At 48.5% G+C, this 256667-nt stretch overlaps 5 protein-coding genes and 1 long non-coding RNA gene across 14 annotated transcripts; 2 read left to right on the top strand and 4 right to left on the bottom strand.

Annotated features, from left to right (window-relative positions):
* Window positions 1-728: 728 nt before the first annotated feature.
* Window positions 729-28831, bottom strand: Ttyh3 (tweety family member 3). Of its 3 annotated transcripts, XM_013120468.3 has the most exons (15): window positions 28522-28831; window positions 15694-15863; window positions 15298-15409; window positions 14956-15176; window positions 14542-14637; window positions 13366-13438; window positions 13040-13115; window positions 11926-11981; window positions 11280-11372; window positions 9666-9758; window positions 9361-9497; window positions 6851-7024; window positions 6158-6233; window positions 5071-5171; window positions 729-3630 (listed from the first exon to the last, which is right to left on the bottom strand). In XM_013120468.3, the coding sequence occupies exons 1-14, from the start codon at window positions 28642-28644 to the stop codon at window positions 5091-5093; spliced, it is 1581 nt and encodes a 526-aa protein (XP_012975922.1). In that variant the 5' UTR covers window positions 28645-28831; the 3' UTR covers window positions 729-3630; window positions 5071-5090. The 3 variants fall into 3 exon arrangements, with proteins under 3 accessions (XP_012975922.1, XP_005080030.1, XP_040607199.1); XM_005079973.4 differs by lacking the exon at window positions 5071-5171; XM_040751265.1 differs by lacking the exons at window positions 5071-5171; window positions 6158-6233.
* Window positions 28832-42863: 14032 nt separating this feature from the next.
* On the bottom strand, window positions 42864-79880 carry Iqce (IQ motif containing E). 3 transcript variants are annotated; one of them, XM_013120484.3, is made up of 22 exons: window positions 79732-79880; window positions 77321-77368; window positions 74872-74917; window positions 74188-74316; window positions 72498-72568; window positions 70053-70166; window positions 69888-69938; window positions 67196-67266; window positions 65804-65876; window positions 65546-65595; window positions 63423-63586; window positions 62456-62511; window positions 60992-61221; window positions 59230-59334; window positions 58517-58607; window positions 53704-53892; window positions 52347-52370; window positions 50694-50813; window positions 50217-50344; window positions 49464-49564; window positions 45406-45633; window positions 42864-44897 (listed from the first exon to the last, which is right to left on the bottom strand). In XM_013120484.3, exons 1-22 carry the CDS (start codon window positions 79765-79767, stop codon window positions 44770-44772), a joined length of 2253 nt encoding a protein of 750 aa, XP_012975938.3. In that variant the 5' UTR covers window positions 79768-79880; the 3' UTR covers window positions 42864-44769. The 3 variants fall into 3 exon arrangements, with proteins under 3 accessions (XP_012975938.3, XP_012975937.1, XP_040607201.1); XM_013120483.3 differs by lacking the exon at window positions 79732-79880 and adding an exon at window positions 79345-79469; XM_040751267.1 differs by lacking the exons at window positions 72498-72568; window positions 74188-74316; window positions 74872-74917; window positions 77321-77368; window positions 79732-79880 and adding an exon at window positions 71581-71781.
* Brat1 (BRCA1 associated ATM activator 1) lies at window positions 79424-93519 on the top strand. 3 transcript variants are annotated; one of them, XM_040751266.1, is made up of 14 exons: window positions 79424-79502; window positions 82499-82642; window positions 86191-86345; window positions 87698-87845; window positions 88452-88824; window positions 89003-89122; window positions 90047-90138; window positions 90322-90440; window positions 90516-90702; window positions 90888-90961; window positions 91087-91189; window positions 91323-91421; window positions 91538-91713; window positions 92274-93519. In XM_040751266.1, the coding sequence occupies exons 1-14, from the start codon at window positions 79424-79426 to the stop codon at window positions 92967-92969; spliced, it is 2565 nt and encodes an 854-aa protein (XP_040607200.1). In that variant the 3' UTR covers window positions 92970-93519. The 3 variants fall into 3 exon arrangements, with proteins under 3 accessions (XP_040607200.1, XP_012975935.1, XP_005080027.1); XM_013120481.3 differs by lacking the exon at window positions 79424-79502 and adding an exon at window positions 81639-81714; XM_005079970.4 differs by lacking the exon at window positions 79424-79502 and adding an exon at window positions 81657-81748.
* Window positions 93520-102020: 8501 nt separating this feature from the next.
* Window positions 102021-134742, top strand: Amz1 (archaelysin family metallopeptidase 1). Of its 3 annotated transcripts, XM_040751269.1 has the most exons (8): window positions 102021-102122; window positions 102318-102418; window positions 118418-118938; window positions 120957-121124; window positions 125376-125504; window positions 125800-125969; window positions 130372-130548; window positions 133365-134742. In XM_040751269.1, the coding sequence occupies exons 3-8, from the start codon at window positions 118635-118637 to the stop codon at window positions 133920-133922; spliced, it is 1506 nt and encodes a 501-aa protein (XP_040607203.1). In that variant the 5' UTR covers window positions 102021-102122; window positions 102318-102418; window positions 118418-118634; the 3' UTR covers window positions 133923-134742. The 3 variants fall into 3 exon arrangements, with proteins under 3 accessions (XP_040607203.1, XP_040607204.1, XP_040607202.1); XM_040751270.1 differs by lacking the exon at window positions 102318-102418; XM_040751268.1 differs by lacking the exons at window positions 102021-102122; window positions 102318-102418 and adding an exon at window positions 113526-113661.
* LOC121142027 lies at window positions 113253-118997 on the bottom strand. Its single transcript, XR_005879042.1, has 2 exons — window positions 118926-118997; window positions 113253-114225 (listed from the first exon to the last, which is right to left on the bottom strand). It is a non-coding gene; the product is annotated as an uncharacterized LOC121142027 (long non-coding RNA).
* A 7009-nt stretch (window positions 134743-141751) lies between the features above and the next one.
* Gna12 (G protein subunit alpha 12) lies at window positions 141752-221831 on the bottom strand. The gene is made up of 4 exons (XM_005079969.4): window positions 221488-221831; window positions 175947-176162; window positions 146102-146152; window positions 141752-144541 (listed from the first exon to the last, which is right to left on the bottom strand). The coding sequence occupies exons 1-4, from the start codon at window positions 221788-221790 to the stop codon at window positions 143972-143974; spliced, it is 1140 nt and encodes a 379-aa protein (XP_005080026.3). The 5' UTR covers window positions 221791-221831; the 3' UTR covers window positions 141752-143971.
* Between the last annotated feature and the right edge of the window lie 34836 nt (window positions 221832-256667).

Genomic DNA, 256667 nt, shown 5'->3' on the forward strand with positions numbered 1-256667 from the left:
AGCCACCATGTGGGTACTGGGAATTGAACTCAGGACCTCCGGAAGAACACTCAGTTCTCTTAACCTCTGAGCCATCATCTCTCCAGCCCCCAATCCTAGCCTTCTAATGTCTGATAGTGAGTCAGGTTTAAAGCTCACATGCTGTTCTTGGACTGATGAGTGCCGGTGTCAGCATTCTCAGCAGAGTCACTCCTCCCTCTGCCCGCCCCCCAACATAAATGTGTCCCACTGGAACATCTGTGTACCTTGGATGCCGACTATTGGGAACTTTTGGGAAGTACACCTAAACATGGTTCCTGAGGGGGAACCATGCCTCAATGGGACCTTGCTTTACATGAATCTTGTTCGAGTTTTCCATATACAACCCCCTTAGTGGGGAATTCTAGGCAGGTGCTCTACCACTGAGCCACACCCCAAGCCCCTCACTGGGGGATTCTAGGCAGGTGCTTTGCCACTGAGTTATGCCTCCAGCTTCTTAGTGGAGCCCTGCTCCAGCATAAAGCTGATTGGTCTCCTGCTTCTATCCTTCCTCTATCCCTTCCTGATTCAGCAGCTAGAGTAATTCAGTTAAAATGAATGCTGGTTAGGTGGTGTCACTCTCTGTGGCTATCCCAGCCAATTAGGTTCTGCCTGTACCCATGAAATTCTCGCTGTACTGAATATGGTTTCCCACAGACTGCAGGCAACCCCCTATGTATGTCCAGGGCAGTTCAGGAAAGATAGACCTGTTTCTTTAAAATTGTTTATTTTAAAACATGAAACCCAAGCTGAATAGAGATCACAGAAATTACATGGACAAGAACTTTAGTTATTTGCCAAGAAAAATAAAGTTCCCCAAAGAAATAAAAATCAAACCCCAAACCCAGTTTAAAAAAACAAAAACATAGCAACAGTAACACACAGCCATGGCCCTACAGAGGCTGAAGAGGAACTTGGGGTTGGCTCAATCCAGATGACATTGTCCACTGGGGGCAGATGCAGGCAGGAGGACAGTAACTGGGAGGCAAATCTCACAAAATCATATATACGGGAAAGGGCATGGCACACCATCATCATGAATAAAAACAAGAGACCCTGGTCACCTTTGGCCCAGGAGCTAGCCACCTTCTGGACTGGGCAGAGCTGAGACCTGGGTAGGGCAGGCATTGCATAGTGAGATAGGGTAGATGGGTGGGCAGTGGGGGTAAGTATAGAGAATGTTCCAGGCCAGAATCTGCTACTTAAGCCCCACCTTACATAAGCCAGAGTGTTTGTAGGGGATGGTGGCCACCAGTCCTATCAACACTACGGTCCCAGTCAGATCCCTCCTCCCTGGTTTGGCTAGGGACCTGGGTCTGGTTTGGTGGCTAAGCCTTATTTGTTACCTACTCATACTGTAGGGTTCCCCAGAGCTAAAGGGAGTAGGGACGAACCACAGACAGCTGGCACTGAACTGCTCACCCCCTGGAGAGGTGGGGGGACTATTGGGATTGAGGAGACAAGTGCCACCCCAAAAATCAGAAAACAAAAAACCACAGTGGCAGGAGCCATCTCCTCCGCAGAGGTCAGGGTAGGAAGCCCCTTTTCATTTCCCCTTGTTTCCTTTCTTCAGCCTCGGTGAGTGAAGTCACAGATGGGGGCACGCACGCACACGACGGTCAGGACTCCCAAGACAGCACAAGTTCACAGCCACATCCGGGCAGTGCCCGCCTCTCATGCTATATACATTCACCTTGTGGCCAGCTCATGGCCAGGGGGCAGCATTTGTGCTTCTGAGAGGCCCCAGGGCACATCCAGGCACCCAGGCGGGGATGCCCCATGCCTCCCTCTGAACCTGAGGCCAGGAACACACCCACAGTAGGCAGACTGGCCACAGCTGGGGCTCCATGGCCCTGTAGGTTCCTGGCACCAGATCAGTTGGAGCCAAAGGCAGGGTCCCCTCCACTGAGGATTGGTTATGCTCAGGAGCTACAGTTGCCCAGACTCGGACCCCTCAGGCCAATGGGTCCTCTGCCTTCTCCTTTTGGTCCCAGACACCAGCACAATGGAAGGGGTTGGTTGAGAAGGGGATGTGGGACCTCTCCCTTCTGGGGAGAGCTGAAACCCAGGGTGGGGTTCTGGGATCCGTAGCTGCCAGGCTGCTCCAGGAGGACCACAGGTTCTGTAAACCGCCTCCTGCCACAGGGCCCCAGCCTCGGCTACCTGCACACGCTGCTCCACAGTGTTGTAGCTGCCTACCCCACAGGCCAGAGCTCACATTGGCTGGCTGGGCCAGGGTAGAGGCTCCGGGTTCTGATTCGGCCCCTCACAGCAGGAAGCACAGCAAACATCACACACTAAAGCCAAAAGCACCTTAGTGGAGCAGTGTCTGGGAGACTGAGGCCACATGGACTCTAGTCCCCAGTCCCTGGGACATGCTCCTCCTGGGGCAGCACCTGCCTGGGGAGGGGTCTCTAGGCCCTTTGAGTTGCCTGTGGGTCTGGCCCCTCCCTGGCAGCACCCCACAAAGGAATGACCACTCTAGCCATGGCTTCGGGCTAGACTTCGGGTCATGCTTGCTGGCTCAGCCAGGAGTGCGTGTGGCAGCTGAGGGTGAGGTTAGTGGTTAGTCCCAACAGCGGCGTTCTGAGGCTGGGGGCGCTTTCACAGTCATCTCAGGTCTGGCCCCCAAGGCTCCAGAGAGCACTGCCACTTGTCCTGGGCAAAAATGCAACTGAGAAAGAAGGGAAGTGGGCAGTGTCCTGCCTCGCCTGTGTCCCAGACTGCCCTGGAGATGACAAATGTGGTCAGTGCAAAAACCAAATGGGACGAAGCTGCCGCTCTTCAGGATGAATGGGAAAGAGGGTTTGGCACCAAGAAGGTGGCCAGCACTGAGAGACCAGGGAGTGACCTGGGCTCTGTGTGGCACCTGCTGTCGGGGAGGGCTGGTTGGGCGCTGAGGGAGAGAGTCATGTGGGTAGGAGGTGTAGGGAGAGCCCCACCCCGGAGGCAGCTCAGAACTGAAAGGAAGGGCCAAGTAAGCTGGGCGGCGGCAGGCGCTGGAGGTGGCAAAGACAAGAGTGTTTGAAGGGACCACTCAGGGATGAGCAGGTGGGCACCAGGCACAGGGGCTCCCACTGCCTGTGAACGGAGACATGATCCTCAGGAGTGTCAGGGGCCAGGGCACTATCAGGAAAGGTTCGGTGCAGCTGGAGGGAAGCGAGCTCCCAGCGTGTGAGGGACAGCATGGAGGGCCACCTGCAGAAGGAACATGGGGTGAAAGCACCTGGCACCGAGCAGGGCTCAGAGAGCCCAAGAGGACAGGGGAGCAAGGGGAGATAGAGGCAGGCAGGGTCGGGTTGCTGGTGGCAGCGTCTGTCCAGGTGAGTGCCCAGAAGTCTCACTTCTCAGGCTGGCCTGGAGCTCATGCTGGGCACCTACATGCCTCCTGCAGGGTGGGTATAGAGGGGGCTTCAGATGTGCCTAGGACTGGCCCGGTGTGGCTTGCAGAGGGTCCGGCAGGGTGAAGCAGCAGTGCTGGCATAGGAAGGGTGGGGCAATTGGCACGTGGGGGCAGATGGCTGGCCGGTGTGCGGTCTAGTGCCCGCTGCTGCTGGAGTCGGGGCGAGGCTGGCTCGTGGCGAGGTATTTGGCTCTCATGCTGGAGGTGTACTGGAGGAGAGAGGGAGGGAGGGAGCAGCGTCAGCTGAGTTCCTGGGCGGGGCTGAGCAGCCAGTTGATGTGGTCCTTGGTAGGGTGAGCCACAGCCGACCCTTAGGGGGCAGAATACAGCAGTGCAGCCATGGTTGGCAGATCCTAAGGCAAGAGCTGCTGGCCCAGGGCCAGGACGAAAGACTGGGTATAGATTAGGGAAGGACGAAGGTTAGCCTCTTAACCCAGGCTGGGCCACAGAGGCAAGCTCCCTTTCCCCTAAGTACATTCAGTCCCCTACTGTCACCAAACACTTTCAGAGCCCCAGTTAGATACTTGCCACCTCAAAGGCCCTAACTACACCACACACACCAAGAACCTGGAGGCCACACAGACCTCATCTCTACACCTCTGCTTCAGAGCTCTACCTTGGGCCAAGGCAAGGCATCCCAGGGCAGGTCCACATGAAGTTAGCCACAGCCTACAGGTGGTGAGTCCACGAGTTAGGAGGCTTATGCTTCCTCCCCAGTCATTCAACTCCATCACCCTCAGGAAGGGGGGGTAGTGTCAGGCTAGAGAGACTCTGCCCCATCCCTTGGATAAGAACACTAAATTCCTCCAGAATGTGTGACTTGAGATGATGGTGACTGGTGCCTGCAGATGGCCTGCACATCTTAGCCACCCTGACAGGACCACAGGTGTGAAGGTTAGAGTGTGTGTGTGTGTGTGTGTGTGTGTGTGTGTGTGTGTGTGTGTGTGTGTGGAGGATGTGCCGATGTCAGGCAGTATGTGAAGAGCTTGCATGCCTGTGACAGGGACAAAGGTCACCGTTGCTCAGAAGGCCAGGCAGGCTGACCCCCACCCACCCTAGGGAGCACAGACTGGCTTCACAGTCCCCAGAGAGGGACAATGCTCCTGGGGTCCTGAGTGCTTTCCTGAAACATTCTAGATTAAGGTCGCAAGAAGGGGCCATGGAGCAGGGGTGGGAGGAGCAGGGGCCCAGAGCCATGTCATTCCGTGGACATGCAGCAGTGACAAGGGACAAGGGGGTTGGGATGGGGCAACTGGTGGGATGGGACGGAAGATGGCAGCCCAGAGGCCTGGAGGAGTCCAAGCAGGCATTGGGGTGGGGGCAGAGGTTCATACCCATATGAGCACACCTCTGTGTACCTGTGTGCGTGGGCTGACATGCAGGACCACATACCCAGGGACCCGGCTCTGCATCCAAGGCCAGATGCACATAGGGTCGTGGGTGGAAGTGACAAGATGGGCTGGGCCACCTGCAGCTGATGACAGAGTCAAGCCTGGAATGGGGGCTCACTGTGACACCAGTGGGCTCAGGACCACTCAGAGGGCTCTGGTCCCCTGAGCAGTGGATGGGGGACAGTGGTGAGCAGAGGGTGCAAGGCATGGAGGTACAGCGGACAGCCGTGCGGGATGGGGGGCTGGGTGGGTCAGTACCTGTCACTCTGAGGGTACAGCTACCACAGGGTTCGGGCGCTGTCCATGGGTTTAAATTGCCAGCCTGCATGGCTGCCAGAGTCCAGGGCAGCCAGGTAGCGCTAGGAGGGCCCAGGGTGGGAGGGATGCAGGAGAGAGAGAGAGAGAGAGGGGTGTCCTCAACGCCAGGCGCGGCTGGCCTCAAGTGGACCACAAGACCAGAGGGCAAGGGTGAGGGCAGTCGAGTGTGACACAGGGACCTGACAATCGCTGGTCCAGGTCCTGGGCACCCCAGCCCAGCCTTGTGCTAGGGGACATTGTGGTGATGTGGCTGACACACTGCAGGTGTTCCTCAAACAAGGCGGCCTTCAGTCTCTTAGATCCTGTCCTCACAGTCTGGTCCTCAGGGAAGCCCCAGGGGTCCCCACCTTTCCAACAGTACCTACTCTTTGGCACCAAATCCACCCTAATTCTTTTGTCTATATCTCACTCCTGGGGCTTGGAAAGGATATCAGGCCTGGGCTGGAACAGCCTGAGCCTAAGACATGGGTGGGTGCTTAGGGAAAAGAAAGGAGGGAAGGAAGGGGAGAGGAAAGGAGGAAGGAAGGGGGGAGGAAAGGAGGAAGGAAGGGGGAAGGAGGGGAGGAAAGGAGGAAGGAAGGGGGAAGGAGGGGAGGAAAGGAGGGAGGAAGGGGGAAGGAGGGGAGGAAAGGAGGAAGGAAGGGGGAAGGAAGGGAGGAAGGAAGGGGGGAAGAAGGGAGGAAGGAAGGCTCTAATGGTGGAATGCCTAGCCAAGGCTTTGGGGAAAGATGGGAAGAGAGTGCTGGGGCCCTGCTGGCCACCTGCTCTTTTCGAGAAAGAACAAAGGGCTGACTGCTGGGTAGCAGGACTCCGAGACTGCCCACGCCGACTCCCAGGCTCCTCAACGGTGGCAAGAGCCAAAGGACCCACCCAGTCCCATTTATTTAGGCCCTGGTATTACAGGCCCACAGCTTTCTCAAGAGCCCAGGCAGCCTGTGAGAGCCAACACCAGGGTATCATGGCGGCAGATCAGCAGAGCCCTCAAGCCAGAGAGTCTCCCCACCCACCCTCCTGCCCTGAGACTTACTGAGGGCGGTGGGGACTCGCGCCCAATGAGGGGGGTGTTCTCACAGCGGGGATTCTGGAAATTGGCATTCTGGCTCCTGAGTGGGAGGGGAGAGAGAGCATGTGAACCATCATGGGCCATATGGTCCTTACTCTGGGGATCCATCTTTTTGTTGTTTTACTTTGTTTTAGATAGGGTCTCATGTAGCCCAGGCTAGTCTCAAACTTGCTATGTAGCCAAGGATAACCTTGAACTCGAGTGACTGATGGGATTACAAGTGTGACCATTACAAGCCAGACTAAGTGTCCCATGCCTGGTCAGCTCTGCCAATGCTAACTTTACTGTATAAAGCTCAGAACAGTCCTCAGTGTAGGCCAACCTCCCCGGCAGTTAGCGCCCACTTCCCACAGGGTCATCTGCCTACCACAAAGGCATACACCCTCTGCCTGGCTATGTGGCCACCCCACGGCTCTTGACTGGGTTCATCTGGTCACAGGGGACACTTAGTGCCAGACTATTCCACCTGAAGCCCTGGCTGCCCAGCCTTGAAGAGAGCCCCCACCCCCACGCCACCAGCACCTCCCTGCAGCTGTACAGGTCCCATGCCCTGCCCCCCCATCCCTTATGGCAACCCAACAGTCTGCAGGTTCCTCAGCTGCGTATGTGCACTTTCCCTGGTCCTACCTCTGTCTGTCCCCAGCCTTCAGAACTCACATGTATTCGGTGACTGGGGCATTGCTGACGGTGTGGGCGGCGGCTGGGATGCTGGCCTCACTGCCGTAGCTGCTACCACAACTGTACAAACTGGGCATGTGCACTCGGTAAAGGCTGTCATGTGCCTGCCGTGGCCCTGGAGCAGCCTCCTCTTCTCCATCCTCATCTGGGCCTCTGCAGGGAGCGACAGCGGCATAGGCTCAGCAATCTAGTCTGGGGGCATTGACGCATGGCAGGGTATGGGCTGGTCACCCTTGTCCTCTGAGATGTGTCTTCTCCTGGGTTGCTCTCTTTTGGCTTGTGGGACTTGTCCTCAACCTTGGGTGGCCTGAGGTAACCTGCCCTGTTCCCCTCTGGCTTCCCACCCTCTGCTCCCTGTTACTGGCTGTGGGCCAGATTTCTGCTGTTCTTCAGTAGCCCTGTGCTTTCCTGTCCCACATGGAATGCAAGGCTAGACCACTGGGTGGGAAGCCCTCAGAGGAGGGACAGTGTAAGCTTCTGGTGTGGCCATAGCTGAGCCCCAGCTGGACCTTCACATACAGCTCTCACCCTGCCCTCCATATGTGTCCTTTAAAAAGAGAATTATTAGCCACATGTGATGGCTCACACTTGAAAAAAACAAAAACCAAAAACAGAGAGAGAGAGAGACAGAGACAGTGACAGAGAGAGAATTACTTTAAGATTTTCTTTGAGACAGGGCTTCTCTGTCCTGAAACTCATTTTGTAGGCCAAGCTGGCCTCGAACTCAGAGATCCACCAACCTCTGCCTCCCAAGTGCTGGGATTAAATATATGTGCCACCATGCCTAGCTATTTTTCTTCTTCTTTTAAAATTTGATATGTATTGGTGTTTTATATGCATGTATGTCTGTGTGAGGGTGTTGGATCCTCAGGAACTAGAGTTACAGACAGTGGTAAGCCACCAAGCAGATGCTGGGAATTGAACCAAGGTCTTTTAGAAGAGCAACCAATGCTCTTAACCACTTAGCCATCTCTCCAGTCCCTATTTTTTTATTTTTAATTATGTGTACTTGTGTGGGGATTTGTGCACATGAGTGCAGGTACCTGTGTAGACCAGAAGAGGGCACTGGCTCCCCTGGAGCTGGAGTTCAGACCATGGTTAGCTGCCCAGCATATAAGCTAGGAACTAAACTTGGGTTCTATGGAAGAGCCGTGTGCACTCTTCACTCTGACCCATTACGTCAGCTCCACAACATGTGTCCTCTTGTAGCTCGTTTTTACAGCCTGTTCAGTCACACAGTAAGCAAGGATAGAGTCAGGACCTGAACACAAACATGGAGTTCCAGGGCTCATAGCTACTCTCCTAGTGTCCATGTGTGTCACCATTGCCATCGTCACCTCAATCACTACTGCTGCCATCTTCACCACCATCGACAGCCATCAGTACTGTCACCATCCCCACTAAGATCACCATCACTGTCACCATTATAATCACCACCACTTTCATCATGGTGAAGATGGAGATGATCACTGCCACCAGTAGGCTGTTACCAACACCAAGATCAACACTACTGTCCCCATTACCACCATCATCTTCAGAATCATCACTGCCATTATCACCATCATAACCACCTTCATTGTTAGAAGAGCCGCATCACTAGCATCGTGACTTCTATCACCACCGTTTCCAGGACCACCTCAAACATCACCTCCTTTATCATCACCACCACAAACCATCCATCCTCCTCATCCTCACCACCATCACCACCCTCTTTTTTCCTGTTTGTTTTGAGACAACATCTCTCTTTGTAGCCCTGGCTGTCCTGGAACTAATATTCTATGTAGACCAGGCTGGCCTTAAACTCACAGAGCTCCGCCTGCCTTTTCTGCCTCCCGAGTGCTGGGTTAGAGGTGTGTGCCAATCACCCGCCATTGTCACCCGCTTTCTCATCCTATCTCTATCACGCTCAGAGGGAAAGGAGCAGAATAGCAACACAGGCACGGGGACATACTTGCCATCTTAGCTGGGCCACCGACAGCATCACGGCTCTAGTGGAAGGAGGTGAAAGAGCTAGGAGATGCGTCAAGGAAGGAAGAAGCCAACGCCCCGTGTCTCCTCAGTCTAGTCCTAGGCTGAGGCGGGAGCCACAAGGACACCTGACTTCAAAGACAGGGATACTAGGGCCCCATCTGGGTCCCCAACAGGATGTGGCCACCTGAATGTCCTACTTCAGAAGTTTCACAGCTGTGCACATCTGTCCCTGGGACCAGAGAAGACAAATTCTGATGTAGTCTTCAGGGTGTAGGGCATAAAATCAACACAAGGGGGCAGAAGAGCCTGGTGCTGCCCCTTGCCTGCACTGGATGGGAATCTCTGCCACTGTCATTACTACTATCATTACCACAGGGTCACATAACGGCAGGCAGCTCCCAACATGCTTCAGAAGTCTGGAAAGTCTTAAGAGGTGAGGTAGTGTACACCTCTCATCTCTGGAGACAGGACCCGGTGTCCAGAAGGGCCAACCTCCAGGACCCCAGTGAAAGCCTCACCTCTTCTGTTGCCAGGTATGTGGCACGCTGCAGACGATGGAGCTGAACATGAGGGCTGTGACGAAGGAAAAGAGGGCCAGGTAGATGAGGCCCTCGACACCATCGTAGCAGAAGCCTGTCAGTGCCTGCACGTAGTCCTGAGCAGGAAGAATGGGACACAAAGCCAAGGACAGGGAGAGAATGGGGGACAGGCAGTGAGATCAGCTTGCTAGGCCACACTGGATGCTCCTTACACAAGGCAGCGTGGAGGACCCACCATCAACCCAGGCTCCCTCTGCCTGTCCCCAGACGCCCAGGGGCCTCACCAGGTGCAAGCTGCGGCAGTCCACCAGGGCCGTGAGGTGCTGGAGATTCACCTCCGTGCCGTTTAGCACCTCCTGGACTCGGAGCAAGGGATCCTGGGGTGGAGAGTCACACAGCACTTCATGTCAGCATGATTGGGAAGACCCAAACGAGCCACGGAGCCCTCAGTTTCCTTTCCTCTCACAAGTAGTCACAGACACCACCCCTGTCTCCATGCACCCCCTGAGGGTTTTCAGAAAAAATAACAAGCCTGGGTTCTATGCCTGGAAACATGGGGATCAGAGAACCCACAGATAACTGTCCAAAGTAGTCACTGTTAAGATAATTTAATTAATTTCAAGGGTCTTGCTATGTACTGTAAGCTGGCTTCAAACTCATGATCCTGCCTCAGCCTCTTCGGGAAGGATTAGAGTTGCACACTACCACACCTGGCTAGATTTCTTTCACTGCCATGGGAGAAACTGACTTACTATGTGTCACTGACTGGGCCTTGTTTTGCTCTTAAAAACTCTATTTTAGGGGCCAGAAGGAATAGCTCAGCAGTTAAGAACACTGGTTGCTCTTTCAGAGGACCCAGGTTGGATTTTCAACACCTACACAGGGGCTCACAATTGTCTGTGACTCTAGTTCCAGGGGATTTGATGCCCTTTTCTGGCCTGAAGTACCAGACACACACATGCAGGCAACACACCCATTCATATGAAATGAAATTAAAAATAAATTTTACAAAAGCCAGACTTTAGGCTGGTTGTGGTAGATGAGCCTGCAATCCCAGCACTCTGGAAGCACAGGCAGGAGAATTGCTGAGTAGCAAGAGGGTCTTTTTGTTTGTTTTTAAGACAGGGTCTCACTATGTATCCCTGACTATTCTTGAATTCACAAAGATGCACCTGACCCTGCTGCCTCTTGAATGCTGGTACTAAAGGAATGTGTCACTTCACCTGGCTGTATAACATTATTAAAGGATCACCTATGATCTGGGAGTTTGTATTGAGAAAACAGAACCTGGAGTGACAGGCTGGGTTGTGTCCCCAAATCATGGGCAAACCCTAGAAAGTAAAATGTCACAGTTTGGAGAGAGACCCCTTTTCATTTCTTTTTGCAATGCTGGGATGGAATCTAGGGCCTTGCATATGCCTAACAAGTACTAAGCCAGCCCTCTGGCCTTAACCTAGAGACAAAGGGTATCATTGCATCCCAGGCTAGACTCTTACTCCCTATGTAGCTGAGGATGACCTTGAACTCCCGACCCTCCAGCCTCCACTTCCCTAGTGCTGAAGAGTCAGGTATGTGCCACCATATCCAGCCAGGCCTTGCATATTTGAGACAGTTTGTCCATGTAGCCCAGGTTAGCCTAGAATTTAAGATCTTGCCTCAGCCTCCTGAGTATTGTCACTAGGCCAAGCTTGTATTACTCTTTGGTATAATGAACAAAAACATTTTATTTGGGGTGTGTGAGTATGTGTACAAGCATACCACAGTGAGCAAGATCTTAAATTTGCCCAGGGCAAAGGAGGGTGAAGGGAAGGAGAGGGCCAAAGACCCTGGGAAAAGAAGGAAAAATCAAGATGTTCAGGTCTCCATCTGTCAAGGCCACCCTTGCCCACAGCCCTCACCTTGGTGGCTGGATGCTCCCTCGGGACAGTCCTCAGCAGCTCAGCCACGACATCCTGCATTTCCACCAGAGCTTTGTGGCTGCCCGACAGCTTCTGCTCCGTAGGGAAGTGTAGAATCCAGCAGCTGCCAGCTGCTCTCCTACCCCAGCCCTCCCCACACAGGACACCCCTTCTCCCTGAAGGTGCCCACACAGGAAATGATACACAACCCTGAGGCGGTAACAAACCCTTCACCCACTCCGGAGAGCAAGGTAAAGCACCCTCAACGGAGATGTATCTTCAGGGTGCTAAGGATGCTCTCACCCTACTGGTAACAGTAAGAGGTACAGGGTATGGCAAGCCGGGACTGCCAAACTCTCCAAATGCCACCACAGGGACCTCTGAACAGGTGGCATTTTATAGAGGTGTCCCCAGGGCTCCTCCCATACCTGTCCACATTTGTCAGTCAGCTAGCCTCTGTCCAGCAGGGCTGCTGAGGGAGCCCCAAAGAATGAAAGGCATCTCAAGGATGGGCAACAGATTAGCCCAGTGCCTAAGGGGCCAGCAGCTTTGGATATCTGGGCTTTCAGGCTAAACCCATGGCCCTTTCAGCCTCTTCCCACATCCTGTGTCCCTGGCACTGGCCACCCACCAGCCTGGCTCTCACCTGTTGGAAGGGGTTGGTTGCACGGGGTGAGCAAGCCAAGTAGTATTGCAAAATGTCTGTGAAAAGAGGGAAGGGGTGCTGAGGGTAGGTCCTGTCTGCCTACATGCAAGTACATGCATTCACATTGTCCTCAAGTGTGCCTGCCTGTGTCTGAGAATCTACATGTGCCAATGCTTGCAAACCATGCATGTTTGTATCCATGTGCTTGCACATACTTGTATGCACATGCATTCACACACATGTACATGTATGCTTGTGCATGTGTGTGAGGCTGAGCAGTGACCTCCAGGGAGACTGTGGCTGAGCCAAGATCCTGTCCTCACAGGGGGCTCCCTGAAGTGTGCAGGACACTCAGGGGTGGGTCTTCCTGCTCAGAAGCAGTGATAATGGGTAGAGTGGGCTCTCTATGCCAGCACCCACACTCAGCCTTAGGTTCCACACTCCATTTGGTTTCTAGGAGTGCAGGGGCTGTAGGACCAGGGACACAGCTCCTCATTTTCTTCCTGTATCCAGTGTGTCGGTAAGTCCTGTTGGTCCACCTTGAGGGAACATCAATGCCCACTTCCACCTGCTCAAGCCTCCATTGCCCCCACCATCTGGGGCCTGTGGTTCTAACAGTTTCCTTCTTCCTTTGCCCTTCATGTCAGCCAGCAGCACCAGGAAGCTTTTGTTTCTATTTTGGTGTTTCTGAGACAGTTTCACCCAGGTTGGCCTGGAACTCAAGCTCCTACCTCTGCAGCTTCCCGAGTATGGGGATTCCTGGTGTGTACTGTGCCCAAGCTATGGGAGCTTTTACAAGGATTGTCACATGTCTTGGGACTCTCTCTTCTCCACTACAAGAAAGCCCATACTCCCAACTGTGGCTCGGCCTCCTGGTTTCCCACCCTTTGCTCCCAATTAGCTACCTCACTAACACAGCCTGGGCTTCTGCCTCAGACATCCACTAGAAACACAGACTCTCCCTGGCTGTCCACTTGGAAGCAACCTGGGGCACGAGATTCCTGACTTGTGCCATGCCTCCCTGAGGTCAAAAGCTTATAAGGCAGGGAGGCCTCCGCCTTGTCCACCTTGCTGTCTTGGGTCACTCCAGCCCCACACATAGCCTCAGACTCACCCCCACTCAGCACTGAGTACTCCTCCACCATCTTGGTCACAAAGGTGTCAGGGTCTATGCAGAAGTCACTGGAGCCCTGAAATGGGTGAGGCAAGAAAGGACAAGTGACCAAGCTGGGCCTCAGAAGCAAGCCATGGCCACCCAGAGTTCTCAGGGAGACTTTGACCCTTACCCCAGGGGTCCGCCCTTTGTTCAGAGAGGCAGAGTGGAATACAGGGAACATGGATCTGTGTGACCCAGGGCAAGATGAGGGGGGATAGAAGTGTGGCTTTCTCCTCCCAACCAGAGCCCATCAGATGGGGATTCCTGATCTCCCTGCCACTCACCACAGACACGGCCAGCTCCAAGCCCAGTGCACCCCAGCTGATGACCAGGGCCAAGACACCCAGCAAGCAGACCCTTGGGGCAAAGAAGGTCCATCAGGATAGGAATAGGGCATAGGGGGCATACCACACACATAGCTACAGTACAAAATGCCAGGCCCCCAGGGCCTAGACCTGGGTGGGTCTGACCTGCCCAGGATGGTAAGTCTCCCAGTTACCAGGTCTCAGAGCCACTCAAGGCCTGGACCTGCACAAATGTTCCTCCTGACTGGGATGAGACTCACTCAGTGAGTGTACAGCTGGGGACAAGTGACAGCAACCTAGGCTTGGGTAAGACCTTGTGTCACCCTAGGTCTCATACATCCTGTTTACATGAGACCTTGATCATATCAAGCCCTGCAACTATGCTAATGCCACCCGTTCCTATGCAGGGCTGGCTCTTACCTCCCTCAGGCCTGCCTGCTCCTCCACACAGACCCCCCTGAGCTTACACACACACACATTAGCCTGCATGCATCTGTTCCACAGTCCCCTCTCTTGGAGCTCCTTGAGGACATCACACACACTGAGGACAGCCCTGACTCTGACTTTGCTTGCCAACGCAGCAGCATCACCTGGGCCTTAGCCTCTGCACGTTTGTCTTTGCATCCTTGGGAGGCATGCAGGTGCCCCTGGCAGGGGCTGGAGAGTTATGGAGGATCAACAGTGCCAGATCCAAATAGTAACTAAGAGGTGACTGCTCAGGTGGGTCAGTGACGTCACCTTGTAGCCACCCCATTGGCAAGCTGACATGTTTCTGTCTTTTAGAGGAGATGGGTTTGGCACCAATGGGTCAACTGTTCAAGCTGGCTGACAAGGTAAGCCGCCAAGCTGGGCTGGAACCTAGCCAGGTTGCCTAGTGTCCCCCACCACTTGGAGACCTGGCTGGTAGCTGTAAGTACCCTCTGTGCAGAGTCTCCTAGGGAGGAGCACAGCTAATGGCCATAAACCGGCAAGTGGCTTGTGACACTGGTCACAGCAGTATGGCATCTGAGAGAGGAAGGCTGCCCTTAGGAGATGCTCACGGCCAGAGCCAAGGGGTCTCGCTGACAGAGAGGATACAGGGCCACGCTATCCCACTCCATTAACCCATCCCTCTATGCGTGGGCCCACAGGGACCCACCTTCCCCTCTGACTCACCCAACCAAGATACCCTTGGAGCTGCGAATGAGGCCCACCAGCACCAGGAGGCAGATGATGACATCAAGCAACAGCAGGCCCAGGTACCCCAGCCACCTGTGGATACACACAGGAGCCAGGCATGGGTAAACAGCCTGGGACTTATGTCTTTTGGGGCAGGGTGTTGACATTTAGCCCAGGCTAGCCTGGTGCTCCTAGCCTTGTGTCTCAGCCTCCACAGTGTCCACAGTGTTGGGATTACAGCTGTATACCACCAAGCCTGACTTGATATCAGTTCTTGAAAAAGACAGTACCTCCTCCCACAGGGATTCCTGCTATGGCTGGCAACCTATAAGGCCTCAGTCACTCAGTACAAAGTGGTCCAGGAGGGTGATGCTCTACCCTAGGGGGAAAGGTCCATCCCTCCTGGCTCACCTGTACCAGTCATAGAGGTCCACCTGTTCAGCCAGCACCTCCAGTGATACACCAGGGTTCCTCCAAAAGGGGATGGCAGCGGTGTAGCCTAACAGTGTCCCCAGCAGGCTCTGCACCCGCTGCACAGCCCTCACTGGCTCCTGTCGCCCAGCCAGCTGCCGCTCCAGGCTCTGCAGGTTGGGCTCTGCTGTGCGATTCAGGGCTGCAGCCGTGTCCCACACCTGCCAGAGGAGCAATATGAACTGGTGTCAGGTGCAGACGTGTCACCTGCACTACCAGATCATCCCGCATGCACACAGAAGGTTCTAGAGCAGACAGGACGCTCCCCAGCCAGCCACTCACACGGTCCTGGACCCCTGCCACTGTGCGGTTGGCATGGCGGAGCGAGTAGGTGGCTCGATGAACACCATCGCTGGTCTCCCCGTTGCCGTAGAATCCCACTGCGATGCCCGCGCTGGGGGAGGCAGAACCATTGGATGCAGAGCTTGCAGGCAAGCCTTCCCACTGGCCTAGTCCTGGTTCCGAGGTCCCCCAGTCTCCTTGCCCCTACCCCATACACTCTTCAACCTGCCGACTTAACGGCCCCACCCCAGCATCCAGGCCCTGGACCTCACCTCTCTTCTGGTCCCGCCCCAAATTCCCCGTCCCAACCTCTAGTCTCCCTATCCACACCCCCAAGCCACACTGCCTCCAGCCCCTCCCTCCTGAACAGGCCAGGTCCCTCCCTCTCCCGCTCACCTGCAGACCAACGTAGCAATGATGACACACCAGGCGGTGCAGCAACAGTCCGCTTCCAGGTGTTCATCGGTCTTCCGCCGTCGGCAGCAGAGCCAGAAGGAATAGAAGAGCAGGAAAAGGAGGTCTAGGGCCAGGCAGGCCAGGGCAGCGGCCCCCAGGAGCAGCAGTGCCTGAGAGTGGGGCGGGTAGACAGAAGGGCGCTGGAGGGTGTGGGGCTAGGGCACAGTCCCATGTCAGCCCCTCCTCCTAAGGGCTCTGCATTTTTTAGTTTGCCTGGCTAGGTGCTTTCTCCAGTAAAGAAACTTCAGAAGTCATGTGTTAGGTGGTACATTTCTGTAATCCCAGAACTGGGGAGGCTGAAGCAGGAGAATTGCTGTGAGTTGACATCCAGCCTGAGCTGTACAGAGAGTTCAAAGCTATGGAATACATGACAGAACTCTATTTCAAAAAGCAGAAAGCCTGGGGCTATAGAGATGGCTCAGTGGCTAAGAGCACTGGCTGCTCTCCCAAGGAAGCAGGGCTCAGTACCCAGCACCCACGTGGCAGCTCCCAACTGTCTGAAACATAACCCAAAGGGCATCTGATGCTCTCTCCTGGCATCTGAGGGTATGAGGCATATATGTGGTGTACAGACATACATGAAGGCAAAACACCCAAGCATGTAGAATAAAAAGAAATCTTATTTTAAAAACAATAAGAAGCTGTGTCTGAGACATGGCTCAACAGATAAAGGCTACCAAGGCAGACACCTGAGTCCAATCCCAGGACCCTCCTGGTGGGAGGAGAGGACATCCCTGACTCCAGTAGTACTCTGACCTCCACATGTGCACTGTGGAATATGTTGTCCTCTCCCCCCATGTGTCAGAGAAGTGGAGAGAAAGGACAGGCCAGTAACCATGTGCTCTCTTAGTAGCCATGTGACAGGAAATGTGCTCTCAGCTCACTTCCTGTGCAGGGTACGGAAGCAGGGTGCTATTCAGCATCAGTTGCTGGTCAGCTGGGGCAGCAGAGAGATGCTAGGTAGTTACTTTTTCTGACCTTACACAGACTGTCCCCAGGCTCCCTGACTGAATGTCTCCTGACCCCATCCCAATCTCTCCCCATCCTCCCCTGTCAGGAGGGGATTGGTGATGATTCTGAGACAAGTGTGCCCTCCTTGGGGCCAATACCTGAGGAGCTATGGAGGCAGGACAACCTCAGGCTGCTCCATCAACGCCCTGGCACCCAGTGGGCCATTTCCCAGGAGATAGTTGCCAGGCAGCAAAAGGATGGCGCTCCTGGTCCTCCCAGGAAGCCAGCTGGCTCCCACACCTGGAGACAGGCGCCCGTGCTTTCCATCTGGCCATAAAGGTGCTGCCTGCACGTCCAGTTAACGAGGGCCAAGAACTAGATTTCTGTGATCCACAGCCATGATGCTACCGTGGAGGCTGATGGGCCACTGGAGACAGGCCTCTGCTTGTGGCATAGTGCAGGAAAACCCTCAGGGAAAGGCCAGAGCTCCAATATGATGTCACCGCCCATCCCCCACACCAGCTTCACCCTGTTCCTCTACCCTGTACCCAGGAGCTGCCCAGCAGTCTGGGTGCTGCAAGGCACCGGGTGTAGGCACCTTGCTCTTCTTGCAGCGTATGGTAAAGGCCCACCATCACTGCAGAAGGGGACAGATGCAGTGGGGATGCCAGAGCTGTCCTGTGAGCCCCAGCGCTTACATTAGAAAGGCCTGCAAAGCCCAGGGTGGCTGACCCAGGAGTACACAGGGAGGTGGGGTCGGGGCATGCCAGCTTGCATCAGGCAATGGAGACAGAACCTAGACCCCGCCTGTCGGTCTCAGGCCAGTCACAGGGTCCTCACATAGTGGCCATGAGTAAACATCAGCACAGTTAAGCTACAACACCCCCTAGCTTCCCTCTGGACCTGTTGTCATCTGCTCTCACCTACACATGGACCAAGGTGCCAACCCGCCATAGGTCCTCTCATAATGAGTTAGAGGCAAAGGGCTGCAGAAGCCATCACTCTCTCCCCAGAGGCCAAAGATACCTGCATTTCCATGATCAGGGTCACCCTAGGGCTCCCATGTCAACCAGTCCCATTTTGGCCCATATATCTAGAATGTATATCTTCTCACTGGAGAGGAGCTAAGGGAGGAATTCCAGAAAAATGGCAGGCACCACGCTCTGGCTCTGTAGCCACCTGCACACCCAGTGTTCATTAGCTGGTACTAGGACCACATCCTCCCATTTGCTAGAAGAGAAAATAGGTTTTATAAGGCAAGTTCCATCTATGACAGGATATGGGGTTGGCAATTCTGTTTACAAATGACACTACTGTGTTGGAGAGGGCTGATGCTTACAAAATGCCACAAGATGCCAGGGACATACAGGGACCCATCTGACAACAGCCTTTGCACAGGGAGGTGGTCTTGGCAGTAGGCTTACTGAAGGGAAGGACAAGGGCCATGAATAGATGAACCCTGGCCCTTGAGATTGCTGCCAAGCCTGAAGACCTGAGTTTGATTCTCAAGATTCACATGGTGGAAGGACAGAACTAACTCCTACAAGCTATCCTCTGACTTTCACACACACTCCATGGTATGCAGCATGGATGTATACAAACACACATGTACATACATAAAGGAAAAAGAAAAAAAGATGGACAGAGATGTTAGGAGAAGTGAAGATCAGCCAGCGTCAGTGTGTGAACCTGAGTCAGTGGAGTCCCCAGGGAAATACACAAACTGATGGGAATGAAGGTTTCGAGTTCCACCTTTGTGGGGAGCCCCTAGAAAAATCCACACGTCCTCAGAGGGGTGTGGGGAAGCCACAAGAACTGAGGGTTATAGCCAGGGAAAGCACACATCCTTGTCCACATCCAAACATTCAGGTCCATGTTCATACATCTGTTCATAGTTGCACCCACCCACAAGTACCAATAGGTGTCACCCTGTGGGCCCTAGGGCATCTGTGCTCTTACAGGTGTGTTTGCCTTTAATCCCAGCACTGGGGAGGCAGAGGCAGTCGGATCTCTGTGAGTTTGAGGCCAGCCTAGGTTACATAATGAGTTTCAGGTCAGTTGAGAAAGACACACACAGAGAGTCAGAGACAGAGAGAGAGAAAGATGAGAGAGAGCCTTAAGAAACTCTATGGCCAGCTGGGCATTGGTGGCGCATGCCTTTAATCCCAGTACTCGGGAGGCAGAGGCAGTCAGATCTCTAGTTCGAAGCCAGCCTGGTCTACGGGGTGGTTTCCAGGACAGGCTCTAAAACAATACAGAGAAACCCTGTCTCAAAAAAAAAAAAAAAACAAAACAACCAACAAAACAAAAAAACCCTATGGCCATCCAAAAACTGGTACCCTGGGGCTCAAAGAAAGGAAGTCACCCCCAAAACCCAAAAGCCAGTGAAGACCTATAGGTAGTGACAGTCACACCAGGTGCCTAGCATTCTCAACTCCTTACTCTCAGGGCAGCCAAGGGTCCACACCTGTCTGTCTGTGTACTCCCCAATTCCGAACACATTTCTACCTTCTGTGCCTTGGGGTCTGCTTGCATATCGTTAGTGGGTTGCTGGAAGGCATTGCCAAGCCCATGGATGGGGCAGGAATGATGCTAACATCTCTGCTGCAAGCTATGGGCAGACTGTCCTCCAATTGACCCAGGACCTGTGCTCAGAGAATGTGTCCAATTACAGCAGGGATAAACTAAGACCTCTTCCCCCAAATTCCAAGAGGCCAAGGGAACTTTCTGGCACCATTCATTCCTCCAGATGGGGCCAACTGTAATGAATGCTGAGGCCAGGGGCAGTCAATAGAAACTGTTCCAGCCCCAGGAATGGGAGGGATAACATCCTCCGGTTTATACCGAGGGAATGCATGCCAGCATAGACACCTTGAGGCTCTGTGGGACAGCTGATTGAGACAGCATGCCCTCTTCCCAGTGTCTGAGGCCAGATCCCCAGAGGACATGCTTCTGTGAGGGCACTAGTCCAATGAACTCAATGGCAGAGCAGCCACCACTGCCCACAGGCCATTGAGGACGATAATGGGAAATGCCATTCAGCATCTAGGTTCTGACCACATGGAATTTTCCGACTGTGGTAAGAGTGATCTAGAGACTCGGTTGGGTGAGGCAGGCACCCATCCCTGTCCTAAGCTACTGGCCACAGTGTGCACTGCAGGAGCCAGGCTCTCGGCAAAGATGGGCAGGGATAGCACCCTCTTTAGCTCCCAGTGGCCTCCTATTGTGACTCTCCCAGCACCCCAGGATGTAATACCTGTGAGCCACACTACATATGCACCCCTCACAATGCAAATGGCCAGGTGGGCATAGTTGAGCCTATGGGCCCACCAGTGTGGAGGCATCTAGACAGTTGTCTAAAGGGAGCATAGGGTCACAAGTAACATGTACTTTTCTGGATAGAGATGAGCTACCAGGGTCCTGACTGCCTGTCGGGAGTAGGGGGGAGTTACATCACATCTGCTTGCCCAGAAGTGGGATAAATCACCACAGAGTGAACCCAAGATAGTCTAAGGATGTAGGCCTAGAGTGTAGTCCTTCTGGGCCACCGAGAGGTAGACCCCAACTGCACAATTCAGTGGCCATGGGAATCAGGCAGTAGAAGTGGGTTGTGTAGACTGCCGTTGTGGGGTCATAGATCCTGGCTGGGCACCCTAGGAGAACCAGGCTCTGATCTAGAGCCCAAGAAGGGTTTGGGGAGCAGAAAGGAATCCAGAGCACAGGGTTGGAACATGGGCAGGATGGGTAGAGAAGGCAGGGAAGCAGGAGCCCCCCCCTCGCAGATAGCGTCTAACGGCAACTCTACATCTGCCAGAGGAAGAGACAAAGTATGGGGAGGAGGGCTGTCCAGAAGGCTGACTGGGTTAGGCTAAGACTCCACATGTGTCTTGGGCCAGAGTGAGGAAAGGGGAGGGCCCACCAGGCTAAGTCCATGCCTGGGGATCACGAGGGACACGCAACTAGCTAAGCATGCATATAGCTGGCTCAGCATATATGAGCCACAGACCTGGCTCCCTGAGGCTGAGGCTTGAGGGTCCCCAGATTGCTGAGTGGAGCCGATACGTCCGTGCGTCCAGTCATCTAGTGCTGGCCAGGAAGCCCACTCTCACCCCCACAGTGGGGATCTGGGGTCCTCCACCCACTGTCCTGGATGGGATGCCAGGGCGCTGAGTTGGCTGCAGGACCATGGGCGCCCCCACCCCCACCCAACACACTGGGCTGAGGAACCAGTGATGCCGGCCAGAAATTAAAAACAGATTTTCCACCAGGCCAGGCTTGGGTTTCACAAATTCCATGATAGTGAGTTCGTGGCAGGGCCTAGAGGGAGTGCAGCTGATGGTTGCTATGCAGGAGTCAGGGGAAGGGGAGGGCAGGGGCCCAACTTACAATCACTGTTCCCCAATCCCAAGGTCTTAATTCGAGGTACCCACAGCTGGGCAGTCATACACTAGTGTCCCTTAGGCCTCATTCTAGAGGTATCCAATCAGATATGCTGACAGGCCCCTCCCTTCTTCAACCTCATCTCAGGGAACCCTCTGGAAAGTGTCTCTGTGTCTCCATTTCCAGCAAGGCAAGTGGCTCCCAGCCCTGTGACACAGTTCCCATTAGAAATGTGGGTAGCTGCTGGGAACCCAGACTAACACCAGAACAACTAAGGGGCATCTGCACCCCAGTTTGACAGGACTATAGAAGAGACTTTAAGTCCAATATGACCTAAATGTCCAAATCCCTTGGTGACCACATGAGGTACTTCCCAGATCCCTGACCCCAAGGCCCTGGTTACACAGCGAGGTTCCTCTTTTAGGCCTAAGCAGAACTCCCTGTGGGTGAGGGGTGTATGCAGGCAGCAGAACCCACAACTGCTCCTAAGCTGGCTCCACAGGGAGAGGCTAGGAGCCCTAATCCATATGTCCAGCCCAAGGGCCTCTGCCTAGGGGACACCAAAATGTCCAGCTCTGAGACTACCAGGAGAAGGGGTTTCCCTAGGAAAATGTTGCAGGAATGAACAATATAAGCTTCTCGAGCTGTCTAGGGGTCAGAGCAACAGAGTGCACAGCTCCCCAGACCAGCATAACCAAGATGACCTTGCACAGATCCTGGTAGCAGAGTGCCACATCAGGTGAGGCAGGGGCCCTGGCGGAGAGGAGAGAGGGAGGGGAAAGGCCGGCACTGTCACTTGCAAGCAGAGTCTAGCAGGAAGCAGGCATCTTTGGAGAAAGCCCAGAATGGCCTTGGGGAACTCTGACCCCAACCTCTACTCAGGAGTCTTTGGGTTTGAATTCTGTGTTTATTTGGTGATGGGGTCATATGTAGCCCAGCTTGGCCTCAAACTCCCTATGTAGGGGAGGGCAGCCTTGAATTACTGATCCTCGGTTTCCATCTCCAAGGGCTGGGATTACAGGTAAGCACCACTACCCTGGCTTATGTGGTGCTGAACTTTGTACAGGCTGGGCAAACATGCTACCACCTGAGCTACAGTCTTAACACAATTTGTTGTTTTAATTTGATCATTATATTTAAACTGATTATGTGTGGAGGAGACATATATGCCACTATACACATGCAAGTCAGAAGGTAACGTGGTGAGGCTGGTTCTTTCCTTCCCCCTTGCATGAGGTCTGGGGATTGAACTCAGGTTTTCAGGCTTGTGCAACAAGTGCTTTACCCACTAAGCCATCTCACTGGTCCATTTGCTTAATTTGAGATAGGGTATGTAGCCATGCTAGCCTCAATCTTATGGTGTCCCTGCCTTAGCCTCCCAAGTGCTAGGGCTATAGGGCATAGGCATATACCAACACACCTTGATAGCAGAAACCTTTCTTCACCTCCTATGAGACAGGGTTTCTCTGTGCAGCCTTGGCTGTCTTGAACTCACTCTGTAGACCAGGATGGCCTCAAACTCACAGAGTTCTGTCTGCCTCCTGAGTGCTGGGATCAAAACTAGGTGCTATGAGCCACCTCCTCCCAACTAGCAGAAGCCTTTTTGTTTGTTTGTTTGTTTGTTTGTTCTTTTGAGATAGGGTTTCTCTGTATAACAGCTCTGGCTGTCCCAAACTCACTTTGTAGACCAAGCTGGCCTTGATCTCACAGAGATCGGCCTGACTCTGCCTCTCAAGTGCTAGGGTTAAAGGCATGCACCACCACTGCCCGGCTGCAGAAACCTTCTTACAACTTCTGCAGAGTCTAGGACTGTATGACCAGAGATCCATAGTCTCATGGTCCCTGGGCTGACTGTGGCACTCTAAAGCAGCAGCCATGGCATAGCTGAACACCAAGGCCCAATCAAGTTGCACAGCATTTTCCAGGTCCAGGCAGTGTGATCCTAGCATCCACCCCCAGTAGAGTGGATGTCATGGTCCAGAGTCAGTTTCACTGTCTCCTGGTCATACTGATTCACACTTGGTCCATGATTCTCCCCTGGGACTCAGTATTGGCCACAATGCACAAACATGCACAGTCAACTGGACCTGGTAGGGACTTGCCTGCCTCTCCCAGTACAGGGCTCCTGCTTCTTCTACCATCATCTCCCACCCAGGAGTTGCTTTAGAAGCCTCCACTCAGCTCTAGACTGGGAGTGGGAGAGGCAGGGTGGTAGTGGGACTTGGCCTTCTTCTCTCACTTGCAACTTCAGAATTCTGGCCAGCACTATGAAATGCTGGGGAAGCACCCAGCAGCACGTGAGTGGGCATGTCTGAAGTACACAGTATTTAACTTAGGTAGGTAACAAAGGCTGGAGGCATTAGCTCAGTTGGTAGAACACTTGCCTGGAATGCATGAAGCCCTGGGTTCTATCAACAGCACCACACAAACCAGGGGTATTAATACAGTGAAGACAAGGTCATCCTTAACATACTAGCTTCAAGGCTCAGTGGGAACAGCAAGTCTGAACAATGACTTGAGTTCAGATATCCAGAACCAATATAAAGCTGAATGTAGTAGTGTGCGTCTGAAATCCTGGCACTCCTGTGTATGGTGAGATGGGAGGCAGGGACAAGAGAATCCACAGAAGCTTGCCAGCCACTAGCTGGCCCTTGCAGTGGCAAACAAGAGACCCTACCTCAGCCGGGCGTTGCTGGCGCATGCCTTTAATCCCAGCACTCGGAAGGCAGAGGCAGGCGGATCTCTGTGAGTTCAAGGCCAACCTGGTCTACAAAGTGAGTTCCAGGACAGCCTCCAAAGCTACAGAGAAACCCTGTCTCGAAAAACCAAAAAAAAAAAAAAAAAAAAAAGAGAGAGACCCTACCTCAAACAAGGTACAAGGTAAGGGCTGACATTGAAGGCTGTCCTCTGACCTTCACATGCTCACCATGGCACATACCTGCCTACAATCACATACAGGAATGCACACACACACTGAACATGCACACATACGTATCCTAAACATACACATCATGTATGTATATATACAATTCAAAAACAAAGCAAACAATTTTTTAAAAAGTAAGACAAAGCTTGGGGTGTGGTTCAGTGGCAGACCACTTGCCTAGCGTGCAGGAGGCCTGGGGGGTGGAAAGAAAGGAAGGAAAGAACAAATGAACGAAAAGTGACACGGCAGTATGCAATACAACTCTGGTTTCAAGTGGCATCATCCCAAAAATGCAAGCACATGGACAGACTCCAGCTGGGTGGCTCCTTTGTCTTCGCATGGTCACCCCCATACACACCCGAGTGTCCCACAGACGTGCGCTGCCTGTGTAAGCTGGAAACAGGCGATAAGGCTGCTTTTTCAGACAGAGCTCATTTCCTGAGTTGTCGGGAGGATGACAATGAAGGCAGCCCTGCCCAGAGGACACAGCCAAGCTGCCAACCTGCCTGCCATGCCACTGACCTTGTACACTGAGGGACCCAGCTCTCATGAGCCCGTTGCAAGCTCTGTGAGCAGATTCCTGGTCCCGAGAGCTATTTAACGGGAGCTTAGATGGTGGCCTGTGACATAGGACAGCTAGTGCCCCCCAGGCAGCATATTTCCCTGTGCCATGCAAGCAGAAGATATACCCAGGCTTCTCTACCTCACACCTTTGCCTACTCCATTCCCATTACTTAAGTCTTTTCCTCAAACCAGTACACCTCCTAGGTCCCTCCTTTCCTTTCAGTTGGTGTTACTGTAGCTCCAACCCAGAGCCTCGCGCACGCACGCTAGGCAAGTGCTCTACCACTGAGGTGCATTCCCCACCCCGCCCCCCTTTAAAAAGACAAGATCAGCTAAATTGCTGGTTTTGAACTCATTCTGCAGGCCGGCTAGGCCTTGAACTTTCTTCCTGGCTAGTAGCTGAGGTGACAGGTCTGTATCACCATGGCTGGCTTCCCTTAGGTTTTATCAGCCATCTGAGCCTCAGGCTTGATGGGAAATGGTCCCACACGCTGGCTAAACAGCAGGCCAAGTGCTACCAACTACTTGAATGGCTAGAACACTGCAGACCCACTGTATACCAGGTGTGGGCTGGTGCGCGGTGACCCAGAGAGCAAGTTGGTGAGGCCCAAGCCTTGGCTGGCAGTTTCTATAGCAGGCTAGGTAATAACTGCTTCAGGAACCTCTCCCAGACTGCCAAGCCTTGCATGCGGCCCCTGCTCTTGATCCCATCACTAGCCATTAACAGTTCTTCATCAGTAAACAGCTCCTGGCTTGCCTTGAACTGGTGGAGACAGTGAACCAGACACAAAGACTGGAAGCAAAGAATGTGAATTTGACCCTGGTACCTGAGGAAGCAGGGTCATGCTGGGTCATGAGAGCTGACAGAGGACAAGTGAACAGCTATTTCCCCCCACACCAGAATGCGGTCAGCAGGCTGTACCCTGGTGTCAATACTCTACTCAAGAGAGGGGCCTGATGCCCAAGCTCAGGGACTGCAGGCAGCCAGGACAGGACCAAATGAAAATCAAGACCAGTCAGGAAGAGCTGGGTGCGGGCCATGTCAGGTCCCAAAGCCTCTGGGTCCCGTGCTGACAGCCCCAAGGACTTCAGGTCCTCCCTGCAAGGTGAATGTACCTACCTACACAGACGATTCTGAATTCCAAGTACCCCAATGAGGCAATGGGGCGGGGGTGCTGGGGTATGCTGGGGGTGGCCTAATCCTAGAAGAGCTCAGTCAGCAGTTCCTGGGGACAGCCAGTGAGAAAGAAACCAGTACTGAACTGGATGAGACTGGAGGAGCCCCTTCCGTCATGAAGATGCCATCAGCAGCACCCATAAAACTCAACCAGGCATCTGACTCCTGCCAGTCCTTTTGCTCAGCGCTATTGCTGGCATCTAAGAGGGGAACGCATCATGCTCCGAGACCTTCAGTCTTAACACACTACAGGATGTGAACTCGCACTATCACCTGTAAAAGCTGCATGCACCACTGAGGCTCTGGAGTCTGGGTAGCAGCAAGGTCCTTATAAGACACCCTTGGAACAGCCAGCCAACCAGCCCACCCTGCTGTGGGCTCCAGGAGCTACAGTAAAGGGTCTGTGGGGAGACTGCCCCCAATGCTCCCTGAATGAGGCTAAGCCATAGTCTGTACAATACAGACAGCTGCAGAGCCCCATGAGAAAGGAGGCGAGTACAGGCAGCTCCACACAGGGCTCGACTGGAGTCTAATTGTGGGTTCCACCAGGTTCCAGACAGTGGGCCATGAACGCAGAAGAGAGCAAAGGACAAGCCTGCTCTCCCCATGCTGGGCACAGAGAAAGAAGCCTCCTTCCCTAGTGGGGCACAGTTCAGGTATGGGCAGGGTGGATTGCTGAGAGGGTACTCCAGTCAAGATGGGGGAGAGGTCGCTAGACACAGTGGGACAGGACAGCCACCCTCAGATGCACGTATAGACAACCCCACCCACAGAGTTAGCAATAATACCTCACCAGGGAAGACGTGAAGGAGCCTGTGAGAAACCACTGCCCACCCACTCAGAAAGGGAGCTCCCGCCTTCCTCCCGACAGGCGACCCTGGCAAAACCATCACAATCAGCTCCAGTTCCAAGGGATGAAGCGCAGAGAGGCTGAGCCTGAAGAACCAGCTCAAAGAGGGCAGGGGCACTATGCACATCAACAGCCCACTTGAGGAGCGGAGGCGGCGGGGATGGAGCCAGGCTGGGTTCCACATCCTGAATTATTCAGTGGCTAATTCTGCTCCTGGGAGAGGAGGCAGGAGGGAGAGTGAGTCAGAGGCCTCCCACAGCGGAGCCCAGAGCACAGTAGCAAAAGCAGGCAGGACCAGGATCAGTTAGGGCCGCAGATCTCAGGGCCCACGGAGCAGAGCAGAGAGAGGGCCAGGGCCACTACCTTCAGATTCCTAAGGGCTGCAGGCACTGAGCACCCGCCCTCTCCCTGTCACAGCTGTGTGGGAAAACCAACAGCAAGTTCAAGTCTGCAGCAGGAGCAGGTAGCAGCCCACTGACCACAGGATGTGCTACCAGACTGCCCCAGGTGCCAGTGAACCATCAGAACTGACGAGCAGGCAAATTCTAGGTAGGCAACTTTCTAAGAATAGCTTCCAGGAAGGAGGGTGACAACATCATCACATAGAAGAGAAGCACATGTGTTCCCCACCTCCCACCCAAAATCCCCAGGTGGGCTCAGGTCTCCTCCCCTTGCTGCCTCTCAGGGCTCAGGGTTGGTGCAAGCCCTTGCTCCCTTTCTAATCTCAGGGATGCCAACAGCTGTTGGAGCTAGGGTCAGGCAGGCATAGAGTGGGAGCGGAGACAACCCTGTGCTCTCATCCCGAACTTCTCAACAGGAGGATGGTGGCTGCAGAGCGATGTGACACAGCTCTGGGAGCACTTGGTTCCCAGGCTGCTGACCAGGGGCAGCTCTGAGGTGCTCCAGTGACCGGGTGGCTGACCACTCTGCTTCTGGGAGCACTTGGTTCCCAGGCTGCTGACCAGGGGCAGCTCTGAGGTGCTCCAGTGACCGGGTGGCTGACCACTCTGCTTCTGGGAGCACTTGGTTCCCAGGCTGCTGACCAGGGGGCAGCTCTGAGGTGCTCCAGTGACTGGGTGGCTGACCACTCTGTTTCTGGGAGCACTTGGTTCCCAGGCTGCTGACCAGGGGGCAGCTCTGAGGTGCTCCAGTGACCGGGTGGATGACCACTCTGTTTCTGGAATCCGGAGCGGGAAGGAAAAGCCCACAGCCTGGTTCCCCTGCTCTGAACTCAAATGACAGTGTTTCAGTGGTGGGGGTGGTGCTGGGAGTTGGCAAGATGCCAGGCTTAGGGCTTTGCAGGGGGAGGGCTGCCAAGTGCCCCGTGGCCCCCAGCCCAGACTGAGGCCCACTTCACCCCACTTCAGCCAGGCCTCATTTCCCACCCTGGGTTGAAAGACTACTGGCACCCTGGTTTCCCACAACCACACGACACCCTGTGTACATCCCACAGCCTGACCATGAAGCAAGGGGTCATTAGCAGCCACAGAGGACTGGCCATGGTCCAGGCTACTCGCCCACCAACAGCCTGGCAGTGGGATTTCCTAGCTGGAGAAAGAGAACGAGGAATTCCTTCCTGCCTGAACCCAGGATTCCAGCCTCGGCTAGTGGGGGCTCTGCTGGGAGCAGCTGATCGCCCAAAGGATGGAGACGGGCCTGGCAGGAACCCATAGGATCAGAGGGGGGTCCATCAGGGGAGGGAGCCAGCTCCACCAATCCAGACAGGAGGCCCTGGTTACACGGAGAGACTGAATACCTTCTAGGGGTGCTCGACGTTAACCCCTAGAAAGGTATCAATGGACCAGAGGGGGCGCCTAAAAGGAAAGGGCCACGACCCCGCAAGGGGATGGGGAAGCTCCAGCCCCTCCTGAGATGCCATGACCCAGGGCCCCTGACCCCGCACTCGGCGGCGCGCGTCACCTGCTGGTAGTCCGCGTCCTCGGGCCGGAACTGGCTGCTGGTGGCCTCCCACCGCAGGTCGAAGTGCGGCAACCGGTGCAGGAGGCTCACCCACCAGGGCGCCGCGTAGCTGACCCCGGCCATGACGGGCGGCGCGGGCGCTGCGCCGGGCTTTTCTTGCTGCCCGGTGCGCGGGGCTCAGGGACCCACAGACCAGTGCTCAGCTGCCCGCATTGTGCCTGCTATCGTGGGCCCGGCCCGGCCCGGCCCGGCTCGGCCCGGCTCGGCTCCGCTCGGATCCGCTCGGCCACCCGCGCCCGCCGCCTCTTTGTTCGCCGCCGCTGCCGCCGCCCCCTCCGCGCCCCCGCCCGCTTGCCCTCAGGCCCCACCTCCACACCGCCATAGGCTCGCCGCCCACAGGCCCCACCTTAGCCGTCCTCCCGGTCCTCAGGTGCCGCCTCCACATCGCCATTGGCTGGCAGCCCACAGGCCCCGCCCATCAGGCGCAGCCCCTGCCCCCGGGCAGTCACTGGCGTATCTCCCACAGGCCCTGCCCTCAGCAAGCCTATTCTCCCGCCCCTGCATTGCTATTGGTCCTTTTACCTACTAGTCTCTCGGCTCAGGCAGCACCCTCAGCGTTTTCGGCCATTTCTTGCCTGTAGCCCCGGAGGCTAGAACCCAAATCTCACTTGTAGCTTGCTCTCCGTCTTATTCGTCTGCTTGCTGACTCGATCTTTTACACGTTTTCTCGCAGTGGCCTGTCTGTAGGATGGGCATGATCTGCATTCGGGAGCTGTGTGATCTTGGGCGAATAACTTATCCTCTCGGCGTCAGTGTACTAGTCTGAGAAAAGGCGTTGTGGAGATAATACGAGCGTAAAGTGCTCATAACAAAGCCTGGTGCATAAACCACATCGTGTGTAAGGCGATGTTGGGCAGATAGGTTGAACACCCACCGGCCTTTCCTGTGGGGAGGCCTGCTTTGTTTTTAGTTATTGAACCCAGGGCCTTATGGACACAAGGCAAGCGCTCTACCACTGGCCTATTTACCCCGTCCCCTGTTATACTTTCTTTTCTTTCTTTCTTTCTTTTTTTTTTTTTTTTTTTTTTGGTTTTTGTTTTTTCGAGACAGGGTTTCTCTATGTTGTTTTGGAGGCTGTCCTGGAACTCACTCTGTAGACCAGGCTGGCCTTGAACTCACAGAGATCCACCTGGCTCTGTCTCCTGAGTGCGCCACCACTTGCTTCTGCCTCCCAGCTAGTGGAATAACAGGGCTGAACCACCACACCCCAAAGGGCTGCATTATTTTAAAGACCCATGACAAGCTTCCCTGTGCCCATCTTGGAAACTAGGTTACTGGTTAGGACACAGCCTATAGAAAGGATATGGGGGTCGGGGCATAGAAGCTGCATGTCTGTGTCCCTCCCGTGTTCTTCTCTTCTCCCAGGCTTGGCCTGCATACCCTCGGGGCTCTGTTCCCTCACAACCCTGGGGCCTTATTGTAGCACCCCTTGTGTTCTTAGTAACTGGCCACACATCAGCTTCTCCTCCCCCGGTGGCTTTCCTGACAGACCTGTTCATCCAAACGCCTGAGGCGCCTGCTTTCTTTCAGTGTGACCCAAGGGCAGAGGGCCTTACAGAGCTGTGGGTTTCTGTGCTTTCAGTGGCTTGGGGGAAGCCACCCAGCTGGAAAACAGCCTGGAGCAATAGAAGTTAAGTTTTCCACCTCTAAAGGTCCCTAAAGCCTGTGTCTGGTTTAGGCTTCTTCCTCCAGGACAAAATCACAAAGAATAGCCCCTAAGCCTCCCAGGACTAAGACCAGTTGGCGTGCTGAGCCTGATGGATGCTGGAGTCAGTATTGCAGATGTACTGGATGGCTTTGTGTACTAACTTGACACAAGCTATAGAGTCATCAAAGGACGGAGCCTCAGCTGAGGAAACACCTCCTTGAGATCATTTAATGATCAATGGGAGAGGGCCCAGCCCGTGGTGGGCGGTGCCATCCGTGGGCTAGTGGACCTGGGTTCTATATAAAGGTAGGTTGAGCAAGCCCTGGATCCCCTCCGTGGCCTCTGCATCAGTTCCTGCTTCCGGAATCCTGTTCTGTTTGAGTTCCTGTCCTGATTTCCTGATGAACAGCAATGTTGAAGTGTAAGCCATATAAACCCTTTCCTCCCCAACTTGCTTTTTGATCATGATGTTTTTATCACAGAAATAGAAACCCCAACTAAGACAGCAGGTAAGATGCCCATCCCAGTGGACCAGGCTAGGCTGTTACCCTGACTCTCATGTACAGTGTGGACCAGTCCAGTTCTGCCCTCCTCCCCCACTGCCATCAGGGTTCTGTAGTTCCAAAGACGAACACAGTTTCTGGTCCCTGTTACAGCACCTTCCACAGACAGTCCTTTGCTTGGTCCCAACAATAGCGATGATGGAGGTGGTACTGACAGGTTTCACACATGTAGGCATGAGGTTTAGGGGTGTACTGTGTGAGGCCACCACGCCTGGTTTACAGAGTGAGTTCCAGGACCAGCTCCAAAGCTACAGAGAAACCCTGTTTTGAAAAACACAAAACAACAACCCTCCCCCAAACAAAACCTCATAATGATGGACTAATTGAGTTTCCCAAAAAACATGTGTAAAAGCCAGGTGTGGAGATACACACATAGGAAAAAGGTGAGGGTTTTTTTGTTAGTTTGTTGGATTTTTTGGGGGGGTAGGATTTCTCTGTCTCACTCTGTAAACCAGGCTGGACTTGACTCACAGAGATCCACCTGCCTCTGCCTCCTGAGTGCTGGGTTTAAAGGTGTGCACCACCACTGCCCAGCTGATCACAAGTTTGAAGTCAGGGCTACATTGCAGATTTGAAGTCATCCTGGGCTAAGTTGTAAGAACTTATCTAAAAAGTAGTGTGAGGTAGAGGGAAGGGGAGGCAGGAAATGTGCTAATTTTGGTTAATTAGTGCACTAGTCAGTGAAATCCTTTCCTGGGGGAGTCCTTGAAGGAAAAGTTACAAGAGCTGTTTGAAGTGGAGAAAGCATGGAAGGTGTCTCTGCAGGTAAAGGTGACTTGCCACCAAGCTTAATGACCTGAGTTCAATCCCTGGACTCCTTATGGTAATAGAGAAAAGGTTCTCTAATACACAGTGTGGACCAGGACAGCCAGCACCTCCCGTGGTGGAGCTGAGTCCCCATCCTAGTGTTGCTCAGGAGTTGCTGGAGAGAGGAACTACATGAAATTGGCAGCCCATCTCCTGGGAGAATGAGAGTTAAAGGAGAGAATGCCCAGTAGTGACTGTGGACACCGGGCAGGAAGGAAGGCCCTCCACCCTGCCCACTTTGGCTCGCACTGATGGGTCAGAGCTGTTGTGCTTCCTGCTCCTCCAGACAACTATGTCGGGAGGCTGGACTTTTGCCCTCTCTATAGGAAGAGAAACTGAGACCCAGGTCTCACCATTGTCCAGGAAACTCAGAGAATCACCTTAGTCAAGAACTACCATGGTTCAGCTTCTGACCACCAACTCTTCATTCCTTCCTCCCTCATTCCCCCTTCCTTTTCTCTCTCCTTTTCTTCCCTAGTTTGACTAAAGTAGGGTTTGTGAGTCAAATACAAGGATGAGGGGCTGGGAGATGGTTCAGTGGGTGAAGTGCTTGCTGTGTAAGCGTGAGGACCCGAGTTCGAAAGCATTAGCACTCATGGGAAAACCAGCTATAATGACATGTACCTCTAACCCCAGTGTTGAAGGTAGGAGGCAAAGATGGGCAGGGCAGATCTCGGGGACCTGCTAGCCAGCGATTTTAGCCAATTGGTGAGCTCCAGGTTTCCTGAGGAACACCCCCCCCCACCCCCCCCAACCCCCGCATTGCAAAAATAAGGCGGAAAATAGTAGAGGAAGATACATGATGTCCACTTCTGGCCTTCATGCCCATTTACATGGGTGAGTGTACTTGCACACAAATGTACACATGTACAAATGCCACACATGCAATTTTTTAAAGGCAGGAATAGGAAAGTCTTTGTGAGTCAGGTGGTGGTGGCACACACCTTTAATCCCAGCACTCCGGAGGCAGAGTCAAGCGGATCTCTGTGAGTTTGAGACCAGCCTGTTCTATAAGAGCTAGTTCCAGTACAGCCTCCAAAGCCACAGAGAAACCCTGTCTCAAAAAACAAACAAACAAAAAGTCCATGTGAGCAGCGCATGGTGACACATGCCTTTAATTCCAGCATTTAGGAGGCAGAGGCAGGTGGATCTCTTGGACTCAGAGATCCACCTGGTCTACATAGTATCTTCCAGGACAGAAAAACCCTGGTTTGGAAAAAAAGAAAAGTTGATGTGGACTAACACTGACTGCTGAGCTACTAGGAGCACCTGGTAGAAACATTTGAAACAAAGGACCTATGGATTGAGGTCGGGAGTCCTCCAGGGGCTATCTCCCTAGGAAGGGAGGTGATTGGGTTGAGGCTCCTAAAAGGCTGTCCCAAGACCTGCAGCCACTGGGAGAAAGCCAGGACCCAGTTTGCACTTCCAGCCTAGGCCCAGCCCCCAGATGCTGGGGCCTCAGCCAGAACAATGGAATTCCCTGCATTTGGATCCCATCCAGTGAGGCTCACAATTTTCGTAGATAGCACTCATGAGCACTAGTGGGGAGAAGACAGGGCTGGAGGCCCAGATTCCCCCTGTGCGCACTGACGTGTGGCACAGTGACACTTGGGCCATTGAAACACCTGGCAGATGCATCCTGACCACAGAAAAGCCACAGAGACATTTGTTTTCAATCTGGTCATGTGGCCTGGTGTCTCTAGAGTTTGGGAGAGATGCCAGTCACAACACTGTCCTCAGAGGCCTGTGGATCCATCTAAACACTCCCAAGCCAAGAACAGACTTAAGATGGACACTCTCACTTAAGATGGCACAGACCTGTCATCACAACCACTCAGTAGGCTGGGCTAGGAAGATCACAGTTTTGTTCAAGGGATGCCTGAACTTTAGAATAAGCTCAAAGCCAATTTGGGCGGCTTGGTGAGACCCTATCTTAAAATAAAAAAATGAAAAGAGGGCTATCAATAGAACTCAGTGATAGAGCACCTGCCTAGAATCCCCCAGTGAGGAGCTGGGGTGTGGCTCAGTGCTATAGCACCTGCTTAGAATGTGCAAGACCCTGATTTCAATTCCCATTTCCACAACACACAGACACACACACACACAGACACACATATATACACACACATACACATATATACACAGACACATACATATATACAGACACACATATATACACACACATACATATATATACACAGACACATACATATATACAGACACACGCGTACACATATAGACATACATATAACACATACACACACATACACACACACACACACACACACACACAAAGGGAAGGAGGAAAGGAAGACAAGGATATGCTTTCCTACTGTCTTGGTAAGCTGGGGTTCTTTGGGAGTGAGAACTTCTCCCAGGCCTGGCCCTCTCCCAGGGTCAATGTCTTGGATAATGGATCCTTACCCTCTGTGAGTCTGGGGGAAGAGGTTCCAGGGTACTTTTAGATGAGGCAGCTCAGCAGAAAGAGTGGGTCCCAGGAACCTGGACTCTACCTGCTCCCTGCCAAAGACAGCCAGGGGATGTAAGCTGTCCTTGCCCCTGTGTGTGTGTGTGGGGGGGGGTTGTCTGACATGACTTTGAACATAAAGGATGCCATCCCCAAGACTGAGATGGGGAACCCAGGAACTTGGGTTAAAAGTACAATACAGGTCGGGCAGTGCACTTGAGAAGCAGAGGCAGGCAGATCTCTGAGTTTGAGGCCAGCCTGGCCTATAGAGTGAGTTCCAGGACAGCCAAGGCTGCACAGAGAAACACAGTCTTGAAAAACAAATCAAAACAAAACAACCGGGGCGTTGGTGGTGCATGACTTTAATTCCAGCACTCGGGAGGCAGAGGCAGGCGGATATCTGTGAGTTCGAGGCTAGCCTGGTTTACAGAGCTAGTTCCAGGACAACCTCCAAAACAATACAGAGAAACCCTGTCTAGGAAAAAAACCAACCAACCAAACAAACAAACAACAAAAAAGTAGCTTCTAGGCTTACTGGAGCACAGGTTCAAGAAGAGCCCTTCTCCTTCCTGCACAGTACAAGGCGGGGAAGGTTCTAGAAGCTACTTTGAGGGTAGCATTCTTGCTCACCTTAGAGTGAATTGTGGAGGAGGAGGTGGGACCCTTTATTGGTCATTTGGAGGTCTTTACAAGAGACATCCCTTAGTGGCACACACCCTGGGGCTCCTTGTAGTACACAGAGCATCAGCCCCAGGGAGGGAACAGCTCCCAGACCCAAGCCTAACCTCAGCCTCATAGATTAATGCCAGGATTCAGAAAAAGGAAGAGCCTCGACGGGCGGTGGTGGCGCACGCCTTTAATCCCAGCACTTGGGAGGCTGAAGCAGGCAGATCTCTGTGAGTTCGAGGCCAGGCTGGACCGACAGCCTCCAAAACAATACAGAAAAGCCTTGTCTCATAAAACCAAAAAAAAAAAAGAAAAGAAAAAAAGGAAGAGCCTCATTCAAGGTCAGGTCAAGGTCCCCAGAGCTTTGGGCAGTGAAAGCCATTCTACAACCTCTTTTCTCTGCCCCTCCCTTGATGGCTTTTCTTTGACCTTGCAGGGCCTCACGACCAAGTCCAAAGTTCCCAGAACCAGTGCAACTTGCCCCCAGGAGGAGCAGGCATAAGGCCAGGTGTACACGTAAAGCCAGGTGTGTATGTTTCTGAAACACCTGTGGGTCTCCCTCTGCCAGAGCTCTGCTGGTAGTACAGGTAGCCCCCGCCGCTGGCTCGAAGAAGCCCGGAGACACATCAGGGTATGCCTCCTAATCTACAGTTAGGGGAACTGAGACGCACCTAATTCACCTACAATGACTGGACTGGCCAGGTGCATCCCCACATGGACTCTTTTGTATGCAGACTCTTTCTCCCATAGCTAGCTGGCTATGAAGTTTTGGCTCTCCTCCAGATTTCTAGGGCGCAGCTGGGCACTGTGCTGGCTAGTTTTATGTCAACTTGACACAAGCTGGAGTTATCCCAAAGGAGGGAAGCTCAACTGAGAAAATGCCTTCATAAAATCTGGCTGTAGGGCATTTTCTCAATTAGTGATTGATGTGGGAGGGCCCAGCCCATGGTGGGTGGGGACACCACTGGGCTGGTGGTGGTCCTGAGTTCTATAAGAAAACAGACTGAGCAAGCCACAGGGAGCAAACCAGTGAGCAGCACCCCTTCATGGTCTCTGCATCAGCTCCTGCCTCCAGTTTCCTGTCCGGTTTGAGTTCCCGCCCTCACTGCTTTTGGTGATGAACTGTTGTATGCAACAGTGAGTGAAATAAACCCTTTCCTTCCCAAGTTGCCTTTGGTCACGGTGTTTCATCACAGCAATAGTAACCCTAACTAAGACAGGCATGTTGATGTGTGCCTGTCATCCCAGCATTTGGGAGGATCAGAAGTTCAAGACAAGCCCTGGCTAGTGAGTTTGGGCTACAGGAAAGTCTGTGCGAAGAGCTAGAGTGGAGGCATAGCTCTGAGGTCCCAATCTAGCCTCTTTAAATCTTGTCACACTTTTTCTTTTCTTCCAGGTCCCTGTGGGCCATGGGGGAGAAGCCTGCAACCAGTGGCTCTGGAAGAAATCACAGAAAACTGATGCATAGAAAATCCTTCCATTTGACGCTGGGCATTGTAGTAAATGCCTTTAACCCCAGTATCCAGGCGGCAGAGGCAGGGGAATCTTAGCTTAAGGCTAGCCTGGTCTACCTACTGAGATGCAGGCCAGTCAGGGGTACACTGTGAGACGCTGTCTCGATTAAATTTTTCTCTACCCATCTTGGCCAGCAGCCTAGCTATCCCTGCTCTGGGAAGTCTCAGAATGGATGACATGAGCTTTCCTCAGTGAGGGACTCCAGTTGACACTGGGGGTGGCCAGCATTCACGCTATCTAGTCTCCATTTCTTCCTTCTTTCATCATCATTCTCCTGCAGGCACTGTGTTCTCAGATCTCAGGGCCAGATTCAAGTGCCTCAGCATAACATGCAAGGACTCCCCAAAATGGCCCTGGCCCCTCCCACCTGAGCCCCCGGGCCCACGCTACTCCCACTGTGTCCATTGGCAACCTATATATCTACACCTTTCTGTGTTCCTCCTTCACCCCCATTCCTGGAGAAAGGAAGCACACAGAGGAGGCCTGCAGTGGGTCATAGGGTTCAGATAAGCCAGTAGAACTCGCTCGGTGTTAACTGAGGGGGGAGGGGAGGGGGAGGAGAGTACACAGCATGAATCAGCAGAAGACCTGAGATATGCTGCTTAGCAATGTGAGACTCATAACACAGAGAGACAGCACTATCCAGAGGACAGGAGAAACATGACTATAAAGGCACAGCACTGAGACTGAAAATCAGTATGGGCAGAAAGCCAACAGTCCTCTCAACTCCTCTTCTCCTTGGTTGACTGAAGAAAACAAAAATGCCATATTTTAAGTTTTCAAATAGTACAAGTTGTAATTCATACTCCAGTGGAATTAGTTTTGTGCAGTGTTTATCTGCCTTCTCTCTCTTCCATTCCCTTTCCTTCCATCCACCCATTCATCCATTGTCTAGTCACCCACCTATCCACCTATTCCTCTATCAGGATGTCCACCTACGTATGCATGCATCCACCCCATAGACCTATCCATCCATCTCTACCTGTATGTACCCATCCATCCATCTAACCTGTCCATTAGCCAACCTGTTTCCCATCCATCCATTCCTCTATCCATATGTCCAACCATCATCCATTTCCCAATCTCTCATCATCCACAAGCCATTCATTTACCCTTCTATCCATCCATCCATCTCCCCACATATCTATCCGCCCACCCATCCATCCCTCTTCCATGGATCCAAATATAAATGAAGACAGTGTCTGTAATAATATGCAGAAAATACCAGCAGTAATTATTTCAACTTTTTTTTTTGAGACAGGGTTTTTCTGTATTGTTTTGGAGGCTGTCCTGGAACTCACTCTGTAGACCAGACTGGCCTCAAATTCACAGCCTGCCTCTGCCTCCTGAGTGCTGGGATTAAAGGCATATGCCACCAACACCCATCTCAACTTCTAATTTTTTTATATTTATGTTTTTCATCTGCATGTTTATCCATGCACTACATGCATGGCTGGTGACTGCAGGGGGCAGCAACTGGAGTTCAGACTATTGTGATCCACCATGTGGGTGCTAGGAATTGAAACTGGGTCCTCTGGAAGAACAGCCAGTGGGTTTTTTTTTTTTTTTTTTTTTTGGTTTTTCGAGACAGGGTTTCTCTGTGGCTTTGGAGGCTGTCCTGGAACTCACTTTGTAGACCAGGCTGGCCTCGAACTCACAGAGATCCGCCTGCCTCTGCCTCCCAAGTGCTGGGATTAAAGGCGTGCGCCACCAACGTCCGGCTGAACAGCCAGTGTTCTTAACCACTGAGCCATCTCTCCAGCCCTCAGGAAGAGAAGTAGCCCTACTTGGCCCCTTCCAAGGTATCCCAGAGCATGCAACACACACACACACACACACACACACACACACACAGAGCATCTTGGGAAGGCAAGGGAGCAGAGACTGGAAGCAGCCCTTACAGACATGTCAGCACAATCAGCTAACAGCAGGTAAACGTGGAACTGAACTCAGACTTCATCACAGTTTTGGGGACAGAGCCTCTCATTTGCCATCAGGCTTTAAAAGGCACTTGAAACTTGCAGCCAGCGGTTATGTTGTGGGTTGTGAACGGAGGCCACAGCCACCTCTATAGGTAATCCTTGGGTTGGACATGCTGGCACCTGGGCATGGGAGGGAAGACCCTGTTGAGAGCACACCCTAATCAGGGATTTCTGCTTTGGGGGGTGTGGTGGTACAGTATGTGTCTGTGTGGCCCAGGTTGGACTTTACTGTATTGTGATAGTCTTTAAGAATGCGATACATGCACACATGTATTCTGATCATAACCACCCTCCATCCCCCATTTCCAACTCCTCGCCAGGCTTCCCTTCCATGCCCTTTCATGCCCTCTTCCTGTTTTTTGTTCTAACCCCAAAAGTTATTGCCACCCATGTGCACGTGGGTGTGCAGCCATCCACTAGAGCAAGGTCAGCCCACTAAGGGACCACATCCCTGAAGACGACTTTCTCCTGAAACATTAGGCAGTAATTCTTGATCCTTCTGCCTCAACCTCCCAGGTGCTGGGATTATGGATATGGGCCATCACATCTGGCTTTCCTGTGGTCTTGTTTTTTTTTTTTAATTGTGTGTGAGCATGCTCATGAATGTAGAAGCCAGAGGTCAACTGTACCACTTTTGTTTGTTTTTGTTTTTGTTTTGAGGCAGGGTCTCTCACTAGCCTGGAGCTGGCCAAGTGGGTGAGGCTGACTGGCTAATAAGCCTCAGGGATCTGCCTGTTTCTACCTCCCCAGCATGCGGAGTACAAGTGTATGTCACTCAACCCTTTTGTTGCTTTGTTTTTGGAGACAGGATCTCACTACATAGTCTTGGCTGGCTTGTAACTAAATAGACCAGGGAGTCTGGTCTTCAAATTACAGAGATCTGCTTCCCTCTGTCTTCCAAGTGCTGGAATTAAAGGCACAAGCTACTATAGCTAGATATTTTCTAGGAATCGAACTCAGATCCTCCTCACTTAACCTACTATGGGATCTCTTTGACCTGCATGTATTTTTGTACATACATGTGCTTACATTTTTGTGCATATATCTGTGCGTGTGTATGCTTGTGAGTACATTGTGATTTTGTGACTGTGTGCACACATGCATTTGTATGTATACACATGTATGTATGCTGCAGGTGCCATGTGCATATATGTATTCACATGTAGGTTTCTAACTTGCACATGCCTGTGTGTTGCATGTTTTGCATGCACATGGCAGGACAGCCTCTTCAGGAACTCACTTTTGCCCTGGAACCTGTGGGGAGAGCTCCACAGGACCTAATGTGGCAGCACGTTTGAGGGCTACCTAGGCTGTAGCCCCATAGGACCTGACAGTTGTGGGAGTGTTTTGGAGGTAGAGAAAAACAGGTGACCTCAGATCCTGGTGGGGACCACCATGTGGCCTGGGATGCTTCTCACAGGATCAGCAGCAGCAGGCTTGGAGCTGAGGACAAGCTGAATTGGAGTGCTATATGTGCTGAAGGCCCATCGGTAGCCAGAGGTAGATGTTGGGGACAGAACTGAGAACAAGGTAGGGAGGTAAGCAATGAGTCAGAAGAGCTTCAGGTAGGTTAGCCCTGGCTCATCAGCCAGCCCTGTCCAAGGGAAGTAGCAGATACGCCAAGGGAGGGGGCGGATGGCGGCATTGGCGTGGAGCAGCCTTTCTCACGTATTATGTCAGTGGTGCCCCCTCCCAGCCCACGCCACAGCCTCCCTGCTTTCATCTCTTAGAAGCCGGGCCTGGGAAGAGAGAGGCTGAGAGGAAGAAAGCCCCAGGCTGGGTCCCATGAATGGCCCCCCAGGAGCCCTGGCACACACTGGACTGTTCTTTGAATCTTGGCTGTTCTGGGCTTAATTAACGAGTAGCTAAGGGGCACCCCTTTCTCCTTATTCAGAGAGAGGCCCAGCACCATGGAAACCTCTTCCAGGCTCCTCAGGCAGGCACAGTCTAATGGGGCTGCCCCTCTAGCTGTAACTGGGTCCAGTTTGAGGGAGCCCATGGGAAGACATGCTAGCCAAAGACCATTAGTGGGTGACTGTGCAGACAGGCCAGCCTGTTTCCATCCTTATCATTCGTATTCAGAACCTGACAGAGTTGCCAAAAGGAACAAGGGATTTGAATTCTTCCTGTGTTTCCTGAGGACTTGGAGGGATGGTGTATTTAAAATAGACCGGGTCAGGCATGGAGTTGAGTCTCGCCAGGCTTTAAGGCATGCATGAAGGGCTGAAGAGATGGCTTAGCAGTTAGGAGCACTGGCTGCTCTTCCGGAGGACCCTGGTTCAATTCCCAGCACTCCTCACATGGCAGGTCACAACAGTCTTTGACTCCAGTTTCAGTAGATCTGACACTCTCACAGACATGCATGTCAAATAAACACACACACACACACACACACACACACACACACACACACACACACACACACACGAACGCACCATAATATCAGAGGGCGACCTGTGGAATCTGACTCTCCACCGTGTGGGTCCTGAAGATTGAACTCAGGTTGTTAGACTTGGCATCAAGTGCCTTTATCTACTAAGTCATCTTGCTGGCCCTAAATTGCATTTTTTAAAAAGCTGGGTGTGGTGGTTCATGCCTTTAATCTCATGCCAGCCAGAGCTACATAGTGAAGCCCTGTTTAAAGAGGGAGAAAAACATTAAGACCAAAAGTCCAGAGATCCACTCCTGCTCTGAGCCATTTTGAGTTTCATTTCTCAGCTTCTAGATGCAATTTCTCTCATTTTAATAGGGGCTTGCCCAGCTGTGGACTGCACCAGAAAGGTTAGTCAGTTAGTGGGGGGCTGCTGTCTACAGGGCCTGTAAACCCGGGGAGGTGAGAGCTTGGAGAAAGGGCCAGACTGGGTCCACACCAGCTGTTTGCTGAGTATCTCTGGTCCTGAGCATGTGAGCCATGTGGGAGCTTTCCCCTCCAAGGAGGAATTTGCAATTAGTTTGACCGGGATATAATGGAATTTTTATTTAGATCTCAAAGGTTAGGGTGCTTCCCCGGGAAGGTATTTATAGCTTGAAAGGAATCTACTCTGCTGTTATCTCGTTCTTTTTCTAATGATTGGTCTCTTCACAAAGAGGGTTCTGGGTCTGCGAGACTGAAGGCAGTTCTCACTCCCCTCTTCGGGAGACAAAAATAGACACTTATCAGACAATACAGCCAGCACCTGCAGTCAGGGTCAGTCAGTCACAGTCCTTCCTTGGTGCCCAAGTAGGCTCACAAAAAGCTCCCAATGTACTATGGGACTTCCTAAAACACAAGGCAAGGGGCCTTGGCAATTTCTGCTCAGCCATTAGGTTTAGAGGGACTGTGGTCTTGGTGGCTTCTGACCAAGCCCTCTTTCAATGCTGCGTGCCCGTGTGAGAACACTGCAGCAAGAATGGACTGATGGGGCTGGTGGTGTGACTCAGTGGTAGAGCACTTGCCTAGTTCCCACTAGGGCCTGGGGTCCACCCCTAGTGCCACCGTAGTCTGCTTCTGCTTACTACAGGCTTGCTCCCCCCATCCACATGCAGCTCACTGTTACCTGTTTTTGCTAGTTTTGGGAAGTCTGGCTTGTACCAGCCTCCTCTTGGCGCTTCCTTCTCAGCTGCATCTGGAGGGCGGAGGTGAACCAAGGGCAACAGAGGGCCATAGTGTTCCCTGGATCTTGCTTTTTCACTGAGATGGCACCTTCAGGATGGTGACCCCAGTCTGTTCCTGGCTACTGAACTGGAGGCATCCTCTTCCCCAAGACATGGGTAAGAGGTACACCATCTCACAGGGTCCCCCACAAGCGCTGTGTCCCAAGCCCAGTGCACTCTCCAGAGCCACCCAAGACCTCTAGCCAGCACCTCCTTGGTGTGAACGGCACCTTCACCTTACAGCTCTCCACTTAGGTCAACTGCAGCAGGGCAGGTCAGCAGGTTGCTTGCCGCCCAGGAGGTGGAGTCATGTTCCAACTTTTCCCGTCAAGAGTGCTCATGAAAGCATGCGTTCTTCCGAAGCTGGACGACCTACCAGCCTACAGCTGCTTTTTAAGCTCAAGGTGATGTGGAGGTGTTGCCATGGAAATAAGGGCAGTGCCATCACTTACCCATCGCAAGTGCACATACCTGGGCCAGCGTGGTCCTGAGTGCTGAGGTCTCAGGTCCTCTCCCAGCGATGGATTCTGCTGTTTCTCACTGGCCCACTTACAGTCCGCAGACCACAACTGGCTGAGTCCTGGACCAATCACACTCAGCAGGGTTGGCCCAGCCCACAGCCTCTGGCTCCTTTCACCATAGCTCATCCTATCACAGCCCCTGGTGATTGGCTTACAGCTCACCTTGCCCACAGTTTCTGTAGTTTTGGCTTTGCCAATGGCCCTACAAGGCCTACAGGTACTGGGGGAAGGAGTCTGTCTTAAAGATCAGGTGAAGTTCAAAGCTGTATTGACTGGCCTGACTCCCAGTCCCTACATTGGCTCCTGAAGAAGCCAGCAGGAGCTCTGTGTACTGTCCCTAGGTCCTAGATGGGTTACCCCCAACCCAGGTACTCTGTCTCAGATCAGTCTGGGCAGTCTGATGTAGCAATGGGGCTGGGTGGGGAGCACAGGACACCAGACAGCAAAGACAGAGGCTTGAGGCACCGTCATTCACTGAGGTAGTGTCAAGACAGGTTTACCTTTAATAGATTAGCGGCTGCACCAAAGATCAGGGGGTGTATAGCTCTCCTGTTTTCAGGGGCTTGTTCTCAGAAAACTCAAGTGCAGGGGCTGATCTTGACCTCACTGTCCGCTGGCCAGGCTGGGTGTCTAAGGTCAGCCTTAGACATATAGACCCTGCCCCTTTTCCTGAGATGGGGGCAGCCAAAATGAACGTTCCCACCCTGCATCCCCCACCAACATAGAACTCCTGACTGTTTGTTCACTCTCAACAGTCAATGCACCAATGGCTAGTGTTAAATAAGAGGAAACAGAGTAGCCATATAAGGACCCCTGGCACTTGAGGGCCACCCATAGACACCTACTTGTGCCTTTGTGGGTGGGTCTGAAGCTTCAAGTGGTGGTATCAATTACAGGAACACACACAAGTTGTGGTAGGGAAGCAGATACATCTAGAGGGTTCCAGTCGGCTGCCATTTGGTAAAATTACCATCAGTTCAAGGGGAAGAAAACTAACTTGGCAGTCAGCCCAAAGACCAAGTGCATAAAAAACTGAGCTAGTAGGGACCTAGCCGAGTTGCTTTTTGCCTCCTGGTGGAGAAAAGGGCTAGACAGCTGTGCCTGGTCCCATCCCAGTATTAGGGGCACTTACTGGGTAGGTAGACAACGTTGGGCTCCCTCTTCCTGGCCTCTGGCTGTCAAGCCTAGCTCCCATCCTGAGGTTCTCATGCCCATCCTGAGGTTCTCATGTCCAGGCTGCTGTGTGCAGCATCAGGCAGGTGTTTTGTGGAGGATGGCCAGGATTAAATGGTCCCTAAGAGCAAATCTCTTGGTGTCCTTACTAGTCCAGTCTAAGGAGGAACCTTGTAGCATTAGGTTTTTTCCTAAGACAAAAGCCAGTCCCATGGGGTCTGGAAGTCCCATCCCCAATGATCTATGGATACTGCAGGCAGCCAGTCCCACAGGCACTCTAGCAGGGAAACTTGGGCAGCAGACCTGGAGTACATGGAGCCTGGATACCTCTAAAACCCTGTCTAACTCCAAAGCTCCTCATTCTCACCCACTGACAGTGGCTAAGTTCACAAACAAGGGACCAATATCTCAAGCTACTGGCTACTGTGTGGTCCAGGTGGCACTGGTGGCCTGCAGATGCCTCTGCATACCCAGGTGACAGGGCTGTCCCTAGGTCTACATTGGAATTTGTTCTTCCCTGAGACTTATCTCCTCTGGGATGGTGGGCTGCCTCCTGGCCTTGCTCTCTGCCTTGTCTCTGGGTGACCTGTGTATCTGTCATCTTGTTGCCTCTCAATAGCTGCTATGCCACTCAGTGTGCCACTGCCTGGTGCTTTTCCAAGAGTTCATTCTCCCAGGAGGGGATGGAAGGGATGGGAGAATACAGAAAGGGGAACAAGGAGCTCATGGGACAGGGGCTTGGTTGGGGACCCTGATGTCCATAGCTTCTTGTTGACTTTGAGATGACTGCATTCTGCTATGGGAACAGGAGACTTAGTTGTGTGATCTGTAAGGCACTAGGCAGCACAGGACGAGGAAGGCTGTATCTCAACGGCAGCTGACAATGCCAGGGTCAAGGGCAGGTGGTAGACATTGCAAGAGTTCTTGCCTTTGCAGGTCTCCTTGCTGCCCTGACTTAAGAGTGCACATATCTGTGGGCACTGGAAACACATGGGCTGCAACCAGAGAAGGAAGTGGGAGGCGGCTGCCCACCCTTCCCAGAGAGCAGTATAGAGCCACCAGGCACAGGCACAACACATAAGAAAACTGATGGCTGAGGTGTTCCTGAGGCAGGGCTCTTTCCCTAGCAAGATAGGTCATCTTCTAAAATTCAGTTAGCGAGTCCTCTAACCTGTCCCCACAGCCACCTCACCCGGAGGCAATGACTGGGGTCCTAGAATGGGGAGGGGCTTTTCTTCCTGGGCAGAAATGGCGAAAAGATAATGTCATCCGAGTCATCGGAGCAGACATCCTCCACAGGGGGTGGTGACATGTGCTGCAGTCCTGGGGAAGAGGACGCCACTGAAATGAATCGGAGAGAGGGGTCAGCCACAAGGAGTCAGCCACAGGGTGTAGACAGCTGTGAGCTATACGCATGGCCATCAGCTTTTCCTGGTAAAAGACTGACGCCCCACCCGCACAGGCGAGGGCCCACCTTCAGACCTGCATACACTACAGAGCCTCTCACTAGTTCCTATTCTTGTGTTAGTTTGGCAGCTGCTGACAGTAAAACACTTGCAGGCCTGGGGTGGTGGTGCACACCTGTATTCCCGGCACTCGGGAAGCTGATGGAGGAGGAGGAGGAGGAGGGTCACAAATTTGAGGCTAGACTGGGCTATACAGTGAGTTTGAGGTCAGCCTGAACTACACACCAAGAGTGGCTCAGAAAACAAAAACACACAAAGGGAATCAGAACTTAGTAGCTACTGTGTATAAGTGAGTCCTGGCTGTAGTAGCCCCCTCAGTTGCCTGTCCTGTCTGGTGAGAAGCTGGGATGAGGCAGAAGGGGTGGCGGGGACAGGGGACGTACCCAGGGATGGCTGAGTACTTGCGGCACTGCTGCTCCTTTCCTCACATACATCCAAGCATATGACATCCTTGACACTGGACAGAGGCACAGCCTCTAGACCAGAAGGGGGTGGACAGTCCCAGTGGCCACCCTGGGGGGAGTTGGGGGCTGAGGGTTGAGAGGGGGCAGGTTCAATTGCAGCGGTCTCTCTCAGCTCCTCCTTGGGACAGAGCCCCACTCTTATTGCTCCTAAAGATGAGGGGGAAACAGAAAGGTTACTGATTTGAATTTAAAAAGAAAAGATTCTGACCCCACCATGAAACACTATATGGCTGTCTGCTCTACTTTATAGCTCCACCACAGTTCATATAAACTGCAACCTCAGGAGACTTAATGCCCTTCCCAACCTTGTTTTCTTTAATTGCATCTCATAATCTTGGTGTATGTAGACACTTGTGTACCATGGTGCAGAATTGGAGGTCCAAGGACAGCCTCAGGTGGGCGGCCTCAGCTTCCACCCTGTCTGAGGCAGGGTCTTTCTGTGGTTTGATGCTGTATTGCCCCCTCCACCTCATCTCTTCACTTGAGTTCTGGGATTGCAGGTGCACATAACTGTGCCTGGCTTTAAACGGGTGCTGAGGATCTGAACTCAGGACCTCATGCTGCGCACAAGAGCTCCATCCACTGACACACTTCCCTGGACCATTTTCCCCCCCCTAGCTGTTTTTGTTTTTGAGACAGGGTCTTGCCAGGTACTTCTGGCTAGCCTTAACCTATGATCCTCCTGCCTCAGCCTCTAGATTCCTGGGATTTTAGCCTGTGGGGCACTAGGTTTTATTTTTGTTTTCCTTTTCTTCCTCCTTCCTTCTTCTCTCCCCTCTTTTTAAAAAATGTTATTTTAAGTGTATAGGTGTTTTGCCTGCATGTACACCTGTCTATAGAAATCAGCAGGGGACTTGGATTCCCTGGAACTGGAGTTGTGAACCACCAAGTGGATGCTGAGAACTGAACCCAGGCCCTCAGAAGGAGCAGCCAGTGCTCTTAACCAGTAAGTCATCTTTCCAAGCCCAGTCCTTCCTTTTATGAGACAGCTCATGTAATTCAGGCTAGCCTCAAAGTCATTATGTGGCTGGAACAGTTCATCCTCTTGCCTTTGCTGGGACTGAAGGCAGGCTCCTCTACATTCATTTTTCTTTAAAAGCACAGACAAGGCCTGGGTGTGATGTCTGTAATCCCAGCATGTGGGAGGCAGAGGCAGGAAGACTGCCAGGTAAAGTCCACCCTGGGCTATGGAGTGAGAGCCTGTCTCAATAACCAACCAACCGATGACCACCCCAACCCAATCAGCTAAGACAAGGGTGTCACTGACTTTTCTCACATGGACGCATGTCCCAGAGGTCAGCACCTGTTGAACAGTGGATGCTGCCGGTCAGTCTACACAGGTGGACAAATCTGACACTTTAAAATTACATTTGACAAGAGGATGAAAGGGCAGCATAAACAAACTTTTCAGCCTTGACCAAATAATTTAAAGGCCAGCAGACATGGACCTGGTGAGATCGGCACAGACAGCTTTTTGGAGAAGTCTAAAGCCTCTGGGGGCCTTGTGTTAGTTTGGCAGCTGCTGACAGTAAAACACTTGCAGGCCTGGGGTGGTGGTGCACACCTGTATTCCCGGCACTCGGGATTGCAGGCTGGCAGTGGCTTTGAGGTTCCGGTGTCTGTCTGTGTGCCTTCTCTGAAATCCCAGGGCTTCTGTCTTGGCTCACTGTGCTTTGCAGGCAAGGGTTTGGAGAGAACAGAAAAGCTCATAGATTTGTAGCTCTGACACAGCTTGGAAAGTTGATAGCTGAAGTGTATGTCAGGCTTTCAAATGTGATAACATGTTAAACATGGTGTGGTAGGGGGTTCTCCTGAACAGGCTCCTTATGGGGCTCCTGGGAACTGAGGGGGAGTCACTGATACAGTCAGAACCAGATAAAAGGTTGGGAATATGGCTCAGATGTACAGTACATGTCTATCACCCAACCAACTCCATCCCACGAAGGGCTCAGAATGTGTAATTGGTAGAGTACCCTTTACTGTGTGCCTGGGGTGTGGTTCAGTGGTAGAGTCCCTACCTAGAATTCCCCAGTGAGGGGCTAGGAATGTGGCTCGGCAGATCACTTCTCTAGCATGTGCAAAGCCCTGGGTTCCATCTCAAGCACCTCAAGGAAAACAAACAGTAGGGAAAGCTGCTTGAGAAAGCAGGGCAGCCATGGTCTCTGGGTGAGGTTGGAGTGAGAGTCATGGCCTTGTCTTCATTGTGTGCCTCTTCTGCTATCAGAGTTGGGTGACTGCTGGGGAAAGTGCTCCCCTGGCCACCACTGTCACACGTTTACTTGAATAGGGCTGCAGGGCTGCCGACTCTTCTGCCTCATCGTCAGCAGCCTCCCCACAGCTCTCCTCGCTGACTTTCTCTGAAGGACTCACTCTGGATAAGGCATGTCAGTCCTGGGCAGGACTAGTCAGCCTACCTACTGTCTCAGCAGCCACCCACCCTCCTGTGCCTGGCACCTCTCTGACCTTGTCAGCCTTCCTTAGTTCTGCCTGACACCCAGCGACTCAGATGTCTCTGGGAAGCACCAGGTGACTCAGCTCCCTGGGGTGTCACACGCATGCACAGAACCTCAGCTCAACTTCTGTATCTAACATGATCCAAGTCCCTAGCAGTGTCCTTACTCATCCTCATTAATGCCAGTCACAGTGAGCCAGTACTGTAGCTACGGCAGGAGTTGCAGGCACAGCCACAGAACACAGAACCCATGGGCTAGTGGATTGTTGGGCCATCTAGCCCAGCTCTCCACTCATGAGGAGAGCTGCCCAACAGTCAGGGGCCTACAGGGACTACATGTCAGTGTGGGCCAGACATCATAGCCGGAGACAGAACTTGCCTGTGTCCTGAACTTGATTTTTATGTGGCGTGTGTGCGAGTACCTGTTCATGTGTAGGTAGAAGCCAGAGTTAATCTTAGTATCATTTTTCAGGTGCTGTTAATTTTGCCTTTTATATTTGAGACAGGGTCTCTCACTGGTCAGGAACTTGATGATCTGACTAAGCTGGCTGGCCAGTGAGCCCCAGGGACCTTCCAGTCTCTACCTCTCCAGCACTGACATAACAAACAGGCATCACCATGCCCAGGGGATTTTCAATGTGGGGCCTGGGAATTGAACACAGTTCCTTTACCAACTGAGTGATCTCTTTGAGACAGCCTGGGCCTTCTTTATCCAACACTTGTTGTTTTTTCTTTATTTTTTATTTTTTAATTATTTCATTTTAGAGACAGAGTTTCTCTGTGTAGTCCTGGCTGTCCAGGAACATACTTTGTAGACCTGGCTCACCCCGAACTTACAAAGATCTGCCTCCCGAACTGCTTGGACTAAAGGCATGCGCCACCACTGCCCAGCTTGTTGCTGTCTTCAATGGAACCAGGCCCTCACACATGGTTGAAGTGCTCTACCACTATGCTATGCACTCAACCAGCTTTGGGGCATCAATGGAGCAGAAAAAAACCAATGTAAGCAGTGTTGTCCTAAATCAGCAATCAGGAGAAACCCCTGCCCAAGGAGACCTACAGGCTGAAGGCTGAAGAAACAAAAGCCAGGAAAGTTTTGATTGCATGGCTTGGGGGTACCTGAGGACCCAGGGCCCATGCCACTGCCATCCCTGATGCAGTCTGCCGGCCCGAACCCTAGCTGTAGCCCCAACAGCAGTTCAGGAGGTGGAGTCTCTGGTCTTCTGGCACAGGTATGAACTTAGAGTGAGGCATTGACAGTGGGGACAAGCCCCTTGCATTCTTTTTTGGAGGGGTTTCAAGACAGGGTTTCTCTGTGGCTTTGGAGGCTGTCCGGGAACTAACTCTTGTAGACCAAGCTGATCTCGAACTCACAGAGATCTGCCTGTCTCTGACTCTGGAGTGCTGAGATTAAAGGTTTGTGCTACCATCACCCGGCCCCCTTGCATTCCTGTCCAGCCTTCTTTTGGCTTAACCCTTGGAGTGCCTCCTCCCCCTTGTGGCAGAACCAACTGAATGAAATTACCAGGAGAAGCTGCTAGGGAGGGTGGGGAGGTGGATTCTGAGGGCGTGGTTGAGACAGCTCTCCTCTGAGATGAGGCTTCCATCCCTCTGCAACAGTTGGCACTGGAAGACAGAAAGCTCTGGCTGAGCTAGGGAGAACATAGAAAGACAATCCTGACCTGCCTACCACAGCACACTGATCCATGGGGCAGCAGCTACTTCCACAGGTGAATCACTGTGTAAGTATGTCTAGGGCCTTGACAATATTGGCCCCGAGAGCCTATGCTCTTGGTTCATGTCTTTAAGGCCCTGCTTCCTGGAACTCGATCTGTAGATCAGGCTGGCCTTGAACTCACAGAGATCATCTTGCCTCAGCCTCCTGAATGCTGGCATTACAGGTGTGTACCATTGTGCCCAGCTACATCTTTCTTTAAAATGAGACAGTAGGTGAGCCCAAACCCACAATGCCCACACACTATGGGCCCTGTTCCACCCAGTGTCCACACACCTTCTTGCTTCCGCATTATGGAGGCATGCTCTAGGAAGGTCTTCTCCAGAGGGCAAGAGCCTATAGCCCACCCAATACCCGAGGTGAAGCTAGGATATCCCTAAAGGACTACCACTTGTTATGGTGAACTGCCACACCACAGCTCACATAGCAAGTGTCGTAACAACACATCATTACAAATCCCACTGGAGCCCTGGCTAGTCCCAAAATGGGTGCCCCTGCCCCCCAAAAGTAACGCAGCACAGAGGTGCCTGTGGCCCCACTCACATGAACCTGGCCTGGGCCAGGTATCCCCGGAGGATGGACTGGATGACAGTAATGGCTTCCTCTTGTACTGGACTGTCTTCAGGCGGGGAGATGGGGCTTGGGACACGAGGTGTGGGAGACCTCTGCAGCTAATGACAACAGGAGAGAGACCTGTCTGGGGCTACCCTGCTGTCTCCAAATGCAGCATGCAAGTAGCTGGGGCAGGCGGGATGGGGGCTTTCAAACTACACCCCAACAGTGCTCCTCATCGGTCACTGGGAGGCCTGCTCCTTCCACACTTCAAGGATAAACCAGCCCAGGATGTGTCAAAGGGGCCACTGCTGGACTGTCCATGGCATGGCATGGGTGGAACACCAGGCACATCTGCCCAGTCAGGAAGACTAGAAGGCTGCAAAGGGCTTGAGATTCCCCTGCTAATGAAGTGTAAGGGGCTGAAGAGGGGTGGAGCAGTTGGTGTCCGTCCAGTCAGATGGTTACCTGGCTGGGACTGCTGGGAAGGTCCGGCAGGCTGGGAGACCTGGAGGCCAGGGCTTTGCTTCGTAACAGCCTCGAACGAGCTAGGTGTCCTCTGAAGGCCGCCTGGAGCACAGTTGCTGCCTGGCAGGAAAGAGGGAAGGACTCAGTTTCCAGAAGATGGTGCTGGGTGGAGATTAAAGGAGATTGGAGAAAACTCTTCTCCCTGCTGTGTAACCTCAGGGGCACGTCATAGTGCCTTCCCTTGGCCTCCTCTTAACCCCACCTGCTGGTGCATGCACAGCTGACTGCCACAGCAGACCAATCCTGAACACAGTCGAATCAGCTGCTAAGCCAGTTACACCAGCTGCTAATATTAGTTCAGACTTCACATGTTCTTTTGGCTTTCTGAGTCAGGGTCTTGCTACGCAGCTGTGGAAGACCTCAAACGTGTGCTGGACTTCCTGCTTTGCCTCCTAAGTGCTGAGGTTACATGTGTATGCCGTAATGCCTGCCCTCCAGACTTCACACAATGGTATGTCTTCACAGCAGGCTGGTCTGTTTCATCTACCTTCTTTCACACACATCCTCCAGTTACAAAAGCTCCAGAGAAATCTTTTTCTGCTTTTAAGTGCTGGTGGCTGAACCCAGGGCCTTGTGCATGTTGGATAAATACTCTACCACTGAGCCACATTCCTGGCCCCCTCACTGGGAGAATTCTAGGCTGATGATCTCTACTGGGGATGCAGGTGCGGCTCAGTGGTAGAGCCATGCAGGAAGTCCCAAAAACAAATACTTCACAGACACCAGAAGCTACTACTTCTTCCTGCCAGCTCTCCTGTTGGGACAACCCTACTGTCCTTCCCTATGTATCCCACGGGGACAACTGGGCTGTAGGATGGCAGCCCTAGTCCTCAAAGCACCTCAGTTCTCCCTGCTTTACAGCATGTGTGTTCTGGCAACTGTGGCTGAGCACGTGGGATTGTTCAACTCCAAACTGAAAATGGGAGTGGAGGAATGTGTGTGAGTGAATTTTTAAAATGTGACATCATTCAGGAGTTCATTTTATGCTTCTGTTACTTGTATGCTTTAAACTCTGTTTCTGAGTTTGAATTCATTTCCCAAAAATCAGGACTTAAGGAAACACCTTTAAATACCCCTTGTGAGCTGGAGAGATGGCTCAGTGGTTAAGAACACTGGCTGCTCTTCCAGAAGTCCTGAGTTTAATTCCCAGCAACCACATGGTGGCTCACAACCATCTGTAATGAGATCTGGTGCCTTCTTTTGGCCTGCAGGGATACATGCAGGCAGAGAACTATACCTAAAAAAAATAAGTAAATCTTAACAAAAAAAGAGCATAAAGACCTGAATTTGAATCCCCCACACCTCCATAAAGTCAGGTGCGGTCACATGTGCCAGTCAACCAGCACACGAGAGATATAAGCAGCCTTGGCCAGTCTAGCTCCAGGGGTGAGCCCTGTCTCGAGGGAATGAAGCCGAGAATGGTAGAGCAGCCTTCCTCTGAGCTGCACACATTACTGGCATCCCTTACACGAGTACACACACCATTTCCCCCAACCCCTGCAGTCACCCTGTTCTCTTCCCTACTACTCCTAGGTCACTTTACACCACAGTAAAAAAAGGTGTTTGGAAACTGGTGAAATTGACCCGGCTTACCTCATCCAAAGCTGCTTTTCTTTTCTAAAATAAGGAAATTGAGAAATGAATTAATGTGAGCAGAATGAAGTCTCAACAGAGGTTTCCATTACTTCAAAGAATATTCTCCTTAATATATGTGATGGTTAACCTTCATTGTCAATTGACTGGATTTAGAATCACCATGGAAACACACCTTTGGGTGTGTCTGTTAGAGGCTTTCTAGATTGAGTTAACTGAGTGGGAAAACCCAAGTGTGGGTTGTGCCATGCCATGGGCTGAGGTCCTGAACTGCATGGGAAACAGAATGGAGCTCAGCATGGAGTTAGTCACGTCTCTCTGCTGCCTGACTGTGGACACGATGTGACCAGTTGCCTCACGTTCCTGGTGCCATGACATGACCAACACAAATCCATGAGCCCCAATCTACCCTTCTGTCCTTCAAGTTGCTTCTGGTTGATAGTTTTGATACGGCAACAAGAAAAGTGTCTCGCCATGCAGTGATGAGCCCTGTGATGTTCTTGTTCACCATGCTGTCGGACGTTCACGCCCACTCTAGCCTCTCTTGCTTCTACCCCAGTTTCTACTCCTCTATCTGCGACAGCCAATAAGGGCCAAAGAGGGGGCACAGTAGGCAAGTAGCTGCTAAGACTCTAATGGCAGCTTCTTTGGGTTCTAATGTGAACCTTCTTTGGCCAGAAATCAATGATGTGTTCAATAGGACAACAGCCACGAAGGCCAGAGCAAAGTGGTTCTCATGACCATATTTGGGACAATATGAGAATAATGATTGCAACTAACTTTTAAAATGCTTCAATAAATAAAAGGATCTGAGCCCATATTAACTCGTTTCCCTTGAGGGATAGAGGGAGGTAGGGACCGGCTCCTGTGTTGTTAGAAGAGGATCATCCAACAATTCCTTTCTCTGAAACCAGTATAACCTAGAAAAGGAAGCTTGCATGCCCCATCTCCTCAGGAGCACCTGGGTCCATGCACAATGCTGAGCAATTGGTACTTATGCCAGGGAAACTGACTGATAAAAGATGAAAACAAAGTCCTATGGCCATCCAAGATGGCTGGAGCTAGGTTACTTGACTGTTATTAGTTTGTTTTTGCAGATGGTGTCGTGTGGCTTAGGCTGACCTTGAACTCCTGACCCTCTTTAGTACTAGGACTGCAGGAGTACACCACCTCTCAAGGGGCCAGCACTTATGGCCCCACCTCCTGTGAGCCATTCCATTCTAAGCACCAATGGATGACTGGTGGTGTGTGTGTGTGGGGGGGTGAATGTGCAGAATGGATGTGCAAAACACACTGGGTAATGGAGCAAACAAATACCAGATGTTTTCTGCAGCTGGATGTGAACCAGGAAGCTCACCTTGTGTCTGTGGGCCTTCCACTGGGCCTGCAGGGTTCTGACGGCAGCATCCCTCCTCTCTTCGGAGCATAGGGTGGGTGGTTGGGAGACAGCCCCCTGGCCGGTACTGTTGTGGGAACTGGGCTCACCGTCAGAGTCTGGCTTAGAGTGACCACTGCAGGGTGATGATGCGTGGAGCTCTGGGTGGGCCTGCAGGAAATGAAAGGGGGTCAGCACCATCAGTGATGTCAGCAGCGGACAGGATATTAACCAGGATATTACAGGCCTTGCTCGTCCGACAGTAGACTTAATAAAACAAAGTCTGAGCCCGGTGCAGTGGCAGTCTTATTATAGGTTCTTTTTAAAGATTGATGTGGTATGATAAAAGTGGGATTTGGGAGATTGAAGTGGAGATATTTCCAGTGTGGTTTTGGCAGGAAGAACTGAACCATTGAAATGCTGCTGGCTTCTAGGTAGTGCTCTTCTCAATAAGGCAGGTTCTGTCAAAAGGCAGGTTCAAGGTTGGTGAGACGGCACAGTCAGAAGGATGCTTGCTGCACAAGCACAAGGCCTGCTGCTTGGCATCCATGTAAAAAGCTGGGTGTGGTGGCGTGTGCTTGTAATAGCACTGGAGAGGCAGAGACAGGCAGATCCCTGGGGCTGGGAGACATTCCCCAAGTCCCTGAGGCTGGCCTTGAACTCTGCATCCTACTGTCTCTGCGTTGTGAGTGTTGGGATCATAGGCCTTCGCCGCCTTATATGGCCCATGAAGGTTTATTATGCATTCGTATCAGGCCCTCCTGGAGCAAAGAGCGGCATAGAAGTTTAGCCTCCAAGGTACTAGTTTGCACCTGTGCTTTTGTCAGGTGTGACACACGAGACAGATTAGAAATGGGGTACATTCTAATTGTTGGAAATGAAAGTGTCAACAGCCTGGAGAACAGAGACCAGTGGCCTCTTTCTGGCCTTTGGAGTTGGAGAATACCCAGTTGACCTTCACAACAACAAAGCTTCCCCTGAGTGATAGCAAGTCCTGAGACTTCCACTAAAAAAGAGGAAGAGAGACCTGATATCACAGGCCTGTAATCCAAGCATTCAAGATGAGGCGGGAGAATTGTAAATTCAAGGCCTGCCTAGGTAACTTGGTGAGTCCCTGTCTTAAAATAAAACATTGTAAGGCTAAGAATACATTTTGGTGGTAAAGCACCTGCCTAGAATCCCCCAGTGAGGGGCTGGGGTGAGGTTCAGTGGTAGAGCACCTGCCTAGAATTCCCCAGTGAGGGGCTGGGGTGAGGCTCAGTGGTAGAGTGCCTGCTGCATAATATTTGTTTAACTATGCAAAGATGTGTTGCATTTATGTTGCAGAATAGCTGTTTAACTATGTAAAAATGTGTTAGATTTATTTAATTATGTAAAGATATATTGCTGTTTTACCTTACCTGCCTAAGATATCCAATGAAATAATAAAAAGCTGAATGGACAATAGTGGAGGAGGTATAGATGGGACTTCTGGATAGGTGGAATAAGTAGGAGGATTTTGGATTGGGGGAAGAAAGAAAAAGAGACTCTATGATGTCAGGGGTCAGACAGTCAGACACGGAGGAAGCAGGAAAATGGGACACACAGAATGAAAGAAAGGTAAAAAAGTCCCAAGGCAAAATGTAGATGAATGGAAACAGGTTAAATTAAGTTAAAAGAGCTAGTGGGACAAAGCCTAAGCTAAGGATGAACAGTCATAATTAATAAGTCTCTGTGTTATGATTTGGGGACTGGCAGTCCAAGAAAGCCTGTTATATTTGGTACCCAACATGGGCCTGAATTTCCATATAATGCCTGAGAAAGCTGGGAAAAAATCAACAACACACACACACAACCCCCTGACACATCTTTCTAGTAGCCTGGTGCTCTCAGCATGCAGAGGCAGGGGTGCAGCCCTGCCATCAGCAAACACTTGGTCAGCTGGCATGTTAATTAGAAACAACAAGCTAAGTAAAAATGCCTGCCACAGTGTGGGCACCAACTTCCAGAGCTGTGGAAGTTAAATGCAGTTCTGGTTAAACACAACTCTCAGCCAGGCCAGCAGGGCTGAAAGCTCAGCTCTCAAGGACCTGAGCAGGGCAAAGCCAGCCACCAGTGCAAACCCACAGGAGAATGCTACAGGTGCACAATAAACTAGATCCAGACCGGAAAAAACCTCTAGTCAGGTTATAGTGCATTTAAAAAAATGTGTGTAGGTGCTAAGAAAGAACAGAAAATATGTACAGTCATAGGAAAAAGTAAGTTTAAAAATAATTAAGTCTTTAAAGAGAGAGTAAATTAGGGGGGAGGGCATGGGAGGAGGGGAGGGAAAGGAAGAGGAACCTGGAACTGACTTGTGAAGCAACCTTGTTTCTTATCTAAATTTAAACTGAAAAATAAATTAAAAAAATAAATAAATAAAAAAGAGAGAGTAAATTAATATAAAGAGGAAAAGTCACATAAAGATGGGAAATACACAGGGAGTCTGGATCCTATATGATGCTATGTTGACTTTGAAGTTTTTGACGGCTATGAGTGAATGACTGCTGATACTGGATTGTAAAAGGGACTGCTGAATTAAACCAGCCTAGATACTTTAGAGATGCTTTAACTTGAAAATGGAATTCAGAAAATGTATTGAATTCGGGGAAAGGTTCTGCTTTTGTTTCCACAGGAAATGAAAAGTGTGGATTCGTTCAATGTTAACAGAGATCAGGTTTGATGAAGGAGACCTCCTGGATATCTTGGCTATAGACATATAGAAATAAACCAAGAAAAACTACAAGACAGGTGACATATATACTGATCCCTCTGCATGGGAGCAGTTTTGAGACTGGACAACAAATGTTACAACCAGTTTTCTCAGGGCTTTACCATTATTTCATGTTTCTCAGGGTCCCCAGGAATGCCATTATCCCCAGACAACAGGAAGCAGTCTAGAGAACACAACATCCACATTTCCAAGAAGTAGTGTGAGTGGTTTTTGGTCATTTGGTGGATTCTGGATGTTTGTCATTTAGGGGGTATAGGAACATAGGATAAAAAGACAACTATTAACCTCAGGTATTTCACATTGGTGTGGATTTTGGTATATTGATACAAATTGACAGTTATTTTTGTTATACTATATGTATGTTTCTACACTTGTTTGGGGTTATTATGCTTCTGCAACTTATTTTAAAATGTAATATATAATTAAGAAATGCAGGTTAGTAGTTAGCATCTATAACAATCAAACTTGTATTCATGTTAGGTATGCTTTCAAGGTTAAACAGATATCTTTTAGATATAGGTGATCTTCAAATGCTTCAGAGACCTATAGGACATGGCATTTAAGATGTTTAATAACCTAAGGATTTTCATGACAGTGAAACACACCTGCTCCTGGCAGCACCAATCTACTTCATAAAAGGATAATAGGCATCAAAGAGCCTCCATTTGGAGTTCACTTTCATTGTGGCAAGAAACTGCCCTTGCCTCAACTGTGTACAGTATACTGTAAACTGGACAAGCAGGACACAAAGGAAAAAGACTGTTAAACTTTGCCAGAATAAGGTGGGAAAGTCCTTTGAAATTTCTGTTTCACAGAAAGGTCTGTCAGATATTCTAGACCTGTGGGCTCAAGACGGATGCCTCAACATTGCAGAGGAGCCTTGGGTGACTGTCCAGGCAGCCAGCTGCTTCTGTCATTTCTATAGTTTTGGAAATTACTTACTCTGCATTTTCTGTTTATTCAGGTAATATTACATCCTTCTAGGGTCTCTGATGGAGTTAAAGATGAGATAGTTATAGTTTTGTTACCAAATTCAGAAAAGAAACTTACATAAGAGATATAAAGTTTGTAAGATTGAAAAACATAAAAGTTTAAATTATTTGAGAAAATGTTTTGAGGTCTAAAAAGGTTAATTTTTGGGTTGGTAATACAGTTAGGATAGACAATAAATTAGATACACAACTTTGGCCTCACCAAGATAGGACAAATGGAGTATTTTCTCTGAATTTGCCAAACGCAAATGGACTGGATATTATTATTATTATTATTATTATTATTATTGAGACAGGGTTTCTCTGTGTAACTTTGTAGACAAGGCTGGCCTCAAAATCACAAAGATCTGTCTGCTTCTGCCTGCAGAGTGCTGGGACTAAAGGTGTGCACCACCACTGCCCGGCTTGAACTGGATATTATAAATATAATTCTTACTTGATAACTGTTCTTATTGTATATAGTCTTACTATGTTAAAGCTAAAACCTTCCCCTTTAGACAAAAATGGGGAATTGCCTGCCTAGAATTCCCCAGTGAGGGACTGGTGTGTAGCTCAGTGGTAGAGCAGCTGCCTAGAATCCCCCAATGAAGGGCTGGGGTGTGGCTCAGTGGTAGAGCAGCTGCCTAGAATCCCCCAGTGAAGGGCTGGGGTGAGGCTCAGTGGTAGAGAACCTGCCTAGTATATATAAAGCCCTGGGTTCTAATCTGCCCTAAAAAACCAACAAAACAAATATGGAGGTGGGGGAGACAGGGAAGTTGCAGAAAGATACTTGGCCAAGCAGCAGGTTCTGGAACTCACATCTATGCAGGTTAGGAGTGGGTTATTCCTCCTCCCTTCCTTTCTGGTCTTCTTGCCTCTGCAGAGCTGCACCTCTCCTGTCCAACTGCCTAAGACCCAAGGCCAGCCTGAGGCATCTACACACATCAGCCGGGTTACAGAGATCATTAGGGAAGGTGACAGGTGGTGGATCATGGAGAAGTTGTATGTGAAGACAATGTTGACAAGCCCCGCCCATGCCTAAAATTGAGTGAACACTACAGCCATATGGTACCTCCTGGGTGACTGCTACAGTAGAGTCTCTCTCTTGTCTCCTAGCTTCTTCCAGTTCTTGACACTTGTTGGTGAGTGCTTCAATTTCCTCTCTAAAGGACAAAGGGAAAAGATGACCCCTAGTCATCATCTAGTAGGGAAAAGCTATCATAAGTGTATGAGCAGTGCTGCAAGGGGACAGACTACAGGACTGGGCTTCTGGTAACTGATGGCCACCAGCAATGCCGCTGCAGGGGCTTCTAAATTGCCACCTGTGTTCTGAGAGCCTTCAAGGGCAGGGCTGAGGATGCTAGGCCCAACTCCATTCGTGAAATATCATCGGATTTGGAAAATGGGTCTGTGGTAAAGTGCTTGCCTAGCATTCGGGACGTCCTGGGGCCCAACTCCAGTACTACATAAACAGCGAAGCACATGCTTGTGATCTTGGCATTTGGAAGGTGGAGGCAGGCGAGTAAGAAGTTCAAGGTCATATTTGGCTACAATAAGTTCAAAGCCAGAGTTGGGTACATGAAACCCTGTCACACACAAACCCAGGGCATCTGAGTGTGGGGACACACACTTGTGATCTCAGCAAATGTGGTTCTGACAATTGAGTGGCTGAAGCTGCAAAGTTGCAAACTGAGGTCAGTTTGCATTACATAGTGAGATCCTGGGCCAAACAAAATAAAACAAAAACAAAAAGTCAAAACACGATTTAATACTCAGTGTTCTTACCTCAAAGCCCGCTCCTGCTCCTGTCTCTCCTTCTCGCCTTCTCTGGCCAACTCCAGCTCCTTCTCCAAGTCCATCTTGGCCTGCAGCAACTTATTCATCTCCACACTGAGAGACACAAGCAGACATTTCCATGGTCACCAGACCCAAGGCTAGCACAGCTGAAGGATGCTTTATGGACATGTCACCCTGCCTCCTTCCTTAGGCACTGAATCTAGACAAGCTTTTGGTCCTAAGGACAGTGCCAGAGCAGACTGTGCTGCAGACACCACTGTAGAGGGACTATCAGAAAATGGAGTTAACTTGAGAAAAGGCAGACAAGAACCTGCCTTGAGACAGAGACTCAAAATGACAGAGAAGGACAGTTAAGTGACACAGTGCCTTCCTCAGTGCAGAGTCTGAACCCAGGAAGGACCTGCTCTGCTCTGGCTTAGACACAGCTGATAAGCCCTGGAGCAGGTGTTTGTACCAAGATATGGATGACACCATGGCCACGTACTCAGCCCTGATGAGATTCTCTTTGAAACTCAGACCTGCTACTTATTGCTGGTGACCCTGCTTCTCCAGGTCCCTGCTAATCTCCACAATAAATGACCTCCTTGAGTGTGTAGCATGGTGACCGTCACATAGTAAGAGCTTTGAAAGCAGTAACTATCCTGTCACCTCACATGGTGAACTGTAGCTCCCACATGTGTGTTAAAACTAGCTGAGAGGTGGTGGCTCATGCCTTTAACCCCACTGCTCGAGATACAGAGGCAAGCAGACCTCTGTGAGTTCAAAGCCAGCTTGGTCTACAGAGCTAGTTCCAGGACAGCTAGGGCTGTTATACAGAGAAACCCTGGGTCTAAAAACCAAAACTAAAAACAGTAAGAAAACTTTAAAAAGATGTGTTTTACTTTATGTGTATCAATGTTTTGCCTCATGTATGGGCACCACATGCAAGGTCAGAAGAGCGTATCAGAGTCCCTGGAACTGGGGTTATGAACTACAATGTGTGTGCTGGGAATTGAACCTGGGTCCTATGCAAGAGCAACAAGTGTTCTAAGCCATGGAGACATCCCTCTGGTCCCCCTATGATAACTATTTTACAAGGGTAACCAATTAGAACACCTGTGACTGTGCAGAGTTGGAATGGTACAGGTCCAAAGCCAAGTTAGCTGGAATCCCATTAGTCCTACAAGGCCATTGATGCCCACTTGTGTCTAACCTAACACCCACCAGACTTTTCCTTTCAGAAGGTACAAGCAGACCACTGGTTTCCACCAACTCTCAATCAGGCCCTGGACAAACAAGGCACTGTGTGTGTGTGTGTGTGTGTGTGTGTGTGTGTGTGTGTGTGTGTGTGTGTGTGTGTGTGTGTGTGTGTGTATGCATGCTTGGGAGAAAGGGGTGGGGGTGGGCAGGGGCAAGGCCTGCACTCCCAACCAGCATTCAGGTGGGTGGGGCCCAAGGCTTGCACCTGTCCCCAGGACTTCCCAGGTGGGCTGCAGGTAGGTCTTCCCATACTAACTTCTCGGTGGGCAGGGCCTGAGGCCCTTCATCTCCAACAGCTTTCAGGGTAGGCAGGGCTAGTGGCCTTGGTCACAGTTTTATCATAGCAATTTAAAAATAGCTAAGACACCAAGGCTAGCTTTGAACTTGGGATCTTCCTGCCTATACCCCTCCAAGTGCTGAGACTGTAGGCAAGTACTGCCCCACCTGTGAACTGGGTATGTACTCAACTCTTCTGGGAGGGGCACTTCTTCCCTCCAAGCTAGATGCTTACTCTTTCTCCAGCAGCTGGGCCTGCAGTGTGCTCCGCTCCCCTTTCAGGATCTTCAGGGTTCCTCGGAGATGCTCCTGGTCCTCAGGCGAATCCTCTCTGGGCTGGTCCTCTTTGGACTGGTCCTCTTTCGGCTGCTTTTGCACTGAGATGTTGGAAGAGGAGCGGACTAGGGGATTCGGCTTGACCAGCTCTGAAGTAGATGACTTTGGGCTTTCTGCAGAACTCACTTTCTGGAGGCAATGAAGCATCTGTTAGCATTACCTCTGTGAGACAGACTCAGGAGCAGCTAGTCTTCAGTGTGTGAGAGAAGGCTCACTGTGGGGGCTGAGTCAGCAGCTTCCCTTCCCAAAGACAAAACCAAAGTGGAGACAGTTGTCCAAGCCCAGAGACAGGACCCAGTCAGAGCTACCAACACTATACCACCAAGGTCACCAGGAGGGAGGCAGGTAAGGAGGATGCAGACATTGGAATTTGGGTATTTCTACCTTGTGCTTGATGTTAAACTGGTCCAGTTCTGAAAGTGACAGACCTTTCCTATTGGGTCTCTGGATGTACCTGGGTTTTCTGTATTTCCCAGCATGCTTTACTTATAAAGTATTTCCACAAACACAGAAACTTCTTTCATTTTCAACTCTGTCTACTTGTCTACTAATTTGTCAGTATGTGTCTATAATTGAAACATTCTTCTTTGGGCTTTGTACAGCTTTGCCAAACAACTGGGGGACTCTGGTTCATATCGTTTTCTTTCAATACTGGGGATGCAGGCCAAGCAAGTTCTGTACCAAGTGGCACACCTTGTCCTTAAGCAGCAGGTTTTAACAGCAGCAGGTGCTCTATCACTGAATCATGCTCTGTCTTTCACTATGGGGTCTAGGCAGGTGCTCTATCACTGAGTCATGACCTATGCCCCTTACCTAGAGTCTAGGTAGGCACTGTATCACCAAGTTACATCTCTGGCATCCTATCTCAAGATCATAACAGGATGGACAGGTTCCCCAGAATCAGGCTCCTCTGTAGGGCTGCTGTGGGGATGGGGGATAAGGAACTGCTGGCTAGCCTCACATTTGCTGGTCAGCCTCACATTTGCTGGTCAGTAATGTAGATGAAGTGATTGCTAAGAATCAAGTATTATGTAAGTTTAGGATGTGCAGATGTATGCACGCATCAGGCTATTCCACGGACACTTCATGGTCATACACCCATCCACTTGTGGGACGACAGGAAGCCCAGTAATGGGTTCTTGGGCCTGGCCCTCCGTAAAATGAGGGCTGGGAATGACATAACCTCAAGTCTTGCCCAGACCTGCAAGTTCATCTTGCCTGTGTACTTGGTAAGGCCTGCTGAGCACCCCTTCCTGTGTGCTGAGTGACTTATGTTACTCTGCAACTCTGTATCCCCACTGAACCACACAGTGGCTGCTCCTTGGCCCAGGTAGACCCGATGAGACATTAGCCCTGCACTTACCTTTTCCAACTCTGCGATGCGCCTCAGCAGCCGGGGCTTGCTCCAGTCTACGTAACCTGAGGGCAACAGGGTTTATAAGACAGTGCCCATGGGCCCTAAAGCAGGTTCACTCTTCTTAGCTTCCCACTGCATAGACTGACAGCCAAGTCACAGACCCCAGCGGGGCTGGTGCTTGTCACCTGAGAGTTTATCTCACATAAGCCAGGCTGGCTTCTAACTTACTATATAATAATGGAGGAACTTCTGATCTTTTTGCCTCCATCTCCTGTGTACTGAGATACATGCTCTATCATGCCTGGTTTATTTGTTGATGGGGATCGAACTTGGGGCTTCATGCACACTATCCCAACTGAGCTACATCCCCAGCCTGATGATTTTCACTTTTTTAAACTCCCAATGCTAAGCTCGCTCTTCACACCTGAGACTCAAGGCTTGGCTATCACATGGTCACTCTGGCCACTGCTGGCCATGTGTCACTAGCTAGCCTCCATTACCTAACCTTCTAAATGCCTCAGGCTTAAGACTCAGCTCTGCATGACAGGAACCTCCGACCTGAAATGTCAACTCTATCCCCTCCACAGTTCAGACGAAAAGTCCTGGGGCCTATGGCCAAAAGTGCCTCTCAGCAGGAGAGTCCTCCCCTAGTCCGTATTAGACCTGGGTTCCGTCCTCAGTACTGCAAAACAAAGCAACTGCCCTGGAGCCTGTGGATCCCCTAGTCCTCTTGTTTTTTGCAGACCTCACATTCAAGAGCCCGAGAACCACAGGCCCAGGCTACTTGGACTCTCCCTGGATAACGTGTCCTACTGACAAAACCCTTTTGCACAGGTAAGGGAACATGCCTGCTATGATGCTTGTGTCTAAGTTCTCCATGTTTGAATGGGATCCACTACCTATCTTTTCTCCACAGAACAAGACATGACCTGTCTCCTTGTGTTTCCCTCTGTGAGTGGCCTGTCGGAGATACCTTTTATTTTGGAGACAGTGGGGGAATTGCTCAGCATGCGGTCCAGGTCCTCCTTCAGGCTCTGATTCTCCTCTGTCAGTTCCTGAACGCTCCGGGTCAAGTTCAGCAGGGCGCTGCTCATCTTCTTCTGCCTCTTCACACCCAGCTTCTTCTCCACTATGGGCCTGGGGATAAGTAAGCGACAGGCTGAGGGTCGCACTTCTGGACTGACTTACAGACATCTTCTTACCAGGTTCTGAGGCAGACAGGAAACCAACTCTACCCCATTATTGAAATGGTAACTTCAGTGACAGAATCAATTCCACTCTTTTTTGTTTCTTTTCTGTCTGTCTGTCTTTCTTTCTCTTTTTCTTTTTGACTCAGGAATGCCAAGCAAGTACTCTACCAACTGTTAATCCCCACTGCTCTCCATTTTTGAGACCGGGTCTCATTATGTATCCCAGGTTGTCCTGAAACTCAGGATTTGCTTGCCTCCACTTCCTGAGTATTGCCATGATGTGGGTGTGTCAGCAGGCCCACCTCTATTTTCTTTTATTTTTGTAATTTGTGCTGGTGTATAAAATGGGCATGCAGTGCGTTGGAGATGTAGCTCAGCGCTCAGTTGGGGAAATTCTAACCTAGCACAGGGAGGCCCTAGGTTCCTTTCTCAGGACCACCATGTATTTATTTAAATACATACATTCATAAATAAGGCACTAAAATAAATGGTCCTACAACAGGGTGCTGAGCACCCCCTAGTGTTCCAAAGGCTGTAGTGCAGCTCCTTTGGCCTCTGGGTACTAGAAAATCACCATGTATTATATATAGTGAATCAATACTACATATTACATGTCTTTAAAGAGAAATACACACAACACCAATCTCAGCATCTTCCTTAATGAAGATGTAACAAATGAATCCGGGGACCTAAGCCTGAATCCACTGCCCAGGACAAATGGTTCAGTATTTACTAATTTAGAATCCCTGGAATGTCATAGGATATTTACTTTCTGCAAATAACAGAACCTACTCTACTTTGTGTATGTGTATATGTGTGTGTGGTGTATGTACATGTGTGCATGGGTACCGGGGTCAGAGGAGGAAGTCAGGTGTTCTGCTCCATCATTCTCTACCTTAGTCCCTTGAGACAGGGTCTCTTACTGAACTTGGAGCTAGGCTGGCAGCCAGCAAGTCTTACGGATTGGATCTTTCTGCTGTGTAATCCCTTGGCCCCTAGGACCCCCGCCCTGCCGGCCCCTTGTATTATAGGTGCACATGCAATGCAGCCATGCCTGCCTTTGTTTTACACACCAGACTAGTGCTTTAACATGGAGCTACCTCCTCAGCCCTATATATGGCTCTTTAAGAGAGAATGTCTTAGCTGAGCGTTGGTGGCGCACACCTTTAATCCCAGTACTCGGGAGGCGTGAGTTCGAGGCCAGCCTGGTCTACAGAGTGAGTTCCAGGACAGCCTCCAAAACAATACAGAGAAACCCTGTCTCTAAAAACAGAGAGAGAGAGAGAGAGAGAGAGAGAGAGAGAGAGAGAGAGAGAGAGAGAGAGAGAATGTCTTCCAGCTACTGTCTGGAGTGACTGGGGGCAAAGGGGGAAAAAAGACAGCCACAGCTGGTGCTGGCAGTTTATGCAGAAGCCTGTTTTATAGGCAGAGCTTGTTTCAAACAAGTAAGGCGGAGCCTGCTCTGAAAACCAGTGCTCTCCAGTTCTAGGTGGAGCTGCCATGGGGCTGGGTAGAGGTAAAGTACCCACTCTACAACTATGAGGACTGGAGCCCCTGAGTTAAAAGCCAGCTACTGGCAGTGCGTGCCAGCAACCCCAGCACTGGAAGACACAGACAGGAGATACTTGGGTTCCCGATTCCATGAGAGGCTCTGCTTCAGAAAATAGCATGGACAGCTATCAACAGATGAAGACACCTGATGTTGACTGGTGGACTGCACATGTGCACACATGTTCATATACACACGAATATGTACACATGAATGTAACCCCCCACCCCCGCCCCAGTAAGTATTGCACAGCTGCCCAGAAAAGGGAGAGCGAGCCAGTGTCAGGTAAGGGCCGCCCAACTTTGAGAGTGGCCTCAACAGTACAAAGACACACGAGGTCCCCACATGAGATCATACTTCTTTCCTGAGGCGTCAGTACTCGCCAGGAGGGTCTGCAGACGATGGATCTGTGAGATGCAGAGAGAAGGTGTCAGAACACAACAGAGGTGGGGACAGCTTTCCCCAATCTACAGTCAGCTTCCCAATTGTGGCCTTGTGCAGGGAAAGAAAACCATACTGTGGGGATCTCTTCACGCCCACTGAACCTGAGGGCATGCACAGCTGCAGGTTTCAGAGCATGACTCCTCCCTACCCTCATGCTTCGGGTGTACACACCTCTTCGTAGTATGTCTCCATGGCGATGCGCATCTCCTCCAGGTTGGTGGTCTTCATGTCCGTCTGCAGTTTGCTGGAAACCCAAGTTCAGAGTTAGCATGGTGGGACTAGCACCCAGAGGAGAGGCAGAGGAAGAGAGATCCCCAGAAGTCAGAGAGGGGACAACAATGAAAAGCCTTGACCACATGAGTCCATACTTCCGGAACAATCACACCAGACAGGGTCCTCCTGGGTGGCACCAGCTACTCCTCTAATGAGCACACAGATCATCAATAGATGGTCTACTCTAAGAAAGGCCGCCCTGAAACACTATGGTCAGTGGTACCAAAGGACCCTAGGTCCTGGGACACCTTCAGAGCAGAACAGCCTACTTTATAAGAGGAATCAAGAGAGTCAGGTGTAGTGACACATGCATGTCATCCCAGCACTCAGGAGGCTGGTGCAGGAAGACTGAATTCAAGCTCCGTCTGGGTTACAAAGCATGATGCTGTTTCAGAATAAGACAGAAAAACAAAAGCAGATCCTTTGCTCCCTGCCACCATCAACAGAAATTTATGCCACACGCTTCAGAAAGAAGGCACAGGAGAAAGCAGAGCTCAGGGCACAAAACAGGAATCCAGCACACACCCAGACACATGCTGCCAATTCATCAAGAAACACCAGAGGGTCAGAAAGGCTGTAGGAATGGGGACACAGGTGCAGACAAGCTGCCTCAGTTTCCCTGAAACAGACTTAACCACATCTAAATTATCCCTTATACTTAGTGAGGCCAGAGAAGCAGCAAGGAGGACCCAGGGGTGTGAGGGTGGGGGCACAGCACAGTGTCTGCTGAGAGGCCTTGGAATCCAGACCCAGAATGTTCACATTGGACATTTGAGGTGATCTGCATACTGATGGGGGTGGGGGTAGGGGGGTAAAAAGTTAGAGAACTGCTGTTTCCTAAGGAAATTTGGAGGAAATTTGAATTAAACAGAAGCTAAACCTAAAGGCATAGTCTAGTCACACAGGTTCCTCCGGACCCGAAACAGAAGGCTTGAAGGTTCAAGGCCTGTTTGCCTGGTCAGTTCAAGGAGGTCCTGTCTCAAAACTAAAAGTGAAAACATGACTAAGGTGCAGTTCAGTGGTAGAGCACCTGCCTAAAATTCCCCAGTGAGGGCCTGGGGTGTGGCTCAGTGGTAGAGCACCTGCCTAGTGGTAGAGTGCTTGTTTCCCACCATGACATACAGGTGAAGGAGTTAACATTTCTCAGTTTTAGGGTGGAACAGAGGGTGGCAAGAAGGTAGAACAACCCCAAGATGGAAAGGGTGGAGAGGAGAGGTCAGTCTTTCCTGGCCCAGGGCAACACCCAACAGACACTGGGGACCACCCACCACCAGCCCCCTCAGGTCGTACTTGATAGCGTTGTCCTTTTCCTTGCACTGTTGCTCCAGCCTGAAGATTCTTTGCTTGAGCCCGGTGATAACCTGCCAGCAGAGGGCCACCACCTCAGCACAGTTACCCACTGAGGGCTCAACCTGCTGGGTCCCCAGGATAGGTGGTATCCCCTCTAGGAGACCCTACAAGACTCCCAGCTTCTTCCTATCAGAGTTCTTGCACATACGTCCCTCTCTCCTTCCTTCCTTAGCACACTCCCAACCTGCTCCCGAACTGAGCAGGGCTAAGTGACTGGAGAGCAAGATGGAGGGTGGGAGGGCAGCAGCCAACCCTCAAAGCCCCACGGCCACTGTCCTAAGGAACACACTGCCAATTCGAGGAGAGGGCTGGATGTGCAGTCAGCTGCTTAATAACAAAGAAGTCACCAGAACCTGGATGCTGTCCTGTGCCTGGGACCCACGGGACCCAGCAAGTCCTTGCCCAAGGTCAAGGGACTGACTGCTCCATTCCAGCAGGCCTGAGCCTTCCTTCACCTTGGGGAGGTATTTCCTTTATAACCTAAACAACGTTTTCTTTTTAAAGTCAGGGTCTCCCTGTGTGGCCCAGGATGGTGTTTGACTTCAGATCCTCCTGCATCAGCTTCCTGTGGGGTGAATTACAACCTTGGGATACCATGACTGGATTACAATTGCTACTTTGAATCAACTTCAAACTTACACACACACACACACACACACACACACACACACACACACACACACACACGCGGCATTGGAACAATAAAAATACAGAGCTTGGCTTGGAGAGAAGGCTCAGTGGTTAATTAAAAGCACTGGCTGCTCTTCCAGGGGATCCAGGTTCAATTCCCAGCAATCACTTGGTGGCTCATAATCATCTGAAACTCTGATTCCAGGGAACATGATGTCATCCCCTCCTTCTGACCTTGGAGAGTACTGGACATGCATGTGGACAAAGACATACATGCATACAAAACACCCACACACATAAAATTAAAAATTAGGGCTGAAGAGATGGCTCAGAGGTTAAGAGCACTGGCTACTCTTCCCTAGGTTCTGAGTTCAATTCCCAGCACCCACATGATGGCTCACAACCATATGCAATGAGATCTGGTGCCCTCTTTTGGCCTGAAAGCATATACACAGGCAGAATACTGTATACATAATAAATAAATTTAAAAAAATTAAAAATTGGCAGGATTTTCTCTATAGAAATACATGTTTATTCATTAATGAATTCTACATCTTCTTCTGATGTCCTAAGTAGATATCTCAATTAATAGTACACTATTAGACATACACTTTCTTTTTTCCTTTTTGAGACATGGTTTCATGTAGCACAGACTGGCTTTAAAATCCTTCTTTACTCCAAGATGACCTTGAATTTTTGATCCTCCTGCCGTGGCACCTCCTGAATGCTGGGGTTACAGGTCTACAACACTATGCTTGAATTTTAACATTCTTTAAAAAGCTTAACCCTGGAGCCTGGCAAGATGGATCAGTGGGTAAAGATGCTTCCCACCAAGTCTGATGACCTAAGTTGTATCCCTGGAATCCACATGGTGGAAGAAGAGAACTGACTCCCACAAACTGTCCACTTAGCTCCACATGGTTTTTTGTTTTGTTTTTGTTTTTCGAGACAGGGTTTCTTTGTGTAACAGCCTTGGCTGTCCTGGAATTCACTCTGTAGACCAGGCTGGGCTTGAACTCATATAGATCTTCCTGCTTCTGCCTCCCAAAAGCTGGGATTAAAGGCGTGCGCCACTGCCGCCCGGCTCAGCTAGAATATCTTTAGTAACTACAGACATTCTGTATACTCCTGACAGAGAACATTGCTGTAACCTAACTCCCCTTTTTGTGGCATTCTTTCAGTTCCCCTTTTAGTCTTGAGGCTTTCCTGGACATTTCTTCATGACATCATGCCCATTAACCCATTGTTGTCTTACTCCTTGAACCTTGACTCATGGGGACAATGACATATTTCATACCACACCCCAATCCCCACCTTGTTTTAAAACAGAAACTCTGGGGCTGGAGAGATGGTTCAGAGGTTAAGAGCACTGGCTGCTCTTCCAGAGGCTCTGAGTTCAATTCCCAGCAACCACATGGTGGCTCACAACCATCTGCAATGAGATCTGGTGCTCTCCTCTGGCCTGCAGGGATACATGAAGTGCTGTATACATAATAAATAAAATCTTTAAAAAAACAAAACAAAACAAAAAAAAAACCAGAAACTGTGGTTTGAATGTAATTCCCAAGTTGTACACTGAGACACTTTTTTGTTGTTGTGATGGTGGTTGTTTGTTTTGTTTTTTTGTTTGCATTCTGTGACAGGGTCTCATGTAGCCCAGGCTGGCCTCTATGGAGCAGAGACTGGTCTTGAACTCATAAGTGCTTTCTTCTATTTACTTATTTATTAAACTGTGTTCCCTCCCCTAGCCCTGTTCTGTATAAGTCAGGGTTCCACACCCTCGCCCACCCCTCTTCCTAAGACTCACTGTAATTGTGTGGTGTTTGTTCTACCTTTTATAGCTTCTGCTAAACCTGCTGCCCCCTGACATTCCTCAAAGTACCATCTTGTGGTCTCTGTGGCTCTGTAAACAATAGTTCTAGAGTTCTGAGTCCATGCCCTTCCTGCAGTTCCACTATGAGATCAATGGAAGGCTCTCCCGGGAGCAGGAGGCTCTACTCACCCAACCAGTGTCAGGCCTTTTCTCGGCCAGGGTTCGCACAAAGTCTGGGCCCTGTGGGAAGCAGATGGAGACATTAAGTCCATGGTGGCTCTTCCTCCTGTCTGCTTCCCACGGCACCACTGGCATCACTAGCCAGCAGGAGGCCTCTGGGGCCCTGGGACTTACTCGACCTGGATCCAAAAGCTGTTCTATCTGCCGATCCTTTCTGCTGTTCTCCTCTTCCAAGCGCCGAAGCTTTGTTCTCATCAGATCCACATCACTTTTCTGCATATGTAAGGACTGGAAAAGAAAAGGAGGGTGGGGCTAGCAAGACAGTTCAGCAGGTAAAGGGGCTTCCACCAAGCCTGATGACCTGAGTTCAATCCCCAGCATGGACATGCACACACACACACACACACACACACACACACACACACACACGCAGGCACACACACAATGGAAGGAGAGAAACATCTTCTCTAAGGTGTTCTCTTACCTTTATGAACACACAAAATAAATAAATGTAAAAACAAAACATAACCAGCTAACCAAAAACAAAGAAAAGGAGGGCCACATTCATATAAGGTCTCCATAGTACAGTGAATCCTGATTTGCCACACCCCCTCTTTTCTATAAAGTCTTATTCTGCAACCCAGGCCAGCCTAGATCTGGCAGCAATTCTCCTGCCTCAGTTTCCCAATTGCTGGGATCATAGCCATACTTGGCTGTGAAAACGTTTTTAAAGCCCTGGGTGTCATGGGGGCTGGAGAGATGGCTCAGAGGTTAAGAACACCGGCTGAAAAACATTGATAAAAATAATAAATCTTTGGGGCTGGAGAGATGGCTCAGAGGTTAAGAGCCCTGGATGCTCTTCCAGAGGTCCTGAGTTCAATTCCCAGCAACCACATGGTGGCTCACAACCATCTGTAATGAGATCTGGTGGCCTCTTCTGGCATGCAGGCATACATGAAGTGGTGTATACATAATAAATAAAATCTTTAAAAAAAATAAATCTTTTAAAAATTTTTTAAAAAGCTTGGAAGTGGTGGTATACGCTTTAATCCTAACACTCGGGGCAGAGGCAGGTAAATCTCTGAATTGGAGGCCAGCCCCGGTCTACAGAGCAATTTCCAGGATAGCCAGAGCTACACAGAGACCCTCCCCCAAATTCCCCAGTATCATGTAGTGGAACAATCTGGCAGCAAGGGGTGAAGGGGGTAATCCCAACACTTGTGGGTCCAGGAAAAACCAACACACCTGAGATCTTTCCCATTACAATGCCAATGGCAACCAGCTGACAAATACTTTTAAGCCTGTGAACCTTGGTCCTGAAAAGTCCCAAAGTCCTGTACCTTCTTCCGTCTGTCACATTACATAACACAGTCTGATACTCCTTACCAATACTAGCCACAGGGCTGGAGAGATGACTTAGCAGTTAAGAGCACATGCAGCTCTTGCAGAGGACCTGAGTTGGGTTCCCAGTACTCTCAGTGGGTTAGTCAAAAATTGCCTATTACTCCCACTCTAGTGGATTCAATGCCCTCTTCTGGACTTCACGGGCACCTGTACCTACATGCACACATACACACACACACACACACACACACACACACACAGAGCATTAAAAAGAATAATAATAATGAAGGAATACTAGCTCTCAGCTATGTCTGAGAAGAGATGCTCCCAACATCCCCCTATGAATGCATTTTCTTACCAAGCTTTGACAGGCCAAGGGGAAACAGATCCTGTAATTAACTCTTAACTATATTTTATTGTTTGCAGTTCTGAGATTGAACTTAGGGCCTTGAGTGTACTCAGCTGGCACTCTACTGTTAAGCCACACCCACAAACCCTTCACTGATATACTCTAAGCAACCACCCTACCACTGCGCCACACTCCAGTCCCTCACTGGGGGATTCTAGGCAGGTGCTCTACCACTGAGCCACACCCTGAGGTACTTATTATGGGATTGATTCTACACAGCATTCTGATGTTCCATGATGGAACACTGTGTCATGTACATTCTAGAAAGTACTCTACTACTATGTTTCCAACTCCCTTCAGCAGAGCTCCAAAAACTTACAACAATGAGTTTGAATAGTCAGTCATTTCCCCAAAGGTCTATTTCTACCCAAAACCATGGTTCCCACTATTACAAGGTACCACTTGTAACAATCATTTATTGTTGGGGGCTCTCCACATCTACTTAGTAGTCTCCCAGGCAGAGCGGAAACCTCTCTACACTGCCTGCAGTGTTAGCCCAGCCACAGTTGGGAATGTCCACAGAAGAGGGTGCAAGTCCTTTTCAGGGGTTCTTTTGCTGCTGCACAGCTGGCATGCTTGCACTTTGGAGACAGGGTCTCATGGATCCCTGGCTATCCTTGAATTCACTATGTTGCTCAGTTGGCTTTGAAAACCTTATTCTCCTGACTCCTTAGTGCTGGGATGACTGACCTGCACCAGCATGCCTGGTAAGTCCACTACCTCTTCTGCAGTTGGTGGACAGGGCTTCTCCTCAGCTAGGATTGCCAGCTCCTATGGCATGGTTCAAGCCTTAGTATGACACTGACTTTCAGTCAGTTAGAGAAAGGCTATCACTGCCAATCAGAAAGGAGCAGAATAGACCCTACCTTCTTCAACTCGATGATCTCGTCATACATGTCCTCTTTCTCTCTGTAGACAGAATTTCCAGAGACGTGACCTGGAGGAATACACACACACCTCTTAGGATATCGTGGGATAGTAGAGAGGACTCCTGGTTATGCCTGAAGGGAAACCTGAAAGTTAATAAAGCTATACTTGTTTGCTGAGATAGAGGAGTCTCAGATTATCTGGAATTCAAGATGCTCCTGCCTCAACCTTCTCAGTGATGGGGAGATAAGAGTAGCCACCAGCCTGGCTGACTGAGGGTGTGAGCACCTGTGTGTATGTATACATGTGTATGTGTGTGTGTACACCTATGTGTGTTGTGAGCCTGTGTTCATGCAGAGGGAGAAGAGGACATTGGGAGTCCTGCTCTATGACTCTTTGCCTTATTCCCTCACTGCTCTGGTTCCAGGCTGGTAGGCAGCAAGCCCTGGTGTCTTCCTGTCTCTGCCCATTACAGTGCTGGGTTACTGGGATCACACCTGGCTTTTTGCATGGGTGCTGATATTTGAAGTCAGGGCCCTGTTTGCATAGCAAATGCTCTTACCCACTGAGCCATCTCTCCACTTATGGAGGCTTTAATGACACTTAACTGGTTATAAATCCAAAATATCCAAATAAGCCTAAACTGTAACCCTAATCAGTAGACTTGGTTCAGAAGGACATGCAGCCAGCAGTCACCACACTGGAGAGTTACTCCTCTTTTCTAAGGCCCAGAGAGACCAACAAGCCCCATGGGCAGACTCTAGTAAGGAACAAACAAGGAACCAGCAAAGTGGCTTGGCAGGTAACAGCACTTGCTCCTAAGCCTGAAGACCAGACTTCCATCCCAAGGTTCCCCATGGTAGCAGGAGGGAAATGACATCACAAATTGTCCTCTGACCTCCATGTGCATGCCACAGCACAGACACAGCCCACTTGTACATAAGGAATTTAAATGTAACTCTATTTAAGGAGGGTGACATGATGGCTTGGCTATGAGACTCTTCTTGAATCACTGTGCCTCAGAACATTCTAGAAGTCCTTCAGATGGAGACCATGCAAAAAGAAAAAAAAATCTCACCCCTCAATTGCTAGAGGCTTTCTGCTCTCCTGGCCTTGTCCCCGGGAGCATGCTCACCATGGCTGCCAGAATGCCTGAGGTCTGCCCTCTTCGCTCTCATGGCTTCTGTCAGGTGATCAGGAGTGCAGCTGGGGGGGTGGGTCCACACGTGCTCCGAGGTAAGCGTGCATGAATGTGCATGGGTTTAACAGGACAGGTACAAGCACAGTCGGGGAATCTCCGGGGGTGGAGGATGTCAGGAGATGGGGGTGCACTGGTGAATGCCTAACATGCAGCTCACGAAGATCAACCCAGGGAGCCTGCATCATTCCCCTGGTGTGAACATTCCCACTTCAGGCTTCCCGTTTGACAAAGAGCAGCTCACAGAAACCCTAACAGTTGTGTCCTACAAGCTGGTAGAAACTGGCTCCATCACACCTCTACCACAGGGCAGCGCTGAGACAACCTTGATCAAAAGGGACTAGAACATGCCCACCAGTGACATGTTCAATGTCTTTGAGAAGATCAAAGACAAGCTCACTGAAAAATCATGCCTCATACCCGCTATCTCAAATCACAGTCGAGTCCCCACTTTGTCTCAAGCCAGAGCGCCGTCCACAGGAGTCACTCACCGTGCTTCGAGGTTCCCAGCCACAGCTTCTGTGGGGTCAAGGACATTCTGTTGCTCAGAGGCATGCTCCCTGCTGTCTTCAAAGACCGCCAGGATGTCACTTTTTTGGGCTTGGAGTAATAAGGTGACTCTGAGGAGGTAACATGCAGTTTAGATCTGTGGCACTGCTGTGCCTCAGACACCTTCGCTTTACAAAGACAAAAACTGGTCAAACACGACATGCAAAGGGTACTCCAGGAGGAACACGTGCTGGCAAACACGAAGAAGCATGATAGCTTACTGACTGACTTATTGTGAGGTGAGGTCTTATGTATTGATAGGCCAGGCTAGAAACCCTGGGTTCGAGACCCTCTTTTTTTTTTTTTGAAGATTTTATTATTTTAAATTGTGTGTAGGTGTGTGTCTCTGTGTGTGTGAGTACAAACAGGCACAGTAACAGAGGCATTAGATCCTCTGGAGCTGGAGTTACAGATGGTTGTGAGTGTGCACTGGGAACCAAACATAGGTCCTCTGGAAGAGCAAAAAGTACCATTAACCACTGAGCCATCCATCCAGCCCCTCCTCCAACCATACCAGAAAAGCAACATCCTTCACTTTCTTCAGGACACAGGCAAAAGGTCATTCTTGCCACACTGCAGAGTCACGTGGGGATGAAGGGACAGCAGGTCTATCTGGTCATACTTACTTGGTGATGTGGAAGGAGGTTTGTGGAAACCTTTCCTTTTCGTTTTCTGAAAGAGAAGAAGCAACATGAAGCACACTGGGCTGGTACTGTTGGAAAACTACACCATGCTCAGTGGGGAATGAGTGAGTCGGGCCCTGATGGGGACCCTGGCCAGGGCTGACCTCTTGGAGGTTCAAGAGACTCCATGCATGGGAGATCCAGGGCTGGGGTTGGGAGTCAAAAAGGCTCTCTCTGAGCGTGGTGGCATAAGTCTTTAATCTCAGTACTTAGGAAGCAGAGGCAAATGGATCTCTGCGTTCAAGGTCAGGCTGATCTATGGAGTGAATCCCAGGACAGTCAGGAATACACAGAGAAATCTTGCCTTGAAAAACTAGAAAAAGGAATGGTCTCTCTCCTCTACTGTCCTTGTGCCTGCTCTGCATGCTGGTTAAGTACCTGTGTGCCCACAGCAGGTGTAGAAAGATGAATCCCTTGTAAATAAGTCCATGGCAGATCCCCATTTAGGAAGGGAAACCCAGCAAGGAAGAGGATGCTGTGTGGAAAACAGTTTCCATGGCAAACAGATACCCATGTAGTCTGGTGGGAACAAGGTTCTGCTGTTTCTAGAGCTGGGCCATGGAGAGGGACCTGCCCTCCTAAGTAGCATTCAGTCTGGGTGTAAGGGTACAGGATGTGGTGTGACCTTGCTCCCCCTCTGGTGAAAACACTGTCCCTCTATGCCCCAGAGAGACTTGGACTCTGCTTGGGGCTTGTCAGGTGGTTCCTTCCACAGCCTGTGGCATCAGGATCGCCTCTGTGTTAAGCATCTTGGGCTCATAATTCTATGATATAGAGGAGAGCTCCTGGCTGTGGACACACGTTATATAACAATTTCATCTCAGATTGAAAGATTCCATCCCACAGGATGTTCCTTAGCACAAAGGTAAACAACTCAAAACAGCTCCAGGAAGTCCCTGAAACTGACCAGATTCACTAGGCTCCTCCCTGCCAAAGCTGAGAGTCATTCTCAAACAAGGCAAGCCACTAAGAACTCTTAGACTCTTGAGACCAGACCAGCTGCTGCTTGGGAGAAGGCTTAAGCAGAGTCACTTGGAAAAGACAGTCTCCAACCTGTTGAGCTTCCTGCTGTTCAGTGTGCTCCATGTTCCCAGCTTTGTGAGCTGTCACCCATGCTGGGCCTTAGTAATGCAGCTGTCTTTGTAATTTTTGTTCGGATCAAGTAACCTCTCACTTTGGTCTGTTGTGAAATCTATCTGGCGTGAGTAGATGTGTGTGTTGGATCTCCCAAGGAAAGGTTTTGTTACACAAAACCTCCTTGAGGACAATCGGCTTGTGAGGCTTCTAAATGCAGTTGAGGCTTCTTGTGTTGGGTCCCTTCAGAGCTCATGTATAGCTGGGATCAGGTCTACATTCAGCGTAACTTCATTGGCTTGTCCCTAAGTGAGCAATTAGCATGATGCCTTTGCTACTCAGTGCAATTTACAAAGAATCCAAGAGGCTAGCCAATTCCCAGGGTCACTGGAAGTGTAGTTCCACTGTAGAGTGTCTACCTAGACTCCTCCAGTGAGGGGCTGGGGTGTGACTCAGTGGTAGAGTACCTGCCTAGAATCCCCCAGTGAGGCTCTGGGGTGTGGCTCAGTGATAGAACACTTGCCTGGAATCCCCTAGTGAGGGGCTGGGGTGTGGCTCAGTGGTAGATTGTGTACCCAGTGGTAGAATTCCCCAGTTATGGATAGGGCATGGCTCTACAGTGTATCTGACTACCTCTGCCTGTTTTCTTGACTAGCTCCTAGCACTCTGGGGATCCAGTGTGAGATGCCATGTGGGTATGGGGAATTGTATCTGTACACTCTGCAAGAGCACCAAGTGCTTTTCATCACAATTTCTAAAACTAGCTTTAAAATGATAACTTCAGTTTTTATTATTATTATGTTGTTGCTGCCGCTATTGTTTGAGGCAGGGTCTTAAGTAGTCCAGGCCAGATGACATTAAACCACCCCCCATCACCTCCCACTGCTTCATGCCTACTAGGTAAGCTCTCTACCACTGAGCTACATCCTATCCCTTAAGATTAATATCTAGGGCTGGAGAGATGGCTCAGAAGTTAAGAAGAGCACTGGCTGCTCTTCCAGAGGTTCTGAGTTCAATTCCCAGCAACCACATGGTGGCTCACAACCATCTGTAATGAGATCTGGTGCCCTCTTCTGTTGTGCAGGCATAATAAATAAATACATCTTAAAAAATTTATAAAAAAGTGATTTCTACAAAATAAAAAGCTTAAAAGTGATAATCTCAGTTATTTAAATTCAACTACCAGACCAAAACTTCTACACGAGAAGCAGCTCTGGGTATCAGTCAGTGCTCTGGGTCTACCAGCATCTGGGGAGACTTTTACACACACATCCAAGGAGCAACTCATATGGAGATAGTCATCCCAACCTGTACTCACCGTCTCAAAGTCGGAATCAAAGGTAATTGCAGACAGACTGTCATCTCCCTGGAAGAAATGCAAACAGGGTCACTAGAAGGCACCCGCTCAGGTTCACCAGTCCCATTTGTACGCTGCCTGTCTGAGCTGCCACAGCAGAGCACATCCCATAGGACAGCATGGGAAGCCGGGGGCATGTCCATCCTGAAGCAGCCAGTGTACTCCGATAGTCAGAAAGGAGGGGTGGGAGCAAGGGGACACCTCAGTTGTAAAAGTATGTGCTGAATTCAATCCAGTGCTGGGGGTAGATCTCTGGGGCTCAATGGTCAGTTAGCCCAGCCTACTTAGAGCATTTGAGGCCCTCAAAAAAGGAGTGTGTGTGGATAATGTCTGAGGAATGTCATTCCTCGGGCCTCCATTCCTGAGCACACATAGGAAGAGGAGGGAGTGGGGGTGTGTGTGTGAAATAAAGGTTGTCTGGCTGAGTGACTCTATATCCACTGAGGTATGGTGGGCCCTCAGGACTACTGTGTGCCCTTGAGAGCATTCTCTGCTCAAGAGAAGCATTCCTCTCCTCACTGCTCTCCCTCTCTCATCTCCCACTTAAAGGATAGTGACTTCCTCTGCCCATGTCCCGGCAGAGCAGATCAGTGATGCATACATATGTTTTCATTTTGTGTCTCCTGTTTAAAGGTATTTAAACTTTCTTTCTCTCCGTGTGTGTGTGTGTGTGTGTGTGTGTGTGTGTGTGTGTGTGTGTGTGTGTGCCTGTGGATTCCAAAAGAGGGTGCTAGGGTGGACTTACAGACAACTGGGAACTGTCTGATAATGGATGCTGGGAACTGAACCCCAGTACTTTGAAAGGGCAACAACTACTCTTAACTGCTGAGCTATCTCTCCAGTCCCCACCCCCCACTATACTTTTCTATTTGTTGTATGTATGTATGTATGTATCTGGTGTGCTCATCTGTGCATGTGTTTTCATGTTTGTGTGCTTGGGGAGGTCCGAAACAGACAGTTTCTTCCTTCACTCCTTTTCACTTTGACTTTGGCTGTCTTGCTGAACCCAGAGCTCGACAATTGTGGCACATCTAGCTAGCCAGCTTGCCCAGGGGATCCTGTCTCAACTTCCTGAACATCAGGATTATAGGCAGCAGCTGTACCCATGGAGATCTGAACTCCAGTCCTAGTGCAGGCAAGCATTTTATCCCAGGAGCCTTCTCCCCAGTCCTTGGTTACATTTTGGAAAACAATCCCCGAGTGGTGCCAGTCAGGATCTGGGAAGCTGAGGCAGAAGGATGCTGAATTTGAGGTCAGCCTGAGATACATAGAAAGTCACACCATTTTTTAAAAATATGGAAAAGTGCTAGCAACAACGTTAATGGTAAGAGTTACAGAACAACAGATATATGTTTTAAGCTAAGGGGAAAATGCAAATGAAAAATACAACAAATATTAATTGGCCAGGTTATGGATAACTTTCCCAAAGGCACTGAAATTATAAGGCATTATCTTTGCCTGGGCTAGGGATCTGACTCAGCAGTGAAGTGCTTGCCTAGAATTCCCCAGTGACCCTGTTGGGGAGGCTCATCTGTAGTGCTCTGGCCTGGCATGAGTAGTTCTGTCTTCAGTAGCACACACAAAGCAAACAGCCATCGACCTCCCAAACTAGGTAGGACCTGGGAAGTCTCCTCTGCAGGGAGTAGGAAATCCTAGTTGCTCTCGGCTGACCAGAAGCACAGCCCCCCAGTTCATGTGGAACTTCCCAAGGGTGTTCCTTGGATCCTTGACAAGTCATTCTGCCCATGGCCAGTTTCCTGCCTACTATCTTCAGTCCCCTTCTCAGTATGGTCCCAGAGGGCTTGCTTTCTGCTCCTTGGACGTGGCACTTTCCCTCCTCGTAGCTTTTGCATTTATTGTTCTCGCTGGCCCTAAACCTGTACCAAAGTCTTTCTGCTTGTCTTTGAGATTAGGAACATCGGCCCATTGCCTTATCCTATAGCCCCCACTGGAATGCACAAAGTTCACTTGGTACCGGCACGCACAGAGGGCCAGAGGGTCCACCCCGCAGCGGGAGACCGAGGGCGACACGTTTCTTCTAGAGATGCCTGAGCAGGGTTGGCCATGGGGGTGGAGGCCTTCTCCGTTGCGTGGGATCGCTCTGAGGAGTCACTGGAGTGCAGCCTGCAGCAACACTTACGAGGTGAGCTCGTCACCAGTCTGCCACAGCCTCAGACCCGTAGCGCGTGCGGGAGGGCGCAATCCTGGGGGCTTCTTGGAAGCAATGGCCTCCGCGAGCGCGGGCCAGAGCAGCTGGGGCGCGGGCACGGTGGCGGCCGACGCCCCGGGCTGGCTCTTGTGCGGTAACAATCGGCCTGCGGGAGCTGGCTGCCGCCGTGCGCCTACCCTCCAGCTGCCCGGGATCTCCTTACCGTCTCCGAGGCTAGATCCGCGGTGCCCTGACTCATAGTGGCGGCGCTGCGCGGCCTCCTGGGCGATGCGAGATCGGCCCTTAGCGTGGGAGGCCTGCCAGCAGCCCCGCTGCCATGGCAACCGTGCCGCGGCCACAGGGCCCCGGATGTGGACATTCCTCTGGTGCTAGGCAAACCGTGCGTGCGCGCGCAGAGTGAGCGCGGGGCCGACCATGCACTCTTCCGGGGTTGTACTGCGCAACCGCACCTTGTCTCTAGTGGGTTTTCCTGCATGCAAGGACGGCTCTCTGTCTCGGAGCCACGCTCTCAGCTGCAATTTCAGGAGCTCGAGTTGGGTTTCAGTAGACAGTGGCTGCAACTGTGTAGTCCAGTGGGCAGGAGTTCCGAGGGTTGTCATGCTGAGTAGACACAGGCATCGTCGTTAGCGACAGGCACCTATTTAAATGTTTATTTTCCTCTAAATAATCAGATGTTGGGACGAAAGTGACTCCCTAATTGTTAGACCGGGGCCTGGTGCCTTATGGAAAGGACAGTCCACACCAGGACTACCCATTGGTCTGCTCCAACTGCTTTTTATCTTCACAAGCCTCCCGCCTCTCCGGGAGGACCCAGCGGCTTTTCCCACCCAGGCCAGCTGGGGAACACTTCACTGGTGCAAACACAGTATCTCATTTGCTCGGGATCACCCTGTCTCTGCCTCCTCAGTGCTGGGATTACAAGTATATACCACCATGCCTGGCTTTTTCTTTTTTTGAACTTCCACCCCACCCTATCGGCCTGGCGACTGACAGACTCGGGATCTTAGGCGAGCGAAGCATGCACTTAATTAGCCTAACTATTCCCCTGCCCCGCATTCAGTTTCTGAGTAAACAGCTCTCCTCAGCTGGGTGATATTGCAATATTAACCTCAAGACAAGGTTTGAGTGGCTTTTTCTCTTACCTACTTGAAGAATTCTTTTTTAGCCCCAAACTTACATCTGTGCTGAGCTTAAAGGCAGAAGCTTCCACACCCTGCCCTGTGAGGTATTTTTATTTGTTTGTGAGTGTATGCCAACTATATGTGGGTGACCTCGGGGCTGCGGTCCGAACTCTGATCGTCTGTTAGAATAGGAGGTACTCTTAACCACTGAACCATCTCTCTAGGCCTACTTTTTATCTTTATCATTGGCAGAGTGGGATGAAGCCGTGAAGAGCCACAGTGGAGGGTCTGGTCCCCGGAGTTTAGCGCTAGCCGCTGTAGAAGCCGAGGGTTTCAGTACCAGAGGTCTTGGCGCACCAATTGCCCGCCTGCGATGTTCACCGCAGCAAGCAACAAGAGCTGTAAGAGCTAGTAAAAGTCAGGGACCATAGATGCCTAGACACGTGGCCTGAGGGCAGCGAGGCTCCGCCTTCCCGTGAATAACCACGCCCACACAGAGCCCATCTTGGAGACGCTCCGCCCACTGCCTGCGTGGGCCTGCACCTCTTAGCGTCGGGGATGGTTGGTGGTTCCGAGTGAGTGTGGAAAGCCCAAGCTGTACCCAGCTGGAGTGCATTTACAGGGTTTTGAGCTTTAGAGGTGATCGGAGTGGCAGTCAGGGTCATCACCGGGCTCCAAGCGCACCGTCCCGCCCTTTCTCGTCTCTGCCTGTCACGTGGTAGTATCTTAAGGCGGGGCCTGTAGAGTCATGGGCTCAAGCAGAGGAGGGCGGAATCAGCAGCGCTGAGGGGCGGAGCCTGTAACCACGTGAAAAGAAACTTGCGTCGGGGGCGGGGCCTCGACTGCGTGCTGAAATCTCGGGCGGGGTGGGACTTGAAGAGGGCGGGGTGGAGCCAACTCCCGCTGTGGGGCGGGACCTGTGATGGTGTGGGGCGGGGCCTGCGGCTGCGTGTAACGAACTCTGAGGGGGGGCAGGACCTGGGGAGGGCGGGGCCTGAGCCGGCGTGGAGCGGAATTTGCGGAGGCGCGGGCGGGGCCTGCTGCAGACACCGGAACCTCAGTGGGTAAGGAGCGCGCAGACCCGGGGTCGAAATCCTGGTAAGCCAGAGTTCGAACTCCAACCGGGCACTTGGGGCCTCGTGCATTCTATACCCTAGGGTCTAGTTCCGTAGTGGAGGGACGCGGGGGCGGGATTCGAACCCCAGGTAATTCGATATCGCGGAGAGCGCACCTCTTACCCGGATTTGCGAAGTACGGATGACGAATGTCGGGGTTGAGACGGACCCTGCTGGGCCTGCAGATACCGATATCATTGCCGTCCAAGATGCGTCTTTGTGTTCTGAGTAAACACCTACCGATGCAGGCCGCAGGGTTGTCACTTGCAGCCTCTACCGACTTGGGCTGCGAAACACACCTTCCTTTGCACTCCTGGGTCTCAAGCAAGTTTCTCTTGACCGTTGGAAACAGTGTCTGGGATCAGGTGCCTGGATGGACTGTCCCCTCACACTTGGCTGACCCCCTGACTGTTCTCTTCACAGCTAGGTCAATAGGTAGTTGCACCTCCACCCACGCACCAAACCCCTAAATTGACACCAAAGGCCTTGTGGCTCTGATTAACATTTCCTCACTCACTGACAGTGCACCTGCCAGGACTCGATCCTCTTGATTGCCCAGGTTCCCCTGGACGAGCTTAGCATCTTTGTGGGCTCAGAGTTCTGGTACACATGAAGTGTCCCGGGCCTCCACCCCCCCCCCCCAATCATAGCAGGCATCGAAGGCTGCCTTTGACTAGGGTGGCTGTGTCTGAAGCCAGATATGATCACGGCTGATCCATTGCTTCCTCTGTAGGAACCGCTGTCCTGATCATGGACCCAGAATGCGCCAGGCTCCTCCCAGCTCTCTGTGCTGTTCTGGCAGATCCCAGGCAGCTGGTGGCAGATGACACCTGCTTAGAGAAACTGCTGGATTGGTTTAAAACAGTGATGGAGACAGGTAAGGACATGGCGATGTAGAACTGTCCATCCACCCAGTGTCTTTGTTTCACCTTCTTAAGGCTCTCTTAATGGAGAGTCACGATGGGGTGCAAGGGTGGTGAACGAAAGTCCCGTGGGAGTCCATCCACATTTCAGGTTTCCTGCTGTTCAGTTCACGTTAGGTGTTTGCGGAGAGCATGCCCACATTGTTTAGCCATCTTTGTTGTATTTTGCTTATTTTGAAGAACTTAGATCTCTGGGTGGATGTGGTGGGACATGTCATCCAGAAGTCAAGGCAGGTGGACCTCAACTTCAAGGTCAGCCAGTGCTACATAGTGAGTTCAAGGCCAGTCTGAGTTAAATTTTTGCTGTGTGGGTGGATCTTAATTTATTTAATCACTTGCATTGTTTGTGTTCCCGATTTTTTGTTATTATACATAGTGCTGTATCCTCTTGCGTGAGTACCCAGGCAACTGGAAGTTTTACCTCCCATGGTTGATCATTGTCTTCTGCCAGGTTCTGCGATCCTTGTCTTGTCGCCAATACCTACCTTCTTTGCTTCCTTGGTGTGCTAGTCTTCTTTTCTTTTGAGACATGATCTAATGTAGCCTCGGCTGTCCTCAAATTCACTCTGTAGCCAAGGATGACCTGGAACCTCTGGTCCTCCTGTCTGTGGCTGAGAGCTGGGATCATAGGTGTGAAACACTCCTTGTTTTTATTGGATGCTGAGGATGGAGCCAGGGCTTCCTGCATGGCAGGTGATCACTTTACCAATGGAGTTACATCCCCAGCCCTTATCTTTTTTCCATGTGTGTTTTGTCTTGCCTGTTTTCTTTTGTTTGTTTGTTTTGAGACAGGATTTCTCTGTGTAACAGTCCTGACTGTCCTGGAACTTACTTTGCAGACCAGACTGGCCTCAAACTCACAGAGATCCACCTGCCTCTGCCTCTCAAGTGCTGGAATTAAAGGTGCTGATGTGTGATATGTGTGTGTTTGCATATGTATAACATACACATATTGAGGCAGGGTCTCCTTTTCTCTTTCACTTGAACCCAGAGTTTGCCAGTTTGGTTGTTCTAACAGGACAGCTGAGGGTCTTCTATCTGTGTCTCTGGAGTGCTGCCTGCCCAGCATTTATATTGGTTCTGGGAATCTGAACTCTGGTCTTGCACAGAAAGCTTTACCTACTGAACCATTCCCCAGACCTTGAAGCCTACTTTTTAATCAAGTTTTTGCAAATGATTTTACAGGATTTTGTGTGTGTGTGTGTGTTTTGCATACATACCCAGGTATCTACATACAAAGGTACGAGCAGGATATTAGGCATCTTCTACCATCACTCTCCACCTATTGCCTTGAGATAAAGTCTGTTACTGAACCTGAAGTTGCAGAAAACTAGGCTGACTGGCCAGGAAGTTCTTGGTATCAGCCTGTCTCTACCCCTCCTCCAACTCTAGAATTAGAGGCATGCAGAGACATGCCTGGCCTTTTATGTGAGTGCTGGGAATTCAAACTCAGGTCCTCATGCTTGTAGTGCCTGCCTTATCCACAGAACCATCTCCCTAGCCCCTTTCACAAGTTTGGTTTGTTGTTTCTTTGGAGGCAGAGTCCAGCTGTGTAGTCCAGGCCACCATGCAGACCAAGTTGGCTTTGAACTGAGAGGTCTTCCTGCCTCTGCCGCCCAAGTGTCATGTTTAAAGGTGTGTGCCACCACATCTGACCTGCAGTTATCTTTAAACAGCTTTATTGAGATATGGTTTACATGACATAGAGTCCGCCTGTTCAACTGGGCATGGTGACTCACATCTGTAATCCCAACATTTGGGAGGCTGAGGCAGGAGTGTTGCAAGTTTGAGGTCAGTCTGGGTTCCGTAGTGAGTTCAGAGCCAGCTTGAGCTACAGAAGGACACCCTATCTAGAAATTGCATATAAAATGAAACACATAATTGGAAATGAAGTGTACGGGTTTAGTGGGTTTTAGTCAACTTAGGGGTGTGTAGTCTCATTTTGTAACTTTTTGTCCTCCCCCCCCAATAGCTAGGTGTCTTTGGTAGGCAGCTCTTCCTCCCACCTCACCCTCAATTTCCCTCAGTTTCTAAAGTGTCCCACATGATGGAGCTGTGCCTGTTGGTGCAGGCCTGTTAGTCCCCCTACCTGGGGCTGAGACAGGAGGATTATGAGAGTATGGTCTGGGCTGCACAGTGAGGATTATGAGAATATGGTCTGGGCTGCACAGTGAGTTCAAGGCAACTTAGGAAGATGCTGTTGAAAACAGGAGTGACAGGGCTGGTAGCCAGATGTGGCAGAGCACTTAGGAGGCAGAGGCAGGAGGATCAGGAGCTCATGGTCAGTATCAGCTGCCTGGCCAATTCAAGGCTAGCCTGGGCTAGACTTTGTAAAAACAAGTAAACAAACAAACTACCCCCAAACAATAACAACAACAACAAAAGGCCCTGCCTGGGGAGTAGCTCAGTGGGCAAGCATTTACCTACCACACTTGAGGCCCTTGGGTTCAGTCCCTAAAACTGGCCCTCTCTCTCCCACCAAAAGAAAGAAAGAAAAAAAAAGGCATGATGCTACATACTTATAATGTCAGCATTTGGAAGATGGAGACAGGAAGATTAGGAGTTCAGGCCATCCTCAGCTGTATAACAAATTCAAGGCTAACTTAGGTTACAGGAGACCCTGCTTTAAAAAAAAAATGTTCCACATGTTGGAGTGAACAGTTTTCACTCTTGTTCGTTAGGTTGGCCTTCATTTACATCTGCTGTGTTTGACAATCTGTCTGTGTAATTGTTTCTCAGAGGTGTGTAAAAGTCTTGCCCTGAGATTGTAAATTCAGCTTTTTTTTTTATGCAGTATTATCTTTAATGGCTCCTTATTTATTTCATTTCTTTCCTCTCTCTTTCTCTTAGTCACTTTCTTTCTTCCATTGTTTTCCTTCAGTGATAATAGAAGTAGACAAGTATTGTATTGGTGAGCCACACCCCAGCCCCTCACTGGGGAATTCTAGGCAGGTACTCTACCACTGAGCCACACCCCAGCCCCTCATTGGGGAATTCTAGGCAGGTACTCTACCACTGAGCCACACCCCAGCCCCTCACTGGGGCATTCTAGGCAGATGCTCTAACACTGAGCCACACCCCAGCTCCTCACTGGGCCATTCTAGGGAGATGTTCTAATGCTGAGCTCACACCCCAGCCCCTCACTGGGGAATTCTAGGCAGGTGCTCTAACACTGAGCTCACACCCCCTATCCTCACTGGGACATTCTAGGCAGGTGCTCTACCACTGAACCAAACCCCTAGCTCCTTACAGTGGGATTTTAGGCAGGTATTTTATGTGGAATTACAGCCCCAGCTCTTGTTGTCTTTATGGTTCTTGTCTGTATCTTTTATTTACTGCTTAGCATTGGCTTTCTGGGTGGTCTCCTTAATAGGTTAAGAGCTATTTGTTATAAAAACCCCTCCTCCTGGGACTACTCAATCTTGAGGGTTAGAGATATGTGAGCCACTTCTAGAGAGGCCCTCCCTGGTCACTGCTGTCTTGGGATATCCTGTCTGTACAGAGTGCAGTCTCCATCTGCTGCAAGACCACCCCTGCCTAATGGAGCTACTGTCCCATGTGCTGAAGCCACAGGATATAAGCCCCAGGGTCCTCTCCTTTGTACTACGCCTTGTTGGGATCTTTGCAGCCCAGGAGGACTGTTTCCAGTACCTTCAGGTGAGCCTTTTTCTCCCATGTGTTGTCCCCTTAGGGGTGGGCATCCTTTCCCTCTAGATTAGGAGCCATCTCAGTACCTGGGTGTCAGTGACTGGCCCTGCTCCTGTGACTGGCCAGTGCATCAGCATTTCAACCCCAGTGTCACCCCACATTGCTCCTACTTGGAAACACTCGCCAGAGATGACACTGGCTGGCTTCCCGTTATCACCAGCTGTGTGATCCTTGCCACATTCTGAGCTTCTCTTTGTGATGGGCACGTGAGGGTTGGAGAACACCCCAGGTGCTTTGTCTGCAGCACAGTCATGGACTGATTGCATGGGGGAAAGAACAGAGTGGCCCACATGTAGTGACTCCACCTGCCAGGGAAATCCAGCTCCAGGGAATCTGACACCGTCGTCTGGCTTCCACAGGCACCTGCATTCATGTACATACCTACACTCAGACATATACACATAATTAAAAAATAATAGAAATCAGGCCTGGCGTGGTGGCACATGCCTTTAATCTCAGCACTCAGGAGGCAGAGGCAGATGAATCTCTGAGTTTGTGGCCAGCCTGGTCTACAAAGTGAGTTGCAGGACAACTAGAGCTGTTACACAGAGAAACCCTGTATTGACAAACAAACAAATAAATAGTAAAAAATCTTACAAAGAAAGATGAAGGAGGAAAGGAAATCTGTTTGTTCTTCCTCTGACCTCTTTTCTCTTCTGAGGACAGAGTGATGGTTGCTAGAGCCTGGGAACAGCTGTGTGACACCAGTTGGTGCCTCCACCAATACTGTTGCTTTTTTGTTTTGTTGTTTGAGGGCTTTTTCCCCCCCAAGACTTTATGCATTTTGTTTTTGCCTTTTGTGACAGTGTCTCTATAGTCCTGGCTGTCCTAAAGTTCACTATACAGCCCAGCCTCTGCCTCGAAAGTGCTGGGATTAAAGGTGTGTGCCACCACACCAGTGTGTTTATTTTTATTTTAGTCTGTGGGTGTTCTACCTACAATGTGTCTGTGGACCACATGCATGCAGTTCCCGTGGAGGTCAGAAGAGAGCATAGATCTCCTGGAATTGGGCTTTAAATAGTTGCAGGCCACCATGTGGGTGCTGGGAGCTAGGCCTGGATTCTCTACCAGAGTAGCCAGTGCTCTTAAACCCTGAGCCATCTTTCCAGCCCTCTGCTTTCATTTTTGACATAAGGTCTTGCCATGTGTCCCTGGCTGAGCTAGAATTCAAAGAGACCAACCTGCTTCTGCCTCTAGGGTTAAAGGTGTACACTACCAAGCCTGAATCCACCAGTCCTGACAAACAAAAACAAAACAAAGCATTCTCCCTCTGCATTTCTGATGCTTTCTTTGCTTCTTAGCAGGGGGAGTTGTTGCTGGGACTCTTTGGGGAGACAGGTGCCCTCAGTTGGGCAGCCTGGAACATGCCCAGCGTACGCAGTGGCTGGATCCAGGGCTTGTGCTCCCTGGCACAGCACCCCAGTGCCCTGCACTTCCTGGCTGACAGTGGTAAGTATAGCCCACACCATGCCCCAGTTCATATAGGCCTTTTTTTTTTTCCTTTTTTGGTTTTTCGAGACAGGGTTTCTCTGTATTGTTTTGGAGCCTGTCCTGGAACTCGATCGGTAGACCAGGCTAGTCTCGAACTCACAGAGATTGCCTACCTCTGCTCCCAAGTGCTGGGATTAAAGGCTAAAGGCATGCACCATCAATGCCTTATAGGCCACTCTTGCCTCGTGTGCTTGTGCTGTGGGATCTCTGAGGAGTTCCTGAACCTGAGTCCAGTCTTCTCGGCTGGGGAAGGATGATAGTAGTCTAGAGTTGTCAGGATAATCACACATGGTTATAGGGATATTGTCATCTTTGACTCCTAGGATCTGGATGGCTCCCACGGTAGTGTATTGTCAAGCAGTCATGAGTTTGTTCTTGAAACAAATTAGAACTTGTTAGAAGCTATGTTGACTTTAAAGCCAGCATGCTGGAGACTCGTGTTGGCTTTGCTTGTGAGCAGAGGGGAGTCTGGGTGCTCTCCCTGAGGCCTGGCAGGGTGTGACAGATACAAGGTACTCTCTGCATGCTTCCTCACTCAGGCTGACCTTTTGCTGCCCACTCCAGGTGCTGTGGACACAATCTTCGCCTTGCAGGGAGACCCCAGTCTGTTTGTGGCCTCTGCAGCCAGCCAGCTCCTAGTACATATCCTGGCTTTGGCCATGCAAGGTGGGGCTTCAGGGTCCTCCATCTCAGAAGCTGCTGCCTGGCCTGTCTGTGCCCAGAAGATTGTGAACCACGTGGAGGAGTCCTTGCATTCCAAAGCCACCCCACAGGTCACACAGGCCTTGAATGTACTGACCACCACCTTCGGGCGCTGTCATAGCCCCTGGACAGGGGCCCTCTGGGGGCGGCTGAGTCCCCCTGTTGCCTGCCTGTTTGAGAGAGATCCCATTCCAGCTGTACATTCACTCATGGACCTCCTGCTCAGCGTAGCCAGGTCAGGTGGCTGCAGGGGCTGTGGGTGAGTGGTACTTTGCCTGGGAAGTCTCAGAGCAGCTGATGCTTCACGGGGAGGACCCAAGTACTGTCACCTCAGGGGATGGTATCTTCAGGACTGGGCACATTTGCCGCTGTCTAGTTAGGCACTGATGGAGGAGTGGTTTTTCTTTCTGTAGGTCTCCTGTGTTGAATTTTGCAGCCTGTGGTCTGTGGGAGATGCTGGCCCAGACTCTGAGCCGCCTGAGTCCCACACAAGCTGGGCCTCTAGCCCTGGGGACCCTGAAACTTCAGCACTGGTATGATTGGGGATGCTGAGAGTGTTATACTCATTGTTGGGAAACTTTGGAAACTTGGAAGCCAGATGTGAGAATAGGCCAGCGGGGAAAGCAGCCTAGGTAGGATGGGCAGACATTAAAGCAGTAGTTGCCTCCTTCTGTCCCTTTCTCCCTACCCTCTCTCTTCCTCCCCTTTTCTTTTCTTTCCCTTCCTCAGTGCTTCATATATGCTAGTCAAGTGCTCTACCACTAAGCCACACCCCCAGATCCTCACTGGGGGATTCTAGGCAGATGCTGTACCTCTGATTCTAGGCAGGTGTTCTACTTCTGAACCACACCTCAGCCCTCAGCTTGGATTACAGTCATGCTCCACCATATTAAGCAAGAGACATAACTATTTGAAACAAAAGTTTTGTGGTACCCCCAAAGCTAAAGCTAGCTTCTGAGCTAACTGTAGCTGTTCTCTGACCTCTACTATGGATGAGCCAGGCTCCTGGAGCCCCATAGTGTCTGCTCCAGAGGTTGTGCAGAGATTTGGCTGCTGAGTGTGGGATGTAGGGAGGAAGGGTACTCAGTGTCTGAGCAGGCTCAGTTCTCCAGGGTAGTCCATCAGAGAATGTGAAAAAGGACGTTTTGGGTCTTTGAAGACAACATGAGCACACTTGGGCACTACCCTAGGAGCCTGAAAATGTTCTATCACTCTGATCAGGGAGTGTGACCAGCCCTTCTGGGGACCTTGAGACATAGCGACTACTCTGAGGACATCAGGGACAAGCCTGTAGGCCTTGGTTGGCCTTCTGCCCCGGTTCTGATCCTTAAATAGTAGTTTGCAGAGAAATTGTGTAAGGGAGCCTGCCTTCTTGCTTGTACTGAGTCACCATAAACTCACTGGGGATGTTTAAATTGCTGCCAGAGTATAACCCTTACCATGTACTGTGTCCCCAGCCCCCAGGAACTGAGAACCCAGGCCTTTGGAGTCCTCCTCCAGCCTCTAGCTTGTATCCTGAAAGCTACCACTCAGGCCCCTGGACCTCCAGGTATGCAGGGAGGGTGGAACCTCCATCCTTAGGCAAAGAAGAATGAGCTGCCCTGGTCCCACCTAGACCCCTCAACTAAGTACAGGTGGACAGCATCCTTGACGAGCCCTGGCTCTGAACTTGAGACCTGGCCCCTGCTGTGGATGGTGGTCACCGCAGGGATGCTCTTGTTCTTGGCCTCAGGCTTGCTGGAAGGGACTGCTGGAAGCTCACTGACAGTGGATGCTCTCTTGTCATCTAAGTCAGCCTTCGTGGGACTCCTCTGCCAGACCCTGGCTCACTTGGAAGAGCTACAGATGCTGGTAGGTGCAGCCCTGGCCAGTGTCCATCGGGTCATATGACCCCAGGCCTCTGTTAACTCATCCTTCTCGCTGCAGCCCCAGTGCCCCTGCCCCTGGCCCCAGGTGCCCCTCCTGGAAGCTACAGTGACCATATTGCGCCTCTGTGATGGCTCGGCAAACCCCAGCTCCAGTGTGGGAGGTCGTCTCTGTGGGACCCTGGGGGGCTGCGTCCGTGTCCAAAGAGCAGCCCTTGATTTCTTGGGGACACTGTCTCAGGGAACAAGTGAGTGGTGTTTTCTCTGAACCTGAATTCCATTTTCTCTTCTTTCTTCTGTGGTCCTACAGGCCCTCACGTAGCACTGTGCTCAGACATCTTACCCCTGCACTCAGGCATCTTAGCCCTGCTTCCTTAAGTCTTGGAATCCATGCTCCCTGCCATGTTGTTGCTTCTGTTCATGTCTGTTTCAGGCCCCCTGGAGTTGGTGCTGGAGGTCTTTTCAGTCCTCCTCAAGACCCTCGAGAGCCCGGAGTCCAGCCCCACGGTACTGCAAATGGGTTCTGGGGGGCCTGCACAACTGGGACCTTTTTGCTTAAGAATGCTTCCAGTAGGGACCCACAGAGTGCTACCTACGTGAGTAGCCTGCCATGCCTGTCCTACCCATTCTAGGTCCTGAAAAAGACCTTCCAGGCTACACTCAGATGGCTCCAAAACTCACACAAGATTCCCAACTGCTCCGATCTCAGCCCCGATGCCCTGCTGTTCCTTGGAGGTAAACTTGGCTCCTTACAGAACCGCATCAAGCTGGAGAGCTGGGGTGGAGTCAGTTAGGGGCTGGGTAAGGTAACCCTGAGGGAAGACAGAGTGTGACCCTGGAGGCCACTGACCACCCCTTCCTGGTACAGAGCTATTCCCCATACTACAGAAGCGCCTGTGCAGCCCGTGTTGGGAGGTGAGGGACTCAGCCCTGGAGTTCCTGACACATCTTATCCGACACTGGGGAGGTGAGCACCCTGGGGACAGGAGTGTGTATGTTGTGTTGATGTGTCCCTTCTGGCTCAGGGGCTCTCTGACTACCTGAGTGGCCTTTGATCACAGCTGTGTGGCATTTGATCCCCAGGGCAGGCTGACTTCAAGGAGGCACTGCATTCCTCAGAAGTGCCCACACTTGCCTGCCAGCTCCTCCAAGACCCCGAGAGTTATGTCCGAGCAAGTGCAGTGGGTGCTGCTGGGCAGCTCTCTAGCCGGGGTCTGCAGGCCACTCCCACCAGCCCTGAGAACCCACAGGCCCAGCAGGTAGGAGCCATTTGTTGTTGGCCCAGTGAGTGGGTAAGCAGCTGGTCAGATCTGTAGCAACTGCTCCTGAGAACAGGACTGCCCAGAGGGACCGCTAAGGAACTGGGGGCAGCAGGGCACCCCATCTTAGCCACTGTGACCCCATCTGGATGATAGGCAAGGGCAAAGCTGAAGAGCAGTGCATACTGAACACATTGTGTGAAGGGGCCAGAGCAGCACATGGCCCGAGCTCAGGTGGCCGTGGACTTGTGTCCTCTCCTTCCTGGCTGATCAACTGTATTAGTTGATCTTGTTGCTGTATCAGAATGCCTGATGAAAGCAGGTTAAGGAAGGGAAGGGTTTGAGGGCACAGTCCATCATGGTGGGTGAGTCGTGGTGGTGGGAACGTGAGGCAGCTTAATTTGCATCTGTAGTCAGGAAGCAGAGAGAAATGGATGCTAAGCTCTCCTTCTTACTCTAGCCTTATCTAGAAACTTCATCACAGTCATTCCCAGAGGTTTGTCTCGTAGGTGATTCTGGATCCTGTCATGCTAACTTTTCTGGAACTCTCCAACCTGCAGGGCCTACTTATGGACTTCATGCATATCCTGTCTACGGACTCAGAGGGCTTCCCTCGGAGGGCTGTCTTACGAGTCTTTACTGAGTGGCTAAGAGATGGCCATGCTGATGTGATTCGAGACACAGAGTGGTTTGTGGCCACTGTGCTCCAGGCAGTGAGCCGGGATCTGGACTGGGAGGTCCGAATGCAGGGTTTGGAGCTGGCACAGGTATTCCTCATCCAGGCAATGGGGCGGTCCAGCCTCCACTGTCCCTATACAGTGGGCCTGCCTGAGGCCACCTCTCCCAGCCCACACCCAGAATTCTTGCAAACTCTCTGCCGTCTGCCACTGTTTGAGTTTGCCTTTTGTGCCTTGCTTGACTGTGACCGACCAGTGGCACAGAAGGCCTGTGACTTGCTCCTCTTCTTGAGGGACAAGACGACTTCCTGCAGTGGCCCCCAGGAGGCTGGGGACAGCCCCAACTCTGCCTCCGTGGAGGCTGTCCTGCAGAGGTGGCGGGAGGGTGAGCAGGGCCAGCCCCTGGGGGACCTGGAGCCTGAGGCCATGCTAGCTATCCTTCGGTCCCTAGATCTGGAGGGCCTGCAGGGTAAGCTGGCCAAGAGCAGTGACCATATGGAGAAGAGCCCGCAGTCCCTACTGCAGGACATGCTGGCCACGGTGGGTATATTAGAGGAGAATGAAGCTGACTGCTACTGAGGCTGTGTCCCCATCCTCCATCCCTTGCCAGCAGAAAGACTCCAGCCCAGGGAGTGGATCGAAGTTCCCACATTTTAAGCTGGGTATGATAACATAATTGTGGTTCCAGAGTTTTAGAGGTCAAGGGAGGAGAATGTAGAGTTCCAGGCCAGATTGGACTAGATAGCAACCCTGTCTCAAAAAAGAAGAAATCAAGTCAAAACAAAAACTCTTACTTTTGTGTGCGTGTGCATGCAGACCAGAAGTCAGTTTTGGGTGTCATTCCTCAGGTGCTGTCCACCTTGTTTATTGAGAACAGGTCTCTCACTGGGACTTGGTTCTCACTGATGAGGCTTGCCAGTGAGCTCCAGGGATCCTGTCACCACCTCCCCAGCACTGGGATTGTAATACGGCATCACCGTACCTGGGTTTTTACATGGGTGCTGGCATTTGAACTCAGGTCCACACGCTTGCACGGCAAGCACTTTATCCACTGAGCCATGTCCCCAGGCCCCACAGAATTCTACCTTTTTATGTGTTATTAAAGCAGTGGCTTGTTTTCTGCTCACAACAAGTAGCATTGAAGTCTATAATCCTTCAAGTTAATTTTGTATATGATTTAACAGGGTTCCACTGGTGTTCTTTTATACATGGGCATTCATCTCCATCTAATGAACAAGGTTTAAAAGTTCCATAATCTTTAAATAATTCAAATACTAGCCAGGCTGTGGTGGTACACGCCTTTAATCCCAGCATTTGGGAGGCAGAGACAGGTGGATCTCCGAGTTCAAGGTCAGCCTGGTTTACAAAGTGAGTTCCAGGACAGCCAAGACTACTCAGAGAAACCCTGTCTTGAAAAATCAAAAATAAATAAATAAAAATTCAAATATTTTAAGTTGTTCAAAGTTGCAGCTGTGGGTGGGTCTTGTTGAAAAGAAAAGAAGAAAAAAAAGCTACATCTTATTTTAAGAGGGAAGAACCAGGGCACAGCTACAATCCAAGCAAAACGAACATCCAGCAGTGTGAAAATCCCAGTGGCTGACATCTAGAGCTCACTCACGATCTTTGGGCCTCAGAGCGCGTGGACAGTTCTACTGGCTCTACCATCCACAGCGCACACAGCTGGTCTTCCTTGAGACTCAGGCCAGTTTCACCTCGCCTGCTGGGCATCCCACAGCCCTGGCATCTCAGATATATGCTGAGGGCCCCACCCCAACTGAAGTTGCACCTTCTCCATAGCTGTCTTAGGTGTCTTGCTGTGTAGAGATACCATGACCACAGCAAATCTTACCATGGAAAATTTCATTGGGGCTGAAAGCTTCAGGTTTAGTCTTATTGTTGTGGTGGGGAGCATGGTGGCATGCAGGCAGACATGGTACAGAGTTCTACATCTGGATCAGCAGTCAGCAGGAAGAGAGAGTGACACTGGGCTTGACTTGAGCACTCAAAACCCCAAAGCTGACACCCCAGTGACTTCCTTCAGCAAGGCCACACCTCATAGTGTCACTATGAGCCTATTGGGCTCATTTTCATTTAAATCACTACAACAGTCCAAAGCAACTTGTGGAGGTAAGGGTTTATTTCATCTTTACAGCTTTCAGACCATGAAAGAGTGCTGCTTGCTGTTTCCTCCTGGCTCACTCAGCCTGCTTTCTTAGAGCACCTAGAAGTACCTGCCAAGGAATTACACCACCCACAGTGGACAAGGTCCTTTACCTTAATCATTAAGAAACTACACCCCCAGACTTCTCCATAGGCCAATCAAATGGAGGCAATCCTCAATTGAAATTCCAGGCCTCTTTAGCCTATGTCTAATTGGCAATTATCACATAAGAAGACCCTTTTCCCCAAGTGAGATCTGGTGCCCTGTGGGAAGGTATTTGGCCTCATGGGTGAGGGTGTGTCTTCTGGGCTCTGTCATCTCTTGGTCTGTGGATGTTTATATGTCATACCATCATGATTTCTGTCTTATTTTTGAGACTTTCATGTACCCTACGAAGTCCTACATAGATGAGGGTGATGTTGAACGTTGATCCTCCTGCTTCCACCTTGAGATTGCTAGCATAACAGGCATGCATCAGTATGCTCCATTTTTGCAGTACCAGGGGTGGAACTCAGGCCTTGTGCATACCAGACAGGCCTGCTACCCACCAAGCTACAGTCCCTAGCTTTCGCCAAGCTTTCTAGGAGACTGACTTTTGGTAGTGTGATTTTTTTTTCCCCTGAGACAGGGTTTCTCTGTGGCTTTGGAGGCTGTCCTGGAACTAGCTCTTGTAGACCAGACTGGTCTCGAACTCACAGAGATCCACCTGCCTCTGCCTAGTGTGATCCTTTTTTACTTTCACATGTTGCTATTTGGAACTCTTGTGGTTCCATGGAAGCTTCAGGATTGATCCCCACCTCCACCCCCGATTTCTATGAAAAATGCTACTGGGATTTTGGTAGAAATCACCATTGAACTTGTGGGTTACCTTGGGTAGGATGGTTATCTTAACATAATGCTCCTAGCTCCTCAGCTCAGGGATGTAGTTGCATGGATTTCTGTGACCCATTCTCCTTCATTCATGTGTTGAGTTTTGTTGGGCAAGGCTGTCACCTCCTTAATGGAGTTTCCTCCCAAGTACTTTATTGGTTTTGGTGTTACAAATGGGGCCGTTTTCTTCATTTGTAGATCATTGTGTTAGTTTCTTGTCACTGTAGGAAAAGGGCTGACACAAGAGAAGAAAGGTCTACTGTCACACATGGTTTCAGAGGCATCCCTGCCATCCATTGTGGCAGGGAAGGTGTGGTGGAGCAGAACAGTTCAGAACATGGCAGCCAGAGAGGAAGGGGAAGGGAAGAGATAGAGAGAAAATGAATGTATATGCAGTGACCTTGACTCCAGTTCTCGTAAGTTTGCAGAACAACCAAGTGCAGATGTCTAGTTCCTGCTCTCCAGGATCAGTTTGTCTCTGGCCAGCAGGTGGAGCCAACCAGACTGATGCTAGGTGGGTATGAGTCATATAGCAAATAGGACCTCTGGAGGTGGGACAGAAACTGGACCACAGGACAGTGTTAAAACTGACTGATGGCCAGGCGGTGGTGGCGCACACCTTTAATCCCAGCACTCGGGAGGCAGAGGCAGGCGGATCTCTGAGTTCGAGGCCGGGCTGGACCGACAGCCTCCAAAACAATACAGAGAAACCCTGTCTCGTAAAAACAAAAAACAAAAACAAACAAAAAAACCCCAAAAAACTGACGACCCATATCTGAGATTGGTGATGTCCCAGGCAGAATCTCTATGGTGGCTTCTATTGCTATGAAGAGACACCATGACCACAGCAACTCTTAACAAAGGAAAACATTTAATTGGGGCTTAGTCCATTATGGTACTAAGCATGTTGGCATGCAGGCAGGCAGTGCTGGAAAAGGACCTGAAATTCTACTTCTGGATCAGCAGGCAGGAAGAGAGAGTGACACTGGGCTTCGCTTGAGCTTCTGAAACCTCAAAGCCCACCCCCAGTGATACATTTCCTTCAACAAGGCCACACCTCCTAATCATGCCATTTCCTGAGCCTATGGGGGTCATTTTTATTCAAACCATCACAGTGGCCCCACACTAACACCCTGTAGGCAAGGAACTAGGGGGTGACTGAGGAAAATGTTGGTGACATCTTGGTAGCAGTGTTTCCCAATGAACAGAATGCTCCTTTGTGATTAAACATCCTTGACACTGTATTTGGGTTATCCTGGATCCATCAAAACTGAGACACTGGGGCCCTTTCACATGTTCACTGATGAAGTGAAGGTATCCTCAAATGACTCTGTGTCTGAGAAGACAAACCATGCAGGAACACAAGACAAAAGTTACTCAGTGTCATTATAGAATCACTTGCAGTATAGATACCCCTTCTTTGTAGTGATTGTGGCAAGAGACACTCTGAGAAGATGGTCCTCCATGATTTGAAATGAAAAAAAGGGTGATCTGAATAAGGAATTGTTTATTTTTGGCTCAAGTCCCAGGGCATGGGAGGCATGACAACAGTAGGAGGCGGTTGATCCCATGGCATCCACAGTCAGGAAGCAGACAGAGAGAGGGATGCTGGTGTTCAGCTCACTTTCTCCTTTTTGTTCAATACAGCCCATGGGATGGGGTCACTTACATTTAGGGTGAATTTTCCCACCCCAATTGACCAATATAGGAACCTCCTCAGACATGCTGGAGTTTTGTCCCCTAGGTGACTGTGGTGTCTGTCATGTTGATAGTGTTAGTACTCACATCAGGTCTTTGATTGCATGCTTCCTGGAGGGAGGAATGAGACATCTTTACTCTTAGTCAGAAAGCCTCATGCATGCTATAAAGTTATCTTACACAGATCAGGGGTTCTGGGAACAGGGTTTGAATGGCCTTCCAGGCAGTTCAGGATTTCATAACTCACAGGGCCAGAGATATGACTTCAACCCATTCTTCTAACTGGTAATTCAAGTCCTGCAGATACATTCCTCTCATATAGGCTGCTGGCTATGAGTGAGAAGCCCAATCCCAGTGTCTTCCGGGCCTGCTAATACTTACCTACCACTCTGGCAGCTAACAGCCTGGCTGAGTCTCACTTGCCTTGTCTGTGAAGTGGGATGCCCTCACCAGATGTCTTGGGGTTTCCATTGCTGTGACAAAACACTATGGCCATAAGGAACTTGAGGAGGAATGGGTTTATTTGACTTACACTTTCACATCACAGTCCATCATTGAGGTCAGGACAGGAACTCAAGCAGGGCAGGAGCAGAGGCAGGGGGCTGATGCAGGGGCCGTGCTGAATACTGGCTTGCAGTCTATGACTTACTTGGTCTGCCTTCTTTTTTTTGTTTGTTTGGGTTTTTTTTTTTTTTTTTTTTTTTGGTTTTTCGAGACAGGGTTTCTCTGTATTGCTTTGGAGGCTGTCCTGGAACTCACTTTGTAGACCAGGCTGGCCTCGAACTCACAGAGATCCGCCTGCCTCTGCCTCCTGAGTGTTGGGATTAAAGGTGTGCGCCACCAACGCCCCGCCTTGGTCTGCCTTCTTAAAGCACCCGGGACCATCGCCCAGGCCCTGTCCACAGTGATCTGGGCTCTCCCAGGTCAATCACTAATCAAGAAAATGTACCACAGGCTTGCTTACAGACCAATATGGCAGGGGCATTTTCTCAATTCAGGTTCCCTCTTCAAAAAAACTCTAGCTTATGTCAGGTTAACATAAAAAATAGCCTGCACACCGGGCTTGGAGAGACCTGAGACTCAGTGGGTAAATCTCAGTCCAAGATACTAGGCTTCAACTGGAGATCTGACCTGTGCCTTTACCTCCATGACCCCTAGGTCTCCTCCATTCTTGTTGTGTTGCCATAGCAGAAGAGCCAAGTGTACACAATTTATAAAATTGGTTTCTGTAGCATTTCTGGTGCGTGGAAGGTCCAAAGAGCATAGACTGAAGAGCTGCCTGAGAGTACCTTAGCTGCTTCATGTGGAGTGGAGGGAGAGAAGTAACTTGGACCAACAGCTCAGTCTTCAGCGACAGGGTCCTGAGGAGAAAGGGCCAGGGATCAGAGATAAAGATAGATCAGGTGACTCAGGAGGTCTCACCCAAGTTGTGTCTTATGCCACACATGTTTATTAAGAAGTACAGCATCTTATATACTGTTTGTGGGGAAAATGGGATGAAGTCAGTAGAAAGCCATTATACAATGTGACGAGGTCAGCAGGAGGCTAATCAAGCAATGTTGCACAAGGAGAACAAGATTATCTCAAGGGTGTCAGAGACCGAGCACATGGAAGCCTTGGCACTGATAACTCCAGTCTCTTTAGGGGGGGGGAAGCCAAGTTCCTAGGAGCCAAAACCTTAACTCCTTCAAAGCCCAGGCCGCAGCCCCAGACCAGACCTTGCCAAGTCTGCTCCTGGGCAAAGACACAGAGAGGTTCCTTTGTCCTTTCATTGGGCTCGGAGAAAGCCTTGGAAGGCCCAGCTCTCAACAGAAGAGGTAACTGTTTCATTCAGGAGTGTATGAATGATCAAAAGGCTGGATTTGCACTACTGCCTCCCTCTGTGTATGCACACATCATAGTTGACTTCAGGTCGCCCTCCCCTCCCCTGAACCTGCATATGTGTGTGAAGGTCATAGGTTGACATCAGGTGTCTCCCCCCCTTCCTCCTCCATCTTTGTGTGGGTACCCACAGAAGCAAGAAGACGGTATTGGATCCCATGGAACTGGAATCACAGGTGGTTATGTGGATGTTGCGCATGAACCTGGGGCCCCTGGAAGAGCAACCAGTGCCCCTAACCACTTATCTAACTTCCCCACCTTGATTTTTGAGACAGGGTCTCTCACTGAAACTGGAGTTCACCAATTCAGCTAGAGTGGCTGGCTAGTGAGCTCCTGTCTCTGTCACCCCTGTGCCAGGATGACACGGGGACCAAGCTTGCAGCACCCGAGCCTTTGGGGGACATGCTCGACCATATTCAAACCACAACACAATGTAACATCATCTGCTAGCACTGACGTCTCCAGTCAGTGGCAGTCATTTCTTTGCATCCACCTTGGCTTCCCACTGACCTCATTCTGCCAATCCCTTTATTTTTAAAATGTGTGTGTGTGTGTGTGTGTGTGTGTGTGTGTGTGTGCATAATGAGATCAGAGGACAATTTCATATACATAAAAGAAAAATAAATCTTAAAAAAACAATTTGCTGGGCGTTGGTGGTGCACGCCTTCAATCCTAGCACTTGGGAGGCAGAGGCAGGTGGATCTCTGTGAGTTCGAGGCCAGCCTGGTCTACAGAGCGAGTTTCAGGACAGCCTCCAAAGCCACAGAGAAACCCTGTCTCGAAAAACTAAACTAAACTAAACTAAACAGAAAACCCAATTTACTCTTAGGTTGTAGAGATGGCTCAGTGTTCAAGACCACTTGCTGCTCTTGCAGAGGACACAGGTTTGGTTCCCAGCTCCCACATCAGGCCTGGGTCTCAGTATCCCTGAGAGGCTCTTAGAGAGACCATTCATGTGCTGAGTGTGTGAGACTGAGTGGCTACCGGCTGGGCCCTTAGAGTGTATCATTCAGCTAATGCTGTGTGGCAGCTAATCCCAAGTGGTCATGCACTGGTTGGTTGTCTCACAACTGTGACAAAATAGCTGGCAAAAGCAGTTTAAGGGAGGGCTTATCTTGGCTCACAGTCAGCTAGAGCAGGGAGGCATGGTGGCAGGAGCCTGAGGTGGCAGGTCACATTGCATCCACACTCAGGGAGCGGAGAGATGAACGCAGCTTCTCCACCTAATTTTTCCTTTTTATTCAGCCTGGGCTCCCAACCCATGGAACGGTGCGGTGCCTCCCCACATTCAGAGTGCTTCTTTCCACCTAATCTAGAAACTCCCTCACAGGCAAACCTGAGGTGCATCCCCTAGACGACTCTAGACCCTGCCACCCTGATAAGTGACATTAGTCACCACAGCTTTTTGTTAGTTGTTTTGTTTGTTTGTTTTTTGTTTTGTTTTGTTTGGAGACCGGACCTCTCTATGTAGCCCTGGCTGTCCTGGAACTCACTATGTAGATCAGCCTGGCCTCGACCTCACAGAGGTCTGCCTGCTTCTGTTTCTCCAGTGCTGGAATTAAAGGCATACACCACCATATCTAGCTCATCACAGTTTTTGTTAGCTCTAACACTCTGATGGAACATCCAAGCAGTACTGTTGCTCTGCATCAGGCATAGCTCATCTTGGCTGGGCTCATGCCAGATAGTGAGTTGGCTGGGGCTAGCTGGTCCAAGATGCCTTCAACTGGGATAACCCAGACCCTGTGGGTTCCCTCACCCCCTAGGACAGCAGGTGGATTGCTCTTGTGCTAGCCAGAATGGAGGGACTAGGCAGAGGAGTAGATGTTCCTCCATGGCCATGGCACAATGTCACATGTCATTCTTCCTCTATATATGTGTAGGTGTATGTGCGCGTGCACATGTGCATGTGGACTCTGGAAGTTGACATCATGTGTCTTCCTCGATCATACTCCATCTTACTTTAATTATTTAATTGTGTGTGTGAATGCCACATATATTGGAACTAGAATTTCAGGTGCCCTGGAAAAGCAGTGTCACTTAGTCCCTGAACTTTCTCTCTACTCCCCCCCCCTTACCTTTTAAGACAGTTTTTCAGCTGAACCTGAAGCTTATATAACTAGGCTAGGCTGGCTTGCAAGCACTGGGGATGTTCCTGTCACTGCTTCCCTGGCTCGGGAATTATAGGGGCACACTCCTCCATCTGGCTTTTTTTTCTTTTTTGGTTTTTCAAGACAGGGTTTCTCTGTATAGCCTTGGTTGTCCTGGAACTCACTCTGTAGACCAGACTGGCCTTGAACCCACAGAGATCCACCTGCCTTTGCCTCCCACGTGTTGGGACTAAAGGCGTGTCCCACCACTGCCAGGCTCCATCTGGCTTCTTATGTGGGTGTTGGGGGTCTGAATTAGAGTCCTCATGCTTTTATGGAAATCGCTTTACTGACTGTCATCTTTTATTGTCCAAACTGAGCAAGGAGATAGGCTTAGGCTGAAAGATGGGCATAGACTCCACTTCTGAGAGGAGCCAGTCGAGGAACACAGGATGTGGTGACTCAGGGAGGGGTGAGGAGGTTTTCCAAGGGGTACCCAGTGCCCCCTGCCTGTCCTCAGAGAAGATGGACAAAGGGCTTGATGCTCAGAGGGATGTCAACTGAGCTCCCTGGGACAGAGCCTTCTGAGGGGCTTTGGGGACACTGAATTAGCGTCAGTTCTGGAGTTCTTGGCAAACCTACATTATAGGCAACATTGCAGCCCCAGCCATCAGCACAGAGTGGCTATGCTAGGTTTGTTGAATGGCTGAATGACCTACGTCTGTTTCTATGCCAGGCAGCTCAGAATCTCCTTCTTGAGGTGCAAGCCTAATTTGAGAATGTCTCCACTTGTGGGACACCCCCTCCCCATTTGTGTCAGGAGTGGAGGACATAGAGACCTCCCATCTCACCCCCTCTATGGGACCTTCTTCCCCACACACATCAGTTCCTGCTAGAGCCAAGATGTGTCGCCATGGAAACTGCTTGGCAAATGCTGGCAGGCAGAGGCGGCCAGCAGCTGCTCGCACTACCCAGCTCCCGGCACCCGTTGAAGTGACACAAGCATGCCTGGCAGTGTGTGGCATGTGTAGGGTGAGTGAGGGCTTGGGTAGGCACATGGGTGCTGGTGTGGTGCATATTATAGTCCGATCGTGTGTGCTCTTGTATGTGCATACATGTGCATGCACGTCAGCAGAGGGGATTGTGTCCATGTGCTCTGCGTGTGATGGCTGCTGGGTGTGCACAGAGATGGGAAATGCATGACTGACAGGGATATGTACACTACAGACTGGGCATCATTAGATGCTGAGGGACCAGACCAAGGTGGCCTGTGGTTGTTGTCTCCACACTTCATGTGCAGTTCCTGGCCAAAGACAGCCACTGCCCAGGTAATTATGCATCTGTGGGAGTGCATGACTGGAGGGCTTCTGGGAGGTGGCAGCTGCTGGGCCTGAAGTTTATATATTGGACGGGAGTCAGTGAGGCAGAGAGGAGAAGGGCCGTGCTCTGAGTGGAAAGACACAGCCTGGGCGAAGGCCTGGAGCCTGGGAGTCTGGAAAAGAGAAGAGACAGCCAGCAGCCTGAACACGGTTGGTTCTCACTCTAGTTTGGGAAGCCATCTTCCTAGGATGGGGGTGCTAGAAGCGACCCACAGAGGTGGCATGTGGGAAGAGAGGGCAAGTGGCTAGGGCAGAGCTGGTGAAGGCATGGTGGCGAGCCAGGTGATCAGAAAGCTTGGAAGCTCCAGGGACAAGATGGGGCTTTCTTGAGAGATCAAGGGATACTTGATGATCTTGTGCAGGGGGCTGGGACTTGAAGGGAATAAAGTCAGGTGGGCTGGGCAGTCAGGAAGAAAACCATCTGGAGGTTGACCAGATGTTTCTTGTTGATTATAGGCCTGTGAGTAGATAGAGGAGTGTCTGGGAGACATGCAGCTTCTACAGCTTCTGCAGTGCAAGACAGTATAAGATGAGGTTTGTGTCCCTAGGGCCACCTCTCCAGGATCTAAGGACAGTACTATGCCCTCTATCTGAGGTCTCTGTATCTATACTGAGTTTCCATTCTTGTAGTTCTTGTAGCTTCTCTCAGCTCTTCTATCTATGTGAGGGATGTGGCCAGTTTGGCGAGCCCACCCTGCAGGTACCTAGAGCCAAGGAGGCCCAGGTCCAGGGTGTTACACAGGCTCCCAGGCCAGTGCCTGTGGTCCTGGCTCCATTCAGGACCCCTTTCCAAGTCTTCCCACACTGCAGGCTCCCTGGGTGTTGCTGCCTGTTTGGACAAAGCCACAGGAGTCTGGAGATGCCAGGCTGGGCATAGCCAGGGCTTTGGCTCTATACGAACCTGTCCAGGGCAACCCACTGTTCTGAGAGTTCACCTTCACTAGTACCCTTTCCTACTTCACTCTGCCCCCCCCCAGGTTGATGATTCCGCCTATGAATGGATGAAAGAAGAGCCTCTCCATTTCAGGTCACAGCTAAGCTCTGAGACCCCTTGTTAGCCAGCACTCCCCCACCCCACCCTGCCAGGGGGTGTGAGATATGGTCCTGTAATGAATGAGGGAGTTGGTGTGTGAGACAACCCTCATTCTACAGCCTGCTCTGGGCACCCTGAGATGAGTTTGCCATTTTGTGTTGTTGGTGACCCAATGTGGGGACTGTGGGGCCATCTGCAGGCAGCCCTAAGTCAAGGAGAACCTAAAAGGACAGATGTTACTGGGCATGGGATGGGCACAAAGACCATGCCTTGAACCCTTCTGTGTGCCTGGGATGTACTCTTTCTATTTGAGAAGCAACAGGTGGGCTCTCTCCCACCCCTGCCCACATAAAATGGAGGAGGGATGATAGAGAGAGCCAGACCTGGGCAGAGGGACAGAGAGAGAGAGAGAGAGAGAGAGAGAGAGAGAGAGAGAGAGAGAGAGAGAGAGAGAGAGGAGGGGTTAGACGGAGTCTCATCTTAATGCCCCATCCTGCTTCTCAGATTTGGTCTAGCCTTGGGGTACTATACTATAGTTGGCATAGTTGGCAGCTCCCTACCCTGGATCCCCAGCATAAGGCATTCACTGTTTGTTGGGAAATAGTCTCAACTTTCCATTGAGACCCTACCCCCCCAAATCTTAGCCACCCTGGCTGCTGTCTGGGGGGAACAAGGGATCTTAGAATTGATGGGCCTGATGTGAATACTAATTGGGCTGCTCACAGGGTGGCTTCACAGGCTGATAGTAGACAGCTGGACCCTGGCCAGGGTCTGCTGGGCCTGCCTAGGAGCCCTGTGAACCCCCATCCCTGAATCAAGCTGCTTCTAATGCCCATGGACTTTTGTTATACTCCCAGGGCTAGGGAGCATCCTCAGCTGTTTCAGGATGGTGAGAATGGAGACCCAGAGAGCTGTGGTCCCCAGTACCTGGTCCCAGCTGACCCTGAGAAGGGACCTCAGCTGCTCCAGGATGGGGTAAGGACTGGAGACCCAGAGGGCACCCAGTCCCAACTGACCCTGTCTGAGCTTTCTTTTTAAAAAGACTTCCAGAAAAAATGGCTGCTCCCATCAGGCATATGAAAGGGCTGTTCTTAAGCTGGTGGATAGGGAGGCATGGGGGAAACTGAGGCATAGATAAAGAACTCCCTCAGTTTGAAGGAGTCCTAGACTCCTCCTCCTCCTTTTCCTCCTTCTCCTTTTCCTCCTTCTCCTCTCCCTCCTCCTCCTCTCCCTCCTCCTTCTCCTCTTCCTCCTCCTCCTCCTCCTCTCCCTCCTCTCCCTCCTCCTCCTCCTCCTCCTCCTCCTCCTCCTCCTCCTCCTCCTCCTCCTCCTCCTCCTCCTCCTCCTCCTCCTCCTCCTCTTCTTCTTCTTCTTCTTCTTCTTCTTCTTCTTCTTGTGGTTTTTCGAGGCAGGGTTTCTCTGTATTGTTTTGGAGCCTGTCCTGGAACTTACTCAGTCTCGAAATTGCCTTCCTCTGCTTCCCGAGTACTGGGATTAAAAGCGTGCACCACCAACTCTCAGCTGAGTCCTAAACTCTTCTACCCAACTTGATCAGACTTTATGCTACCCCCCCCCAGATACGCTCACATGTAGCCCAGGCTGACCTCCAATTCTCTGTGTACCTGAGGATGACCTTGAACTCCTGATCCTCCTGTCTCCACCTTCTGAGTGCTTGGAATTATAGCATGTGCAACTATGACTGGCTTATGTGGTCCTGGGGGTGGAACCAAGGGCTTCATGTTGTCCTCTGTCCTTGCTGTCCTTGACTAGGCCCCAATTCCAGCATCTCAAGGTCACTTGTCTGGTCAGTACAAGGCAGTAGGACCTCCTCAGGGACCTTGGCGATGCTGTGATGTGGTCTCACCCCACTCTCCTCCCGAGACCTACTCCATATCCATCTGCCCACGGCCTCGGCACATTCCGGCTTTTGCTCACGCCAGCTCCTCTCCCACACCTGACTCTTCTCTACCCTTAGTTCTGGCTCATCCTGCTGGCCTGTCTGTGTGGCACAAGCCCCCAAACACTGTCCTTGGACCTCACCCTTGCTGCATCTTCCTTTCTCTGCTGGAATTGTATCTGGGCACTCTGCTCTACAGCCCAGCGCTCTGTCCCCCAGCCTAGCACCTGGCATGAATTGTGTCTGCTGGACAAAGGACTGCCCAACCGAGGAATATGACTGTGCCAAGGACATTGCTTGTCACGTCCGCTGCACGGCCTGTGTCCCAGAACGTGCGGAGGGTGTCGGGGATTGACAACACAGAGACTTGTTCAATGATGTAAAGAAAACTTTAAGCAGGCCCCAAAAAGGCTCAAGAAAACTTCCTAAGAAGGGCTCCCACCAGAGAAGCTTCTGCTCTCTCCTCTACCCTGGCTGGTTCTGCTCTGACACCAGAGGTGGATGTGTGTGGGTTTGAAGGTGCGGTTAGTCTTTTGACAAGGTCGAGGTCAGGGCGGTTTCTGTGGGAAGGCCTTTTCCAGGAACTTATTGTATCGTTTTTAGTAAACATGTTTTTACTAAACATTGTCTTACAGCTGCCTACTCCCAGGCAGAAGGGGAAGTGGGTCTCTGCTCAAGGTCTGGTGTTCCCACAATTGCTCAGTTCCTCTAACCCTTCCAACACGGTGTGAAGCTGTTTCCTGTTTGCCAAATTGGATGAGTGAGCTCCTGTCATAGCTCACCCGCGTTGTTACTTCTGGAGGCAGAAGTCTGAAATTGTGGGGTACACTGTGCCCCCTCCGCAGTGGTTGTCAACCTTCCTAATGCTGTGCCTCTTTAGTACAGCTCCTCTTGTTGTGCTGACCCCCAACCATGAAATTATTCCATTGCCATGTCGATACTGTAATTTTGCTACTGTTATGGATCATAATGCAAACCTCCGATTTGCATGATATCTGATATGTGACCCCCAGAGAGCTCGTGACCCACAAGTTGAGAATCACTGCTCCACAGACTCTGAGAAGGATCCTTCCTCCCTGTTTGTTGCCTGTGACCACACTACTTCCCTGCCTTGCCGTGTTTTGCTGTGTAGCCCTGGCTGGCCTGGACTCACTATGTAGGCCAGGCTGGCGTTGAACTCAGAGATCTGCCTGCCTCTGCCTCTCAAGTGCCAGGTTTAAAGGTGTGTGCCACCGCATCTAACCTGCAAGTATTTTTAAACAGCTTTATTGAGATATGATTTACATGCCACAGTGCCCACCCATTTAGCGTTTACCTGTTAAGCTGGGCATGGTGACTCACACCTGTAATCTCAACACTTGGGAGGCTGAGGCAGGAGTGTTGCTGCAAGTTTGAGGCCAGCCTGGGCTACATAGTAAGTTCAGGGCCAGCCTGGGCTACATAGTGACTCCAAAATGACACCCTATCTCAAAAATTATATATATATATATAGAAAATAAATAAATGGATAATGAAGTGTACCAGTTCGGTGGCATCTGATCTACCACTGAGCCATGCATGTAGCCCTCACTTAGGGTTTCCTCCCCCCCCATTGCAATGACTGTTACTTCCTGTCTGACAAACTGGCTGGAGTGTGGCTCAGATTGAGGGCCTAGTGGCCTACCTCAGCAACGCAAACACTAGACATGATGATGATGATGGTGTGTGTGTGTGTGTGTGTGTGTGTGTGCAGTCACGCTTAGGAGGTGGAGACGGAACACCAGGGGTTCAAAGTTGCAGACAGTGAAGAGGCTCAGCAAGTAAGGATGCTTGCCATCAAACCCGAGGACTTGAGTTCAATCCCCAGGACTTGCATGGTGGAAGGAGAGAAGTGACTCTTGCAGGTTGTCCTCTGATTTCTAAACATGCAGTATGGTATGTTTGCACCTCTTCCATGCCCCACAGACACACACTAATAAAAAGTTCAAGGTCCAGCTGGGCAGTGGTGGTGCACGCCTTTATTCCCAGCATTTGGGAGGCAGAGGCAGGCAGATATCTGAGTTTGAGAACAGTCTGGTCTACAAGAGCTTCCAAGACAGCCTGCAAAGCTACACAGGGAAACCCTGTCTCGAGTGCCCCCCCAAAAGTTCAAGGTCCTCTTCAGCTACATAGTAAGTTCAAGACTACCACAGTCTCCATGAGACCCTGCTCCCCTCTACAAAAAAGGTTTAATTGTACCAGTGGTCCACTCACTCAGGCTGGTTTCATCTCTGGTTTCCTACTTTGTATCTGCAGAGACCCTTGTTCTAAATAAGACCTCTATGCTGAGGGTGTGGGTGAACACATCTTTAAGGGGATTGTTTTATATTCTCTCTGGAGAAACTGAGGCACAAGAAATACAGCAACCTTTTATGGTGGTCAGCTGTGAGCCCTAGGTGTGTCTGGTTCAGAGGTTGGTGACCAACGACCAGGTTGATGGCAAGGAAGGTTCTCTGGGAACATCTGGCACAAAAGATGGAGATCTAATTTCTAGACTATTCTAAAGGTCTAGACTTGCTTGGGTAGAGGGCAGTGTGTCCCATTGCACAGAGTGGGTGACTGACAGGCTGGATGTGGATGCAAGCATAGCATTCTGGCCTGGGGACTACCTGCCTTGGGGAATTCCTTTCAGTTCATCAAGTCCTCACGGGGAACTTGTTTTTCTAGATTTCCAAGTTCATGTGCTGACCTCAAAACTGGAGGCCCGAGCTGAGCATTGGTGGCGCATGCCTTTAATCCCAGCACTGGGATGGCAGAGGCAGGCGGATCTCTGTGAGTTTGAGACCAGCCTGGTCTACAGAGCTAGTTCCAGGATAGCCTCCAAAACAATACAGAGAGCCGGGCTGTGGTGGCGCACGCCTTTAATCCCAGCACTCGGGAGGCAGAGGCAGGCGGATCTCTGTGAGTTCGAGGCCGGGCTGGACCGATAGCCTCCAAAACAATACAGAGAAACCCTGTCTCGAAAAACCAAAACAAAAAACAAAAAACTGGAAGCCTGGCTGTTGTAGCTCTGGCATCTTCCAGCTGTGACAAGAAGGGACATTCTACAACTTCATTTATGTGTGCACATGTGTATGCAGGCCGGCAGTCAATCCCAGGCATAGCTCTCAATTGCTCTCCAAGTTAGGTTTTGGCTTTTTGAGAATGGGTCTCTGGATGGCCTAGGATATGTAGACCAGGCTGGCCCCTAACACATAGAGACCCTCCTGCCTCTGCCTCCTGGATACTGGGATTAAAGATGTGCACACCACACCCCTAGAACCCACCCTATTTCTTTGAGGCAGGGTCTCTCACTGACCCTGTGGCTCCCGCTGCCTCTCCATGCCTGGCCTTTTCTTGGCTGCTAGGGCTCATGCTATCAGGGCGGCAGTTTACCCACTGAGTCATCTCCCCAGTCCCTCACAGCTTCCTCATAGCAGCCAGCTTTGGAACAGACCTTTTCTCACAGCCTTAGCTTTTGCCGTAATGAAGTCCAGTAGAAAATCCTCATCACAAGTGTGGCATTTTAGCTGCTCTGCAGTGCAAGCCTGTAATAGCAGCACTTGGGAAAGTGAGACAAGAGCTTTGTGAATTTAAGGTCAACCTGGACTATACAGTGAGACCTAAATCTTTGGCAGGAGGGAGGGAGGAAGTAAAGAAGGAAGGGAGAAAGAGAGGAGAGGGAGGAAGAAGGAAAGGAGGGAGGACGGGAGGAAGAGGAAGGAAAGAAACAACTTCGAACAGAGTGGACTATGTGGACAATCCCTTTAAGATGGTTTTAAATGTGGAGGGGGGGGAGCCGGGCGTTGGTGGCGCATGCCTTTAATCCCAGCACTTGGGAGGCAGGCAGATCTCTGTGAGTTCGAGGCCAGCCTGGTCTACAAGAGCTAGTTCCAGGACAGCCTCCAAAGCCACAGAGAAACCCTGTCTCGAAAAACAAAAACAAAAAACAAACAAAAAAAAATGTGGAGGCGGGAAATGTCAGAAATTAGGAAAGAGACCTGACACTGGGATTACGGGGTCACCCTCTGATTTCTTTTTCAGAATTCCCCGCATTGTTGGCATTGGATGTTTACGGTAGAATCATTATTTCTTTCTTTCTTTTCTTTTTCTTTTTTTTTTTTTTTTTTGGTTTTTCGAGACAGGGTTCTCTGTGGCTTTGGAGGCTGTCCTGGAACTCACTTGGTAGTCCAGGCTGGTCTCGAACTCACAGAGATCCGCCTGCCTCTGCCTCCCGAGTGTTGGGATTAAAGGCATGCGCCACCAACGCCCGGCGAATCATTATTTCTTAATCATTATTTTCTTAAGGACAATTCTTTCGTCCTGCGGGAATGATGGCAATGCATGGCTCAGCCATTCATGAGGGTGCTCATGGGGGGAGGGGAGCGTGTTTCCAAAGAATTTGGCTGGAGAGGGCAGGCTGCCTGCAAATGTTCCAAGAGGCTGCCCAATCCCATCATGAAAGAATCTGTTACTCTAAAGATACCCAAGGAGAAAGGGAGGTTTGGGAAAAGGCATCGAGATTTAACTGGGACAACAATGCTTGACACATTGGGGAAGCTCCCCTGTGAACTGGATTCCCCACTCAACCTGAAGGGACCAGAGCATGTCCCTTCAGGTTCTTCCTGGCCACCCAGGTGACTTTGGGGTTGATGCTCCTACCTAATACTTCTAGAACACAGTAGGGCTAGCTGCCCCTACCAGATGGGAAGAAATAGGCTGGGCCTGTGGTTTGGTAATGATAGATATGGGGGCTCCATTGCTCTGATACTGGCATGCTGATTTCTTGATATAGAGGGTATTCAGGCCTAGCCCATCTACTCATTATTGGGGTTGTTGTGATGGGCACAGATGTCCCCCACCACTGTGTTGCCTGTGGGTTAGTGGTCTACAAGTATCTGGAACCACCTGAGGCTCTGGGGAAGAGAACGATGATCTCTCTCTCTCTCTCTCTCTCTCTCTCTCTCTCTCTCTCTCTCTCTCTCTCTCTCTCTCTCTCCCCACTAGCTGGTGATTGCTTGAGACAGGATCTTATTATGTAGTCCTGTCTCTACTGTAGTAGAGACCTGGCTGGCCTTGAACTCATAGAGATCTGCCTGCCTCTACTTCCTAGGTCCTGAGATTAAAGGCATGCAATGCTGTTTTTTATGTTTTGTTTTGTTTTGTTTTTTCGAGACAGGATTTCTCTGTATTGTTTTGGAGGCTGTCTTGGAACTCACTCTGTAGACCAGGCTGGTCACGAACTCACAGAGATCCACCTGCCTCTGCCTCCCGAGTTCTGGGATTAAAGGCGTGCGCCACCAACGTCCAGCTGTTTTTTATGTTTTAAAGATTTATTTTTTAGCTATGTGCATGTGTGTAGAGCAGTGGTGGGGTATGTGCATGTGTATGCAGTGCCCACAGAGGCCAGAGGAGGGCACTGGTTCCCCTGGAGTGGAGTTTCAGGTTGTGAGTACTGGGGATTGAGAACCAAACTCTGGTCTTCTGAGAGAATATTGGCTCTTAAGTGCTGAGCCATATCTCCAGCCCGTCTGCCTGAGTTGGGCATGATTTGTTTCATCCTATGTCTATCAGAGAGGAGGCGCTGAGACGCCCAGCCTGACTGAGGCCTGTGAAGGCTCAGAGGTCATGTGAGATACCTGACCTTAGGACACACACCCCAGGGTACCTCTGTCCTGGGTCTATGGGAATACTTCCCTGGGCTCACTGGGTGAGAGTCTACTGCAGGGTTGACACACAGTTTGTCACATTTCAGCAGCTCCTGGAGGGCCTAGGACAGGGGGATATGGTGTGAGAGCAGCTGCTTCCAGGTGGCCTCTTGGTCCCGTGATCCCTGTGAAAACATTTTCCCAGCTCTTGGCTCCTGAGTCCACACCTGGGTTGGATGGAATGGAACAGACTCTGTGGGCTCCCAGCACTGTGGTCAGTGTCTGCTTGTCCATTCTTCTTTGTCTCCTCCCAAGTGGACAGAACTACCACAGTGACTCATTGCCGTGTGTGTGTGTGTGTGTGTGTGTGTGTGTGTGTGTGTGTGTGTGAGAGAGAGAGAGAGAGAGAGAGAGAGAGAGACAGAGAGACAGAGAGACAGAGAGACAGAGAGATTGACAGAGACACAGAGACAGAGAGACAGAGAGAGAGACAGAGACAGAGGGGGGTAGAGAGGAGAGAGAGAATGTGTGGAGGTCTGAAGACATCTCTGTGGAGTCAGTTCTCTCCTTCTGCCTTACATGGATTCTGGGGTTCGAACTCAGGTGGCCAGGTTTTAGTGGCAAGCACCCTTACCCGCTGAGCCCTCTCATTGGCGCCTCCAGTGTATTATCTCATTTCACCTGCTCTGCCTGAGTTCCACTCAGTGCATGGCTGTTAAGTAGCAGCCTCCCAGCTGGGCAGTTAGTGGTGACACACACCTTTAATCACAAACACTCTGGCAGGCAGAGTCAGGCATATTTCTGAGTTGGAGGCCAGCCTGGTCTACAGAGTGAGTATGCTGTCTCAAAAAACAAAACAAAGAACCAAAGACACACACACACACACACACACACACACACACACACACACACACACAGCAGCCTCCCTCCCCCATCACCACTTTATAACCACAGTTCTCAGCTCTGGAAACACCACCCCTTCATCCCCCCATCCTAGCTTCTTTTCTGTTGCCATGGTAAAACAGCCTGGAAAAAAAAAAGGCAGCCTAGCGAGGGGGGGGAGAGGGGTGGGCGATAGGGGTTGTCCTTACCCAAGAGCTCCTGATTACAGCCTGTCCTAGTAGGGGAGTCCAGGAAGGGACTGAAACTGTCAGTCACGTCATACCACAGCCAGGAGCAGAGGGAAATGAATAGACACACATGCTTGTGCTCAACCCCACTCTTCTGTCCTTACACAGCTCAAACCCCCCACCCCCCTTCCCCCCACCCCGTGCCTAGGGAATGGTGCCGCCCACACTGGGTTAGGTTTGGCCATCCATAGCCTCAAGGACATCCCCAGGGGCAGCCAAGAACCCAGGGCTAACGTGACCTCAACATGGTTGTAGCTGTCCCTTGTCCTCTGGTCCCTGGGGTGGCACTTTGTTCTCATGGAACCTTCTTTATCTGTCTGCCTCCCTGTTCTGGCAGCATAAAAAGTGTATGTTAAGTGACTAAACAGTCCCATGTGGCCACCATGAACGGTCTATACCAGCTTAAGGTAATTTATTTGGCAGGTTATGTGTCTCTGCCCTTGGCTAGTATGTATTGAATGCCTGCTCTCTGCCAGGCCCTATTTTTGGGTCCAGAGCTTGGACTTCAGATACAGCAAGAAGGACAGGATAAAACCTTGATTTAGCATCCACAGGTGTCACAGAGGTTGAGGCATCCTCCTTCTTATTTGGGGGGAAGAATGCTCTAGAAGAGGAATAAGAAGAGCACAAGAACCTGATGAAGTTGGGAAATCCTCAGCTGAGTTTTCAGTCTGTAGCTCCATCAGTTTTCCTGCTTGCTCCTCAGTTTTTCCATCAGCAAAATGGGAACAAACTTGTAGGTGACTGTGGTTAAGAATGTTCTGGAAGCATTCAGAATACTGTCTGGGGCTAGAGATATGGCTCAGTTGGTACTTGCCTAGCATGCAACCCAGTCCTAGGTTCAGTCCCCAGCACTGCAGGAACGGGTGTGATAGTGTAGCCCTGCAACCGCAGGAGGTAGAGGCAGGAAGACCATCCTTGGTTACAGAGTAAGTTGGAGGCCTTGGGTTATAGGCATGCACTGCCATACGGTTTACGCTGTGTGTCTGACTCAGGACCTCCTGCTCCTCCGTAGACAGGAATTTGCCTGGGTTTTTGTTTGTTTGTTTGTTTTACAAAAAACAAGAACAACCTGTATTTGTTTAGCTTTGGCTTTGATTGTATTTGAGACAACTTCTCACTATATATAACCCAGATTGGCCCGGAGCCCTCAACCTCCTTGCCCCACCCCCACCCCGTTTGACTTTTCCTCTGGTGTCCTAGGCTGGGATGTGCCGGCTTCTCCTCCGGCTATGAGATGAGCTCTGAAGCACACGTTGCTGGGAGTGTCCGAGTCCCACGTGCTCCTGAGCAGACAAGACATCAGAAGTCTGAGCGCCACTGGGGAGGGTGTGGCACCGTTTCCTACCGTCCTCCTTTAGCACTTTCCACCGGATCCCGCTTCGGTCCTAGTCTCGCGTGCTGACGTCATACCAGGACTGGTTTGATCCCTGTGGCCCGCACACCAAACTGCTCTGGGGCAGTTCCGGAGGACACCGGGCTGCGAGGTAGGGAGTGCATGGAGAGCAGCCACAGGAAGGGACCTGGAGGGGGCCTGATACCGGGGTGGGTGCAGGTAGTGCTGCAGAGCGGGGGGGTTCCAGCCAGCGCAAGCCAGGGGGACGTCTGGGTGGTGGCGGCGTGTCCCTGTGCCCGGAACCGCGTGACGCACAGGGTGGACTTGGATAAAGATTTAGGTGAGCTTCAGGGACCGGAATTTGATACGTGTCACGCTGGTGGTCAGGTTCCAGACAGTTAGGAAGGAGCAGGGTCCCCAAGGGAGGGATGCCCACTCCCTGTCAGCAGCTACCAGGTCAAACAGCCTTGACATCGTCAGATGGGGAGGGGCGGCATCAGGCTGTGGGAATGCTCCCAAAGGAAGACATTCCCCAGCAAGGACAGATGGCTATTGTGGGATGTCCCCAGAGAGGCGAAGTCTCTCTTCCCTGGGTTGCTTCCCAGCCTGTGTCTGGGACGGGTGTGAGTGACCGCCACCTGGTGATGTCACAGCTCCGGGAAGGTAGGACCATCTCCGAGCTTGTGGGAAGCTCAGGTGCGGGACCTTTCACTGCCTGAAAGGAAATTAGGTTGGAATTTGGGGCTCACAGGTGAGGGTGGGGTCTGCACGGGGGAGACCTCCCCCAGCCGTCTAAGCCAGGTTCCCCTCTCTAAACACTTCTAGCATTTCCTTCTCCCCGGGGCTGCTTAAAGCTGCCTTGAAGATTTGGCCCTCAGTAAATGAACCCCTGCTGCTGCTGGGCATTTTTTTTTTTTTTTTGTAGTCTCCAGAATAACAAGGAGCAGAGCGTGATTCTTGTCCTAAGGGCAGGCATCTGCTGGATGTGGTGAGGCAAGCCTGTGATTCTAGCCACTGCGAGGCTGAGGCAGGAGCATCGCTGCCAGTTCAAGGCTAGCCCAAGATACAGGATAAATCCCTACCTCAAAATAACAATACAAATAAGAGAAGGGAACAAGTATACTGGAGTTGGGTGACCTGATCTTGGTGACCTCAAGTTGCCTCTCTGGGGAGCCAGAACCTGAGCAAGAACATTGCATATTGTCCCAGGCTTTGAACCATACAGGACGGAGAGGGAGGCGCCTCACAGGGAGGGAATCTAGGTATAGCGAGCAGCAGGGGAGAGAAGGGAGAGGGTGGTGCATGCCTTGCTCTAGGACGGTGGTTCTCACCCTTCCTCATGCTGCGACTGTTATGAATCGTAATGCAAATATCTGATATGCAATCCATGGGGGTTGCAAACCATGGGTTGAGAACTACTGACCTAGACCCTCATTACCCTGCTGGTTCATGGCTTGGATACCAGGAGACTTCCTGCCTCTCCCCGTGACCCATGACCAATCAAGAATGTTTCTGTGCTTCAGTTTCCCTGATGAAATGGCAGTATCTCTCTAGCTCTTTGAGATCTCAAGGTTTGTGGGACACAGGCTGGACAGCCACAGAGGACAGCTCAGGGCCAGCTTAGGCGTTTTATTCTGAGGAGGATTTGACAAGGCTGACAGGATGGGTGGGAAGGGTGGGGTGACCCCTCACAGTCCGTGCAGCCTTTTTTGTGGCTACTTCAGCTGCTAGGACCACTTCCTCCTGAAGCTTCAGTCTCTACATGAAGTGTGTGGTCTTGTGAGGACTTGACACACAAGACGGAAAAACTGAGATAGTGGACAAGAGCGGGGATAGAGCCGTCTTCTAAGAACCCCAGAAGATGAATATGGCCACAAGGGCTGTTTGAGAGGAAGTGCTGTCTGTGTAGACATCCGGGCTACCAGACCCCAGAGAAAGACATGAGAAGGGACATTGAGGCTTGCTTTCTCTGGCACCCAACTTAGACCCTGTCAAACCAGCCTCCAGTTCCCGTTGGAAGGTGGTTCCTTTGGTCCCCACCCCCAATATCCCATCATCCTCTGATGCCATTTGTCTTCCTACTTGTTGTTCTCACCATATAACCCAGGCTGGCCTCAAACTTGTGGTGATCCTCCTGCCTCAGCCACCCAAGTACTGGATTTGCAGGTACAACAAGTGACATACATCCAGTGTTGCCTGGAGCTGTGTCCTGTTTCTTTAAGCCGTGGGTTTGGGGGGGGCTGCCCCATGGCACTCCACATGGAGTAGACGCCAGGGTGATTCTCTGGTTTGGCTTCCTCCCGTCAAGATGATGCTCTGAGCATGTGTGTGGGTACAAGAGCAGCCCTCCTGAGTAGCATGCAGGGGACAGACCTTAAACAGCTGGGACTGGAATGAACATGGCCAAGCCTGAGAACTTTTTAAAAAGAAAGCTCTTGCCTGGGCTACATAGCGAGACCCCGTCTCACCGACAACACTTCTCTTTTCCTGTGGCTCTCCCTGAGCCGAGTGTTTGGCAGCAACGAAGACCCTGACTTGTATGTGTGGTGGTAAGAGGGGAATTGGATGCTCACAGGGAAGACCCTATGGGTAGAAGAGGGTCCACGAGTCAAGATTAGAGGGAACTAAATCATAGTCAGGATCCAAGCGAGCTGTGCAACCCAGGACAGTCGGCTTTGCCTCTCTGAGCCTCAGTTTATTTGGCAATAAGATGGGTAAATATTAATAACCACACTTCAAACTTGCCATAATGGTCAAATGAAGTGTTAGATTAAAAATAGTCTTGGACTGGGGAGATATCTCAGTGGGTACTAGACCCCCATAAGAGCAAATATAGCAGTCCACATCTGTAACTGTAGCCCTGTTGTGGGGAGGTGGTAACAGGAGGGTCCTCAGAGCTCACTGGACAGCCAGTCTAGATGATTAATAAGCTGAAGGGTCAATGAGAGACCCTGCCCAAAAATAACATGGAACATGATTGAGGAAGACTCCTGACATTGACCTCTGGTCTCCATGTTCACACACACACACACACACACACACACACACACACACACACACCTCTCACACAGTGAACCTTGGGAGATTTTCTTTTTCTTTCTTTCTTTTCTTTTCTCTTTCTTTTTTTTTCTGAGAGAAGTTTCCCTGTGTAGTCCTGACTGTTCTAGAACTTGTTCTGTAGACCAGGCTGGCCTGTAACTCAGAGATCTGCCTGTTTCTACCTCCTGAGTGCAGGGATTAAAGGTGAGCACCATCACCCTGATACTGAGTGATTTTCAGAATGACAGATGAGGTATGCAAGATGTTAATCAGAGTGGTTCAGGATGTCTGTGATACCATGGTCTCCCTTCTTTTCTTCTCTTGAGGAAGCTGTGAGGTAGACCTTCTTGGGCTACTCCAGAGAAATAACACATAGACCATTTCGAGTTACAGAAAGGGTAATTCTGATCTTAGAGTGTGGCTTAGTGGTAGAGCCCCTGCCTAGAATCTCCCTGTGAGGGGCTGGGGCATGGCTCTTCAGTGGAGCACCTGCTTTGAACTTCCCATCGAGGGGTTATAAGTATGGCTCAGGGATAGGGTTTACCTAGCCTGCATCAGGACCCAGGTTCCATCTCTATCACTGAAAGACAGAGAGAGGGAGGAGAGAGACAGAGAGACACAGAGAGAGAAGGGATGAAGTAGCTACAACCTTGAGGAGTAATTCGGAAGCATGGCTCCTGGCTTAATTGACTCAAGCTTGGGGTGTTGTGTTTGTGAGCAAGTCTGGGGCAGAGCAAGGAGTCTAAGTAGGTGGTGTGATTGGCATTTGGAAACAAAAATAGGTTGGTGAGATGTGCATGGAATCAGGTGCTCAGCACCTGCAGGGCCTCTGGGGTTGCGCCCCTCCTCCCCTCTGGGAGCCGACCATGCCGGGGCAGGGAAGGAAAACAGCATCTGCCAGCCCTCTGTTCCTGCTTGAGCTAACTGCTCTGAGATGCAAAAGGAAGCCCAAAGCAGTCTGTGTCTGGAGCCCAGCATGACCCGATGGAAGCACCCATGTGCCAGTCTTCACTCCTAGGGAGGGCTCTGGTTGACAGCGACTACCACCGCTCGCAGCCCCTCTGCCTGTCCGCCTGGCTGCTTGCCTCCAGTTACAATTTGCTGCGTCCCAAATGCGTGCTGCCTGTTAGGTCTGTGTCTTAGAGCCTTGTTAATATTCTAGAAATCAGGGCCTGGGAGGCGTCGGGCTGCCTTCCTCCCCAGAGGACAGCCCCTGGGTGCACTCAGGGCTCTTGAAAGGAAGCCTATGGTTTGGGGGAGGGCCTGGTCATCTTCCCAGGGGAACCTGATGCATTTTAAAGGCAGGGAGAGCAGCCTCTGGCTTTTTTGAAGGAGCCCTCCTAGCCTTGAAGAGTAGAGGCCTCCTTATAGTCCTCTAGCTTCTGAGGGCTCAAAGCAGAGTTGGGGACCCGTGGAAGTACATACAGCTCTGTGAGGAAATAGGGCACCTCCATGCTCAGTTCTGGGATGGGGGATGGCTCAGTGGGTAGAGCACTTGCCACACAACCATGGGGATCTGAGTTTGGATCCCCAACACCCATGTGACAAACTGAGGTGGCATGTCTGCGGGTTTGCTAGCCAGACAGTCTGGTTGAATTTATAAGCTCTAGGTTCAGGGAGAGACTATTTTTCCAAAAGTCAAGTGGAGAGTGATAGACTTGACGTCAACCTTTGGCCTCCACAGGCACGCAGACACCACGAGCAGGCGCAGGGCAGGTGCCCACGCATCCTTTCTGATCTGACTGGGTGAATGCTACCTCCTAGAGGCAGACTGCATCCTTCTGACTCCAGTTCACAGAAAACTGCCTCTAGTCTGAGAGTCATTTGTGATCAAAACAGTGACCATGTGCCTGGGGTGTCCTCTGCAGGGTGATACAGCAAGCCTTTGCTCGCTTTGCCGAGAAGTTCCAGCACAAGGCAGAACTGAGTCACACAGTCTCTCACTTCAGTCTCCATTCCTGGAAGCCCCAAGCAGCTACTCTATCAGCCTGAGGGAAGGTTCTAGAAGAGACCGTGGCTGTCCCCTGGGAGATTCATGGGCCAGAAAAGGAGCTCCAGGGAGTGGCCAGGGGCCACACACACACCATGCTGCAGTGCAGACCACCCCAGGAGTTCAACTTTGGGCCCCGGGCCCTGAAGGATGCCTTGATCTCCCGTGATCTGGCCCTGAAGCAGCTCTATACCTCAGCCTTCTCCCCGTCAGAGAGGCTCTTCCTGTCTGAGGCCTACAACCCTCACCGGACCCTCTTCAGCACACTGCTCATCCACTCGGCCTTTGACTGGCTCCTGAGTTATCCAGAGGCCCCTGAGGATTTTGAAACCTTCCATGCTTCCCTGCAGCCCCGGAAACAGAGCCTGGCCCGCAAACACATTTACCTGCAGCCTATAGGTATGAGATTTGGGCGGGAGCCATCAGAACTCCTGGGGGGTGTGGTTCAGTTGTAGAGCAACTGCCTAGAATCTCCTAGTGAGGGACTGGGGTGTGACTCAGTGTAGAGCAGCTGCCTAGAAACTCCCAGTAAGAAATAACCCCAGGCTGCTGGGAAGTGGTGTGGTGCACGCCTTTAATCCCAGCACTCAGGAGGCAGAGTCAAGCAGATCTCTGTGAGTTCGAGACCAGTCTGATCTACAAGAGCTAGTTCCAGGACAGCCTCCAAAGTCACAGAGAAACCCTGTCTCGAAAAACAATAAACAAACAAAATAGCCCCAGGCAGAAGTGACTTGAAAGGCAATGTGGCTTGCCTTTTTAGGATTCCCCGTTCTATCGGTACACACGGGCCATTTAGGTGTGTGCTCATAGTCCTGGCCATGACCTGGATATAACCTGCACTACCCTAGGTCCTGTGCTGGGTCTCTGTGGGTGCTGAGGGCAGGAACCACTCATTTCACAGGCAGGAAGCTGAGGTTGGCCATGTTGCTGGCTTGCCTGGTGACACAGCTGGATTCTGGATAAGGTGGGATTTGAAGGCAAATCCAACCGGCCTCATGATCTCTTAGAAGACACTGGACTGGCATGGAGGGGCCTTGGGGGATCTCCAGAGAATCCTCCAGCTCTTCTTGTCAGGCAGAGACTAGAGGAAGTAGGACGACCAGGGCTGAGAAATGGCTCAGCCAGGTGCTGGAGAGGGAGGAGGGACAAGCTGGCCCCTGTGTTCTCAGTATACCAAAGTTAGTAGGTCCCTACCTGGCACTGGGACACACAGGACACTTGTTGTGGCTATTAGCTTTGTAGTTGAGGACAGAGGGCACAGACTTTTTGAGACATTGATATACCCTGCTTTGTCCTGCCCCTTCAAATGGCACCTCAGTGACCAGCCTGGGTTCTCCGACAGTTCCTTCCTGATGCTTAGGACCAGAGTGCCACAGTCACTGAGGTTCCTGCGGCCCAGCATCCCTCAGCAAGCAGACTGCTCATGCCCTTCTGCCTACGTCATCTGTGGGTAGGAGGGTGGGATGGGCCTAGGACCTGTCTTTTGCCCGCTCTCACTTCTTTCCATTCCTTTTTTCTTTTCAAGATAGGGTTCCTCTGTGTAGCCTTGGCTGACCTGGACCTCACTCTGTAGACCAGGCTGGCCTCTAACTCACAGAGATCCACCTGCCTCTGCCTCCCTAGTGCTGGGATTAAAGGCATATGCCACCACTGCCTGACTTCTTTCCATTCTTATTTTTAATATGTGTATTTGTGTCTCTGTGTGGGTTTGTGCACATGAGTACAGGTGCTCTCAGAGGCCAGAGATGTCTGATCTCTTTGGAGATGGAGTAATAAGCAGTTGTGAACTGCCCAAAGTGGGTGCTGAGAATTGAACTTGGGCCCGCTAGTAGAGCAATATGTGCTCTCAACTGCTGAACCATCTCTCCATCCCTCTTAGTCTGGGCTGGCCCTGAACAAATTTAACTCCTGCCCCTCCTACCCCCGCTTCCTGAGTGCTGGGATTACAGGTGTGCACCACAATGCCCCTGTGCACAGTGATGGGGCTGCAATCCAGACCCTTGTGCATGCTTGGTAAGCATTTGACCAACTGAGCCACACCTCCAGCCTCATTTCTAACATTGTTGGGGACCCTGAAACCACTCACTTCTTGTTTCCATCCAAGATCTGTGCCCTGTCCAAGTGGCACACAGAGAGCACATGCCCCTCCCTCCAGTGGCTGTTCACTGCACCTGGTGCCCTGGCCACCACTGCCAGTTTATGCCCCTCTGCCCTAGCCAGGCTGCCTTCCTCTTGGCCTGGGACCTGTTAGCTTCTAGCTATGCCAGCTGCCCTCTTCCAGTCAGCTTAGATGCCTTCACCCACCCTGAATTATCACACAGGACTGTGATCCCTGCCTTTTTCACCTAAAGGGCCAGCATGAGTGAGACTCACTGGGCAGGAGGTCACAGCCGGCTGGTGTGTTTCTGTTCACCTAGATCTGAGTGAGGGGCTGGCGGGATGCCCCCTGCTGGACCACCTTAGAAACTGTGCAGAGGCTTTCTTCCTGGGCCTTCGAGTTAAGTGCCTGCCCTCAGTGGCTGCTGCCTCCATCCACTGCTCCTCAAGACCCAGTCAAGACACTGATGGGCTCCAGCTTCACACAGGTGAGTGAGGCAGGTGTGGGGGACAGCCTGGGACTCCACTGTGCAGCAATAGATCCTTCTGGAAGGAAAAGTTGGAAGAAAGGAGCCCTGGAAAGGGAAGGAATGTTTTGATGGGCTCTGTGTGTGTGTGTGTGTGTGTGTGTGTGTGTGTGTGTGTGTGTGTGTGTGTGTAAACCAGAGGATATCATTCCTCGGAAGCTGTCCACTTTGTTTTCTTAATTTTTTTAAGATTTATTTTTATCTTTGTGTGCATTGGTCTTTTTACTGCATGTATGTCTGTGTGAGGGTGCCAGATCCCTTGAATCAGAAGTTATAGACAGTTGTAAGCTGCCATGTGGTTGCTGGGAATTGAATTCAGGATTTCTAGAGGAGCAGTCAGTGCTCTTAACTGCTGAGCCATCTCTCTAGCCCTACTTGTTCTCCTTTATTTTCTTTTCTCTCTCTCTCTTTTTTAAGATTTATTATGTATACATAATAAATAAATAAAGGTGCACGCCTTTAATCCCAGCACTCAGGAGGCAGAGGCAAGCAAATCTCTGTGAGTTCGAGACCAGCCTGGTTTACAAGAGCTAGTTCCAGGACAGCCTCCAAAGTCGCAGAGAAACCCTGTCTCAAAAAACAAAAAACAAAAAAACAAAAAACAAAACAAAACAAAAAGATGAAGTATATCTTATTGTGGGTTTGTAAAGATTAAGAAATCTTGCTAGTTAGTTCTTGGGGTTCTGTGTGTGTGCCTGCACACCAGAACAGGGCACCAGATGGTTGTGAGCCATCATGTGGTTGCTGGGAATTGAACTCAGGACTTCTGGAAGACCAGCTAGTGTTCTTAATCAGTGAGCCATCTCCCCACCCTCTCTGCTTCTTTCTTAAGACAGGGTCTCTCATTGGTTTGGACCTTGCCGAGTCAGCCAGGCCGACTGAGCAGTGAGCTGCTGGCATCCACTTGTCTCACCTTCTCAAATGCTGGGATCACAGTCACAAATGACCACTCCTGACTTAGTCAGGACTTTAAAAAATTATTTATGACCAGTGGTGGTGGCACACACTTTAATCCCAGCACTCGGGAGGCAGAGGCAGGCGGATCTCTGTGAGTTCGAGGTCAGCCTGGTCTACAGAGTGAGCTCCAGGATGGCTAGGGCTACACAGAGAAGCACTGTTTCAAAAAACAAACAAAAAAACAAAAACAACAACAACAAAAATTTATTTGTTTTTATGTGAGTGTTTGCCAGCACATATGTATGCTGAGGTCAGAAGGGGCATTAGATCCTCCTGGAACTGGACTTACAGGTGGTTATGAGTCACTGGTGGGTGCTGGGAACTGACCCCTGGCCCTCTGCAAAAAGCAGCCAGTGCTTTTAAAGGCCGAGCCATCTCTCCATCACCTCTCCTAGCTTTAAAAGCTATTCTTTTATATATGTGTGTGTATGTGTGCTTGTGTGACTTTATGTAGGTCACATACGTGCAGGTGCCCGAGGCCAGAGGGCATTGTTTCTCCTGGAATTGGAGTTACAAGAGGTTGTGGTACTCCATGAGGGTGCCGGGACTGAGCCAATCTTCTGCACCTCCCGCTTTTGTGGATTCTTAAGACAGGAGGAGCTCAGTGGCCCAGACAGGCTTCCTTCTTGTGATGCCCCTGCCTCAACTTCTTCAGTGCTGAGATTAAAGGTGAACACCACAGTGCCCAGGGACTTACTAGTTTTGGTTGCATTTCCCGGGAGAATCTATGTTCCAGGATAGCTTTCCTTCAGAGAGGGGGTTTCTCTTCTCCCTGCTAGGCCATGTATGAAAAAGGCATGATTCTTTTCTGGGCTGTTCTGTGACCCTTGAGGGCAGTCCGCATCCTGTGTTGGGCATGGAACCCAGTGGCAGCAGGCAGGGTAGGGAGGTATTCCTGGGGTCTGTCTCCTGCCTACGGAGCTGCCCAGATTCACTGCCCTGTGGGCTGAGCTTCTTCTGGTCCTGCTTTCTTAGCAGATGTCTGGCTCAGGAAAAGTTCATTGAGGTCAGCTGATGGGGTAGTGCAGGGCTAACTCAAGAGGATTTAAAGTTTTAGGCTTGCCTGGGCTACAGAGTGAGTTGAGAGCAGCGTAGGCTACCTACCAAAAACCCATTTTAAACCAGTAAAAAGAGGGCTGGGGTGTGGCTCAGTGGTAGAGCACTTGCCTAGAATCCCCCAGTGAGGGCTGGGGTGTGGCTCAGTGGTAGAGCACCTGCCTAGAATCCCCCAGTGAGGGCTGGGGTGGGGCTTAGCAGTAGAGTACTTGCCTAGAATCCCCCAGTGAGGGCTGGGGTGTGGCTCAGTGGTAGAGCACTTGCCTAGAATCCCCCAGTGAGGGCTGGGGTGGGGCTTAGCAGTAGAGTACTTGCCTAGAATCCCCCAGTGAGGGCTGGGGTGTGGCTCAGTGGTAGAGCACCTGCCTAGAATCCCCCAGTGAGGGCTGGGGTGGGGCTTAGCCGTAGAGTACTTGCCTAGAATCCCCCAGTGAGGGCTGGGGTGTGGCTCAGTGGTAGAGCACTTGCCTAGAATCCCCCAGTGAGGGCTGGGGTGGGGCTTAGCAGTAGAGTACTTGTATAGCACATGCAGGGCTCAAAAAACACTGAAAAAGAAAACCCTGTTTCTATGATAGTTTTGATGACGTCAAATATTCTATCAGTCAAAATCAGTTTACTTAAAAAAAAGTTTTGAGACTTTATTTTTGGGGCAGGGTCTTACTATGTAGCCCTGGCTGGCCTGGAGCTCACAGAGGTCTGCCTGCCTTCTGCCTTCAGAGTTCTGGCATTAAAGGCCTGTGTCACCATGCCTTGCATTTAGAAACTTTTAACGTCTCATCATGGGTAGACCACCTCCGTGGGATAGCAGTGCACCCCACATTGCTGTTACCAGCAACCATACCTCCCTGTGACAGCTCCTCCTCCATCTCTCACTCTACCTCTGTCCTCTGCCTATTATGGTCTGTGCCGGTCATGAAGCCCTGTGGTTTTACCCTATCTACTGCCTAGTGTCTCCGTCCTCTCCCACATGTGGGCTCCTCCGTTCTCCATTACCCACCCCCCACTCCCTGATTCCCTCCCCTCCCTGCATGATCCATACTTGCTGAAAGCCACTCCCCACTTGCTGGGTACAGCTGGGACATTTTCCCACAAAGATGCATGCGGCTGGAGGTCCCCAGAAGTCCCTGGCTTCCCTCTTCTCTCCCCCCTGGCCTGCACTCTGCTCCAGCAGGCTCTTTCCTCGCTCTCCTGTGTAAGGGCTGTGCAGGGCTCCACTCTATGCCCCTTTAGCAGTGGCTCGCAGACCCCAATGTGGCCGTTTCCCTGTCCTGTGTTGTCCTCCATCTTGATCTCCATGGAGGTGCTCCCAGCCCCAATGACTTCTCCGCCCCCGTCCACAGCAGACTTCCCTGGGACAGCTCTTCTGTCTAGTGTCCTTTCCCTCTCCCTCTGCAGTCACTCTCCTGGCTTTCCTGGGCCTCACTGGCCACACCTGGGTCTCCCTCTTCTCCCTCCTGCTGTCCTTGGTGACTCAGACACCTGCTACACCTGTAATCACAACTGCACAACTCCAACTCTTGCTGTTTGAGGTAACATGCTCCCAGGGCCTAGGGACCTACCTGGATGTGGGCATTTTTGGGTAACTGTTTAGCTGCCTGTTCCCTCCTGTGTTTTTGTTGCCCCCCCCCGTGTGTGTGTGTGTGTGTGTGTGTGTGTGTGTGTGTGTGTGTGTGTGTGTGCATGTGTGTAGAACAGGTCAATCTTGGTTAGGTCTTCAGTCACCGACAGCCTTGTTTTTTGAGACAGGTCCCTCACTGCCATGGGACTCTCTAATTTGGCTAGCCTGGCTGTCTCTGCTTCCCCAGTGCTGGGATCACGAGCTACGAGACAAGCTTTCTTACATGGGTTCTGGGAATCAGACTCAGGCTCCCATGTTGGCATGGCAAGCACTCTACTGGACAATGTTCCCAGCCCCTGTCTGTTCTTTCAGCCTCTCTACATGGAAGGTGATGGCCTTGCTGTGTTCAGCTCTCATGACCCAGGAGACAGAGACCCAGGAAATGACCGGCACTGGGGATCCCTGGCCTGACTCTGAGGCTAGGCTCATAGTTCTCAGGCTGACCATATAGCTTCTCTGGGTTCTGGGTCTCCCCAGGGATGTAGTTTGTCAGCATCCAGCTTTGAGAGGAGCTGGTCCCACATCAGGAGACCGATGGGAGGTTCTTCTGCCCACCCTGACCCCCAGCCTTCTTCCTGCAGATGGCATCCTGTCCTTCTTGAAGAACAACAAGCCGGGGGATGCACTGTGTGTGTTGGGCCTCACACTGGCTGATTTGTACCCCCATGACGCCTGGACCTTCACATTTGGCAGGTTCCTTCCGGGGCATGGTGAGCTGAGGTCCCAGTAACTATTGCCCCGGAGGCAGAGTGGAGTGGTCCCAAGGCCCACCAGTGCTGGGCATGGCATACACATTCCCCCACCTCCAGGGTGATGTATGTGCAGGAACTTTAAGCAATATTCTCACTGGGTCTGGGCAAGGGACTGGTCCCCAGAACTAACTGCATATGGCAGGGCCGGAGGATGAGTTTCTCTTCAGGCTGTCCTGGGCTGCAGGGAATGCTGGGATAGTTTCGCCCTGGGTCCCTTGAACCATGGATGTCCCTTTTTCTGGCCTCTCCCCAGAAGTGGGTGTGTGCAGCTTCGCTCGATTCTCTGGGGAGTTCCTGCAGGCGGGGCCCAGCGTTCCTGAGCCAGTTCTGCCGGTGGCAGCCGCAGATGACCCTGAGACACTGCCACACGAGGGAGGCCGGACCCTGTGCTTCAGCTCCCTGGGCATGGTTCAGTGCTGCAAGGTGAGCACAGGGGACAGAACGGATCAGAGAGATAAGCCCCCAGCATGGTCAGTGCTAAAAGGAGGCTGGTTTCCTGTTGTTTTTCATTAAATACAGCACTGCCGCTTAAGCAACTGCTGTCCTAATCGGCATCTGCAACTCCACAGCTAGTGGTTCAGCTGCACTGGCCACAGCCAGGAGGAAATTCTGTTCCCTCAGGCACCGGCTCTATCACAGCTACTAAAGGGAACTTTATCTAGATCTCTACTCCTCTATAGAACTCAGGATTCAAAGGTTGAGGTGAAATCTTGTTTCCTCAGAGAGACTGAACGGCAAGTAGCTAACTCAAGTATCTAACCTCCTCTCCTAACTTTCGTCTCCTGGAAAACCTGGCGTCCTTGTGCACAGCCCCCACTCCAGATTCCTAGCTACACATGGTTCCTCCCTACCACTTCCTGTCAGCTAGTTGCTGACTTAGCCTCCTGACCCCAGGTTCATTTTATTTAATCAATCAACTGTAACACGTCTTTGCATTGTTGCATTGTTAACAATAGCAGAAGAAAAAAATGTAACATACCTTGAAATAATATTCCACAACATTTTCCCCTTTTTGTCTAAATCAAAATGGAAGATTTTAACTTTAACAGCAAAACTATATACAAAAAACAGTTTTCAAGAATTAATTTACAGTATTCAGTTCATTTGCACTTAGCAAATTCAGAGAAAACACTCTACTATCCATTCCATCTTAGTGACTCCAAAGTTTTATACCTAATTTACTCTTTCATAATTAGACAACTGAAAATATAACTATCTAGTCTTCAACTCCATCCAAGACCCAGAAGCAGGAAGTGCATTGCAAGCAACTTCCAGGACTTTAGAAATGACAGAGACTTCTAAATGCCTGGACAGACACCTAAAGTTCCTCTGCAACACGGGGGCATCCATATTCATCTTAGAGGCCTAGAATATCTAGCAGCCTTTTCAGTGAAGCAGGAAATTTGAAGGACTTTCCTGTCTTGTTTTGGCAAAGTTCAGCCGTCATTTTCCTGTGGGTCCTGCATGTCCAGTTTGCACAGCCACAGTCAAGCAGTCAAGGCAAAAGCAGTTTCTTGCCCAAATGGCTCATCTTGCCACAGTGAAAGGGAACTCCATATGGAGTTTCTTTGATGCCCCGCATCAAATTGGTGCTGCCAGGAGCAGATGTGCCTCATTGTCATGAATAGTCCTGACTTAACAAAACATTTAATTTTATTTTTAAAGTGGTGTGTTCTTTTTTTTTTAAGTGTTATTTATTTATTGCTTATACACTGTTCTGCCTACATGCCAGAAGAGGGCACCAGATTGAATTGTAGATGGCTGTGAGCCACCATGTGGTTGCTGGGAATTGAACTCAGGACCTCTGGAAGAGCAGCCAGTGTTCTTAACCTCTGAGCCATCTCTCCAGCCCCTTAACAAAATATTTTAAATGCCATATTTTATAGGTCTTTGAAGTATTTGAAGACCATTTATCTAAAAGAGATCTCTGTATAATCTAGAAGTCATGCCTAATATAGCTACAGATTTGATGACTACTAATCTATGTTTTTGATTATCCTAAATAGTTTATAATAGCTTTCAAAAACTAGACCTTTACCATATATATGTATGTATATATATTATTTTTTCATATGCATTGATGTTTCTCCTCTATGTATATTTGTATGAGGGCATCAGATCCTCTGGAACTGTAGTTACAGACAGCTGTCAGCTGCCATGTGGGTGCTAGGAACTGAACCCAGGTCCTTTGGAAGAGCAGTCAGTGCTCTTAACAACTGAGCCCTGTCTTCAGTCCTCTACCTTATATTTTTAAATGAACTGTATAGGTACAATAACTTAAACAAGAGTAGAAACATATATACAATATAACAAAAGTAACTAAATTTGTATCAATATACTAGATTCCCCTAAATGATAACATACTTCCATAACCTACCAAATAACCAAAGCCTCCCACACCCCTCTTGGGAATGTGGATGCTGTGTTCTCCAAACTGCTTCCTGTTGTCTGTGGGCAGAAGGCATCTTTAGTTGTCCCTGAGAACTTTTGAGAAAATGGCCAAGTCCTGGGAAGACCAGCAGTAACCTTTGTTGATTTTAGCACCTGTGAAGAGTCAGGAGGTCTTCCCTGATCAAACCATACTAACCTGGAAGGAACCCACAGCTTCTCATTTCCTGTGGAAACAAAAACAAAACCTCTCCTCCAGAGCATTTTTTATTTCCATCTGACAAATATATTTTTTTTACTTCCATTTTAAAGTTAAGTCATTCCTAAAGATCTAGGCTGGTTTATTTCCACAGTCCCCTTTCAAGTCTGAGTCTCTTAGCAGCTGTCCTTTGCTTATCAGCAATCAAAACATTCAAAATCAACACAGTAACATACAAGATCCAGGCTCCTGGTGTATTTTCCATCTTTACATGCCCCCCTTACTGTCTCTTTAAAGACTTTATTATTTTTAATCTATTTCTTTCTATGAGTGTCTGTACCCATTTTCTTTTCTTTCTTAAGCCTACAGACATTGTAAACCACACTAGAACCTGATTACAGATTTTTCCAGTATGAACCTCTTTTACTGTATATCATTTATAAAGCCTTTTGAATCTGCGTGAACTTTAAAACTGCTAAGCGGTAGGCGTAGTCCTCTGCAGGCTTTGGTCACTGGCTCCTCCTGCTACTCTGGTTGGTCATGAAAGGAGTTGTGTTTGGGAGACTGCATTCAAATTTCCTAGCTCTAGGAAGCTTATGCCTGTGCTGCCGTAGATATGTTTTTGTTTTTTAACTTAGCTTTTTTTGTTGTTTTTTGTAATATACCTGCTACTCAAGGCAGAAACTCTCTGTCTCTGTCTCTGTCTCTCTCTCCTCCCCCCCCCCGACAGGATTTCTCTGTGTAGTTTTGGAGCCTATCCTGGAACTTGCTCTATAGACCAGGCTGGCCTCTAACTCACAGAGATCTGCCTGCCTCTGCCTCCCGAGTGCTTGGGAATAAAGCATGCACCACCACACAGAAACTCTTAAAGGAGGCATGAAATTTGAGTTCACGTTAGTTTGTTTTTCTTACTCTTTTGAGTGCCCAACACTCAGCTCCCAAATAAATTACACGGAAACTTATTCTTTCTTATAAACGCCCAGTCTTAACTTGGCTTATTTTTAGTCAGCTTTTCTTAAATTATCCCATCTACCTTTTGCCTCTGGGCCTTTTTTTTTTTTTTAACTTCTGTATATCTTACTCAGTGACTGAGCGGGTGGCTGTCCCCTAGAGTCCTCTTCTCCTTGTTCTGGCTCTGCCTCCTCCTATTTTTTCTGTCTGCCAGGCCTGCCTATCCTTTCTCCTGTTCAACTCTTTATTAGACCATCAGGCATTGTAGACAGGCGCAGCAATACAGCCGAGTATCCAGAGGAGGGCTCTTGTGAGGAGAGCACTTCCACTTCAGTTAGCTCGATCTGAAGAGCCAGCCCCTCCGAAGACCTGCCCTTGGGCCTGCCCTGCTCAGGCATTAGCCAGAGCTCTTCCGCTTTGTGAGTGAGAACATCCCCCGGTGATGACTTCCTCCTGGTGATACAGCTGCTTTCTGCTTTTCCCTTAACCTCGCTTCATCTAATTCCACTTTCGGTTTCTGTAGCTTATTCTTCAGGCCGTTCACTCCCTGCCTGTGGCTTCTGTTTGGCTGTGTTTCTCTCTGTTTCACAGCTCCACATCCGCAGCTCAAACTTTCTAACCGACTCTTGAGCTCGGCTTCTCTTTGAGGGGCATGCTGCTCTTGCTTGTAACTCTGTTGCGGTCATCTTTTCTTGGTGACATTTATCCAGATTCTGCAGCTCAGTTTGCCTCTCCGGTAGCTGTAAGCCATACCGTGCAGATTTCAGTCTCTTCTTTTCACACTCTGTCAGACGCTGTCTCTCTGCCCAGCTCTTGGCCTTTCAGTTCCTTTAGACCCATCAGGTGTTTTAGACAGGCACAGTAACACAGCTTCACAGAGTTAAACAAAGGCAACATAAAAGAATGCAACACACCTTTGCATCATTAAAACCAATGTTCCACGGCATAAACACATGTAACACATCTGAAGATAGTTCCACAACAGTCCCTTACTTTACAGAGTGAGTAAACCAAGGCTCAAAGACCCCAAGTTCAGGGTCACACAGCCATGAACCTACAGGATTCTGGGATCTGGCCCCTGGTCTGGCTGGCTTCTAAGCCTCCTCATGCTGTGTGACTTCTTACAGTCACTAAGGAGGATGCGGTGAGGGCGCTGCGTGGATCCTGCCCAGGTAATCTTCGTTACCCAAGGTGTTGGATTGCTATGGCTGGCCAGCTGGCTCAGGCATCCCTGGGTGGGAGTAAGATGCCGAGAGGGTGAGGCAAGGCCGTGGTGTTTCTTCTCAGGTCACCTGCCATGAGCTCTGCCACCTCCTGGGCCTGGGGAGCTGTCGTTGGCTTCGCTGTCTCCTGCAGGGGGCGCTTAGCCTGGATGAAGCCATAAGGCGGCCCCTAGACCTCTGTCCCATCTGCCTTCGGAAACTGCAGCACCTCCTGGGCTTCCGGCTCCTGGAGAGGTACAAGGTAAGTGTGTGGGGCGTGGGGCAGCCGCCCAGAGGCAGTGGGAGGGGACAGCCAAAGGACATGCTTGCACCAGCACTCCCGGGGAGGGGACTGCAGGTCTTGTTGGCAGATGAAACACCCGGGCTGGTGTCAGTGACATCAGGCTGTGGTGGGTGGAGGAGGGCAAGTGCAGGTGGTTTACAGAGCTCAGGTGACGGCCCCCTTCCCCACATCTTCCCCATGTCTCTTCTTCCTTGCTCTTTGGTGGATACCGAGGACCCTGTACCCAGAGGCAGTACCGCCCCTGGGAGAAAGGGGGAAGCTGGTAGTCAGAAGGGCAGCCAGCCGCAGATTTCCCTCTTGACTGAGCTGGTGAGGGGATGCTGCCCTCTGCTGTGAGCATGCAGTATTGCTGGAAGGCACGTGTCGTGTGTCGTGTTTCCCCCGCCCTAACTGTATCCCTGCTGGAAGGCTTGTGTGCAAAACAGGACACTTGACTCAGGGTTCCGAGATCAAAGGCAAGTGCCGCTTTTCTTTTCTTCTTCTTCTTCTTCTTTTTTTTTTTTTTTGAAGTCCACCTTTGGTTGAAATCAGGTTAAAGTTTTCAGTGTAAAAATTGGCTGTATTCAGTGTCTAGGCTCAGTTTACTCTCTGGAAAGCCTCCCTCCCTTCAGTTTTTTTTCTTTTTAAATTTTTTAAAATAAAGATTTATTTAGCCAGCTCAAGAGATGGCTCAGAGGTTAAGAGCACTGTCTGTTCTTCCAAAGGTCCTGAGTTCAATTCCCGGCAACCACATGGTGGCTCACAATCACCTTGAATGAATTCTGATGCCCTCTGCTATGCAGGCAGAGGATTGTATACATAATAAATAAATAAAATATTTTTTAAAAGATGTATTTAGCTCAGGTGTGGTGGTGCACATCTTTAATCCCAGCACACAGGAGGCAGAGGCAGGTGAGTGAATCTCTGAGTTAGAAGCCAGCATGGTTTATATAGTGAGTTCCAGGACAGCCAGGGCTACATAGTGAGACCTTGTCTTGAAGAAAAAAAAGAATGATTCACTTATTTCATTTTCATGTGTATGGATGTTCTGCCTATATGTATGTCTGTGTACCATGTGTATGCCTGGCGCCTGTGGAGACCAGAAGAGGGTGTCAGATCCCTTGAGACTAGAGTGAATAATGTGAATTGCCATGTGGATGCTGGGAATTGGACTTGAGTCCTTTGGGAAAATAACTAGTACTCTTAACTGCTGAGCCATTTCTCCAGCTCCCTCCAGTTTTATAGATTTCATTTATTATTTGTGCACACGTGTGCCGTGGTGGGCATAGGGAGTTGAGAGGATGTAAGTCATGGGGTCAAACTCGGGTTTGGTGGGAGAGTCCTTTGTACTGGGTCATCTTGCTTGCCCCTCCCTGAAGATTTGTGATAGAGTTGCTGTCAGATCACACCAGGGGTTGAGCTGGCACCCTGGGGTGGCCAAGTCCTTCTGGGGACCAGAGGGACTGTGGCCTTTCTGGCTGTCACAGGAGGTGGAGTCTGCTCAGTGTCACTAGGACAGTCCCTGGAGATTTTGGTAGGGGACACAGAGCTAACTTAAGTCTAGCCTCACAGCAGAAGTGGGACATGCTGCATCTTGTCACATGAGGGTGTCCATTTGGGGATGTACTATAGGAAGCTAATGTCATAGCACAGCTTAGGGGTTGGAGTGTGTTGATTCTTCCCTTTGACTTTAGGTTTTTTTTTTCCTTTTTGGCTTTGCAAGACAAGGTTTCTCTGTATTGCATTGGAGCTTGTCCCGGAACTCGCTCTGTAGACCAGGTTGGCCTTGAACTCACAGAGTTCCACTTGCCTCTGCCTCCCAAGTGCTGGGACTAAAGGCGTGCACCATCAATGCCCAACTTGGCTTTAAGTTTTAACTCGACCAGAGAGATGGCTCAGTAGTTAAGAACAGCTTGATTCCCAGTACCTATCAACTGCTAGTTAACTCCAACTCTGTGAGACCTGATGCCCTTATGTAGCCACTGGGGGCACACACCTACATGCATGTTGCACATATATACACGCAGGCACATATATGTACTCATAAAATAAATCTTTTTTGTTTTCTTGAGACAGGGCCTCAACAAAATAGTTCTAGCTGTCCTGGAACTCTATAGACCAGGCTGGCCTTTAACTCGGAGATCTACCTGCCTCTACTTCCCAAGTGCTGGGACTAAAGGCATGCACCACCATACCTGGCTAAATATTTTTTTTAAAGGAACAAGAACGATAAACAAACAAAAAATAAAAATAAAAGGGGGAAAACAAAGTTTTAACTCTAGGGGCTGGGAAGAAGGCTGGGGGCGGGGGAGGGGAGTATGAGGGCCTGAATTTGGATCCTCGGCAACTATGTAAAAAGTCCAGTGGTTACATGCCATGCCTTTAAACCCAGCCAGTCTAACCATGGTGAGCTCTAGGGTCAGTGAGGGACTGTCTCAAAAAACCAAGGTGCTTGGTGTGGATCTGTGGCCTCTACATGCATGTGTGTACCTGCCCCCAAAACTTGCGTGCTCACACACATGCATAAACACATGCACAGACAGACAAGGTTCAAATTAGCTATAATTTTCATGTAATTTATCTCTGGGCAATGGCTGGTTAACAGCTGCTTGCTGAGTACCTGTGAAAGGTGGGCTTCTGGGAGTTGGGAGGTCTGGCTCAGCTGTGGCCTGGGCTCTAGTCCTCAGATAGGCCCAGCTCAAGGGCCCTTATGGCTCCAGCCTCCTGCTGGCTCTAGGGTGGTCGCCAGAAGCTCCCTGGCTAAACAGAAACCCAGTCTATGTCTCTTCCCATAGAGACTCCACACTTGGACCCGGGTGATGGCGGAGACGTGGTCTGGCCAAGAAGCTGGGGAACCATCTGTGTCAGATGACACCCTGCCCTTCAGTGCTGACTCAGGCATGGGCTTCGAGAGTGACACAGAGCCTGTCACCAGTCCGTCAGATCCCGTCACCCCTGATGCATGGAGTCATGCCTTCCCTGATGGGCCTGAACCAGGGTCTGAGGATGGACTGAGCTCTCTGGCGGCCTCAGAAGTGTTGCTGAAACTCGGGGGCCCAGTGGAGGCCCTTGAGGAGTATGGACAGTGGCTGCATGCATGTATCCAGGCTCTGGAGAAGGAAGTGTCTGAAGACGAGCTGGTCCACATAGATGCAGCTGTGGATGCCATGGGCCGGTGGGAGATGTTCACGGGGCAGCTCCCAGTCACCAGGCAGCACCTGCCCTGTGTCAAGGATAATGTGGGTCTGCGCAGGGTCCTGGGCGACAAGTTCTCTTCCCTGAGGCGGAGGTTGAGCTCTCGAAGACTTACCAAGACCAGTTCTTCCCACTGCCGCTGGGGTGCAGAGAATTAATGCTTCAAGATGGACCATCCAATATAGTGAAGTCGGCTCCGGGCATTTTTTTCCTGAAGATACCAACTGACCATGCCTGGCCAGTGACTGAGGGTACTCTGGTATCTTCTGGGTTAAAAGAAATGTCCCCAGAAGCTGAAGAAATGCTCCTTGGGTGCTTGACCACAGGGTCCTCATGTTATGTGGCCTGTAGCCTTGGCCAAGAGGCAGGAGGTAGCCATATGCTTGCTTCTTCCCTACAGGAGGAGGCTCCGGTCCACTCTGCAATATGGGTTATGTGGCTATGTGTATGTTTGTGTCCCTCTGTCTGTGCATGAGTGCAGCTGGCCACAGAGGCCAGGAGAGGGCGTCAGAATCCCTGGATGCCATTACAGGAAATGTGAACCCTATGTGGGGGCTTGCAGTTGAACTCAGGCTCTCTGCAAGCGCAGTACACCTTTAATGTCTGAGCCATCAATCCAGCACTGTTTTTTTTTAACTTTGTGTCACTCATACAGGGTTCTTTTCTGTGGCTAGAATGACTTTCAGCTCATCAAGGCTGGCACAGGCCTTTTGAAACTCCTGGAGAAATGTGTGCCCTGTGAGGTTGGCCATTTCTCAGACAGAAGTTGGGTGATTGGGTGACTAACGTGCAGGCTCATGAGGTTGGGTGTGGAAGGCGGAGAGGCCGCTTCTCCAATCCCAGTCTGCTGCTTGTGCTGTCACTCCAGTTAGGCCAGTGTGGCGGTGGGGGCTCGGCTCTTCTCTCTTTGATGGCATTTTTCCTGTCTCAGGCTATAAACTCCTGACAGAAGAATGGCATTAAAATTATTCATCCACAGCTGTGTTTTTCTGTGTCATGTATTGTTGAAGCTCTTTTACACACACCGTTTTCCTAAAGTGACCCTCATTGTTCTCAAATGTCCCAGATGGCTAGCAATGTCAGTCTCACTGTCTGAGGAGGGAGGGTGGGGGTCTTGCAAGCAGAGGGGGACATGTGTATCTTGTAGGTGAGTGGCTGAGTTAGAGTCCTTCTTGTTGCTGTGACGAAACAATTGAGCAAATCAACTTAGAAGAGGGAAGGTTTGGCTGGGCTCACAGCTTCTGAGGTCTCATCTGTGGTGGGCTGGCTCCATGGCTTTTAGGCTGTGGGGAGGTAGGGAGTTCACAGTTGCGGAGTGTGTGTGTGGAGAGGTGCTCACCTTACAGAGACCAGGAACAAAGCAGAAGGAATCAGTGAACTGTCCACCCTTTAAGGGAGCATTCCCACTGACCCTTCCTGCCAGGCTCTGCCTCCCAGTTACTGTCGTTAACCCTACCCCCCATGGATTTTTTGTTGTTGTTGTTGTTGTTGTTGTTTGTTTTTCCTTTTTGAGATAAAGTTTCAGTAGCCCAAGCTAATCTCTAACTCACTATGTAGCCAAGGACAACCTTGAGTTTCTAGCCCTCCTGTCTCCTTAGCTTGGTGCTGCTGAGTCTCGCAGATCCTTTGTGTTGTCAGGGCACCCATAGCGTGCTTCCTTATGCTCGCTGGCTTTACTGGGTGGACGGCAGACCATGGTTGTGGATACCTCTTCAGCTGCCCTGATCTTCTACCTGCAACCCAGGCTCCCATCAGAGGGGAAGGAAGGTCAGTATTTTGTTCCTGTTCATGATGGGGAAGATGGAGTTTCACCTCATCGCTGGGGCATGAACGGAGTGGCTGTTGTCCTGTGAATATCATGTGTACCCTAGGACACAGATCTTTGTGGATGAAAGACCCTCCATGCAGTGGGTAAGCTGGGGAGCTGGGAAAAGCTAAAGGGAAAATTTAGATCCTGCTGAGGTCAAAGGGGACACTAGAACATTCCAGGGTATGTGTTCACATACAGAACTGTGGGCAGTGCCAAGGTGAGCTATTCTGTAGATCCAACAGGCAGAGATAACCAGGGTTTGGAGGGACACGCAGCTGCATCCAAGTCTGCCTGGGAGGGACAGGAAAGGTCTTGAAAAGGAGTGTGTGTGTGTGTGTGTGTGTGTGTGTGTGTGTGTGTGTGTATGCGTGTGTGTGTGTGTGTGTGCGCATGCGCGCTCGCGCACACGTGCAGACTGAGGTTAACCTTTTTTGAGATGGGTCTCTCCATATAACCCTGGCTCTCCTGCAACTCACTCTGTAGACCAGTTTGGTTTCTTTTTTCTTAAATTAATTTTTATTTAAAAACAATCTTATTTTACATTCCAATCCCATCCCGTCATTCTCTCCTGTACCCCTATTCTACCCCCTCATCCATTCCTCAGGAAGGGTGAGGTCTTCCATGGGGGATCATTAAAGCCTGTCACATCATTTGGGGCAGAACCTAGACCCTCCCCTGTTTATTTAGGCTGAGAGAGTATCCCTCCATAGGGAATGGGCTCCCAAAACCCATTTGTGCACTAGGGATAAATACTGGTTCCACTGCCAGAGGCCCCATAGACTGACCAAACCCCACAACTGACACCCACATTCAGGGGACCTGGTTTGGTCCTATGTTGGTTCCCCAGCTGTCAGTCTGTGGTCCATGAGCTCCCACTTGCTCAGGCCAGCTGTTTCTGTGGGTTTCCCCAGCATGGTCTTGACCCCTTTGTTCATCACTCCTCCCTCTCTGAAACTGGATTCCAGGAGTTTGGCTTAGTGCTTAGCTGTGGATCTCTGCTTCTGCTTCCATCAGCTACTGGGTGAAGGCTCTATGATGTCATTTAAGTCATCAATCTAATTACAGGGAAAGGGCGTTTAAGGTAGCCTCTCCACTATTGCTTAGATTCTTAGTTGGGGTCATCCTTGTGGATCCCTGGAGATTTACCTATTGCTAGATTTCTCGTTAAACCCATAATGACTCCCTCTATCAAGGTATCTGTTTTCTTGCTCTCCTTTGTTTTTGCCCCAACTTGGCCTTCCCCATCCCTCATGTTCTTCTCCACCTTCCCTTCACCCCTCCTCTTTCTCCTACCCCCCCACCCCATACTCCCAATTTGCCCAATAGATCTTGTCCCTTTCCCCTTCTCGGGGGTCCTCCTTGTTTCCTAGTTTCTCTGGGGTAGTGGATTGTGGGCTAGTAATCCTTCATTATATGTCTAATATCCATGTATGAGTGAGTACATACCATGTTTGTCTTTCTGTGTCTGGGTTACCTCACTCAGGATGGTTTCTTCTAGATCCATCCACTTGCCTGGGAATTTCAAGATTTCATTTTTGTTTTCTGCTGAGTAGTACCCCATTGTGTAAATGTACCACATGTTCTTCATCCATTCTTCGGTTGGGGGGCATCTAGGTTGCTTTCAGGTTCTGTCTACAAATAACACTTCTATGAACATAGTTGAACAGATGTTCTTGTGGTATGAATGTGCATCCTCTGGGTATATGCCCAAGAGTGGAATTGCTGGATCTTGATGTAGACTGATTCCCATTTTCCTGAGAAACAACCATACTGATTTTCAAAGTGGCTGTACAAGTTTGCATTGCCACCAGCAATGGAGGAGTGTTCCCCTTTCTCCACATCCTCTCCAGCATAAACTTTTTCTTAATATTTATTGTGTATACAGTGTTCTGTCTGCACATATGCTTGCTCGCCAGAAGAGGGTACCAGATTTCATTATAGTGTGAGTCACCCATGTAATTGTTGGAATCGAACACAGGACCTTTGGAGGACCAGCCAGTGCTCTCAACCGCTGAGCCATCTCTCTAGCCTCTCAGTCTTTTTTCTTTCTTTCTTTTTTTTTTTTTTTTTGAGAGAAGATTTCTCTGTGTAACACCCTAGCTGCCCCGGAACTAGCTCTGTAGATCAAGCTGTCCTCAAACTCACAGAGATCCACCTGCCTCTGCCTCCTGAGTGCTGGGATTAAAGGCATATATCACCATTGCCTGGCCTCAGTCTGGTTTCTAATTCCCAAAATCTGCCTGCCTCTGCTTCCCCAGTGCTGAAATTAAAGGTGTGTGCCACCAGGCCTTCTAGAGCTGCCTGTCTCCACCTCTCCAGAGCTGGGATTACGTGTCACCATGGCCAACTGTTTTACTTGGTTCCTGGGTATCAAACTTGGGTCCCAGGCACCTTTGCTGGTTGAGATGGTATTGTTCTGTCACCTCTGGCTAGAACTCGCCCTCTTGCTCAGCCTCCTACATGTAGAGACTATGGGTGCCCTGGTAGCACCATGCCTTGCCACGCCTCTTAGCCTCTAAGTGCAGGGAATGTGTGGTGTCCACTAGCTTACTTCTCTTATTAAAATCTTGTGTGTGTGAATGGGCAGATGAGGCACACGTGGCATGCACGTGGAGGTCAGAAGAAAACTCTCAGAAGTCAGTTCACCTCATGGGTTCTGGGGATTGAACTCAGGTCACCAGGCTTGTGTGGCAAGCACTTTTCAATTCGGCTATCTTGCCACTCCCGACTCACACATGAGAGTGTGCATGCCATGCATGTGTTATGGCTACAGAAGCTGAGTTGGTAACCTCATGAGGCTCAGTGTAGCATAAATAATAAAAACCCAGGGACAGATATTGGGGTTCAGGCTGAAGATCAGAGAAGAAAAGCAGCTAAGCCACCAGAGAGCTCTTGCCTCTACCAAGTCTGGGGCGATCATGACCTAAACATGGCTGGAGACTAATTGCCAGAATAGGAGACCCTGCTCCTATCTTATCTTACATACCTCTCTGGTGCTGGGATTAAAGGTGTGAGCTCTGTTTCTTTTAGACTGATTCACTCTCATCTAGCCCTGGGTGGCCTTGAACTCAAGAGATCCATCTGCCTCTGTCTCCTGAGTCTTGGGATTAAAGCTGTGTGCCACCACCACCCAGCCTATATGGCTGAATAGTGTGGCTGGCTTTGCATTCTGATCTCCAGGCAAGCTTTATTAGTTCATAAGCAATATATCACTATAGCTCAGCAACATGGAGCTGAATGAAATTTAGGCTATTTGCCCTGCCTTCGCTAATTGTGTTCTTCGAACTCTGTGAGAAAATAGGCAGAACAAGGAGATGCACAGATGGCAACTCCTGGGCAACCCCCACTCAGCTGTTGAAACTTCTGGAAGCTCCCACACATTTACTCTCCACAGGGTGGAAGGTACACTAAGCAGAACAAAACTCAGGTCCGTGTGATGGCTCAGTGGGTGAAGGTGTTTTCCCTGTGAGTCTGATAACTTGTTTGATCCTCTACGTAAATGTGGAAGGAGAATTCCACAAAGTTGCCCTCTGACCTCCACATACATGACACGGCATACTTGCACACACATGCAATAATACATCCTAGTAAAACAAAACACTCGGGGGACTCAGTCCCTCTGCAGTCTGAAGTAGGGGGCCTGTAACTTGCCAACTATCACAGGGAACATGGCAGGCTGGGTGGGGCTGAACCCACAGTGACCCCTACATGTTTCTTGGAAATTGCCTTTTAAAACAAGCCTCTTGATTGAAAGCTTGTTTTCATTTGCTTCTTACCCAAGAAGCCAAGCTCAAAAATAAACCTGAGTTATTTTGGGCTCCAGCCGGCAATGAGAGGTGATGCTGGGGAACGCTGGGCCAGGGAAGGGACTGCCAGCCACTGTCCCCTGGTCCTTTGCATTTTTTGCAGCAGATTTCAAAAGTTGGGTTCTTGGGTTAGAGATGTGGCTCAGTTGGCAGAGTGTGTGCCCAGCATTCAGGAGATGGAGGCAAAAGGACCAGTACCAGGGTCACCCTCAGCTACACAGCAACGAGCAATTAGAGGCCACTGTAGGATACATGAGATCCTGTCTACTCAAGCATGAGGATCTGAGTTCAAATCCCAGGAGTGCACATAAAAAGCCATGTGTGTCCATGTGTACTTGTGATTCCAGTGGGGAGGGGAGATAGGATCACTGGGTTTTGCTGGGTGCCAGCCCAGCTCTGGGTGCAGTAGAGACCCTATCTCCCAACAGATTGCCCACAGGCCAACTTTTTCTAGACAATCCCTTGAGACTCTTCCCAAGCGAGTCTAGATTTGGGCAGTAGACTTTTAAAACTAACCACCACATCAAGGACTGAATATAAAGGAGAAAACCAGTTACTGAGAGCCTCAGTCCCATGAAACAGCTCTGCCAAGATCTTGAATGACTGGGATCATGTTCATTTGGGTAAGGGACAGTAAAGGCATCAAGTTGACAGCTGGAACAACCCCCTTTATTCTGTCCACTAGTGCCAGGGCTAGAAAAGGAAGCCCCTAACCACCAAGCTTCCTGGCATTACTCATGATACTGTCTGGCAGAGGTTGGAACCTGTGGTTTTTTTTGTTTGTTTGTTTTTTCAACAAACCACCTGGTGCAGAAGCGTCTCCACTACCACTAGTTCACACAGTACTTGGTTGGTTCTTGGCGTTTCTGTGAAGTGAGCAACTCCTGTTATTTAGTGGGTGGGGGTGCAGGTCTATGTTCATGAGCAGAGGCCAAAGGATGTCCAGTGCCCTGCTTTATCATTCTCCCTTGTGGCAGGGTCTCCCACTAGGAGCGGTGCTGGTGGCCAGCAAGCACTTGTCCCTGTCCTCCACAGTGCCAGGAGTGAAGGAGCCACTGACATTTTATGTGGGTACTCTGGATTTGAACTCCGGTCCTAACGCTTGTGTAGTAAGTGCTCTTATCTGTTGAGCCACCTCCCTGGCTCCTTTAAAGTCAGTCTCACGTATCCCAGGCTTTGAATGTGTAAGCAGCAGTGGATGGCCTTGAACTCCTGCTCCTTCTGCCTCTACCTCTCAAGGTGTATGACGCCACACCTGGATAAGCTGCATTTTAATGTGCATGTGTTTGGAGGACTTTAATTTAAAAATGACATATATGGGTTGGAGAGATGGCTCAGAGGTTAAGAGCACTGGCTGTTCTTCCCGAGGTCCTGAGTTCAATCCCCAGAAACCACATGGTAGCTCACAGCCGTTTATAATGAGATCTGCTGCCCTCTTCTGGCATGGAGGCGGAATGTTGTATACATAATAAATAAATAAATAAATAAATAAATAAATAAAATTTTTTTTTTGGTTTTTACGAGACAGGGTTTCTCTGTATTGTTTTGGAGGCTATCGGTCCAGCCCGGCCTCGAACTCAGAGATCCTCCTGCCTCTGCCTCCCGAGTGCTGGGATTAAAGGCGTGCGCCACCACTGCCCGGCTAAATAAAATCTTTTAAAAAATAAATAAAAATGGCACTTATGATGGCTCTCCAACTTGCCAGGCTCAGGTACATGGAATTAAAATTTCCAATAGTCAATCTTCAAGTGAAGAAGGCTGTGCTGTCCGGACGGGAAAATGAGAAAGTGAGTGTTGGCTTTGAGTGGTGACTGGTGTTTTATAGCAAGCAAAGAAAAACCAAGGACTCATTTTGAACAACATCTAGAGGTGTGATGCTCGAATCTTCAAGCCAGACCCACCCAATCAATGTCAACACCAGTGTGAAATGGAGGGCAACTGGCCATGGGCTACTGCCCCAGTGAAACCCTAACAAACCAAACACGTTCAGACCCTGAGCTAGCCAGCCACACGCATCAGCTTGGCTTGTTGTTGTTGTTGTTGTGTGTTTATGTGCATTAGGTCATCCTTCAGGGTTGTTTCCCAGGAGCTGTCCGCCATGTTTACTGGCACAAGGTGTCTTATTGGGGCCCGAGGCTCGCTGGGTCCCTGTCCCTGCTTCCCCAGGGCTGGAGTTGCAGGTGCATGCACCACTCCTGGCTTTTCATGTGGGCAAGGAAATTATAATACTAGAAATCCTCGTCACTCTAAACAACAGTGACTAGAGAACTTTGAAATAATTTCTGAACAGGAATTAAGAACATGTCTCAGAATGCCCCTTCCCCACAACACTGATCTTTAACATATATAGTCTACTAGGCAGGAAGCAGTCTGAGTTTTAAGGAAGTTTATTGTTACATTTATTTTTTTTTTGCAGTAATAGAGGAGGCACAAATACCTTCTGCTTCTCCAACACTGCAATAAAAAGGACAATAGTCAAGGGTAACAGTGAAATTAAAATAAAAAAATACAAAAGCCTAAAGTCTGGGAGACAAACTTGACTACAGTCTGTGTGTAGAGACTTGTAAATGACTTCAGCCTCGCCCTGCAAACTATCTCCTTTTCTGATTGCACCACTTCACGGATCACAGAGTTGGGGCATCCTAACAGAGAGGATACAGCCAGGCTCAGCTCACCAGGGCGGTGGGCTAGAGCTGGGCTGGTCCAAGCCGCTGGGCCTCTGGCCATCTACCTGCTCAGCTAGTTGGAAGTTCACATCTTGCTACTCACATGCTTTGAAAGTGACTGGTACATATGTCAGGCTGTCAGAGGGACAGTGCTCTTTCCTGACAACCCCACCACTCACCTCAGTCACAGCGACCTCCAACAGTGGCTGGGGGAAACAGTTTGTGTCTGCTTGGGGTCTCAGCATTGACTGAGATACATGGGGCACCTGGCAAGGATGCTTACTGTGTGCAGACCTAAGACCCCTGAGGAGCCTGGCATGGCTGCTGGCCACATCCCCTCTGCTCATTAAGACTTGATGAAGCAGGCAGAATGGCTGTTTTCTTCCCAAAGGAAAGAGCCAGAAGCTCAGCAAACACCAATATTTAAACTCTTTAGCAGAGAGCAAGAGCAAATGAGTGAGAAACTGACTGCTATTTCCTAATCAGCGCGAGCACTGCAATAGCGGGGGTTTAGAAGCAGCCCCCCTTCTCCTGGTTTAGCATCTGCTCCAAGAAACCTATTCGTCTGGTGGCTGAAATGAGCTAAGACCTGGATGCAACAGGGACCAAGTGTCAGGAACACTGTGGCTGCAGATGGGGCCCTTGGATGTGTTAGTGAGCCAAAGAACCCTCTGGGGTTCTAGGAAGTTATAAGCCCCTCCTCAGCCCCTAGAGCATAGTTAATGTACAGAGGGGCAGGTCTGGAATGTAATAGATTATAAAACAGTGCAACACCTGCCAGGAAAGCTGGACAGGACAGGCTGAGATGTAGCAGGTTGTGCTGATGTCCCCAGCCTTCTGTACCCTCATGGACCAGAGTGTAGAGGGTGCCTACTGTCTTTGTGTGCACAGTGACAGAAGGTGTTCTGCCAGCAACTCTGAGAGCAGAGCGCACTGTGTGAAGGCAATGGTGAGGGGTGGTATGCAGAGCCCAGCTTCTCCTAAAGAGTCAGTGGCCTGGGGCCCACCAAGTGGCCAAGGCATGAAGATACTCTAGAATTGCAGAGTATCCCTCTGGCCTGCTTTCAGAGCCCAGGACAGAGGACATTATATGCCACAAACTGTCAAGTAAGGCATAGGGGCCACCTACAAGGTCACTTGGTTATGTGTCTTTGCCACTGGCTGTGGAGGGATGGGGAAGGAGTAGAAAGCACCACTATGTGTACACAGGCTAGCCACAGCCACTTCTAAGGCCACCTCTCCACACTGTGTCCTGCTGGGCATGCGGACAAAGTGAGTGGCTGCTGGGGCATTAAGGCAACTTCACAGCTCCCACCTTGTTCTCTACAGCAGGGAATGGGGACATCTGGCTTGACTTGTTGGCTGGAGTGGGGACTCTGAGGGTGTTGGCACAATTTTAAAGGCAGTGTGTTCACTCTGGGAGATGGCACTGTGGCCTGAGCTTGGACACTCTGAGCTTAGCAGCATCACATGCCCCTCTACAGCCTAACGTGAGGCTAAGCTTTTGAATTAGTGTGTCTTAGTGAGATCGCCATGTCAGAGGGAAAAGTCACCTGCAAGGCCAGCTGGGTTTGTGTTTCTGTCAATGAGAGCACGTGTGTGCCTGAACCCTGGTTAAGTTGTGTCAGCAAGGAACAGTTTCTGTAAGGAGGGAGAAAGCTGTGTTACCAGGTTACAGATCAACACCAGAACAATGGCGTAGATTCAGTAGTTTCACAGTCCCCGGATTCAGTAGCTATCACTGACACTCCTACATCCTCTTGCCTGGAGCTCACTGATATGGCTGGCAGTCCAGCACTCTTGAGCCAGGTATTAGATGGTGTGGATTCAAGATGTCCACTGCAGGTCTATGCAGGCGACGACACACCAGAGACACGTGACCATGGGCCATGGAGGCCATGAGAGGACGGCAGAGGGGCTGTCTCTCACTGCAGCATGATATCTTTCAGGTTCTCCTGCAGGATTGTGTCCTTCACAGCATGAAACACAAAGCGGATGTTCTCGGTGTCTATGGCAGTGGTGAAGTGGTGGAACAGGGGCTTGCTGCGGTTCCGGCGCTTCCTGTCAAAGCACTGTACCAGGTAGCGTTGGACATCCTCCAGTCGGTGCGGGTCACCCTTGAAATCTGGGAAGTGCTTCTTAATGCTCACCGACTTCACCTTCTCCACCAGGAGGTCCATCTTGTTGAGGAAGAGGATGATGGAGACGTTGAAGAAGAGCTTGTTGTTGACAATGGTCTCGAATATGTTCATGGACTCCACCAGCCGGTTGGTGCGCCTGTCTTCCATGAGGACCTGGTCATACTCACTCGAGGACACCATGAACAGGATTGATGTGATCCCGTCAAAGCATTGGAACCACTTCTGGCGCTGTGACCTCTGGCCGCCCACATCCACCATCTTAAATGGGATTTTCTTTATAACGAAGTCATGTTCCACGATTCCCTTGGTGGCCTTTCTGGCAAGCAGGATGTCTTGCTTACTTGGGAAGTAATTCTGGAAAACGTAATGAAGGAAGAAAAACGGGAAAGGATGAACATAAAAAAGGTGACAGCAGACAGGCTTCAGGAGAAAGATACAAGGACTCTTGCAAGAACATTTAACCAAACACCAAAAGCAAGTTTCATGATCAGAGCTATAAATCCAGCTCATAACAAATCAGCAGGATCAAACACTTCATTTCACACTGAATACAAGTTCTCTGACTTGAGACAGAATGGCCAGAATCTTAAGTTGAGCCTTCTGTAAAATCTCATCCATCTTCTCTACCAGAAGAAATTAAGCATCTTTTTCATTTGTTTCTATACCATAGATGCTTAGGTTTTCTAGCTTCCAGAGCACATATATTCTAAACCTTCCCATTGACTAATTTGGTTTAGGTTGTATAATGAGATCTAAGTGAACCCAATGAGATATTTAGAAAACTTTTATTTATTTATTTTTTGGTGTTGAAGACAAAACAGCCTTTTGCATGCTCTATCACTGAGCCACACCCCAGCCCCTCACTTGGAGATTCTAGGCAGGTGCTCTACCACTGAGCCACACCCTAAGGTCCTAACTTTGGCAGCTTTCAAAGCCCTTTGATTCAGCATTTTGAAGGCTTCAGGGACCAGAACATTTGTCTACTCATGTCACAGTTTCACCAAAAGCCAACAGTCTGTAGCCAACACTGTAGTGACTGTCCACTACACTATAAGGACAGAACAGTGAGACCCAGGCTAAGACTTTCCAATGGATGAATAATATGGGTATTTCAGTCAATAAATCAAAATGGGGGGGGGGGGAAACCCAGCAGGGAGGAGAAAAATCTACAGACAACACATTTCAGTGACATTACCCACCTGTGATGAGTGGGGCTCATGAGGATGTTAGTTCTGCTCAAAATGTTAAAAAACAGTATCACCAAGGAAAATTCACCAGGCAATAGGGGGAAGTCTCAAAACTGTCTGGATGTTGGCCGGCACTGGGGAACCTCTCTGCTAGTTCTTCAGGAGTACCATGGTGGTATAACTGTGTTTTTCAGTTTTGTTAGCCATATACACTGATCTTATTGTCATGTTTTATTGAGACAGGGCCTCCCAGGCTGGCCTCTTAACTCTTGATCCTCTGGCCTAGGCCTGCTGAGTGCTGGGATGTCTGTCATTCCACCACATCGAGAACCAAGACTCTGAGGAAGCAGTGACAATGGAGGTGCTCTTGGGCAGCCAGGCAGGTCACTGAGGCTGGTTGGGAACAATCACCACTTAAACTGAGGTTTCACCATACTGCTTGCCTTGGAATAAGAGTAAGTGACAGGAAAACCTCCTTTGGTCATAACCAGGGCTCCTATGTTTCTCACAGTGAGTGGAGTGAAGCCATTTTCACAGGGCAATTTATTTCCTAAGACCAGGTGTGTAGAACTGAATGGGAACATAACAGAAGGAACAACTTATAGAAACTAGATGTGATGAGCTGGTCCATGGTGTTGCTGGATCCCGTTGTCTGCTTTGGTCTACACACCAGCTGTTCTAACCCTAGATGGTAGACTAAGGTGGCGGGGAGAAGTGGGCTACTCACCAGCTGGCCAATCCGGTCTAAATTATCCAGGAAGTACTTCACTGATTCGCCCTGTCATGAAGAGAAACAGTCAGAGCTCAGTCTTGATGGAGGAAGCCAGAGTAATAGATGAAAGGATGGGGTGGGGGATCACAACAGGGCTGTTCTGCTGTGCAAACAGGAAAGCAAAGTCTAGGAAGGCAGAGAGTGTCTGTGTGTGCTTGGTTTCTTATTAACCTGACACAAGCTAGAGTCATCTAGGAAAAAGGCTAGCAACTGGCTTGTGGCAACTCTGGGGAGCATTTTCTTGGTTAATGATGTATGTGATGTGGGAGCGCTAAGCCCACTGTGGGTGGTGCCACTCTTGGGCAGACAGTTTTGGGTTGTATAAAAAGCCAGGTGAGCAAACCAGGGGGAAATAAGACAGTGAATGGTGTCCTCCACAGCCTCTGCAACAGCTCTTGTCTCTAGGTCCCTACGTGAGCCTGCTCTGTTTTCCCTCAGTGATGAACTGCAAGGTAAAGTGTAAGGCAAATAAATCCTGTCCTCCCCCAAGATGCTCTGGGTTACAGAAATGGAAAGCAACTAGGACAGTACAGAGAGTTTAAAAAGTAATACAGGTGTAGTGGTACACATGTATAATCCCAATGCTTGGGAAGCTGAGACAGGGTTACCACAGCTCAGCGCCAACCTGGGCTACACAGTGAGTACCTACTGATCCAGGTAGGTTTATAAAACAATACCCTATTTCAGAGAAACAAAACAACAACCATGCAAAAATGATCCCCAAACCCCACAACTTAAAAAAAAAAAGGCTGGGTGGTGGTGGAGCATGGCTTTAATCCCAGCATTTGGGAGGCAGAGGAGGTGGATCTCAGTGAATTCGAGGTCAGCTTGGTCTACAAATCGAGTTCCAGGACAGCTAGGGCTGTTACACAGAGAAAGCCTATCTTTGAACAAAAAATAAAACAAAACAAACACACACACACACACACACACACACACACACACACACACACACAAAGGGAAAGAAAGAAAAGCTGTTTCAAGGGCTTATAGATGTGGCTCAGTTCTAGAGTATTTGTCTAATATGCAGTATGAAGCCCTGAGTTCCACTCCTAACACCACACAAACCGGGTATAGTGAGCACAGCTATAATCTTGGCACTTGGGAAGTGGAAGTAGGAGGCCACCCTCAGCTATGGAGCCAGTTGGAAGCCAGCCTATGATACAAGAGGCCCTGTCTCAAAGCAACAAGTAAATGAACCAAATTATTCTTCTTGGTGCTTTCCTGCAGCCTTCTGGTGTAGATGGTGGATACTGGCATCTTCAGGCCACACCAGCAGCAAGGACTAGAGCTACAAGAAAAACCCTGGCTTGTGTGTGGTTTTGCCTATGACACACATGTCCCAAAGGGCTTTGAATGCTGTCTGTAAAAACATTAAGTCCCGAGGAGAGGGGACAAAGGACAGGCAATCCAGTTTCTAGAAGCACTCTGTGATTCATAACACAGAACAAGGAGAATCTTAGTGATGATTATTTTTTCTGGATACAAACTGAGCCACGGAATAACCATGCCCCTCCCTGTGTGCAATTACTCATGGCCTTGCCCTCTAACTGAATGCAATGGCACTCACAGGGCCCTAGGAGCCCAGAGGCTGCTATGTGATGACTAACAAGAATGTCGTGTGTGTGTCTGTGTGTGTGTGGGGGGCAGTGTTAACAGCATGAAAAGCTTCCTTTAAAATCAAAGGCTGGGCTAGCAAGATGGCTCAGTGGTAAGAGCCCTTGCTGCCAAAGCTGATGACCTGAGTTTGATTCCTGGGACCTATGAAGGCAGAAATCAAAAAGTGACTCCAAAGTTTTCCTCTGACTTCTACACATGTGCTACAGCATGCATGTGCCTGTGCGTGCACAACACACACACACAAACTACATGCAACAACAATAATTATAAAAAAAAGCAAGTGAGCAAACAAGTTGAAGACTGGAAAACAATTCCTCTATGAATGCCTACAATATGACTCTCTAAACTCCATGAGCACCGTCTTCTGAGAGACGACAGTGGGCCTGGGTTCACCTGCTGCCTTTACTTTGTGCATTCTCACATGAGTGTACAAAGGTAAGGTCATGCACATGTGTGCAACAAGACAGCACTGCCACAAAACTATTTACGTGTGTGTGGACATGCACATGTGCGGAGGCCAAAAGACAATCTTGGGTGTCATTCTCAGGAAGACTGTCCGCCTCCTCTGAAACAGGGTCCCTTAGTGGTCTGAAGATCATCATCCAGGCTAAACTGGCCATCAAACCCCAGAGTTCCTCCTGTCTTTGTCTTCAGATGCTGGGATTACAAGCATGTGCCACCACTCAAACTCAGGTCCACATGCATGTGGGGCAAATACTCTGCCATCTGAGCCATTTCCAAAGCTGCACACAGAGAGGTCATGACAGGGCACCGATTATAGCTTGTGGTTTTTCTGACAAAAAGCTGAGAACGGGGCCCACTAATTCCTAAATGAGGTTTGTTTTTTTAAACCTTTGAAATGGTGTGTGTGTGTGTGTGTGTCTTATTATGCAGCCTAGGCTGGCTTGAACTAATGATCCTCCGGCCTCCGCCTTCTCGGTGCTGAGATGACATATGTGCACACAAAGCCTGGCCCTTGTTTGTCTGTCTCTCTGTCCTTTGTCCCAGATGGCCCAGAGGAAGAGGTGAACAGTCACTTCCTTCCTACTCTGGTGGGAAGGCCACAGGGATGACTCAAAGAGAGGATTTTGTTCCAGGGATAACAGCACTGAAGTTTCCTTTAACCCAGCCCCCATGATAAGCAGCAAAGGTGGTCCTGATGGTTGGCAGCCAAGCTCTGAGGTAGGAAGAGGTACCTGAGGCCCAGAAATAAGCTCTCACCTCTTCAGGCAACATGGGCTTCTTGCACAGCAGTTCCCACCCTCCACACAAGGGAGCAACTGTCAGGAGGCCAAGTGGCTCAACCCCTATGCTGACTGTTCCCTCTATTGGTTCGGTCCACACATCCCCTCCCCCAACACAAAGACAGGAAGCTGCTGGACTGCAGTTATTCCACCACGTCATCTGTCAGCTCAGCAGGCTGGACAGGGGTGACAGCTCACAGCCGGGGCCATCCATCTTGGTTCTACTGAGGCAGCAGGATAAGCAGAAGGAAGAGGGAGTCCCTATCTGGGGCTTTGTGTGTGTGTACCTGCACGTGTGCGTGCACATATGTATGGAGGACAAAAGATAGTCTTGGGTATCATCCTGGGGAACACTCTCCATCTCCTCTGGCCAGGTCTCTCAAAAGTCTGGAGCAGTCTTTGTGTATGTTTTCAAGGCTGACTACTGTTAGACATGTCCCTGTTGCTAGCTTAGGTGCTGGCATTAGCTAAAGGAAGGAGTCCCTGTTTAGTGCAGCAGTGGCTGGGGATTAGTGGGACAGCACAGATGTGATGTGCACAGGCGCCTTGGAGGTTACAGTCTGGGTGGTAGGTAACAAGGAAGAGCTGAGAATGGTCTTTACTGACCAAGAGAATGGGGACAAGAGTCACATAACTTAGATAAGGGCACAGATGACACATGGACTGCTGAGGACCTGAGAGCCCAGTCCTATCCCCCACCCTCTGCTCACACACACTACACCACCTGTACACCAGGCATCTGCAGCTTTAAACTGCTATATAGTGGCTGTTTGTTATCCAGCTACAGAAAGCAGTATTTTAGGGATCAGAAACTATGAGCCATTAAAAAAAAAAAAAGACATGCTCCCTAGTGTGCCCTCAGCCCTAGCAGTCCCTTGAGCCTTGGAGATCCTGTTTCCTACACAAAGATACACATCTTCACCCCTTCAGAACCATTTAGAGATTCTTTTTTTGTAGCTGTTTTTTGAGACAGGGTCTCACCATATAACACTGGCTGTTCTGGAATTTGCTATGTAGATCAGGCTGACCTTGAATTCAGAGAGATCTACTTGCCTCTGTCTTCTGAAGGGTGGGATTAAAGGTGTGTGCCAGAACACCTGACTTTCTTTTAAATTTTTTTAATAGTTTGAGTGTGTGTGTGTGTGTTTGTGTACACCACAGTGTGTGCTTGTGTCAGAGAACAACTTGCAGGCATCTTCACCTACTGAGTCACCTCAGCAGCCCAATGTGTGTCTGTGTGTCTTTCTGTCTCTCTCCTTTTCTTTTCTTTGGTGGTGGTGGGGTTTCAAGACACGGTTTCTCTTTGTAACAGCCCTGCCTGTCCTCGAACTCAGAGTTCCATCTGTGGTGGGACTGAAGGCATTTGCCACCACTGCCCTGTCCAATGTGTGTTTTTCAAGACTGATTTTATCAGATATCTCCCCTTTCCTAGCTTAGTGACCCCTTGACTGCCCACTGTCTAGCATTTGTCTAGACCTGGCCCCCAGCAGTGAGAAAGACCCACCCACCTACTAGCAGAATTGCTAATAAACAATTAGCAAACCCCATAGCCTGCTGGGAAGTTCCAGCCTTGAACACGGGTGAGTCAGCACCTGTTTCTCCAGCTCCTTCTGGAAAGCCCCTGGATTTTCACCCCATACCCAATAGAGCAAAGACTTGGAACCCAAAACACTCAGTAGTTCAAGCTTCCAATAATCCTTGAATTAGAAATGAAAACTGAAGAAGCATGTGTCCCCCTTGCCTCCCACCCCTCCCAGGACTGGACTAGAGCCTCACATGCCAAGCAAGGAGCAATCACCAAGCCCTAACCACAGCCCTCTTTCTAGTTTTCATTTTGAGACAAGCTCTGGCTAATTTGCCCAGGCTAATCTTGATCTTGCAATCCTCCTGTCTCAGCTTTCAGAGTAGATGGGTTGACAGGCCTGTGCTCTCAGGTTTAGCTCTGAGAACATTTTCAAAGCCAATATACAAACACAAATATAGTGTGGTATCAGAGTAAGGACACCCTGACACTTTTCCCAAGTGAGGGGATGAGCAAGCAGTGGCTGTCTTGTTAGTGCTGGGAATGTAATTTTGACTCTGAAGAGGTCTCAGGGATCAGAAACCTGCTAGGAGAGTCACTGCTCCAAAGAGGAAGGTTCACAGCCTGCCTAGTGTGAAGTGACCACTATCTACCTCTAAGTTCAGCAGACGTCCAGCTCAGCCCTGCCATTAATTAATGTAACACCACAACACACAGGTTATGATCATCACGTGTATATAATGCATCTCAAAAAATGTAATGTTTGCCTAACAAGTCAGGGCAAAGTTTTTCTTTTGGGGGGAGGATGGTGGTGGCGGCAGCAGAGCCTCACTTTACTGTAGCCTAGGTTGGCCTCAAACTCAGAAACAACCTGCCACACCCAGCTAGTTTACACTTGTGGTCTTCTTCTTCTTTTTTTTAGAGTCAGGGTTTCATGTAGCCCAGGATGGGTTCCAACTCTCAGAGTGCTAGGATTTAGAATTTCTAGGCATGTGTCACCATGTTCAGCTTTACAAGTATTTATGCACATAAAGTTAAAATATAGGCAAAACTAAACACAACACTAGTTATGAAAATTAATAGATAAGCCAGACATGGTGGCACAAACCTACAATGTGGGCTCTTGGGAAGACTGAGCCACAGGCATCCCAATCTAGTCTGGGATACACAGAGAGGCCCAGCCTCAGATATTAACAAGCTAAACCAAATCTCCCTAATGCATACACCTTGCTTCCTAGGAGCAAGACATCAGTTGAGGCCCTCTGTTGTTACTAGCTTTATCCAAGGGGGAAAGGCAGGTGTCACTGTCCTCTAGCTACAGATGCCAAAGTAAGGAGGAGGTTAAGGAGTGAGCCCAGGTGCAAGCTGTATGTTCCCATAGTTTACCAGTTAGCAATATTTAGGTGACAAAACACAAAGAATAAGGAAGACGTGTCCCGAACTCAGGACAAGCGCTCTGCTGACTGGGGGTTGTGTATTTGTGGAGTTTATTCTGTTTCCACACAGTTATTGGTTCAGAACTATTTGGCTACTTTTAAAATGTGTACATGCTTTTAGACCAAAAATTGTAGTTATACAGGATGTGACAAGGATTTATATACTTCATTATTTTTAGCTTATTGTTATTGTTGTTTGCACACATGCAGGTTCATGATTAGATGAATTGCTTTTTTCTACTGTGAATTCTGGGGATCAAACTCAGATCATGTAGCTTGCATGGTAAGCACTTTCCACCCACCCACTCAGCCAGTTCTGCAGCCCTTACATTAACTTTCTAATGTTAGGCTAACTTGCCTTCCTGGAACAAATTCAATTTATCATGACTCACTGTATGTATGCATGTACGTATTTATGCAGATGTGCCTGTATACATGTGCACATAAGTGTAGAGGCCAGAGGTCAATTTTGGATGTCAAAACTATTCTATTGTTTTCCATCTTCCTTTTTAATCTTCTTTCTTCTTCCACCTTATTATTTGAGACAAAGTCTCTCATGGAATCTAGAGCTCAGCACTTTGGCTAGGTAGGCTGGTCAGCGAGCTCCCAGGAGCTGGCAGTGGAATCTCTGCAATCCTTAAAGGAATAAGGTCTCCACGCCTGTGCAGCAGGTACTTTATTCACTGAGACAACTCCTCAATCCCTACTTCTTATTAGGCTTTTTGTTGCTTTTGTTTTTTTGGGATAGGCTTTTACTCTACAGCCCAGGCTGGCCTCCTGATCCTCCTGCCTCAACCTTCTGATTGTATGTACCACCACACTTAGCTGAGGGGCCAAAACAAAACTACTCAGGTGTACTCTAAGATGGCTTTTTGGCATCCCCATGCCATTTGTTTCCTCCTGAGCCTGAGTAATCCAAATGCTTTATGAGCAGACATGTAACACGGAGGAACTGAGATAGTTCAGAACTGATTCCAAAGTAAATTGGAGTGACCAGATTGGGATCTAGGCAGCTGTGGAGAGCTACAAATGCCTCACCAGCCAGCACTGGTGCTGCCTTCCTTCTGGTTATGGCAATTTGGTTACTCCACAGTCAAAAGGAATTAGAGCTTGATGTCAGGTCATCCCTGATGAACCCCATAGAGGCACCTGCGAAGGTGCATTCCCCTCAACCTTAGCGCATGGTTTACAGGTGTCCACTGCTACACCTGGCTTTTCATGTGAGTGCTGGAGATTTGAACAAAGCTCCTCATGCTTGCACAGTAAGCACTTTTTATCAGCTTCAGGTATTTTTTTTTGAAGTCTGACAACAAGCAGCTGCCCAAATGGGCTGCTGGAAAAGAAAAACTATCAACACTGCTAAAATTAAAAGCTACTCAGGAAGCTGAGGTAGGAGGAACATATGAACTAACCAGGGCAACATATGGAGATCCTGACTCAATACAACCAGCAACAACTCAAACAAACAAATGACAAGCTGGGGCTGCTAATGAAAGTGGTGGAAACAGGTCTGTAGTCATGGCACTAGGGAGACTGACGCAGGAGGATCAGTCGTGTAAGTCTACCCAGAGATACATAGTGAGACTCTGTCTTAAAAGGTCTGAGTTGAAAATGCAGGTTAGTGCTAGAATGTTTGCTTAGCATGCCAAGCCCTGAACTCTGTCCCCTAGTAACCCCCCCTCGTCTTCTAGGTACCAGGCACTGGGGAGACTATGTGCCTGACATACTTATTTTGCTTAATTCAAACATGGTACAGTAAAATCTTGAAGAAACCAAAATTTAGAAGTTAATTTGGCCATGGTAAAAAAGCTAGTAAAGGGTGGGGGGACTGCTCAGTTGGTAAGGTGTTTGCTGGGCAAGTATGAGGACCTGAGTTTGGATCACCATGGAAAAGCTGGATATAGACACACAGTTACCCTAGTGCATGTGTGTCTGTTGTGTTTGTGTGAAATCCTGTCTCAAAAAATAAGGTGGATAGTGACAGAATAAAATACTCAATGCCAACCTTTTGGCTTTTACATGTCCGCACACATGCATAGTAACACACACACACACACACACACACACACACACACACACACACACACACACACACACACACACACACACACAGAGGATGACAAAAAGTTACTGACCAGGCTTTCTGCCCACAAGTAAAGTGCAACCGTGTCTCCTACAGACTACACTAGGCCACCTGAATGGGAGCAGCAGCTCCTTAAGAAGACCAGGGGCCCAGAGTTGCAAGACAGTGAGGGGCCAGGCATATGCAAGTCCCTCCCATTTGGTGGTGGAGGCTTGCCAAAGGGAAGGGGGTCACATCTTCCTGCTGGATACACAAGGCCTTGAGCTCCCCCATCACAGGCTCAACAAAAAGAAAAAGGCTCAAAGCAGTGTCTGCCTGCCAGACCCTGAGTCATCCCTGGTGTGGGGGCAGTGGGCCCTCTTAAGCAAGAAGAGGCAAGCTCTGCCATGCAGCCCAGGCGCTGTGGCCAGCTGGGAGGCCAGGCAGAGGGCAGGGAGACCCAGGCTCCCCTGTGGGGCCTGTCCTCATAAAGAGCCATTGTGCTGTCTCTCTTGCCTGATGTTCTGATTCCTGGGCCTGTGGCCCCTTGGACCACTGACTCAGCAAGCCACCCCTTCAACTAGCACTCTCAACTCTGACTTTGGGAGAACAAGGGGCCTAGAGCTCCTTCCTGGCTTCTGACCAGAGATAACAAACAGAAGTCACCTTTTCCTCTCCTCAGAGTTTTTCATTTCTTGAATGTTCTGCTGATGAGAGATTAGCTGGATTTTATGAGACTCTGCCCTAAAACACACACACACACACACACACACACACACACACACACACACACACACACACACACACACACGGTAGTGTGCAGAGTGATAAGTAGGAAGGTTGCTGTCCCCATGCTCCTCAGGAAAGGTAGACACAGAATGACCTCATCTGACCATGAATGGCAGTACACACTTGCCAACTTGCCTCTGTGACAGCTTCACATGGCAGATGCTCAGCTGCAGGACAAACAGCTCTCTGAGGGATGCTTCCCTTGTTTGGTTCACTGTGAGTCAAGGCCTTGTCCGACACAATAAACTCCCTTCACCCACTTCTGCTGCTGTTTGAGGCTCACACTGCGACACACCTACCACTCAGAGCACAGACCCATGTGTACCAGGAGTGTTTTGATACCAATGTTCTCAGGGTCTAAGGCTGGCTCAAAGCAGAAAAGATACAAAGAAAAAAAATAAAAGGAAAGAAAAGAAAAAAAGAAAAAAAATCTGGGCCACATTGATCTCTCAGCTACTCAGGAAGCTGAGACAAGAGTATCCTAAGCTCACAGCCAGCCTGGGCTACATAGCAAGGCCCTGCTCAAATTGAGGGCTAGGATGGAGCTTGGCCATGGAGAACTTGTCTGCATGTATGGGGTCTGGGTTTGATTCCCAATACCACCCTCCCACAAAAGAAAAAATTCAAGGTGTACAGGTGAAATTATGACATCTGCAGTTTTCCATGACTGACAAGCATAAGACGATTTTTGGTTAGGCATGTTTGCTTAACTGTGTAGTCTGTTTATGTTTTATCATTGGATTCTTTCATCATATTCAAAAATTGGTTAATCTGTGTGTGTGTGTGTGTGTGTGTGTGTGAGCACATGCACACATGTGTGATGTACTCCAGGCTTGCTTTCTTCCTGTTTCAGCTACCTAAGTATCTGAATTAAAGGTTTGTGCTACCACACCTGGCCTCTTTCTAATTGCTCTTAGTTAACTGAAAAAACAAACCAAAACAAAACAAAACAAATCAAACCAAACCAGTTACATTCACATTTCAGCTTTACCAAAATTAAAAATTACCACAGGAAACAAATCAGATGGTGCAAAATGACCTTTATTCAGGTCCTCATTTGTCACCAGCAGACAGTTTTCACACAGACTCCTGTGGAGGCAGTGCAAAGTCCCAGACAGAACTCAAAGGCTGAGTAAAATTACTTACATGAAACCAACTTACCAACTGACCAGAGAGCAAACCACAGCTAACATTTAAGTTTCCTGATCCTCCCTGCCTTTCCCCCTTGTGGATGTGAAGCAAATACCCTGTCCTAGCTTTTGGTCATTTAGCACTGGTGTCAGGCCTGGTGTGGTGATATACAGGTGTAATCTCAGCACTGGGGCAGAGCAGGGAGATCTTGAGTTGGAGGCTGGCCTGAGAGACATATGGATAGCCTGTCTCAACAAATAAATGTACCAGCCATTCAAGAAAGGAGACTTGGGTTTCTGTGATGGCAGTGCCACCTAGGAGGGTGTTCTTCAGAGAACAGTCTGGCATGCTCAGAGCCGAAGCCAGGCCACCTTGGGGACACCTCCTTGGAGAAACATTAAGCATTTACAAAGGAACAGTGCCAGATGAAGTGTCATCCTCTCATAGCTTGAGCAGTAGGGACTTTCTGGACAAAGCAGACATTTGAAAGGTGTCAATGACTCGTCTCTCAAAGCAACATGTTTTCCACTTTTTTGGGATGGGGTGGGATAATTTAACTTGGTAATTTTGAAAAATTTCAAAGACTGGTAAATAGAAGTACATCACAGAGTTTGGGTCCTTGAAGCAGGCTGGGGAAGATACAATATTTGATCACATTCTACCCTAAAGTCAATGAGTTCCTTTTTAGAAGAGAACATTCATCTAAAAGTCAAAGGGGAGGCAGGGTTAGAGCCACAGCTCAGCAACTAAGAGTACACGCTACTCTTGCAGAGGACCACAGTTTGGTTCATAGCACTCACATCAGGTGACTCACAACTGCCTTTAACTCCAGCTCCAGGCAACCCAATACCCTTTTCTGGTCTGAGGACATTCAGATGCACATATGCATACTAACATACACGCACACTACAAAGAAGCAGTTCATAGGTTCAATGTCTATAACAGCAAGGATAGAAAGGGGAGACATCATAGCAAACTTGCTGTTCACTATTCACAGTTCTCCAAATGTTTACCTGAAAGACAAACTCCTCCTCAGGGACTGATCCCACTAGAACAATTAGCAAAGTTAACATCATCAAGACACCCCAGTTCTTATGGAATACAGGGTAATGATGGAAGGATAAAGCCTCATAACAACATGATCTGGTGGTTGAGGTCTACAATTCTAGCCACTAGGAGGTTGAAGCAGGGAGATCTCAAGTTCTTGACCAGGGTAGGCATCTTAATGACACTGTCTCAAAATACAAAGTGAGAAGAGGGCTTGGATGCAACTCTTTGGTAGAGCACTGCCCAGCATGCATGAAGACCCAGGTCTAAGTGCCAGTATGAATAAAAGCGGTTTATAGCTGCACTGTCCTTAGTAGATAAACACTGTTCATCCACACAATGAAACACAGCAACAAAAATGGATGGTACCTTGATATAGGATGCATGTATAATCTGGGGGAATCTGAAACATGTGGGTCCTGAGCCAAAGCAGTCAGCTATGGGCTGGCTGGGGAGATGGCTCAGCAGGTAAAGTGTCTTTAGATCCCACAGAAAAAAATCAGGGCATAGAAGGGTTTACCTGAAACACCAGCACTGGGGATGGTGGTGGTTAAAGGCCAGTCAGTCAACCAATTGGTGAGCTGCAGATTTAGTGACAGACCATGCCTCAAAATTTAAGATGGAGAAGACTGTTAAGAGTGGAGTTAAGAGCACTGGCTGCTCTTGGAGAGGACTCAGGTTTGATTCCCACCTACATGGTGGCTCACAAATCTCTCTCTGTAACTCCAGATCCTGGGGATCCAATGCTGTCTTGTAGCATCTTTGGGTATCAAGCAGATGCACAGTACACAGACATGCATGAAAGCAAAACACTCATGCATAAAAATAAATAAAATAAAAATGCTTTAAAAAGTAAGATGGAGAAAAATAGTATATAGTGACACATTCCTTTAATATCAGCACTCATGGTAGAGGCGGGTGAATTTCTGTGAGTTCAGGGCCAGACTGGCCTACTTAGTGTGTTCTAGATCAACCAGAGTTACATGAGGCCCAGTCTCAAAGATGGAGACTTGACAGTGACATTAATCTCTGGCTTCTACATGTTGCATGTACTGTGAGTCTCCCTCTCTCTTCTTCTCCCTCCCTCCCTCCCCTTGTCCCACAACAGCACAATAGAACAACAACAACAAAAAAAAGAAGCCAGTTATTGTATGACTGCATTTACAGGAAATGCACAGGAAGTCTGCAGACAGAGAATGGCCGAGGAACTGTCTGGGCTGGGAGCTGGGGCGTGATGGATCTCACTGGTGTGATGGAAATGTTTTAAAAATGGGCTTAGGGTGATGTTTGCACAACTTGGGGAAATTTACTGAAAGTCCTTGAATTATACACTTTTTAAAAACTGCATAAAAGGAACCAAGTTTCCACAAAGCCAGCTTATTTACTTAAGACAGCTCCTGCCTTGCTTGCAAAGAGGATTAATCATCTCCGTTTAATAATCCTGAGAAGCTCAGTGCGAGTTCAGGGCTAAGATCTATTTCAGAGCCTCAGCTTGCAGGGCAGGAACACTCCAATTACACAGTCTGTTAAGAGCTGTGTGCATCTTTATTAAACCACAGCTATTTGACAAAATAGCAGCAGGAAGTTAAACAGACCCTGTCTGTCAATTAAAAGGAAACTCGGTAAGAGCCCTAAAAGGAACTACAAGCTCAAGCAAGTTCCCTTCAAAGGTCCTCAGAATGCAGTGGCTGGCCTCTGGGAAGGAAGGTGGGGGAAAGCTGCAGTCTGCACTGCTGGAGTGGGGGATTCCTGAAGTGGAATCCATTTCTGAGAGGCAGTGAGGAAATTAAGCCTGTTCTATAGAGAACCAGGGTCCTCCACAAGAGCAGAGAGCTCTGAACTAGAGCTAGCTTTCAGACCTATGGAACCCTTCTTCATGTAAGATTAAGACTCCCTCAAGGAAGACATAGAGCCAGCTGTAGTGGCTCAGCCTGCAATCCTGGCTACTCATTGGGGAGGTAAAAGGATCACCAGGGGTTCAAGGCCAGCCTGGGCTGCAGAGTGAAACAAACTGAGAGGAGTAATAAGGGGGTGGAAGGGAAGGAGAGAGGGAGAGGGAAAAAAGTCACATTTAGAATGTGTCTCATGAGAAAGGAGAATCATGGTAGAATTATTAAAACCTGTTGCTTGTTAGAAGTTTATTAAGATAATCCATTCCTTACAGTTCTGTGGTAGGAGGTTGCAAGGGTTAGAAAACATCGCTGATAAGGGAAAGGGAGAGAAAGTGGGAAAGAGGAAAGGGGGAGAGGTAGGAAGAAGGAGAAGGGGCCCAAACAGCCAGCAGACAGAAGCTCTCAGAACAACTCTTGCAGCCTTTTTCCAGACCTGAAATTACCTCAAAACAATAAGCCAAAAACAAACAAACAAAACTAAGAAATGACAATAGAGACATTGTGCCTTCATGAACATCAGTATAAAAACAATCAAGAAACACTGGACAGTGCTTCCAAACAGTAGTCAACTGAATGTCCTCTAAGCTCCTAAACCAGAGAAGGAGAAAACCTGGAACACCCAGGAAATGTGGAGGTTACTGGCTCATGAGAGTGACTTTTCCATACCATTCCAATAACACTTTTTACAACTACCATTATGGGGCTCAGCTTTGACTTCATGATGCCCTGCTGGCATCAGGGCATCAGGGTTTGTCATGCTCTGTGCCACAGTTTAGGGATTCAGTGCCTGTCAACTGGACTGGTGAAGGCCATGGTCTGTTCCATGTGCTGAACTCCACTTAGTGTGCTTGGGTTCTCTTTGATTCTAAGCAACCCTGGTGGTTTACAGGGCAGCCCTGGGGCCTCTCCCCCTCTCTTTCAGCATGTGCCAGTAGGTCCTGCAGAGATTGAGTACAGCCAGACTGGCTTCAGCCCTCTCCTCTTAGTGGATTTAGAAACTTAAGAAGCATTAATTATGTTCAATGCCTGTCCAGGCTGGGTGCACTGCGCTGAGGTAGGTGTGCTGGAAAGCAATAATCCACTGCGTCATAAAAATGAAGACCTTTCTTTAAATGAAAACATTTGGGTCCCAGGAACCCGAGTGACTCTTTCAAACCTCAGTCTTTGACACCTATAACCATTTGTGTTCAAGTTCAAGGGGAAAACCTTTTTTTTTTTTTTTTTTTTTTTTGGCAGAGTCAGACTGATGACAAAAAACTCAGTACAGTATTTGCCGAATGACTGAGTGGGCAGAGAATAATGGGCACTCTGTGAGTGGGACACCCCTCTTCTGACTCAAACGTCCAATTAAAGGTAAAGATCAGAAGAACATGTAGAGAGGCCTGTGCCTTGTGTTCTTGAAGGTTAAGTCATCATGGAGGATTTGGTCAATGTTTTTGGACTTTCTCGACAGAGCACAGGAGAAGGAATGGAATTAATAAACCAGACTGTTAAAAGGATAGAACCCAAGGTGCACAGAGCAGGAGCCATCACATACAAATGTTCTTCATTTAGTTTTCCTTTTCTTTTAAAAAATTTCCTTCATTTTTATTTTATATGTATGGGTGTTTTGCCTGTGTTTATGTCTGTGCATCACATGTATGCCTGATGCCCACAGAAGTCAGAAGCAGGTGTTGGATCTCCTGGGTCTGAAGTTACAGCTGATTATGAGCTGTCATGTGAGTGCTGGGAATTGAACCTGGGTCTTCTGGAAGAGCAGCTGAGCCATCTCTCCAGCCCGTTATTTAGCTTTCTAAATAGGTAAAACAAATTCCCCTCTAATCAGTTTCTTGTGTGTCTAAGTTTTATTCTAACAGACACTGCCCTTTTCTGCTATTGGGATGTGACTTTGCTACTAGACAACATCTTTCTCTGTAACCCAGGCTGGCCTCAAACTTGCAATCTTCCTACCTTGGTCTCTAGAGTGCTGGGATTATAGATGTGTATGGTAGTATATAACCTTCTATTTCATAACATTATTCAGGCTGAAATATCATGACAGAGTGGACTGAAATGAGAAAGAGCTGCCTTGGGAGACAGATTCAAGTGACAGGACCTGAAGACATTTTGGATAAAGATCAGTAATGAGCAACAGAGGTGGACCGTATAAGCCCAAAGGTGGCACATACCTATAATTCTAGCATTCTAAAGGCAGAGGCAAGAAGATCATGAGTTCAGGGCCAACACCACAAAACTATGCTTAAAATGGGAGACACAGTTTAAGGGATTGATTTCCATACCTGTGAGTCACTGGAGCTTAGGACTCCTGCACCTAGTGTCTTGGCTGGAGGTTTCTGCTAGCCTTATTAATAAACACACTGGGGAAACAGAACTGTCTTATCCTTGTGTATTTGAAGAAGCCTGGGTACCAAATGTCTTACTATATTAGATAGCTTGTTCTAAGTGGTGGGTTTTCATAGTAAGAGCAGTTACCATTATGTCTAGGAACTACAGTAGATTTCCAAATGGGCAGGCACGGTAGGGAATCAGAAATACCTGAGGAGAATCCCAACTCAGTCCCCTGGAGTTGATCCAGGGGTGGAATGCTCAGACTACTCTGAGGTCTGGACAGCTAGCATGGTGGCAATGCACTGTCTGCCAGCAAGAGAGACAAATGCAGTGACTGTGGCAGAGTCCTCAAGGGGAACATGAGCTGGAATGGGAGATGGGCATTATAGATGGGTCTTCACAGGGTGTGGACACTGACTCTACACAGGAATTGCTCATCCCGGGATGGATACTCATGTTCATGGTACCATAAAAAAGGGAACCTGTGTGGGGAAGATGGCTAGGGAGATGATTCAGCAGGTAAAGTGTTTCCTATGCAAACATTAAGACTTGGATTCTGATCTCCAATATGTTAGATGGTGACATCCACTGGCATTCACCAAGGCCCCACTAGCAGAGGTGTGCACACAATAGGGCAACAAATTTGACCTACAGTTTATAAGGCTGTTCTGCTAGAAGGACTGGTGGCAAGGGACTGCAGAAACAAAAAAACACATTTCATTACAATTAAAAAAAAGACTAGGGAATGGGGAAACTATGGCTGGGATGTAAAATAAATAAAACAAAGCAAACAAAAAAATAAAAAAAGAAGACAAATGGGACTACAAACTAATAAACCCACCATCTCACTATCCTAAGGATGGCCAGATCAGGGCAAAACTTGCTTTATGGAAGTGATTATTACCCAGGCTTTATTAAGGACAGTTACCCCCCCCCCTTCTTTGGAGAATCATCTTTAACCTCCACACAAGGATGAAGTCCTGCTTTCTCCTGGTGTTCTGACCTACAGTTTCTCTCTCATGCAGCTATGAGGAACACAGGCTGAAGCAGAACCCCACTACAGGCTCCTCAACTCCTGCACTCACTAGGAAGCCTTCTTCCCAGATTTTACCCCAGGGCAAAGCACAAAGGGGATTCTCAAGGAGGAACCCTCGGGTAGTGTGGGACGTACCTGTATCTTCCAGAATCTACCTAAGAGAGACTGCTACCTTATCCAGCCAGGCAATGATGGCTTCAATGACAGGCAGCAGAACAGGATGGCACAGGCTCTGCCTGCTACCTGCTGAATTGTGTGAGAGGAGGTGGGCCTTTCACACAGCACATTACAGCTATCAAAGGGAGCTAACCGAAGCCTGCTTACCTAACTGCTACACTGACTTCATAAAACATGCTTCTGCAGGGTCTGAGTTTTACAGTCTGTCCTTAAAATGTCTCATGGCTTTTATGATCATAAAAATAATATGTTTCCAGCACAATTAAAAATAAATATAATTTAGGGACTGATGTGATGGCTCAGTGAGTAAGGAAGTACTTGACACTAAGCCTGATGACCTGAGTTTGATTCTCCAGACCAACATAGGAAAAGACCGGAGTAACTCCTCTGATTACCACTTGTACTCTGTAGCAAGTGGTGGTCTGTATAATAAAAATAATTTAGAGCTGGGAATGGCAGTGCACACGTGTATTCCCAGCTCACTCAGTGTCCAAGGCAGGAAGATCATTTGAGCCCCAAAGAGCTGGAGATCATTCTGGACAACTGAATATTATTGTGACAATAGTTAACTCAGAGAATGTACCATTTTGTGGCTGGAGGATACAAAACAAAAGTGGGAATGGAGGTGGTCCAGTTTTACTTGTCTAGGCTTTACTTGTCTATGCCCCAGGCAAGTGTGCCTCTCTTCATCGACAGAACAGACAGATGTGTTGTGCTTCCTGCCCTTGCTCCCTAACTTGCAGGACTAGGGACTTCCTGCCACGTCAGCACCCAGAGCCCTCTGCTTTCCTGGCCCTTACACAGTGCTCAAGAGGTCAGAGCTCTAGTCTGGCTGCCCGGCTCCTAGTGAGTGTTTGGGTTACTTCCTTTCTGTTTGCTTTTCCTTTTATAAACAACACAACTCATCTCCTTACAAACAGGCTTTACATATTCAGTTCACTGCTTTCCTTTTCAATTCTTACCACTGTGAATTATGATAGAGAAAGCACATAAAAGATAAATATACAACTAACACAACACTCACAGGACCAGGGGAGGTGGTGCATCCTTTAATCCTAGCATTCCAGAGGCACAAGCATGCTGATCTCTGGGAGTTCCAGGCCAGTCAGGGCTACATAGTGAGAATCTGTCTAAACAAGCTACAAAGTAGGACATGACTTGAATCCCAGAGCAGCCTCATAAAAATCTCACTTAATTAAAAAGTAACCTGTGTTGACACTGGGCATATTTCTTAGTACTTTTGTGTAGATATGTGTGTGAATCTGTGTAGAGGCCAGAGGTTGATCATGTTCCACTTATTTATTTAGATTATTTATTTACACTATCACCCATTCATCTAGGCTGCTGGCCAGCAAGTCCTAGGGACATTGTCTACATCTCCAGCGCTCAGATTACAGGCATGTATTTATATGCCTTTATGACAGCTAGTTATGCACTGTCCCAGTGTAGTTGAATTTGTAGTGCAGTCAAGTTGTACTATATGAAGTTTAGGACTGGGGCTCAGATGGTCAGAGTGCTTGCCTCCACACCCAACACCACTGGTTGCAGTGGGACACACCTGAAGTCCCAGCACTTAGGATGTAAGAGGATCAAGAGTTCAAGGCCAGCCTGGACTACATGTGGCTGTTTCAATAAACAAACAAATAAAAATAGGGAAGCCATGGGAAATACATATGAAAGCATGAATGTATGTGTGGTTAAGCACTGGATCATTTGTGGGGTTCACTGCACAGTGACCTCATTGTCATGAATAAAAAAAAACCAGTAGCTCCCACTTTACTTCCTAAGAGCATCTGGGTTGTTTGTGACTATTAAATAATGCTGCTATGAATTCTACATGGAGCACATATCCTTGCTTCAGTAACTACACAATCTGTTCTCTAGATTGAGTACACTGGTTAGCTTTCTTGTCTTACCACCTACAGATCTGGCAGGTGCCTGGTTCGAGGCTTTACCTCATTTTCCTAGTAAGCTGTTTGTTTCTTGCAGACACAGTGTGGAAGTTCCTGAAATGGCCTGGGCAGTTGCACCTAAGTTTACAGTTGCAAACAATCTCACTTCCATGGCTGGAGGTGCCTCTGAAGGCACAGAGACCTTGATTTAATGGTACTTAAGTTACTAATCTTTCCCTCTTGGACTTGCATGTTTGTTGTTTTGAGACAGGGTCTCATATTGCCTAGACTGATTGCAAACTTATGCAGGTCAGTTAGTCTTGAACTCCAGATGCTGCTGTGTCTATATCTTGAGTGCTGGGATTTATAAGTGTGCAATACTATGTCTGTCGGGACTTGCCTTTTGTCTCCCAGCTCACCCGTTGTGGCACACTCCCACAATCCCGGAACCCAGAAGACTACCAAGAGTTATAGGCTAGCCTGGGCTATTGAATAAGACTTTGTCTCAAAATGAGAGGCAGAGAGTGAGAGAGGGAGGGAGAGACACAGAGAGACAGAGACAGAGTGAGAGTTGAGGCGACTTCTCCTGCAAGGCCTATGGTTCTGCTCTTCATATTTCAGTTTGTGGTCTATTTGGAACTGGGTGAGGTCACTGAGATCACACAGTTTTGCTTATCTATATCTCCATCCATATCCCTGCTAAAAGGTATTTACAAATACATCTTTATATCTAACTAATAAAGATCTTTGATAAAGAACCAGATACCAATTATTCTAGATTTTGTGGGCTACCAATAGTTTTCTCTACTACATATTATTTTTCTTAGTGGGGTGGGGGGCATATTAAAGCCACATGACATTTATCCTTCAGGCTGTAGTTTGCTGGTCTCTGTGATAGACTGGTCCACCTTTGTGTGTCTGTGTTGTTCAGGATAGAATTCAGGGTCTTGTGTGCTAGGCAGGACACTCATTTTAACATTCTTAAAAATAACTTTTCTGGGTGTTCTTAGGAAGCAGAGGCAGGTGGATATCTTTGAGTTTGAAGCAAGATCTTGAGTCAACACCCTTTCTAAACAAGCAAGCAAGCAAGCAAGCAAGCAAGCAAGCAAGCAGCAACAAAAACCTCTGACACCACTATCTTCAGAAAATGCAAATGAAAGCAATGAGAAATGCAAATGAGAAAAAAGAAACTAAAGCTGGAGGCTCACTTGCAGATTTCAAAACCCACTACAGAGTCCTGATCCCAAGTGTGGACCTGCAAGAGATGAGCACACAAACCAGTGGAGTGGAACCAAGTGCTTCAAAACAAACCTAACTTCTGTGGTTAACTGATTTTTGACAATGGGAAGGAACAGCCAGTTGTCAATACCCAGTGTTGGAGATACAGTCCACACACACAAAATGAGCCTGGACCTCACTGCACACACAGCCAACACACATGTATCAATACTCTAGGCATGATAACCCAGCTCTAAGAAGAGCAAGAACACCGAGAAGAAGGACAAAAGAAATAATGGATAAACCAATTATCACTCTTCCTGAGGCCTCAGACTTTAAGGTGGAATCCCCTTTCCTCCACAGTAGGATCAGTCCTTCTGAATCCTTTCCTGAAGTTTGCTGCCAGCCAGATTCATGTTGTAGTTTGACACTGTCTCTAGTCTGCCTCCAGTTTCATTGAATAGGCTGGAAGCCTCTCACAGACTCAACTTGAGGTATCACTCCCTGAAGCTTTGGGCAAGTGTCAGTCTGCCACCTCTCCCAAGTTATAGCTGCCCCAAGGCTTCTTAAATGTCACTTTTACCAGTGCTCAGTTTTAGTCTCAGAATTCAGGAGGCAGAGGCAGGCATATCTCTTGAGTTTGAGGCCAGTCAGGACTATATAATGAGATCCCACCTAAAAACAAAAAGTTCTTAGTTCCCCCTGAAGCTGTTTGCTATTATTTCTCTCTGTGCCACTGTGCCTGGGAAGGGCATCTATCCAGCACACCTTTCTGGCATCCAAGAACTTGCAGCCCTGTGGGACATTAGAGGGGGGAGTCTCTTGATCGGATTCCCCAAGGATGACAACCTGAAATTGTCATACCTCACTCTTAGGAGACAAATGTTCTTCTATAGCTCAGCCTGAACTCGAACTTACAGTCTTCCTGCCTCAGTGTCCCAGGAATGTAGGAAATCATCTCCACACAGGCACTACCATACCTGGCTGTATTCTCTTTCAAGATCCCAGTTTAGAGGGGCGACTCAGACTCTAAATGTCTCAGGAAAAGCAGTTAGCTGCCAGGGTCTACCACCTCCTAGGCTCTCATCTCTTAATTCCTGCTAGCATTTAGAGCCTTTTATAAAAAAATATTTACTGATTTATTTTTAATGTGTAAATACCATATATGTGTCTGGAGACCAGAGGACAACTTTTAGGAATTGGTTCTCTTCTTCTACCACTTGGTTTCCAGGGGACCAAAGTTAGTGCCTCAGGCTTGGTGGCAAGCACCTTTACCCACTGAGCCATCTTGCTGGTCCTTATAAAATGAGTTTTACTTTTTTGTCTTGCATTTAAGATTATTTTCAGGTCTTTGGATAATCATCCCACTTTAACCGGAAGCCTTACAATTATCATTTCAGGATGAATCCCTTGGGTGATGATGGAGTTATTGTTACAGGGTAAGAACATGCTGTTTCACTCTGAACAGCAGAATGCCACTGCTCTATATGCCTATCATTTATGTAGGACAGTAACTATCTTCTGCAATCCCATCAGTCCACAGTTCTATTGTGTAAAATTTCTGGGGATGCAGGTCAGTGGCAGAGTCCAGCTTGGCTTCCCCAACACTGCAATAAAAAGATTTAAAAAATGAGTAAAATCACTACCAATCTGATTAACAATAAGTTAGAAAAACACATATTAATTTTGTGTAAACATGTGGGCATGCACATGCCATAGCATGTATGTGGAGGTCAGGAGACAACTAATGAGAGATGGTTCTCTTCTTCTACCATGTTGATCCCAGGGGATCAAACTAAGGCTACCAAGTTTGCCAGGTAGCACCTTTACCTGTTGAGCCATCTTGCCAGCTTTCCAGCACTAGGTTTTATCACTATTGCTTTATATTCTGTTTATATTATAGGCAGTAAGGTTAGGGGCTTTATTTCTTCTTTGAGTTTATTTTATATGGGAGCAAGGGGACCCTTCACTTATTGGTTCAGAAGAGCTTGTTCATGTAGCTTGCAGCTGTTTTCTCAATCTCTTAACACGTAAAAATCGCTTTTGTTGTTTGAAAGAGTCTTACATACTTCAGGCTTGCCTATGTCTTCCAAGTCCTGAAGATGACAGCCATGCAAGTGAGCCATAATGTCAGGCCCCAAACACCTTTTCTGTGTTCTATGGTGCATGCATGCTTGAAATAAGATGCAAATATTTGTGTGTGCCTACTCAGTGGCCAGAACAGGAGGCTGGGTATCCTCTTCATTGTTCTTATCCTTCTTGCCTTGAGACAGGGTCTCTCACCAAACTGGAAACTTGCAAGCTAACTGGTTCTTAGGATCTACTTGTCACAGTTCCCTAATACTGGGGTTACAGGCATTCATGGCCATGCCTGGCTTTCCTGAAGGAATCAGGGACTAGTTTACAGAATGAATCCTTGTATCCACAGAGCCATCTCTCCAGTCTCTCAAAGGATCTTTTTATATATTGTACTTTCCCCTCATTCAGCATTGCGCAGTCTTCTTTCTGATAACTTATACCATATATAAAAGCTAAGATTTCATCTTCATCTATCCATTACTCATTCTCTGAGATTTCTGGTCTCACTGTATAGACTATGTCATGATTAATTCTACTCTACATCTACACTGTATCTGAGGCTGACAAGCCCTTTGGAGTTAAAGCCTCTGGCAGCATATTTCAGAAGAATCTGTGGTAAAGCACACAACACTGGGTTTCTAGAAGTTTCCACACTTGTGTTATATGTGTTCAGTGAAATGCATGTAACAGTGCGCACTAGAGCAGGAGCAGAGGCTTCTCAGCAGCTTGAGGCCCAAGAAGTGCTCACAAGCCAGTTTTCTGGAGCCTTGTCCTCAGGAAGAGCCACCTAAGAGCAAGTCCTAACCTCCAGTGCATGCTCAGATCCAAACAAGCTGAAGCCACCAGAGCTACCAGTTTCTGTGCTCTGGGACAGAATATTTGCTGGCTTTGTCTCACCAGGACTGGGATGGTCTCCAGATACAGGATTTAGTCAGTGAAATTTTTAAGTTCCAATGGGAACAGTATATTTTGAAAGTCAAGCGTCTGAGCTGAGTGTGGTAATGCACCTGTAATCGTCCACTTAGGATAGGCTACCACAGGTGGTCTAGGGGCCTTCTCTAGTTTTTATCTCCTCTCACCTAGGTGACTCTTGTTTTGTTCAGTGAAGCTATCAAAACAATCCTATTAAACACAACAGCTATACCATTCCTCCACTACAGTCAAGTCTTTCCAGGGCCTGGTGTGTGCTTCACAACAGCTGCCTGCCTGGAATTGACACCTTTCACTACACCACCCAAGACTCCATCTGACCTGCCTCCCTGCTGCACTCTGAACACTGCTCCCCCTTGCCTCTGCTATCTCTTGACTTTTCTGGTAAGGTGTTCTAGTTAGGGCTAGGCCTAGCTTAGAGGCCAATGGGGCACCATGGCTCTATGGCCATCAGACCCCTTGGGTAGTCAGTGGGCAGAGGCTGAGTAAGAACGAGCACTTAGTCCCATAACTGTTCCAGGGTAACAGTCTGCTTATTGTCTCTTCCCACAGATGACAGTCAGTTTCCCCAAGAGCAGGGGTCTTGGCTGCTACAAAACATTTCCAGCTCTCATAAGAACACTAGGTCCACAGTGGCTCCTCTGCAAGTATTTATAGAATGAGATGATCCAAGAGATGAACAAGACTTCAAGTATACCTGTGACCTCCATCAGCCTGTGAAACATTTTATAGACTACAGTAAAACGACTCAGCACAGCCCCACTGTGACCTGAGTAGTGGGAGCTCCACAGGTCACACTGACTTCCTAGGCCTCAGATTAGACAGGAAAAGCCCCACAGGAACTCTGGCTAACATTGCCAGGCACTCCCTCCATTGCAGCCTGTCCTTTCTCCTTGGTGACAATTTGCTAACTGAGAAATTATGTTTGGCCATCCAACTGCCTTTCTGGTAGGTTCAGGCAATGTGATTTCAAGGGTTGCTGTTGGACAGGGCTTCTGGGAAGCTACCAGGAGAGAAAATTATGGATGCCTGTCCTTGTCCCTTCCTCTGGAGTGCAGTGTCATGGTTATGTGTGAAAGCCAAGCCTGAGTCTTACTCATCTTTTGGGACAGCAACCAGCTTGAATGCAATGGCACAGACCCCAGGAAGACTCGTCACTACTGGCAGCAGGGCCATGTGGAGTCTGCACAGCAACATTCTCTGAAATGGTTGACTGGCCCCAGGCTATGCTTGCCAGCTCTTCAGGCTTCTCTACTCCTCTGGTTTACAGCCTGAATTATAGTGTATCTTAAAGGAAATCAAGTCTGTGGGATACCTCCACAGCAGTGGAAAAAGCAGGACCCCCTTCGGCAGGGTAATGGTGACCACCTGATGGTCAAAACACCCAAATAGAGCCCACAGGGAGCTTGTCATTTGTCATGGAAACACTGCTACTTTTTTGGAGAGTTTTTCATGAGGGTTGAACTGTCAAGTCACTACCAGGTCAATCATAGCTCTTCCCAATCCACACACAGGAGTGAGCAGCTAAGACACTTTGTTCCTGTGGCCTCCAAACCATTACAGAAGGCTGCTGCAGCTATAAACTTCTTCTTCTTTAGTCTGGATGTTATGAACCCCTGCTTCTCTCCTAGAGGACCTGGGTTTGACTCCTACACCCACATCAGGCAGTTCACAACTGTCTGTTAACTATAATTTCCAGTTCCAGGAAATCCAATATCCTCTTATAGCCTGCAAGGGCACCTGCAAGCATGTGGTACATATATACACATACTCATAAAATAACGAATAAATCTTTAAACATTTGGAGAAAAGCATTTTTATCTATTTAGCGTATGCATACAGTATGAATGTGAACAATAGTGTGCCATGGTATATGTGTGGAGGTCAGAGGACAACCTCTAGTGTCTGGTCTCACTTTCTAACTTGTTTTGAGACTACAAGCATCTCCTTGTTCACTGATGTGTACTCCAAGCCAACCAGCATCTGGGCTTTGGGGATCTTCCTGTCTGCCTCCCATCTCACTGGAGTGCTGGGATCCCAGAGGTGTACTACCATGCCTGCTTTATATGGTTTCTGGGGTCTTGAACTCAGGTTCTCTCTCACACTTGCTTGGCAAATGCTTTATCCATGAGTCCTCCCTAGCCCCTGCAGAAAAACATTTTGAGAGTCAATTAAAATAGTATCAACCTGTTTGATGTGGTGTTCTATTCCTGTAATCCCAGCTTGGGGAGTAGCTAGAGTAGAAACATCACAAGTTAGAGGCAGCCTGGAGGGATGAAGAGGGAAAGGGACAAGCCAGCTTGGCATGCTTACATCACTTAGAGGTAGTGTAGGCATGTCATCCCACCACTCAGGAAGAGGACCATGAGCTCAGTGCTGGGCAACTTAGCAAGGTAGTCTCAAGACAGAAGATAAAAGCAAAGCTAGGGCTGTGGTTCAGGGGCAGAGTGTTTACAGTGTTTGCCTAGCATATGCAAAGTCCTGGAGTACCAGCCCTAGCAATGAAAACAGACACACAAGACATGTGTGGGTGACACCAGCTGACCGGTGAATAGAGTTCCCTACTCTCACCTTCCAATATCAGTGGTACAGACCTGCCCATTCTGAAATAAGAACTGATAGGAGTGACTCCTAGTTCACTTTTTTTCTTTTCTCTTTTTTCTCAATGTTCAAGAAGGCAGCAGGAAGTGCCTGAGAAGAGGACAGAGAAAATAGGCCTCTTTGCATTCAGCATGTCCGTCCACATCAGTGAGGCCTCCCCAGCTTCTAACACAAGTGACTGCCTGGCTGGAGACAGTCATGGAGATGTCCAGAGACGACACAGACAAATGCACAGATTCCTGAGCTGTCCTGTCCAGTGAGTGAAAAGGTCCACCTAACTTTTAGAGACAAATCAGCCATTTCATTTATTTGACTGCATGACTTCCCGGGTACACTCTAACATCTGACAAATGCTGTACATAATCACCTTCCCTCTCAGGTCCTGTTTTGGGGAAGCACAGTTAACTAAATTGGAAGGAAGCACAGGGCATGCCAAAGCCTATTTAAAAACTGTGGTTGACACAAACCACAGACACAAGTGTAAGTGTTGAAACTGCTGCAGTAGGTACAGCTCTCCCAGCCTCTGGATGGAGGGAGAGTGGTGGCCACCACTGCCTCCCTTCTCTCCCAACACCTCAGAGGAGCCTCCTGGCCTGCAGAGGAGTCCTCATTGCTTAGTGTGGTCTCCATAGTCACAGGAAAAGCCCTGCTCCACTCTACATGGTGTGCAGACTGGGGAAATCACTCTGCCACAGCAGGAGGCCACCCTCACCCCCATCAGTGTGAGTCTAGAGATGTAATTGGTGGTGTACACCTGTCAGATGGTCCTGCTGACGCTGTTAGGTGTCACAGAAGCCAGGCCAGAACAAGCCAGTGCTGTGGAGTGAGGGGCAGAATTGTGACTAGTCCAGATGCAGGCCATGCCCTTGTGTTATTCTATAGCCTTTCAGCTCTGTCAGCTCCTAGTCAATGCAGTCTTTTTGTGGATACAGCCAGCTGGAGCTGGGCCCTGCTTTTATGCCAATGGGTGTGTGGCTCTTATATCCTGCTAGGCCTTAGCAACTCCTCCCCTCAACTCCACCTCATCTCTACCACCTGTCTTTACCAGAAAACTCCCTGAGACAACCCTGACATAATCCTGCCAGCTATACTTGGCTACCTTCTCCCTGCATGCCTCACATGGCCTGTGTGATCGTTGTTATATTTCTCATCACATATTATTGCACATATTGGCTTATGTGTTTGTCTTATTATCTCTCTGAGAAAATAGGCTTGACAGTGTGTGTCAGGCATGTGCCCTCCATGGGGGACTGGATTGTGCTAATTTTTAAGATCACACTCAGAGCAGAGGTTAACTACCAGAGATGACTGCTAACCCATTTAAACTAGCTAATGCCCCAAAGCACACGGGGTAATAGAAAGTAGATTACTCACATGATACCTACCACCCATGCCCTAAGTGAAAAGCATGGTGGTCAATGGTAATTCATATGTTGTGTTTTAAAAAATCCTAAATCCATTTTATACAAAAGGAGGGCAGGTCATAGGCTTGGGAGGTGGCTCAGAAAGTAAGAGCACTTACTAAGCAAGCACGAGGACCAAGTTAAACCCTAGCACACTTGTAAAAAGCTTAAAAAATCAGGTGGGGCATACAACCCTATAACCCCAGCACTGGAAGTGGCAGAAACAGGAGGACAGGGCATGAGGCTGCCAGCCCAGTTCCAGGTTCAGCGAGACACCCTATTTCAAGCAAATATGGTAGAGCATAACAGAGCTGGACATATGCCATCCATATACGGGCATATATATTCATACACATGTACACTTACCACATACACAGAGGACAGGTAAGATCATATCCACAGCCATTATACTTATGACAAAATCTTCTGATAAGTGTCTTGTTCTTCCCTCCCTTCACTGTGTTTTATTTTTAAAAGATTTAAAACCCCCCCTCCCCACCCCGTGTGTATGTACACATGGCAAACCTTGGCTTACGTGTGGTCAGAGAACAACTTTCAGTAGTTGGTTCTTTCCTTCCAACATGTGGGACCCAGGAATGGAACTCTGGCTGAGCCCTCTTGCCAACTCCCTTCCTTGTGCTGTAAGAACTGAGGTGCAACCTAGAAAAGTCATCTTTCCCTGTCTTTGAGGCACAGGCACATTCAGGCAGTGGACGCTAGTGTGCATGTGGAGCCTAGGGACTGGGACAAGCAACACTGTCTCATGTTTGAAGAGGGAGGATCCCATGTCTCCCTCTCCTCAGAGGAGAAAGCTGTCCTAGGATGATCACCAGACCCAGCCTTTTTTCCTCTTCCGTGTGGAAAGACATCTGAGATGACAAAGGACAAGGAAGCTGCCACTTGGCTGAAGTAGTTCTCAGAGCAGCAGAGAGGGAAGGAGCCCTAAATACAAGTGGCTGGAATATGGCCCATGGAAGGCTTCTAACACTGAGAGCTTCAGGGGAAAGCCAGGCACAGGGCGGGAGGACTATGCTCTGCAAGTGCTGCCCAAATAATTGTCCAACAAGGATGGCTTAGCACTGCTGGTCAGCTGCTTTCCTAAAAGAAAACTATGGAAATGTACAAAGTATAGGGATAAAACACTATGTACCTGTCACTCACTAGACAAGAAGTCAACCCTGCACACTAGCCTGTTGTTAACTTTGTCTTTGAAATCACATAGGTGACCTGAAGCGGATGATGGAAAGATGATGAAAGAGACATGACTGTTGTCCCCTCACCAGGGCAGCCTCACCCTGGCTGTTTGCCACTCTATTTCTGGATTGAAGCTGTAGGAACAAACATTTTTGGTCTACCTGCTGTGTCCCTAGTGCCTGGCTCAGTCTTTAACATCTGGCTCAATCTCTAGCTCTGGACTTGGGTGTCCAGAACACATGAATATGCATTCAATGTTGAATGAATAAATGCATACATGGAAATAAAAATAAGCAGATAGGAACCTGAAGCCTCAAATTTTCACTGACTACTAAGAAGATACGGCCTTAGCCACCCTATACCTTTCTGGGCTTATTTCCATGCCTGAAGCAGCACAAGGATGACTTCCTAGGCCAGAGAGCCTGCCCAGCTTTAAGACACTGTACCTGGTGGGACAAGGTAGGCAACACCTGACCAGAGAACTCCATATTAACTTCCTAGATGGAGATCTTATCAAGCAGTCATTGGAAATAAACACTCTGAACGTTTGCACCTCCTTCCCTGGCAAACCCTCCACAATTAGAGTAATTTCCACTTCAACTTCAAGTCTGAACCCCCTTTCCTCAGCCACAGGACTCGAGGGGGAAAGGTTCAACACTCAGTACACACTGAAGAATAATTTCTACTCAATTCCCAGTCCTATCCCTGTGAAAAAGTTTTTGCTGAGGCAATGACACCATCTATTTTTCATCCTTTCTCCTTAGCTGTTCACCTTAACTTGAAGAAGCATGTGCAAATGGAAAGGTCTAGTAAAAGCATCATCTTTACCTGGCTTGGTGAGTGCACCCGTAGAACCCCAGTACCCTGGAGGCCAAGTCAGGAGGATTTGTGAGTTTTTTTAGCTGGACAGTGAGACTCTGCCTCAAAGGGGGAGAAAAATGCTACTGTTATGCTCTTTAGATGGACTTTAAAAATTACTGTGTGAAGGTGAAGGCCTGGCTAGGAGATGGCTCACTAGACGAAGTACCTTGCCACACAAATGTGAGGGTTAAAGTTCTGATTTCCAGAACCCATGTAGATGCTGCACGGGTATGGTGACCCAATGGCAATCCCTTGAAAGGTAGAGGCAGGGGATCCTACAAACAAGCCATAGATTAGTCTAACAAGTAGATTAGTCAAACCAGTGAGCTCCGTCTTCAAGCGAGAGGCCCTGCCTCAATGTATAAGGTGGGAAACAATCAAGGAAGATGAAGAAGTCAAGTTCTATCCTCCACATGTGTGTATACGCATGCATGCATGTGCACCCACCCACACCCACCCACCCACCCACCCACCCACCCACCCACCCACCCACCCACACACACACACACAGACTGAAGAAAAAGAGAACACACACGGTCTCTTAGTGTCTCCCAGGATATGTATGAGGAAGGAATACAAAAAAATGGTAACTTTCCATAAGAGAAAGGCCACCAGACAGGGCTATAACTGAGTAACTAAACAAACTGGTGTCACATGCCTCCTGACATGGTGTCTAGGCACAATGCCATGTCTGTGGCTTTCCTGCACAAAAATGTATTCTTCTTTTAAAAAGATTCACTTTATTTACTTACACGTGTGTGAATGTATCTGTGAATACATGCATACATGTGCTGGTATGCATGCACAGAGGCCAGAAGGGGGCAGCAGATCCCTCAGAGGTAGGTACAGGTGTTTTCAGGATGCTGGGATCTGAACTCCAGTTCTCACAATTACTCAGCAAAGACTTAACTGCTGAGCCTCCTCTCCTATCACCCACATCATCCTCTTTTTAAAAACCCAGGCTGCCCTTAAAGGTCAGACACCTACAAAGGGCATCAGAGAACACCTGCGACACCTATGGCTACTGCCACCTCCTTGAAGGGAAAGCTGCTTTAAGGGTACTGCTTTCCTATATGGGCAAGGTAGCTTGAATGCCAGTCGACTATGGTTAGAACCCCTTGCTCTTTGTGCCAAGAAGTATGTTCTCCCTGGAGCCAATGAGATGGCCAAACCTCTACTAAGTGTTTTAATATTAGAATCTGTAGTAAGATACAGTTCTCTCCTGTTAATACATTTTCCCCTTGAGCTTGACATCCTCTTGCCCCAGCATCCTGGGCTGGGTTTGAAAGGAAATTCTAGGGGACAGGATTGTCATATAAAGGCCAGAGGCTCCCTTACCAGCTGGAACTCGCTCCTGCGGCTGAAGGCTTCCCTGATCCCGGAGTCCCTCCAGAGTGCACTCAGGGCTGGCACATAGAGCTGGAAGGTGGCAGGCTCCACAGGCAGCCCTGCCTTGTTCTCGAAGGCCATCAGAAACATCCCGTGCTTCTCGTTCTCAGAGTGCTGCCAGGGAATGCCGAGCTTGTCACGTGCATCCACAAGCACCCTCGAGCCCTGGAAGGAGGTGAGAAGGGAAAGGAAGTTTTTAATTGTGTGCTCTCAGGCCATAGTGGTGATCTTTAGCAGTGGCTGTCACAGGCAGGACACTCACAAGCATTCAAATTTGTGGTCAGTGCATGTCTCCTTGTTTGTCTGTACATGAGTGTCTCAATTCCCAGGACCACAGATAGTCATCTGGGAGGAAAGCCTCAAGTGGGGAACTGCCTAGCTCAAAGTGGTCAGTGGGGGGATTGTGTTGACTATTAATCAATGCAGGAGGGCCCAGGCCATGTGGGCAGCATCACCCTGAGCAGGTAGTCCTGGGCTGTATTAGAAAGCTAGCCAAAGAGGGAGCCAACAAGCCATGCTCCTTCATAGTTTCTGCTTTCAGTTTCTGATTTGCTCAATGATGAACTGTGACCTTGTGTAGGATGAAATAAACTCTTTCTTCCTTGGATTGCTTTTGGTCATTGTTTACCACAGTAGTGGAAAGGAAACTAGAACAACAGCCTATATGTCATGTGCAGTGTCTCCTTCCCCTCCTGTGAAAGCACTAGGATGGGGCTGCTGCATGGGGAGTGCACATTATCCATACTGTTGTAGGACTGTCAACTCCTACCAAGAATACAAGTGCTTGTCCCAACTCAAAACAGGCAGGAGGTTATGCACATAGGGCAGTAAGCAACCCTGAGACAGGAAAAAAAAAACTGAGCTGACATGAGCTGAGCCCAACCCTGGCAAGAGCTGAAGGCCCAGATGTACTGTGCTGTCAGCAGAAACTGCTTTCTGTTCTTCTGCTTGCTTCCTCAGTGTTAAAAATACAGTGAGTGCTTCTCTGCCCTTTCCTCCCCTTGCAGACAGGGTCAAGGGGATGGAGAAGGAGCCTAAATAAAACAGTGCCAGGGGACATCTGGCCTGGAAGAACTCCATCTCAGTGGAGGCTTCTGGTCATCCTCTCAGATCACTGCTTCAAGAATGGCCAGGCAGAGCCTGTGAGGTCTGCAGTGAGTGCCTGAAGATTACTCAGCTCTCTCTGAATAGTTAGTACTGTGTAGAGTCATGCAGACATCAAGAAGGCAATGGTAGGAAAGACCTCCCAGTTCAGGGCAGACTGTCTGCCTTGCTACCTGCCAGTCTATATATCACCAGCTCCACTACTTCCATGTGATATTTTACCCTTTTATTGTTTTATGTATGTGGTGTATGTGGATGTGCATGTGGGTGCACATGCCTGTGCTCTCATACAGAGGCCAGATGGAGCTATCTGGCATCCTGCTCTGTTGCTCTCCACCTTATTCCTTTATCACAATAAACCTGGAGGAAGGCTGGAGGTCAGTAAGCCCGAGAATCCTCCTGTCTCCATCCTAATGGGTCTGCAGTTATAGGATCACATGATCATGTTCAGTTTTTATGTGGGCACAGGGGATTCAAACACAGATCTTCACACATGCATTGCAAGAGGTCTTACTCACCAAGCCAACACCCCAAGTCAGTAAGTCAGTCAGTCAGTCAGTCAGTCAGTCAATCAATCAATGTGGGCACAGGGGATTCAAACACAGATCTTCACACATGCACTGCAAGAGGTCTTACCCACCAAGCCAACCAACCAACCAACCAACCAAACAACCAACCAATCAACGAGACAAGGACTCATGTACTACAGGCTGGCTTAAAACTGTGTAGCCAAGGTATGCCTCGCACTCTTGATCCTCCTACCACCACCTCTTGATTGCTTTGATGACAGGTGTGCACTACCCCCATCCCACATACTTACCCTTTTAAAAAATAAATAGCAGCCTTATTGTGATATAATGTGCATGTTGCCTAATTTGCCCATGTAAACTGCATGGCTCCATAGTTTTAGTTGTTCCTTCTACTAAAATATATCACAAGGCAGGCTTTCATCAGCTATGCATTCTTCATAGTTCAACTGGAGCCTTGGGATAGTATTTATACCTTCTACTCTTGCCTCAATCCATTGAGTCTTCCCTTCAGGTCTAACTGACAGGAATGCCTAGCAGAGGTGTTGTCTCCTTGGAGTTGGGGTGACTGCACTCACATCATTCACTCAACAATGGAAGAAAACATTGCCAAACACACAGCTGACAATGGAATTGTGTTTAGAATTAATTTCTAAAGAACACTCAAACCTGGGGTGGTTAGATGGCTCAGCAAGTAAAGGTGTTTGCTGTCACACCTGACAACCTGAGTTCAATCCTCTAGACCCACACAATGGAAAGAATCAACTCCCTCAAGCTGTCTTTTAACTTCCACGCATGTGCACACACACACACACACACACACACACACACACACACACACACACACAGAGAAAGAGAGAGAGAGAAAGAGACAGGTAAGAACATTCAGATGTCTTTCAGCAAAGAACAGGCATAGCTGAAATCAACAGGTGAAAGGGAGGCCCACATGCACACAGTGGCCACAGACTGGGAAAGCAGAGCAAGGCCTTGGCTGAAGACATACCTATTTACATAGGGAAGATCCAGTATTGTGTGAGGGTGAGGGTACTGGGAGATTCAGCAGCATCTCAGAAAACTAAACACATTATACAGCCCACAGACCTTCCTCTCAACCAAGCATTCATCCCAGAGAAACCAAAACCTGGTCACAAAAACCTTCACAAGAATGTGTATATGGTATGGATGGTGGAATGTTCACACCATGGAATACTACTCAGCAATAAAAAGGGATGGACAGTGATGGGGTGTGGCTCAGCAATTGAGTGTTCACTTAGCATGCAGAAGGCCCCGTATTCCATCCTTGGTGCTGCAGGTAAACAGGCGATGGGCTTAGCTCTGGAACCAATGGCCATAGCAACCTGGAAGGATCTTACCTACATTACTCAAAATGAAGAGTGCCAGCCTGAAAAGATCATGTTACATAATAAATAGTTTACAAGCTATTCTCTTCCCCCATAAGATGTTTTTGAAATGTATGAAATAATGTAAAGAGGGACGGTGTTAGGTAGTTGTGGAGGTTGGTGACGGGAGGAAAGGATGATGATGACAAGGGACTGCACAGGACCTCTATGATCCTGACCATGATGGTTATGCACACTGTACCCATGTCCATGTCCTGGCTCTGTTATTGTACTGTAATTATGTATGTCACAACAGTGGAGAACACTGGCTGACACTGCTCAGACTAGCTTGGCAACTTCCTGCAAACCTATCATTATTTCAAATAAAAAGGCTTCAGAAAGTTCACCAGCAACCAGAGCAGTTTATGTTCCAATGATGGAGCAGATGGGAACTAGAAGTCAGAGGAAAGAGCAGGAAAAGGTGAGGCTCCTGAGGTTCTGAAGCCCCTAACAGGAGCTGGGTCTTAAGCAGATATTGAATGTGACCATGGGGACTCATTTGGGGACAGTATCTAAACAAGCCCTCCACTCTCCTGCCTCTCTGCTCTCAGCTGACTGCTGCCTTTGGGGCCTTCCTACCTCCTGCTTTCTCATACCACACTATCTCATCTCTGCCTTCCCAAAAGGACAAAAGACTAAAGGTTGGGAATCAAAGAGCAAGTCATTCCTACTCTGTATGTTATATATAATAAAACTTAACCTGAGCACCCACAGAGTCCCCTTTGTTGAAACCAGAAGGAGGATTCCTGTCCTACTAGGCAGTGGCAGCCGGAACCTAGCAAAGACAGGTGGGACAGGATTTCAGCCTCCACATGGCCTGGATCAGGAAGCCAACCAACTCAACAGGTGACATGGGCAGCCCTACTGTGCTACTCTGTTGTATCAGGCCCTGTTGTTTTGTTTTCTGAAACAAGGTCTTGTGACATAGCCCGGGACGGACTTGAACTCTCATAGATCCTCTGGCCTCTATCTTCCAAGTGCCAGCTACAAGGTATTTTTTCAGGTGTTATTTTCATAGAATAACGAATCTAGCTTCATGAGGGGTGTGACTTCACTAAATGAAATCTCCAACCCAAGTCAGGTTTTAATGGCAGACAGTTGTTAGTACTTGAGAGGCCGAGGCAAGAAAATCAAGTTCAAGGATAGCCTAGGCAATTTAGGGGTTAAATTCTGTCTCAAGAAACAAGTGCACAAACACAAAAGAAATGGACAATCTTCAAGACCAATCATTTTTACATAGCAGAAGCAAAGACTGTGTCCAAACCGACACACATCTCTACAGGTCATTTACAAGACTGTTTCCAGCACCAGGAGTCAGGCCTTCCTCAGAGCTGACAGGGATACTGGTTGGGCTTAAAATGTGCTTGTAGAGGCCTATGAGATGGCCCAGCTGCTAATGCTAAGAGTACTTGCCCCCAAGCCTGATGACCTGAGTCCAATCCCTGGGATCCAGATGGTGAAAGGAGAGAAGTGACTCCTGCAAGTTGTCCTGTGACCTCTACATGTATGCTATGGTACAAATATTTGAGCAAGTGAAAGTGTACATACAATTAAAAATCTTAGATAAAAAAAGAACTGAGAGTTACTAGTGCCTTAAAAGTAAGACATTAGACTGAGTGTGGTGGTACAGTTTGTAATTCCACAATTTAAAAGGCAGAGGCAGAAAGATAGAGTTAAGGCTTACCTGGGCTACAAAGTAAGATCCTGGCTTCCAAAAGCTCAATGGAATGTATTGGGGTGGGGTGGGGCTGCACAGTATAACACTATGACAATGTCTCTCACTCTCTTTTAAAGTAAAAGATCAATTTCCTAAATAAGCAAAGAAAACCTAAAAACCCAAATACACATAAAGAAGAAAGAAAGAAGCCAGAAGTCTACAGACTAGAGTCTCTACCAGCCAGGAGGAAAGCCCCGTTCCCAGGGACTGTTATTGCACATTTACTGTGTTGACAACCGTATATTTCAGTCAGTTGTGAAAGCATAAATAAGGCTGTAAGCAGTTTGATGACTTCATCTCAGAATAACGGAGCACTTTAAACTGTTCAAAGGGCATCTTTAAGACAACACATAAATCTAATCATTTGAATGTTCAGTTGAGAACAAAGCTGGGGATACGGATTTTGGGGTGTTTTGGTTTTTCTTTTTCTTTTTTTTAGATGAGAACTCAAACTTCAAAACCCTGGTCTCATTTCTGATGGATTTTTCTGGGTGAGTCCCTGGTCACCCAGTCATTTTAGAGCAGTGAAGCCTGATTGAAGTCTTCCCAGAAAATACACTAAAGCTTTGCTGGACACCAGAGGCCAGCAAGGAGACTTGGCCTTGGTGGTGCACAGAGGACATGTTGGGGTTGGACATGCTTTCACAGAGCATGTGCACTCGGAATACTGTTGGTTAAAAACCCACAAGGGCTGAGTGGCTAGCTGTTGGCCACCATCCAAATCAATGAGAGGCTGCCAGAAATGTAAACAGGATGCGTTTCTGTAAGTTGATGAATCAGGCAGGCAGAGACAGAGCCTCTTAGTTTCTCTCTGGAACCAACCAGCACCAAGGATGCTCACATTTAAAGGCCAGAGGGATGAGAAAGAAAAGTAAAGTCAGTCAGTGTACCCTCAATGAGAAGGTGGATGGCACCCCTGGTGGCTCTGTCCCACTGCCTCTCTCTGGGACACACAAGCACATTATTCTGCTAGAAAAGCCACCCACTGAGTTCTACCAGCAGCCTGAGGCAAAGAACAGTGCCAGGCAATGGGAAAAGATCCAAGAGGCTAGATTGTGGCTCCTGCTCCCAGGGTGCATTCAAAGATTGTCAGAGCAGGACAGAGCAGGGCCATCAGATGGAGTCTAGAGATAATGCTACAAAGGAAGGTCAAAACAATGGAGGATAGCCAGAAATGTCACTGATGGTGGGAGGTGTGATTTAAAGACAGGCATGGGCCAGCTAAGAAATCTGCAACTTCTTTGGTAAGAAATGGGGACAAACAAAAGGTTTTAGAAAAGGGACATGAGGCCTAGCTCACTCATCAGATCTATGGAGGGTGGGGTCTTTCAAGAAAGAGGAACAGAAGGCAGGGCAGCCACAGAGAACGGTCAGTTGCTCCAAGGGGGAGCCAAACAAAGGAGAGGGGCATCCCACTAAAAGAACACAGAGCAAGCCTAGAAGCAGCTGGGTGATGTGTGGGTGAGGTTTTGGCAAAGCTGAATTAGTGGGTCAGTGGGAAATTCCAAGCAAAATTTTCAGAAAATAGATGGACCCAGAGGCCAAACTGGGTTTTGTTGGGTGAAGTGGCACATGCCTGTGATCCCTCACACTGGGAGGTGAAGGCAGGAAGACCAGGGAACCTAACAAAGAGGATGTCAGCCTGGAATACATGAGACCCTCAAAACAACCACAATCCCCTAACAGACATAAAAACCTTCTGGGTTTAGGATATACAGGGAAACAGGGAGTCATTATTGACTAGAAAAGGGTTTTCTGAAAGTCAAAGAAAGGGGGGGGGGTGGGGAGAGAACTTCACCATTGCCCAGGTTTCCTCAGTTCTCCAATGAGGTGTGTGAAAGGCTTGGTGAGAGCTCAAGCTCCAGCATTTAGAGGCTTCTGAAAACCACCACCTGCAGCCACTCACAGCCAAGTCCCTCCTCAACTGTTCTCCCAGGTGTCAGACCAGAAACCCAGGAATCGTCTAAACATTTCACCAAATGTTATAAAGACAAACACCGAGGGGAAAGGAGGCTTTCCTGTTAATGCGCTTAGCCATGACAAGCAAGAATAAACAAATACCCGAACCACTCCAGCCCAATGCACTCATCCCATGTTTTCTGATTCAAGTCTGTGAAATAATCTCCATGGTATTTTAAAGGAAGGAAATAGCATGCAATAGTAAATAGTGGAATAAACTGAACACAGAGAAGATGCTTCATAGGATTTTTGTTCAAAATAAAATGACCAAGTGAATATATTCAAGTGTTGTCTGTCTGTCTCTGCAGGCTGAATTGTGTATTATGTTCTTCTGTCAAGACCGCAGGTGCTGGCCCTTGCTTGTGCCCACTGTGTCAACCTAGGAGGTTCAGGGAAGAATTACAGCAGGCTGTGAGGATGTATAGGCTGAAGGATCAGGAGTTCTGGGTTATCTTTGGCACAGTGATATAGGGCTAGTCTAGGTACAGGAGACCCTGTCTAAATTCAATCAACCCAGAATCAGTTCCAGTGGATGAAGGGTAGAAAAATCATTCAGGAATTTCCTTGATCGTACTTGCTGGCACATATCTGACTCTAATTCCTTGTGAGAAATTTTAGATAGATGAATTATGGAATTTCTGGGTCAAATTTTATGCATAAGGAGCTAGAAAAAATGGCTTAGTGGTTAAGAGTGCTTGCTGAGACCTCAGAGAACCACAGTTTGGTTTGGTTTTCCACACCCATATGGGGCTCAATGCCACCTGTAACTCTAGATCCAGAGGAATCCAACTCCTTCATCTGGTCTCTGCAGCCCCCACCCACCCACACACACACACACACACACACATACAGAGACTATATACATAGTATGGGAAAGATGGCTCAGCCAGTAAAGGTACCTCCACTTGAGTTGGACTGTGCAATGACCTCTATACATGCACTGCAGCAGGTATATATCCCTTCACACACAAAGTAAATGTTTTAAAAAATTTTTAAATAAAATATATGCATATATATTTGATGCTTTTTATAAGGAGTACTAAACTACTCTCCAAAAAGACACAACAATTTAAATATTGAGACTTTTCTCATTGTTCTTTAATTTTCACAAATTGTTTTTCTTATCAATCTTCTAAACTGAAACTGTCCTTCACCAATACCTTTGTAGCTATCTTTGGACCACAGGTCAGAGAAAAATACAGCAGAACTGAAAATGCAGCAGGTTTACTACATCAGACAGTATTAAGTAGAAAACCCAGAAAAATAACAGACATTGGGTTCTATCCATAAGATAGACTTTCATATTCAATCTTTATATCAGCAGTAAGTAGCTATTCCTACGTAATAGATAAAGTGCTAAGGTCTCTACTCAGTAATCAAAATGTCTACTGTTCTGAGGTCCAGCCAATACTTCCAAGAGAACCATCATACCAAGGCATAAAGTGAAATTAAAAACATTTAGTCGGAGTTCAGAACAGACTTTAATCTGATGGCCAAGCTAACATTAATGATTGTTTATGTGAAATACTGACACATTAAAATAAAGAATAAGGGGAAAATGGCTTGCTCATGGTCCTTGTTCTTGCCTCTAGAACTATCTAGCATGGAGTGGGGAAGGTGGGTGAAGTACTGCCTGGCAGCTATGAAGCCCCAAGTACCTGGCCCAGCTCTGTGGAAAAACAATCTGATTAGACCCAACTGACTAGAGGAAAAACTGACAGAAGATAAAATGATTACCAGAGAAAATAAACTCAATGGTAACATAAACATCAGCAAAAATGTACTTTGGCATGTCAGTAAATTTAGGATCAGCACTAAGTGGCCTCTTGCTGAACTGTCACACTGAGCATTTCACGTTAAGTGGCAGGTTTCAGACATAAACAGACTTGGGAGTGTGTAGCTGCTTGGCTCCTAGGAAAAACTCGGGGAACATAACACCGCTTTGGCCATGGAGGAGCCTCGGTTCATAATTAGATGGAACAGAACTGCTGGAGCCCATCTTCCACCCCAAGAACTCCAGAGCCTGAAACACTAGGATCTCGAGTTCAAGGCCAGTTTGGGCTAGAGTGAGGCCCTGTCTCACACTACCCTTCCTTATCTACTTTGAAATTTTTACGGCTGTTTTCTTCATCTTAGGACTTGAGTAGTAAACTCAGGAACCTGCCTTCCATGGACTGGATGGTACCAGTCTAGATAGCTGAGAACAAAAATCTTAAGCTGCACCTAATTAGCACTTATGAAAGGGCTGAGTTGGTCCTGCAGTTCCAACATTTGTTTCAGGAATCTACTGATGCATTTTCTTTCTACTCAGCCCCTCCTCCCATCTTTACAGCAATTTCCAATTTTCTACACACCTCAGGCTGGTCTCCATCTAAAGTCTAGGTCCCTGCCATCAGTATGTCTTTGTAAACAGGGCTCTCTGTAGATTGCCAAAACCAGTAGCCAAGAGACCTGCTAGTCCCCAAAGCTTGTGCCTCCTCTGCAGGCTGACCATGGCCCAAGAGAGTTCCTAGCACTCAAGTTAGGTCCCATGCAGGTCGTACAAAGGGACTACCTGAACTTAGAGAGCTTCAGTGGTGACAGGTGGGAGTATAATGTTCCCTATGTTCTGTACCCAGATGTCAGCAGATGCTGTCCCTTGACTACAATTACAGCTTCAGCTGGATGGCTGCAGGTCTTCTGACTAGTGTCCCTGTATCTACATTTATCCCATCAGTCTACTCTCAAAGCCAGCAACCAGTCAGTTGATTAAACCAAGTCAGTTTAGATCACTTATTTGTTTAAATCCTCCCCAAGGGCCACTGATGGATTTAGAGCAAAAGCTGAGGTCCTTACAAACACCTTGGAGACCTACATGGGCCAGCCTGTAACTTCTGACCCCAATTCCTTCTGCTTACCCTGTGGCCTGCTCTACTCCAGCCTCAAAGGCCTCCCTGGTTCTGTCTAGGGGCCTTTGCACTTGTGGCTCCATCTTTCACACACCTTTGTTTTTCTCTTTAGCTAACACACAATAGATTACTCATTTATCTTGGTTACTATCTTTCCTTTATTCCCTTACTGGAATGTCAGCCCCAGGAGGGCAAGACTGTTGCCTGTCCCCTTCCATGTCCCTTGGCCTGACACACAACAGATGCCCTTGTGGGAGGAAGAATGAAAGGTTCTTGGGGTCATCACTAGGAAAAAAAGAGTGACCACCCTTCTGTCTCACAGGCTACAGAGGGGAACGTCCAAAGCTGTCATTTTTGAGACAGACATCATGTAGTGCTGGGATCCTAGGAGTGCACCACCATACTACAGTTATTCTCCATTATTTATATTGACAGATGTGCATTACACCATCATTGGTCAATGGTAGACAAACAAAATACCATTAGCCAGTTTCCAGAGGGAGGCCCATGACATGAGCACTCATCAATGAGTTAAAAATGCATACTGGCTCATCCTGTATTAAAAAAAAAAGTATAATTTTTTGTTGTTGCTTCTCTGTGTAACAGTCCTGACTTTCCTGGAACTTGCTTTGTAGACCAGGCTAGCCACCAACTCAAGAGATCTGCCTGTCTCTGCCTCCCAGAGTGCTATATTAAAGGTGTGTGCCACCACTACCTGGCTTAAACTCTTTTTGATAAATTTATCTTTTTCATGTGTCAATGACAGAAGACAAGAGCCAACTGACAGAGTTCAATCAAAAGGCTAGTTTACTGATGTGACTATAAGAGATGCAGAGGTCTGAGGGCCTTTGCAGGAGCAACTTTTCCACCTCTGTTTCACTTGTTTTCAAAGTATCCAATAGTTGTTTCTCTGGGTAATAAACACAGACCCTCCTTCAAGGCCCTAAGGAACCTGGGGCCCAGTCTACTGAGAAATGGTCTGCTGCTTAGAAGTGTGGCCTTTCTGGGAGGGAGGGACATCTCTGAGGACGCATCAACTTAATAATGATTTTTTATGTTTGCATGCCTTCTCTTCGAGTTACAGTAAAATGCAGCAGGCTGAGTGGCTTGGAGGGAGTAGAGCAGTTCTCAGTTTTGGGAGTGGGGAATCTTAGACCAAGCACCAGCTGAGCCATCCAGTGGTCAGGGATGCTTTCTGAGTCATAAGTGAGGCCTTCCGTTTCCTCATGTGGTAGAGGGATGGAAGCTCTTTAGAACCTCCCCTTTTAAGGTTACTGATCCCACTCAGGAGGAGTTTGTGCTAGTGGCCTGATCACCCAAAGGCCTCATGTCTCTTAATACCACCATCTTGGGGCAGAATTTTAGTACATGGATGGAGGGACCACCTACAGACCATGGCACCACAGACAGATGAAACAATTAATAGAAGTCATAATACCACCACTACCTGCCATAGTGTGTCATTTAGGGGCAACAGGTTTGCGGTGTCTGCAATGCATGTATGTGTGCAAGGCTGTGCATGCATGTGTGGAGACCAAAGGTCAACATCAGGAGACTTCTTCACCTTATTTTATTTGCTTATTTATTGTTTGAGACAGGGTCTCACTATATAACCCTAGTTGGCCTGAAACTCACTAAGTAAACCAGGCTGACCTTGAACTTATAGAGTGTCTTTTGCTCTCAGAAGTCTGTCCTACAATTTAGTTTTTAAAGATTTCTTTATTTTTATTTTATGTGTATAAGTGTTTTATGTGTACACCACATGTGTGCATGAAGAGGATGTTGGATCCTGGATTGTGAGCTGCCATGTGGGTACTGGGACTGAACCCAGGTCCTCTTAATCATGTAACTACCTCTCCAGCCACTCCCCCTTGCTTTTTGAGACAGGGTTTCTCGTTGAACCTGGAGCTCACAGTTTTGGTCAGACTGGCTGCCAGTAAGCTCCCAGATTGGCCTATCTCCTGTTATGGCTGGGACTACAGATGCATGACACTGTTCATGTGGGCATTGAATATTTGAATTTGCATGTTCATTCTTGCACAGTAAGCAGTTTCCCCCTGTGCCATCTACCCACATTCTTAACTTGGCTTTTGGTTGTGATAATAGCAATAAGGTAGAGAGCTAGCCTGGCTCCAGATTCAGTGAGGCCCCGTTTCAAGTGAATAAAGCAGAATACATCCTCTTCCATCTCCACACACCTGCTCATAGGTGCACACACCTGCACACATGTGCATATCACACACACACACACAGAGCACACACACACAGAGCACATGTATGTACAAGAGATGGGGGCATGCTCTACCTCTAACTCAAAGTTACTTGGTTTTCCAGGGATTTAACTATATATGTGTATATGTATATGTATATATATAAATAAAATCATTAAGCACTTCCTATATTTGAATTATAATCAGTTTATCCCTGACTGTAGTGTACATTTTCTAGCTCAAGAATGAAACAAAGTTTCAAAACTGTAAATATTTGTATGCTTTGATAAGCCAAAGGTAATGTTTGCATTTTCTAAGTCCAGGACAGGCATGTGGTACAATCTTCACTGGGTCCAGGGAAGAAAGGGAGGCTTCCTGTCAGCAATGTTTGTTGACAGTGCTAATGGCACCAGAGAGTCATGAGTGAACTTAAGGTCAGAGGGATATGTGGGAACAGGATGGTGCTATCTCTGGACTCACGGAGCTGAAGACAAAGGCAGGCATTTCAGGACAGCACAGATGCACTTGAGTCTATGAATTAAAGAATTGAGGCAAGTGTTCCTGGTTAGGTGTAAGATGGATCTGCTCCTGGTGGAGCAGGCTGTAGTGAGGACCATGCCTAGGTCTGCCTATCTGCGAGCCCTCCATGTCTATAAGCCAGGGACACATACTGTGACTGCTAAACATTTGTCTCAACATGATGTGCCTGGGTATTTCCAAGGACAATGGCTTCCCAGTATGGACAACCATTCCCAGCACTGGTGAACACCTCCCTGGTCCCTAACAGCCTGGGCGGAGAGAAGGTCCAGGAGGGGGGGACCTGCCCTTTCTCTGTCTTGCTGGCTTGAGCCAGGACAACTCACTGGTCTCCTCTCAGACTGGGGCTCCCTCTGACAGCTCCCTGTGTTCTTAGGCTTTCGGACTGCATGGATTTTTACCCTGGCTTCCTCAGGTCTCTAAGCTGGCAGATCACTCCTCACATGAAATCTCCTTTCACATAGCTACATATATATCCTCTCGGATGTTTCCCTGGAGAGCTCTGGCCAGGCAGGGATTAGGAGGCTCTGACTTGCTACTAGCAATGCTGTCTCTGGGAGCTGAACTCACTGTGCCTGTGCCTTCATCAGAAGAACTCCAACCACTGCTGGTAGACTCTAGTAACCTAGTTAACTAGTTAATGCTAGTAACTGGGTCAGGCTGGCATGGTGGTGCATGTCTGTAACCAGAGCACACAAGAAGACTGAAGCAAGGAGTCTGCAAGCTTGATGCCAGCCTGGACTACAGAGTAGTAACCCCTCAAAATGGGGGGTGGGGATGGTGACTGGGGAGGTAGCACAGTCGGCAAGCATGAGGACCCGAGTTTCCAGGTCATGTTAAAGATCCCCAGATCATGTGTTTTAAAAAGCTGGATGTGCAAGTACCATACTTGTAAGCCCAGCACTGGGGAGCTAATTGGCTAGCCAGTGTAGTGGAGACAGCAAACTCTGGGTTCAGAGAGTCTAAAATAAAAAGGCAAAGAGTGTCTGAAGAAGACATCTATTAACCTCTGAGCTCCACACAAGCACACACTAGTGAACACACACACACCTCCTTTGTATAGTCTGGAGTAAAGACAATTACAGACATCAGAATAAATCATCTTTCAACTTCACCCAAGCTCATGAACACTAAGACTCTGGGGGGATTTCTTTGGCACCCACAAACTGCCATGAAGTTCTGCCACTGGGCCCTCAGGTGTGTTCACTCACCCACAGCCTGCTCTGTTTTCTGCCTGGTTGCTTGCTGTGGCACAGAATTTCAGAGTTGGGAGTTTATCAGGCTGTGTCTGACAGCCGGGTCACTGCAAGTGCGATAAGCACCTCCTCTCCTCTCCACTTTCCTCTTTGTATGGTAAACCATGGGAGTCTGTAGTGGCTTGCCAGCCTCCATGCCAGGTTGCACTATGCACAGGGCCTGGGAAACATGCACATTTTATTTCTAGTGCCTCACAGCAGGCACCCACAAGTGATAAGGACATTATTTCTGTTCTGTAGCAGCCTGCTGAACCTAATTCAGTTTGCCCCGAGTTGCTGTTAGTCTTGTTCTATGGCAGCACCAAGGCCAGTTATGGTTAGGTCCCTGAGAAGCTGGCCTGAAGAGAACATGGACAATCCAACAGAAAGGCAGGGCAGGCTTGCAGGCACCACACCAGTGTTCTGTCTGTGGGAAGAGACTGTCAAAAACAAGCTGTCAGAAGGCCACAGAGAGAGTGGCACAGATATGGACCTTAAGCTGAGGAGTCAGCCATGAAGGAAGCTGTGGCAGTTTCCCTGGTAAGAGGAATCATGGGCAAGGGCCCTGAGTTATGCATTTTTGTTTGTTCATTTTTTTTTTTTTTTTGGTTTTTACGAGACAGGGTTTCTCTGTATTGTTTTGGAGGCTATCAGTCCAGCCCGGCCTCGAACTCACAGAGATCCGCCTGCCTCTGCCTCCCGAGTGCTGGGATTAAGTTATGCATTTTTACAAAATTAAACAAAACATCAGAAAGACCAGGACTATGTGGAGAGAAGATAGCACTGTGGTGGTGGGCACTGGGCTAAAGCTGTAGCCTAGACTTTATGAGGTCTTTTGGATTTTTTCTTTGATTGATGTTTGAAAGTGAGTAAAATATTTTGGAAATAGAAGAAATGTAATGTCAAGGTTGTTATTAAATATTTTAAGGGACTGGAGAGACAGCTTAGTGGATAAATTTGCATGCTATGCAAATATGAGGATTGGAGTTTGGATCCCCAGAACTCCTGTGAAGACTGGGAAGGCATGGCTACTGCCTGTATCCTCAGCACTTGGGAGGCAAGTAATAGGGGATCCTAGGGCTGGTTGGTTAGCTAGACTAGCCAATTGGCAAGCTTTGTGTTCAGTGAGAGATTCTACTTCAGTAAAGTGGAGAGAAATTGAGAAAGATATCCAGTGTTGATTCACCTCTTCATATTTACATACATGTACCCATAAGTAAATGTGTCCTCAATACTCCTATGTGCATGCATATCATATACACATACAAATGCATTTTTTGTTTGTTTAAGGAGGGCTGGTATATAGTGCTTGCCTGAAAACTTAGGACCTGAGTTCAATCCCTGGAGCCCACAATAAAAACAAAACCTGGGAGCAGTGATGCACTTGTAGTCAGTGCTGGAAATGTAGACACAGGGGGATTGCTAGTCTGACTGACCAGTCAGTCCTTTCTCAAAGTACAAGGTGGCCAGCATATGAGGAACATTAAAGGTTGTCCTTTGGTCTCTCCATGAACACACACACACACACACACACACACACACACACACACACACACACACACACACACACACCTTTGAGATCTGCAGTATAATTTAGTGGTAATGTGTCTCACATGCATGAAGCCCTGGGTTATATCTCTAGCACCTAAAAGAAAATTCTTTATAGGTTTGACAAAATAGACTTGGAGACTGCCCATTTGGGAGCTTGGCCTTCTGTCACACATTTATCCATGTGTGGACCACAAAGCCACTCTCAGATTTGGTCACCACTGGTCAAGATGCCAATAAAACTGAGGACACTGCTTGCCTTGCCCCTGCCACACAGCAGGTCTAGGGGAGAGTTAGACTGTAAGAAGCTGTGTTTGCCTGCTCACTCTGAGGTCATCAGAGACTGCCTTCTCCAGGGCTGGGCAATGTTAAGAAGCCTGTAATTCAGTCTGTATCCATTGGGAAACCCAAACCTCAAAGCATTTGGAGTAGGCCGACATCAGACTGTCAGAACCAAAGGATAGAATTAAGCTCTCTCTCCACACTGCCCTCAGTCAAGAACTATGGGTTGTACGGTAGGGAGGGGGTGAGCTATGGTGACATGAGTTCAGACCAGGACAAACAGACACTTTTGCATGACCATCCCCCATAGGGGACAGGTGGGCAAAACCACTGATCAGGTGGTCAGAAACTGACTTTGTATCTCAAATGAAATGTCCCCAGTAGATTTGAACCTCCCCTTGGCAAACTACAGTCATAAGAAGGTATATTCCACTGTTGTGACTGTATTGTGAATCTCATCCATAATAACAATATGGAATTTGTTTCTGTTGTTGCATAGGTCTCTACATATTGCTTTCTGGTTGCTAAGCTCTGACAGCCATGTGCTGACCCCAGGACTCTGGTTTCTTTTTCTTCTCTATGTGACTAAATATGTCAGTGGTCCTCACCAGCAGGGTACATCCTCTCCACAGTCCCAGGCTGAACCCAAGACCTCTTGATTCAAGGTCTCTATGGCTAGAGCTCAGGTTGAACACTTCTGAGGGCTCCTCTGCCTGTTGCCTACCCAGCTAGGACAGGAAAATGGTGGATTTCACATTCTTTGACATTCCAGATCTACAAGTGTTCATTTTCTATATCTTTGGCATTATGACACCTGAGGCCTTGCTGATTGGTGAGATACAGCTCTTCTCAAGGACAAGACAGACTGCCCTGTGAGAAGCCTTACCATCTCACCAGCCAATATAGAACACACACTCAAGAGACACCTCTTTGAAGCCTCCCCTGGCTGTCCTCAGCTTGATACTGTATTCCTCTGCCCCAGTCACCCAGGGCTAGGTGCTGGACCACCAGTGGCCATTCTGTAGCCCCCAACATGATTTAAACTGCCTGATCATAAACCTCCTTTCCCACCTTGTTTGTTTCTTTTCACAGAAACCACAGTGGAGGCCAGGCATGGTGTGCTTGCTCTGGCTTTCCAGACCGGTGAGCACTAAGCCCATTCTCAGCACAGTAACATCCATATGTGCTTGTCTCCCAGGCGCCCCATCACCGTTTTCCTTCTTTTTGCAGTGCACATATTCAGTAAGATCCAATGATATATTTACTGTGCATTGTTCATTAATCTAAAATAAGCTGTGTGGTTTTCCAGACCTCTCTGATATGTCCCTTGAGAAGCAGTGTTGACGGCATCTGGTGGAGCCAGCCTGGCCTGAAACCGCCCCTCGACCCACATCTGAGTACGTTCCAGAGCAGTTCTGGCCACAACACACTAGGGACATGGGCAAGGACATACAGTGCAGCACTGTTGGGCACAGGGGAAATGGTAAACAACCTGACTTTATATTAGGAGGGGGACAGATCATCACTGTGGCAAGCCACACGCTGGTTAGAGTGAACAGCTCCACACACCAGCATGGCTGGGATACAAATGGAAGGGTAAACAATTTGACTTACAAACAAAGTGTTCAAAGTGGCACTATTACTTAAAAATAATTCTTCTTCTCTTCCTCTTCCTTTTTTTTTTAAGACAGGGTTTCTCTGTGTAGCCCTGGCTGTCTTGGAACTCACTCTGTTTAGGCTGGCCTCGAACTCAAGAGATTTGCCTGCCTCTGCCTCCTAAGTGCTGGGATTAAAGGTGTGTGCCACCACCTTCTTGCTTATTTTAATTCTTAAAACACGCACATACACATACACACACATACACACACACACACAATAGAGGTGCAAGAATGTAGACTGAACAAATCCAGTTGCTGCCTCTGGGCCTAGGGCAGCAGTTGTAGGAAGATAACTATGAGGCTGACAAAATGGCACCTTTTTTACCCCAAGAGCAACCATGAGAAAGGATAATCATATTCTAGTTCACAGGTGAAGAAAGAAACTGGCTCATAATCTGAGAAAAACAGGATGTGTTTCAGTGAGGATACCATACACATTGGACCTCCTGAATGGACCCCTCAGCTCTAAGTAGCCACCCTACTCTTACTCTTCCTGAACCTTGTACCTACCTCCTGGTCTTGGGCAATGTTCCACCCAGCATGCAACAACAGAATTACAGGATGCATCATTTGTCTCTTCTAATCATGGCAATGGCTTCCCACTACTTATTTTTATTTGTGTGTATATCTATGCATAGCAAGTGTGCTCATACATGTGTCTGTGTGGAGGCCAGGGGCTGACTTTAGGTGTTGTTACTCAGAAGTCATTTTTCTTGTTTTTATGAGACAGGGTCTCTCACTGGACACTGAACTCACTGATTTTGGTAGGTCAGGGAGCTCCAGGGATCTCTGTCTCTGCCTATCAGCATTGGGATTGCAGCTGGAAAGCACCTCACTTGGGTTTTTATGGGGTGCTAGGGCCTGAACTCAGGTCCTCATGCTTGCAATGAACAAGCACTTTACTGACTAGGTTATCTCCCTAGTCCTTTCCATTTTAATTAATTGTCTCTGCAGCAAAGGGGATGAAGCCCAGGGCTTACCTCCTGCCTCTGCTTCTCAAGTGCTGGGATTAAAGATTAGCACCACCACCAAGTCTTGTTTGTTTTGAAATAAGATTTCACTATATAACATATAGTCTGGCCTGGAGCTTGTAATCCTCCTGCCTCAAACTCTTGGATGCTGGGATTATATGTATATACTACCATGCCTGAATCATATATTTCTTAATTTACTATTTGTTCCTAAGCTGTTCAACCACAAGAATGCAAATTCCAAGGCCGTGTCTATCTGACTACTGCTGTCTTCCCAGTGCTAAATTTAGCCCCTAGCATTCAGGAGTTCCTGGGATGAATGGATGCATGCATGAATGAGACACTTATCTCAGGACACAAAGATGGAGCTAGTGAAGACTCCAGTCTAAATAGTGTGGTTTCAGTCCTAGGAGGAGAAGAAAGCATCATGAAGAAATTCAAAGTGATAAAATGGAAGACATATAAAATAAGAATGGTGATGTCTTTGGCTGTCAGCTGTGAGTGAAGGACACTTGGGGTGCCTAGTCTCTTTCTGCCTCCCTTCCTGGGAGTTTTATTTTTAAATCTCTGAACACTGCACACTAATCACTAGTTTAAAAGGCACTAGAACACCATGAAATTACTGTTAACATTTCAAATGGCACTAGCATTCAGTACAGTACATTGAAGTTAGTTTACTGAATGGACAATGACTATGTAATGGCTAAAAGGCACATTATAGAGTTTGGAAGGTTATGGGAATTGCCATTAAGAAGACTTATTAGACACAGAGCAACACTGTCATTTAAAAAACGGGTCATCCCAAGTCTTCTGCATAGCAAAGGAAACAGTGAACTGGGTGAAGATGGCTTACAGTATGGGAGAAAATCTTTGCCAGCTAGACAACTGATGGGATTAATATCTAGATTATATAAAAATATGCAAAAATCAAATGTCCTCCCACCCCAAAATGAGCCAGTCAGTAAATAAGCAAATAAGATGGACAGTCACTGAGACACAGAGAAGAATGGCAAATAAACTTGAGAAACTGTTCAGCACCCTCGGCTGTCAGGGAAAAAGGCAAGTTAAAAAATGATACTGAGATTTCATCACACCCCAGCTAGAATGGCAACTATGGAGAAAACAAGGTCTGGAGAGGAGGGACCCTCATATACTGTTGGCAGAAATGTAAATGGGTGCAGTCACCATAGGAATAAGCCCACAATCTGGTCACCAGTGTTGAGAGTATACTCCAAGGACTGCACTGTTTCAATAGTGAGGTTACAGACCTGCCAGGTACTCATCAACAGACAAGCAATAGAGTTTTCTTAGCTATAAAGAATAATGAATGGGGCTGGAGAGATGGTTCTGTAGGTAAGCACATCTACTTTGTGATCATGAGGATCTTCGATTAAATCCCCAGAGCCTACGTAGAGAACTGGGTGTGGTAGTACATGCCTATTACCCCTAGTGTGTGTGTGTGCACATGCACAAACATAGGAGGATCACTGGGATTTGCTTATGGCCAAGTCCAGGTTCAGCAAGAGACTGTCTCAAAGAAGTTAATGATAGAATAGGATACTAAATGTCCTCCTTGGTCATCTGTGTGTATACACAGTCAAGTGCACTTGTACACACATGCACACATGCCATACACATGCATATAACACCATACCCCATGTCTACTGCCTAAAAAATGGATCAATAACTTGTCTACAGATAGAAGAGTTATCTCAAGAACAGGCTTTGACTCCATAATATAGATAATTTGGAAACATTAGACTAAGTGTTATAGTTTGAGCTTGAAGTGCCCCCACAGGGCCCAGGTACCACCAGACCTGGCTATTGTTTAAGGTGAAAAAAATAAGTCCTAGCTGGTTATGATAGCCATGCCTGTAATCCCAGCACCAGAAAGGCTAAGGCAAAAATCAAAATTAAAAAAGTTTGAGGCCAGGGGCTGGAGAGATGGCTCAGTGGTTAAGAGCACTGGCTGCTCTTCCAGAGGACCTGAGTTCAATTCCCAGTACCCACATGGCATCTTACAGCTGTCTGTAACTCCAGTTCCAGCAGAACTGGCATCCTCACAGATATATACGCAGGCAAAGCACCAATGCAAATAAATTTTAAAAAAAGTTTGAGGCCAACTGGAGCAATATTTGTGAGAGAAAAAGAAAAAAGTGTCTGAAGATGAAGCTCAGGGTAGGAAGCACTTGCCTATCATGTGCAAGGCCCTAGGTTCAATTCTCTATACTACAAAGAGGAAAAGAAATCTTCTAGTGAGGTAAAGCAGCTGCAAACTTCCTTGTTCCACACCTACCTGCCCAGTTTATTGGTCAGGCAACCAACCACCATGGTCTCTGCCTTACCACTTCATAAAGACGACGGTGCTGCCACCTTCTAATCTACACAGACAACACTCTGTAGGAGCCATTTCCATTCTGCTAAGATGCTGTCTAGATGAAAGAGGTCAATCAAGGGTTTTTCTAATGAACTTTCTAACTATTCTAAGTTTATGAAATTCTGAAGCTGTGTGGGCTACAGCTGTTCTACGAAGACCATTAAGAAATGGAGTCCTCGGCTGGGCGGTGGTGGCACACGCCTTTAATCCCACCTGCAGAGGCAGGTGGATCTCTGTGAGTTTGAGGCCAGCCTGGTCTACAAGAGCGAGTTCCAGGACAGCCTCCAAAACAATACAGAGAAACCCTGTCTCGAAAAAACAAAACAAAACAAAAAATAATAAAAAGGAAAAAAAAGAAATGGAGTCCTGTTCTCAACAGTGGGAACCTACTGCTTCCTGATACTAGGCACCCATCTTGAGGTCTTGCAGGAAGACTACATTCTTTTCAGGGTACAAGAAAATGGTATCAGTTCCCAGGGAGATGTCAGAGCAACTATATCTTTGCATCACCAGCTCATGAATACAAAACTGCTTTTACCATCTGTTCACAAGACTAATGAATTCTTCCAATGACTCTATATAAGGAAAGGAGCTTTGCAAATCCCCACTAACTCCCTGGGTGGCCCCAGGCAAAACAATCCACCCTGAGCCAGGCTCCCAAAAGACAATAGAAACCTCTAGCAGTAGTTCTATATTCTGAGCTCTCTGCTGCACTGTCTTCTCCATCTTACAAGACAGTCGTATTCTAGAACCCACAAGCTATTTTCCTCCCTTAGTAGGTCTGCCTGTCAAGAGAGACATACTGTCACAGATCTCAACCTTGTTACTGAAACATAGTAAACATTATTTTGACAAGATCAGCAATATTGAAATCTGCTTTCCAAGTTCCCCCAGATTTTCTAAAGTATTTATTTATATAGTCAATAAACATTTAAGTACCTAATGTGTGTCAGCAGTATGTCAGACCTACAGAGACAGGGGAATCAAACTAAGTTCATGCAGGCTACTTAGGACATTTGGGATCCACTACCTGGAACTATGTGCAACATTATATGCATAAGCGGGATGCATATCAACATCAACATTCTTGACCAAGTGAGCCCCAAAATATGAGAATTGGTGTTTTTAACTTCTATCTCCTAACTTCTTGCTGGACTGGAATATAGTTAAGTAGCAGAGTGCTTGGTTAGAATATATATGGCCCTGGATCCCATGTTAGAAAAAGAAAACAAAACCTTCAGAATAAACCTGCCTATCCTGGAGCTACTGCCAGAAAAGAATTCTTTGAAATACTTTCTTTGAAGGTTTTCCTCCCAGTTTTGCTTGTTGGGGATCAGCTGCACACTCTTCTGCCCTTTATCCCTTTTTATGTGTCTGTGTGTTTGAGATAAGGTGTTACATGTAGCCTAGGCTATAACCTCTTGTTCCACCTTGTGATTGCTAGGGTTATGGTGTGTACCAGCACACAGAAGCAGCCTCTTCAGAATTCAAAGACCTACCTGTTGGCACCAAGATCTGCAGACTGTCCAATAACCAGGGAATGTGGCATGTTTCCTATCTCCTCAAAGATATGTGTCACTTGGGTTACTTTCTCACACCCTATGAGGACTGAAGAGAAGGACTTGCAAAGGAACTGAGCAAAAATCAACATTCTTAGTTCCTCTAATCCCAAAACAGTCAGCTAAAACTCCCAGAATACCAACAAGAGATGTTCCATGGATTTGTCACTGAGGCCCTCTGCTATTCTCAGCGACCTCACATTTGCTGGAATTCAATACAGTCTCAGAGATTAGAGACAGAAAGTTCTTTAGGAGCACAGCAGACACCAGCCTCCCCAGTGGCTTTGATGACAGTGGTTCTGATGGCCAGGAACTATTCATGGGGGTATGTAACACAGAAGTTGGACCTAAGCCACTTCCTGCAACCTTTGATTGAGGGGTCTTTTGTGCACTTTGGGTGCAGCATGGAGCTGGCCAGGCTCTCAGAACACTCCTCTACACTTCACTTAATGCACATGCAAGCCCAAGGAATTAGTTTCTTAACTGCAGAGAGGAGAGGGAACTATTTCTAGAAAAAAGCTAATTGGCTGAGGAATGGTAGCAGTATGGGCAAATATGGCTTCTGATGCTCTGGCTTCTTCAGTGATTACTTTTGATTATGTATATATAGGTGGGTCTGTGCATGTGAGTGCATGTGCCTGAGGATACCATAAGAGATGTTGAATTCCCTGGAGCTAGAGTTCCATATGTGAGTGCTTGGAATGAACCTAGGTCCTCTGAAAGAGCAAGCATTCTTAACTGCTGAGCATCTCTCCAGAACCAAGTTCAGAACTTTCTGTTGACAGGTATAAGGCATAGAACCTGAGCACAGGTCTTCTAAAGTCAGATGGCTGTCCCTTATGCTCTTGGCCATGCTAATAATAAACCTTTGTAGAGCTAGAAAAACAAAGCTGTCTTGAAGCAGGCATAATGCAAAGACTTAAAACAATCCACTCAACAAGCACTTAGGAAGGACCTGTCACTCCCTAGACAGGGAAAATCAAATTACAACCTTGGATGGCAAAGGATCCTGTATTCTAGTCAGCCAGACAAAATTAAAAGAATGAAATTTAAAAGTCACACTGCAGACATAACAAAGTAAAACTGTATCTTCCAGATCTATAAAATGTGCCAGGTGTAGTTACATGCTTGTAACTCCAGGTCTTGGGAGTCTGAGGCAGGAGGACTATGTGTTCTAGGTCAACCTGAATATAGTGAGTTTCACAAATAAAGCAAAACAAAATCTAAGGAATACAATGCAAATGAGTGACCCTGATGTTTTCACAAAGGACAAAAGGACATGTGGTAAAATCACTAGTGTATATTCTAGGAAAGAGAAGTAAAAGTTCTCACTAGTTGATTATTTTGATGGACATCCACCATTTTAAAAAATGTATTCTAGGGTTGGAGAGATGGCTCAGAGGTTAAGAGCACTGACTGCTCTTCCAGAGGTTCTGAGTTCAAGTCCCAGCAACCACATGATGGCTCACAACCATCTATAATGAGACCTGGTGCCCTCTTCTGACACACAGGCAGAACAATATGTACATAATAAATAAATCTTAAAAAAATGTATTCTATTTATGTGTATGCGTATGTCTCTATGTGGAGCTCATGAGGTTGAGGAGATGATTCAGTGGGTAACAGTGTTTGCTGTGCAAACATGAGGACCTGAGTTCAAATCCCCAGCATCAAAATTCCCTGCCTCAAAGAAATAAGGTCAAGAGACAAAACAGGACACCTGACATCCTCCCCACATAAAACACACATGCACACACACACATCAAACAAATACCATACACATACAAACATCACCCACCCATTTACCCCACCACACCACACAAATACTACTCCCCACTACACACAAACACAAACACACTCACCCCTACTCTCTAAACACACAGTTTGCTCTTTTTCCAGTTGAACTAATTTCTTGGAAACATTTCCAGACTCCAGGCCTTGGTGCCTTTGCCTACTCCCACTGCCATACCTTTACTGGAGCCCCTGTGATCTTTGGCCTTTCTCTTGGGTCAACTGCTAGGGCAAGCTTCAAGATGGCACTCCTCTGCTGAGACCAAGGATCCAGTGGCCTGCAAGGCCCATGGAAATCACAGCCATCTGTCCCCTCACCCTAAGCTAGCCATACTGGCTTACAACTAGTTCCCTGCCCTCAGCTCTCAGATGTCTCACAGCAGCCGTACAGTTATCTTCACAATCCTTGGCTTGCCTCTGACCTCTTTTGCCCAGGGCTCCATGGACACAAACAAATGAGTTTGACTACCTCCTTACACCCACCCTCCTCTTTGGAACAGGGTCTTACTATGTAGCCTATGCTGGCCTGGAACTTGTAATCCTCCAGGCTCCACCATCTGAGTTCAGGATTACAGGGCATGTACCACTGTGTCTAGTTTGTTTTCTTTTTGTTCCAGGGATGTGTCCTGAGCACCTACACATCGTAAGTGTCAGTAAATACCTGCTGATTAAATAGTTGGGGGCAGGGAGTTGGTCCCTATTATGTTGTCATTTCATCCTGACATTCAGTTAGCTTGTTACAGGTTTTTAAAGTTCTGAGTATCTTAGTTACTCAAAGGGAATCAAGTGGTATAAATACCAGCTGTGAACTTTAAAAGCTTTAGGCTCCCAGACCCTGCTTCTGGTCTACTGAAGCACAATCTGCACATGAACAAGACTACCCAGGGACTGCAGCACACCAGCACAAAATCCCTCAAGCAATATCGTCTGTGAAATGAGGCAAGGGGGCACCATCCCCTCTGGCATGGGCCTAGCTGGGTGGACCCAGAACCTGACCTGTATAGTTATCTTCAAGACCATCTCTGATCATCATGCTGCCCTCAGAAGGCAGCTTATATCAGTTTGTACTCTAAATCCCTCCGGTGCCCATGAGAAAGCAAAGAGCACACACAGACTGGTGGAGGGGAAGGCGCGGGAACACAACAAACAAGGAGGAGGAAGGAGGAAGGACTCCCTCCCTCTCTTTTCCCTCAGATCCCTTGCCAGGGTTCCCCACTACTACCCAGCAGTCAGAAAGTAGGAAAACTGTAGCTCTCATCAACTAGGTCAGCTGCAGCAAGGGCATTGGCGGAGGGTGAAGGGAACAAGATAGGGGCAGTCAGAAGCTGGTCTGAGTGCCCTAAGACCCCCTCCCCCCAGCAGTGTATCAAGAACAGGAAACTCTCTACTCTCCCCAAAAGAGTGTTTTCATTTGACTTGATGATGCTCAGAAGTGGAGAAAGCAGAGTAGGAAGAAGGCAACAGACAGGAGGGGTCATAGCAAGGAAGAGGGGTGTCTTGTATTTGATAGACAACGGCCACTGTGGTCATTTCTGCCTTACAAATGACTGGATGCAGGGCTGCAAAGCTGGGTTATTCAGTAAAGGGCTTTCACTGAAAGCACAGGACTTGCATCTGATTCCCAAGAACTCATGTAAAGCTGTGCTAATGTGTGCTTGAAATCCCTGCACTGGGGAAGCAGTGACAGGAGGATCCCAGGGGCTCACTGTCTAGCCAGTCTAACTAAAATGAATGCTAAGAACAGTGAGAGACCTGTGTCAAAAAGGGCAGGGTGGGGGGTTGGGGGGTGACTGGTAACACCTAATGGCACCTCTAGGCACACTACACATGTGTGCGAACTCCCCCTTCCCCCAACTCCAGAGGCTAGCACAGGAAGAGCCCAAGTCCTAAGCCAAACTGAGCTACAATATGAGATTCCACCTTTAAAAAAAAAGGAAAGAAAAGAAAAAGAAAGACAGACAATTCATAAGTAGATTGGGTGGAGGAGATTGAGGCTCACTGTAATTTCCTCAACAGACAAACAGTCTTATGAAGCCTTTTGAAGAACATGAGAAGACTTCTTAGGACAGGTGTGTAGAAGACATCCAGGGAGGGAGGAAATCACAACCATCCACAGAATGGAGGTTGTGGGGACAGTAATGTAAACAGCTGAAAATTATTTAAGTCTTTAGAGGGTTTTGATTCCAGTTGTACATTCCCAACATTTTCTTCAAAATAATGGCAATGTAACACTTTAAAAATTACTGCATACTTCTAATTCTTTGTTATGTGACCGTCCCAAATTACTATAGGTCCCTCCCTCCCTCCTATATACAAGAGGGTCATTAGGAAAACAGGATGAGTCACCACCTTGGTCTTAGGAAATAAAAAGAAGCAAATGTCAAGAAGTCAAAAACAAGTCTTGGGATGGGTCTCAACTCAGTGTAGCGAACTTGACTAGCATGTTGGAGGCCCTAGGTTCAAGCCCCATTCCCAGCAAAAGAATAAAGGCAGAACACAGTGAATAAGGACATGGAAAGATCTCAACACAACAAGGGAAATGCAACTGAAACCCACAAAAGTCACACTAAAACAACACTGGCAATAGCAAGTGTTGGCCAGGGCTTGGAGGAGCAGTGGGACCTCACTGGGCTGTAGAACACATGAAGTGAGGAGCTGCTTTACCCTGTTTTGGAAAGCAGCCTGGCACTCCTCAGAATGTTGTCACAGGGCTGCCAACTGTGCTGATGATCCCAGTCTTCTTTATGAGCTCCCAAAGCCCAGATCAGACAGAGGTGCTAGTAGGAGCTGGCAGAACCTTTAAGAAGTGGAATTCTTTAGGGCACTGGCAGTGTGGCTCCCAAGTGAGATGTGAGTTCTCCCTACCTCCCCCTCCTTACCTGACAGGTTGACTCTTCAGGACCTACAGGCAATGTGGCCAACTAACCATAAACTAAGTTTCCCAAAGCCATGGGCCAAATTTAACTCTTAACTTTTGTAAGTCTATTTAGTAGATGTTTTTATAGCAATGAAAAGTTAACATCACATACATCCAATGAGACAGACTTGTTTACACAGGCATATGTTGACACATGAATGGTCAGAGAAGCTTGTCTATACTACTCAAAAAAGGGAAACAATGCCAAACATCCATCAACTGATAGATACGCACTGCTTCCTACAATGGAATATTATTCAGCTATGAAACGAGTGAAGTACTGAAGGCAGCTGTGGTGCGTCATGCATATAATCTCAGCACTGAAGAAAACAACAACCCAAAACAACCCAAACCCACAGCAAATGAGCAAACACTACACACCTATTAACATGGCTAAATCTGAAGCACTGACCATGCCAAATGCTGGCACAAATGTGGACCAACAGTCACTCTTCAGTCCCTGCTGCTGGGAATGCAAAACACTCAAGACCATTCCTTAACAAAATAAACTCAACACTTGTATGTACTATAAAATAACCTGCACCCAAGTATTTTTAGTGGTTTGGGTCATAAAGATGTTCTTCAACAAGTAAGTGAATGGTCCATCCACATAAAGGTGTACAATTCTGCATTAGAAGAAACAACCCATGAGGTCACATAAAAAATCCAGAGAACCTCAGCTCTACATTGCCAAGTGTGACAAATTAAATCTATAGAGCCTGTGACTCACACATAAGACATTCTAGAGAAGGCGAAGGATGGAGACAATGAAACCATCGGCCAATAGCTGGGGGAGGGAGGAAGTAGGACACAGGGGACTTTGGCCAGTGAAACATTACTGCATGATACATTTGCCAAAACTCATAGAATCACATGACACAGAGAGTGGAACCTAATGTAAACCATGGACTCTAGTTCCTAAGGGCACCTCAGTACTGGCCCATTAAGTATAACAAACACACGGGTCACGGGAGAGACTAGAGGAGGATGGGAACTCAGGCAAGTCACCAAGAATTAAAACAAGTTTCCAATTAAAAAGAAAATGCTGAAGATGCTGTGGTCTGCTTGGCAAATATTTACACATTCTGAAAATAGTCGAGATGACAAAAATTCTAACGCAAGATTCTAGCCAGAAATTAAGCTAAAACACCTACAGTTCAAAAATCAAAGTTTCTGGGCAACTGCAGAAGAACCTACAAGTGCAAAGGCTTCAGTTGATAGGGGAAGGTTATATTCCTAGGGATTCACATGGTAAAACAGCTACACAGCAGTTTCTAAAATAACACTGTGCAAAATATATTTTAGAGCTAACACGTCAACAATTATATCATAAACACATATGATTTTTTAAAAACAGGATCCTAATACTTATACTACTGTGCTTATTTGAATATGGTGTGAGTGTGAGTATGTGACAAGGTTAGCATGTGTCAGTAAGAAGTGGTTCCTGTGAGCATATGTGTGCTAGCATGAGATAAGTGTGGGCGATAAGTGAGACAGTTGAGTGTGCTAGCATGAGGTGAGTGAATGTGAGATGACTTGCCAATGAGAGGTGAGTGTGAGCAAGGGCAGTGAGAAGGTGAGCTTGACAGAGGTGTCAGCATCTATTCTCCCACACCAGGCTTGGGACGATATGTTCCCAGGCAGCAATTCCCATACTTCCAGCATTCCTGCATCTCTTACTAGACAAGCTTTTGGTACTGTAACTACCTTTCCATCACTCTACCAGGCTGTTTTCCTATCTGAAACATGATATATAAGCACTGCCTTGCTTCTCTCCAGTAATCATGGGCTGCCACCACTGAACTGCAGAGAAGGATCTACATGAGAGGAGGGGTTGAGAACTGTGCAGCCAAACACCTTCACAGTACCAAAGCCAGAGAGGCCTGCCACACCTGGGGCAGGTGGCTCTGTAATTAAGATCGCCTGCTACAGGTTCCCAGCACCCAGCATGCAACTCAAGACTATAACTCTAGCTCCAGAGGCTCCAGAAACCTCTTCTTGCCTCTGCAGGCGTCCATATGCATGGGGCATACACTCACATACAAAAATATACATAAAAAAACACACACACAAAACTCAAACCAGTCATTGCTAAAATGATTCCTGGGGTTGGAGAGTTGGGTCAAAGTGTTTGCTGTGTAAGTGTGAAGACCTGAGTTCAGGTCCACAGAACCCACATAGTGGGCATGCTTCAGAATCCCAGAGCTCCTCTCCAAAGGAGTAGAGACAGAAGAATTCCTGAAGTACCTGGGCCAGCAAGTCTGGAGTACACCTCAGAAAAAAACAAGTGAGACTGTGTTCCAAACAAATTGGAAATCAGGGACCAGCACATGAGGTTGTTATTTGACTCCCACACATGCTCATACTCTCACATGAATGCGCGCTCTCTCTCTCTCTCTCTCTCTCTCTCTCTCTCTCTCTCTCTCTCTCTCTCTCTCTCTCTCTCTCTCTCTCTCTCTCTCTCTCTCTCTGCAACTCAATTCTCTGCTCAAATAGGCCTTTCTTTTTGCAGGCATGCCCACACTGAGATGGCCTGTTCACAATGATCAGGGACAAGGGGTAGACACTATGAGGACAAAAGGCCATGTGATGAGCCTAAAAGATGGTAGGAGGAAGAGGTGATTCTAGAACACACCATTCCCCACGGGGAAGGAAAGCCACAAACCTTCTCTGGACACTAATGCCAGTTTGTTTAACAGGAAACACCCACAGGAGACCAGATGCAACTCTTAACCCCTCAAAAGCCAGGAGACACTGGCGCCTCTGTTAATTTATTCTTCAGTTGTGCCTATCTGCTACTTCCAGTTTCTCACCTGTTAGATCTCCCAGCTGTTATCTGTACTAACTCTTCTCATTAGCACTGCAACCCCCTTTATCTCGTGCCATTATCTCACTCTATCTTTAAGCCATATGCTTTGTGTTCTCATATAATATAGAACATCCTAGGCAATCTACTTCTGTTCCAGTTTGCCTTATTTTCCCTCTCAGACTTGGTTTTCAGTCCTTTGCCTTCTCTATTTCCCTTTCTTCCAGGCTCTTGGCTTTGGGAAAAGTCTCAGTCAGTCAGTGAGTTTGTGTGTGTGTGTGTGTGTGTGTGTGTGTGTGTGTGTGTGTGTCTGTGTCTGTGTGTCCGTCCGTCCATCCGTCCTTCCCTCTCTCTTCCACACTTGGATTGAACTTAGGGCATTATAGATGCTAGGCATACACTTAACCTCTGAACTCCATTTCAACTGTGTTTTTGTTTTATTTAGATTTAGTTTATCTGAATCTGTATATCTGCCATGTGTGTGCCCATAGAGGTCAGAAAGTGGTTATAGTGCATTAACTGACACTAAAGCTGGCACTAGAGCTACAGGTAGCAGTAAGCTACCCAATGTGGTGCTGTGATCAGAGCTGAGTCCTCTGGAAGAGCAGCAGCAAGCACTCCTAAACTCTGAGCCATCTCTCCCACCCTTGATTTTCTATTTTGAGACAGGGTCTGAGTTGTCCAGACTGCCCCTTACCTCACTTTGAAGCCCAAGCTGCCCATCCTCTTGTGGATCTTGGGCATGTAAAACCATATCACCCCATTTATTTTCAATTCCTCATGTGTAGCTCTCCACGGACCCACTTCTCAGGAGTGCTTTAGATTATCGTGTACTCTTTCTTCTTGCTTCCAAACTCCAAGCTGAGGTTGATGAATGGACAGACATGGTTTGCAAGTCTATGACTGAGGAAGGAGGTAAAGAAAGCTGAATGCTGGTTTGGGCTGACTGCTATTCTCCATCCTACTTAGGGTTCTAGAACTTGGGTTTAACTCCAGGTGCAGCCAGGGAGCTGGAGACAACACTGTCTCTGCCCCCGACAATGTCCTCTGAATTTCAGGTTCCTGGGTCTGCTTCTTCCCAGACTGGAACTCATTAGCAAGAATGCAGAGAAGCCCCCTCCATGTTGTCCATGTGTTTTGTCTTTCCCTGGTTGCTCCTTTCTTGCAATACCAGTGCTAGAATCTTGCCTCTGCCCCAGTTACAGCATTCATATTCCTACCAGTTGATTGGATTCTAGATTCAAAACAAGGGCCAGAACTGGGTGTGGTGGTTAGCAAACACCTATAATTCCAGCACTTGGGAGGCTGAGACAGGAGAATTGTGGGTTCAAGGTCAGTCTGTGCTACAAAGTGAGACCCTGTCTCAGACAGCAATACCAAACAACAACAAAAAAAGAAAATAAGAAATAAAAAGCAAAAAAAAGTAGGAGTCAGGCAAACGGAGATCAAAATGTTGACTGTGTTCCTAAGAACTTGGCTTGAGGGCAGGCAAGTTCACTCACTAAGCAGGCCAACAGACACAGGCAAGTGCCTTACAGCCCACAGCATCAAGAAAAGGCAACATGCTCTGACAGCTGGGCTGCTGAGCCTAGTCTGCCCACTTGTTCTCCCAAACTCACCAGCCTAGCTAGCCATTCCTCCTTTGTTGGGGCAAAGAGGCAGTGGGAGAAAGTAGAAGGATCACAGTGGCTGAGGCTAGGAAGGGGAAGATCTTGTCCACCAGAAACCGCAGCCTTACCCAGACAGGATCACCTGAGGTTCTGACACAGTGACAATTAAGATGTGGAGAAAAGAACACAGACCACCCTTTTAGGCAGACTGCCTTGGCCATCTGCAGCTGTAGCAGTGTCTGGCTCATGATTAGATATTAAGGGACTTGCCGACTCAGCTTCCCCAGATGATTACTTTTAATGAGACACGGTTCTAACTAGCCACTGACAGTCCTGGTATGCTCGTTTAAAACGTCCTAGTACTTTTCAGTTCCACTAAATATGTACTGATAAGGAGGTAAATGACCAAGCTCCCAGGGAGGCACTCCACACCATCTAATAGGGTCTTCTTCTGGTCCTCTCTCCCATTCTCTGCTTTTGAGACAGATTCACTATGAGGTCCTAGACTTGAACTCAGAGAGCTCCACCAGCCTCTGCCTCCCAGGGCTAGGATTAAACGTCTCAAGTAGCCCAGGCTAGCCTCACATATACTATGTAGCTTGAGCTTCTGATTCTTCTGTCTCCACTAGAATTACAAATGGGTGCTACAACACCCCAGAATTAACATTAATAACATTTTTCACATATGGCTACAAGATGTTAGGGTCCTGGGACAGTCTTTCCCCATCCTAGAATTATGAAACTGGTTCCATGAAAAAACATTTATGTGGTGACAAAAAAATATACAGTCACTGGATACCCTTGTATGAGGCAAGAATTGCAGATAGAAATCTGAGTGGGAACTGAAAATCCTATTATAATAAAGAAAAGTTCAAAAGTTCATCTTCTAAAATATGTTCCAAGGACATCCTCAGGTGTTGTTCCACAGGTACTGTCTACCTTCTTTTTTTAACCTTCTTTTTGAGATAGAATCTTACCAAGTAGGCTCAACAAGCTGGTCAGAGCCTAAGAATTTTGTTTTTGCTTCCCCGTGCTGGGATTATAGATATGTACTATCATACAATGCTTTTTAACATGGCTTCTAGGGATCAAACTATGGTCTTCCAGAATTTATTTTCCTGTCTGAGCCATCTCTTCAGCCCTGTTTTGTGTGGTTTCTTTTCCCTCCTTCCTTCCTTCCTTCCCTCCCTCCCTCTCTCCCTGTCTCTCCCTCCCTCCCTCCCTCCCTCCCTCCCTCCCTCCCTCCCTCCCTCCCTCCCTCCCTCTCTCTCTCTCTCTCTCTCTCTCTCTCTCTCTCTCTCTCTCTCTCTCCCTCCCTCCCTCCCTCCCTCCCTCCCTCCCTCCCTCCCCTGCTGGACTGAAAGCATTCCTCTCAAATAGTTAATACCTATAACTGGGAAGGGGGTAGGGAGGGAGTAAGTTTCTTTCTGGGTTAATGGGTCTTTTTCTCAGAGCCCTGTACATCTTGTCTGAGCAGAATTTCACCTTTAAAATTCATGCAATTTCTGCACTGACTGTGGAGGTGTGCCCACCTTAATCCTGGCCCTGAAGGAAATTTCCTATCTGTATGAACCACTAACCCCAGCATAGTGCAGGATTAGTTAAGCAAATATCATCAGTCACCCATTAGAAGGATGGAGTGGCCTAAAGCCAGGCAAGGTCTCCTGGCCTGCATCCTCCCAGCCTCTTGACCAGTGATATCCAGCCTTCAGTTCTGTCCTCCCCTTGTCTTCCCAGTCCCCAGAGATAAGCCACCTAAGAGGGTGTAACTGTGAGATTAAATGTCTTGGTTGTACCTGTTTGTGGCTTAGCTTTGTATTTAAATAGCAAACAAAAAAGGAAATAAACTTGAAAATTATTTGTCATCATAAAATAAAGCAAAAAAATTAAAATATTTATTGCCAGGCAAGACCAAAAAAAAAAAAAAAAAAAAACAGATGGCAGAATCAGAAAGCTGCCAGCCACCAGACTGCTGAAGCTGTATAAGAGGGCAGGGGTCAGGGACATTATTACTTCCCCTGGACATTTGCAGCTTCTGACTGCTCTTCTAAAGCCCCCACTCCCACCCCAGAGGAAGAACTGTGACTCATTGTCCTACAGATGGTTTAATTTTCAGACTGCCTCAAGGAACCCATGCAGAAGCAGTTGCTCCAATAGACATACTAATGTGGAGTGAAAAACATGTCTGTTCTCCGCAGGGTGGTCGTGATGCACACCTTTAATCCCAGCACTCGGGAGGCAGAGGCAAGTGGATCTCTGTGAGTTCGAGGCCAGCCTGGTCTACAAAACTACCCAGAGAAACCCTATCTCAAAAAACCAAAAACCAACCAACCAACCAGACACCCACCCACCCAAGTATACCTGCACATACGTGTACACACATGCATATACCTCCCACCTACCCAAAAATCCAAAAAACCAAAACATGTCTGTTCTCCAAAGCCAGTGCACCAGGATAGAGTTAAACAAGTATTCAGACACAAACATTTTTCCTGTGAAAGGTGCTGGAAATCAAACCCAAGGCCTCATGCATGCTAAGCCCATGCTTTTCTACTGAACCATACTCTGTGCCCCTAAACAGATGTCTTATTTAATTTTATGTGTATGTGTGCTTCAGTGTATCTATGTACACCATGCACATACAAGTGTCCAGAGGCCAGAAAAGGGTGTCAGATGCCCTAGAACTTGAGTTGCAGGTACTTGTAAGCTGCCATGTGGGTGTTAGGAACTGAATTAGAATCCTCTGCAACAGCAGTCAGTGTGATCTTAACCACTGAGCCATCCAATCCAAGATAGGTGTCTTAATTGACAAAAAGAAGCACACAGAAAGATGTCACACAGGTTGGCAATACTTATTCCTACTCTGTTTACCCTACAAGGGAATCAGGTGATACTAAGTGACAGCTTTGACAACTCACTTGACAAGATACCAAGACAGCAACTCTTGATTTTCTTTTTAAACCTTGGTTATTGTGAATACACTTGAATGTGTATTCATGTATTAAGGCTCATGAGTGCCACAGTGCACATGTGGTCACAGGACACCACTTTGTGAGGTCAGTTTTCTCTTTCAGTCTTTATGTGAGTTCTGGGGATCAAACTTAGATTGTAAAGTCCCTTGGTTTCCTTAGAGAGGGTCTTCCCTGTGTTGTCCTTACCAAGCTGGCTGCAAGCTTGCAGTGACTCTCCTGCCTCAGCCTCACAAGCTTTGACCCTTTTGTCTAGATGCAATCTACCTATCTTTAGGAACGCTGCTGCCCTTCAGGTAGTGAGAGAAGCACCAGCTGCACTACATAAGCTCCTCTGACGATCACCCTGTAATTACAGTTCTAGATAAACTATATTTTCATCTATGAGTGATGGGCTCCATGGCCCATTCTTGGCTTTGCCATAATGGAACTGCTAAGAGCTGACCCTGAACATCTGCCAATACCAGGTGCAGCCCGTTCCAAAAGCACTTGACAGATGCTGAAGGGCAAACGCTGCTCCTCTCACAAAAGCAATCAGGAACCCGAGAGGAAAAGACCTATCATTTGGAGCTCTGAATCCCTTTTGGTAGCTACAACATTCTTGCTGCTTTTTCTCCTGCAATTGATGGAAAAGATGTGTTTGTTTTTGGGCATTTCAAAAGAACCAACCACATGTGTCCAAGTGTAAGAGAAAATCTGCTTACTCAAGTGCAATTTGCCAACAAGGCAGTAAAAACCCAACTGTGCTCCAGACCTAGGGAGCTGACTTCCGCCTCAGCACCCGTGCCAGCCCACCCACGGTGGGAGGCACTGAGCCCCAAGTGGGCTTCTGAGCCCAAGAAACAGTGACTATCAGAGGCCAGGAGTTTCAATGTGATTGAAAACACAAACAGGCAATGGAGACATCTCCAGACTCCTTAGCCTCAAGCTCTAAATAACAAATCCCAAACAATTCTTTTGTGTTGAGCATGTGTGTGTGAAGGGTATATGCATGTGTGTACACGTATGTGCAGGTATACTTGCCTGCACATACACATGTACAGGTTCAAGAAAGATAACTGGTTGGCTTCTTTTTTTTTTTTTTTGGTTTTTACGAGACAGGGTTTCTCTGTATTTTTTGAAGGCTATCGGTCCGGCCCGGCCTCGAACTCACAAGAGATCCACCTGCCTCTGCCTCACGAGTGCTGGGATTAAAGGTGTGCGCCACCACCGCCCAGCTGGTTGGCTTCTTCTATTGTTGTCCACTTAAGTTTTGGAGTCAGGTTCTCTTCACTGAACATGGAGCTCACAGTGTCAGCAACACTGCCTGCCCAGCAAGTCTCTAATCTCCACTCTACCAGTGCTGGAGTTACAGGAATGCACTGCTGTGCCCACCTAGCTTTTTATGTGGGAGCTGAGGGATTTGAACTCAGGTCCTCATGCTTGCATCAATCAGCTTAAACTTGAGCTAGGCTTCAATTTTTAAAACCTCCAATTTCAACATAATTTTGCCAGTTTACAATAAAAGTTTTAAATTTGCAGTCCATAGATACCCTTCAAAGTACATGCTTGTGTATGGACTTTCTATTCTGACTGTAGTGCCATAGCAAACCACCATATTTTAACCAGTTCTTTAGAGATTACAAAGTCCAGATCGAACCTGTGCTGACTTTCTCCACAGCCCTACCTATTACCCAAATGGTTCTTGCCTGTGTATCCTCCTTCTCTGTCTGTTGGAATCTTCTAGAGTTTTCAAAGGCTAGTGTATTCACACTTCTTGGACAGGGCCTCTTGATGCCTCTGCCAGGGTTAATCTTCCTTTCTCCCACTGAGTCACCTCTCTGCCTCTTCAGTGGTGTTTAGTGGTGTACACAATCATACTCTAGGTTCTTGTGCAATATCTCTTCAGCAAACAGCTCTTCCAGCTCAAGGCTGGAAATAATTGGTATTCATGAAGTGCCCCCCAGCACCCAGTACAGTGCATTGCACACTATGAACCTAAATAATTTTTTAAAAGGTTAATTTTATTTATGTGTGTGTTTGTGTGGAATGTGTATTACATATGTGTAGCTATACAAGGAGACTAGAAGGCACTTGACCACTTGGAGCTGGAGTTATAGATGGCCTTGAGCTACCTGACATGGGTGTTAGGAACTCAATTCCTGTCCTTTGGAGGAGTGGGAAGCACTCTTAACTGCTGAGTCATCTCTCCAACCCTGAACATTCTGAATTTAATTATCTTATTTCAGCATCGACACAGGGACCATCCACTCAAATAATCCAATTTTCCCAAGTTTCTGAAGCAATGCATACACATGCAAGGCAAATCTCAGTTGAAGTATTACATGAGGCACAATATAATTATGTAGATGGAAATACAAAATATAACAAAGACCCTCCAAACAGACCATTGGCTTCTAACTGTATGTGAAGTTCAGTAATTAACAATGGTTTTAAAACTGACTGTATCACACACAGATCAAAGGATGATGCCAAGCTAGGCTGCTGTGTGGAGGCCACTCTATTACCAAACATAGTCTTACATGACTTCCAAAATACCTAATACAGGAACTCCAAGGGAGCCCCAGCTGGGAATCAAGAGAGTATCATCTTCAAGATTAGAGAAACAATGGGCCAGGCAGTCTTAGTGTGATTATTTATGGTAAATCAAAGCAACAACAAGTAGGCCCAAATATTTAGTTCATCAGAGTGGAGAGGGAAGCTGATTTTCCTCTATATTCCTGCCCTGAGGAATCAGGAGACAGGCATGCTCCAAGCGGCCCAGCAGAGAGAGGTGGCAATGCCACAAAGGGTTCTAATCTCCCACCCTCTGTCTGGCAGGGATGCCCCCATTCCTCCATTGGGTAGTGTCAGGGCTCTCATACAGGACCAAGGATGCAGGAAGTGGGGGCTGGGCTAGTGTTACTCTGTCACCCAGGTCCAGAGGCTGATATCACAGCCTCACTTGACAAAGAAACAGACTCAGAGGTCAAGAACAAAAGTGCAGCTGGAGCAACAGCTGAGTGTGTAGTGGCTGCCTGGCCAGAGGGTGGCATGCAATTCAACCCCCAGTCCAGGAAAACAAAAAACAAAACAGTACAACAAAAAGAAGTGGACAGCTCTGTCAACAGAGTACCACATTAAGAAGAAAAAGTGCATGGGACTGAAAAGGCTTTGACACAACAATGCTGGAACTCTCCCCTGAAATCTGGCAAAAGATGTAAATGTCCAGACTCAGAAAATGAGCAAGCCCCAAATAAGATAAACAGAAACCTATGTTGAGTTAAATCATAATTAAATTTCTGGAAACTAAAGACAAAGAAAAAGACCTATAAAGTAGCTGGAGAAAAATAAAGCATGGAAGAGGAACATATGACCAACACTTCTCCAAAGTCAAGGGTAGAGGAAGGCAGAACATGGCACGTTTTCTAAGTACTAAAAGTGTCCAGCTGGGGATATAGTTCACTTGATAGAGGATCTCCCTGGGTCCCATCACCAGGAGGACATAAACTGGATATGGTAGTGCATGCCTGCAATCCTAGCACCAGGGAGATGGAGGCAGGAGGATCATAATTCAAGGTTGTCCTTGTTATATAACAAAGGTTGTGACCTGACCAGGCTGTGTGAGATGTTGTCTCAAAGTAAGTAAGTGTTAAATATGAATTCTAAAGCTGGTGATGGGAGAGCCTTTAAGAATGAAGGGGCTCAGTTGGTAGAGTATTTGCCTAGAATATATGAAGCCCTAAGTTCGATCCTCTGTACTACATAAACTGAGTATAGTAGTACAATCTATAATCCCAATGATTAGAGGGATCACAAGTCAGAGGTCTGGGCTTCACATGGAGGCCCTTTTTCAAATAAGGGGGATGGATCAGTGGACAAGTGTTGTACAAGCCTGAGACCTGAGTTCAATTTCTGGATCTCACTGTAGGAGAGAAAAAGCTTCTACAAGTTATTCTCTGACCTCCACCCACACCTGTGCCAAAGCATACAGATGTCTGTACTCATATGCACACACACATACTGAGAGAGAGAGAGAGAGAGAGAGAGAGAGAGAGAGAGAGAGAGAGAGAGAGAGAGAGAGAAGGAGGGAGGGGTAGATGAAATGTAAAAGGATGGAGAGCAGACAGCATGGAATCAGCAAGAGAAAGAGGTGTGACAATAGTTGAAAGGTACCAGTGCAAGGACACGAGATGGTTCCCTCACTGTCTGTGGCTTGACTTCATGCAAAGGTTACATACATTCAGTAGAAACATGCTTTAAATTGTGAATGTTTATGGAACACAAAACAGAACTTCAAAATACACATAGCAAATGGATAGAGCTATAGGCAAGACAGATGCACAATTATAGTTGGGGATGCAAATACTCTACGTTCAGCAACTGATAAAACCACTGGACAGCTCTAAGGACACTGCTCATCATTGTCAACCAATAACAGCTAATGTGTAGGACACTCCAGCAAATAGCAGGCTATGCATATTCTCAAGTGCCTATAGAATATTCACTGATAGGGCTACAAAACATACTCTAAAGAGATTGTGATTTAGGTTGCAAGACACACTTCAAGAAACAGAAAAGAACCAGAACTATATAGTATGTCCTCCAACTACAATGGACACCAGTAGTACTCAACAACAAACAGACAGCAGTCAGAAGGCACATCACACATACAATAATTAATGAGTCAAAGATAACATAAATAAATAAATACGTTAAAATGAACACAAGATAGAATAAAAACAAAAGAGCACATTGAGATATGTGGCCGCAGTGGAGGCAGCACTGAGGAGGATGTACAGCACTTGAAAGGTCTGTGTTAGAAAGAGATGCTGGGGCAGTGAGATGGCTCAGTGGTAAAGGTGCTTGGCATAGAAGTTTGACCACATAAAAAGACAAGTTCAAGCCTCAGAACCTACCTAAAAAAACCAGAGCAGAGGCCGGGAGTTGGTGGCGCACGCCTTTAATCCCAGCACTTGGGAGGCAGAGGCAAGCGGATCTCTGTGAGTTCGAGGCCAGCCTGGTCTACAGAGCGAGTTCCAGGACAGCCTCCAAAACAATACAAAGAAACCCTGTCTTTAAAAACAAAACAAAACCAGGGGCAGATACAGTGGTGTGCACCCTAAGGGCGAGACGAAGGTCACCTGTAAGCATGGAGTTCAGAGCATGGAAGAAACAAGAAAGACACTGTTCAACAAGGTGGAGAAAATCAGCACTTGGGAGGTGAGGCAGGAGGATTGACAGCTCTAGGTCAGCCTCATTTGCATCACTGGTTTGAGGCCAGTCTGGTCAAAGAGGCTATCTGAAAACAACAAAAAGGAAAGGAGTCAAACATGGGTGGCTCATACCTTTAATCCCAGCTCTGGGGAGGCACTCTCTTTCAAGAAACCAGGAGCAAGGGAGAACAAATTAAATCCCAAGTAAATAGAAGGAAAGAAATAGTAAAGAGCAGAATTAAGCCTGGGGGTGGTGGCTCACACCTATTTCAGTACTCAGGAAGCTGAGGCATGAGGATTGCCATAAGTTAGTTTAAAACCAGCCTGGGTTACACAAAGAGGAGCACCCCTCCCCATTCTTAAAAACAAGCAAACAAAGAGAAATAAACAAAATTAAAAACTGGAACATCATAGGGAAGAAAAAAATCAATGTAATAAAGAAGTTGATAATTTTTGGTTAGGGAAAAAATTAGCACTAAAACTTCCTCTAGGAAGAGTCAAACAAACAAACAAACAAAAAACAGAAAGTGAGCTGGGAGTGAGGCTCAGCAGCAGCATGTGTAACACCCCTGGGCACCATCTCCTAAACCACTAAAAAAAAGTGTGTGAGTGTGGTATTAAAAGTCAATAAATCCAGTCATGTGGATGGTTCGGTTGATAGAGTGCTTACATGAAAGCACTGAGACATGAGTTTAATTCCCAGAACTGGCATGAAAAAGTTGGACTTGGTGGAGAAGGAGGAGACAGGTGAATCTCTGGGGCTCACCAAACAGCTAGCCTAGGTTACTCAGTGAGCTTCAGATCAGTAAGACCTTTCTCAAAAGCAAGGGATGACACCCAAGGTTGACCTCTGATCTCCACATGTACACATAGGTACAGACACACAAACACTAAGACACAAACAGAATCAGTCAACTAATAGAAGACACTGACTGTCAGAGGCCATCAGGGTTCTTAGCACTCACTCAGCATAGCATTAAAAGTTGTAACCATTGCAATAGGCAAAGAAAAAGAAATAAAAGGCATTCTCTTTTCTTTCAGAACTACTCCCATTGTTTTTATTTTTAATCTATTCCTTGAGAATTCTATATGGGTATACAATGAAATATAAACACAGCCACCCCTATTCCATCCTCTATGCTCCCACCAGACCTCCAACTTCTTGTCTTCTTAAATACTCCAGCGTCCATTGCTGCTGCCATACGTGCAAGGGCATACTCAATGGAAGGAAGAATTAAAACAATCTCTACTTGCAGATAACGTAACAGTTTGTGTAGAATACTGTAAGTGGCCCAACAGAAAGCTCTTATAACCACTATGCTCAGCACCACCATGGGCACCAAACCCAAACTCAGAGGCCAAGTGCACTGTTATTATTAACAGTGAGTAGGACTGAAAATGAAAGCACAGTATCATTTCCAACTGCCTTAAAGAAAACTCTACTCTGGGGCATAAACTTCCTAAAACATGTTTAGGAACTATGGGAAGTAGAGCAGGCTGGTGGAAAAAAAAACCAGACATAAATGAAGGTTTTGTGTTGATGGATTAGAAAGCTCAACAGGAGCATGAGGTCAGTTCTTTCCAAGTTGATCTTCTGGTTTAATCAACAGCATCAACTTCCCAACAAGGTTTTATAGACACAGGTCATTTATAAGTTACACTGGGGTTGGAGGGATGGTTCAGGGAATAAGAGGATGTGTGTACTGCTCTTGCAGAGGACCTGAGTCAGGCTCCCAGAACCCATATCAGATGGTTCACAATCACAGTAACTCCAGCTCGGGGGTGGGGCAGTGGGGCTGGGGGTGGGGGTAGGGCTGGGGGGGGGTGTTTCAATTCCCTCTTCTGATTTCCAAGGGCACTGTACTCCTGTGTGTACCTACACTCAGACATGAGAATACACATGATTTTTTTTTTTTTACGTTAAAAGGAAAACAAGACACAGGTCCTAGAATAACTAAAATCTGGAAAAAGATAATATGGAAGAAATATTAAAACTCTCATATAGAGTTACAATAATCAACACTATGTGACACTAGCATAAGGACAAACATACAGACTATCAGAACAAATCAGAAAATTCTGACATACATAAATAGACCAACTGATTATCATTTTTATAATGGTATAAAGCAGTACAATGAGGAAATAACAAGTAATTCTGAAACTGGATATTCACAGGTAGAAAAAAATGAACTTCAACCTAAAGTACATATTTAAATGTAAGATATAAAACTATAAAACTCTTAGAGAAAAATCTTGGAACCTAGGCCAAGCAAAAAGTTCTTAAGACATGATAGCAAAAGCATGATCCATAAGGAAAAATTGATAAACTGGACTTTACTGAAATTAAAAATGTTTACTTTGCAAAAGACCCAGTGTAGAGAATGGAAGGACAGATCATATGTACAATCCTTATGTGGAATAAAGGACTAGTATCCAGTATATAAAAAGAGCTCCTTAAACTCAATAAAGCCAAGAGGTACAAAAAAATAAAGGAACTTTTTCCCAAACAGGGTGATATGATTTTCAGCATCATTAACAGTAGGGAAATGCAAATTAAAACTGCAAGAAGACACAACATATACTTCTAAGAACAGCTGAAGAAAGCCAGTGACATCACCTAATGCTGGCAGGGATGCAGAGAAATTGATGTGTACAAAAGAACCTCTGGGAACGAACCTGACAGTTTTTACAAAGATGAACACTATCCTGTTGAACATTCATCCTAGTCACACAGAAACACAGACATGGACACAAAATTGAGCACAGTGGCCCACGCCTGTCATCCCAACACTTGGAAGGTAAAAGCAGGAAGATCAGCCTGCCTCAGTAACATGGTTAAGTTTGAAGCCAGCCTAGGCTACAAGAGACCACGTCACAACTAACCAACCAGCCAGTCAACCTAAAAGAATGTACACCAATGTTCAAAGAAGGCCTATTCATAGTGAGTGGAAGGGGGTAAGAATCCAGATACCCTTCCCAGGAGATCAGAGAGGTAGACATTACTTAGCAGTAAGGTGGGAATTACTGCCTGTGCAGTTGCTCACATGGGACCCTCCACAGAAATGTTCTGAGAAAAGTCAGTTCCAAAAGACCACACTCTGCATGAATTCCTGGGTGGGGGTGTATAGTACATGAACATGAGTGTGTGCATGTGCACAGAGGTCAGAACAGGACATCAGGTGTCTTCCTCTAACATTCCTGCTTCATGGCCTTGACAAAGGGCCTCTCACTGAACTGGAAGCATGTTGCTGCCAGGCTGGCTGCCAAGCAAGCTCTGCAACACATTTGTCTCTGATGCCCCAACCCCCAATGCTGGGGTTTACAGGCCTTGCCCAGCTTTTTACATGGGTGTTGGGGATTCAAATGCAGGACATCCACTTACAGAACAAATGTTCTTACTCACTGAACCATCTCTTCAGCTCCTTCGCAAGTCTTGAAATGACAAAATGATAGAATTGGGAGAATTAGTTGATCACTACCAAGATCAGTGAGGAGGCCAGGGACTGGGAAGGTTTTAAAGTTAAAAAATGAATTTCTAGCTAGTTACAGCACGTTGGTGGTAGACGCCTTTATTCCCAGCACTCAGGAGGCAGAGGCAGGCGGATTTCTGTGAGTTTGAGGCCAACCTGGTCTACAGAGAGAGTTCTAGGACAGCCTACAAAACAACACAGAGAAACCCTGTCTCGAAAAACCAACCAACCAACCAACCAACCAAAACAAAACAAAACAACAACAACAAAAAAAACAAAAAAACCCACGTTCAATATAGAACAATAAGGAAAAAAGTCAGGTAAAGAAAAAAAAAAGCCAGGAAGTAGAAGGGGGCCTGCTGGGAAGAAGGGCTCAGCAGGACTAGGAGGGGATGAGAGAGTGATGGGGTCTAAAACCAACCAAAAGACATTTTATACACATATGGAATTTTAAAGGACTAAACATTTTAAATTACTGTTTTTTAAAAAAATCCACCTTAAAAAAGATAGTATATAAAACCAAACAAGCAGAATCCTTGTGGACAAACACCGATTCTGTTGATAAGGAGGCTAGTAAAAGTTAACACTAAGAGCACACGAAGGAGAGTCATCTTTAAAATGTACTTAACAGACCCAAGTAGACTTGAGATCTATGTTTCTAAATATTTTTTCTGCCTCTCAGGTTGAAAGAAACTGAGCCCTCCAAGTCTACCTGGTTCTGGGGTCCAGAAAAGCTGCAAAAATAAAAACTGGCTCCTTGAAGGAAAATTGGAAAACGGCCCCAGTGAGAGTCAAGTGAAGTTTACTCCTGTGACAATGAGGAGAATTTTGAACAACTAGACCCATCCCTTTATTGAGCACTGGGCCAGAACCCTGAACTGCCCTGAAGCCCTGAAAGGTGAAAAGGGTGTGATTTATCCTTCTGATGATCTTAATACTAACTTGACTTCAGTGGAGCTACTTGTATTAAAATGAAACATTTAGTAACAAACATGTTGAGTGTGGGAGTGCTGTCCCGGAAGTCTGGCTCCCAGGAACCCAGCCCAACCGCCCTACACCAAGGTTCCTCAAGGCCGAAGTGAAAGACAAGTCCCAGATGGGCTTCTGTGTCCCCTTGCTAAATTAAAAACCCATCAGGGCTCATAAAATCTAGTCTCCTAAACAGGTTTTAGGGTAGGACAAACCTCTCTACTGGCTTGGCACAGCTTTCCTCGGACCTATAACTCCCCCACCCCCAAATAATGGGGGCTTGGGAAGGATCAAGAAGAAAAAGGGAGATGAGAAACTTCAAGAGGAAACTAATCTAGGTGCAGAACAAATGCTCTGTGACCTCCTCCAGACTTTTCTACATTTCTTTTTTGAAACAGGGTCTCATAGAGCTCAGGCTAGCCTCAAACTTTACCTCTGCCTCCACCTCCGCAGTGCTGGAGTTACAGGAGTATGCTGCTGCCATGGCCAGCCTTTCTGGCGGTCAACTGTGTATGCTAGGCAGGCATTCCACCAACTGAGCTACAGGCCCAGCTTTCAGATCTTTCTTGCAGACCCTTTTGCCCAAACTCACAGTACCGACACACCGGCCCTAGACTCTGTCAACACGACTGTGTCTTTCACATATATGGCACAGAATATAAAGGGCACAAAGGACAGGACCCTGAATTCAAAGCCACATAAGGATTATTGCATCTGGTCCAAACTCACAAAAACAACTATGCAGCAACGAAGGAAATGTGGACACTGAATCACAGAGTAGGCTTTAACGAGGTTCTTTGTTTTCATGTTTTGCTGTGCCGGGGTTGGACAAGTGCTATACCACTGAATCCGGTACTGTGCATATGCTTTTAGAGTAAAATCTTACTATTTAGTGACACACATCAAAATACTTTCTAGTGCAAAATACTTTCTGGAGTTTGCTTGGAGACCAAGGGGTCAGAGGTGAAGGAGACCTTTGCAGAATTGACCCTTGTTTTAAAGCTGAGCATGGTGTCTTGCAGCTCCTTGTAACATCTCCTCTAACTTGGTATATATATATATGTTAAATCTCCATACTAAAAAGTTTAAAGAACAATGTGTGGGTGACACATGCCTGTAAAGGCAGAACGATAAGGAGTTCAAGGTCTCATGAAGCCCAGACTGGCCTTGTCTCAAAAATCCAAACAAAAATTTAAAACTGAAGACTTGGCCTGGCAACATAGTTTTATTAGTAAAGTGCCACCCAGCACTGGGTTCAATCCCTAGTCCTCCATGGACCAAGCATGGTGACACAGCGCCCCACATCCCCACTAATTACAGTATTTGGGAAGTGGAGGGGGGAAGGATCAAAAGTTCAAGGTCATCTTCAACTACGTAGTGAGTTCAAGGCCAGTCTGGGATATACGAAATATATTAGAATGATCAATTCTCATTTACAAATAAAAACGGGGACGGACGTCCTCCAACCTACACTGTAAACTTCGCTTGCTGGAGGGACAGGGAGCGTTGGCGACCCTCACTCCACGTGTTTAGCTCTAACAGCCCTTCGGAACCCAAGTGCTCGAGCGTGGTCCAGCTTCCACTCCCACGGTCCCCAGGCATCCAAGGCTCTGGAAAGCTATCAGGCCCCTGGGGGTCACCGGAGTAACCCCGGTTGGCGTGGCTTGAGGTCCCCTTTGGAGGGGAAGGGCGCCCGGCAGCAGGGTCGCCGTTCCGTGGAGGACAAAGGGGGCGGGTCCCGCGCCCCACTTGGGCCAGGTGTGTGTGGGCGGTGTCGCGCGTCACCTTGAGGATGTTGTCGAAGATGGTGTCTCGGAACTCCAGCAGCGCCTTCTGGTCGAACTCACGGCCGTGGATGATGCGCATCTGCTTGAGGAAGGTGGACTTGCCGCTCTCGCCGGCGCCCAGCAGCAGGATCTTGACCAGCCGCCTGACCGCGCGCCGCTCGCGGGCCAGCAGCGCGTCGATGTCGCGGCTGCGCCGTCGGGCCTCGCGCTCCGCGTCGCGTGCCGCGCCGGCCCTGCGCTCGCGGGCTCCGGCCTCGGCCGGCAGCAGGCAGCGGCTGAGGGTCCGCACCACCCCGGACATGGCCGCCCTCAGGCCGCGGCCGCGCCCCGCCGAGGCCCGCGCGCCATGGACGCCCCTCAGCCGGCGCGGCCCTGCCGGGCCAGGCGCCGCCCCGCCCGCCGCTCCCTCAGGCCGCGTCCGCCGCCGCCGCCCCGAGGCCCTCACTAGCCGGGCCGGCTGAGGGGCGGAGGGCAAGGCGCGGAGGGCGGGGCGGTACCGCGCAGGAGCCCGTTTATTGGTTGAGTAGCCGTCTATCCTTTGGAGCGCTCCTTTTTATTGGACAGGCATGCTTCGGAGGAGGCGGGAGCTCCTGTGGCCCTTGGGGCGGAGCCGGCGCCGAAAGAGGCGGGATCTTTGCGGTGAGTGTACGTCCTATTGGACGGCCGGGCGAGCTTCTTTCTTTCAGAATGAAAGGGAGGCGGGGCAATCGAGGAGGAGGAACTGCAGCCCCCTGCGGCCAATTATAAGTGCTCACAGTGTCTGTCAATCACAATGACCATGCGTGGGATTGGAAATTGGGCGAAACGAGGCGTGGCCACAAGTGCCAGGTGTACAGAATGACTTTCTGCCCGGATTCCCAGGTTGGGTCAGGCTGTGGGGTCTGGCTCTCCCCGGAGCCGCCTAAGACTTGGCTGAAAAGCTGAGAAATAACGATGAAGTCCGCCTGCTATTAAGTTTAGGGAGAAATCTCAGCCGTTTTCCTTCCAACACTGAAGCAGGGTGGGCCATAATTTTTTAAAAAATGCTACTTTGAGTGTTGCATAGGCCCAAAATAAGGAAAACAAAACAAACAAACAACAACAAGAAAACCCAAAATGTTGCATGGGCCTCCCTAGGCACTTTCTTAAAATATGATTAAGGGGAGATGGCTCAGTGGGAAAGGGCGCTTGCTGTGAAAGTGTGAGGACACGAGTTCAAATCCCCAGTTGTGCCTGTAACCTCAGCATTGGAGAAGCCAAGATAGACTAATTCCAGGATCTTGCTATGCAGCTAGCCTAGGCCAAAGAGTAAGCTTAAGGTTCGATGAGAGAAACTATCTCAAAAGCTGAGGTGAAAAGGCAGCAGAGCAAGACATGGGGTGACCTCATGGCCTCTGCATATATGCACACACACACACATACACACAGAGACAGAGAGAGAGAGACAGAGACAGAGAGACAGAGAGAGACAGAGACAGAGAGAGAGACAGAGAGAGAGAGGGACTGACTTGTGGTTGTCAAAGTCGCTCAAAGGCAGTCTGATACGGCATAGTGATAGAAAGCATGGAGTCTGAAGGGTGTTGGTGGTGCATGTAGGTCATCACAGAACTTGAAAAGCTGAATGGCAGAGGCAAGAGGCCTGACCTGCATTTAACACCAGCTAGGGCTAGTAGTAACTTTCAGGCCATCCTGGGTACAGGATGAGAGTTTGTCTCAGGGAGGGCTGGGAGGGAAAGGCAGGCATGTGTGACAAGGTCTCACTTTCCCTGATAAACAGATCACGACCTCTGGCGTTGGCCCTCAGCCTCCCACCTTGTTTGAGACAGGGGCTCTTATTGTTGCCATTGCATACACTAGGCTAGCTTGCTCACCAACTTCTGAAGACTTTCTCCTGTCTCCACTTCCCATCTTGCCATGGGAATGCTTGGATTACAGATGCTTGCTACTGCATCTGGCCATATGTGGTTTCTAGGGATCTGAACACAGGTCCTCATTCTTTTGAAGCAAATGTCTTACTCACTGAACCATCTCCCCAGTCCACACTTTATTTTTCGAAGTGGAGTCTCATGTATCTCAGCTGCCTATGTGGCTAAGGATGACTTGAACTCCTAATCTTCCTGCCTTTGCCTTGCGAATGCTAGGATCACAGGTGTGTGCCATCACACTTCTGGGTATGTTTCTAAGACAGAAAATAGGGAAATCTGAACCCAGGAACTACAGTTTGTTTCTTATTCAGTTAAAAACTGAATTATTCATTATTTTCAGCAAATGCTCCAGACATTTACAAATAACTTTATAACTTTGTAATAAATAGCTTGACGCCAGTGTTTATAGAATCACTAACTATTTTAAATGATCACTTAGATTTTTTTAGTGACACATTGTGGTGTTTTATGGGAGAAATTATATACTGTTGATAGTGTCTAATTTGGGACTTTGACAAGGGTTCTGGCCAAATCCCTCACATTTGCTAAAAGGCTAAAGTGCTTGAAATAAACACGTGTATCCATGCACTCCATAATAGTCTCTTAATTGCCCCTGGCATTTATATGGCATGCTGTAATTTCTAAAGTGCTTCTACATACATTATCTCATGTCATCTATTTCTCTCCACAATGCTGGGAGAGAAGCAAGCATGGGGCAGCTGTAATAAAAGAATCCAAGGGCTGGAGAGATGGCTCAATAGAGTGCCTGGAGAACAAGCATGAAACCCTGAGTTCAGATCCTCAGAACCTATGTAAAATGTCGAGAGTGGCAGTGTGTGACTCTGACCCCCCAGTGCCGGGTAGGGGAAGGCAGAGACAGGTGGATCCCTGGAGCTTATTGGCCAGCCAGTCAGCTGGATCAATGAGCTGCAGGTCCTTGGGTATCTTAATTTGCTTTTTTTGTAGTAGTGATGGACACCATGACCAAAAGCAATTTGGGGAGGAAAAGGCTTGCGTTAGCTTACCAGTTATAGTCTACCACCACTGGAAGCCAAGGTAGGCACTCAAGACAAGAGCTTGAAGCAGAGACTGTGGAATAGTACTGCTTACTGGCTTCCTTCCCCTGACTTACGCTTAGCCAACTTTCTTATACAATCCAGGACCACCCGCCCAGGAATGACATTGCCTGCAGTAGGATGCCTGGGGCATCTTTCATCAATTAGTAATCAGAAGATGCCCACAGGTCAGTCTGATTCCTTCTTTCTAAATACATCAAATGACAGCTGAGGCTAATTACAACAGACCCTGTTTCAAAAAGAAAGGAAGAAAGAAAGATGTGATTAAAGCAAGATATTTAAAGTTGACCTTAGACCTCCACATACCCACACATGCGATACAAGTACATATTCACATATACAAACACTCAAACACACCATACCATTCTACACACAAAGAATGTTGAGGTCCAAGCACTAACAGTGATTATTACATGTAAATATGGTTAGTAAATAGCAGAACCTGGATAGGCAGCCTGACCTAGTGCCTACTTCACATATACTGTGGGTTCGGGGTATGCAAGAGAGTTTGGAAACTTTGCCATTTAGGGATGTGTGACTTGGAATGAGTCACTTACTGTCTCTCAAACTCACTTTTCTTATCTGTAAATCAGGAAAAAATGGAGCCCTGGGGCTCTTCAGTGTTGAAGAGCACTGGCTGCTCTTCTCGAGGATCCAGGCTCCATTCTCAGCACCCACGTGGTGGCTCACAACTGTCTGTCACTCCAGGTCTAGGGGATTTGATACCCTATCTTGGCATCAGCAGGCATCAGGCATGTGCATGGTTCTCAGACATACATGTAGGCAAAACACTTGTACACATAAAAATAAAATAAAAAAATTAAAAAGAATATGTACTGCTATTATTGCAGAGGACTTGAATTCAGCTTCCAAGTATTTACATTGGGTAGCCTACAACTACCTGTAATCTGAGATCCAGAGGATCCAACTCCCTCTTCTGGCTTCTGTGGGCACACACACACACACACACACACACACACACACACACACACACACACACACAGACACAGACATGGACACGGACACAACACACACAGAGATATATACACACGAACTAGATAAAAATAAAAATAATCTGAAAATGGACCTTGATAAATTTCAAACAAATTTATAATCAGAAAGACTTAGTTAGGTGCTGGGTATGGTCCAGTGGGTAACATGCTTGCTGTACAAGCATGAGGACCTGAGTTTGGATCTCAGTGTCCATGTCAAAAAGCCAGAGTTGGCAGTGCAAACCTGTAACCTGAGCACTTCCAAGGTGGAGGCAGGAGGATTAGCAGGTGTTGTTAATGGTAATGATGATGGGAATGGCAATGATGGTGACAATAGTCATGATGGTGATGGTAATGATGATAATAATGTGATGGTGATGGTGACAGTGATGTGGGTGATGGTAACAGTGGTGATAGTTGGGGGTAGTGACACTGGAAATGGTGGTGGTGACAGTGATGATGGTGGTGGTGACAGTGATGATGGTGGTGGTGACAGTGATGGTGACAGTGATGATGGTGGTGATGACAGTGATGGTGACAGTGATGATGGTGGTGGTGACAGTGATGATGGTGGTGGTGGCAGTGAGGATGGTGGTGGTGACAGTGAGGATGGTGGTGATGAAGTGATGAAGGTGGAAGTGGTGAATGGTGGTACAGCAAAAACTTAAAATGTTGCACAAAGGAATCAGAATCCTGTTACTGAGAAGAGTAGGGAAGCTTCCAAGGCCAAAATCAAAGAGAAAGCAGAGTCTGAGAGCTAACCTGCTGAGTGGGAAACTGTTTGGCTGCCCTCAGACACCTGCTGAAGCCTCACAGGTCTGACTTTCAGTCTCCCTGTGCTCAGCTGAGAGGCAAGAGACGAAGCTCAGGGACATCTGGTAGACCACTGCATGAGGCCAGGACCACACAATCCCCAAAAGAATGAACTAGCAAAGTCAGCTGTATGAGTGCTACAACCGTTTATCAGCACATTAAGTTCTAAGGGAAGTGGTTGATTTTTGCTTTTTTTCTTGTTTGTTTTTTTGAGACAGGGTTTCTCTGTGTAGCTTTTGGATCCTGTCCTGGAACTCGCTCTGTAGACCAGGCTGGTCCAGAGATCTTCTTGCCTCTGCCTCCTGGGTACTGGGACTAAAGGGGTTGCACCACCACCACCCAGCAATAAATAATTTTAAATTATGTGTTTATTCATTCATTTATTTTGCGTGTGTGTATATGTGGGATTCCCACAATGCACATGTGGAAGTCAGGGGACAACTTCCAGGAGTTGGTTCTTTCCCTCCACCATGTGGATGGTAGGATCGAACTCAGGTCATCAGGCCTGGCGGCAATTACCTTCAGCCACTGAGTCACATCGACAGCTCTTCAAGTACATCTTTAAAAAAAATCATCTAATAAGGCTTGGTGAGATGGCTCAGCCATTAACATCACTGGCTGCCCTGGCAGAGAACCTGATTTCAGTGCCCGGCACCCTCATGAAAACTCACAACAGTCTGTAACTTTAGTCCCAGGGGATTTGACACTCTCTTGGCCTCCATGGGCACTGTATGTATGCACATGGTGCCCATGCACACATACATACATACATACATACATACATACATACATACATACAAGCAAAACACTAATAACACATCAAATAAAAATATTTTAAAAATTACCAGACAGGAAAATAAGATGTAAGTGAAAGCTAACCGAAATTTTATCGAGTAGAGCTACATCACAAAGATTTGAGACACAAATGATCTAATATGGATGATAAAATAAGCATACTCAGAGCTCTGAAAGGCATAAAAGAGGCTATTCAATGTCTCAGGCAGAGATCTGGGCCTGGGCATACAGACCTCTCACCCAGGCTAGAAAGAAGGCTGGAGATGTATTTCAGAGGTGGAGTACCTTCTTAGCGTGTGTGAGGCCCTACACTTGGGGGAGGGGGAGGGGGAGAGGAAGGAGGGAGGGAGTGGAAAGGAAGAAAGGGAACAAGCTCAGGATCCTTTGTTGAGATTCATGCGACCGTTTACCAAGGTCAGTTGTTCTGTCAGTATGTCAGATGCTTTGGTTCCACCGCCCTGGCCGCTGCCTGTGTGGTTCATCACAGAGCCAGATCTAAAAGCAAGGAGCAGAAAGAAACCCAAAGAGTCAGTTCCATGTCCCCTCAGCCCACTCAAAGCCCCAGGGCTTGGGGATCGTATAGATAAGGACTTCTTTGAAGGCACAGGGTGTCACATTTTCAATACAATGTCCCCCATAAGCACATGTGTTTGAATACTTAGTACCCAGCAGGTGGCGCTGTTTGAGAAGGTTTGGAACCTTGAGGAAGTGCCCCCTTGCTGGAGGAAGTGCGTCACTGGAGACCCACACCGAGGTTTTATGGCCTGGCTCTACATCTCGGACTACTTACTGTGTGTGGATGCTGTGTGATCCATTGGCTTCCTGCTCCCGATGACAGGTCTTCCTTGTCATAATAGACTCTATCTGGACCTGTGAGCCAAAATGAACACGTTTGTCATGGTATTTCAACACAGCAACAGATGGGAAGCAAGAATGCAGGTATTGACAGCGGGCTGAGTGGGTTTGGTACTGGACAAGGACAAGAATCCCTTAGGGACATTCTCCTGCTCCTGCTGTTGAAAAGACACTTTGCACTTGGGAGATAGAGGTAGGCAGATTCCTATGAGTTTGAGGCTAATTTGACCTGCATAGTCCCAGTCCAGCCCAAGTTACAAAATGGGACCTTGTCTCAAAAAGAAACAATTTATGTTCATCCTACTAAGCAACAGTGTCCCTATGACATTTGCACATAGTAGTATAATGTCCTTTGCTCATATTCACCCCAACTTGTACACCTTCCAACCTCCTGATATCCTCTTCCTTCTAAATAGCTCCCCTTTACATCCCCAACACACACACACACACACACACACACACACACACACACACACACAAATATGTTTGTTCTTTCTGAGTCTGGCTTATTTTGCTTAACATAACGAGCTCCAGTTCCACCTATTTTTCCTGCAGATATGATTTTATTCTCCTTTATGGATGCATAAAAACTCCCCGGTGAGCCGGTGCCACATATTCCTCACTCACTCATCTGCTGATGGACATGTAGACTGGGTCCATGTCTTGCCTGTTGTGAACCATGCAGCAATAAACATGGATTGCAAGTAGTGATACTCTGAGTGCACACTTAGATGTGGTACAACTGAGTCACGTGACAGTTCTGACTTTTTGAGGAGCCACCATACCGAGTCCCATAGTGTCTCCTCCGGTTCACAGTCCCACCAACCTCGAACCAAGCCTTACCCCATCTATATTAGCTACTTTTCTATTGCTGTGATTAATCATCATGGACAAAGCAGCTTAAAAAAGGAAGGCTTTTAGCTGGGCAGTGGTGGCGCATGCCTTTAATCCCAGCACTCGGGAGGCAGAGGCAGGCGGATCTCTGTGAGTTCGAGGCCAGGCTGGACTGACAGCCTCCAAAACAACACAGAGAAACCCTGTCTCATAAAACAAACAAACAAACAAAAAAAAAAAAAGGAAAAAAAGGAAGGGTTTTCTGTGACTTCTGGTTCCAGGGGGTTGGGGTCTGTAACCACAGGGACAGCATGGCAGCAGGCAGCGGACATAGCTGCTGGAGTTGGAAGCTGAGAGCTGAGGGCTTGCACTTCGAACCACAAGCAAAGAGAGCAAACTAACAATGGTATACATGTTTAAACTCTCAAAGCCCACCCCCAGTGACATAAGCAAGGCCGTATCTCCTAAACTGCCTAAACAGTGCCACCAGCTGGGGATCAAGTATTAAAATTCCGGAGGCTATGTGTGTGTGTGTGGGGAGGCATCTCGTTTACAGCCCCACACCATGCTTGCCCCAGTTATTCTTCCCTCTCCTCCTTTCTTTCTTCACAGTTTTTTGAGACAGGGTCTCCCTATGCAGCCTGTTTTACTCTCCCCAGGGCTGTGATGGCAGCATTCTCCCATACCCAGTCCCCGGGTGTCCTCACATGGTGGAAGGAAGGTGGGGTGGGGGAGAGTGAAAGAGGGCAGAACCCTCTCCTTGAAAAATGACATTAGTCCTGTCTGTGGAGGCAGAGACCTGACAACCTAATCACTTCTTCATCGTCCTCTCAGCACTATTGGATGACAATGAAAGGTACCACGAGCTTTGCAGGGGACACTAGGCTCTGCGCTCTCACCTGACATCCCTACATCTCAGGTTTATATTCATAGGACTGGTAAACTTCATTAAACTTTCAATGAATAAAAAATATCACAACAATGGGACTGGAGAGACAGTTTATCTGTGAAGAGTATGTGTTGCTTTTCCAGAGAACCCAAGTTTGTCTTCCAGCATCCATGTTAGGTGGCTAACGAACTATTTGTAATTCCAGTTCCAAGAGATTCAGTTCCCTCTTCTGATCTTATCAAGCACTGCACACATCTATCCTCCCATCTACCCATCCACCTATCCACCAGTCCATTTGCCCATCCACCCACCTATTCATTCATCTAAACATCTATCCATTTAACCATCTATCTACCCATCCATCCATCTTTTTCTTTCTTTCTTCCATTCTTCTACTCATCTGCCCAATTCTCTCCCTCTCCTCCTTCCTCTCTCCCTCTTTCTTTCCCTCCTTCCTTTTCTCCCTCCCTCCCTTCCTTCCTTCCTTCTATTCTTCCACACATGTATCCAATTCATCCAATACCCATCTAACCATCCATCCATCTAACTTCCATTCATCTATCTATTCACTTACTTGTCCATCCTTCCAATCATCCCACCATACACCCACATGTCTACTCATCTGCCATCTGCCTGCACAGCCATTCATCCATCTACCTACCCACACACCTGTCCATCCACCCAACCATCGACCCACCCATCCATCCACTTACTCACCTATCTATCCATCCACCAATCCACGGACATACTAGCTGCCCCCACACAAACCCATCTACTCATCCAGCCTCCTGGCCTCTTCCTATATGCCTATAAGAAAACAGTTCAAAAACAACCCAAGCCCATGGGTCTTAGTAAACACTCACTGGACCCTCTGAATCCATGAACCCAAACAAACCTTTCCTTCCTTAAGTTGTTCTTTTGGGTCTTTTGACCACAGAGGTGCAAAAATAACTAATACACAGCCTGGTGATAGGACCAGTGTAGTGGTTTGAAAGAAAATGGCCCTCAAAGGGAGTGGCACTATTAGGAGGTATGGCCTTGTTGGAGGAAGTATGTAACTGTGGGGGTGGGCTTTGAGGTCTCGTTTCTCAAGCTTCACTGAATGTGACAGTCAGTCGACTTCCCGTTGCTTGCAAGATGTAGGACTCTCAGCTCCACCATGCCTGCCTGCATTCTTACATGCTTTCCACCATGGTGATAATAGACTGAACCTCTCAAACTGTAAGCAAGCTACCCCAATTAAATGTTTTCATGTTGCCTTGGTCATGGTGTCTCTTCACAACAACAACAATAACAATAACAACAGCAGCAGCAGCAACAACAACAAAAGCATCTGGAATAAATTCTTGCTTCAGTTGGAGTTCTTTAAGGGAATGTATGAGAGGGGGAGTGGTGTGTACATGCACAAAGGGATTTAGTTTAAGGAACTGGTTTATACAGTTGTGGAGGCTGTGAAAGCCAACATCTGCAATGTGGGCCAGCAGGGTGGAGATCTGGAAGAGCAGATGTTGTAGGTCAAGTCCAAAAGCATCTGTTGGAGAAAGCGTCCTTTTCTCAGGAAAGTCAGTCTGCTCTGTTCAAGCTTTCAGCTGTCCGGATGTGGTCCACCTACAGGATGGGGCACTGTGCCTTACTCTAGTCCATTGATTTAAATGCATGTCTGGTACAGATCCACCCTCCCAGAAGCATCAGGAAAATGTTAGATGGCTGGATGCAGGGTGATGTTAGCTGGGCACCATGACCCAGCTAAACCAGAACATAAAGTGGAACATATCAATTGGTATTATAATGCTTGTTGAGTTGGGGAGATGACTCAGTCAGCAAAGTGTTTGCCCCACAAGCCTATCTCCAGAACCCATGCGAAAAGCTAGGCGTGGTAGTATGTGCCTGGAATTCTTACATTGGCAAGATGGGAGAGGCCATTGGAACTCTGCTGCTTACTGGTGAGCTAACTTGCCTGCAGGGCCAAGTTCTAGGCCAAGGAGAGCTCCTGGCTCAAATTAAAGGTGGGGGAGTGACATCTGAAGTTGTCCTCTGAACCCTACCCACATGTTATGCATGCACGCACCCCCACATTAATACAAATGCATGTCTCTGTGCATGTACACACATATACACACAGACAGAGACACATACATACATACACACAGGGAGAGAGAGAGAGAGAGAGAGAGAGAGAGAGAGAGAGAGAGAGAGAGAGAGAGAGAGAGAGACTGACTTGATACAAGATTTCTTAGATTCTTCAGCAAAGGACATCAAAGACTCTGACTGCAGCCTACTCTCACAGGTTGTTCTATGGAAGGTTCTACTCACTGCTACCGAACATGAGACAGTAACTTAGAACAGCCCAGGATGGTTGAGCATTGCTCAGAGCCTGAGATGAAGCTACACAGTTGTCCAAATCTGCTGAATTGCTTCTCAAAACTGCCCCTAGTTTCCATAAATGTTCTCTTCCTGGGGCTGGGGCAACAAGTAACTTGAATCTAGATTCAAATAGGGAAGCATGACTGAAGGTGGTGGTCATAGCAGAGCATTGCCCAGTGTGTGGGGAGCCCCAGCAGCTGAGCAACAGGACAGAAACAGACAGGGAAATGCTTTTGAATGCGAGGCCCAGGTTGCATGACCAACTCTTCCTTAAAAAATAAGTACTGACTTTAGAACAAGTGAGGTAGTGACTGTCGCTCCAAATGTGCTGTCAGCACTCTAGAGAGTCCCCATGTCCAATTATAGAAATACAGACTCATTCTAGAGAGAGGACCTCTACCAATACTTTCAAGGCCTCAAGGTATGAAGCTTGCTACCCATTTACCCACCCATCCACCTATCCATCTACCAACTCAACTGTCCACCCATCCATTCCATCCATCCATACACCCACTTACTCATACATCTGCTGATCTACCCATCTACCAATCCACCCACCCATCTACCCATCCATCCATCCATCCATCCATCCCCTCCCATCTACCCACCCACCCATCCATCCATCCATCCATCCATCCATCCATCCAGTCACTCTCACTCACTCATTCATCTTCCTACCTATCCACCCATCTATCTATCCATTCACCTGTGTGGAGCTATTTCCTCCTAATTGAAACATTCACTTTGGAGGGAGACAAGAGGCTATTCTCAGGAGACTCCTGCAACTTAGAAGATCCCTACCTACCCCAAGGTTATACAAACAGTAGTAACTTCTGGAGAGGAGACTCAAACAAGCCCAGCTGCCTTCAAGGCATGCATGGAACTCTAGGAAATGTAGCTTTTGTGAGTCTTTATCCATGCTGAGGTCTTTTAAGTGATACAGCTGCCTCTGAATCACATCACCCCACTTCTGTAAGCAATTCCTCATCTCATTCCTGTAGGTAATTCCAAATAAAACCCAGTGGTTTACAAAGACAGACTTGGTGGATCAATTTTTTTGGTCTGTCATCAGTCCTTTATCTGAGTTGAAGGGACATTAGTTTATGTCTCTCCAGGAAAAGTCACACAACACCATCCATCCATCCATCCATCCATCCATCCATCCATCCATCCATCCATCCATCCATCCTCCTATCTGTCCATCCTTACCTTCACTTATCTGTCTATCCATCTCTCCTTTCCTCCTTCTCTCCCTCCTCCCACTTATCCATCCCTTTATCCTCCCATGTATTCTAGCCGCCCACACACCCACTCACTAATTCTTCCATCCACCACTCATTCCTATAGCCTCCATCCTTCAGCCAATCTTCCATGTAGTGCTGAAATTCAGGGACTCCAGGCTCACCTTGGTAGATGGAGCCCCTCCCTCATGAATGTACTCAGGGAGGCAGACAAAACATGTTTATACTATAATCTTAAGTTTGTTAAGAGCCAAGAATGAAAATCCTGGAGTTCCACTAATCCATTCATTCTCCCATCTATCCACCCACCCACCCACTCATCTACCTTGATGGAAGATGATGGTAGTTGGGCCCAGTTTGGTGGCATGGTAGAATTTGGAGTTGAGTGATGCTTCTCTGGAGAAGTTAAGCTTGAAAAGAGAGAATTGAAGGGAGATGGTATCCTAATTTTATATATGTTATTGTGATAAACTCCCTTGACAAAAAAGCAACTTAAGGGAGAAAGGGGCTTATTTCAGTTTATAATCCTAGGCCACTGTCCGTCAATGTGGGGAAGCCAAGACAGGAACTTAAAGACATCCAGAGCAGAGAGAAATGAATTCAGGCATACTTACTTGGTTTCTCTACTCTTACATAGCTCAGAACCCCCTGCCTAGGGAATGGTGCTGTCCACAATGGGTAGATTTTCTCATATCAATTAAGACAATCCCCCACAGACATGCCCACAAACCAACCCAATGTAGACAGTTCTAGGGGTTGGATTTAGGTCATCCTCCTTATGCAACAAGATCTTTTACCCACTGAGCAATCTCACCAACCCTGTATGTCATGATTATTGTCCTACATTATGTTCCTATGTGTTCACAAAAACACTCAGTGATGGCTGGCCATGTGCCCAACAGCCTATAGCAAGTAGCTGGTAGAGCCAGGATTCCAATACAGACAGCCAGGTCCTCAAACCTAAACCCTTGGATTACATTGCCTCCAAGAAGTTGTCCCAGCAATGATAAGTTATGTTACAGTAGCGTTAATAAAAAACTTTTGTCCAAATGTCTCTATTTTTGTGATGCTGGGTTTGAATCTAGAGCCTTATAACACTAACGTAGGACTCACTTGGGAATTTTAGGCAGGTGCTCTACCACTACACCCCAACCCCTCACTGGAGGATTCCAGGCAGGTGCTCTACCCCTGAGCCACGTCCTAGCCCCTCACTGGGGAATTCTAGTCAGGTGTTCTATCACTAAGCTACATTCCCAGTCTTCTTTTCTTCTTTTGCCTCTTTAAGGATTATATTTATTTATTTTCATTTTCTTTTATATATTTGGCGTGTGAGCGCGCGCGCGCGTGTGTGTGTGTGTGTGTGTGTGTGTGTGTGTGTGTGTGTGTGTGAGAGAGAGAAGAAGGAGGGCATGTGTGTGGAAATCAGAGGACTGCTTGTGAGAGTTGATTCTCTCCTTCTGCCATTTGAGGTCCAGGAATCAAACTCAAGCCATCTTGCCAGTCTTCACTTTTAAACTTTGAGACAGGGTCTCATTCAATTATCCAGGCTGACTTTGAACTTACTCTCTGGTCCAGGAAGATACTTGCCATCCTCCTGCCTCAGATTCTAGTTTCTAGTTTTAACCAAAAATGTTGTATTTTACTTTCTATTTTTTCTTGGCTGAGGTCTCCCGTATGGGTCATCTCCCTTGGGATCCAGGCTGTCAACAGTGCTCATCTTGAACTTCCTGGTTTGCAGAATATTTTGTCAGTATGAAGAGCTGCGTGAAGTTAAGGCCATATCATGAACACATGGCGACATCACTAGGGATCTCTCCTATCCCTGATCTCCCCTATCCCTGCCACCGACTAGTCATGTGGACAGGTTGTACTCTAACCCTGTTCCCAATGAGATGGGGGCAACTAGTGATGTTAAGAATATGACTGACACCCACTTGAGTCGACACTTGGAAGGACTACTATGCACACTGTGAGGCTGTGAAAATTCAGTTCCTCTTGTTCAAAGTTTCAGGAACTGTAGGATGCTGGGACCTTTCCAAGAGCCAGTGAAGTCATCTGAGAACCAGCTTATGGACAAAGCTTGGGGCAGAGGCCAGGCTATCCTAACCATGTTGGGGCTGCAAGTGTCCTGGGCAGAGGGAACAGCCTGTTTCTGGCAATGTTGGCTGGGCACTGGGGCTCTTCAGGGCCCAAGGACGAGTATGCTATGTGTTTGCCGCTCTGGCTTCTGTAGGACACATAGCAAATAGTTTTCCTTTTCCAGATGATGACTCACTTGTTTTTTAGCCTGTCCTTTCCAATCCTGGCTTCCTGTTCCTTTCCTGAGACCTGGAAATTTGGGGGTAATAAAAAGGTTAGTTTAGTTGAATCAAAATTTTCCATCTCAGCCTGGCAGTAGTGGCACACGCCTTTAATTCCAGCACTTGGGAGGCAGAGGCAGGCAGATCTCTGTGAGTTCCAGGATAGCCTGGTCTATAGAGGGAGCTAAAGTATAGCCAGAGCTCATCAGAGAAACACTGTCTCTAGCCCCCTTCTGTCTCCCAAAAGAAAACTTCCATCTCAGATATAATAACATGGTCTTCTTGTCACTTCCTGTAGAACCAGCTAGGGCTGAGGAGGAAGAATGGAGGGGAGAGGAACAGAAGAGAGGGGCTGACCAGGAGGAAGAGAAGGGGACGGTGGGGGGGGGAGGGAAGAGGAAGAGGTGGAGGAGAAGGGAGAAGAGTGAGAAGAGGAGGGAGGAGACAGGAGGAGAGGGAACAGGGAGAGGAGGGGGAGGGGGGAGAAGGGAGGAGAAGAACAGGGAGGAAGGAGAATGTCCTGGTCAGGGTTCTATTGCTGTAAAGAGACACTATGACCAGGGCAACTTGTACAGAAGAAAGCGTTTACTTGGGATTTGCTCACAGTTTCAGTTTAGTCCATTGTTACCATGGTGAGAAGCGTGGAAGCATGCAGACAGGCGCTGGAGCAGCAGCTGAGGGTTACATCCTGATCGGTAGGTAGAGAGAAAGATTCCCAGTTTGACATGGGCTTTTGAAATCTCAAAGTCCACCCCCAGAGGCACACTCCTCCAATAAGGCCACACCTCCTAATCCCCATCCTTCTAATCCTTTCAAACAGTGCCGCCCCCCCCATGACTAGACTCTCAGATATATGAGCCTCTGGGGCTATTCTTATTCAAACCACCACGGGGAAGGTAAAAAGGGTCAACTAAGCAAGAAAAGGGGATGAGTGAGAGGAAGAAGATGAGGGGGAGAACAGACAGCTCCATACCTGTGCTCCCAGGGGACTAACCTGCTCCCTTTTCTGGGGCTTAGCTTGGAGTTCAGGCTTCAAGGAGAGAGGACAAAAAGAGGGAAAGGAGGAGTTGGGTGGATGGAGGACAATAAGAAGAGTGGGGGAGGGGGACATCAAGGAAGAAAGAAAGGACAGAGGGGCTAGAAAGGAACAGGAGGAAAATATGGAGAAGACTGGGGAGGAGGGACAGGAGGAGATTGGAGACAGGGAGGATGACAGGGAAGGGAGGGATGAGGAGGACAAAGGGGAGGGAAAGGAGGTGTGGGGGAAGGGAGAGACAAGGAGAAAATACCTCCCAAATCACCATAGTCTGCCATTGGATTGCTGCTACTCAATCCTAGGCGGCCACTTGGGGGTCAGCATCTAAGGGGCCTGTGCTGAGGTTTTCAGGTCTTCAGTTTGCTTCCCCATTCCTGTTTGACGGTCAGTCACTTAGGAGACACGCTTCTGAGCATGCCTGTGAAATGGGAAGACCTGCCTTCAATGTGGGCTGCACCGTCCTGTGGATTGGGGTCCTGAATACAGAACAGAAATCAAGCTGAGCACTGGATTGGCTCCTTCTGCTTCCTGATTGAGGATGTCATGTCACATGACCAGCTACCCCATGCTCCTGCTACTCTGCCTTCCCTACCTGCGACTGATTGCACCCTCAAACCGTGAGCCCAAACGAACCCTGCCTTCCTTCAGATCGCTTCTAGTTAGGTGTTGTGTCACAGCAACATAAGGGATTGATTAAGAGTATATTTGTCATACAAAGCAGCGGGTTTTGAAGTGACATTTTAGCTGTCATAGCTAATGCATTTTGATTCACCAAGGGCTCTAAGCGCCAAGTGTTTGGAGATGAGGCTGGGGCCAGGTTTATTGAAAGTGATTTGGACTGTGTTCCTGTGTTTTGTAAAATTCCACAGCCCTTAAACCTGAATGAAATAATCTTTATAGTAATCTCTCCCCGCCCCCAAGACAGGGTTTCTTTGGTAGCCTTGGCTGTCCTGGAACTTGCTCTGTAAATCAGGCTGTCTTTGCCTCCTGAGTATTGGGATTGAAGGCATGTACCACCACTGCCACTGCCCGGTGAAATAGTCTTTTTTTTTTTTTTTTTTTTTTACATTTTGAAGCAGGGTCTGGCTGTGTAGCCCGGGCTGGTCTCAGATTCATGATCCTCCTGCCTCAGCTCCTGGAGTGCCAAGGTTATAGGTGTCTGCCACCCTACCAAACTGGAGATGATCGTAATTTTTTAATGAATGCATTTATATGTTCATGTATACGTGCTACAGAGCTCATATAGAGATCAGAGGACAACCTTTGGGGGTTGGTTCTCTTCTTTGGCCATGTGTGTCTCTCAGGGATTGAACACAGGTCCTTGGACTTGGCAAGAGGAGCCTTTACTTACTGAGCCACCATCTTGCCCAGTGAAACTGAGCTTCTTACATACACACTCATTTTCTCACCTCTCTCTTAGGTACAAATTCCATGAAGCCTGTCTTGTTTCTTGTCTATCGGTCTGGTCTGAAATACAGAATTTACTCTACAAATTCTAGAGGAGTGAATGAGTGAGTGAGTGAGTGAGTGAATGGCCTTCTGGCTAGGAGAGGGTGTGACCTCATATCTATACATCCTTGCCAGGTCCTCAGGCACCAGCAAAATTGCTCCTCTCAGTGGTGGCACCACCTTTGCCTAGATAACCTTGGCATTGGAGTAAGGGAGTCTCTAGCATGAGGAACAGAACGTGACATTCTGTTTTTGACCACCAGGGGTCACTCATGTCACATAAAGAAACTGCTAAACTCTGTTGTGTCCCCGGCACTGGAAAAATCTTTTCTGTGTGTAGCCTGCTGCTCATTCTCATTAGCGCTTTCCTGGGTTTGTTCCCCCAGAACCTGACAGGTGTGACCAGCACCATAAGCACAGGTCTGGGCAGCTGTAGATCTCTCTGTCTCTGTCTCTGTCTCTGTCTCTGTCTCTGTCTCTCTCTCTCTGTGTGTGTGTGTGTGTGTGTGTGGTCTGGGCAGCTGTAGATCTCTCTGTCTCTGTCTCTGTCTCTGTCTCTGTGTGTGTGTGTGTGTGTGTGTGTGTGTGTGTGTGTGTGTGTGTGAGCATAAGTGGGGAATGCTAAGGCTGATATTCTAGCATCATCCGCCCACTGCCCCTCAGATTCAGCCTGGGCCTCCTGAAAGGCCAGCTGTGCAGGGTCATCCATCAATATTAGCAACCTTCCAAGATTGCAGACTGGACAAGAGCACTCAGCTGACTCCAGAGGGCAAAACCCCTCCACCCCCACCTCTCCCAGAGAACTAGCCCAGCTCCTGTGGTAGGGTTTAGATTAGGGCTCAAGGGTCAAGCCTCAGGAGTCCCCTCCAGATCTTACTGATGCTAGACTGGCCTACCCAGACTCCAGCCTACATAACTGAGTTCTGGAATAATCAACACAACACCCAGGAAGATTTCAGAACTTGGTAAGTCACTTGGTCATTGGGCTGGTATTTCTGGTCCCACGTCTGTCTGTCTGTCTATCTATCTATCTATCTATCTATCTATCTATCTATCTATCTATCTATCATCTATCTTTTATTATAATCCACCCTTCTGGCCATGTCCCAGTCCACCTCTTTGGCTATAAAGGCAACATCCCTTCTCTGGGGTGTCCTGACCCCCTTGTCTCCCTGTTCATCATAGAGCTCTGTGGCCTGGCCTGGTTATGCTCTGTGTAAACCAGGCAATGACACAGCCTAGCTTCTCACCCTTATTCTAAGCCACTAACTGGTGGTGACTTTGGCTTTGCAAGTCTCTGCCTTAGCTTGCTCATCCATAGACTATCATGATCTTTTGCTCCCAGGACAGTGCCTACCATGGACTGACAGGTGTGATTCTGAGGCCTGGAAGAGCCTGGAGGGAGACTTATGTAAGTTCTGTAATGGTGGGTGAAGCTGGCAGAATTTAGGCCCCTCAGTTAGTTTCACTAAATCCTTTTACCATGCAGCTGGGGAAACTGAAGATGCTTGGGAGCCTGAGGAGTGAGGGCACAACCCATTGTCACCATACCCAGTTACTAGGCTAGCTTCCAGGTACTCTGTGGTCTGTATGTCTCTTCCTTGACTTATTGCCTTTTTAAAAAAATTACTTATTTATTTTAAACGTGTGTGCTCTCTGTCTGCATGTACACCTGCATGCCAGAAGATGCTATCAACCCCTTTAGAGATGGTTGTGAGCCCCCATGCACCATGTGGTTGTTGGGAATTGTCTCAGGACCCTTGCAAGAGCAGTCAATGTTTTTAACCTCTGAACTAACTCTTCAACCCTATATTGCTATGTTTAAAACCAGCACTGGCTCAGCCGGGCGGCATAGGCCCACAGCTAGCGCTGAGAATGTTGTACAAGCTTTCTCTGGCCCTCCCATCTTTCTACTTAGGCTGACTGGCTTCATGTTCCGGGACAGGCTCACAGTCAGAGCTTTATCAGTAGGCAGCACCTCCTGCAAGCTTATTAGAGACCTGGATTCTGGGGCTGGGGCGATGCTCAGTCAATAAAGCACTGGCCTCACAAGCATGAGGACCCAAGTTTGATTTCTAGACCTCATATAAAAAGCAGGACATCTAATCCCAGCACTTGGGAGGCAGAAGCAGGCAGATCTCTGTGAGTTCGAGGCCAGGCTGGATCGACAGCCTCCAAAACAATACAGAGAAACCCTGTCTTGTAAAAACCAAAATAAAATAAAATAAAAATCAGGACATCATGGGGAACACTTGTAATCCCAGTACTAGGGAGGTAGAAATAGGACAGCCAGTTTAGCTGAATTGGCAAGTTCCAGGTACAGTGAAAGACCCTGTCTCAAAAAAAACAAGGTGACTGGCACCTAAGGAATGACACCTGGGGTTATCTCTGACCTCCACACACAGCTGCACAGCATGTCCATACCTCCGCATCCCACTGCATCCATATTTACATGCAAGAAAAGTAGAGTCTCAGGGCCACATGCACCTTAGACTCAGAAGATCTGGGCACTGTGCAGGGTCTAGGATTGCGCTCTGTTCTCATGCCCACTCAAGCCCAAGCAACACCATCAGCCACGTGTGACCTCCTCGTTCCGTATGTGTAAGACTCCAGCCAAGGTCTGACCTCAGCGTCACAGCATGATGTGGTCGGCTGTGGTTAGTCTTGATCGCCAACTTGAGGGGACCAACCAAGAGACTCGCCTCTGGGTAGGTCTGTGAGGGCATTGCCATGGAGGGTTAACAGATAGGTGGAGACCTTACCCAGAGTGGGCAGCACCTTCTGGTGGCCCAAGGGGGAAGTGGTGCTTTGCTTGTCTGCCTTCCCTCCTTGCGAGTGAGTGGACATACGCTGATGCCGCCGTTGCTACTGTAGCCATCCTTCACTAACACCTCGCTAGCATCTTCCAGTGTGGACTGAAGACGGGCAGCTCACCGGGAATCCAGCAGGTTGGTGGTCTTCAACGCCAGATTGCCAGTGCTGAGGCACCAACTTCACGGACTGAGGAGCTGCCAGGTTCTTGACCTCCTCCGCACTCAGACAACCACTGTTGGACCACCCAGCCCCGATTGCGAAAGCCAATGTTGTCATAAGTTCCCTCTGTAACATACATTCATTCTTCTGGCTTTGTTCCCCTAGAGAATCCTGAGTAGTGATTGGAGAGATGGTCCAGCGATTAAGAGGATTTACTGCTTTCCAATTTCAGTACCCAGCACTCACTTGGGTTGGCTCGTTACTGTCTGTAACCCCAGCTTTGGGGGGACCAACACCCTCTTGTAGTCTTCTTGGACACTTGCATCCACGTGGCATCTACTCACACAAGCATAAACACGCATATACACATAAAATAATGATATTAGTGAAGAACCCTGAATAGCGCAGAGACATAGCTCACTAGGCCTTTAGGCTAGGAAGCATGTGGCTAAAGCCTTTGGCACAGAATACATCTGAGGGCTTAACTTAGGGTGTGTCAAAATCACCCAGGCAAACATGATCGTGAATTAGGCATCATTCTTCTGGAAGAGAAATACAGCCACCTGTTGTGGGCAGAGTAGGCTGTTCCAGCCACTGAGAGTCAGAGCTGGTTGCCATGGTAACAGTGTACTATAATTAACAGGGTCCTACCTGCATGCATTTCCTAAAACATACCTGGTGGTTACTTTTCTTCCTGCTGTGTCAAATAGCCAACAGAAGCAGCTTAGGGTGAGTTTGGCTCATGGTTTGAATGAATTTAGTCCATCATAGTGGGGGAAGTGAGGGGGAGGTGATGGTAGTGGGAGCGTTGGCTGGAATTCCTCACATTTTGGTAGAGCAGGAGCAGGGAACCTGGGGCTGGAAGTGGGGCCAGGGTATAACCCTCAAGGCCTTCTCACATGAGATATACTTCCTCTGGATGGGCTTTGCTTCCTAAAGGTTCCACAACATCACTTATCAGCTCTGCCAAGTGCTCAGATGCATGAATGTGAGAGGGGAGGATACATAACATCCAAATCAAACAACTAAAGTTGCTATCTAAATTATCCATGTTCAGATATTGTTATAGTTTTCCTTGGATGTGCTCGTCTATTCCCTTGCTATTCTGCCTACCAAGCTCCTGTTCACCCTTTGATACCCAGCCCAAGGGGCTCCTGCTCACCCTTTGATACTCAGCCCAAATGTCCCCTTCTTCCCATTTATACTCACCAACTTCCTCATGCTATCTTCAAGTGCCCAGTACAAATGCAAATGACCTTTGTTTTAAAGCAGGTTTTGTTCTTGCAAGATAACGCAGACTCACCTGTCCTACTCATGATGTACTGTGACTGTTGTGATCATAGGTACCAGTGAGTAGGGTTCAAATATCTCTCTTTGAAAGACAGTGCAAATATCTCTCTTTGAAAGACAATGCAAGGGATTATATCTATTGGCAGTTGAAGCCTTGACTTGTTAGTAATTGCCTCAGGAGGGCCTTGAAACCTTCCACTGTGGTGTGATGATAGACTGGAATCAGCTCTGATTAGCAGGCAAAAGCTCAATAAAGGTGTTTCTTCCCAGCTCAGAATTCAATGGCATTGTGCTGCCTGTCAAAAATTTTCCATGGTAGGACTACTTACACCAGAGAGATTGGTGAATCTCTATCAGTTAGGTTTTTGATCCTCTTGCTTTGGTAAGTGTGTGAGTGTTCTGACACTGTCACAAAATGCTTGAGCTAATCAACCTAAAAAAGAAGAAAAGGTTTGGATAATGGTCTTGTATGCTTTGGTTTATGATCACTGGGGCCCTGTTACAATGCACATTGTGGTGGGAATTCATGGTGGAATAAGTTGCTCACCTAATAGTGTCCAGCAAGTAGAGAGAGAGAAGAGGAAAATCCAGGATGCTACGATCCCTTTACCTGTGTTCTCTCAGTGATTTAACATCTCTATATTAGGCTTCACCTTGGAAAAGCCCCACCATTTCCCAACAGAGATATGGGCTGGTAGCCTGGCCTACAACACATGAAAGTTTTGGGTGCCTTTTCCAAACTCAGTATCCTCCTCCCTCATCTATCATCTCCAAAGGCATCTGCTTTCCTTGGTTCCTGGGCTGCCTGGTGGATGAGTGTGTTCCCTGCCAGAGGACACCCCCTAGAAACACGTGAGGATTGCCTGCATGCCGGTTGAGGGGTACAGGTAGAACATTTACTACGTGGGGCCAGACAGGTGGACAGTTTCAAATTCCAGTTTCCCTGTGTACTAAAGGCCAGAGCCTGTCCAAGGCTAGGTTTGCCTGCATGAGTGAGTCACTGACTGATGTTGGCTCAGCAAATAGACTCCCAAGCCCGCTAACAGGCGTGGCCAAAGGTCGAAGGGTATTGTGATAAAGGAGAGCCAGCATGATTTATAGCCACAGCCTGGACAGCAGAGCTGGGGATAGCAGAAAGATGGAGGAGCGCTGGCAAGACGCTCATGGGTGAGGGATCTGTGTTTCATTGACACGATGTGCTGGAGTCCACACAGAGGAGATTAAATAGCCCGTTGCCTGAATGCAGAAAGTTGGAAATAAATCAGCCTTTACTGCAAGCAGGGTGGCAGGGAGTTAATTAGGAGGAGGAAAAAAATACATTTTGACTTGCAAAGAGACTGGGTGAGCATGCAGAGGAGGAAGGGGTCCCCTTTGCTTCTCATCAGAAGTCATGCATGGCTGGGAGGGATGACCCTCTGGTGTGTCCTGGCTGGAAAGGAAAGAGGTTGCTGACCATGGAGCTGAGTCAGGTCTTACCTGTGCCCTGCCAGTGTGAACTTGAAGGCTGGGGACCTGGTGTCTGGGATTATTGTGGCACAGGGAAGGTCATGACGAGTTATGTTCTGTAATGCACCAATGAGGAGATTGCCTTGAGTCTCCAAGTCTTATCTCTTTCAGCTTCCCAAACAGGCAGAGCTTTCTCTGGGCTCCTTGTCCCTCCCACTCAGGTTCTGGTCTATGTCACTAGTGTTGTTTGCATGAGGCTCCACCCTGGGAATGCCTCTTCAGTTTCTCCAGTTAGCAGACCACCCTAGCATTCTTTTTTTTTTTTTTTGGTTTTTACGAGACAGGGTTTCTCTGTATTGTTTCGGAGGCTATTGGTCCAGCCCGGCCTCGAACTCACAGAGATCCGCCTGCCTCTGCCTCCCGAGTGCTGGGATTAAAGGCGTGCGCCACCACCACCCGGCCCACCCTAGCATTCTTACAAACCCAGTTTGATTTTCAACATTCAATCAATAGCGTTAGTTGGGCATGGTGGCACAGATCTGTTGCCTCAGTTACTTGGGAGGCTGAGGTAGGAGGATAGACGTGCGGGGACAGCATAGGCAACTTAGAGAAAACCTGTTTCAAAATAGAAATTAAAAAGACAGCTAGGGGGTTGGCTCAAGATGGCTCAGTAAATGGATAAAGACACTTGTTGTCAAGTCTGATGATCTGAGTTTGGTTCCCACAACCCACATGGTGGTGACCTACACACACACACACACATACACACACACACACACACACACACACTCTGACCCTCTTGTTATAGGCAAAGTAGTAGACTTCAGGTAGCCCGCATGGAAAGGATGAGCCCTTTGCTGTGGCCTATGGGAGGTGACAGTGGCCTGGGCTTGAGAATGACGGCTGTGATTAAGAGGCGACAGACTTGGCTGGCTCGTCTCACTTTGCTATGCTTGAATCTCAGCTGCTAAAGCTTCTTTCCTGGGTGAGACTCAGTGACAAACCAAGGCACAATGTCACCAGGAATCAGTTTACTAGACTTACGGAGCAGTAAGTAAGGAATTGCGGGCAGGGGCATAGGTGACCTGAAAGCAGTCACACTGGGAGGTCCTTACCCAGCATGGGTGATGGTGCTCCATGGCTGTGTAGATGAAGCCCCCTCCCCTCATCCTACCCCACTTGTGTCTTCTAGCTCTTTCCAGAGGCCCCAAGGCCAAGTGCAAGGCAGAATTGCATACAACCAGTTGGGAGAGATGACTGGAAGCTAGGTGAGGGTCCTATGACTCTCCCAGGAGGGAACATCAACAGTCAGCTTTACAAGCAGGCTCAGCAGAACTCCTAAAGATGGCGGTGATGTGGTGACATGGGGTGGCGGGGGGAGTCCTGTACAACAGTCTCCCAGGGGCATTGCTTATCCATTGATCCCTAAGATGCCTGGGAGGCAGGGATGCCTTTTGAGAGCTACAGGTAGCTGTCAGGGCTCCACTCAACACTGCTTCTCCAAGGAGAACACTGCGAAGTGGGAAGGAAGCCACCTTTGCTGGGTCCCTACAGGAGTGGGGTGGGACAGATCCTCTGATCCCAGGAACTCCTTCATGATGGCACACATGCTCATCCTCATTTCATGGGAGGCTCTGTATTTATCTGGGAGTTCATCCCAGACAGTCAGATCCGAGACTGACTCAAGTTGCTCCTTCTGCAAGAGGCTTGGGGATGGGCCATGCTGCCGCCAGAGGACCCGTTTTAGAATAGTCTTTCTTTTACTTCTTTTGTCTAATCTATATGTGCTGTTTATCCCCAAGGCCAGCCAAAGAGGTTAGAGGTCAAGGAGTCTGGCCCAGTGGCCCAGTTATAATGAAAGGTGCCCATGGTCCCTTTTGTGGGTGGATGCAGGATCATAGGCCATTCTGGATCAGTAAGTAGCATCTGATTCCCTCATGGGGAGGTAGAAACTTTTAGATGTGGCCAGATGCTCCACAGGGAGAACATGCATCTTAAAGCAAGTCTTTGGGATGAGGACATAGCTCAATGGTAAAATGTGGGGGGTGTAACTCATTGGTAGAGCACCTACCTAGAATCCCCTAGTGAGGGGCTGGGGTGTGGTTCAGTGGTAAAAGAGCACTTGCCTAGAATCCTCCAGTGAGGGGCTGGGGTATGGTTCAGTGGTATAGCCCCTCCCTATAATTTCCTAATGAAGGGTTAGGAGTGTGACTTAATGGTATAGCATTTCTCTAGCATGTGCAAAGCCTTGAGTTCAATCAGGATATTTGCCATAAAAAATAAAATAAGGGATGGAGAGATGGCTCAGTAGTTAAGAGCACTAGCTGCTCTCCCAGAGGACCCAGGTTCAATTCCCAGCACCTTCATGGTAGCTCACAATTGTCTGTAGCTCTAGTTCCAGAGAATCCAGATACCTTCACCACCCAGGCAAAAACATCAATTCACATAAAAACAAATAAGGTTTAAAAAACATGTTTTTCTGGATATGACGGTTCATCTCTATAATCCCAGCATTTGTAGGGCTGAGGAAGCAAGAGTAGCATTCTAGGAATTCTAGGCTAGTTTGAGCTACAGAGAGAGACTCTTTCTAAGGGAAGGAAGGTGGAGAGTGATCAGGTAGTATGCCAATGTTCTACTCTAGCTTCTGTACCTACATCTGTGCATGCATATGTACATACAGTATACACACACACACACACACACACACACACACACACACACATAGGGGGGGGGAGGGCTACGAGATTCCTTAATTCACTTGATCTGTGATGTATAGGTAGTCGCTTTTCGCTCATGTTGGCAGTACTGCGATGGGAAGTATTTCCAAGATGCACTGGCTCAGAGTCCACTTGCTGGACTTTCAAGTGACCCCTCCATGCCTCAGTTTATGGCTTTGTGACATGGGATTCCATTCCTTCCCCTTTTCAGAATTTAATGCAACCAACAGCTTGTAGCAGATGTCAGCACCCATGTGGGCAGAGTTCTGGGATCACAGCTGACCTATGTGGGTGTGTGTGGCTTGGGGCCTAGGCCTGGGCCCTCTCGGCCTCCACCTGAGCCTAACTGGCCAGAGGACAATGCCTAGCTTGGAGAACACCAGGCCTTTCCCTGGCTGTCAGGCGCAAGGATTAGATGCAGAATAATGCAGTCCCCGATCAAACCTGCAGCTGTAACTCAGGCCCCAGACGCTGCCAGGACTATAAATCTGGTTGGAAAGTGCAGCTCTAGCAGTTTGGGAACAAGAACGGGGGAGGCCAAGTGAATTACAGCATCAGGAGGCAGTGAGGCCCCCTGCCCCGCATTGTTAGCCCAGCCAGGGATTGATTGCTCACTGGCTCTAATGAAATTGAATTTTAATTTATATCCCAGCCCACAGTGGGGGGTCAGGGCCAGCCCTAGGAAAGGTGGGCTTAGCCCCTGGAGGGGTGCTCTTCTGCAAGAAGAGCTTATAATCAAGTCCTACAGGAGAGAGAAGTGGTCATCCTAGGGGCACCAGCACCCCAAAATTCTTTTGTGTGTATGTTCTCTATGTGTATATGTTCATTCACATGCACATGTGCGTGGAGGTCAGAGGTCAGTGTTGAATGCCTTCCTTAGTTGATCTTCATCTGATTATTTTAAAAATCTTTCTCTGTGTATATTGTATGTGAGAGCAGGTGTGCATATGCCACAGTGAGTTGTGGAGATCAGAGGACATCCTGGAGTGTGAATCCAAGCATTCCTGCTTGTTCCAGACAGAGTCTTGCCACTGTGTATGCCAGTGGCCTGTAGGCTTCTGGGGATTCTCCTATCTCCATTGCCCCTGTCACCACAGGAGCACCTGGATTATCGATGCATACACGAATGTGCATGGTTTTTATCTGAGTTCTTGGGATTCAAACTCAGGTCCTCAAGCTTGTGTGGCAAACACTTTTCTCACTAAACCAGTCTCTCTCTAGGAGCTCAAGTCTTGGCTAGGCTGGCTGACCACGGAGCTCCAGGCATTTCTGCCTCCCCACCTCTAGGACAATAGGCCCGTACTGCTACATTTGATTTCTCATGCAGGTCACCAGGATCCAAACACAGGTCTTCATGCTTATGTGGCAAGTATTGTACCAACTGACCTAAGTCCCCGCCTCTCGTTTGTATTTTCTTTTTTTTTCTTTCTTTCTTTTTCTTTCTTTCTTTTTTTTTTTTTTTTTGGTTTTTACGAGACAGGGTTTCTCTGTATTGTTTTGGAGGCTGTCGGTCCAGCCCGGCCTCGAACTCAGAGAGATCCGCCTGCCTTTGCCTCCCAAGTGCTGAGATTAAAGGCATGTGCCACCACCGCCCGGCCTTGTTTGTATATTCAAGGTGGTCTTGGTACATAGTCTTGGGTGGTCTAGCATTTGCTGTGTAGCACAGGTTGAGCTCAACCTTGCAATTCTTATGCTTTAGCTGTCCAAATGCTGGGATCACAGATGTACACTACCATGCTCAGCTTCAACTTCAAATTTCAAGGGCCCACCAGTTCTGGGCTCTCTCTGGGCAGGTGCAGCCCCCATCAGGTCATTCCTGTCTTGTCTGGATGTAGAACTCCAGGCGCTCAGCCAACGTATCCTCATCCTTCTCTTTGTGGGAACTTTGTCTCCCAGGCACAAGGGGGAAGATACTGGTGCAATAAGGAAATAGCAATGGCTCTCGGGGCTCACTGCCCCCTTCCCCCCACTCATCCGCCTCTCCTATGTATCTCCAAAGATGACGCACTGGAGGCCCTGTGCAGCCAGGTGTAGAAGTTTACACCTGTAATCCCAACATTTGGTTGAGACAAGAGAGTCTCAGACAGTTCCAGACCAGGCTGGGACACTTAGCCAGCTCCAGGCTAGCCTGGGCTATATAGTGTGACATGTCGTAACCAAACCAAAGCACATCATGCCACACCAAACCCTGGCTGTTTCCTGTGATAATTAGTCTAGTCTTCCCCAGGGCATGCTCCATGCTGGGCACTGTTTCCCATGGGTGTTGGCATAGCTCTAGCATCTCCCAGTATGTGCTGTGAGTGACCATAGGATGTCAGCCTGCCTGGGTCACAGAGATTTGGTTTGTTGGAGTGTTTGACTGGGGAAGTCCCATTGATTCCCTTAGCCTCAGTTTCCTCTTTGGTGTGCTAGAGGTGACATATGCACCTGTTCAGAATGTCTTAAGGACTGGATGGTGAAGTGAGTTTCTATGCTCTGGTCCTAGGGGGACAAAAATGGCAGAGAATGTCACTGTGTCATGCCCGCAGAATCCATTCTGCTGCCAAGGAAGATATGGTTTCCTTCCTTCCTTCCTTCCTTCCTTTTTTCTTTTCTTTTTTTGTATAGGGTTTCACTATGTAGCCTCTGATTGGCCTATAACTCGCTCTGTAGACCAGGCCGGCCTTGGATTCACAGAGATTCCACTGTCTCTGCTTCCCCTTTGCTTGGATTAAAGGTGTGCACTACCATCCCCAGAAGATTATGGTTTCTTTGGGGCATGTCAAGAAGAGGGGCTGAGAGGCTCACAATCATCCTGGGATCAGGGGTCCCCACCTGCCAGCTAGTTTGGTGAGGCCAGTGATTTTCAACCTGTAGGTTTCCACCTCTTTGGGGGTCAAATGACCCTTTCACAGGGGTCACCTAAGACCATCAGAAAGCACAGATATTTACATTACAATTCATAAATAGCAAAATTACAGATATAAAGTAGCAACAAAAATTTTTGGTTGGGGGAATCACCATAATATAAGGAACTGTGTTAAGGGTCACAGCTTTAGGAAGGTTGAGAACCACTGGGTTAGGTCATGGCTAATAAGCAAGGAGCAAACCCACTGGCTCCAGGGGGAACTGCCCAGCTGGTGGGATCTGTCAGAAGCAGCCCTGGGTTAGACACAGGGTCTGCTCTTCAAAGAGGTATCTGGACAAACAATCCCCAGCTATGCTGAAGACATCTTCAGAAGGCAGTAAGACCCTCCCTGGGGGGATTATAGGCAGGCGCTCCACCACTGAGCTACATACCAGGTCACCTTTTGATTTGGCAGGTGGAGAGGCCCAGGTAGAAAGAGATGTTTGTCTGAGGTTACACAGCTAATCAATGGGAGGTGGGCTAGTGCAGGACCTGGGCTTATGTAGATCTGTGGTTACTTTGGAATGATGGGGACGTGAGAAAGGGAGGGATGCTTTCCCTGGAATCTGAGAGAGAGAGAGAGAGAGAGAGAGAGAGAGAGAGAGAGAAAGAGAGGAGATTGGAGGTCCTGTCATCTATATATCCTTAACCTCCAGTTCCACACGCATGATATTTAGTGTGCATCTGGTCCCTTGGTATAGAAGAAAAGATGTCCCAAATTCCAGGTGGATACACTGGAGTGTATACCAGGTGGATACACTGGAGTGTATCCCACAGGCAGCACATGTAGGCTTTAGAATCAGACACCTGAATGGGGCAAAGAGCTTCCTTCAGCACCCATATACCATCTGCCACCACAACTAATCTTTTAGTATAATCACTTTCCTGGTATGTAGCATGTGTGCACACGCTCAGACGTTTGTGGGTATGTGTGCCTGTGTGGCGACCAGAGCTCAAGTTTAGGTGGCACTTCCCAGGAGCTGTCAGTTTTCAGAAAGATCTATTTTACTTTAGGTCTTTACATTTATTTTGTGTGTGTGCATGTGTACAGGTGTGGGTGTGCATGACACAGTATGCATGCAGAGGTTAGAGGAGGACATTATGGAACCAGGTCTCTCTCCCCCTCCTCCAGCTCAGATCATGAGACTTGTGTGGCAAGGGCCTTCGAATGCTGAACCATCTTCTCCCAAAAGATACATTTATTTTTATTTTTGCATGGGTGTTTTGCCTGCACATAATACCTACTATTTGTGTGCAGTGCCCACAGAGGCCAGAAGAGGGCGTCAGAGTTCCTGGAATTGGAGTTACAGATGGCTGTGAGCCACCATCCCTGACTTTCTTCATGAATTGAGGGACCTCAGGTCCCCATGCTTGAGCAACAAGTACTCTGTGGAAGGCACTATCTGCCCAGACATCACCTCACTTAATCAATTCCAGTGGTTGGGCTATAAAAGCGGACTTTGTAAAGCAAGCGTGGTAGCCCACGCCTGCAATCCAGGCACTCAGGAGAGGGGAGCAGGAAGCTGCAGGATGCCTGGATCACATTCAGAGTAACTGTTTTTTTTTTCAAAGAGAAAAGAGGGGAGTGGGGGGAGAGAGAAAGGGTATGCATCACCATAATTTATGAACTTAGGGGAAGCCTGCATTTCTTGCCAATGATAGACGATAACAGAAAATCAAGATCATCAATATATTTCGTGGTCTCATATTATATATCACACACATGTCATCTCCAGGATATATACCACTTCCTTTACCTCCTAAACCATCTCATGGATTGTATGTCGGGAGCTCCCTAGACCCTGCCTGCGATGGCATCAAGGTTGAGGTAGGGTGTGGGTTACAGAGTGCACACTTCAGTGACAGTGGAGCCCCTTGAGTGAGTTAACCACTAAGTGTTAAGGAGAAGGGGAAGGGGATCCCTAAGGTTTGATGGAGACCGTGGGTCAGGATGGGCAGGGGGCTGTGAGGTGAAACATCTCACACACAGCAGGTGCAGGGACAGGAGGATGAACATCAGACATCCCCCCTCCCAGCCACTCTGAAGGCTAGTGTCACATCTGTCTGTCTGTCTGTCTGTCTGTCTGTCTATCTATCTACCTACCTACCTACCTACCTACCTACCTATTTATTTATCATCTGTCTATCTGTCTATCTACCTAGCCTGGAACTCCTGATCTTCCTGCCTCAGTCTACAAAGTACTCAGAGAATAGGTGTGCACCACTCTCCCTGGCTGTACTGTCTCTGGACAAATCAGTTCAAACACACAGAAAACTGTGGAGGTATAGAATGAATCTGCTGTGTTCTTGGCTTCCAGCTCTATGGAATTCTAATACTTCCTATGCTTGTTCTTCTTTGGTATGTATATGTGCACATATATGAATTGTGAGTATGTATGCATTTGGAGTGTGCATGTGTTTGCATGTGTGTGGGTGTGTGAATGCACGTGTGTGTGTGTGTGTGTGTGTGTGTGTGTAGAGGCCTGAGGTTGACATCTGTCATCACTCTCTCTATTTACTGAGACAGGGTCTCTCAATTGAACCCAGGGCTTTCTGATTGAATAGTGGCTAGCCCGGTGTGGACTTCCCCTGTTTCTACCACTGGAGAGCTGGGAATTACATCATGCCTACCTGGCTTTCATGTAGGCTCTGGGGATCCAAACTCTGGTCATCATGCTTGTGGGACAAGTTCCTTATCTACTGAACCCAGTCCTCAGCCCCTTCCCTCATGTTTTATAAAGAAATAGATTGTGACAAACGTTATGCACGTGCCCCTCTCCACGTGTCCCACCTCAGTGCTTTCCCCTTTTTTTCTAGCCGAGAAAGCCACATTTGGTTGCTTATCTTTTTCCATTTCATAAAGGTATGCACTTGTTGCCTGTAGCATACACAGTGCAGCATGTGTGGTGCTGTTATCCAGTTTCATAATGTTGAGCCCATTTCACAGCTGGAAGCCCTGAGGCTCATGGAACTATGTATGGAGTGTAAGCAGTCAGGAGTAGCCATGGACTCCAGCGTTCATCTTGTGGGACCACTGAGGGCTTATTCATAGTTTCTCTTCCACACAGAGCACCCTGAGCTGGAGTTGAAGATGGCAGGGGTCTTGGGGTTTCTATTGCTGTGAAGAGACACCCTGACCTCAGCGACTCGTATAAAGGAAAATGCTTAATCGGGGCTGGTTTCCAGGTTCAGAGGTTTAGTCCATTGTCACCATGCTGGGAAGCATGGTGGCACACAGGCAGATATATAGCTGGGAAAGTAGCTGTGAGCTCTACATCTGGATCCTCAGGCATCAGGAGAGACTCTGGACCTGGCTTGAGCTTCTGAAATCTCAAAGCCCACCTCCAGTGACACACCTCCTCTAATAAGGCCACATATACTCCAACAAGGCCACAGCTCCTGATTCTTTCAAATAATACTACTCCCCATGACCTTATGGGGGCATTTTCATTCAAACCGCACAGTAGGATGTTGAGGAATAGCTTTTAGCGTTTTGGTCTTTAGGGAAGGGTGGGGTGGGGAAGGGCCAGGAGCCCAGCTGTCCTGCTGCTTCTGTTGCTAGCTCTGCTCAAGCAAGCTATGCACAAAAGGTGTGACAAGGTCCTGCCACATCTCTGTGGATTAGCACATCTAGGATTGTAGAATTCTGGGTAAGGAAATCAAGGTTTCCTTCAAGCCCCTACTTCCTGACTTCCACCCCTCTGTCTGAAAGGTGGATCAGTGGGTCTGAGGGGGACAGTCATTGGTGGTTGGGGGACAGACAACTACCACAGCATGGAGGTGTTGAGGCCGCTGGAGGCATTCATGTTGAGACTGTGCTCAAATGTGTCCCCCACAGATCTGGCCCTCAACATTTAGCATGAGTGAACATCTGAGTGCCCCCCTACAATCACATGTCCATGTACTCAAATGTGCATACACACATGTGCCCCTTAACATCCTCATGTGAATACATACTTAAATAAGCAGGTTCACAGCAAAGCCATTCCCACCACTAGAGGGTGCTAGAAGCCTTCCAAGCAATCTCTCTCTCTCTCTGTCTCTCTCTGTCTCTCTCTGTCTCTCTCTGTCTCTCTCTGTCTCTCTCTGTCTCTCTCTGTCTCTCTCTCTCTCTCTCTCTCTCCCTCCCTCCTTTCCCCTCCCTCTCTCTTTACCAGGAGAGAGAGAGAGCCCTTGGAAAATGCCGCACGAATGGTAATTCCAGTGAAGACAGCTGTAAATCTGCAGGTTGGTGACGGTAATAAAGTATGAAGGACTGAGACCAGACTGATGGACACAGGAACCGAATGAGCATTTCCTAGATCAGTCAGCCACCAGAGGTCCCCCTGCCCCGCCCCCTCAGCCCCCAACTCCAAATCTGTGGGCTCTTGTCTCTGCTGTTTGTCTGCACCAGCAGGAGCTGCCCCAGGCGGAGTTTCACAAGCCACCTTCCCTTGAGCGACATCTGCTTATTAACCTTGGCTCCAAATGCAGCAGAGTTCTGAAAACTTGAGTACCTGTCTCTGCTGGGCTGGGAGCACTGTTAGAACTGACTCTGGCCTTGGGAGGGTTGGTGCTCCCTCCCTTTGGGTGTCCTTCTCCATCCAGGGAGGGTCAACTGCAGCCAAGGTGTCTGGCATCCCTTACTCGGGGAGAACCTAGGGCCAGCCTAGCTGTTCACACCACAGCATCCTTCACCTCCAACCAAGGAAAGGACAACATGTGGCCTGTGAATTTGGTCATTTGGAGCAGCCAGGGTCTCTGGGAACAGGATGACATGAGCTCTTTTAGTGGTAAGTTCTGGGACAGGTATCCATGGCTCCAGATTGTGTGTGTTTGTGTTTTGTGTGTGTGTGTGTGTGTGTGTGTGTGTGTGTGTGTGTTTGTGTGTGTGTGAGTGTTGAGGATGAAACCTAGCAACTTGGGCTCCAGTTTTGATTGTAGGATCTGTAATCCTCACTGCTTAGGCTGCTAAACAGCCTGCTCCTTGCCATACCCAGGGGCAGGGTCACTTTTGTAAGATAGCAGAAAGGATCCTGGACCCTGGGCCCTTTAGCCTTTGGTAGTCGACAGGATGCCAGCAACAGGCTCTAAAACATTGCTTGGAATGCTCCCAAACGCCAGGTTCTTTTCTGAGTGGTGGAGGCACTGTTGGGCTGCTTTGTGTGCACTGACCCTGGCCTTGCAGTGTTTGGCTTCTTGATGCTTCCCACATGCTCCAGGCTCTGTTACTTTTGGACCTCCCCTGAGCGGTGATAGTCAAGCCACCTCTGACTGAAGCCTCAGCCACGGAGTGAGCAAATCACAGGCAGGGTCGGCAGCGACACCCCAAGGACAAAGGCTCGGTGAGATGGCTCAGCAGGTAGAGTTGCTGGTCACCAAGCCTGGTGACCTGAGTTTGATCCCCGAGAGCCACATGGTGGAAGGAGAGAAGAGACCCAGCGATCTGTCCTCCATCTCCACACACATGTATACACTAGATGCTAAAATAAGCAAATACATCTTTTAAATGATATTTTGACGGGCTTTCATGGCTCCAATTCCCAGAGGCTCATTACTCAAAATTGGGTTGGTAGGTTGGGAGACGGCTCAGTTGGTAGAATGCTTATATGACAAGCTTGGGGACATGAGTTCAACCCCCAGAACACATGTCACCAAGCTAGGTATGCAAGGGCTTGCCATCCCAGAGGTCCTTGGGGCTTACTGGCCAGCAAGTGCCCTGCTACTGCTTAGTCATTGCTCCTCTCTCCTCTTCCTCCTCCTTCAGATATATACCTCGAGGTGAGTGCAAATTCCCAGCCTGTCCCCTCCCCCATCGCCACTCATCACACAGGCACCATGTGGGGTGGGGGTGTGGGCGGGGGAGGGGACTCAGAACCAAATGTGAACTTGACACAGTGTATGTGAGAAAAACTGATTCCCACCCAGGGTCACTTCCAGTCACACCACCGGTGTGGAAACTTTCGATATGACTTTGAAGCAGGCACTGGCTCTAAAGGAGTGTGGGGGGGTGCTAACCCCTGCCCCCTCACTCATAACTTCTACGACCCAAACAATACAGAAAGCACCCCTTTCTCTCTCCTGCCTCCCACACCCCCTTTCCCCCGCACAGCTTTGGGCTCTGCTCACATGTGAGTGCTCCTTCCAGAGAGGCTCTGTGTGAGGCAGGACAAGGCTGTGTTGACTTGTGGTCAATGTAGACAGTGTGGGGTGTCGGGGGGAAGCTCCTTCCATCCCTCCCTGCCATCTCCATCCTCATCACCCTGGATCTGCCCTCAGTCTTGCATGCTGGAGCTTGGCCATCTCTGGAGGAAGAGAACACCCGACATCTATTCCTTTCCCTCAAACTCCATGCAAGTGCATTTGATTTTTCTGCCCAGCCAGCCCGAGGCTTCCAAACTTAAATAAATAAATAGAAATAAATCAGCAGACCTTTATCTGAGACTCCTTTCCGGTCACGTCTATCCCCTTGGTGAGACTTCTGAGTGGAAGTGCGATGGCCTCTGCTTGGAGGAAATTTACCATCATTTCAGGCTTTGTCCAGGTGGGAGCATTGGCCCTTCGGCCCCTTGGCTCCTCATAGGCGCTTTATCTCGACTTAAATGGCTGCAGCTGGACCTCGGCAGACCCAGAGCAGCTAGCTTGCTTCCATGGGCTGTTCTGGAAAGAGAAGGCTTCACACTTGCTGGCTCTGCCACTACTGTTGGTTTGAGAGGTGCCTGGCTACTTGGCAGACTAAAGATTGGTCATGAGGCAGCAGGGAGAGAACCAGTGCCCACTGGGCCTCCTGGCTACCCACTCCCCGATTCCTAACATTGGGTATCTTTTGAAAATGGCAGAAGCTGCACTATGCTTTTTTTTTAAAGATTTATTTATTTATTATGGATACAGTGTTCTGTCGGCGTGTTCACTTGCGTGGCAGAAGATGGCACCAGATCCCATTACAGATGGTTGTGAGCCACCATGTGGTTGCTGGGAATTAAACTCAGGACCTCTGGAAGAGCAGTTCTCCAGTCCCCCCCTTTAAAAAAAAAGAGAACAAAGATAGGGATAATTGGTGTCTTGATTATGCGACAAAACCAGTGGAGATTCAACCTGTGACATATACCTGTAGAAGTGTGCTGCTGTCAACTCTGGTCAGAGAAGCTCTTGTGTGCATTGGGCAGTGGTTACTGCCCAGGCTGGTAACTGGTGAGTGTTGAGAGTAAGTGATTGTGAGTGCTCAACTGTGGGTGGGGCATCTACATCAACCTTCTCACGCTGTGTGTGTGTGTGTGTGTGTGTGTGTGTGTATTTATGTGTGTGTATGTGTAGATTGCACAAGTCTGAGTATGGGGA

Source organism: Mesocricetus auratus, unplaced genomic scaffold, assembly GCF_017639785.1.
Source record: "Mesocricetus auratus isolate SY011 unplaced genomic scaffold, BCM_Maur_2.0 Super-Scaffold_100008, whole genome shotgun sequence".
NCBI classification, from domain to species: Eukaryota; Metazoa; Chordata; class Mammalia; order Rodentia; family Cricetidae; genus Mesocricetus; species Mesocricetus auratus.

What these genes read in the sequence shown, in the direction of transcription:
- Ttyh3 (XM_013120468.3), bottom strand. Translation starts at nt 28,644, where the DNA reads ATGGCCGGGGTCAGCTACGCGGCGCCCTGGTGGGTGAGCCTCCTGCAC. An exon ending in GCCCCAGTCACCGAATACAT is followed by an intron (nt 6,234 to 6,850) that starts GTGAGTTCTGAA and finishes CCTCCCACTCAG; the next exon opens with GAGCCAGAATGCCAATTTCC. An exon ending in GCGAGTCCCCACCGCCCTCA is followed by an intron (nt 5,172 to 6,157) that starts GTAAGTCTCAGG and finishes GGGCCCTCCTAG; the next exon opens with CGCTACCTGGCTGCCCTGGA.
- Brat1 (XM_040751266.1), top strand. Translation starts at nt 79,424, where the DNA reads ATGGGGGTGGAGGCCTTCTCCGTTGCGTGGGATCGCTCTGAGGAGTCA. An exon ending in GCCCGGAGTCCAGCCCCACG is followed by an intron (nt 90,962 to 91,086) that starts GTACTGCAAATG and finishes TACCCATTCTAG; the next exon opens with GTCCTGAAAAAGACCTTCCA. An exon ending in TGCCCTGCTGTTCCTTGGAG is followed by an intron (nt 91,190 to 91,322) that starts GTAAACTTGGCT and finishes TTCCTGGTACAG; the next exon opens with AGCTATTCCCCATACTACAG.
- Iqce (XM_013120483.3), bottom strand. Translation starts at nt 79,425, where the DNA reads ATGGCCAACCCTGCTCAGGCATCTCTAGAAGAAACGTGTCGCCCTCGG. An exon ending in CTGTAGCAGTCACCCAGGAG is followed by an intron (nt 53,893 to 58,516) that starts GTACCATATGGC and finishes CATTTCCTGCAG; the next exon opens with GCCCACCCAGAGCTCCACGC. An exon ending in CTGGCCCAGGCCAGGTTCAT is followed by an intron (nt 49,565 to 50,216) that starts GTGAGTGGGGCC and finishes TCTGTCTTCCAG; the next exon opens with TGCCAACTGTTGCAGAGGGA.
- Amz1 (XM_040751269.1), top strand. Translation starts at nt 118,635, where the DNA reads ATGCTGCAGTGCAGACCACCCCAGGAGTTCAACTTTGGGCCCCGGGCC. An exon ending in CATTTACCTGCAGCCTATAG is followed by an intron (nt 118,939 to 120,956) that starts GTATGAGATTTG and finishes CTGTTCACCTAG; the next exon opens with ATCTGAGTGAGGGGCTGGCG. An exon ending in TGGGCTCCAGCTTCACACAG is followed by an intron (nt 121,125 to 125,375) that starts GTGAGTGAGGCA and finishes TTCTTCCTGCAG; the next exon opens with ATGGCATCCTGTCCTTCTTG.
- Gna12 (XM_005079969.4), bottom strand. Translation starts at nt 221,790, where the DNA reads ATGTCCGGGGTGGTGCGGACCCTCAGCCGCTGCCTGCTGCCGGCCGAG. An exon ending in TCTTCGACAACATCCTCAAG is followed by an intron (nt 176,163 to 221,487) that starts GTGACGCGCGAC and finishes ACCTCCTTCCAG; the next exon opens with GGCTCGAGGGTGCTTGTGGA. An exon ending in GCAGGAGCGAGTTCCAGCTG is followed by an intron (nt 146,153 to 175,946) that starts GTAAGGGAGCCT and finishes TCTTCATGACAG; the next exon opens with GGCGAATCAGTGAAGTACTT.